Source organism: Nesoenas mayeri (assembly GCF_963082525.1).
Source record: "Nesoenas mayeri genome assembly, chromosome: 9".
NCBI classification, from domain to species: Eukaryota; Metazoa; Chordata; class Aves; order Columbiformes; family Columbidae; genus Nesoenas; species Nesoenas mayeri.
Genome location: NC_137557.1, coordinates 20,008,712 through 20,297,069, shown reverse-complemented (window position 1 = coordinate 20,297,069; position 288,358 = coordinate 20,008,712). Strand labels below are relative to the sequence as shown.

Sequence of the window (288,358 nt, the reverse complement as noted above, 5' to 3'; positions counted from 1 at the left end):
TGTAGGGTTGGGGTTTGAGCTGAAATCTCACAATAGAGTTGTTTCTGCAAAAAGATTTTGGGCCTGTATGGGAAATAAAGCTTGTGGGAACAAGCCGGGAGCTGAAATCAAAGCTGTAGGGTCGGAGCTGAAATATCCCAGAGCTGAAAGGAAGACTGGAGCTGTGGAGCTGAGAGACAGCCTGCGGGGCTGGAGCTGAAGCAACGAAGAACGGGAGCTGAAATGAAGAATCTGCGGCAGCAGCTGGAGCTGAAATCAAGTCCATTGGGCTGGAGCTGAAATAAAGCTTGTGGGAAAGGGCGGGAGCTGAAATCACACCTATAGGGCTAGAGCTGAGATAAAAATCTGTAGGCTTTGGGGCGAAATGAAATCTAGGGGGCTAGAGCTGAACTCCGATCAAAAGCACTGGTACTGAAAGAAACATCCTGGGGCTGAGGCAGGATGGTGACCTATAGCAGCTGGAGCTGAAATCATATCGATAGGGCTGCAGCCGAAATAAAGCGTGTGGGAAAAGGCCGGAGCTGAAATCACATCTATAGGTGTAGAGCTGAAATAAAAACCGTTTAGGGCTAAGGCTGCAATAAAAATCTATAGGCTTAGAGGTGAAATAGAACCTATAGGGCTAGAGCTGAAACCAAATCAATAACACTGGTACTGAAATGAATATCTTGTGGCTGGAATAAGCACTGTAGGGTTGGGGTTTGAGCTGAAATCTCACAATAGAGTTGTTTCTGCAAAAAGATTTTGGGCCTGTATGGGAAATAAAGCTTGTGGGAACAAGCCGGGAGCTGAAATCAAAGCTGTAGGGTCGGAGCTGAAATATCCCAGAGCTGAAAGGAAGACTGGAGCTGTGGAGCTGAGAGACAGCCTGCGGGGCTGGAGCTGAAGCAACGAAGAACGGGAGCTGAAATGAAGAATCTGCGGCAGCAGCTGGAGCTGAAATCAAGTCCATTGGGCTGGAGCTGAAATAAAGCTTGTGGGAAAGGGCGGGAGCTGAAATCACACCTATAGGGCTAGAGCTGAGATAAAAATCTGTAGGCTTTGGGGCGAAATGAAATCTAGGGGGCTAGAGCTGAACTCCCATCAAAAGCACTGGTACTGAAAGAAACATCCTGGGGCTGAGGCAGGATGGTGACCTATAGCAGCTGGAGCTGAAATCATATCGATAGGGCTGCAGCCGAAATAAAGCGTGTGGGAAAAGGCCGGAGCTGAAATCACATCTATAGGTGTAGAGCTGAAATAAAAACCGTTTAGGGCTAAGGCTGCAATAAAAATCTATAGGCTTAGAGGTGAAATAGAACCTATAGGGCTAGAGCTGAAACCAAATCAATAACACTGGTACTGAAATGAATATCTTGTGGCTGGAATAAGCACTGTAGGGTTGGGGTTTGAGCTGAAATCTCACAATAGAGTTGTTTCTGCAAAAAGATTTTGGGCCTGTATGGGAAATAAAGCTTGTGGGAACAAGCCGGGAGCTGAAATCAAAGCTGTAGGGTCGGAGCTGAAATATCCCAGAGCTGAAAGGAAGACTGGAGCTGTGGAGCTGAGAGACAGCCTGCGGGGCTGGAGCTGAAGCAACGAAGAACGGGAGCTGAAATGAAGAATCTGCGGCAGCAGCTGGAGCTGAAATCAAGTCCATTGGGCTGGAGCTGAAATAAAGCTTGTGGGAAAGGGCGGGAGCTGAAATCACACCTATAGGGCTAGAGCTGAGATAAAAATCTGTAGGCTTTGGGGCGAAATGAAATCTAGGGGGCTAGAGCTGAACTCCGATCAAAAGCACTGGTACTGAAAGAAACATCCTGGGGCTGAGGCAGGATGGTGACCTATAGCAGCTGGAGCTGAAATCATATCGATAGGGCTGCAGCCGAAATAAAGCGTGTGGGAAAAGGCCGGAGCTGAAATCACATCTATAGGTGTAGAGCTGAAATAAAAACCGTTTAGGGCTAAGGCTGCAATAAAAATCTATAGGCTTAGAGGTGAAATAGAACCTATAGGGCTAGAGCTGAAACCAAATCAATAACACTGGTACTGAAATGAATATCTTGTGGCTGGAATAAGCACTGTAGGGTTGGGGTTTGAGCTGAAATCTCACAATAGAGTTGTTTCTGCAAAAAGATTTTGGGCCTGTATGGGAAATAAAGCTTGTGGGAACAAGCCGGGAGCTGAAATCAAAGCTGTAGGGTCGGAGCTGAAATATCCCAGAGCTGAAAGGAAGACTGGAGCTGTGGAGCTGAGAGACAGCCTGCGGGGCTGGAGCTGAAGCAACGAAGAACGGGAGCTGAAATGAAGAATCTGCGGCAGCAGCTGGAGCTGAAATCAAGTCCATTGGGCTGGAGCTGAAATAAAGCTTGTGGGAAAGGGCGGGAGCTGAAATCACACCTATAGGGCTAGAGCTGAGATAAAAATCTGTAGGCTTTGGGGCGAAATGAAATCTAGGGGGCTAGAGCTGAACTCCCATCAAAAGCACTGGTACTGAAAGAAACATCCTGGGGCTGAGGCAGGATGGTGACCTATAGCAGCTGGAGCTGAAATCATATCGATAGGGCTGCAGCCGAAATAAAGCGTGTGGGAAAAGGCCGGAGCTGAAATCACATCTATAGGTGTAGAGCTGAAATAAAAACCGTTTAGGGCTAAGGCTGCAATAAAAATCTATAGGCTTAGAGGTGAAATAGAACCTATAGGGCTAGAGCTGAAACCAAATCAATAACACTGGTACTGAAATGAATATCTTGTGGCTGGAATAAGCACTGTAGGGTTGGGGTTTGAGCTGAAATCTCACAATAGAGTTGTTTCTGCAAAAAGATTTTGGGCCTGTATGGGAAATAAAGCTTGTGGGAACAAGCCGGGAGCTGAAATCAAAGCTGTAGGGTCGGAGCTGAAATATCCCAGAGCTGAAAGGAAGACTGGAGCTGTGGAGCTGAGAGACAGCCTGCGGGGCTGGAGCTGAAGCAACGAAGAACGGGAGCTGAAATGAAGAATCTGCGGCAGCAGCTGGAGCTGAAATCAAGTCCATTGGGCTGGAGCTGAAATAAAGCTTGTGGGAAAGGGCGGGAGCTGAAATCACACCTATAGGGCTAGAGCTGAGATAAAAATCTGTAGGCTTTGGGGCGAAATGAAATCTAGGGGGCTAGAGCTGAACTCCGATCAAAAGCACTGGTACTGAAAGAAACATCCTGGGGCTGAGGCAGGATGGTGACCTATAGCAGCTGGAGCTGAAATCATATCGATAGGGCTGCAGCCGAAATAAAGCGTGTGGGAAAAGGCCGGAGCTGAAATCACATCTATAGGTGTAGAGCTGAAATAAAAACCGTTTAGGGCTAAGGCTGCAATAAAAATCTATAGGCTTAGAGGTGAAATAGAACCTATAGGGCTAGAGCTGAAACCAAATCAATAACACTGGTACTGAAATGAATATCTTGTGGCTGGAATAAGCACTGTAGGGTTGGGGTTTGAGCTGAAATCTCACAATAGAGTTGTTTCTGCAAAAAGATTTTGGGCCTGTATGGGAAATAAAGCTTGTGGGAACAAGCCGGGAGCTGAAATCAAAGCTGTAGGGTCGGAGCTGAAATATCCCAGAGCTGAAAGGAAGACTGGAGCTGTGGAGCTGAGAGACAGCCTGCGGGGCTGGAGCTGAAGCAACGAAGAACGGGAGCTGAAATGAAGAATCTGCGGCAGCAGCTGGAGCTGAAATCAAGTCCATTGGGCTGGAGCTGAAATAAAGCTTGTGGGAAAGGGCGGGAGCTGAAATCACACCTATAGGGCTAGAGCTGAGATAAAAATCTGTAGGCTTTGGGGCGAAATGAAATCTAGGGGGCTAGAGCTGAACTCCCATCAAAAGCACTGGTACTGAAAGAAACATCCTGGGGCTGAGGCAGGATGGTGACCTATAGCAGCTGGAGCTGAAATCATATCGATAGGGCTGCAGCCGAAATAAAGCGTGTGGGAAAAGGCCGGAGCTGAAATCACATCTATAGGTGTAGAGCTGAAATAAAAACCGTTTAGGGCTAAGGCTGCAATAAAAATCTATAGGCTTAGAGGTGAAATAGAACCTATAGGGCTAGAGCTGAAACCAAATCAATAACACTGGTACTGAAATGAATATCTTGTGGCTGGAATAAGCACTGTAGGGTTGGGGTTTGAGCTGAAATCTCACAATAGAGTTGTTTCTGCAAAAAGATTTTGGGCCTGTATGGGAAATAAAGCTTGTGGGAACAAGTCGGGAGCTGAAATCAAAGCTGTAGGGTCGGAGCTGAAATATCCCAGAGCTGAAAGGAAGACTGGAGCTGTGGAGCTGAGAGACAGCCTGCGGGGCTGGAGCTGAAGCAACGAAGAACGGGAGCTGAAATGAAGAATCTGCGGCAGCAGCTGGAGCTGAAATCAAGTCCATTGGGCTGGAGCTGAAATAAAGCTTGTGGGAAAGGGCGGGAGCTGAAATCACACCTATAGGGCTAGAGCTGAGATAAAAATCTGTAGGCTTTGGGGCGAAATGAAATCTAGGGGGCTAGAGCTGAACTCCGATCAAAAGCACTGGTACTGAAAGAAACATCCTGGGGCTGAGGCAGGATGGTGACCTATAGCAGCTGGAGCTGAAATCATATCGATAGGGCTGCAGCCGAAATAAAGCGTGTGGGAAAAGGCCGGAGCTGAAATCACATCTATAGGTGTAGAGCTGAAATAAAAACCGTTTAGGGCTAAGGCTGCAATAAAAATCTATAGGCTTAGAGGTGAAATAGAACCTATAGGGCTAGAGCTGAAACCAAATCAATAACACTGGTACTGAAATGAATATCTTGTGGCTGGAATAAGCACTGTAGGGTTGGGGTTTGAGCTGAAATCTCACAATAGAGTTGTTTCTGCAAAAAGATTTTGGGCCTGTATGGGAAATAAAGCTTGTGGGAACAAGCCGGGAGCTGAAATCAAAGCTGTAGGGTCGGAGCTGAAATATCCCAGAGCTGAAAGGAAGACTGGAGCTGTGGAGCTGAGAGACAGCCTGCGGGGCTGGAGCTGAAGCAACGAAGAACGGGAGCTGAAATGAAGAATCTGCGGCAGCAGCTGGAGCTGAAATCAAGTCCATTGGGCTGGAGCTGAAATAAAGCTTGTGGGAAAGGGCGGGAGCTGAAATCACACCTATAGGGCTAGAGCTGAGATAAAAATCTGTAGGCTTTGGGGCGAAATGAAATCTAGGGGGCTAGAGCTGAACTCCCATCAAAAGCACTGGTACTGAAAGAAACATCCTGGGGCTGAGGCAGGATGGTGACCTATAGCAGCTGGAGCTGAAATCATATCGATAGGGCTGCAGCCGAAATAAAGCGTGTGGGAAAAGGCCGGAGCTGAAATCACATCTATAGGTGTAGAGCTGAAATAAAAACCGTTTAGGGCTAAGGCTGCAATAAAAATCTATAGGCTTAGAGGTGAAATAGAACCTATAGGGCTAGAGCTGAAACCAAATCAATAACACTGGTACTGAAATGAATATCTTGTGGCTGGAATAAGCACTGTAGGGTTGGGGTTTGAGCTGAAATCTCACAATAGAGTTGTTTCTGCAAAAAGATTTTGGGCCTGTATGGGAAATAAAGCTTGTGGGAACAAGCCGGGAGCTGAAATCAAAGCTGTAGGGTCGGAGCTGAAATATCCCAGAGCTGAAAGGAAGACTGGAGCTGTGGAGCTGAGAGACAGCCTGCGGGGCTGGAGCTGAAGCAACGAAGAACGGGAGCTGAAATGAAGAATCTGCGGCAGCAGCTGGAGCTGAAATCAAGTCCATTGGGCTGGAGCTGAAATAAAGCTTGTGGGAAAGGGCGGGAGCTGAAATCACACCTATAGGGCTAGAGCTGAGATAAAAATCTGTAGGCTTTGGGGCGAAATGAAATCTAGGGGGCTAGAGCTGAACTCCCATCAAAAGCACTGGTACTGAAAGAAACATCCTGGGGCTGAGGCAGGATGGTGACCTATAGCAGCTGGAGCTGAAATCATATCGATAGGGCTGCAGCCGAAATAAAGCGTGTGGGAAAAGGCCGGAGCTGAAATCACATCTATAGGTGTAGAGCTGAAATAAAAACCGTTTAGGGCTAAGGCTGCAATAAAAATCTATAGGCTTAGAGGTGAAATAGAACCTATAGGGCTAGAGCTGAAACCAAATCAATAACACTGGTACTGAAATGAATATCTTGTGGCTGGAATAAGCACTGTAGGGTTGGGGTTTGAGCTGAAATCTCACAATAGAGTTGTTTCTGCAAAAAGATTTTGGGCCTGTATGGGAAATAAAGCTTGTGGGAACAAGCCGGGAGCTGAAATCAAAGCTGTAGGGTCGGAGCTGAAATATCCCAGAGCTGAAAGGAAGACTGGAGCTGTGGAGCTGAGAGACAGCCTGCGGGGCTGGAGCTGAAGCAACGAAGAACGGGAGCTGAAATGAAGAATCTGCGGCAGCAGCTGGAGCTGAAATCAAGTCCATTGGGCTGGAGCTGAAATAAAGCTTGTGGGAAAGGGCGGGAGCTGAAATCACACCTATAGGGCTAGAGCTGAGATAAAAATCTGTAGGCTTTGGGGCGAAATGAAATCTAGGGGGCTAGAGCTGAACTCCGATCAAAAGCACTGGTACTGAAAGAAATATCCTGGGGCTGAGGCAGGATGGTGACCTATAGCAGCTGGAGCTGAAATCATATCGATAGGGCTGCAGCCGAAATAAAGCGTGTGGGAAAAGGCCGGAGCTGAAATCACATCTATAGGTGTAGAGCTGAAATAAAAACCGTTTAGGGCTAAGGCTGCAATAAAAATCTATAGGCTTAGAGGTGAAATAGAACCTATAGGGCTAGAGCTGAAACCAAATCAATAACACTGGTACTGAAATGAATATCTTGTGGCTGGAATAAGCACTGTAGGGTTGGGGTTTGAGCTGAAATCTCACAATAGAGTTGTTTCTGCAAAAAGATTTTGGGCCTGTATGGGAAATAAAGCTTGTGGGAACAAGCCGGGAGCTGAAATCAAAGCTGTAGGGTCGGAGCTGAAATATCCCAGAGCTGAAAGGAAGACTGGAGCTGTGGAGCTGAGAGACAGCCTGCGGGGCTGGAGCTGAAGCAACGAAGAACGGGAGCTGAAATGAAGAATCTGCGGCAGCAGCTGGAGCTGAAATCAAGTCCATTGGGCTGGAGCTGAAATAAAGCTTGTGGGAAAGGGCGGGAGCTGAAATCACACCTATAGGGCTAGAGCTGAGATAAAAATCTGTAGGCTTTGGGGCGAAATGAAATCTAGGGGGCTAGAGCTGAACTCCCATCAAAAGCACTGGTACTGAAAGAAACATCCTGGGGCTGAGGCAGGATGGTGACCTATAGCAGCTGGAGCTGAAATCATATCGATAGGGCTGCAGCCGAAATAAAGCGTGTGGGAAAAGGCCGGAGCTGAAATCACATCTATAGGTGTAGAGCTGAAATAAAAACCGTTTAGGGCTAAGGCTGCAATAAAAATCTATAGGCTTAGAGGTGAAATAGAACCTATAGGGCTAGAGCTGAAACCAAATCAATAACACTGGTACTGAAATGAACATCTTGTGGCTGGAATAAGCACTGTAGGGTTGGGGTTTGAGCTGAAATCTCACAATAGAGTTGTTTCTGCAAAAAGATTTTGGGCCTGTATGGGAAATAAAGCTTGTGGGAACAAGCCGGGAGCTGAAATCAAAGCTGTAGGGTCGGAGCTGAAATATCCCAGAGCTGAAAGGAAGACTGGAGCTGTGGAGCTGAGAGACAGCCTGCGGGGCTGGAGCTGAAGCAACGAAGAACGGGAGCTGAAATGAAGAATCTGCGGCAGCAGCTGGAGCTGAAATCAAGTCCATTGGGCTGGAGCTGAAATAAAGCTTGTGGGAAAGGGCGGGAGCTGAAATCACACCTATAGGGCTAGAGCTGAGATAAAAATCTGTAGGCTTTGGGGCGAAATGAAATCTAGGGGGCTAGAGCTGAACTCCCATCAAAAGCACTGGTACTGAAAGAAACATCCTGGGGCTGAGGCAGGATGGTGACCTATAGCAGCTGGAGCTGAAATCATATCGATAGGGCTGCAGCCGAAATAAAGCGTGTGGGAAAAGGCCGGAGCTGAAATCACATCTATAGGTGTAGAGCTGAAATAAAAACCGTTTAGGGCTAAGGCTGCAATAAAAATCTATAGGCTTAGAGGTGAAATAGAACCTATAGGGCTAGAGCTGAAACCAAATCAATAACACTGGTACTGAAATGAATATCTTGTGGCTGGAATAAGCACTGTAGGGTTGGGGTTTGAGCTGAAATCTCACAATAGAGTTGTTTCTGCAAAAAGATTTTGGGCCTGTATGGGAAATAAAGCTTGTGGGAACAAGCCGGGAGCTGAAATCAAAGCTGTAGGGTCGGAGCTGAAATATCCCAGAGCTGAAAGGAAGACTGGAGCTGTGGAGCTGAGAGACAGCCTGCGGGGCTGGAGCTGAAGCAACGAAGAACGGGAGCTGAAATGAAGAATCTGCGGCAGCAGCTGGAGCTGAAATCAAGTCCATTGGGCTGGAGCTGAAATAAAGCTTGTGGGAAAGGGCGGGAGCTGAAATCACACCTATAGGGCTAGAGCTGAGATAAAAATCTGTAGGCTTTGGGGCGAAATGAAATCTAGGGGGCTAGAGCTGAACTCCCATCAAAAGCACTGGTACTGAAAGAAACATCCTGGGGCTGAGGCAGGATGGTGACCTATAGCAGCTGGAGCTGAAATCATATCGATAGGGCTGCAGCCGAAATAAAGCGTGTGGGAAAAGGCCGGAGCTGAAATCACATCTATAGGTGTAGAGCTGAAATAAAAACCGTTTAGGGCTAAGGCTGCAATAAAAATCTATAGGCTTAGAGGTGAAATAGAACCTATAGGGCTAGAGCTGAAACCAAATCAATAACACTGGTACTGAAATGAATATCTTGTGGCTGGAATAAGCACTGTAGGGTTGGGGTTTGAGCTGAAATCTCACAATAGAGTTGTTTCTGCAAAAAGATTTTGGGCCTGTATGGGAAATAAAGCTTGTGGGAACAAGCCGGGAGCTGAAATCAAAGCTGTAGGGTCGGAGCTGAAATATCCCAGAGCTGAAAGGAAGACTGGAGCTGTGGAGCTGAGAGACAGCCTGCGGGGCTGGAGCTGAAGCAACGAAGAACGGGAGCTGAAATGAAGAATCTGCGGCAGCAGCTGGAGCTGAAATCAAGTCCATTGGGCTGGAGCTGAAATAAAGCTTGTGGGAAAGGGCGGGAGCTGAAATCACACCTATAGGGCTAGAGCTGAGATAAAAATCTGTAGGCTTTGGGGCGAAATGAAATCTAGGGGGCTAGAGCTGAACTCCCATCAAAAGCACTGGTACTGAAAGAAACATCCTGGGGCTGAGGCAGGATGGTGACCTATAGCAGCTGGAGCTGAAATCATATCGATAGGGCTGCAGCCGAAATAAAGCGTGTGGGAAAAGGCCGGAGCTGAAATCACATCTATAGGTGTAGAGCTGAAATAAAAACCGTTTAGGGCTAAGGCTGCAATAAAAATCTATAGGCTTAGAGGTGAAATAGAACCTATAGGGCTAGAGCTGAAACCAAATCAATAACACTGGTACTGAAATGAATATCTTGTGGCTGGAATAAGCACTGTAGGGTTGGGGTTTGAGCTGAAATCTCACAATAGAGTTGTTTCTGCAAAAAGATTTTGGGCCTGTATGGGAAATAAAGCTTGTGGGAACAAGCCGGGAGCTGAAATCAAAGCTGTAGGGTCGGAGCTGAAGTATCCCAGAGCTGAAAGGAAGACTGGAGCTGTGGAGCTGAGAGACAGCCTGCGGGGCTGGAGCTGAAGCAACGAAGAACGGGAGCTGAAATGAAGAATCTGCGGCAGCAGCTGGAGCTGAAATCAAGTCCATTGGGCTGGAGCTGAAATAAAGCTTGTGGGAAAGGGCGGGAGCTGAAATCACACCTATAGGGCTAGAGCTGTAAGAATCACTGTAGGGCTAGTTTTCGAGCTGAAATATCCTCGAGGTTTTGCTTCAGTAAATAGTTTAGGCCTGTATTTGAAACAAAGCTTGTGGGAACAAACCTGTAGCTGAAATCAAACTGTAGGTCTGGAGCTCAAACCATCCCAGAGCTGAAAGGAAGACTGAAGCTGTGGAGCTGAGAGACAGCCTGCGGGGCTGGAGTTGAAGCAACGAAGATCTGGAGCTGAAATGAAGAACCAGCAGGAGCTAGAGCTGAAATCAAATATGGGTGCACATCCCACTCAAGGAGCATTTAACAGCTGCATGTTGGCTTCTTAGCACCACTGTCCCCACCAACCCCGTTTGTTCTCTCCCACACTGTTTACTGCATCTTCTTTCATCAGGCAGAGCCATTTTACCAGCACATATGAACAACGCCAGAGGAGGAGATTTCACAGAGCCCACCTCCAACGGGGGCAGGGGGTGAAGATTCCTTCCCACTCGACCTCCCAAGGGTTTCTCTGGCTCCTGGCATTGCCCCAGAACATCACCAGATACAATAAGGACGTGTGACCAGCAGAAACAACAGCTGGGCTTCGAAGCTCCATCTCTGAGCCACAGGAGCTAATTCCAAGGACTGTAGAGACCACTTACCTTTTCAGAGGGTGCCCAGAACCCTTCTTTATCCATTTCCAGGCTCTGGGTTCCTGCTTCAGGGTCTCTTCTGTCCCAGAGAACTGCCATGTCCCACCAGCCAAGTCTCTTGTTCCTCAAACACCAGCGAAGAGAGTACAGAACTGCAGCCATTCCTGGCCCCATGCTGCTCCCTCTGCTCCCCTTGCACAGGGGCTGCTCGGCCCCAGCTTGTTTCTGTCTATCCCAGCAGACAGACAGACATCTCCCTTACCACGAGCAAGAAGATGGAGCTCTAATGATGCAGAGGCCACCCACAACGATGACCGCCATGCCGTACTGGAGACAGCCTGGTTCAGGCAGCAGGGGGCTCCAGGGTGTCCTCAGGAGCAGAGCACAGTAGATCATGCAGCCTGCAGGAGCCAGGGTCTCCACCCTGCGAGGTGGCAGCCACCCACCCCCTTTCAGGACACACCCAGCAATATATAGGATTCCAACAACGTGTATTTGACACCCTCTATGCCCTTTCCAGACACCCCTTTCTCCTGTCCTATGCCACCTACAGCAGATGGGCCTCTCCAGCTCCAAGCTCCCAGGCTGTGCAGAGGGTCAGGGCCTGGCTGTTCCTGGAACTGTACTTTCAAATCAACCATTGCAAGCTGGCCGCCTCACCAGCCAAAATTTTGCATGAGGGATTATGATCTATTGTTTGTGGATCTCCTCTGCTCACACCACAGGCATGGAGACCTCTTTCTCACGCTCTGCATCTTCCCCATCTGTGCATCCAATGGTTCCCTGGGTCTCCCCAGCTTTCACCAGCTCTTCTTTGAGCTGAGGTCCAGCACGATGTCCCTGGGGGCTGGCTCCCTGCTCCCCACCCCACTGGGGCTGCCCCCCAGAGGCCCCAGGGCTTGGGGCACAAGCTTTGGCTTTCTGGAGACCCTTCCATAACAGATTTCCCCTTGGCTCTGGACCACACCGCTGCCCATCTTCAGCCCCCAGCCAGCTGCTGTGCCCATGGGCAGCAGGCTGGAAACCACCGAGACACCCCTGACGTCAGCAGGCTCCTGGCTGCCCCCCAAGTTTTGGGGTGGGGTGCCCCCCACAGATGCTCCCTGGAGAAGGGGACCTGGGCTGAGCCATCGGTCCCTTCCAGGTAGTCTCGGCTGAAGACACTGTTGATCATGGGCATGGGTGGGGAGGGAGGAGGAACCTCGCTGTCCCTTGGGTCCTTCAGCCCCTCTGGAGGGGATGTCGATGGAGAAATGGGGGGTGAGCTCCTCAGCTGTGTGCTTCACGTAATACCATTAATCAAAAAAATCTGTTTCAGTCAGTCTGTGGAATAAACTTTATTTCCTGTTAAAAGCTAAAGCTGCTAAACAAAAGTAGGAAGCTAAACATTAATGGATACACAACACATTTCTAACTGCAAGGCGCATTAACCTGCAGTCAGCTACAGCGTATCAGCTCCATGTTTTTGAGTCAGCTGAAATAGATACAGTTGCTCTCAATTGTCAGGATACCCTGCACCATGCAGTTTTATTTTCCAGGCATCTCAGCATGCAGAAAAGCATTCACATCGCAGCATTTTCTGTAGAAACCTATTTACATTTGAAAACCATTCCTATTTACATGGAAAACCATACCTTCTTGAACTGCTCCACGTTAAGATGAAGGATTTTAAGTTGGAACTGGAACCCTGGAAGTAGTTCACTTCTTTATTTGAGTTCACAACCTGCTAATGTTACAAGTGATGTAAAAGGTAAGTTCAGACGTACTCCTTGTTGCTTATGATCGTCTCAGAGTCTTTGGTGTAAATGTGCTGCTGATGAGCTGACCGGCCTGCTGAATATGCGTATTTGCTTGTACTGTAAATTAAGAAAAAAAAAAAAAAAAAAAAAGATACAATATAATAGGTATTACACACACGTCCACAGTCTCAGGTACTCAGGAAGTTACTCATTTAGGTCTGTATCCAACCCACCAATAGTGCATCCTTCACAAAGGTGCAGAAATTAGAGACCTATTGTTCTCATCAGTCTCATAGCTAAGGGGAAAGAGATGGGCTCTTCGACAGCTTTTAATACAGGAATCAAGATGATGAGAAAGGAAAACAGAACTGTCTTCAGACAGCTCCTTCAGCTGTCATTCATCATGTTGAACTTCCATTTCATGCATCTGTTTTACCTGATTTTCAAGGTATTTCAGGATATTTGGTACTTCGTATCAAAGTATGGTGAGCAAGACCTGAGTCCAATATGGCTGATGAAATATTACCATAAAACTGATATGGATTCATATTAGACAATGAAGTATCAGAGGAACACTCTCTCTTATTATGTGTTTTGATGTAACTTTCCTGAGATTAACCACAGCAGCAGTGAGCATGCTTCTCCCTCCCATGTTACCCCCCTCTCAGGCCTAGCAGGTACAGCCTCCAAGCCGCTTGGGTTCTTCTGGGCAGACACGGAGCTCTGCTGTTTTTAACAATTTCCACCTCTCCTTCAGAAAGGCACCTTCTATATGGTCGAATAATTCAAGATGGAAAAAAAAAAATCTAGGCAAAATTAACCGTTGAGGCCAGATATCTCAGCTTTTCTGATTTGATGCACTAAAAGACATTTCCATAAGGAACAAGAGAAAAATCATATGCATCTAACAATCAATTGGTTATGCTTTGGGAAGGAAAGACCATTACACTTTCTGCAAAATAAATGGCATTTGAATGGTTTAATAGTAGCGAGTATTGCAGAGAAACTTGATTATAACACACTATATTCTTTGATACACTTTCATTTTGGCAATAGATAGTTCCCTCTTTCACTGTTCATTTTCATCATGTAGATCTCAGAACCATGAGCAGTAACCAGAACTACCACCTACGGGTTGCAGGTGACGGCTCATGACGAAGTATCAACACGTACACTATTCAGGAGGTACAAGTATTTGGTACAGCATACCCTGCAATCACAAGTCTGTGACATGCCATAGCACTGAATTAATAGGTACAGTTTCCCATTTGTACTTTATATGGCTAGAGGTTTATACTGGGGGGAGGTGGCGGGAGGGAGAGAGAATAGTACAGAGGTAGAAAATGGTATATGATTGACAGCTACTATTTAAACTGACGAATCCAAGATTACCTGTAGTCCTGTTTTTTCCTCCCTTTGCATGAACAGGTCAGTAAGATCCCACCAAGCATATAAAGAACAGATCCAGCCCAGCCTAAGTACAGAGCCTGTCCTAGTTCATACCTGAAACATGAAAGATCTTATGAAAACAGCATAACACAGGATCACAAAGCCATTATTTTAGACTGAGCCATAAGGTGCACAAATCATGCAAACAAGTGAATTCTAGTTTGCACAGAAATCAGCTAATTGAAAGGTACTTCAACAGATAACAGAGGAGAACAAATCTGGCTCTGTGTCTGTTCAGTAAAACTCTTACATGTATAAGTGCTCTGCCAAGTTAGTGACAGAACATGAAAGTATTAAACAACATAAAGATAAGTAGCAATAACTACTTGCATTTATTTAATAAATTGTTGATAGTAAATGATAATGTGCAATCTACAAAACTTATTTTGCCCTCGTGTCAGCTGCACCACTAAAGTCATGTTGTAAAACTGAATGTTTTGGACCTCCCTCCCTGTGTCATTTAAAAGGCTGACCATAGAAATCATGACACTAGATAAGCTACACATAGCTATTTGTACAGGGCTGGTTTTCAAACTCCTATATCCTAAAGCATATTCAGCACTTTCTGTGTTTATATGGCTGAAATACATTTATGAGTAGTCCCAAGTTGAAAAATAATAGGTACCTAGGTACCCACCCATCTTACTGTACAAAAGACATTTCAGGAAACCTCCTGGCCCAGTCTAAGAAACTCACTGATAATTAATTAAACCCAAAGACCAGACACAGTTGAGCCTGGGAAAATCTGGCCAGAGTTTCACAATAAGAGGAAAACAAACTTTCACATTTGGACAAAGACTATATTCACAATATGGCAGTACCTCTGCAGCCTGAGATACCTGATATAAGGGCAAAGTAACTGTCATGGACTGCGTAGAAGGCATACTGAAAACAGATATGTGTGTTTTCTTTGCACTTGTAAACACAAAAACATTGTTTTAAAGTGTTGAGGTTTCTGACTCCAGATTTAATTGCTAACAGGGTGGTTTCAGAGTTTACACAGGTTCACTGCTCGCCATGTTCTTATTGCATATCAGAACCACAAGGTCTCCACTGTTTTAGGGACTTTTCAAATACTGAACGAGGAGACAATCATTATCTCAAAAAAAAAAAAAAAAAAACCAAAACACAAACAAAAACAAAAACCAAAACCAAACAGGAGTGCAAGTTGCTGGAGGAATACTAAGGAACAATCAGAGAGTGCTGCCCAGTGCACGAAATCATCTCTACTCGCTAGTCACCTATGGACAGGAAAGTATGTAGGAGGGATCTGCAGAACTTAGGTGGCCTTCACAGCTGTATGATACATTCCTCTAAGAACTAATAATGGTTAACTTATTATTTTGCTGAAGTCAGGCCAAAAAAAACGCATTCTGAAAAAACAGATCTGCCAGGCTCTTAAGAGTGATGATCAATACTGGCCTGCAATCAAATCTAAACCTGTCTCACAGAGTCCAAGGAGCACAACTTCCTCAAGAGCATGTCTGGCTTTACCAATGATCAACATTAATTCTCGAAGAACTGCTCAATGAATCAATACTCTTAAACATGAAGTTTAGATATTAAAAAAAGAGATCTCTTTAGCTACTGAATGCAAACAATCTGGTAACTGATTAACATGCATCAATGTTGAAGTCCCAGATAACTATAAAACTCACTAACTAACCCACTAACTGAAATTCCTTATCAACAGTTGTTTAGGTCCTCTAACGTATTTATTACCCTTCATATAATTCTCTGACGGGGATATAAAACAACAAAAAAGTATTCACAACTGCAATTTCTTTGTAAGTGTTTGTTTGAAAACACCAGGAAAACTGACAAACATCCAAAGCAATTGCTTAAAGTACTTTGATTCATAACAAAGCACTTCACCTCTGATTTCCCTGAACTGATTTTCAGGCAGAAAGCCACGAAGCACTTCAAATACAATCCCAGCAACTAAAGATTTATAGCTTACTGATCTAAAAATTATATACTTGGTAGAGGTACTGGTAAATTATAGATGTCCTTTTCCCCAAACCAGTTCTCTCATGTTCCGTAGACAATCTATTAAGTTTCCCTCTCCTTTTTTCTCATCTGTGAAGGAGAGGCCCGGCCACCTCTACCCTTGTTCCTCATTGCTCCATCTATTGACCTAGATAAGGTGCCATAAGTGGGCATTTGGTTTTGAAGACTGTTGCTTTTGTATCACACAACAATAAGGGCTTTTATACCTCGAAACCTGTTGCACGTAACTGTATGACCTGGTAGTCCCACATACTTTGCCTCATTTTAATTCATATGGCAAACAAATGTCAAGCAGTTAACATATGGTGAAAAATACTCTTTTATTTCGTTAAGACAAGCAGCACACTCCAATGACGTCTCTCAGCTATCTGCAGGTCACTAGTACACAGTTCAGGCTGGTTTCTGTACGCTTTATCATTTGCTTGTACATCTGAGCATTGTATTCCAGCCATAGCTAGAATTTTTTATCTCTTTTGGTCTAAATGACAAAGAAAATTAAGACTTTTACCTTTTCTTCTTCATAGCATTGAGATGTGCACTTAATTGAGTCTCACAGGAAAATGTAAAAGTACAGAAAGCCCTCAACTGCAGGGTTGATATTCCCCTCATTCACTAAACCTTCCAGAAGAGAACTCTCCTCCCTCCCCACCAACATCTCTGATGTGAATAGATTCCCTACAGACAATTTTTCCTCCTGTAGGACTAGATAACAGGATCCATCCAGGTTCTGAAACTCTGGAGCAGCTGAGGTCAGTGCAGCTGTCTGTACCATGTGATGGAGTTTGGTATGACAGAGCTATTAACTTACTTGGTTCCAGCATATAATGGGTCAAAAAACTGAGCAGTAATCATCGCAGCATACCAAGAAATAGCCACCATGGAGCAGAGACCTATCAGAAAAAATTCAGAAAACACACAGGTGAGTGATTCATTTAATGGCTATAACAGCTTTAAACCAAGAACAAGTGTCCATCTCATTTAGTCTGGCTGTGAAAGCAACACAAACACTGATAGTGTTCTCATTTCAGCCTCCATATTACCTCCTAAGATAAACAGAAATCCTCCCGTGACAGTAAACTTCATTTTTCCATCTTCATCGCTCAACCCAATGTTTGTGCACTTCAAACCAAGCAGCGCGAGTACTGAAGCTATGAATCCCAGAAGGATGGAAGCAATCATCAAGGCACGGCATGCCTGAATATGAACTAAGAAGAAAAAGAGAAAAGAAATCAGGGTCTATACAGAAATTAAATTAATCTTGTGCTGAAAAAAGAAAAGTGATTAGAGGGAGTGACAAAATTAGCAGGAGCAGTAATGAGTGAATCTTGTCCAACTTTATTTGGTTCGGAGAAGCATCCAAACCCCAGAGTGTTTAGCCTTCAAGTCAATCAGATTCCAGAGTTGAACTGCAGTTACACTTTATAAGCTCAGTAAATCCTCTTGGGCCTTTAGTAAACCCTGAATAATTATAGCAAGCTCTTTTTAGTGTACATCTAAGTCCTGGGAAAACAGGTAGTGGTCTACATGGTCATTTATAAGAGCAGAAATCAGCCTCCTAGTCACAATTCCTGGTGAGTTCCTTACCCCTGTACCACAGAGCACACATGACACCTCTGAACTCCTGGTCCTGGCCAAGGTGTGTGGGGCTCTGGCACTACAGAGGAACTGGAAAAATGTGCCAGCTTTGCTGCTTCCAGTGAAAGATGGGAAAGAAAATGCTTGAGCTAGCAGTGCACATTAAACTCCGAGTGGGGGTAATGAAAGGGTGATGAGCGGATCCAAGAGCTGCAGCATTCCCTCCTCTCCTCCACAACACATACTCTTATCAGAGAGATAACAGCTCACGTAAGCTCCTGGTCCTCACATTTAGGTATTGATCGCACAAAAACTGGGACCAGATTATTAACCAGCCTAAGAATTCAGACAGGGACTTCAGGCCCCCTTAAAATGGCACCCTGGATTTGGCAAGTTCCAGGTCAAATGGCACCTTGGCACCTTCGCTACGAGACAAACATGCCAAATGTCACCAACCCGGCAGGTTTGGCTTCTAACTTTGATGGACTCGATGAACTTAAAGATCTTTTCCAACCTAAATGATCCCATGATTTTATGATTCTAACGACACATCAAAGGGGCCCGAGCTGGACTGGATCTGAACAGTCATGTCATTGATGCCGCCGTTACAGCTCTTGCTCCCCAATCACCTCCATGTCCTCCACGGTGACCTGCTACCTGGCTCTGCCGTGGACTGAGCCCATAACTCTCCAGACAACAAAATCCAGGCACAGAAACAGGAGGTAAAGTGAAAGATTCACACTTAGACTCAGCAGGCTGCAGAGCTTTATGTGGCTTAAGAGTATTGGTCCTGCAAGCCTCAGAGTTATGAAAAAATTTTAATAAGCAATCATGAGATAAATACTCAGAATTAAACAACAACATCATCCAATGAATTAATGTTTTGTTAGGCATTAGTTTGAAATTTTTGGGGGAAAAAGTACAGACAGTAATAAAAGTGAAAAGACTGCCTCAAAGTACCATTAACTGTTCAAAGCTTTTACCTGCAGAATTTACTGTTAGGACAAGCACTAAATGCCGATGCTGCTTTCTAGTTTGGGATCTTACACTTTGGCAGCAGGAATTACCCACGGCAGGGATGCAACAGGTCTTTGGGACTCCAGCAGTATTAGATGGGACTCCCCATCTCTTTCCAGGACAATATCTTCAGGCTTACTGCTTGCAAGCCAATGTCTGTGTTATTTTAATATAAGAGATTTCATACCACATCCTCTTTGTATCACAATACAATAACCTCAACAGTCTTAACTGAGGAGCTTACTTCACAGTCCAGCCAGCTCCATGGTTTTTTGTCTTCATGTTAAAAATGAGCTTATTGAACAAGACATGAAGTCAGTTCATTTTATCAATCAATACTAATTGTAAGAAAATAGCCCAAATCCTGTCATTGGAAGAAACATCTATGGGGCCTTAAAACAAAACAAAACAAACAAACAAACAACAAGAAGAAAAGCATGTGGCAGCTAACTAAGTGCTTTATATCAAATGCTTGACCAAGCTGTGACTACACAGAGCTTAGCTATACATCGTAGCCAGCCATGGTTTCAATCTTATGCAATATTGCTTTTAAAAAAGGTCTTCACTTCAAACATCCAGGATTTGGGCTAATGGCTTGCTGAATTCAAAAGCTTTACATCTGTTTAAAAGAATCAAGTTGGATATTTCCCATGCACAAAACAAACAGACAAAAAAACAACAGAGGAATACCACGTAGCTCAGCTGCCAATAAGGAAACCTTCATGGAAAAATTTTATGATCCTTCTGATGAGCGGTAACAAAGACACTTCTGTTGTGCTGGTTTTTTTTCTTTTCCCCCTCCCACCACTCCCTGGCACCTCCTGCTGCAGCAGTTTCAGCTGAGTTTCTAGACAGCAATTTGAAACACACCTAAGCTGACCATGACAATTTTCAGTCTGCCTTGGCTTGTATCTGCAAGTGCTACAGACATATCTTCGAGGTCCCACTGTTGGCTCAGCCCTTGTCACTAACAGCCCCACTTTCTTCGTCTTCCCTTGCTTTTCCAACTGTCCTCTCAGCTTTCTCTACAATTCAGTGTCTTCTAACTTTTTTCTTTTTTCAGTTCTCCATTCTAGAACTTTTTTCTCTACACTTCTGTAAGTTGCTTTTCCCTTCCCTCTGCCTATACCCCTCAAGTATACTGACATCTTCTCAACAGCATAACCGCTCTCCTCTTCAACGGATCAAATTTACTCTTCACAAATTCACTTTCAGAGCCTGACCTGTTCATTCATTTCCTGTCTGGTCCCATTTTTTTTCCTTCTTGCTGACTCCACGTTGTTATCTGCAGTTCTCCAGGAGCATTGCTGGTGCTTGCCTTCCTTTCTTCTTCACTTTAGCACATCTACTCAGGATGCTCTTTTCTGGCCCCACCCTCCTCAATTTCTTTAAAACCCACTTTTTTCCTCAGCGTCTCCAAGATGCTGACCTGATGTGGCCCCGTTGCCCACATCTGCACACATGGGAGCCCCATGACACTCTCAGAGACAACACCCCACATAAATACATCAGCGAGAAGATGCTGCCTGGAGCCAGAGGCAGCAAGTGATGAACCAACCCCTGAAGTGGTTTGTACAAGAACAAAATGCACACTCATATGGACTCTGATGAGGATAAAGTCTAATCGACATGATCCTGCTGTTGCTGCATCTAAGTTTAAACAGGGTTATGTTCTTCTTAATACACATAGGCATTTTAAAACCAACTGTTAGATAACACTGGAAGATAAAAAGAACAGATTATTCCCTAAATACATAAACAGTTTCAGCGAATTGCTGTACTAGTGTCAGAGCTGGTCAACAACATCAGTTTATTTCAGACAGAGAGAAAGTAAATTTAATACCCCATTCCCACTAATCCTATACTACATATCCTTCAGATTAGGAGTATTCTACCTATTTAGTTTAGTCATCTCCTAGTGTAGATTCAACTAAGTAGGAAGGCGGTTTTATTCTGGGATAAGTATCTACATACCAAATTATTCAAGATTAATACAAACTAGCTTTACTCTCTGTAAACATGTTATTACCCACAGAATATTGCCTTGGTTAAGCATTTGAGGACAATCCACAATTCTACTGAAGACTGATTACAGGAGCCAGGATACCTAAATTTCCTGGTATTTAGAGCCACATCCAACAAGGCATTAGTTAACAAGTCCTGACAAGTATATTAATTTATAACATATACTCATTGTATAACATACTCGTAATGTTATAATATGTATAATGTATATTTGCTGTATGTAGTGCATTATCTATGCATTTTAGTCTCAACACACAAAACCCACTACCACTTCTTAGCTATAAATTGTATTTATTACCTATTATATGAAAATACTCCAGCTACAGTACATTAGCCATCAAGTAATGCAAAAGAGGGCCTATACAATAATTCCAAATAAACATGGAGCTGTCATAAGATGTGTTAAAAAATGTCTCCTACTAATTCCGCCCACAAGATACTAGAAAAGACACTACATCATATTTTAAATGCCTATTAAAACAAGTTTCAACAAGCGACTTCATTTGCCTTATTTCATAGCCTTTCCTACTGCGTGTGACACATTCTGCTGCTTAAGAGACTTTTATTACTTCAACCCACAAAATCCTTCCTGGCCAGTTATTTTCCAGTACTAACAGGTTACCACAACAAAAGCCTTTCTACTTTTTTTTCCAACAAATTTTTAAGCAATATAATGTGCAAAGTCACATACCAGGCAGCGCAAGCATAGAGTCAAATTCTCTGCAGTTGGACACTCCAGTGCTGTCTTCTGCACAGCTCTTCCACAGGTTTTCATATAATGTAGACGTTGTGATCACACTACCATATATACTGGAGACTTTCCAGTAATTATTCGGCAAAGTGGCTCCAATAATTGCCAATCCACCAAAACACATAAGAAAACCAACTATTTCCAACGCAGCAGTCATGCTTGTGAGTAGTAACAGTTAAATATCCCTATAATTAGATTACAATCAAGTGAAGCCTTTGAGAAGCCTCCTTGCTGTTTTATCTCTGGGTTTCACTCCAAAATGAGGCTACCTTTGCTCTTTGCTCAACCCCAGAGATAAGGCTTACAGTGCATGACACTTAGAAGTGGGAGCAGTTCATGATAAAGATATTAGCATTTAAAAGAAATGACAATATTAGTTCTTTAATGAGAAGTGACAAAAGGAGCCTGTTCTTAGTCTCGGCCTAGAAATTCCAGTCAGTATTTCTACAAAATATCTTGCACGAGCGATAATATTGGCAAATATTTTATTTCTGTCTCTCCTCTGAAGTCAGCTAGGGTTTACACGAGATTAAAATTATTTGTAATTTTATTATTGATCTCAAAACAAAAAACATTACTGTGTAATTTTCTTGATGACTCAAGTGTAAAAAAGCTTGAGAACAGGAACTTTATTCTGTTGCTAGAAAATTTAGCACATTTTTTAGAGTTAGGGTCGTAAGTAATCCATAGCAACTGCACTCAGCCTCTTTCAGGAAGGTTCAGTCTGTGGATGAGTGGTTTCCATTAATATTTTACAGTCCATTGATCTATAAACACATTCAATCTTTAAAATAGTCACATTTACACTGGACTACAATTGTGATAGTGTATGTTTCACAGAAATGAAACATAAGGGGAATGAATGAGCCAGTGTGTCAGACCAGCCTCAAAAGGAATAAAATGATGAAAGAAAGCAGCTATGCGACAAATGATTCACATTGGCTGATTGCATCTGTTTGTCAGAATATCTTAGTATTAACAAAAAAAATCTATTCTAGGCAAAGCAGAAGTATGTTCAACTTGGTTTACTTGCTTCTGTTCTTGCCTAGGCAAAGTCATAAATTCATAGAATGGTTTGGGTTGGAAGGGACCTTACAGCTCATCTAGTTCCTCCTCCTGCCATGGGCAGGGACACCTTCCACCAGACCAGGTTGCCCAGAGCCCCGTCCAGCCTGGCCCTGAACACAACCAGGGATGGGGCAGCCACAGCTGCTCTGGGCAGGCTGTGTCAGGGCCTCACCACCCACATGAGGAAGAATTTCTTCCTTATATCTAATCTAAATCCATGGTCTTTCAGTTTAAAGCCATTACCCCTTGTCCTATCACCACATGTACTTGTAAAAAAAAAAGTCCCTCCCCAGCTTTCTGGTAGGTCCCCTTTAGGTACCAGAAGGCTGCAATAAGGTCTCCCTGGAGCTTTCTCTTCTCCAGGCTGAACTACGCCAACTGTCTCAGTCTGTCTTCAAAGGAGAAAGACTCAATATACATCACCCACTAATGTTAATACCCTTAAACCGCTTGTGTATCCAAATGGGGTTAACCATCTCTTGATAACCCGCTCTTATCTCCAGGAAGTGGAGTCAGAGTTTCTTCATAAAATAATCCTCCTGTGACGCAAGACGGTGACAGGTTCACGCCATTTACATGAATACTATCAGAAGAATTAGTCGTTGAGAGAGTCACAACTTGCTTATAACAGATATCTGTTAGGTTTTGTTTTTCAAAATTCACTGGCCACTTTGACCTGATGCTGTAGGTTGGTAGTTTCAGATGCAAAACGATACTACAGTGCCGTCACAACATTTTTGTTGCCTTGGCATCCAAGAGGATCATTGCCATTGATTTAAATAGGAACAGATAGGGCAGCACAGCTGGTGTGAACCTGTGCAGCTCTGTATTTGCAATCTTTTAAAGAAACTAGATGGTATGTGGTAAGAATTGATCTTCTTGGGGGACTTTTACAGAATTCCCTCCTTCTGCTGAGTCACTGCAATCTGAAAAAATGATGGAGTCATAAAATGGACATACTGTACCATTATACTGGAGTATCTGCATCCCATTAAAAGCCCTTCAGAGAGTTTCAAATTAATTTACTCATACACAGGTGCTACCCTGCTGAACTCAGCAAACACTTCTGCTGACAGCACTTTCAAAGTCAAGTTTAGTTGGGACCTTGAATTATGTGTCCCCAGATTTTATACTGCTATGGATAAAAAAAAAAAAAAAGAAGAATTTCATTTAAAAAATAATATCTCTTCCTGCTTAAGAAAGCTATTTCACCATGCAGTCATAATGTACACATATAAACAGAAAAGATTAAACTGCAGTCCTAGAATGCGTAAATTTTTCCTATATGGCACCAGACATTTCCACAATTCCCTTTAAGAATTCACTCTTCAATGGTGTTGAAGAACATAGAGCTATTCTTCACTAAATTTCAGAAACTATGGTTTGGTAAGCAACGGACATAACAGCAAATCTGCTCTGCAGAAGGCTCTGCATCAGCAGTGTAAAAGCGGCGGGGCTGATAGTTTCACATCAACACCATCCACTGCTTGGGAGATTTCTTCCAGATTTGTTCTAACCAGTCAATGGCTGGAAGTTTGGAAGTGCATTCTTGGAGCATGTTTCCCTGCTTTGCTTCATCCATAAAGAAACCAATTTGCACACTCCAAGACCACTCCACAATGCAAACCAAGAGCAGTAAATGGGAATAACTGGAAAAATAATTATACAAGTGCTTTTCTGATGTAAGTAAAATGTAAACATAGACATGCCAAGATGTGGCCATATGTGACCATGGCAATATAGGACAAAGGAGAGAAATTGCTCCTAGCCCCTCTGATATTCTCAAAACAGAGCATATTTGAATGTAATAAGGTTGAGAGTGGGTTTATAGGCAGAAATAGTATTTTTTAAGAACAGATCAACCAATACAATTGGGAAAAAAATATACTCAAAACATTAACATTTTAAATGTTTGATCAACATGAGCTGTATCTTGTCCATCACTTCTGTAAATTTTTTCAAGGCCCAGGAATGCTGGCTGAGCACTGTAAGAAGAGAAACAGCCCTGCAAGAGAGAGCAAGTACGCTGCAGGAGCCACATGAGGTCCCTGTCAGTTGGCATGAGGAACCCCACGCTGATTTTAGGTGACACACAGTTCTTTGAACAGCTGAAGATGATCTACCAAGCCCTGCCAACCAGGGGTCCTCTCTTCCAATTATGGGGATCAGGGGAAGGCAGAGAAGAGAACCCCTGGGAGGCAACTGCTTCAGTTCACCAAAAACCCTTTTGCTCCTGGGGAATATTTTCTTTTCATGTTGGGTGTAATGAAACTGCATTTAAAGGAAAGGAGGCTTCCCCCCCGGCTCTGCTTGTCTCTGTGACAGGGCTGAAACAGCTGTTTCTCCTTGTGGCAGATCTGCCGCACCATCGTAAGCATCAGTGCCACCTTGCTACCACGTATAAGAACTGGAGGATTGTTGGCCCCATCTCATCACTCTGTTTTCCAGAAATCGTATTGAAGTTTCTAGATGAAACTTAGGCAATCCCAGTATCTACACAGAGGCAGTCTTAAAGAGGAGCATAACGGGTACCAGAACAGTATGAAAAGCTGACAGTGATGCAATGAGTAGTGTTTTTAAAATCCTTGGAAGCATATGATTAGCCTCCTTTTGAGGCCACAAATTCTGGCCTCATTACAGGATGCTGGCACTTGTTCTCAAACTAGCACCATCGTTATGAAAGCATATGAGGCCACCAAAGCCAGGACTCTGGTGAAGAACCACAAATATGCTGAAATCTTGAGAGTTAACTGGAGATTTAAATTCTCGCATTTGCGAGATCTGCCTCCAGTTGGGCAGCTCTGACTTCAGTGGAGTCCATGTCTCTGTCAAGAAAAAGAAGCCTTCATACTCTATGAGACATGGTGTTTTTAAGTTTTGAGCATTGCGCATTGAGAATAAATCAGCTGGAAAGGGTCCAGACAAACAGCAATGACAGTAATAAGGGATCTATAAAGCAGGAAAAGGCTTTAAGAAATTATTCCATGACATAACTCATAAAGTGACTGCACAATACTGAAAGTTGTAAAAGAATAAATGCAAAGTTCTATTTAAGACAGAAGGCTTAACAAAATACCGGTTTTCAAAGGCTATATTGTTAGTGTTTCTTACACTCACTTTTCTAAGGAAAGAACTTCAATGTCAGTCCTTCTTGACTAGGTGTTTACAGAAAGGTATTTATAAAATCCAAACAAATAATTTTCGGTCCCTACAAAGACAACTCTTTCCATTTGCAGATAAACTACCCTGCTAGCATGGTCTACCTCAGAAAACACAAAAGCATCAGTAGCACAGATGTATTTCAATTTAAGCTGGTCACCTCTGAGAAATTCCAGAACAAACACACAGATTTAGCACAAAGTATCAAATAAGTCCTGGAATTTATAAGAAGTCCTGTCTCACATCAAAGCACAAGCAAGCACCAGAGCTCACTGACCTATGATCTGCCTATAGTTAAGAATTATGCTGAGTTAAAAGATCCTATTTCTTCCAAAACAATAATAATAAACAAGTCTTAGATTTGTTGTATAGTACCCAACACAACAGAGATGGCAATAAAGTCACAGCAGTTACCAAGCTGAATTGCAGGATGAAGCACATGGGTTTCACTGGGGCCCTTTAACCTGCCTGCAAGAACCATGGGGCAAATCCTCTCCATACTAGACCCTCTGTGACAACCACGGTATATAAACCATCCAGAAAGAAGGAATAACATTACACACCTGGGTTTTACATACATATACCATGCACACTTACTGTCGGAACTCAACATGTAGAGAAATTGCTTGCACTGCACTGATCCGAAAGCAGCCGCCTCACAGTCCATCCACAGCCCTTCAGAGACCCAGCCTGTAGGAGCCGGCGCTGCTGCCGTGGCCGAAACCTTCCATGTGTTGGATATGGTAGTAATAAGTACAATGGTAAATCCTGCTAAAGCCAGCAGAAATGCACAGATTTGTAGAGCAGACGATGCCATCCTGCTCACAGAAGTGGTTTTCAAAGAAGCCTCCCAAAACTTCTGATATTAGAAACCTGTTGAAACAGTTTATACACATATAGTATATGGAATTATCTTTATACAAGCCTGACCTTTAAGGCTACATCAAAAAGATGCCTGCCTACAAAATAACTTATCATATAAGGGAATTGTAGAAGAAGTCTCATTAAATAATTGGAATACTTAAGTATCCTGTGACATCTGAGTATTTTCTTACTAACATTTTTGTTACCATATATGTTTACCACAAAAAAATACCAGCAGAGCAAAACCAGAGAACCCAAGTAAGGAATTCTCCAATTTGAATTTGCAATGTTTCACCTGTTCTTTACTTGTTTCCTAACTCAAAATTCTTTTAAAATTAAAACTATAAAATGCTTTAATGAATTATTCATCTCCCAATTACCATGCCTATCAATACAAATTTAAAACAAAATAAGTTTTGATACTCACGTTTACGATATGTTTCTAACCTGTTTAATCTACCTTCCTGCTAGACGCTGGTCTCAGCAGTTTGTGGGGCTCAGTTTGATCAAACAAGTGCAAGTTTCGTACTCTTCAGGACCTTTTCCCCTGTTCTAAAAATCAAGGACCTGCGGCCAAAGCTCTGCCTGACTGTTGCACAAAGGCTCGGGCATGACTTTTGGCTACAGTGAAGTTTCACAGAAATGGACAACTCAAATATGAAAATTACAGCAAAATCATGTAAGTTGGTACCAAAGATGTTCAGATTAACTTGGCAACTATTGGCACGTAACGTGTTTTGTCACTGCCGCTGAGCTGCCCATGCACCAGCAGGTTCCAAAGCAATACAGAAAAATACTATTACAATTTTCACAATTATTATTTTGCTTGAAATGTTTGTTGGTCTTGTCACCCAGACACTGTTTTAATGAAGAATAAAAAGAAAATTCAAGCCTCCTCCTATAATCATTTATTTAAAATGACTGCAACACTTGGAATTTGTTTGCACAAGGAAATAAAGATTAAGTTTATTCCACTCTTTAAAATGTGCATATTCCACTATAAAATTTTAACCTCACACTTGAGGAGGGAGCATTTGTGTCTCAAATGGTTATCTAACATTTTCAAAACACATATAACTGTCAGAGACTATGTGAAATAAATTATAAATTTAAATTAAGCAATAAATTCAAGCAAATTTCGCACCACATGAGCAGGCCAATAATCCAAATGAACGTTTCTGCCTTTTGCACAGATATGAGCCATGCAATCACAATTAATTCCTGAAAGAAGATAAAACTATATGCTCTGCACCATCACTGTGGGTAGGACATACGTCAAAACTGTAAACACAAACTTCTCATTAAAATACAGTAACTTAAAATATCATGGGTTTCAAAGCGAGGAAGTTCTGAAACTAGGCTTTGCAAATATAGAATAACAATTTTCATCCACCCTGACCCAAAATGTGCCATGTTATAGCAGGACTACAAATCCCACTGTAAGAGTCCTTCTCCCACCCTTAAAACGCCTGTCCCGTAGTGATGAGCCTGTTAGGCACGACGTGACATCCGTGAGCTCCTCACTGTGGGTAACTCCTCTCCAGAAAGGTGCACGTGTGGTCTGAATGTCGATGGTGACATTTCGATTCGATACACAAGGAGATGTAAAGTGGCAAGGAGAATAAACTTTGACAGCATGAACGCACGGTGCACGACAGACCAACTGAAAGGTGTTTTATTTTCCAGATCTTCTTAAGACAAGCATGCAAAGAAAACCTCTACTACTTGGAAAGCAAAGCATACAGTGTTGGTATTTGAATTCTTAGGGGCCAGAGAGTGAGGCTGGTGTCCCAGTGAGGTTTGAGAGCCCCATGATGGGTCAACATATCGATAGGCTACAAAAGAAAGGAGCAGAAATGCACACCTCCAGGGGGTAAAACAAAGGTCGGGGTAGGGGGGAAAGAAGTAGGAGAGTGTTTGCCTGTTTAAAAAAATCAGTTTTCTTTATAGTCTTTGTATTTCCTGGCAGCATTCAATCCCTGCAATCAGTAACCAGCGCAGTGGATCGCATTAACAAACAGGACTGTTTGTGATATCAGATGTACCCTGAGGCAGGACAGACCTTCCTGGCCCCTGGCCAAAGGAGCTCCAGCAGCCCAGGATGGCTCTACAACTGCCTCGTTGCTGTTGTTCCTCCTTTCTTTGCCTTCTGCTGCCCCAAGGAGCAACCCGCACTCATCCCTTCCTGAGCCTGCAAAACCCAATGGGACAGTCCCGACAAAACCATATTCCCTCTGGGACACCGGTCACGCACAAGGCTGAGTACCCCCAGGGTGGTGATGATGACTTTTTATTGCTTCTGCAGTTTTAATTATACAAGGAACACCGCCAAAACATATTGTTTTATCAGGGTAAGAGTTTACTAATAGAAACCATCTGCAAAAGAGAAGCTTTCAAAGGCAAACAGCTTGTTCCTTCAACTGACACCACATCTGTCCACCTCTTTCAACATGCACCAGGTACACCCCACCCATTTGGGGCTCGCTCATACCAGCTGCCAGATGCTGTCACTGGTCATAGATTTGAGATCATGACAATTATGCTTTGCAGCTGTCCAGAGGAGAACAACCATAAGCCAAACCCAAATAAATACATAAAGCCCAGAGCATTGTCCCTCGCAAATTGTACATATATGTTACATACAACTAAGAGCTTTAATGTGATAAAAACAAGCCCTGGTGGAGCCAAAATTTCACCTAAACTTTAAAAACAGCACAGCCAAAATCTATGTGGTTCGAATAGAGGACAGAAAGAGTTAACAAAGAAAAATATTTAAGTCACTTAAACAAACAAATCACTCCTGATAAGGTCTCTGGATGCAAAAACAAGTGATAGAAGTGTCTAATCTGGAAAGTTTAAAAACTCCTACCTTCTATTTTTTTCATTTTGTTACATAGAAAACCAGAGACAAAGCACGGATTACAACGCTGGTTTCATTTACATATGTATATATAGATTTTTAACACCAGCAATGTATTTGACCCTGCTAATCTTTTCTTAGTTCAAGAAAATTCTGAGGCTGATCCATGGTGCAATCAGACAGAGATAAAATGCAGATTTAAATACTGTACTAAACCACTTAGAGCAGTCTCCCACCACAAGCTTACAGAGGTTTCTTCAGGTCAGAGTCTGACCTTGAGTGGAGAAGGCAAACCCTTTCAACTCCTTCACTAGTTGTTCAATAAAATAAATAAATAAATAAATAATAGGAACAATATCACTTCAGTTCCTCTCCAGTTCCAATGGATTTGACTTTGTCACTGTTCCTGAAGTCGCTGTAACTTATTAAGGAAGACCAAGGAGATGAGGCCCTCTATAGACAGACAGGAGCAGCCTGCCGTTCTTAAGTCCTATTCCTCATGGGCGGACTTTAACCACCCCAATATGTGTTGGACAGACAGCACAGCAGGGCATAAGCAATTCAGGAGGTTCCTGGAATTAGTTGATGATAACTTTATTCTCCAAGAGATAGAGAAGCCAATGAGGAGAAGCGCTATGCTGGACCTTGTTCTCAGCAACAAAGAGAGGCTGGTGGGGAATGTGAAGCCCAATGGCAGACCTGGCTGCAATGACCATGAAATGGTGGAGCTCAAGATCCTTAAGGCAGCAAGGAGGCCACACGGCAAGCTCACTACCCTGCACTTCATAGAGCAGACTTCAGCCTCTTCAGGGATCTGCTTGGCAGAGTACAAAGGGATAAAGCCCTGGAGGGAAGAGGGGCCCAGGAAAGCTGGTTAATATTCAGGGATCACCTCCTACATGCTCAGGAGCGATGCATCCCAACAAAGAAGTCAGGCAAAAACACCAGGAGGTCTGCAGAGATTAATAAGGAGCTCTGGAGAGGTGGGCCTGGGAGAACCTCATGAAGCTCAACAAGGCCAAGTGCAAGGTTCTACATAGGAGTCAGGGCAATCTCAAGCACAGAGACAGGCTGGGCAGAGAATGGACTGAGAGTAGCCCTGAGGAGAAGGACTTGGCAGTGTTGGTTGATGAGAAGCTCAGCATGATGCAGCAACGTGCATCTGCAGCCCAGAGAGCCGTGTCCTGGGCTGCATCAAAAGCAGTGACCAGCAGGTCAAGGGAGGTGATTCTTCCCCTCTAGTCCACTCCAGTGAGACCCCATCTGCAGTGCTGGGTCGAGCTCTGGGGTCTTCAGCACAGGACAGACAAGGACCTGTTGGAGAGAGTCTAAAGGAGGCCACAGTGATCAAAAGCTGAAGCACATCTCTTGTGAGGAAAGCCTGAGAGAGCTGGGGCTGTTCAGCCTGAAGAAGGCTACAAGAATGCCTTATTGCAACCTTCTAGAACCTAAAGGGGGCCTACAAGAAAGCTGGAAAAGGACTTTTCACAAAGACATGTAGTGATAGGACAAGGGGTAATGGCTTTAAACTGAAAGAGGGAAGATTTAGATTAGATATAAGGAAGAAATTCTTCCCCATGTGGGTGGTGAGGCCCTGGCACAGCCTGCCCAGAGCAGCTGTGGCTGCCCCATCCCTGGCTGTGTTCAGGGCCAGGCTGGACGGGGCTCCGAGCAACCTGGTCTGGTGGAAGGTGTCCCTGTCCATGGCAGGGAGTTGGAACTAGTTGATCTTTAAGGTCCCTTCCAATCCAAAACATTTCATTATTCTATTATTAACAGTCTAATCAGGCTTACAACCACTTACAACTACAATGTAGCACAACTGGACAACTACAAAGCTGAGATCACTCTCAGCTTGCTATTAGCTTTTCCTTCACACAAAGAACTTGTCCAGCCACAACAGAGTGGCCTCCAGAGCTGGAGGTGGCACAGCCACTCTCCTATGGAGTGTTCCTCACACCCAGGCAGCACTTCTGCCCCAAAATGCAGCTGCTGCCCCTTGGTGCCCCCATGCACCTCTGAGATAAACTGCTGTTCATACAGCTGCTTCATTTTAGCAGCTCTGCACTCCAGTCCCCGGAGGCCAAGACATGACTGCCATGTAGAATGCTTGGTTGTCCATTAGTATCTCCACCGCAACACAGAGAACCAGAAAGGTATAGGCAGCTTCTCGAAACTTACAAATTACAGGTTATTTTCAAAGCAAACACACCTGTTCTCTTTTTCCATTTAATTTCAGGGGGAGGAGACAGCCTCCCAGGCTAGCAGGAGACAGGCTGTGTATATTCTAGAGGGCTTCCAAAGCAAACACATTAAACCCCTAATTACACAGAGCTGCCACACTCATCATGGCGGCCAGAGGCGCCCGCAGCGCCGCTCCCGCTATGGCGGGACAGGGCGGGGACGACGCTCCCGACATGGCGGCCAGGGCAGGACGCGGGCGGATCCAACCCGGCGGCCGGCAGCAGCCGCGGTGCCGCTGGCAACGCCGCGCTCGGCCGGACGCCGGCACCCCTCGGGCGTCCCCCGTGCGGAGCGGCCCCGCGGCGCTGGGGACCCCCTGGGCCGCGCCCCGCCCGGCGTGACCGAGCCGCTCCCCGGCTCCCCCGCGCCCTCAACATGGCGGCCGGCTGCCCCGGAAGTGCTTGGCGGGCGGGGAGGCGCCCAACATGGCGTGGTGGTGCTGGGCCCGCGCCCGGGGCCCGCGGCCGCACAGGTACCGCCGGGCCGGGGAGGGCTCGGGGAGGGCGCGGGCGGTCGGTGCGGTGCTGACGGTCCCGTCTCTCCCCCGCAGGCTAACGGTGCTGCTGGAGCCGCGGCAGGGTTTCCGCCGGGCGCGGCCGCGACCCGAGGAGCCCCCTCCCGCCGCCACCGCCGCCGAGGGGCGGCCCGGCCCGCCCGCCCCGCGCCGCAGCCTCTGTCCGCCGGCACCGACCCCCCGCGCCGGCCGCCCCTCGCCGCGCCGCCTGGTCAGGCCGCTGCTCTTCGCCGTGGGGGTAAGCGGCAACGCGGGGCGGGCGGGGACCCCCGGCTGTCAGCGCTCGTTGTGACTTTGTGCGGTGTCGCCCAGTTCACAGGCGCTGCCTTCGGGTCCGCCGCCATCTGGCAGTACGAGTCGCTCAAGTCGCGGGTCCAGAGCTATTTGGAGGATGCCCGAGCGGACTGGATGGATAAAATACGGCCCCAGAAGAGGGGGGACTTCCGAAAACAGGTACACGGAGCCAGGCCCGGCGTGTCTGCACACGGGTGGGTCCCCGCGGGAGCACGAACCGGCACCACAGCATAAACCAAACCCCCACCGCATCCTTCTTTTGGTGTGGGCACCATTTATACAACAGATGCTTGTCCTGTTTATCCTGATTTGCAAGTTGGAGAAATAGTAGATTCACAGGAAATTGCAGCATATAGCTTTTCTTACAAGAAAAACTGAGTAGAATTAGTTATAGAAAACTAACTCACAGTGTCACTGCAAAAGCTATACTAGAGAAAAATACCAGCTTCACCCTGAAATTCAGGGAAAGGGAGGTCAGTAGCAGTAGTTTATATATATAAATTAGATGCCTTTTGTTTTTTTCATGACATTAAAAAGAAAAAGATCTGTTCTCACTACGACTAAATGTTTTCACAAGTGAACATGAATTCCCAAAGAGGACAGAGCTCACTTGGATTGTGAACCTTAAGGATATTGTTCTTTTAATGCTCTGGATTCTGAAATGCATTCGTATTTTCAACCTTTACTTCACACATATGAGGGGTTAGAAGACTTTTTTTCTTTATGAGACCTGACATTTCCATGCAAATACTTTAGAATTTGGGCAGCAAGAACAACACAAGCCTTGCAAGACTTGTTATAAATTTAGTTGATGTCCTAAAAGTGAGAGTCATTTAGTTTTCAATCAAGTGTACTTAAAACTAAACATGAATATGCATTTTACATTTGTTTCAAGGTTAGTACTGTGGCTTGTGATAGACCAGGCTTGATTGCTCTTTCAGGTCTGCTTGTTCAAGTGGGGCTGAGTGTGGAGCTGGAGGAGCAGGAGGTTCTGGGCTGGGTAGGACACAGAGGAGCTGCTTTTGTGATGTGTATTGTGTGCACAGGGGTACTTCTTTCAAAATGAGCATGTGCTGTGGGTTAACCCTGCTGGGCAGTGAAACACCACACAGCTGCTCGCTTACTTCCCTCACAAACCCCCCACAGGATGGGGGAAGAGCAGCAATCAAAAAAATGTGTAATAAGTGGAGGATAAGAGAAAACAAACCAAGTGATGCAAAGGCAGTCGCTCACTATCTCCTGTGAGTAAACCAATGCCCAGCCAGTTTATGAGCAAAAGATGGCTAAACCTCCTAAAATCCCCTCTTTCCCCTTTTATTGCTGAGCATGACAATATTATATATCATAGGAATATCTCTCTGGTTAGTCTGGGTCACCTGCCTGGTTGTGTCTCCTCCCAGCCTGTTGCACACCCCGGGTTTGTTCTCCGCAGGGGCAGAGTGAGAAATTGGAAACACTTTGATGCTGTGCAAACACTGTTCAGCAAAATATTGAACAATAATCTGTTATCAGTACTGGTTCAGTCAAAAATCTAAAACACAGCAGCATGTATGAGCTGCTATAGAGAAAATTAACTCTGTTCTAGCCAGGCCCAGTACAGCGTGCTTTCTTGCTCAGTGTATATAAACTGCAGGTGGGATTGTGATTGTCAATTAATATTTTAAATCTTTTTGGTTTTTGGTTTTATACTTTTGTTTTCCTTCAAAACCAGAAGGGGGAGATCTGATGATTAGCTATTAAAAAAAAAAAAAAAAAGCCAAAACAAAACAACAGAAAACAAACAAACACTAAACGAAACTGCCCTGCTGTTAATAGGCTTAAACTCTCAATCCTCATTTTCAGTGGGTAGTTCTATTTTTAAAAGTTCAAGATCCCCCAAAAAGCTTCTGGGGGCATCTGCTTATTGTATTGTAGAAAAAGAATTTAGTTTAGTGTTCTTATACTGGGTAACTTTGTAGGAAATACTGGTATCTGTATTCCGTGTCAGAAATTTAAACAAAACAAAACAAAAAAAGTAATGAAGCTGTTACATTGCTATCAAATGGTAAATGGTTTGTTTCATACAGCACTGATTCTTCCCCTGCCTCCAACCTAGAGATAATTTTTATGCTATTGTTCCCATCTATATGTTTGGAAGGTCACTCAGCCAGCAATAAAATAATTGTCCAAAATTATTCTGAAAGCTGAGGAAGGGAAAAGGGGGTGGTGTTTGTCTGTGGGCTGACTGCACTCAAAATAAACTTTTTCAGGGGTTTTAAACTTGGAGGAGGGCTGGGTGAGCTGGACGCAAGGGGGAATGGATTCCACATCTTGTGAGCCACCTCTGCAAAAGTGACCCTGGCACAAAAGTGGGATCTCTCAAAGGTGGGTGGTGTGATGTTAGACAGCATTAGGGTGAGGCTTAGTCGAGGCAGGGTTTATGCTAACTTTGGCTAATCTGCTGAAGCAAGCATTATGGGCTAGGTCTTTGTTTAGTACAAGGAGAGGTAAACCCATGAAGTTATGTAAAAGGATGTAACCTCATTCGTTTTGAAGAAACTCTTCATCTACATTGGGGTATTTTATGAAAAGGAGAGTAGATATTCTTGAGCAAGGAAATGCCAACTTGAGAAGCTAAACCAGTCAGAAATAAAAAAGCGTGAATCCAATTTACGTAGCAGATTTAAAACAAAAAATGCTTGCCATTCTTAAAAAGGTGGAACTTTACGTGACTGTTTTTGAAATTGTGAATACTCTACAGTGGCCTTGATGTACAACAATTCCGTTTCAGGTTAACAGCTGGTGGAATAACCTGACTGAGGGGCAGCGGACTGTGACAGGTTTGTGTTAGCTTACAAGTATTAGACATTCACAGGAAGAGAAATATGGCAAACAGGTACAGTATGTTAAAACAGATGGCTTTCATACCACGTTTAGGTTGTTGAGCACAAAGCATGTGTAAACCTACATCTGCGCATACATTCTTTCTGCAACAGTTCCTTCTCACAAACTGTTTTTCAAATGCGTTATAAAGATTCCTATGCAACTGTGCAAGGAGGATCAGCTAGAATCCCTTCCTGGCAATGTTTTTCTCAGGAAGCATGGAAAGCAGCAAATGGTTTTAGCAGGCATGGGCATATATGTTCCACTGGCATGTGGAAATAAAATTTCCTAATCCTTGCTTCTTGTTCGCAGCATGAGGTATACAAAATAGGAAAAAATTACTTCTGTGCTATTCTTAGGTTATGAGTTTTGATCGGTTAGCCTGGCATCACTTGAAATCCCTGAGATAAACGTAATGGGTAGAGAGAGATGGATGAGAACTTGATTCAAATCCGTATAAAGTAACAGAGCCACATCCGCTCTTATGTATTCTATGTTAAAAAGTTACTGAGTCTGTATTCGCAGGTTGTGAGCATAAGGTTACGCAAATGCTATTCCTATGCACATTTTAGGAAAAACAACAACAACAACAACAAAATCAACAACTTCAAAACCAAGGCTGCCTCAAAAACGGACAGCATGTGTGCTGTGTGTTTGTGTGGTTCCCCTGGTCTTTGCCGCTCCATGCGCAGTTAAACGCAACTGTGTACGTTTGGGAATAAGCAGCAAGAGAGGCAGTAAATGGGATGTCTTAGGCAGGCTCATGTCACTGGTTCTACAGTGGAACAGAAGTTTGAAACTGTAGCTTGAACATCTTTGGTTCAGATTTTCTGGACTGTTGCTTTCATTACACTTTATGTTAAAACAGTTGCAATTAAATGTCATATTTCTGAAAGACCTCCACCATATAAATACGGCTTTCAGTATTTTTGCTTTTTCTAATCTCTATAAAGCAAGAAGTGGATACTGCTTTTAATGGAATAATGATGAAGTATGGTTATTGAAAGCTTACTTTTGAATGCTTGTTTACAGTAAGCATTATGGTATGTTACAGTCATAATTTGCTTTTATACCGTTTTTTCCTCTTAATAGGGATTATAGCTGCAAATGTCTTTGTATTCTGTTTATGGAGGCTGCCTGGTATGCGACGGATTATGTTTACATATTTCACCTCAGATCCATCCTCCAGTAAGTGAACAGTAATTTGTGTGACTTCTCTATTTCAGGATGTAATAAGGCCTCTGATCGTACTACAAAAGCTTCGAATGGCACATAGCAGCTCTATCACCCGCAAGCAGTCTCAGTCATGCCCAGACACATCTTTTTGTCTAGACACTCCTAGGGAAAAAAAGTTACAAGTAATCTATTAAACAACCAAAAAACCATCACAACAAGAAAAACAAAATGCACACCAGCACACGCCACTGGTGCTTTTCTAAATATTGTAATGTCAAAACTTGCCTGCTCTCTGGCCTTTTACTGCAATGGGCTGCAGCTCATGCCTTTGTAAAGATGAAGAGACACTTCTCTAAGTGGTATCACTACTTTCCCTGGACAGAAGGTGAATCATGCCAGTCTTTGAGAAGGAGGAAGATAAATCATACATACTGTGTAATTCCATTCAAAAACTAGTCTCAATTATGATTTTTTTTCTCCTCTCTCCTTTAATGTTCTGTGGGATACAGATAGAACAGTCACATCCCCATGTGCTTTCATCAACAGACAAGTGTTAGTCTGCATTCTATGTACGGAATCCTTGTTTCAAAGCTATGCTTTGGATCACATTAAAAAAAACCAACACAAACAAAACCACAAAATCTAGGCTTTCACTGTGCGTGAAATGTTTTGAAGAGGTTAACTTTGGAAAGCAAGTTATTAGTATTTAATGGCAGAACAATTAGTTTTCATTTCTACAGTAAAGAATAAAAAGGATGAGACAAATGTGCATGAGGAGAGTACCTTCTGCTGTCCTCTTAATTTCTGCTGAAAAAGTGGAAACTCAACCAATTCCCCACACAGAGTCCAAAGCTGAATATAGCTGTTATCCAGCTCTGAGCATCAGCCACCCCAAACACTACTGTTTTAAATAATGTTGACCTTTAAACTTGCTAATTGGCCTCTTTGCATTTTCAAGGCTGCTGTTTCAGTGAGGAGAGCTAGTAGCTTTTTGAAAGAAAAACTCTTTTTTCTCTCTGAGTTCATCTCTGTAGCAAAATAATTTTAGATAGGTGCCCATATAATATAATAAAAATCTTTCACTGTGTACATATTTAAATAAAATCTCCCTTTTCCTTTCCAAAGCACAGGAGAAGTGTCTTAAATGTTTTCTATGAAATGTTCCCCAATAGGTAATTAAGACTTTCTAAAGTAGCTGTTTGTACAGCTTGCATATCTCTGGGTTGGTGTTGCAGGGAATTTGAAATTTGTCACATTTCTGGGTTTATTACATAGCTTATATTTGACAATTCTAAGCATAATTAGCCTGTAGTACGTCTTGATAAATTCCTAGTCTGCATGACATGTAAGTTGAAGCAAATTAAATCACTAACTTATTTTTTTCATTAATTGATTTTTGTCTTTTGTAGGAGCCCTGTGTTCTCCCATGCTGCTCTCTACATTTAGTCACTTCTCTCTATTCCACATGGCAGCAAATATGTATGTTTTATGGAGTTTTTCCAGCAGCATTGTCTCTCTTCTGGGATGTGAGCAGTTCATGGCAGTTTATCTTTCTGCTGGTAAAGTTAAATGTATTTATTATTTATTCATGCAAGTAAAACTTGCATGCTTAATAGATGTATGCTGACAGATGGCTATTGTTCAGTCCCACACATTGCTCTATGCTAACTTCAGTACTTACTGCTGTCATACGTAATTCTGATGAGTTTGGGATATTGGGCTTCAAAATATGGTGACACTACAAGTATCCTGTTTTAAGTCATGCTTAGCTACCAAAATAAAATAGCTCTTATACAAATTCATGGGAATTTCGCGGGAAGAGATGACAACTACTTCAAGTTAAAACAAATAACAACAACAAAAAACCCCACACAATTGAATTCTACACCATCTGCACTAGCTTCTTTAGGAAGATGTACAGATAAAATTGTTGCACTTTCGGATGCTTGTCTGCATTGCTGGCATTGTTTCCAACAGTAATTTTTCCTTTCTAGGGGTTATCTCCACTTTTGTGAGTTATGTTGCTAAAATGGCCACTGGAAGGTTTGAACCATCCCTTGGAGCTGTAAGTATCTCAGAATATGGGAGACCTTATAATGAACTCTGAATCCATTTTCAAAGCATGCTGTATTCTTTAACCTGCTTAAAAGCCAGGAATACGTTTGAGATAATGGAAACTAGGAACATGTAACAAAACCAAGTAATCAGGAAGCAAGTCCTGCGCAAGAACTTGCCTTCTCCTCAAATATGGTAACTCTCTTGCAGCACAGGCCAGAACTAACACCACTTAATGGCTCGTAAATCGTAACAGCAGGACCTCTCGTCAGTGAGCAGATAGTTCAGCTCTATAACTTATTTCACTATTGTGTATCAGTCTTCTCCAATTGAAAACAGAATATTTTAGAAAGAGGCAATGTAATGAGAGCATCAAAATCAGCACATGATACTAGTGGAAGCTGCAGGGAATGCTGTGCAGAAAGGGCAGCACAACTGCCAGAAGTCTCACAGTATGGAGGAGATGAGGCAGGCTGGGCAGATGCTGTGGTTGTCTGTTCTTTACAAGGATTTTTAGTAGTGCAACTTTTTAACACACTTCATTGCTATAAGTTTGAGGTGAACCTAGCCATTTGCCGGCTTCTAAAGGCTTAATTTACTAAATAGTTTGGTTTAGAGCCAAATGTCAGATGACTAATTTTCAGTAGGAATGAAAAAAAAGAAAAAAGCTGTCCCAAAGTTAGAATTTTCGGTAGCGCTATGTATTGTGTCTTTATCTTATAAATAAACTGCATCTGGAGCAAGTTACTTTCCAGTAGTGTTATTGATCTGAACTTACTGAAATTGCCACACATTGCAATAGTTTACTGTATTCACGGCGTTTCCATTGAGATATTTCATGGATACAAAAGCCCATGATCAGTGTAGTACAGACCAGGGAGTTGCTTGTTTCATTGACAAAAGATTTATTGTCCCTGTCCATCTGTTATTTTCCTTGTTTTGGTACAAGCTTCAGAATGATTCCCTTCATCTGAGATGTCTGTGTTTGATTAATATGTATTAGATGTCTAGGATTTACTGGGAAGAAAAACACATTAACATAAATTGTTATCTTAAAAATCAGGGGACTGATATCAATTATATAAGAGCATCTGAGGGGTATTTTTTCTCCCCAGTATTTAAAATTTCAGATGTTGCAATGAAATAATGGTGTCTTTTTTGTTTTGATTCTGAACTTTGCTGTGGTGCTTTGTACTTTGAGGTTTAGCACAGGGTTGCATTTGAAAGCCAAAAGGAAAACAGGGTCAGATTCAGAAAAATACGTTTTCCTTCATGTAACATCTCAACTTACTTTAATGTATTTTAATGTATTTACAGTCAGGAGCTATAATGGCTGTCCTTGCAGCTGTATGTACGAAGATGCCAGAAGCAAAACTAGCCATCATATTTCTTCCAATGTTCACATTTACAGCAGGAAGCGTAAGTGCCTTTGAACTTCAAATAAATCCTACTCTCCATTTTCGCCATACCACTCCAATATCTGAGCACACATCCTCTTTCTTTGTGTTCCTAAACTATTTATTTTGAAAGAGGATAAAGGTCATGGAAGTCCTGGAGACTGCCCGTGAATTGTTGCAGTCTAGCATGGTCATTACACAAGTGTGTAGTGAATTTAGAAGTATCCTAAATTCCATCCTCCATGGGTCTGTCTCAAATCTAATACTAAGAGGTGAAAGTAGTTGGGAGGGCCTCAGGTTCACCTGTCTGAGGAAACAAGCAAACACATACTGTTCTTTCTGACAGGCAGTATTTTTTATAACAGCACTTGTTCCAGGCTAATCTATTACTGATACACTCTTTTTAAAGAAAAATTTATCAAAATGGGGAAAAACAGAATTTCACTTCTCAAGGGAAATGACATTCCAGCCCTGGAGAAATACCTGCCTCCTCATTTGGATACCGTCTTTTGATACTTCTAAGAACACTGTTGAGCTTAGAAATAAACTGCTGAGGCTTTTCTTCATGTGGACTTTTTTGTTTCACTAAGTTTGTTTAAGCACATCCACTACCCCATTTAAGAAAAGTTCATGTATTTCTTGACTTGCTTTAGTAAGTTTATCATCTTTGATCCACTACTTAAAGTTGTTTTACTCCTTTACTTAAATGAAGTTAAACTTTGTCATTTCACTGCATCTTTTGTAAAAGAGATGGCCAGAGTAGAAATCTTGGCAGAGCCACACAGAGCATTGACATGAGGAAGAACTCATTGCACCAGTAAAACAGGAGCAGCATTGGCTATTGCATTATAAATGTTGGAATAATTTTAGCCCTACTGTTTAATTGTATTTCTAAATGTTATGTACTCCTCTAGCCTTACCTTACATATATTGTAATCAGCTTTCAAAATAAACAAGCTAATGTAGCAATATAGCTGCTATTCTAACACATATGCTTAAGGAAAGAAATCCTACTTAAAGTTACATTTCACCCTAACATAAAATCTATTGTTGGTCTTTTTAAAATGAGGCATTTAGTAACATTTTGCATTACAGTTACAGTGGTTTGTGTCTTCTGAGGATGTTATGCTGTTGCTCATGCCGTTTCTGTCCAGGAAGTTGTTGACTATCATCATACCTTCTAACAGATGTGTCTCATTTACAAGAGCACCATGACCAGTTTATATCAGATCAAATGAAAGGGATACTGCCCCACATGTTCCATCCACTAGAGGGTTGTGTTTGGAAGGACAGTCTAAGCTATGTCAGAACTAGTGAGTCAGTGTTGTAGTTCCATAATTTATGGTGTCTTTTATAGCATGTACTCTTTCAAGTAACTTCCTCTTTTGTTTTCTGACCAAAGTTTGGAATGTATATGTAGCTTTAGAAATGAGGACTAGAAGAGACTGAGTATTTGAAAAGTACACATGCCTACCCCACAATTCTGTGTAGCTGCTCTTGTCTGTATTCTGATGACAGCACAATACAGCTAAGGGCAGAGTCTGTCTTCAAACTTTTTATAGTGATTGCTTTAATATAAATTTTATGGGATGTTTTCGATACCAAATGTTTGCTTTGTGCCAGAATATGAAACTTTGTTGTCAGTGGCCATTACACGCTGTGATTGATCATGTCCGTTCCATGTTTTGTTCCTTTTCAGGCTTTAAAAGCCATAATTGCATTTGACACTGCAGGGCTTGCTCTAGGCTGGAGACTTTTTGACCATGCTGCACATCTTGGAGGAGCTCTCTTTGGAATGTAAGTCTGTATTTACTAACTTCTGTTAGTTTTGTATTTAAATTCATCCTGTATTTCTTCCTCTTATCTCTGAAATATGGGGAGTTTGGGAAGTTGTCTTAAGTAGCACTGAAGACAACTCACTGTTATTGTCAGAGTCTAGAGAATTCTGTGGAAGATACTGTTAATGGATGCTTAGAACTGGAAGAAATTGAGCTGAACTGCCTTAGAATGGTAGGTTAGTTGTCAGATTGTGCTATCGCTGTAACCCGAGCTGGCCATCTCTGTCTGGCTCTCCCCAGCACATCAAAGTCACAAGGGAGGAAAGATTCTTATAAAACACAGCATGGACAAATTCAGATCATGTTAGAATTAAGCAGCTAAGAAAATTCCTTTGTCTCAGTGGTTTTCTCTAATTACCAACTTAAAGAGAGCTACAAGAGTTAGTGTAAGCTCAAGCCAAATTCCTTTGAGCAGCCTCTGCTATTTATCAGTGTTGCTGCATTGTTGCTGTGTGGAGCTTTCCTAATGGGGAAGAACTGCTAGAAACCAGTTCGTGGGACAGTTCTGCATTGTTCATTGTTTGAAATGCATTAGCTAATGAGTTTTTCCCCTTCTACCCAATTGCAATGTTGCTTCAATTTGCACATTTATTGCTAAGAGCATTTTCAGACATTTTAGGTAGGGATTTTAAAAGCTTACCTGACATTTAACTAGGCCAAACAAAGAATGTGTTTAAAGCTTGTTGCAGAAGTTTGCCCAGTGGGTTTGTTCTGTAAACCTTATTGAGGCATGTAGGATCCTGTGAAAGCCTGAAGAACATGGTTCTTTCCATCTTCTCCTGACATCAGGACAACAACATATTTTGCTCCTTCACTGTGGCTAGTCTGAAAGGTATAGTCTAAAACGTGAAGAACACTATTTTGGTGAACAAACTGGTTTGCCTTTGTTCACCCTTTCTTGACTTTGGTGTCAATAAGTTCTGCACTGCAGTCTCCTTTCCTCCCTTTCACTGGCATCACAAATGCATTTGATGTAGTCTTGCTGGTTCATTACTGCTTCCTGCCTTGTATCTGTATCGGCTTGTTCATGATAATACAGATCCACATATTATTGCAGTAAAAATTGTCTTGATTTGACAAATATCTTTCTTCCCCACCTACATATATGTTCTACCTACATGTTCTCCTCAGCGATCATTTTGGTCACTTCAACCTAAAACAGGGCCTCTATTTAGTTCATATGTTGAGTGGGCAAAGTGTTTTCTATACATGACCTCACAGACCCTCACAGGTGCACTGCAGAAAGCAGCTGTATGATTTAACAGAATGGCCAGTTTATCTGGTACTGGCTGATGACTCATGCAAGAGTGCTTTTGTTATTCAGGGCTCAGGTGTGAAATTGGGCTTGTGTGAGAACCTTCAACCTATGTCCATACTGTGGCTTCCCCTTCTGCCTCTCCTCTCTACCATAACCTCTCTCGCTTAATCATTTATGCTGATATTCATATAGTTTTGTATGAATGCAAGTTAAGCCAGAATACTTTGATAGATTAAATCTTCATTTAGTTCTTTATAGAAGAAAATTCACTTTGAAAGGAATGTGGCTGCTCATTATGGGGGAGCTGTATTCACACATGAGGAAAAATACTTCTACTTGGTGTTGTCAGTAAAGATCAGAACAAGCAACAGTACTGTCATAATAGTCTCTTAAATGGAAATAGTTTTTGCCTCTTGGTTAAGTAAAACCATGAAAACCATTCATTCTTAGGACTGAGACAAGCAAGAACAAAGCATTCAACTATTAGCAGCCAGGAGAGCAAGTGGTTAACCTGCCACTTGCCAAGAACACTGTTCTTTCTGACTCAGTTTATCTTGTCTTCCATACCAAGCATTAGAGTTACTTGGTTTGAGTGATCAGCCTGTTTCTCAGATACAGAGAAAAGTTGCAGTTAGTTTTAACTCATATTTTCTTTCTCAGATGGTACGTGACTTACGGCCACGAGCTCATATGGAAGAACAGAGAACCTCTGGTGAAAGCTTGGCATGAAATGAGGACAAAGAACACAGGGAAAGGAGGTGGAAAATCTAACTGATTCTAATCCCAGAGATTCCTTGTGCCCAAGTGGTATACGACTTGAAGACATGGGATTGAATTGGTTTTGAAGGTTTTTTGCTACTCTACATTAAGCCTCTAAGGAGTTGAAGTTTCTAATGTAAACTACAGTTACAAAAATACGTATTAATAGAAAATGAACTCTGACAAAGGTGGAACAATAAAGGTTTTTATCTTATTGCTATCTGAGGTAACAGTCTGCATTACATTTTTTCAGGAGGAATAAAGAAAAGCTTTCTAATTAAGCAACCAAAAGCTCTGTCCAAAAAACTTCAAAATGGAGTACAGCTGGTTAATACTTAGGAAGATAAATCTTCTTAAAACCGAGGAAGCCAACGGATCACACATCCCCCTAATATCTAAGCAGCACTGGGTACATTCTTAGAACGCAGGTTTTAGAGAGACTGGACTCAACATAAGGCTAAGGTGGGGAACTTCCGTGGTCTTTAATGTTGAAAAGATTGGATGGGATAAGCCAATGGTCTCTGTTGATCTTAAACTTGAAATATGTGAAGCAATAGTGGATTGTTTGCCAAAGTTACATAGTGGTTAATGATCCAGCTTCATTCATCAGCTATGGCTTATTCCATCTATGTTTTACATTTCTATCTGCTTCCAAGATGCTGTCACATCTTGTTAGAATTTACTACTATTGTATCATTTTCTTAACTACATGCAGTGGAAGAATGACTTGTACTGTGGTTTTGGAGATTTTACCATGAATTATACTGCTTTCTATATTCTTTCACAGCCTTAGCGTGGTGGTTTGTTGGATTTGTTTTGGTTTTTGGTTTTGTTTGGTTGCGGGGGGGTTAGGGGGAGGTGTTGTGTTTTGTTTTTAAAGTTGTGCTGTATTGCTGTAAGGTTTTTCTAAGAATTTTAAAATAGTAACATTTGGTTCAGAATGTGCCAGTTTTAGAAAAATAAGCAGCTTCAGCAAAAAAGTAAATGAGGTGCCCAAAGATCAACAACACTGTAACCGGAAGTAACTACTAAAGTAAACCTGAGGGTCCTACCACAACCAATGTTCCTATTATTCAAATATAAACAAAAGCTGGATTTTGGGTATGCTATGACTGCCAGATCCCTTGCAAAGGTCTGAGGTATCTGCCCAAATACAAACTGTTGGGTTCAAACCCTGTAGACTGAATTAGTCATTCCAGGTGGACTGACTCACCAAAGAACACGTTGTGTCTGTAAAAAACAACTTGTGCCTTTTTGCTTTACAATTGTCTTGCAGAAAATACATTTCCTGTAGGAATAAATACTACCTAATGCTAAGAGGCACCAATTGTAATAAATGATGGAGTACAAAATTGCTGTAAACTCCCCTGCTGCCACAAGCCAGTGCTCAAGTTAACTTTTTTCTTCCTTGGAAAATAAGGTTTGTTCCTTTAAGTCAACAGGCATTTAAATGTTAAAAAAAAAAGAGTTGGAGTATTTAATATTCCTTTGCTCTACTCCAGAAGCTTTCTGGCCTTCTGTTTCTAATCTATCACTTATGTGACACTCGGGACTGAGTGAGGCAGCTGTTGGGGCTGCAGCCCCTGCGCAGCCCTGCCTGCAGCAGCGTGGAGCCGGACATGCAGCCAGACAGACACACTGCCAGCAGCAGCGCCTCTGCAGGGCCGGGGAGAAGCCGGCAGCAGCAAAGGACGGCCACTGAACGAGTTGTCAGAAGTGATTATTTCATGCCAGAGAATCTCATAAGCCATAGCTGAAATATTTTCATGTTGGTTTTACACCTGTTTAACACCCATCTGTTGTCTTTCCCCACTTTTCTATATTTTTCCCCCCTTCTCTTTGTTACCTCTTGCCTACTCAAGAGTTATCTAGTCTCTTCAACGCCTCTGTATTTGTTGAGGGTTTTTTAGAGATCTTGGCTGAAAGCAGTGTGGAAAAATATTACAAGAAAACAATGTAAAAACCCTGAAGGACATATTTTACAGGTCTAGAAGAATAAGCTACAGTTACAGCTAAGTTCATCACCATAGTGGCCAGCACCTCAAAGTTTGGAATTCATACCCCTGTATTGCTTTGCAGGGACTGGAGTCCCACTCATGGTCTGTTGAGTGCAGACGAGCACTGTGACATTTTCAGGCTGAGCCCTCAGAGGCAATGTCTGCACTTCTGCTGGGTGCTCAGAATTACAGGGGCTCAAAGCTCCTGAACAAACAACCTGGAACTGCCAGAGATGTTTGGAAGTCACCATCTTTTCTGTCAGTGGCTGTGGTTTGAGGGTCTCATGCCTAAGCTTCTCCTTAACTTTAGGCCTAATAGCATTCACTTTCTCAAGGCTATTCAGTACCTGAATCTTCCTCATTTACAGAAACCTTAGAGGTGTTAAACACAGGTAAGGTTGTACACACACATTCACACAGCCAAGCACACATCATTTCGCATCAGAGTCTTTGTGCAACATTGTCTGCCAAAGGTAAACTATCTTCTCTGGTTCTAAACGACTTTCAAACCGCCGTAGGAAAGTCAATACTCAAGTCAGACAAGTAATGATGTGGAGTTATGACATCTCACTAGAGTAAATAAGACACGTTTCTGGCAAGCAAATGCCCTTCTTGCAAAATCTGGCATTGGTTTATGCAGTATCTCAGTATTTAGTCACACCTTTGAATGGTAAAGAATTTAGAAGAATGAGGAAAAAAAAACCCACCTAGAACAAAACCAACCACATGGGAAGACTTTTTTCCCCCTTTTCAAAGAGCTTATTGTGAATAAAATTACAATGTGGTAATTATGCGGGTGCTTGGCAGAGACAGCAACTAGTGTTTGTGCAGGAAAATAGCAGTAAGTGTAAAGTCATGGTTAATCATGCAGAGACACAATCCTTCATCCGTTTTCAACAGCTTTTAAGAAAGCCTGCTGTGGCCTTGCCATATTTTAAGGAATATTTTGCTCCAGTGTAGTGATCTGCTCTACTGAAGTTTCATTTTAGTATTAGAGCAAACTGTTTGAGCTTTCAGCCCCCAGTCCTGGCAGCAGCAGCTGTTCTGCTTTCTGATTTGATGCCTTGCCTTTGTCTTAGTGTTGTAGTATTCCCACCCCAGCTCCAGCTTTTAATCATGATAAAGCTCTTCTAAATGCAGAAAACTTTTTAATCTTATCCAGCTCCTTCTGTTTTCCCTGTCCAAGATCGCCTTTGTGCCAGTTGCATCCTACCAGCTCGGATGAGCAGCTGCTTCAAGCATCCCCGATGTTGCAGGTGAGCTCTGAAACACAGGGTGCCAGAGCTGAACTCAGTACTAGGAAGTGGCAGGCACAGGGAGAGCAGAGACATCCAATTTATTCTCCAATGTATTTTGCTAAGTCAGGCCTAGGAACAGGGATCAGAGCATCATTTGTATTGTGCCAGTGATAACAGATGATAAAGTGGACGTTCTGTTTTCTCCCACAACTGTAAAAATCTATTTCCCTTTATTATGGTAAAGTGTTCTACATTTCACCCAAATATTATTGATTTTAAAAGCTACTTTGTAGAGCAGAGTATTGGGGGGGGGGGGGGGAGGGGGGGTGGAAGGGAAGGCAGAAAATTAAGAAATACCTCCCTGCACATTCCTAGAAGTAAAATTAGGTTTGTGGGGTTTTCAGGCAACAAATGAAAAGCAGCATCCAATATCTCAGATGTTATTGTGTCAAGACTTCTGTGTGGGACGGAAACATTGTTACCTCAAACTTCTGAGTCTCTCTGCCCTGACATGCATGAGGTGAGGGAGTGTGTGAAATAAAAACTAATAGAAGCGTCAAATCTGATATTTAGGACAACAGGATCACCTGCAAAGGAATTTCTTTCTATCCCTTGATAACTGTTTCAAAGAGAGGCCAAACACTCAAGGATAGGTTCTGCCTCAGTCCTTATCTACATTTATAGCCCTCCTCTCCACCAGAAGCAGGTGCAAATCTGAAGTCTGAGATGCTAGTATGGTACAAATACAGACTGCTCAGCTGAAATAAAGCAGTAAATCTTAGCTTTTCAAGTTCCACTGCATAATTAATTTCTTACTAGATCTTATCAGATAACCACCTGTAACTAGATTATTACATTATAAATTACCTATCTAGTTAGCCTTTAAATAGATGGTTTTCTAATAGGTGGCATTTCAGTTTATCTGCATTCCTCACTCTTACAGCATTAGATTTCATAGTTTGGTGACCCGTTGGGAGATTTGGTTTCTTCTTTAGTAACACAGTGAATGGGGAATTGTGGAAGAGCATTCTGGCCTGTAGCCATTTATTACATAACATGCTGAATTTCAAAAGCCGGACTTATCCTCGATGTAATTCTGTCAGCTTCAGTGGCTTGCACCAGGACTGTTTGGTTTTGAACGTGAATGTACAAAGAAAAGCTGGGCTTTCCAGTCTCTGGCAAACAGTATATTATGTGGATCATGTATTAAATGTGTAATCAAAGCTTGGATTTTCGTTAATAGGCAGTATTTTTAAAGTGAAGCAGTTAAACTATTAATGTAAATGGAGGACAGGAGGTGTTAAGAGAGGTTGGTTGGCTGTGGTGAGGTTTTGTTTTGTACAAAGCTGTTGGAAACTAACACTGCAAAGCTGCTATTTCTTATGCAGATTACTTATTTTATAAACATCAGGTTTCGTATACAAATGCTTTCTCTAATCACGAATGGTTACTGACAACTTGAAGTTACGATTAAGCAACACTACCCAGCTAGAGCAGAGCAATATCCCTCGCTCGGCCGCTGCCTGCGATCGGGCGTACTGCGGAACTTCCCGGGAACGGAGAGAGGATCCTAACGCACTACAACAGGCGTGGGACTGGAAGGCGCACGGCGAGGTAGAGCCGGTACCCAGGAAGGCAGCCAGCCCCGCAGCCCGGCTCGGATGCCACTGCCCCGCAGCATCGCTCGGAGCCGCCTCCCGGCGGGGCCCCGGCGCAGGGTCCGGTGTCGGCGGCTTTTCCCCGCATCGCCGGCAGCCCCCGCCGGCACCGACAGCCGCACGGAGCTCCTGCCGGCAGCCCGCGTCACGTGTGCGGGCCGTAATCCCGGAGAGGGGGGTGTCAGCACCGGGGGAAGGGGGCGGCAGGAGGAGGGGCTGCCGCCGATGAGGGCTGAAGCCGGGTACCCGGCCGGCTGCGGGCGCCGCTGCGGGCGAGGCGGGGGCTGCGGCCATGGCCTGGCCCTGCATCAGCCGGGTGTGCTGCCTGGCCCGTTTCTGGAGCCAGCTGGACAAGTCCGACCTCTCCGTGCCGCTCACCATCCACAACTACTCGGACATCGAGGAGCAGGAGGACGGGACGCCCCAGCGCGGCGGGCCCCCCGCGCGGGGCAGCGCTCGCCCGCCCGCCCCGGCCCCCCGCCCGCGGGACCCCGCCGCTGGGAAGCCGAGCGGCCGCAGGAAGGGCCGGACGGTCGCGGCCGGGGAGCCCTTCGCGGCGGAGACCCAGTACCGGAGGGACTTCAGAGCGTGGCCCCTCCCGAGGAGGGACGCCTTCCCCTGGGTCAGCGCCAGCAGCGGCGGGAGGGACGGGGCCGCCCCCCAGCCCGCCCCGGGCCGCGCCGCCTGCGCCTTGCCCGGCGGCGGGGGGCGGCCGGCGGCGGACGGCTGCGGCGGCCCCGAGCAGCTCCGGCCGCGCTTACAGGTGGACGGCGGCCACACCACCTCCTACAGGTAACCGGGCCCAGATGACCGCCCCGCTCCCCAGCCCGAGCCCCGGCGGTGCTCCGTGCCGCGGCCGATGGATGCTCCTCCGCAACGCGGGGTGGGGATGCCGGCAACCGACTGCGGCGCGGGGGGAAGCGGTAACCAAGGGGAGAAGCTGGGGGGAAGGCAGGGGCTGCCGTCTCGCCAGTGGGTTCAACCTGTCGCCTAAGCCACATTTGCTTTTGGAAATGCGGTCCTTAAATCGTCACCCGCTCTCCAGGCGGGTGTCCGAGCCCGGCCAGCACCGTCCATGCAGCTCTGCAGCAGAGCCCGGCCGGGCGCACGGCCCCGACACGGCTGAGCCGCCCTGCCTTTCCCAGCTCCTGCCGCGGTTCAGAGCGCAAGCGGGGTGGGATCCCGGGTGCCATCCCTCAGCCTTCCTTTCCCCACCTGCTCATGGGGGACACAGGGCTCCTGTCAGCTGGGGCTGCGCCGGAGCTGTCCGTTCTTAGTGGCACCATACTGTGCTCCCCAAGTCTGTCAGTGCCATCACCTTTTTCCTTTAAAACTCCTGGAATGCCACGTTCAAATTGAACCAAGAATTACTGAGGCACGAAGGCAACAGGGGATATACCCGCAAAAATATGTCAGTATGCTCAATAGGAAAAATTGCCATAAAACACCTTTCCCAAAGAGCTTTAAAAACAACTGACTTTTATGTTATTGATGCCTTCCTTTCCCTGTGATCAATATGACTGTTTACAACCACTCACTCTCTGGAAAAAAAACAATCAGACAGGATGCACCTAAATTCATCCCCTGAAAGGTGAGGGGATTTCAGCTCCTACAAAGCTGCTGTTAAATATTGTGCCAGTTTCACGTTGTTACCACACACTCCCTAACAATGATGCTTAGCAGATTTTAATGTATCTACAAGGTATATTAATAGAATAACTATTTTTATTCCAACAGAATCCCAAGTATTTAGACACTTATTATCTATTATGTACCTAGGAGACATTTCATAATTGCAGTTCATTAGAATGTTTTTCACAATGCTCTTAAGACAGGCATACTGTGGACCCTGGGAAGGATTACAGGCCTGCACAGGAGGGCATATTGCTTATCCCACTCCTTCTCATGCAGGCAGCTGCCCTGGCACTAGCACAGTTAACATGTGGACTCTGGGAGGAATAACTGCAGTGTTTAAGTTTATGTGCTATTTCATCCTTTGCCACATCTCATAGGAGAATCATGGAGTGATGATTAACTCTGAAGAAAAGCACTTCTAGATTTCCAAGCAGCACAGGAATTACTGCAGAGAAACCTACCTAGTTACAAGACTTTGCAAGGTTCAACTTTCAGAAACACATCAATACCCCTGTTGTTGAACCCTGCCCTGTTTCTTCAGCCTGATCCCGGAGGAAGGGCACAATAGCCTGCATTAGGGCTGCAGCTTCCCTACAGCTGTTCCAACACTCAGAGTCACTTCTTGCATCTTTCTTCCCTCTGACTTGTCTACTCTTACACAGGGTTCTCAACTATTGTCATGAAAGAGCAAGAAATGTGCAGGTCACAGGACAAACATTGGCCAAAATGAGATACCAACAAGCAAATCAAAACAAATTTTACAAAAAGTAAGACTTAAAAGTAGTTGAGGAACTCCTCTCAGCTGATGAGAGGAGCAGTGCAGGACAAGGACAGAGGCACAAGCTGCAGCAGCCACATCAGAACAGAGCTCTCACATAACACCTTTAAGCTGCTCAAAGGCTACATAGTACAACTAATGCAGACAGGGCTATACAAGTCCAGCCACCTTGGTCTTATTCCAGTAATTCCCACAGTTGCTTTTAATTATTACCCAGTACAACACTGCAAATGCAAAAAATCCCCATACCAGCCAAAGCAACCTAGAAAAGCCACAGGACTCAGAATAAGCAGCAGGAGAAAGGTCCACAACAGCTTCACAAGCTGCAAGGGTCTATTTTGCTTTGGATTTGTTACTTTTTCTTTAAGAAAGACTAAACAGGAGCTTTCCTCTTACCATATTATTTTCCAAAGACAGTATTGCAGTCTGCAAACACATACCTCGTCTTTAGGCTGTAGTCAAACAGCACCATTAAGTGTTGATGTTCTTCATCTTCCTAACAAAGACCAGAAAGACCCAACTGGTGCACTAACCTGTTCCTCAGTGGCCACACACAGCTCCACTAACCTCTAGCAGCTAGGATCTGCTGCACTTCTTATCAGCTGTGTCCACCCACAGATGAGGATGCTGGGAAAGCAGGAAAGGCAGATCAGCTATGGTAGAGGCACAGCACTATTACCAGGGGCTGCTGGAGGGTGCTGAACCCTGATGAGGAGGTTGGGTGTGAGATACATGATGCCTTTAGGGGATCTGAGAAAAGGGAGACACAGAGATACACATGTAGGGGATGCTGCAGGTAGAAGGTTAGAGGAGCAAAGTTGTGAAAAATGCACATGGTTCTTGGTTAGACATCCTAATTTCCTTTCTATGGAGAACCTTGGGAATATTTCCCCCTTTTCTGCTGTTGCAGGAATATCAGACATTTCCTATGGCTCAGCCCTGCAGCCCTGAGGACCAGGCTCTGTGTATGGGGACCTGCATCCATTCGCACAAGAAATGGGTCATTTTGAGTCCTGTGTGCTGCAGGTGCTCCTGGCTCTGCTCCCCACCAGGTCAGGCCCACTCCACAAGGCTCCCACCATCAGGATCTGCTCCTGCAGTGTGGACACTGCCAGTCAGCAGCTTCCAGCTGTGTTTTGTGACTCTGTCAGGTCTCAGCAGCTGGCTGGGCTTGCTTAATGTTAAAGAGAAAAGATCTTGAAGGGAGGGAAAGAACGGCTTGAACAGGACAGCGCAGAAAATTTGGCATTGATACATGGCCCACTCCAAGCTTTTAATGGCAGTAGTGGTATTCTTCCTTAATTCTGAAAGGTGGTGGAGGTTTTTTAGGTTTCATTTGTTTCTTTTTAGTTCAGGGATTTTGATGGCAACAGCCTATTGCATGTTTGTTTCTGTGGAACACTCAAGTGCAGTGGTGAGTCCCATGTAACGTTCAGCATTATTTGATATGTTTTTGTGCATCAGAGCACCGCTCCTGTGAGGCTTCATTCTGCAAGTTCTTGCTACATCTTTGTCTCTGCACTGTTTTTTAAGCTCATAAGGAAACTCAGCTGCATACAAAACTGGCTGTATGTGGTGCAGCCAGTCAGTCTGACGTGGCATTTCCCAGGACAAAATAAACCCCCAGGATCAGTGACGAAGACCAGTCCCATTGCTAGTGACTTCTGGGGGAGCCTTTCTACGGCCAGAAGAAAATAAAGATGGAGGGGATTTTGGAAGAATACCTGTACCTCTGAGGAAGCAAAGATATTTTTAATTTTGAAAGCATAACTCTGTATAAAGAGTGGAAGAACAGTGCAGCTGCCTGCCCTCCAAACTATTGCCCCATGTCCCCAAACCTTTGGGACCGCTCCGGTTCCTGGAATTCTGCAGGGCCTGAATGAAGTCAAACCCCAGTTGGGCTACATGGGGGGAGCTCAGGCACATGGGCTGAGGCAGATCGATACAAGCCGCACTTGAAAGGCTAAAATGGGATGTGCTTCAACTGCAAAAAGATGCTGCGGACTGCTGCAGGCGGTTGCGGTAGATCACACCTTACTGACGCGGGAGGAGGAGGAAGGATGCGCTGAGCCACCTTCTCTGCACTTCCCTGAGGGTTTGTCCTTGGGGGTCATGGAAGTGGCTTCTCCCTTTCAGCAGCAAGTTGCAGGTGCTGTGTATTTCTGACACAGTAGAGGTTTGCACACAGTTAACTGTAGCACTAAGCCTTGATTGCATTTAGCAGACATTTTAGAAGTAGATGAGTGCTTTACTTAGCTCCCTTCTACAGCAGGTGAGAGAAGCTGGTGCTGTCAGCAGGTATCTCCAGCTGGCTCTGTTATCTGGATGTCATCTTCTTACCTTGTTGGAAGACAAGGGGGATGAAGGCACAACGTCTCTGCCAGGCCTGATATTGCTGGGAGAAGAGCCCTGTTCAAGGCTCAGCTGTACCTCTTTAGATCGCTTCAGACCTCAGTTTCCCCTTTGGTAACCTGCCAGTTTCCAGAAAGCACTTCAAATGTATAAATGAAAACCTTGCATCAGAGCTGTGAGAGATCGTTTTGCCTTTTCTTCCTCCACCCATTGGCTTTGCTTGTATTAGTACTAAGAGAAGGGGGACGATGACCAAATTTCTGCACACATACACTACCAGTCCCAAGCAGAGCCTAGTCTCTGCAGCTGGTGTTTCTGAATTACAGGTGTTTTGAGTGGGTGTGAGAGTCGAGAGCACCCGCCTTGTTCATAGGTGGGAGGCACAGCAGTAAAGCAGAGAAAACCGAGGGCCCAGAGATCAATGGGGTTTCCTGCTCACCCAGAGTGAGCAATCCTGTTTTGTTGAAAAGAAAATGTGTAAAGAGCTGAGGCCATTAAGGGGAAAGGGCCTGGTGTGGCATTGCTAATGATTTTGGGAATAGCAGGGTGGAAGATCCCTCAGCAAACTGAACTCCCATCTTCTTGTGTGAGTACTCAGCGTGTGCTGTTTGTGGCACTGTGACCATGGAGCAGAGACATTCTCCCACAAAGGGAGATACTGCAGAGTGAAGGGGAAGGACACTTTTCTCCATGTCTGTGGATGCAGTCACAGTTACTTGGCTGTCTGTACTGTTCACCTGCCTTCAAATAGTACTTTTGCAAAACAGCAAAGTGAACTGTGGTGGCTGTTTCACATTGAAAAGCATCTTATTTCATCTATAAAGAAGAAAACAGAGAAAACACCTGCCCTCATGTTCGGCAATGTATGGGATCATGGCACACACCTGAGCTGGCAGGGTTAACAGTACTGTGTATGAGGAGCTCCATCCTTGATCCAGCACGATATTTAAACATATGCTTATCCTTAATTATATGAGTAAAGCTTTTATAATCAAGGCTTACAGTTATCTTTACATTCTTAAGTATCTTGCTGCTTGGGGAAATTAATACTGAAGCCTCTGATTTTTACGCTATTTAAGAAGTAAGCTTGCTTGGTGCAGGCATTGGGATGGATCCAGAGAGACTCGCCGTGCACTGCATAGCCTGCCTGGGGCAAGAAGGGACTTGGAGGCGGACAGAGCTGCAGGAGGAGAGAGCAAGGGGGCTGGAAATAGTGGCTCAAGAGAGGAAGTCTGTTGTGCAAAGTACGCTGCAGAACTGAAATGCAAAATATTCAAAGCTGTTGTGTAAAGGTAGGAGGAATTTTCTCCACTCAAAGTACACCCAAAGTTACGTTAGAGAAGAATGGGAAGTGGAATAATGACAGAAGTCAAGACCCTAAGACCTACCCAGAAACCCTCATTCACACAGCTCCAGTAAGAGGGAAGCAGCTGCCTGTCCTGTCATATTGCTGTAAGTGCTCCTTCGCTCGGGGATCTGTCTGCAAGCAGAGCAAGCCCCCCCTACTCACCCTAAGACAACAGTTTGAGGCTTAAGTTATTTTTCCTGGCCCTTCAGTCTGATCTTTTGCTGTTGCTTCTCTCTGGTGAGTTATGAGCAGCTCCGGGTACTGCCTGACTCTGCTGCAATGGAGAGCTGAGACAGGGAACAGCCAGATGTCTTCTGCTTTCCTTTTCTGTAATTTCTGTATGCTAGTCTAGCTCTATCTCTATTTTTTTCCCCTCCATCAACCTTTCCCCCATTCCTGTGGTCTTTGGCTGGATAGGAGAATGGAGACAATCTGCTCCTGTGTGTCCCAAGCTTGGAAGGGCCTCCAGCACTGCACTGGTATCTAACACAGCTTAGAGGAAAAACACCCATACCACCTTCTGCCCAAACCCCACACAGCAGTCTGGCTTCCTCAACAGATGTCTAGAGTAGTGTGTACTTTGAAAATAAAATCTTAATAACAGAGACCCCCAAAATGTACACAGAACTTTCCACCTGAAGAGGAAATGAGACAAATGCTCACTATGCCACTTAATTGTCACTGGTGTGCTTGGTATGAGAAAGAAGAGGGCAGTGAAAGAATAAATGCAGGCTATCTCAGGCAGTGTAGCTCAGAGTTATGTTCAGCTATACAGGATGAGCATTTTTCTCTGTTTCTTAAATGATAAATTGGATTATAATGCAGTGGCTCAGAATGCCACTGATAATTAATCATATGAAGCAAACCGTGACAAAGATGAGGTACTACAGCACCAACTGTGATGACACTGGTGGGGCAAAGGAATAATATAAATACTGAAGGTGAATCTGTCTGGAAATGACAGCCCCAGTATTGCAAACAGCACAGCTGGTTATTTCTGCCCTCTGCCTCCCCACCCCTGGTAGAAATGCCCTTCATCTCAGTGAAAAAAAAACAACAACACTTTCTAGGTTAAATTTTCACTAGATCAGTAAAATAAAGATTTTGCAGGTGGCTTTCTCTGCAAGGCCAGAAAACATTTGTGAAGGGCATTAAATGGGGGAAGAGCCCAAAGGCAGCACAGGTTCCGGTGACCACACAGCTCACAGCACCCAGCAACCTGAGCTGCAGGGAGGAATAGAAGGACCAGTCCTGAATCCATCGTTCCCAAATCATGCCCTGAAGTCTGCAAGGCCGCACAACAAATTGTGGTGAGAACATCCCCCCACCCGACTCGCTGTGTCTTGTCTGTTGGACAGCCCTGGTGCAGGGGTCCTGCTCACTGGCACACAACCACCAGCTTGCTGAAACAGCTCTCTTCAAAGCTGGGCTTCATAGTAACCCTCTGGTAATTACAGTCCAACCTCGTTTGTCTGTTTGTTTCCAGCATACACATTAGCTGCACTCCCACTTGCTCCATTTCCCATCACTGCTGCGGGGTTGAACTGTCCCAGCAGGTCACCAGCCTCGCGCTCTCCACACTGAATCGATCCAAACCTGCCCCTCCAGCCACGTGCTAATGCAGTACAAAATAAATGCCTTTCCACGGGCTCTATTAACCAATTACAAGAAAGAGCAAACAAATGATCCACAAACCAGTGATTTACGTGATCAAAGTAGTTCCACAGAGTAAAGGGGCAGTCACCTGCAGGGAGCTGCTGTTTATTCCTTCCAGTGAGTCGGAGGTGAAGAAACAGCAGTACACAAAAAGCAGCCCTTCCTCCCCTTTGGTTCCTGCTATTTTAAAGCCTGCCTACAACTCAGGAGGTCTTTTTCTTTCACAGCCCTGGTGCTTCAGTACTTATAAGTACCACTGGGTCATTTCTATTTACAGAGATCAAAAAATCTCACCTCTAGGTTGTAACAATGAAGAACAAAAGAGAAACTAAAGAGAGCCTGGATGCTGAATTATAGGCTTGGAGGCTACTCGCCCTCCACTTCAGGTGCTTGCAGCCCCAAAATAACCTGACAACAGCTGCTGCCTAGGGACAAGGAGGAGGAAGGGGAGGGGGTACAGCAGGAAGGATGAAGACGACTGTCTCCAGCAGCAAGTCAGTGTGTCTTGTTCATCCCCAAAGGGAGCTGGACAACACACCACACAGGGCTTTCCCTTTCCCCATACCATTTCTGTAAATTCCTCTCCCACCATGCTGTTCTCTTGCTAATAATGCTACTTGTGTGATCCGGGATGAGACACTAGCCATGGTGTCAGACACTGGGAAGGGAGGGAGAGGCAACATACCAGCTGAGATTTACCTGATGCATTGGCTTCCTCAAGTACAGGAAGCAAATGGTGGGAGAAAGTCAGTAAATCTTGACAAGTAAATCACTTGACATCTTAAACTAAGTAACATTCCCCAGGCTCCAAGTAGCTCATGTATTTTTACTCCACTCATGACTCCAAGATTGATTTCTATAATAACCAAGTCAGAAAAGTGGTATTTGGGCTCATGTTCCTTCTGACTCCTTGCTATGCAGCTGGAGATGGGTGCACATGTCATGCAACCTGAAAGGCAGAGCAAATTCAGTTAGATGTACTTTCTGAACCAAAGGTTACAATTTTCATTTCTTATTGTGCTTCAAGTACCTTGACTCCCAAAGGGGATACGTCATCTCTGTTTTGCCCAGTCCCTTCTCTGTGGATCAGAGTCCTGGATTCCCCCAGGGGAAAATACTGATTCCAGTAATACTGCTGTGGGTCCGAGCTGTAACTATTTGCCCTCACTTCTCTGTTTCCATGGGTGATGGCAAAGCGTCTCCTCACTGCATGTAGGTGCCTCAAAAATAGTTTTGACTATCCAGGCAGAGAGGAGAATGCTTCGGCTTCTAGCCAAAATGACGGTCCTGTGATCCAAAAGGGCTGTCTTTGGGCGCCTGCCAAATCAGCAAATGATCTGCTATGAAGCAGCAAGACAGAGCTGGCTGCAGAGACAGGCAGCACAGTCATTCATGGAAAGCTGGGAACACACTCCACTGCAGCGTAATGCAGCGGAGAGACCAGCCGGCACGAGGATGAATGGTCAGGAATCAATGGCACCAGCATCTTTGAGGCAACACAGCTTTATGAGGGGCAGCAGGTTCCAGTTCCTGGAAACTGCTGGGAAGTAATTGATGGCTTTGTACTATTTTGCTGGTATTTTGCCCAGTAGCTCTGTGTCCTCCCTCTGGATGCGCAGCAGAGCAGAGCTCAGATTTAACTCAGCATTCACACGTCTGAGATTCCCTGCTGAAAGGTTGCCTTCCTGAGGCATCACTTGGCCAAAAATCACCTTTCTGCAAAGGTGCTTCCTTATCCTGAGGTGCTAAAACAGCAGGAACTTCAGCACCAGCACTGGGTGAGCTCTGCAGGCACTTACCTGCTGCCTGAGCAAGCTGGGACAGCAAGATGCAGGGAAGCTAGAAGGTGGCAGCTCAGAACAGCGAGAGCAAACCAATTAAAAAAAAGATTTGCAAGGCACAAAGACAGCCTTGACAGGGGCCTAGTTTTCCTTTCCAATGGGCATGAAGCTCTTCTGTAGAGCAATATCTGTTACTGAGTGGATTTAAGAACTTGCTCCGCCTCCACTCAAGCTGATAAACTGCTGTCAGTCCCGACTGCAGCTTCTGCCCATCTGCTTGTGCCTGCACCCACACTCATCTGTCCTGACAGTAGGCCAGTGCCAGCAGCTAGCTCAGTCCAGAGACAGTAACCTATTTTTTTTAGAATTAATTTCATTAGCATGCTTGTTTCTCCGTTTGTCTTAGAAACAGTCCAGGGTTGCACCCTGTATCTACGAATTAACCAAGAAAAGAGGCAGCATTTTAAGGCTGAGTCTATGTTTAAAAATCAAGCATAAAGGAGGCAGCAGTTATTTTGGTAATATACTAAAAGGATCAAAACCAAACTACACATTTTAAAATCATATTCCACACTTATACACTTTAAACAAGATTTTTAAAAGAGGAATTTGCAGGTAAAATAGCAAATAGCATGCTTGAGAAAAATGAAAATCAGAAAGGCTGGGATCAAAGCTAAGCTCAACACACTAAAACACCCTATTTCCGTGGCTTGGGCATGGCTCAGAACTTAGTCTTACACCTTGATCCTGTGTATAAGCAGCTAGTAAAATGCAGTTATTTAAGTATGCCAGAGTATGAACATACAATTTTCACATCTTGGTTAGTTGCGTCTCCTTTTGCTACCGAAGCTGCCTGAATTGGTTGCCAGAGATACATAACAGAAACAGAGGAGACTTCTGTCTCTCCTGAGAGCAAACAAGCCAGCTCAGCTGGCTGCTACTGCAGCATCCAGAAGGTCTGAATGGAGAGGGCATTAGTGCAGCCTGTTTGTGACAAGAGGTACAATGAAGCAGAGACCCTGCTATGCTGTTCTTCTGTGCTCTCGAAACCTGTACTGCCCCTTCCCTCAGTGCAGTCTCTGCACCCATTTCTGAGATGTCACCGCTCCAATAATAAATCAGCCAAGTGTCTTCTTCTCAGACATTATTGTGCAAAGTCAAAACACTTGCCCCCACCTGAAGGAAAATCATCAGCAGAAGCATCTTCCTACTGGGCTGGTGTCTCCCTTGGAACACATTTCAGACTGAGTTGCTGCAGAGGCACAGCACAGCACACATGGGGAAACGTGCCAGCTGTCGAGAGAGCTGGAGCCAAGTAAGGGAACATCAGCAGTGTCCCTCCCTGCATGTGAGGGCTGGGCACCCGCAGCCCCAGACCAAGATGTTTCACATTGTAAGCAGCCAATAAGCCAGACAATGTTTTACATTGTAAGTGATCATTGAGCTATCAAGCAAAAAGTCACCCTGGCTTTTTCTTACCCAGGAGGAAAGCACTGAGCACCTCTGGGAGAGCGCACATTTTTCCAGGAATAAAAAAATAGTTAAGTCAGGGCAGCCAGTTAGCCCAGTCTCCTGCATCTTTCAGCCTGGGCTTCTAAGAGAGGCAGGCCCCTAGGCTCAGTTCTTCTTTTATTCTCAGTATACATTAGACAAGTTCAGTCTTACAAGCAGATTGTAACCAGCCTTGCTTTCTGGCTTTGCAACCACTGAGCAGAAGTACCCTGTATGTTGTGTTTTATCTTGACAATCTCATTTCAGGCAAGAGTATCGTGCATGGACTGGAGTAAAACCATCCAAGCCTATAAAGACAAAGCAAGGCTTCATTATCCCAGAAGACCATTTTGTTCAAGAGACAAGCTACAAGGCAGATTTTAAGGTAATTAACTTTTTTTTCAATCACAAAGTCAATGTGAGTAAAGCCCAAAGTGGGTATCAGGAACTCCTAATTTGTTATTGGTGTGGTGCATGTAAAATAAAACCATATCCTCATTGACCACTCTTTCATCACTGCCCATTAGGTAATATGGACATCCCTTGCTTTCACAGAGACATGCTAAAGAATGTCATACTGTAACTTATCGTAATTCAACACAGACCAAGATTTTAAGCTGCATGACAGTCAGGAAATTCAAGATTTGCAGTTGCCTCAGCTGAGGGAATGACACACAGCTTGTACAACTCAGAACAGTCAGTGTGCACTGGTGTTACAGCTGTAGTGCAAGATTCAACCTCTGGTGCTGCTGTCAACCATGGACACAGGTGTTTGCAGGGGAACATCTGCAGATCACTGGCTAAGAAACAGCACCCACCCAAACACGACAAAACTCTCCTGTGCTAGTAAGGGCAGAAGCTGTCCCCACTACCAACACCAAGGATGATATCCATGTGGTGAGCAGCTGAGCCACACAGCTCTTGGGATTCTCCTCCGAGATTCTACAACCCTCTATAGCAGCATAAGATCATTTTCTTGTTGGTGAAAGACGTGAAAGCATTACTGAAAATCCCATGAGGAAATGTTCTCTTTGTACTTGACATTTTCCCCGATGGGGCCCCACACACTCCCCATCTCCATGAATAAGGAAAGTGCACACCGATGAGGCTCTGGTTTAGCTGCTTTTTGTTTTAGACCACCGAAGAGAATGGCACTTCACAGCCTATTGCAAAAGCTGTTCACAGGCTGCACCAAGCGACTCGGAAAGCAGAGACGGGTCCAGGGCTGAATTCCCCAGCTGCAGAGTGCTGTGTCGTTAGAGGTAATAGCAGCTACTCCAGGGCCACATGTAAAAAGCAAATCTTTGCCTTGGAGGAGCCAAGGAAGAAGTGTTTAATCAGCAGACAGTGAAGAGCCTCCTCCGCAGAGGATTGCTGGCACACTGCTGCGACAAGGCACACAATGGGTATATCCAGCTCCACTGAAAGTGGGACAGTGACCGCAGGCAAAACAGAATTTGCAAACCTCACTGAAACTTCCTTCTTGCTCCAAATAGTCTGGGCTGTTACTGAGGTGCAGCAATGAGGATAGAGGGTATTTAACCCTTAAACCTTGTATTTCGACCCTTGTATTTAATCTCATATTTTGACCCCAGAGAGGCAAAATATAGTGTCTGCTTGGCAGACAGGATCCAAAGGAGAGGATCTTAGATGAGCCCCTTAGTCCCTATCCCAGTTCTCATGGAAGGGAAAGAGAAGACTAGAATCCTAGACACAGAAACATTCTGCCAAGGACTATGTAAGCAAAAGTCCCGTTTCCTGGAGCCCCAGGGAAGCACAGTGGCCTCTCTCACAGACAGCATAGGAAAGGTGCAGTCTGGAATGAAGGTGGTGCTGAGGAGCCACCAGTTCAAACAGAAGTCAGAGTCTCCCTGATTTACACTTGGCCATTTGGACTTTCCCTCTTGCCTGAAGCCCATGGCTTTGCTGGACACGGGGGAGTCAGGTTTATGCTTTGTGCTGACAGCCTGCACGTAGGATTCAGGCTTCTGTTTCTCTCCAGCTACTGAGCTGTGCACACCTGTTTGTGATGCTCCTCTTGTTCCTTAGTGTGTCAGATGCATCCCCAGAGGAATGGAAAAAACACAAGAACAACAACAAACAGATCGATAACTCTCCCTATACTCCCCTTGCATGTAGTCTTGCTCTTCTTTCTCTAATCAGATGGTGCCAAGAGAATACTCAGCAAAGCTTTCCATCCTTTTGTGTTTTATGGCCAGATTCACCCAGAGTCCTGGGCTGGATGCGCAACTAAGGATGGTCCTGTTTCAAATCCTTTGGGTTTTAAGCATCCAGTTGTACTTCATACTTCAGTACAACCACAACAGCTACATATTGCATGAAATCCTGATTCGAAAGACATCAGAGAGAACATCCTCTCTTGCCTCCACCTTTCCTCCAGGCCTGAGTTTACAACCTTATCAAAGTCCTTGCAATTTCACAGCCTGGCATGGTCAGTAACCAGTTTTTCTCCTTTGGGTACCCCAGCTCTGTGCCTCTGTTCACAGCACGCATAGCTTGCAGCCCCATAAAGCATAACAGTGAGTCATTCTGACGGAGCCTGGATGGCATTCTTCAAAAGGTTAAGGACCTGACACACACCACTTAAATCCAGTGGTGAATTTGTTGTGATGTTTGTGGAGTACTTGCCAGCAGGGCTGTGTGAAGAGGGCAGCTCTATGTGGCAGAGCCTGGCTCCTGCCCAGCCATGGCCATTCCCCTCACACCACACACCTCCAGGCCCAAGGGATGGGTTACAACAGAGCCTCTCCTGGGTGGCACAGCATCACGCCTGCCCTTGAGTCACCCCATATGCCAAGACCGGTGTCATCAATGCCCAGCCAAGAGCTCATGGGGGAGAGCAGACACACAGCAGATTGTCACAACACTCCAGACCCCTCAAAATCTCCAGACAGCTGCACCCTGTGTCGCACTAACGTTTCTCTCCCCCCTCACCCCACTAGATCCCAGAGGTGAAGACCAGGTTCTCCCCCAACCCTTCTGCTGTTTTCCAGGCGCCCTCACGGATCCTCAACGTGTGAACCTGGACTCTCCGCACACCCAGGCAGCTGAAACGTGGCGTTTCTGTTCAGATGTATCACTATGCAATTTTCATGAGGAGCATTAAGATCAAAGAACCAGTATTATCAAAAGCAGCTCCAGTGATTAATGATATGCACACACACTTTCTGTTAATACAACAAACTGCAAAGTGCTCGGTTCAGAACTGGCAAAACACGCTGCGAGGAGTGACCTAGTTTTTCACAGGAGCAGGTTCATTGCTGTGCCAGCTGGTGTCACGTTAGGAGATTGATTTTGGGCAGCAAAGGCTGTATTGCAGGCACCATCCCTACATTTAACCATATCGGGCAGGAGAGCAAACAATTGCAAGTGGGATGGATAATTAAAACCAAAAAGAGTTTCTTTTGGCAGCACCCTCTAAGTAGGTCAGTGAAAGACAGGGAGGGTCTGGCTGACTTTGAGCTTCTTGAGGGATTTTGGGAATAGGACCTCAAATGGCATCACTAGAAATCATAGCACCAAAGGGGCTGATCTGAACTTCCAGAGTTGTTTTAGAAGCTGGAGGAAGCCAGCGTCATTGAACTCTAAAACAAAATGGGCACATGCAGTGTCTTAGGGCTTTAAGGCTGGAAAGCAGGATATTTCCGAAACTGGTGGGCTGAGACAGGAGCAAGAGGGACTGAACTTTGGGAGCCAGCCCTGACAGCAACACTCTGGTCTGGTTTGGAGGGGATTGCATGGACAGAACCACCTAAGCACCTACCAGACTGCAGAGGATCTAAAATATTTATGTAATTTATATAGCCGTTAGGGCGAGTGTAAATATTGTATACGGACTTTACCTAAAGCAATTTGTGATCCTTTAATGAAAAGGACATGCTTATACTTTTAATAAATGTTAACTCTTTGCATATGCAAGGTGGAAAAGATTGCCTTGAAATTCCTAAATTATTGCCTGTATATTGGTAATGCTAATGCTAGGAACAACCAGAAGCGAATGTTACTTAGAAACTCTTCTTAAAGAACAATGTAATGTAGAATGTAAGACATCCTTCATTTTAAGATAGGCCATTTAAGATAGGCCATCCATTTTAAATGTCATTCTAAAGCTGATTTTTTTTAGACTGGTGTGCATTTAACTTTTGCTGAGGTACATGTGTTTCAATAAACCGTTTTTTAGCCTTTGTTCATTGAGACTGTAGTGGGCTTACAGTTTCCATCTCAAAGACTTATGCAATATAATTAGTCTACTGCTTGTTTCATGGTTTTTGCTAATTATTTTTGAAGAAAAAAAAAAGAAAAACTTCTACTTGATGTGTTTGGACCCAGAGGACTGTACAGTAATAGCAGTGCTTGCCAAAATAATTTTTCAGGACATTCATTTTTCTGGAAATTAATTTGAAACATTCAAACTGTACTAAAGGTCTTGCATGTTAGATGTTTCTAAGAATTCAATCTGCTTGTTTAATCTCTTTATAATGTTTTTAATAGTTTTGTTCAAACAATTTAAGTTAATTTCAATCCTGGACTTTACTGACAGGAAAAAAAAAGATAAATTGTCTATTCAGTCTCTCTTCTTAATTAACTGTATTTCTTAAAAAAAAAAAAAAAATCAACCCAGTTGTAAGTAAACTGGTAATATAATAAGCTTGTATTTTATCAAATGGACTGGATTTAATTTAATAAATTAAAATGTATTTTGGCTATTGGTTCTTTCCCTTTTTTTTGTTGTTGTTGTAAAACACTACCCTTGGGTATTCAGCGTTATGGGACAAGTTATCACTATATTCTCTCTCGCACCGCTGCATGTGCAGGACAGCACAGCACACAGGACACCAAGCAAGGTGTCCTGGAGATGTCCAACTGCATACTCAGCCATCAGTTCCTCACTCCTCAGGCTTATCTGCAGGCACAGAACCCAACAAGAAGGGCTTCCAAGACACATTTCAAGCTGTGGCCTGACTGCCAATCTGAAAGCACAACTGCTTTCCAAAGGAAAGCTCTTGCTCTGCAGAATTCATAATAACTTATGGGAATTCTCCCACACATTTTCAAAGGGAAAGCAAACTATTCAGCAAGCAGTCCACCAGCATGAAGGGGAGAGGGGGGATGAACCAGCGATACCAATTTGCTACATTCACTAAGAATGCACAGAGGATAGATCTACTTTGATGTAGATGCCTTTCAGCGGTGCTCACAGCCACCCTGGTAACAGAAAGGGATGAGCAACTTGCATTTCACCCTGCCATTGCACACAGACCACGGGAAAATGGTGCTGGCTTTGAATTTTAACAGAGACCTTCACTTCACACCTGCTTCCAAGAACATTTTAGTGAGCAAAGGTGGTGAAGGTACAACCAGCTTCCCTAGAGAGCACGATGCCATCTCTTCTAGCTATGCCTCAGGAGACTTCCAGAAGAAAGCCAAAAGCTCACAAGCTGTTGCCTGGTTCCAACTACAGGAGGAAGGAAAATTGAGGGACACGGTGATGCAGCTGTCTGCTGACATCTGTAACATAACTGATTTTTGCAGGGCAAGTGCCTGCCTCAGCCAAACTGCAAGGTATCACACCAAGTTTCTCTGAAAAGGGCAAATGTACAGAGGTTTTGCAGGCTCCAGGGAGTCACTATGTCAGGACTGCTTCCAACACTGCTCTCACATCAGGACTTGTCTTCCCAATTGCTCTGGGTTCACATCCAAGTCCATCAAAGCTTCCCAACTGTGAATTACACAGCGTCATTTGACACAGAGACATGTCTTTTAAAAGGAAGGTTTTACACCTGAAGTTTTGTAATTTAGCACCTCTAGGGTGACACAGAACCTGCTTGTTTTGCTCCATCTTGCTGACACCCAGCCTGTCGGGATGTTGAGTGTTTTGTGCCAGCTGCATCTGCTGTGCCAGGGAGCTGTTAACACCTGCACTTCCACATGCTCAGGTGAACCTCTGGTGCTGAAAATAGTCCATTACTCAGGACAGGTCTTGTTACCTGAACTTGAAAAGTTCACAAGAAGCACATTAATGATTTTGCACAAACTGCACATTTCTCTTTGCATTCCACTAATTTCTTGCAAGGTGAACAGATGCAAACTTATCACCTCTGCCTTATTCATACCAGTTTTCTTCATCTTGGCCACTCAGTAACATACGATCCTAAGGACCAACCTGGTTTACCACAAATGGATGTGGATGCCACATAGTCCAGAGCAGCTGTGGGTGTTTTTCAGGGCAGAGATGGCACAGAAGAGATGGATGATCCCCAGGTTCCTGGTGGCACAGGCTTGGGTGTCACCAAGACTGCACCCAGGGACCCAGACACACAGCTTGCTCCTGTGCCAGCTCTGTGTGCAAACTGCTTCATTTCTAAAGTGGATGATCCGTTGTCTTCTGGGCATGCGGAGCATGACCACTATGTCCTGGAGATGGGCTCACAAACATGTGGCCTCTCTGGCCACAGCAGCATCTGGGTAACACAGCCTGTTGCTCATTTAGGAGGTGGGTCAGGGGAAGGTGTTTTTTGTTTGTTTGTTTGTTTGTGGTTTTTTGGTGTGTTTTTGTGTTCTGTTTTTGTGGGTTTTTTTTCCTTTTGTTTCTCACCATCCAACTCTATTCTAATTGACAATAAGTTCAACTATTTTTTCCCAAGTTGAGTCTGTTTTGCCTATGACAGTAATCAATACAGAATGTCCATGTTTTTTTAATCTTGATCCACAAACTTTTTCATCTTATTTTCTCTCCCTGTGCTGTTGGAGGGGAGTGAGAGGGCAGCCAGCCAACATCAGCCCACCATGCTTTTCAATCTTCCACGCAAACCAATTACTTGCTGTTAAAACAGGTTGCTCTGGAGGATGAAAAGTTGAAGGAGCTCAGCTTGCTCCTGGCTTCCCTTCCTCCAAGCTCCAAAACCAAAAGCTTTTTTTTAAAAAAATAGAAAAGGGAAAAAGTACCTTTTTGTTCAGATCAATTCCACAACCACCAATTTTTATCAAGAATTAAAACACCCCAAATACACAGAGCACACAAAAATATGTGGATCTGGAAAAACTTCTCAGTGTGAGGTGACAGTCAAGACAATCCTATCACAGCTAATAAAAGAATTTATTGTAAACATACGTATCTTACACAATTATACAGTATAATACAGATAACATGAAGGATTTAAACACTCAACATTACAAATAGGGGTAATATTTGTAGAGATCTTTAACTTGTATCAAGACTCTTTAGAAAGCCAGAGAAATATACTGTAACGTTTCAACACACTGTATCCTCCGTAGCATTCCACACACACCTGAATGGTTTGCATGAAATCCCACAACCTCTAACTCATCTCCAAGCAATTCCCACAGGAACTTCTCACCAACAAATTTTTGTCCCACCACTTTTCAGAATTCAAAGCACTAGTTGCAAACTCTTCCTACATCTGAAGGACTAAACAAATGTGTTATTTTCTATCTGCTTTTAACAGATTTTATTTTTCTTCAGCAAACTTTATATATTATTAATATAGCATCTCCTAGGAGAATAACCTGTGGTTGCTCAGAAATGTAGCAGTAGATCTCCACTGCAGGAACCCCATTAAGAATAAGGGGCATTTACCTGCCAGCTCCAGGGTCAGGTAGAGGACTCGTTCTGAAACTCCATTCCTCACAGAAAAGCAAGACACAGGCAAGGAAGCCACTATTTGCAAACAGATGCTCAAAAGATGAGCTCCTGCATCCTCAAGAGCTGCTCTGGGCTTATCAAAATCCCAGAAACTAAGCCCACAAGAGACAGGGGCTGGAAACACGTGTCATTGCAGAAGATCATAGCATGACTGAGTTTGCCCAAAAGGCTGTTCCCACACAACCTGCAGGCTGTCATAGCAATAGTGACAGATATCTTGAAAATGCCCTTCTCTTTTGTAAAAGCTGTGTACAGGGGCGCCCGAAAGCAGTATGGACTTTGAGCTCATCACAAAGTGAGGGGCCTGCAGTTCCCCAGCTACCTGGATTCTTCCAGCTCAACACTGAGCTCAAACATCATCATCAGTGCTTGACTCCCTCACACTGACCTCAGCTAAAAAGCTGATGTCAGGGCTAAGCTGTGCACTTTACATGTGCCGGCAATCCTGCACTCAGCTCACCCGAACAAGCCAGGATGATCTGTCGAATCCACAGTATCTGTAACACCCCTTCTAGGGGGCATTTAAGTCCTCTGAATGTTGTTTGGATTTCATCCATTGGTCCCATTCCCTAGACTCAAGGGCCAGGATTTGCCACTCTTGTTCAGCCAACTGTAACTCCCTGTTAGCTCTGATGAACTTAGAGGGGCTTATCTGCAGACCCCAGTTCTGTTTCAGGTGAAGACAGGCAGCACCTCAGCTGAAGTGCATAGTACCTTCTTCAGTTCCAGAACCGCATCAAACCTACGCTGCTCTCCTTGGAAGCCTGAAAAGATCCTCTAACTGAACCGTCTTCCACAGTTCCTACACACTACCGGAGTTACCATCGCCTGTCTTCTAGCCCAAAAAAGCACCAAAAGATAACATTTTTAAGATTTCTGTTCCTACCTCAGGCTGGGAAAGGTAACTGTAGTTTAATGTTTATAAAAGGCTTTGTACTGTCAAAGCACGGCACCAAGAAGAGCGAGGCCTCAGCACACCCCTGTGAGGTAGGTATCCTGCTCCCCATGCTCAGAGATGGGGAAACTGAGGCACAGAGTGATTAAATCAAAGGCCATGCAGCAGATCAGAGACCCAGTTGAGATCAGAGCGTTGGAGGTTCTGGCTGTTTGACCCATGCTCCGCTCATCTGACATCACTGCCTTACAAAACAGGCACCGTGAAAGCACAACAGTCCAAGAGGAGTCCCATCAACTTTACAATGGTTTGTTCACACTACTAGCAAGCACTCGTGGGTCTGGACAGAGGCGTGGTGGATGTGGGGTGGGTCAGGATGTTGTCAGCAAAGCCTTCTTCAGTGAGCTGTTGATAGCCAGGCTGCAAACATGTCTCCTACACCAGTGATGTTCCTGAGACAGGTAAGTGCTGGGGTTAGTAGCAGAACTTCTTCCTGCAGTCAAGACATCAGAGGAGCTCCCCACAAGCAGCAAACCTCTGATTTTTTGATCCTATCAGACCTCTCTGTGTTGAGCAAAACTTAAGCCAAAGTGGTGCTGCTACTACAGCACTTCACAATTCAAGCTGATCATTACTGAATGCTGTCAAAACATTAAGACTTGTACAACACAGCAGTTGACCTGCCCACCACCATAACACTCCAAACCTTCTGGCAGCCTGGGGAGGCACTCGCTGCGCAAAGAGTTTCAGTCAATCCAAGCCCACAAACACTCAATACTGTCCTTGCACCTCTCCTGTCCCACGCAGGACAAATGGTCAGCCAAATCTTACCAAGCCTGACCATGGTTTATTCATCTTGATTGAGCACATGCCAGTCTACCCTTTCTGACATGACTAAGAAAGGTGACATCTGACACTGTCTCTAGAAAGGCAAGGAATCTGGTTACATTACACTTAGCTGAATAAGCTACCAATAAGCCTCCCCAGCTGTCTTCTCAGTCACATACATCATACTTGAGCAGGACTGGTAGAATTTGTTACCACCATCAGCCTTCTGCTCCCTGACACCCAAACCTAACCAACAAACCCACCCATCTACTCAAATAGCCCAACTTTAAAACCTGCCTTTGACTCGTCTCACATTCAGAGTGCCAAAGCAACTGTTCTGCCCACTGCATGGGGAAACCAACTCGTATGTAGACTGCATCAAAAAGCATTATTTCTTTTCTCAAATAAGAATATCCAACATCACCAATACAGCTGTCCCAGAGCGACCAGGCCTGTGGTGTCTCTCACAGCTAGCAACTCAATGCAAACTGACGATGTTTGTTCAGCCACTGAACATACACTTACCAAGTAAACACTGACATTTAACAGGTTGATTTGGAACAGAGCATCATTTTGTTGCATTAAGGTGCATCTTTAATTGGAGGTAACAATCTAGTAGCCCAATGCTATAATGTATATAATAGTGTCCTACAGAAATACTGGATTTGTCAACCCAACTTCAGTCATAGATCCACCTTTCCTGTAGCATCTTCTCTGCTCCAGTTCATTGCTCCTCATTTAGTATCTTCATATTTTTGTTTGTGAGGAAGTCAAGAAAGGGAATATTACAGATGGCTTTGTGAATATTCATCACTGTGATTTCTCTTGGAGTCCTGCAGGGAATGCATCAGAGATGCTATTATAATACATAAAAAGATACATGTCTGTAAAGCAGCAAGTCAATAAATTTACTAAGGGGGGCAGGGGAGGAAGAAAAAAGGTACATTTAAAAAAAGTATAAAAGAGCAGGTGTTAGAGCAACACAGGAAGAGCATTAAAACGTCACAGCACAAAAAAGCCACTCTCAAATGACTGGAGTAAACATCTCGGGCACTGGGGAAGGAAAATCAAGTGCTGAAGTATTAATTCTTGCCCTTCTGTAGCCCAGAATATGTGTATATATTTCTATATATAACATACATATGTTTATTATATAAATACTTATATATTTCTTATAAGTAAATATTTAAATAAGCATTTTCTCGTAGTGTTATTTTTTTCAGTTCAAGCTATCCCGAATCAAGCTGCTGAACAGAAATCAAATGTGGTCTAATCATTACCATAAAAATCAATCTGGCTCAGTATCTGAGCCAGAAAAGAGTGTATCAGTAAAATAAAGATTATTTACATTGTTTAAGTTCTGTCTGGCCATGGGTAAGTTGTCTACATGGTAACCTGAGATGGACAAGAGTGGGAAGGTCCTTCTAACATGGCTCTGTAGAAATGGCTCATCTGCCTTTGAGCGTGGCAACACCAGAGAATCCTGCCTGGGTTTTTAATGCTATCTCAGCTTCCACTCCTTTGCCACTATGGAGCTAGGAGATGACAAATCCCCTTGTAAAGCTTGGACCCTCCCAGAATACGGTTCATAAATTCCCTCACTCGCTCACACAAGCCAGACAAAATCTGACTAAATTCCTCAAGCGGCTCAGCCCTCAGAGCTGGCCTAAACGATCCAAGAGGAGAGAAGCTGCCGTACCTATTGTGAGGAGCTGTCTGGTACGCCACGGCCAGCGCCTGCCGTAGGATATCACTCATAAGCTGTTCAGTGGCCTGTGACAAAAGATAACATTAGGAGACAGCTTTATGAAAAGAGGAAAGGAACGTGTTATTTGCTGAGTATCAGTGTAAGAGCAGCCGAAACTCTGGCTGACTTCAATGCTGTCTTCCCTCAGCAGGAAGCAGTTCAAGGTGCCCAAGTGAGTTTTGTTAGCACAGTAATAAGAACTGAGTATATTCCACAGAAAAAAAGGAGACCTATACGTGTACAGAGCTCAGACTGCGACCGCCCAGTCTGGTTTCTCTCTGGATCTGCAGAGCAGTATGTGCACTGCAGGGAGGATCCAGTGCTTCAGAGCCTGTGCTTCAAAGAGCATTTTAGAGCCATGTCTCTCACACACCAGAGCTGGTTTTGTACATGGCAGATTCCAGATATTCTCCTGGGAGCTGTTATTTCCTCTTTAGCCACTCCCTGTGGTCACCAGGCTTATGTCAAGACACTTTCACAAAAACCTCCCAGCCTGCGCAGCAAGGAGACAGCAGCCGTATGGCCTACACACTTGGCTTAATCAAGGTTCAATCAAAAGCTAATTAAGGCTCTTGGCTTTCTGTGCCTGTATCAAGACCAGAACAGAGGTTTCCGGGACGTTCGGTCAGGGCAGCTGGCACAACTCTACAATTATAATGGAGCAATCTGATGGTTACAATCTGTGTCTACACATGGATGTATCTGTATCCAAGTGTGTGTGTAACCTGGACTCAATTAGCTTTTGTAAAACTGATCTGATAAGCAGCAGTCTGTATTAAAAAAAAACCCCAAATTGTCTTTGCCTTGAAATACAGCAGAGCACTGTATTTAGCACACTAAAAATAATTGGTCTTAGCCTTAAGTCCAAATCCAGGAACTCCAACTCCATGCTGTTCAAAGCTTTGGTAAGAAACTATCTCTATTTTTCCAAAAGTCATTATGACAGAGAAATGGTTTCTTGTACAGTGCAGACCTGCTGTTGTCTGCAGAAATTCAGTAGTCTCCCAGCAGAGACAACCCAGGCAAAAAGGAACTGAACAGTATATGGAAAAAAATAGCTAACCTTGTATAAAATAATCAAATCTTACAGAACTCTGACAGATTTCCCCCAGTTTTCAAGGGCAGGAAAAAGGAAGGGGTACTTTCAAAGTTATGGAATGAGTCAGTATGTTACTGGAGGTGAGAATCTAGAAATCACTATTCTGTGTCCAAGCCAACAAATTAGTTAGAAAGTTGGAAACACACACAGAAGTATATGACACTCTTTGGTCAGCTATATATCTTTCTATACATGTACAAAGATGGACATCAGACTTTGCATCTCCTGGTTTGATAAATGTATATTAATAACAATATTCCATCTTTTTTTCTACATTACTGCATTAATAGTTACACAAAAGTTCTTCTTGTGAAGTAATTTCTTACCTTTAAAATCATATCTTCTACTACTGATGCATAAACATTCTTCTGTACCTCAGCAGGCTGAAAAGAAATCCCTATCTATAAAATATGAGAGAGAAAAAAAATATTAGTACATCAAATAACACAACCCATGTTGTACTACAGATGAGAATGAGATTAATATAAAAAAAGATACTACAAAGAGTAGACAAAAACCAGCAAGGAGACACTGCAGAACTTTCAAGCAGTACAATCTCAGGCTTCATTTTAAAAAAATCTGGAGAATATGAAGCTTGGCCATTAGAGAAGCCTGCAGAAATGCCTCTAAAACACAGAAGTAACAAAAGCAGGTTTAAATTTTTGTTTCAGAAAGTCAACACAAAACCCAGGCTGTGTTGAATACCTTTGGATTGAGAATGTAAGCTCAATTTTAAAACTGTACATATATTCAATCCATCTTTTCATGACCTTTCCTACACCTAACTGGCAACTGAAACTACTATAAACAGCACTCCTGACACAAAAGTTCCACATCAAAAGGATGTTTCATCCCTCAGTGACACTCTCATCATGCCTGTGCCCTTATCATCTACATAGCAAGGGATGAGATAAACTGCAAAACCAAAGTTTTGTCCTTTCATGAGAGCACTTGAGGTGCAAAGATCCTTTCTTTCTCCCATGGCTGCTTCTCACAAGCCCTTCCCGCTACTCCTGTCTCCGCTGAGAGTGCTCCAATGCTGAGAGCTCAATTCCTACAAGCTGAGTCATCACGAGACTGACCTTCCTTCCTGCTGCTGTCAGAGAAGACTCTCCTCTCCCTTTCTTTTACCCTAATTTGAACAGAGGGAAGAAACCCAAGCAGTGGAGAAGGTTGCTGTGGTCTTAGCTTTACTGCAACCCCCTCTTCAGAAGCTGCAAAGCTCTGGCCCAAGCAATGAGCCTGAATCTTTCACACGATGGAACAGGAAGAGCTCAGTGCTAGTGCTCCCCATCCAACATTTTCCCTTGATTCCAGCCTTCCAGGATGACTTCTGGGGTGCTAAGCTCTCCAATACAGTTACTCTGACATGACCTCCTGGCTGGCGTGCTTCACTCACTCCTGCCAGCACTGGCCAGCCGAGTGCCATGAGTCAGAAGGCCCAAATTTTTCCAGGGCATTCATAAAAACTTTCATAGAGTATCCAGAGGCCCATACACATGAAAGGCAACTAAATAAATGTAAGACCCCCAACTAGCTTAACAGCAGTTATTAACTTTTGAATCACCCATTACCTTCTCTGCAGTGTCCCTCACAAACTCTGATGCAGGCAAAGAAGCCAAGTAGAACTTCATCTCCTCTTGTTTCTCCTCCTGTTCTTTCTTAATGTTTATTTTTAATGGCTCGCTAAAGCTCAGAATGTCTACTTCCTCTTCATGTTCTGGTTCTCGTTTCAGAAATTGCTGTAGCTCCTCTAGTTTTCGGCACAGCTCCTCCCCACTGCTGTAAGATGAAGGGCATTCTGAAAAAGAAGCAATCAATTAAACACATGATAAGTTATGGCAAGCTGTTTATAAACAGATGCACACTCAAAATAGGGTAAGAAATTAAGGTAATTGGAAGTTTTTTCTGTAGCTCCCAGCAAACATAAGGATGAACAGAAATGCAAACAGTCATTGAGAGCCTTCTAATTATATCTTCATTACACTCATGGTCCTCTCTCTCATCTGCCCCTACACCAATCAAGAAGGCTGCATTTCAGACACAACCAGACTAATGTGAGCCTCCTAAACATTCTCACAGAAGCTTTTAGACAACAGGCAAAGCAGTCTGCTGCTCTACCATTTCCTTGGAGAAACTGAGTTTTTAACTGTGTAGGCACCAAGCAGCACTAACGCATCTTTGACACTGTAACAAGTATTATCACGCTTAAAAAAAAAATCAGCAGACAGATTGGCAGCGGAATTACAAAAGGGTAGCCTCTTCCCTGCATGTTTGACACAAGCCACTACACAATAAAGAAATTCTTTTCTTCAAAGACAAACACAAATCTAGTTATTTAGAAACAAATATTAGAAGGTGCAGATAGGCTTCCTTTCCACCTTTAACAACTGCAATGCAGGGCCAGACTTAGCAAAGAATAATCAAATCCATACGCTTCTTGGAAATACCTTAAATCCTTGTATGATCAGAACAGAAAAACATTCAGCTTTGGGAAAAGGATTATCTGAAGGTGAAACAAGGGAGCTTAACTGTGAAGAATGGGCAAAATTAAAGATGTATGTTTAATACATTCTAAAATGGACTGTGGTAATCTCAGATATGTGCCTAGTACAATAAGGTAGCAGCTATAATAACACAACGTGAAGCTTCACACAGGCAAATTCACTTCACTTTTGGAGGTAAACTGACCCCCACTGAGCTCCACGCTGTCGCTGCCAGTTTTGGGGCTTTTTTTGTACCTGAACTCACTTACACTGTTCGCATAGTAAGTCTTTGAATGGAGGCTAAGCTCACCCAAGGACTGAACTGTCATTACCCCTATGCTTAGTTTGTGTGCCCAAATGCATAAATGATTACACTGTGGGGCTAGAATCATCTCTCATAAGATTTATTTACACTGAGCCTCTGAAGGTCCCAAAGCACAATAAAACCCAAAAGAGGCCCCAGAAAACATCAGGACTGATAGGAACAAGAGGCAGCCTCACTTGTAGGCTTGCTCTTACAATCTCCAAATTCTGTTATTCCCGAGTGAATCGAGTTAAAAAACAAAGAAAGAATCGCCTTCTCTTGAAGAAGCAGCACGTGTGCACATACAGTCTTGAGCCATTTAATAAACAGCATCTTTGGCAAAACGGAGCTTTCTGTCCCTCCACACTCACCCGGCTCACTGTCGATCTGCGTCAGCACGTCTTCAATCGAGTCCTCATCGTTCCGCAGGGTCTCGGGGTCAGGGGGAGTGTAGCCGTGGCATCGGCACCAGTGCACCACATGCTTTGTTTTCAGGGGTGTGATGTTGTGAAACCTGGGGTGCTTCTCTATGATTTCTTGCAGGATCTTTCTCACTGTCATCGCTCGTTGCCACTGTGCCAAACCAAAGGGAAAGCCCGTCACGCTGGCTAAAAATGTTTAAAGCTAGACTGTGGCCCAGAACAATCACCCAGTTTGCAAGGAAAACAAAAGGAATATGATTTTTTCAGAAGTCAAAAGAATGAGGAAAAACAAGTGTGGAAGATGGTCCTAATCCTGATATTAGGTAGCTCTGGGCAGCTCATTTAAACTCTGTTTTCTCATCCAAATAAAACCTCAAAAAAGCAACATACATTTACCAGGGCCCAGACACATTTGTCTTGACTTGAACTGTCTCATCCCTCAAGTAACATTGTAACCTGGCAGAGTGCAAGAAATCCACTAGAGCAAAATATGCTGCTCAAAACTTTAGTCAAAGTCCTTGCTCATTTAGCTGGCAACAGCAGAGGGTCTAATCAGTTCTAATGTCTTCCCCATATACATCCATAGCAAGATGACAAAACTATGAAGGAATAGGGGGAAACATCACAACTACAATAGAAAAAGGTCCAGGCTAACTGAAATATTTATCTTTGGTAAACTGACAATCTATTTCAGCAGTAGTATTGCTTATGTCAGATCCCTCAGTTGTCTTCCTACAGAAACCAGACACAATCCCATGAAAAGATGGACCAAGTCTATTGGGTAAAATTTTCATGGGTGTAATATGTCACAGAGGAGTGACAAGGATAATATACTAACAGGAGAGTTTGCAAAAATTCTGATAAAAGTCATTTCAAAAACATCTTACTTTGGATCAACTGAAAAACAGAGTCCCCTCTGCTTGAGAAAGTCTCTGAGCAATCGCTACCTGGACACAAGGCAGCGTGTCAGGAATGCTTCCATTTACAATGCCACAGACATCTTCAGAGAACAAACCAGCCAACAAGGAAGGTTCCATAATTCAGAAATCCTCCTTGCATCCCTAATGACTGCTTATGAAACACAGGAGGACAGAAATTACCTCGGCTGCTCTCCTCTTTCCAATATTCCAGCTGTAATACTGTTCTACTGAACTGGCACAAAAAGAGCTTGCATCTTCACCTAGAAAACAGAAAGCCAAAAACAGCATTAAATTTTTAGTAAGTGAAGTAAGATAAGTTCTGGGTTTGATGTTCTGTAGTGAAAAGGGAGATTTGTTTCATGCTCACAGGATCAAGGACTGTAACTCCCTAACTCTTACAAATGCTGTGCTCTCTTTGAGCACGGCACAGATACACAGCCGACACTGCGGTTTTTGGATGCAAAACCAGCATCCTTCTCGGTCACATGCACAGACAACTGTGGCTACGGACTGTTTTAAGCTTCTTCTCCACAAAATTGCAATGGTGTAGACCTATAAGTCTGTCTTACTGGTCAGAGTTTCTTGTTTTGGAAAGCATTATTTTTTTGCCAACAAATTACCATATAAAAATGGAACAGTGAGGTTTCCTGGCAAAAACATGAGAAGGAGAAATGAATCCTAAGCAACAGATTAATGAATGCTATTGTACGCCAGAGAGCTGTAAGTAATAAAAGCTTTACTGTGCCGCCCACTCCTGCTTTGCTCACTGTGCTTCTCTTGAGAAGGTCTCCAGGACCACTTGTTCAAAGTGCATTAGTTACCAAAGAAAGCTAACAGATTTTCAGCTGTGTACATGAGTAAGAGGTATGCAATTATAAAGTACCATAAAAAGTTGAAATGTTTCTCTGCAAACTACCTTTTTTTTTTTTCTTTTTTAAAAAAAGGGCAAAAACCCCAATAACAAACACATTCCAATGCTGAGCTATGTTATATTTGCGAGCATTTCTGAAAGCTTGGTATTAAATTAAAAAAACAACAACCCACATCTATTAAGGATGAGCCAGGGAAAAGAAGACCTACTTGCAGCCATTATGTGAGGACATACAATCTATTTCTAATAAAAAAAAAACAAGGTTAATAACTGCTGACAACATACTTGGCTTTATTTTAAGAACCTAATTCTAAGCATCTTTCGAATAACCCCTGGAGTAAGCTCTCTAGGATAATGACTTCATTTCATTCTGCCTTTTAATAACTTTTGCGGCTACAGATTATGCAAGGTATTCTGTTGATACACTGAAAAGAGAAAACAAAGCCTTTTCATTTACTACTTACTCTTTTCAGCAATTAATGGAACCTTCTTCACTATTGCTGTTAAAAGCTGCTGGATGTTCTCCACATACTCTACACTGCAACGGATAAACAAAACCCACAATCACTGTTGGAAGCAATGAATCAGATGCACAAGGTTTCAAAAATCACTACATGGTTTAGTCCCTAGCCCGAAGGCATTACAGCACTACTAGTCTGAGGATAAACCGTTCTGCCCCGATCTGGAGAAGGTATTTCAAACAGCTCTTCCTCTTGCCAAAGTGTCCACATCTGAAGCTGCATTTGCCAAGCTGAAGACACTGAAGACAGCCTTTGTTGGGCAGGCTTGGAAGAAATCCCTGTGTCATCTCACAAGCTGCAACACTGCTTTGATAGGTAAGATGCAGCAGTTAGTGCAGGCTGTCCCAGCAGGAACATGTGATACTGCATGGGAAATTTTTTACCTACAGAAGTTTAGGTAAATTTTACTTAATCAGTCATACTATATTTAACTGGCAACAACTGTATTTTTCATTAGTTGTTTTATAACTAAGACAATTTCAAGTGTGTAGTGACTTAGGATTTATTCCTTTCTCCTACATATACTCCCCATCAGGGTCATGTCTGCAGGGATATGCCAGGGTAACAAAACTTTTCAAAACATGGAGACAGGAAGAGCAGAAGAAACATCCGACACATTACAAGAAATACGCAGAGAAAATTTTGAAAACTGAGTTCTGGTGAAAAAACACTAACAAGTACTTGCAAGAGCATCACAAACAGGGCAGCAGATTTCAAAGCACCCAGTGAACAAATACTCCAGTAATCTTATTGAATTCTAATTCTGAACCAAGGCAGCCCTCATACTAAGTCATTACAGAAGTACATTAGTTCAACATGACTAGAGAGGCAGGAAGAGAGACAGTTCTACTTATTCCAGATGCCCCTTTTTTGACCTGCATTTTGCTGGGCAGTTTGACCTCAGTAAGGACACACAAAGGCAATGGGAATTATACAAGCAGTGGATGGTAAAGGAGTTTTAGCAGCTTGAGATTTTAGCAAACCCCAAAACAACTGCAAATCTTCAAATATTTTTTTCCCCTTTCATGAAGCCTGATAACAAACCCATTTACAAAGAAAATATTGCAACACTCTCTGAAACAAATGTCACCCAACAGGATTAGTACTGATATAGGAGTGAATGGGATAGATTTTACAATGTATTTCTAGGTCAAACTTAACACTACTGCACGTATCCCTAGAATCTTCTCCATTCTCCCTGGTGTTTCAAAGATCAGAAATGCTTATAGAGAAATGAACAATTACTTGATAACGTAATTCCCAAGTTCGGAGCTTTCTTCTGTTTTTACTGCTGCTTGGCCTTCTTGGGTACCCACAGAACTGCAGTTTTGTCCTGTTGAATCAGGCTCCATCTTAACTTCAAAGAAACAGAACAGATTTTAAAAAACAAGAAGTACCAGACAGCTTGATAAATAGTGTCCTGTGAGACTCCCATAAGAATAAGGCTCTTATATAACACCGCTTAATTTGTTGTTTGTATTTTGATTGTTAAGCATGAACAAATTTGGCCTTCAATTCTGCTGAAAGAAGGCCACCAGAACATGTTCCCCCTCCAAATCTCAACATGCTCTCATCTCACCCTTTTTAGAAAATCTGCATAATCAATTGCTGATGCTTTCCACATGACTGCCTGATCTAAATTGAACTGCCTGCGAATGTACATTGGCCTTTTTGTAAAGAAAGAGCTGGACAGAAAACTGACAGTTTTAGCGAGAAGTGACATTTCAAAGTGAGAACTTTTTTGAAGACATCACTGATTTTGACATCAGTGAACTTTGTCACATCTAGGACAGAACTTTGGTGAGACAGAAGCAGGGAGAGAGAGACATTCCCAACCCTTAACAGCCAGGCAGACTGGTCGTTCATCTGGGATGGGAGAGAGACATGACAGTTCTGGAAGAAAAAGACTTTGTCAGCTCTGCCCTATGCACTGTCCTGGGAAGCACTGTATGTACATCCTTCCCCTGTGTGTTTAGATCTAGTGCTGTTGGAAAGCATTATCAAGTCCATTTCACCATAGCCACTACTCTGAGGATAGCAGTTACTATGATTAAATAAATGAAATCCATTGAATAATTACATGTATTAAATAAATACATGCTGCTCTACGCATTTCTGCAATGACAAATTGAAAGAACGAGTGTTTAAAGTACTCACAGCAGCTTTCTAGAACACCCTTAGTTCCCTCTGTAATTGCCCATGCTTTGGGATTTGTTGAGGGGGAAGGCACTGTTAATTTCCTAGTCCCCAGGTGCCATTTTTACTTGATTTAAACCCTACTAACAATGGAAATAAAGGAACTCCCAGTCACAGGGTCTACTTCCAAAGTCAGGTCACTTGCATAAAGCAGCACCAGCTTATTTTTACTGTTTATCTTACTGAGAAGTTCCTTGTTACCTTTAGTGATGGATGCTGTTGATGGACTAGGGACAGCTGTACTTGCTGTTGTGGCAGCTGAAACAGCTGAAACTTTGCTGGTAGAAAGTGACTGTATCACTGGAGAGGAAAAAAGACAAAAGAAAAAAAGAACAACGAAGAAAAAAAAATCAAACTTCAAACACTTTGACAAATAATCATGTTCAGAAGCAACACAGTGTTTGCAGCATAAAGTTTAGGGATGAATTTCCTTGCTACATTTTCTTCTATCTCTAATTTTGGACCATGTATGCCAACAGTGACCAAGAGCTACCCTGTGTCAAAGGGGATTTTCAAACACCATCTGTCATCCTCCTCTGCCCTTTACCTTTGTTCATAGGCATGAGTATTGTCTGAACACCTCCAGAAGCTGTGTTTACACCGAGCTGTTTAAGCTGGCTGGGAACTGTCAGAACAGCCTGCTGTGGACTAGACTGATTTGAGTGGATTTTTAGCAACCCTGCAAGAAGAACGGAAGACAAAATGTTAAATAAAACACACCATTTTGTTATCTCCAGCTACTTATCTCCCTTTCTGCCTGAATCAGAATGGCAGGTAAGGCTAGCACTGCCACCCTCTTGACAAGCCACAGTTCACTGAACTGTCAAACAAGTTTTCACCGACACAAATTATTGCTAAAATACTGCGGTGCTGCACCACAGTGTGTGCAGCATTGTAAGCTGCACAATGCTCTGATATTCGTGAAGCAAGTTTCCTAATTACCTAAGTCATCTTAGGCAGAAGTTGATGTAACACAAACCTTTCAGCTGAAGCTGGCTCAGCACAGACAAAAAACCACTCTTGTCAGGACAAGACCTTGTGCTCAAGGGTCAAGGCCTGTGACTGACCTGTTGTATCTGCACAGCCACTCACACCTCCGCAATTCAGCTTAGCAGAACCTGCTGCAGTCAGCAGAGCACAACCAACCACATTTTAACTAACTGACGAGCAAGAGCTCCGCAGTACGTCTGATGAAGGACATACCTAAAGTGAGTGTCCTGCATCCTTCTGTAACATGCACTGAATACATAAGGATGGCTAATCAAGCTATGAAACATATTGAAGTGAGGACTCAAATCACTGATTTTAGTCAAGGCTAAAAGAACAAGCAGATACATTCAGGTATTAACAGCATTATCAATGGCAGCACCAGTGACTTTGGTGAAAAGCTGCATGGCTTCAAGCTGCACCACAGTGCCAGGTGAGCAGTGCCCATCACCTGCCCACCAGCTCTCTCCTCCATGGTGAAGACACCTCAAGCCACCACAGCCAGCACTGTAACACTGTGATTTGGGCCTCTGCTTATCCTTTCTACTAGTACACCAGCTATTTGCAATATAATTGTATTCAATCTACAGCTAACTTTTATTCAGATTGTGGAAATTTAATAGGCTTCTATTCTAGAACATTGATAACAGCAGACTTCTTAGTTTCATAATAGTAATTTTATACTCACGATTTGAGATAAAGTTTCCATTCTTCTCCTATTTTATTATTATTAAGAAATGCAGCTGCCTTTTAAGTGCTAGACATGCAAGGTCTGGTGAAGATGTCTCTTGGTTTTGACAGATGTATAGCACTGGTCAGGCTTTCACCACCAGGACAGGAGGCTAACCTAGTACTACCAATTAATTTTTAAACATCACAGTGCATTTTATTTAAGACTCTTAAATAAAAGCCCATATCTTTAGAATTAAAAATACAATTGCTACGCATCTTGCCAAAACCTTTTGTTTCACCTCCAGCCTTTTAAACACACAGCCCTGGGACGGCCAAGCTCAGTGGTGGCTGGTTCCCTTTGATACACTGAGCCCCAGCAGTGCTGGGGATGTTAAATGGTGAATGGAAGGTCTCCTGAGGCACAGAGCCAGTCTCCAGCAGGCAAGTAAATGCTCATGGCTTTGCAAGTCTCCTTCCAGAACAGTTTAGCACACTTTGAGAAAGGGTATCATTTAAAAGAGTGCCTTGGGGGATGTCCCAAGTGTGTGATGCGCAGATGTGTCAGGACAGGACAGCAAGGGACCCAAACAGCAAGGCGAGTAAGAAGATGACATTTTCAACTAACCCTATTAGCGTGATGTGTGGGAGACACAGCTCGTTGCAAAAGGGTGGGAAAATTTGAGATTATTTCTGAAAATTTGCTTTTGAAAATGCAAATCTCCAGAATTTTAACACAGTTTTGTTTTGGTTTCACATCAACATAACATGTTTATAGCCACTGCTTGTTTTGGGATTCTTGAAGAAATGAAGAAGTCAGTGCCTCAGGTTATAAAAAACAAACCAACCCAAAATCTAGATAGCTGTCTCATACCTAGATGGGATTCTCAATCTGAAAGCTATTTAGAATGGCAAATTTTCTATTTAAAAAACCCCAAACCTTTCTGCTTTGTTTGCAAAGAGTAAAACACTCAACTAACTGCTTATTGCACAATTCTGGCAGTCTTAGACCATGTTGTTTACTTTCAAGCTCTGGGAAAAACAGAGTGATGAAAAAAGAAAGAGTTTGTAAGACTGTGTACACAGGAAACAAAAAAGAGCTGCATTTAAAAGACGCTCTCAGATGAGCTCAGCGTCACTTTATCTTTTCCATATTTTTACTCTGTTTCCAGCTCATAAGAAGCCACCTCAAGTCAACAGAACATGCCAGCAGGTAAATCAGTCAAAACGTAAATTTCTGATTTTAACCCATAATACTCAAACCTGCTATATTTGTCCAAAAGATACTGGAAGACAATAAAACTAAATAAGGGAAACTTCCCTCTACATAAGGGCAGTCCATCTTTATTACCTCATCTTTATGAACTCAAAACATTCCAGACCCAACCTACTTCACTGTACTTAATGGATTTTGACTTCAAAGCCATCAGTTCCCCCTAATCAACATCCCTCACCTTTCCAAGTCAAACAGAGCATATGCAAAGCCTCAGAGTCAAATTTTGCACATGCAGCTTCTCCAACTTCAGTTGGGTTTCACTTTCACAAATTACCCAGTCTGCAGTATTGCTGGTACCTCGATAGTTTCAGCATTCAGTGACACACTGTGCTCTTGAATAGGCAGAATGCATCTTCTAATGAGAACTTGGCAAGAGAACCAAAATCCCTCTCCAATACCAACAGGCAACTCACGCTGTTATTTGCAACAGATACAGTCATTGCACCAATGTGATAGGATGCCAAATTATTTAGACATTTCCTTGGCTAAGCCAGAAGTTATGCTAATAATATATATGTTTTAGAAAGCATGACTTCACTTTTACACATTTAGAAATGCAGGTTACTTTATATTGTTTCATTTACAGTGAAGACATCTGAAGAACTGACACCTGGATTCTAACTTTCTATAGGAAAGGCATGAAGGGAGTTTAATACCTGACACTGCAGCTTTTCCAGTCACAGGCGTTGGGGTAGTCATCAGAGATGCAACACTTACAACAGTGGAAGTTGCAGTCTTATTCACTACTGATGAAGTTGACTGGCTCTGGCTTACACAGATTTGGTGTTGCTGTCCAGATGTCTTCACTGCAGGAGTTCCAGAAGATGATGAACTGGAACCTGCATTATCTATTTGCTGCATAAAAGAGGCAGAGAGGGATAACAAATTCCTTTTCATGTCATAGATGATTCAACAGTAAGTACAACGAGGTAACATCTAGCAGCAGGAAAACCAGACGGTTACCAATCAATCTAGTCCTTACCTGGGGATTATACTGGCTAAGGTGCAAATGTTCTATTACAGAATATTGGCAATGTTGTTTCTCACCTGGGCCACCCCGTTTGTGGGGAGGGCCACGGCAGGAGCAGCAGCTGTGGTGATAACACCTCCTGATACTCTCAGCACGGTGGTGCCAGGTTTGGAGAGCTGGGACGAGACAGGCACTGATTTTATAGACCCATCTGATATCTTCATCAGTGATGCCTGTCCACTGGGTGAAGCCTTTGAAAAATGATTCAGCATAAGGTAAAAGGTGTATTTGTTGGGATTAAAAACAAAACAAAACAAAACAACAAAACCTTTAAATAAAAACCAAACAACAAAACAAGAGAAATGCTTTCTATATTACTGAAAAATATTTTCAAAAGACTTCTGAAAAAGGCAAGCTGGCTCTAAGAGCTGGAACAAAACTACTACCTCAGAAAATCAACTTTATCAAACTGCTGACTTTTCAATAATATGCTTATCAATCTTGAATTTAGGATGATCGATTCCAGGCATTCTTGCTGAGTTTAAATTTCACAGGGACCATCTGCTACTTCTTTTAAAAAAAGGGCCTTTGAGGGATCTTAAGATGACCAAGGCCAAAACTTTTAAAGAGCTTTAGCAGGTGTCCCTTTTCTAAGGTTCAAATATTTAAGCACATTTTTGCACATGACTGCAATCACTTCCATAATTCCATTTCATTAAGAAATCCCAGAGCACATTTTCAAACTAGCAACCCAAGCTTACAGACAATCTATTTTGAGAACACAAATAAAGCTGGAAAACTGTGGCCCTGTATCTGCACATGAAAGTACACCTTCATGTGCTTTCCTTATCATACTACAGCCAGCATCATATTCATACAAAAAACAAAGCAAACAACTACAAAAGGAAGAGGTCTCACAACATGTGGCTGTGTTTCCTATACTTTATCTGGCAAAATGCTGACTAGTAACAGAGAAAAATATCATTTGCCTGTTACCTGCGTAAATAGAGCTGTTTTCTGTCCAGTTATCACTTTTAGTGCTTGTCCTTGTGTGGAAGATGCTCCAACCCCCACATTGCCCTGAACAACTGAAGCTGGAGTCAGCTGCTTCCCAGAACTCTGAGGAGAAGGCTGGCCAACCAGAAAGGTACCCTGCTCCAGAAATGTTAGGGAGATCAGCAATGTGAAACACAGTTAAACAGAAATCTAGGAGTGTCATCACAAGGTGTAAGCCTGCAGCTATAATGCCACAACACAGCATCTTCTAAAACAAGCCACTGCTAATTACAGTGGATGCTTCTGCACTAAGGGCTGGACACAGCCTTCTGTTCTTGGTACAGAAGAACACTTTCTGATGCAAAGGAAGAGGTGAAAAAGCCACAATCAGTTTCCTGTCTCCTCAGAAGCACCCACTATAGTTTAACATACTTTGTGCTCTTCAAGTTTATTCTTTGTGACAAATGCTGCTTAACTTGCAAGATCAGTGAGGCTACTGCTGTGCTAGGAAAAAAAAAAAAAAAGAAATAGAGACATTCTGTTGTCTTCTCACTTCAAAATGTATTTTTTTTTCTCACTTCAAAATGTATTTTTTATATATATATTCAGAGCTCAGCATTCAGAAAACACAGCGACAACTGGAGGCGTGCACTCTAACAACCCACCGCCCCAGGCCTGGCCACCCTTCCTGCCTCACATCAGTATTCAGCTGCTGTCCTCCAGAGGCTCCACGCACCCACGGGGATCACTTCATGCAATCCTATGTTTTCTCATTTTTCTTCCTTACTCAGCCTTGCAGCTTCTCTCCAATAACTCTCCTTCATTCTCACGTCTCTAGTGCTTTTCTCAAACTCTTATGCATCCTACTGTTTAAGCCCCATAGTCCAAGAATGTTTCGGGTACCATAGAACAACAGGACACCCACAAACCACCACTGCAGCCTGAAACACCAGTCTGCTTACACTGAGATGCTTATGCCACTGACCTGGGGCGTCTGTTTCAGGATGTAGGATGTATAGGTGAGATGCTGTGACAAGTTATTGCTTGTGCTTTGGGTTCCTCCTCCTCCCCCACTGTTTGTAGAAGAACCAGACTGGAGACCTGTAACCAGAAGAAAAGGCTTGACCCTTTGGTAACCAGACACTGTCAACTGCTAAAGCATCCCTGGATATACAAGTAACTGAAAAAACTTTACGAGATGCTTGTTGCCACATGTTTTGAAGCTGAATAACATTATCACCCAGTACAGCACAGATCAGGTGTGCTCTCTTATAGCTCAGCAAATGCCACAAATGAAAGGGGCTACAGGGGAAATAAGGAGGACTAGGGGGCAAGCAAAGCTAATTTCAGGGTGTCATGCCATTACTTATTAATAGCTTTCATAACTACATTAAAATCCACTTAGTTCTACACCATGAAAACAAAGTGGTCTCCTCCTACAGATCACAACAAAGAGTTAAAATACAACCCTTTGCTAAATTTTGAGGAAAATTATACTGCTTTCAGCACAGAAAGACATTGAGAGCACTCCATGAAAAGCAGTTTCATCTAAAACAGAAGACACCTCTAAGAGCTCAGTCTTAAGTGTTGTTATGAACAAAGAAACCCCATCCCATTACTGACTTCCACAGTACCAGGATGTTTTACAGCAAAAATGCCAAACATATTAATTATGCAGTGATTACATTAGGTAACTCATTAGATTTCCCTGCAAGACTAACTAGCATTATTTGTGGCTCGCAGTATGGCTCCTTGGGGTATCAGCAGCAGTTTTCCTTTCCCAGAAGGGTTCTTGCTGTTGGTGGTGAGGTACAGTTTGGTGCCTGGTGGTAGGTTTGCCAAGTTTGCCAGGTTGGTGGCTGGTAACTGCAGAGTGGCCATCACTAGAAAGAAAGAATAAAACGAAATAAAACTACTACTTTCAGAAGGTAGCATGCATTGAAGTCTGCACAGGATAAAAGTACTAGGAGTAACATGCAGGTAGCCTTTGAAACCCCACATGAGTCTGACCTAACTCCAGATTTACTCCACCAGTGATGCAGAGACACATTCTTCAACAGGCCTGAAAAAGGCTCCACTGCGTGCAGCACCACTTATAGCTGCAGACCAAAGCAGCACAGCCACAGGGACTAGAGGCTTCTTCCAGTCCAGATACCACACGAGACCTTTCAGACACTCCAGAGCCTAATGCCAATGTGCCCACCTAAAGCTGGCTGTGTGCACAAGCAGGCAGGGTGTTTCTGCCCAGGCTCCTGCAACTGTAAGCCCTGGGAAAGACCTGAAGATGCAATAAGGACAGTATGGCTCTTCTTGGTTGGATTTATGTGGAGCCATCCGAGTATTTCAGGATCACAATGCTGGGCAAAAATGTGAGACCTGGCTCCATGGAAGTCTGCTAGGTGTCCAGCACATCCCCCAGAATATCTGTCTGATATCCATTCACACAACACCGCATGCTTCAAAGTACTTGTGCTCTCTCTTCCCCCCTTACAGATAATGAGTTAATATTTCATTTATTACAAATCACAGTCCACCTGAATTTCCATACAGACTTCACTACTAATTTTGAATTTTTTCAGTCACAGAGTTATTTTGAAGTCAAAGAAATCATTATGGAGCCCAAAGTCCACCCACCATGAGCTATTAACAAGGTATAAAAATTACTCTACCTGAGCCTTGAGATGTACTTTTCTGAGCACCCGTGGAAGAAACTTGTGCCTTTGTTATAGTCTGCACAGGCTGAGCAACAATTGTCCCTCCACCTCCACTCACGATGGCTTTGGCTACACCTTGAGTCACAACTTGCTTCGGGCCAACAGCTTTTGCTACCGAAGAACTGGATTTTGCCACAAGTATCTGGCCACCACTGATAGCCACCGCTTGTTTCACTGTCGACTGTAAAGCAGAACCAACTGGAACGCCAACAACCTGCAACAAATCAGTGTCGGATGAGGTGCTGCTGGCAAGGGCAACTACATGAGTTCTAGCTGATACATAACCTCTACCTTTGGACAGTTCAGGACATTAGTCACATATAAAAGCTATTCATTCAGAAACAAAATTAAATTGGCAAGAAGCCAATCCCAAGTAAAAATATAAACTGTTAAATACAACCAGATCTCAGAGCACCCACAAAAGATTAAGTACATTCAAATTACAGGGCACTTCCATTTTTTTCTGACATACAAGCAACAGCTTAATTCCAGCTGCAGATAAAGCTTGCCTTGGCAAAGCACAGAGATCTAGAAATCTAGTTTCAACAAGTTTATGGGAACAGACTCTTTGGGAAAACCATGGCCTCAAAGTAGAATCCACAAAGTGCTTCAATTTTATGTGTTGACAATAACTGCAGAGAAACATAAGTTTGCATACCTGCTCCAACAGGCAAATAAAGCAGTAAAAAGCACAATGAACTGTCACAAATGTAAATATATCTTTACTTATGAAAAATTCAAAGCTCTGTATGTAGTGTCTTGTGCTTGGCACAGGATTTGACTCTATCCACAATGGAAACAGGCAAGAATGGAGACAATTTCTGACACATCTGTCATCTTGTCACTGCAGTTACTGTGAAGTTACTGCAGTGCAGTGCAGTTACTCAGAAGCAGTGCCATGGCAGCACTGCATGGGCACAGACTCCTACAGCAAAACACTTGAGCTCCCACTCAAGCAGGACTGCTCCCACCTCATGCTCAGCCTCCACACCGCTCCCTATTTGTCCTGTTCTTTTTTGTCACAGGCCTGCAGTCCAAGGAAAGAATTTGCCTCCTCTTTACCTAAACACCTGGATGAATTTCAGCAAGGATGGCAGCCAACTTTCTGGGTTGACAGGCTCCAGCTGAACACCACTCCCACCCCACTTCTGCAATGGGTCAGACAAAAGCAGGAGATGCTCCCTGTACACAACGAAATGCTCACCCTGCTCCCTTCTCAGGGACTACAGGTAAGCAAATTGTGAGCCACCCTGTGCACTCCTACCCACAGTGCTGCTGCCTGGGTCCGAGACAGAAGCAAACCTACACCCCCGAGAGAAGCAGGAGCTGTTGCAATGAACCCACAAGACAGTTTACACCGCACTGAAGATGCCCGAGTCCCTCGTACCTTAGACTGCACCGTCCCCTCGCCCGCGCTGACGACCGGTTTCTGTGGTGACAAGGCTAACATGTGGCTGCCTTTTACAGTGACGTACTGCTGCACAGAGGTCTGCGTGCTTGTCCCTGTCGCTGGTAGCTGGGGTTGCTGGGGCAGCTCTCCCGGCTCCTGCTTTATTATCACCTTTTAAATAGGAAGAATTAATAAGAAAAGCAAAGACCTTAAAAGATTCAGCTGGACAGAATGCTGGGCCATCTTGTCTAGACTCTGCATTTTGCCAAGAAAGGTTGGACCAGATGATCCTTGTGGTCCCTTCCAACCTGGTATTCTATGATTCTGTGACTAAATTACTGGGAATCATTGCTGGAACAACCTGTCTGCAGAAAAGGGCAGGCAACAATCAGCAAACTCAGACGTGGTTCTCACCACCAGGACAACTCTCTAACTCAACTCCAAGATGAGAGCTACTCCCAACACACAAGCACGTGGGGGTATCTGTATTTACAAAGCATTCCAGGTTTCAGAGGAGCTCATAGAAATTAAAGAATCACAGAACTTGCCAGTAATATTAAAACTACCAGTGATACTGTCGATGGACTTGGCCAGACCTGTCTTCTTCAGGCCCCGCACTGCAGCATGGAGCCACAACATTTTAAGGTTTCGAATTTCTAAGTAGCTTACTGTTCAGAACATGTTCTAAATCTCATTTTTTTTCCATCCTGCAAAATTACAACCAATATTATAGCTATAGATATTGTAAATTATCATAGCTGACATTATTATCTTGTATATGTTTTGTTTCTCTGGGACAGGCCCTAAATCTAATCCCTAAGAGCAGCGACTCAAGAAAGACTGGGTTTTTTTGCATTAGATTGCTGTAGGTACTGTAACCGGTAGGAAGCATTCTTCCACCTTTTACTCAGATCAACTAATACTGCCAGAAACAACTTTACATTTCAGATGGTAACGCTTAAGGAAATGTACTCAGAAACGGCAACATCTGAGATTCAGAAATCACTGTATCATTTTTGAAGAAGCTCCTGACAGATGTACTGCAGTTTTACTTTGACTCTATCCTACTAAAATTAGCTTTTAAAGTACCAGCTTCAATACGACAGTGATTCAAAGAAAAACAAGAAAGGATGAAAGAGGAGACAAAAAGATCATAGGTACAGAGGAGCCACAGGGAAAGAGAAAAAGATACATTTTTGAGAGGTGCTGGAGAGCCCTTGGCAGCAAGAAACATTGGTTCCAGTAACATTTTACATGCACTGGAAGTTACATGGTTTGTGGCACAAGTCAGCATGAAATGACATTATTCGGCTCCTTGTCCCGGCACAAAAGCCAAGCAGAATACCTTTGTAAATGCTCCAAGTCCTCCAGTGACTGATTTGGGGCTTTGCACCTTGGAATGACTCCCAATGGGACAAAGGGGTGGCATGGTGGCAAACAGAGAATCCTCCTGCTGCGAACAGGAAGACAAAGTGCAAAAAATCTATGAAATGTCCAATACAAGAAATAAAACAAGACACTGCTAACAAAGGGACCATCTAGGGAGGCCAAAATACCTGCACAAGTAAGACACTTCCAAAATCAGTCAACACTTAAGTAAAAGGAGTGCAACATACTAGATACAACCTATAAAGCAAATTCTATTTGGAAAGTTACATCTATAACAGCAGTTACAGCAGTAACTGTTCCTTACCTCATCCTACACAGGTGAAATAAATTGACCCATGTTCCCCAAACAGCTTTTTATACAAAGCATTTCAGAGCTGTAGAATTCAAGCAGTTTGTGCGGGAATCTTATAAATGTCTACAAATACCTGATGGGAAGGTGTAAAGGAGATCAAGCCAGATAGCGCTCAATAGTATCCAATGACAGGACCAGAGTCAAAGAGCACAAATTAAGAAACAGGAAATTCTGTGTAATTATAAGGAAATCTTAACAAAAAAAAGCTTTTCCTGTGAACTCTTCAGCCTTGGAGAGCCTCAAAATCCAAGTGGACACATTCCTGAGCAACCTGCTCCAGTTGATCTTGCTTTCAGCAAGAGCTGGACTGGATGATCTGCAGCAGTCCCTGCCAACCTCAACCATTCTGTGATTCTACACACAATCCTCAGAGAGAGAAGACAATCTAAGACGAAACAAGTTACAAAGGGAGAAAAAATGTTCCATTTAAGTCTACAAGCAAATTTCTCTCTTGTAACTAGAAAGATGTGATGGCACACAGTCTTTCCAGGCAGAACTCATCACTTGGCAGAAGCTGTGAGGCTATGTAACCAAATGAAGTAAAAAACATTTCCACACCTGCAAAATCATGCACCTGGCATTTCCAGACCTGAGGCTGTCAGAGAAGTCACATGCATTTCAGGAAGTTTGTTAAGGTTCTGTTTTAAGTAAAATAATTGTACTATTTTACAGTCAATGTGAACTCCAAAGCCACAGTTTCACAATCACTTTGCCCACCCCTGGGTTGGATCATGACCAGAAAGCAAGTGCTCAGTCTCCAACCTAACACTCCTGCCATCTTCCTTGTACTGACGCATTAGTTTTCAACCAGATTGTCTGCTCTGGTTTACTACACCACTGCACAATTGGTAGCAAACAGGGGGAGGTGTGAAGACAAAGCCAGAGGCATAGCCAGTCCTCTCATCAGCATGTAAGTCATTTTAAAGTGGCTGAAGAAACACAGCCTTAAGTCATTTTAAAAAATACAGAAAAAAGTAGCATATAGGGAAGAGATGAAAAGTGGTGAGTTAAGCACAATCTGTAACATCATACTGAACTATTAGACACCCCCCCTCCTCTTAAAGAAACTATAAAATGGCAGCTTTTCCACCAACCAGAAGCCATAAATACATTCCTGTTTACAGAGCTATGATTTTTATGGACAGATATATTTAAAATATCTACAGTTTTTAAATTTGCCCTGGAAATACAGAATTCACCTGTTACTAATGACATGTGCCTACTCTGACTCACTGAAAACCTTCCAGAAAGAATTGTTCCAAATCAGTGAAAAAGAAAGACTAATGAATGGTTTTCAACACAGTTCAGTGAAATCCATCTGAGCAGACAGGCTCTTAAAAGCTGAATAGCTAGCTGCACACCTGATACTTAAAATGCTACTTCAAACTGTAATAATTGCTTCAGACAGCAATCTTTGACACTTTTTCCCTAACAGACATAGGAAGCATTTCAATTCCAAATGTAAAGTGATATGCTCTCTGCAGGCTGATTTGCAAGCCTTCCCCACCACACCATATCCCGCATTAATATTCCTGTGACTTGGAGACAGGGAAACGCTCCTGTTTTCAGCAGCACACCCACCAGCTGCTTTCAGAAAGAGCCTCACTGACGCCACTTTCCTGCCAGAAATATCCTTCCCAGCACAAGATGTGGGAGAGATTTTATGTGAGATAGTTCAGCTCTGTACCTTTTGGGCTTTGCAGAGTAGCAGCATGAACCTTGTTTATCACTGTTGACGCATTTGGTTACTCCACTGTTAATGCAAACATTTTTCTAAATGCAGACAGTTGTAAAACCACTAAATGAGCTATGTTCAGGCTGCTAGGAGCAGTCATTGTACAAAAATAATGAAGAGAGTGAAGGTTTTGAGGTAGGTACCTCTGGTTTAATCACATACTGTCACTAACAAGGTGAAGAAGATCAAAGTCAGCTACAGAAGAGCTTTTTTGAAAGATAAGACATTTTGAGAGCTATGCCCTCCATGGATTTCCGTGTAGAAAAGTAAAAGAGCAGTGCCTTTAACAGAAGTGTAGGCAAGTCTAATTAGAGGTTCAGGAAGTGACACTATCATCTTGTATAACCACCATGTTTCCATATGGCTCCATCTGTTAGACACAGTAAACCTTCACATGAAATGACAATCAAAAGAACTTGGTTGAAATGCAGAATTTATACTACTAAAAAGCCCTATTTATTAGGAAGGTGGATTTTAAAGGGAAAGTACGCACCTAATGAGAACATTACCTTGACAGCTGAGGTGACAAAACTGCTCCCATGGGTCTTTGATACAGGAGATCCAGTTCCGTGAGAGGCCTGACAAACACTGCTCAGTTTGCTGGTTGGGCTCCCTACGTTCAGGAAATAAAGCAGATGTTGGGTGAGGGACAGCGAGTGGTGCCACCAAACACATGAAACCTCTACTAACAAGAAGCATCTCATTTTGGCTCTGTTTTCTCCATGAGGTACATCAGTGGGAGTTGGTATGGGCACAAAACAAATCCTCTACCAAATTTCCAGCTGCAGAATTCATGCCCCAGAGAAGGTACTCTCCATTCGGAGCTGTGTTTCTGGCAAACATACGGTCAGGTACCTTCCCAGGCAGCTGAGGTATCAGCCACGGGTGTGAATTATGTGAAATTAGGAGAATAAATGAGCTGCCAGTCAGAATTTGCTGCTGTAGGTGTAACACCCTCCACTGCCCAGAAGCGCTTTGAACTTCCATAGAGAAGGCCTGGAGGAGGCTGGAGTGGGAGGGGAAAGGCCAGATAAGGAGAGACAATGTGAGGAGCAACAAGTGAAAAGGACAGAGCAAGGCAAGGCAAAGGAAGAAATAGAGAAGGAAGCCATCAGCTCCTGAGTCTGCAGGACTGCTCTTGCAAAATCATCACGTGGAGCTGTGTGCCACAGCCTTCTCCTGGACCCCCAAGATGGATGGGGGTCCAGTGGTGAACTTATCAGTGTGTTCTCAATACCTGCTCAGCAGCAGTTTTGTTACTGTTTGGTTTGCTAGTTTCATTTAAGAGATGCCAAAGCCAGGGATTATACATGTAAAAACACAGTAATAGTCTCTCATACAGTTGTACTACAATTTGTGCTTAAATTTAAAGCAGCCATTTCTTGCAATAACAGGGTCTGGGAAGGCTGGCTTTCAAAGAGCACAAAGTTTCAGATATCACCCCTTTTTTTAAATATGATCTCAGTCTTATCAAAAACATCCCAGTGACTTTGTAATATCACATTACGCTCAATCCAGCCTGGCTGCGATTGCCAAAAAAGCCAGTTCCACATGCCCTCTTGCTCCCTCATACAGGGTCTGGTGAGGAGCCATCTGACAACAAAGCTCAGACTGGGGAGAGGAGGGTATTGATCTTCTGCTCTGCCACTGATCTGAGCTGACTTGTGCAGGATACAGGGGAAGCAGCAGGAGTGCAGGGGAGGGAGAGGCAGCAGGCAGTTTCTTCCAGGCCAGTCTGTATTTACATCACACTAATGTGGTGCGAAACTGCACCTTTAATAGTGTTAAGACTTGTACGTCCAAAGCATCTGGTGCATCTACAGATCCTGCCTTCCACGTACAAACCCCGACTAGGAGAACACAAAAGTTACCCAAACCATTATAAACCACAGACAGTCAGGCCGGAGATAGAAATAGAAGAAATAGAAAAGAAAAAGTGCAGAAAAACCCCAACCAAACAAAAACTCCACCCCTATAGGTAAAGCAGCTTCAGTGTTAACAAGAAAGTCACAAAATATACTTCAAAAAAATTCACTTATGACTATGGGCCCCCTACCAAGTCCCTTTGTGATTAAGCTAAAATGAACATGACAGCTATGTTCTTTTACACAAAAGGAAGAACCATTATTAAGACATGAATTTTTGCACTTTCCAACCAGCAAACTGTTTACTTGGATGTAATGTGTTACATGGATGCTGCACCTCACCACACAGCTCTGAGCATCCTTCTGAGATGCTGGCAACCACACACATACACACACAAACAAGTGTGGTTTTAAATAGGTAGCAATTCTTGGCCACAAATCACAACAAATAAATGACTTTTCAGTGACCTTTCCTTCAGCTTCAACACAAAGCTTACCAACTGACTCCCATACCCATCACCCGTCTCCTGCAGCTCCAGCATGTCACCACCACAGCACCAAGGGAATCCAGTTAGAGGAATCCAAACCAGCTGGAATCGGACCAGTTGGAAGTTGAGAACAGTAACAGAAACCAGCATGGCTCTTCTCCTGGTAACCTGGGTCTGCACATGTCAACACATCTAGAGCACCATCCACTGGGAGCCAAGGCTGATCTGCAGGCCACTGCCAGCTCTCCATGCTTTTGGCCCACACGATACAGTTCTCACCCAACCACCTGTGCTCTGTTTCTGTTTAGATCTCTGTGCACCACAGCTCACATCACTTTCTCCCCTTCCCTGTTTGCCTGCAAGGAACAGGCTCTCTTTGAAGAGGTATCTGTGCATTCAATTTTGCCTTACACTATGTGCTGTTTCCTAAAGGTATTTACGTCAAAGTCTGAGATACCCTTACCCATGTTACACAGGTTAGTTGTACAAAACCAGCAATACCTCCCTCTTTCTTTCCCGAGTACTCTTCCATCTTCGCAAGCTGAAATACTATTATAATTTTTTTAAAGGGAGAGTAAACTTGAACGGGTAAGACTAAGTCACTGCCTTCTGTGATCACACTACACACCTGTGCTTGTAGCTGCTGCTCCAACCATCTGTCCAGGCTTGTCCACAATAATATATGGATTATTAATGACTGAACTAGCAGAGCCTTGCTTCATGTGCACCGGAGTGGAGGTTGGGGTACGAGGTAGCGGAGATGGACTAGGGGTCGATATTGGAGAACCTTGAGACAAAAATCCAATGCTTCTATCTTGTAAATGTTGTAAGAACACAAAAAAAATACAGCAAAAGTAGTACTTTTTAAAATGGCTTAGAGAAGGAACATTTTTTGAGAAAGCATGTTTCAGCCTGAGTGAGGACTTGGAGAAGGAAAGAGACAGAAGAGGAAAAGGCATGTAAAAGCACTATGGCTCATACCTACCCTGGACATTCTCTGCCTACCAGGACAAGTGGGGCTCAAAGGGACCTCAAGGAGCCATGTGGCCTGTCCCTGAATCCCAAGGGACACTCCCTAAATCATTGTCACTGCCAAGATCAGTCCAGCCAAGGAGACGAAGACAGCGGGCTGAGCTCCCTGGCAGGTGCTCTCTGTCCCATGTGGAGCCCACAGGCATTCAGAGCCAACATCCGACCAGCCCATGTGAAAAGGTTGGATGCTCTTCTGGGTAACTGGGTAAACGTGTGACTTCTGGGTAAGAGGACCAGGAGAGAGAAAAGCCAGAGAAGAAAAAAAGCTGCAGGAGGAGGTAAACAAGAAATGCAGAGAAAAGGACAGGCAAGGAAGTGATCAGAAAAAAGAAACAGCAGCACGCAGGCTAGGCTTCAACTGCCTGTTAATCTCTTTTCTTGGCAGTGACTGACAATTAAAATGGAACATAAATGCTGATCAAATAAAATCCTCATGTCTTATGAAACTGCTTTTGAAATCTGAAAGGGGTGACACTTCTCAGCAGACAGCAGAACATTGGAAAAATATTTAGTAGGGAAACATTCAAACAGCAAAGATCAACAGAAAATAGTCCAAGGATTATAAGAAAGAGAGGACGGCCCCTGTAATTCTTGCTTTCTGGGAAGCCTTGGGAAAAGAAGATCAAGAGAAGAGCTTATTAAGAAGGAAGAAAGCACTTGGCACAGGTTCAAATGTAAATCAGCCTGAGTACAGTTTTAAGATGTCAATGAACAATATTGAAATTTAATAAAAAACCCCAACAAACCAGAAGCACTTGAGCAACATTATCTGGGAGCAGATCATCAGAAATCACATAGACTGATGATAGCTGGTGCTTCATCCTCTCTACCCTAAACTCCGGAAAGTGAAGGGATGTAAGAGGTCATCTTTCAGCTTCACAACACGTGACATGGTGAGCTGAACATTAAAACTTTGCGATGTAAAACATCGTCCAGTGGATGGCATCATGCCCAGGCAGGGAAGGAACTATAAGTGAGATGAGTAAACAGCACCTTGACCAGTACCGTGACTGCTCAGTGCATCAGCTGACAATCTAATCTAACAGAGGGTGGACTTTTGGAAGAGGAAGACCACTGTTCCATATGAGGAGATTTCAGAAGCACAAGAGGGACCATTTCAGTCTACAGGGTTGAATCTAATTATTCACCCAATAATCAGAAAATAAGTTTTCTTCTTAATCCATCCCAGCTGTCTGAAAGCTGGAGGGAGAAGAATGAATTCTTCCCACAAACAAATGGCCCACATGGAAGATGCATCCTTGCCTGGATCATTCTGTGGGTAGCAGTCCAGTTAAAGACTTTTCATACTTAAAAGCATTCAAGAACAGCGACAGAACAGCTCTCACTCTGCTTTTGATCTGATGTGAAACATTTCACACTTGTTGGGGTTTTTTTTTTTGAACATTAAGAAGTGTGTTTAGCTCCTTATTCTAGAGCTCCTACTGCCTGATGTTCAAATATTAGCAGGAAATCAGGGAAAGGACACAAAACAAGTCCAACTGGTTCACTCTCTTGTTTTCCAGGGTAGGTAAACTAACATTCACCTGATACAATCTTGCAACTCATGGTGATAGGCTGGAAGGACTTTCCTGGTGACTCTGCAGGGCTTGGACTCTGACCTTGCGGCACTATTTTACAGCTAGCTGCAATGGGTTGAAAGGCTGAATTTCCATGAGAGCCAAAGGCAACTTTCTGTGTGGCTAACTTGGTGGGAGTCCGCTCTATCGAAGATGGCAGGGAATAAAACGTGGCATGTCTTTCGGTTTCAGCATTCCCAGGGAATCCTGATTAAAACAGGGAAAAGAAGAGAAATAGTTCTTAGGCGGAGACATCTAATTCCTTACTGTGCTTCTCTACACAAACAGAACTCAGGTACAACAAACACGCTCTAGAAGGAAGGAAAAGTAACTGGTGGGCAGCGCTGAATGGGGAGAAGTAGAGTAGGGGGGTCCTCCTGTGCAAGCCTGTTGGATCTGTCTCTGAACACAAGAATAAAATGCCACCATGAGCAACCTGTCCAGCAGTGGCAGGTGATCAGCCACTTCTTACACATTTCCTTGGAAAGACCCTTCCATTGACCAAAAGCTGCTGGTAGTTTCAAGTGTCCTTGGTTAGGGCTTCACAGGACTAAGGCTGGATTTCCTTCGCAGAGAATCCTGCATTGCATTTTTTGGAGTAAGAGCACAAGGAGACCATCTACTGCCTCTTGACCTGGGTTAAGGAATCCACCTCATCCGATGCAGGGGAAGATCAATCAGCCTGGAGCTGAGAGAAGCCACCGCCCATCAGAGTACGAAAGAGGCAGCTTTGCTTCCTTCCTGTTGGCTGTGGCACCACTCGCCTAAAGCTGCTGCGGATCTTCCTGTTTGAATAAAAAGCTTGTGCATTTAAAATTTGGTTGCTTTTCTCCTTTTCTGGCCACAAGAAAACAATGCATTTAAACAGCGGACATTCTTCTCGCTGAGGCAGAGCAGCACCTGTGGTGTTGCGGCGCCTACCAGAAAGCGCACCGTGCAGGACACCAGCTTAAAGCCCTTCCTTGGACACAGCAGTGTCAGGATAAATTAAAGAAAAAGGCATCAGACCACGTTGCATGCGACTGTATTTTGAAATATAAAGTTGCTGTTTGCAGAAAGTTTCTCACACTGAAATGTGCGTACCATAAAAGACACCCTTGTTTCTCAGCCCAGTTAACCCAGGCCTGTTGTGTAAGCCCTGACACCGTATATTTCGGAAAAGAAAGGTAAATGCTAACAGAGGCATAGTTTATCCTACTTCACACTAATAAAAAATCATAACAGTGTACCCAAGGGGCCAGCACTAGTTTTTTCAGGCAATTCAAATAATCCTGAGGCATCAACTGCTGCCCCATTGCAAAGGGCGCCGCATGTCCTCATCTTAGGAGGGAAGGTGACAATGAGACCATTACATGTTCAGGTGCCAATTCTCATACAGACAGACACTGCAACATCCTTTTCACTCTCAACACCATAGTTGTGTAGCCACTTTTGTTTCCCCCCAGTCAACTCATGTTAGGCACTGACATATATAACTGAACACACCACTAGAATAATTCCTTAAATGCATGCAGAGTCTCCAAAATATGCGGAAACCTAAAAATCCCTCTGAAAACAGTCTGCCAAGAACAAAACTACAAGTGCTGTTCAACAATTTTTTCCAATTATATCTGGTGCAGAAAGCTCCATATTCACCACATTTAGCAATACAGAGCCCACTTAACAAACTCCAGATTAAAAACCAAAACAAACCAAACTAAGCCAAAGACCCAAATAAACCATAACAATTTCTGTACATTGAGGAAATTATCATCTGCGTGAGCAAGGAGCAGGTAGCACTGGCAACATTTAAAGCACAAGAGCAATTAAAGGGAAGTGTCCAGAAGAGCTGAAGTTCCAAGAATTCAAATTTCACCAACCCCCATTCACTTTACCTTTGTCCACAGAAGCATCTGGGCTGGAGTCCCGCAACTGTTTAATTGGCGAAGAAGCTTTGACTGGTGCTGGGATACTCAACGGCAGCGGTAAAGATGTAGGAACGTCAGAAAGGTCAGACTCTGAAGACTGGGAGAAGAGATATTCCTCGCCAAGGGAATGCCTATGTAGCTCCACATCCACTACCTTTCAAAAAGAGAAGAAAGGACGACATTAACATTCGGTAGCTATGTAAAGATATAAAACATGAAAACAACTATGTCTTTTCTCTTTATTTTAATGTCTAGAAACCTCTCCCTCTCCTCCCTCCACCTCCACATAACATTTCCACTCATTTCAGAGGTTTGGCAGCACCTGAGCTAAGACAAAAATCTTGCAACATTTAACCCTCTCCAGTAAAATAGCACATTTCTCAATCTGTGGGGGAATGTGAACAGTGGAAGGAATAAAGAGCCCAGCTCCAAGCATCCCACTAAGGACAGGACTGCACATCCCCTTAGGGACAGGCAGAAAACTGCAGCTTGCCTTTTCTGCCTTTTTTGATACAGCCTTGAGAAACACACCACATTAACTACTCTTCAAAAGTATTCTTTAATCACAGCAGACATCCCACAATAATGTTTTCTCCACAGACTGAAAAGCTGAAGTAATGCAATTTCACCATAAAAATTTCCATTCACTACAGTACAACATGGGGAAAATAATATAAAAAAACCCCTTTAGAGATATAGCAAATTATGAGTTATTAATTCATTTATTTTAAATGTTAAGAGTTCATTTTCCATGAAGATACTAAATCTTGACAGATGCAGAAACTTAGAAGTACTTAACATACTACAGGATTTCAGCAAGATAACTGAGTGATCCTTCTAACTTAAATTCTGTATGTATGTGATCTGCAGCACATCAGAATGCAAATCAAGACATTTGGCACCAGAAGCTCCACAAAGATATAAAAATTAAAACTGCAGGACAAGTTAAATTCTTTATGAAAGAAGAGCTGAAACAGTCTCCCCTTAACTAGAAAGGGGAAAAAATGACTGTTGTCATGAATAGTGACAAGGTGTCATAATAATTTCATTTAACAAGAGAGTAAAATCTACGTTCCAGAAATTGTGAAATCAAATGGGTCAGACTCTGTGCTTAGTCCCATGTATGTTTTTTAACATGTTTAAGGGAATTAAAGTAAAACATCCATCCCATATTTGTTGACTCACCGTTTCTGCACCAAGTGTCTGCAGGCCTGTGTAGGTCCTGTCCAACTGGGTAAAACAATACAATATATTTATATTAACCAGAGTGAAACAATATATTCACTAGAATTTACAATACAATTCATTTTAAAAGAGTTGAAACTAAGTTGAGCAGCAGCACATATGATTTTCTGAGGCCACAAGGTACAAAATCTGTGTGTTCTGAAGTACCCTTTCTTCTGCAAAAAAGCCAAGCAGGACCCAAAGCCCACACTAAAGTAGAAAGAAGTAGAAAAGCTGAAGGAAATGAGATTGTTGGGGAAATATTATTTCAGTCTAAGAGGATTCTTCAAGGACTGTCCTATTTATTATTTTCACTGCATAATGTCCATCATATCCTCACCGATTTCTCCCCAAATTATACCTCTCCAAACACACTTTACTCTTTACCTGCATTAAATGTCCCTAAGTTCCAGGGAAATATTTTCAGCCTTCTCTACTGTTTATATTTGAGGTTGCAATGACACATCTACTTTAGCAGAAAACTATCAATGCAGGCAGGGTTTAAATAAAATTAATCATGCTGCTCAAAGAAACAGGAAACTAAACCAGCTTGGGACTTAATGCCACTAATGCTAGGGACTACTAATTAAAAGGAAAACAAGAGCAATGGCCTAGTTTTTAGTTTTGCAGGACTGCTGCATACTATCAATCCCCCCGTGTGTCACAGGACAGGTGAATGACTTGGAAAATAAGGCTCTTGTCAAAAGGAAGAAGGAATGAATGGGGAAGGTCAGCTCCACCTGCCCACTCTACCAACAGATATCATCTCCAGCTCATATGTGCTAGTGCTGAAGGAACAGAACAGATCTAGCCATCACTTTACCAACAGAAACATAGTCATGCAGCACCCTGTCAAGTTAAAAAACAGTGAGAGTATGACAAAAATCTCAAACTGTAGGGTAGCAACATGTAAATGCTTTGCTGCTTCCAGTTTCTGCAAGGCTGGGTTCCTCGGCTACAGCATCACCTCTAATATTGCCAAGGTAAGAGACTTTCCTGGATCTTTTCTGATTCTCCAGCTCAATTATTCATGTGCAGGACATACAGCAGAGAGAGGCAGAAGAACACACACAAGACAAGCCTCTTCTACATTATGCAGGAGAGCTCATTTAATTGCCTTTCTCTCAAGTATTTTGTTGAAATACCTTCAAATTGTGTATGATATCGATCCTCTTGTTCTGGCTATCCTTGAAGTGTATCTGGACTCTCACAGGGAATTCTCCCCAGCCTCTCCTGGTCAGGTGAAACGGAGGTTCTCTGCAAACAAATGGTGATTCACATTCTGGAGGCAGAAGCAGTATAGCTTTCTCTTTTTCAGGAAGCCAAAGGCTGCTTTTCTAGCTGACAACTAAAGCTATCTTCAGGCCTGCTATTCACCACAGAGGGAACACAATCACGGAAATGAGAATTTTGCAGCACTGGACTGCTGAAACCATATTTTTACTTTGCACAAGGGGACGGGGAAGAAAATAGTAAAACACTGTTGGATGGGAGAACATGGGAAACAAGTATCTTTAAAATAAAAGATGGTTGTGTAATGACAAATTTAAAATATTTGTTTCAAAAAACCCTGAGTCAGCTACTAGGACACAGCAGCAAGGTGAGTTTTCAATGTAGCATTTTTCAATCACTTTCTGTTATTCCCTATCTAGTAGCAAGAAGGCACACACTTCATGTAACACCAAGAGAACACCACACAGACAACAAGGAAAAAGCTAACTCAACCGCTGTCATTCTTCAAGCTGAAAAAGAAGTACCTATTTATCTCTAAGATTTACAGTAACTTTGTATTTCAACTTGTTGTTATCATAAATCCCAAATGTAGTTTTGCAACAAAACAAAATGCAAGAGATTTAAAGGCTATCCAGGACATTAACGTTCACTACAATGACTGGGACTGTGTGACAAGAAATCAGTTAACCAGATGGGATTAAAAAAGAAGACAAACAGCTTTGAAATCAGATACTGCAAACTGAGAAAGGCACAAAAAGACAGCAGTCAAGTGTAATTTAGTACATTATACAACAAATACAAAGGAGTTTGCTATCAACCTGCTCAGGGTTGCCTTCTCACAAATATTACTGGGCCATATCAACACTTCTTATCTCAGATAAATCTTTCTGGAGTTGCCTTTTGGTAGTTTAACTTGCCAGAATTAAGTTGCCATTCTGTACCCAGGCACTCTCCCCACTCTGCTCCAGGAGGCAGCTGAACAGCCTGTGAATAATTTATTTGGGAAGACACAAAGTAGCCTGAAAGTGCCTGAAAGTAGCAGGCACCCTCCTGCTGTCCTGTCCAAAGGAGCAAGAACGAATGACTGGTAAGGCGTTTTCCTGGGGAAATCACTGCAGCACGAAGCCAACGCCACTGATCTGACTACAGTGGGGAAATATTTGGGAGAGGGATACAATTTCTTGCCCAAATGCACAAGCACCACTAAAAATACGGGCAAAACAGTTTTCTGAGGCCCTTCTTTCTCTTCCACACTGGACTGGGTGCGAGGTAGAAAACGCCTCTTTTAGAAACAGAAGTCTAACCTGCACAGCACAATGTAACACAAGAGATGCACAAACTCACAAGAATAACATGAAATGCAAAAACTGAATGCTTTTTCTCAGTAGGAAATTAAAACAAACAAACAAAAGTGTTTGGCACATTTGCTACACAAAAACTTTTTTTCTATTATTTTGGAGCAAGTCAAGCCAAGCCAGAGGTTAAAGACAGATGTGGAACAGTACTTTCTAAGAAACTTGGCACTATAAGCCTGGCAAGCATAAAGACTGGAATAGCGACTGGAATAATTCCTTATTACCTCACTTCTACCAGGTCATTAGGTTTGTAACTGGGATGGAGGAAGAACCAAACTTTCTTGACAAAATGATTTATGCTGGGTTCTCTACGGGAGCCTCGGACATACACCATCCATTTATGGGTTGACTGGTCATTTTCTTCTCTCTTGTCAGGGGGAATGTACCTGGCAAAGAAATAAAAGATTAAACACAAAATGAAAACCTCAAATAGAGAAATACCACAAAAAGTATTCTTGGAAAGATGACGCAAAAAAATTGGGGATGTTAAAATGCCTATGTGAACATTGCCCCTGTACATTTCTATTTGTTATTCCTTACTCCAACAGTTCATCCAGACAGAGATACAGGTCCCACAGGAACCTACTCTACACTTCTAACACATTTGCTCTATTGTAGTGCACAACTCCCACAAGGAGTTTATCCATTTAATCTTTTTTTTCCTTAAATAGAAAAGCTTTTAACATTCTACCACTGTGAAATCCCTCTCCCTGTCTTTTCTGGGATATCAGGGAGCAAAATGCCACCAGGTCACATGAGCCACACTGCTACCATAAACACACAAAATAACAATTCTTATGCATTTTTATGAAATTTAATGTCAACACTTGGTCTGGGTCCAGGCTTAGGCAGATTTTCAAGACACAATTCTAACACTGTTTAGTCTCATCAGCAAATGTTTGCTACTTCCTACACAAGAGGAAAAGATTGACTTGAGTAGTGCAAGGGTGGAGAGTTGAAACCTGGACTTGTCCGTAAGCTTCCTAAAATTAATTCCTTTCTTCACTGATTTTCTCAAAGTGCACAAGTTCTGTAGAAATTAATTTCTTCAGACTGTGCTGGACTTTCACAATTTTCCTCATTCCGGTGGCTTGGTGTTTTGGGGGATTGGTTGTTTGTTTGGGTTGTTTGTTTGGTTTTGTTTAAGTTTTTGTTTTGGGTTTAAAACCAAAACCAAACAAAAAAAGCCCTCACATTGTCCCTATGGACACATTGAATTAGCCATTAGGACAACTTGCTTTCCCAAATTTTCATGGAAAACATTGGGATTTCTAACTGGTCAAAAAAGGCTGAAAGACTCCCCTTGAAAGAAACACATCTTAAAACCTCCACATTATATACATATATATATATAGATAGATATATGTGTACACATATATTTATAAATAAAACAATCACTGAAACACCTGTTCCTCCCACAAAAGAATTCATGTGGGCACTCAAGAAGGGCAGCCTTGAGTACAGTGATTATTCAAAGGTAATATCTCATACTGTGACAGCCCAGCAATTTTGTTTCCTGATTTTAACCTCCTATTCCATTTAATCCTGTAATAAAGGACCGTCCCTCAGACTCGGGATACTAACTTGGAGACGTTGCCAACCACAATAGTTTTCTTCACATAAAGCCGTGAAGTTTCATCATTTGACAGTCCGGCATTTCGTTGTCCTGGTTTTTGAGAGCTTGAAACACCCGAACTGTCCTGAGGGTAGGGGAAGAAAATAAAAGGCAAACAAAAAACCAAACATTCCTCTTAAACATCATTTTGTTTGGCACTAGAAAAGCAAGGTGTTGTTAAAAAAAGTAAACCTGCATAGTTAAATGAGAGGCCAACAACGAATCATCCCCCAAAATATTTAAATTGCTATCTAGGCACGTTTAAGCGACTCAGGCATGCAACAATGATATACTACTATACTGCACGGCTTAACTGAGCACACATTATGTGACATACCATGGATCTGAGCTACGATTTCAGCTTGGGTTTCAAAAGCACTGCCACTGCACTATCTGAAAAAAAACATGCACTGCTAAAGTGGCATCATGTTTGTCACTAATCAGAAACAAAGCTAAATCTCCCATGAGAGGCTTCTGAAAATCTTCCTGATTGCCAGCCTCTGCTGCTCTGAGGGACTCCAGCATTGCTTCACGGTGAAGAACTGAGGCTGCCCTTGAGACAAGAACTCAGCTCCAACTCAACAGGGATAGCAGTCTGCCATGCCAGGTCACTAACATAAGCCTATAGATTCACTGCAATACTTGGGTGTAATAAATCCAGCCTAAGCAACCCCATAACACAACCTTAGCTATTAAGCAGTGGCCAAGACTCCCATCTCTGGGCGACAGGCTACGTTGGTCAAAGATGCATCAACGTGCTACACCCAAGCAATACAACTCCTCCATCAATGCCCCCAGTGCAGAAACAACTTATATTGGTCTGGTGGTTTACGACATAGTTAGGTGCACATTATATATCGTGTATCTGCCTTCTGCTACAGACCCTAGGCAGGGTTTCAGCAAACTGCAGCCAGGTTATCAAGGGTGTCACTCTGCTTAATAGAGGCAGAATCATTGCTCTTTCTGCTGCATATTATTGCGACTTGTTTAGTTGCAGAATTCAGTCAAATGCAACATGATATATCCATCCCTGGTTTGGATTAGGGGCTGTACAGCTTAAAGGAACAGAAAGGAAATGGAAGAGTTTTGTCTCACCTACTAAGGCACATTTCACCTGCAGTCACTGACAGAGCCTCCCCAATGGAGCTAACTGCAGCCAACAGCTAAAGCATTTCTCTAGCTGCGCAGTCAGCCAGAAAGGGAGTGGATCCAGGTCAAAAACAACCCAGAAGAAAGTATGGTGAAAAAAGGAAAGGAGGTATTTTTAACCTGGGTCTGTCTGGTTCAGTTAAACCGAAACAGTGATATTAGCACAACAGCAAGCAGTGCCACCAAGAGAAAAACAACTCAAACTATGCACCCACGCTCTACCAGCTCACACTCCCAGGGTGAGCTAATCCAATAACATTACTGTGTTTTCATCGCAGGCCAAACCCCAAACTCCAGCGATTCAACCCCCCTGAGCAATGCAGTCCCCCTGCACATTGTGCTCCAGGCTCTGCCCTTCTTGACCTGACTCCCATCTGCACAGCAAAACCCCTTGCTCAAGCTGTGGAACACCTCCTTCCCCAGAAGCTACAGCCGAGACAGCAGCAGACAGCCGTGCTAACACAAACACTGTCACTGCTGCCTGGCCGACCCCTCTGTTGGACAAGACTGAGTGAAGAGGAGTCACCCAAGTTACATACGCTTCAGTTAGCCTTTCAGCAAAGCCAGGCTGAGAGAGCGGGAGCAAGCGGTTCGAGAGAGTAAGAAACAGATCTTCAGCAAGGTGAGTGAAAACATGAAGAGCTCCTGGTGCCAGCACCGAGTCCAGACAGAGCACACACCTCCAACAACTTGACCACCGCTCGAGTTTTACTTTACCCGGCCAGTATTTCTGCTCTGTCTCTGGTCCAGGCTGTTTGTCAGCCGCTCGTCTGCATCCAAGTTGCCATTGTCTTTGTCCAGGAGAAAATCATTGTGCTGAGAGAGCGAGTCGCTCTCAGAGTGGTTGGCAGATGGAGTGTCTGAGCCCTGGTTAGCTGGAGATGACGATCTGGAGGGCGATTCCAAGAATTTCTTGATTGAAGGGTGATTAAGAATTGTCGCCTCACATGACCTGGTTCCCTGCAACAAAGAGGTCAGGCAGATCCAGTCACTATTTCCCTGCAGCCCGGATAAAAATGAAGCTGTGCCAGAAAAGAGAAAGTCAATGTGTGAAAAAAGAGCAAATATTTAATCAGCTGGAAAAACAGATGCCGCAGAAGATGAAAGCTTAATATGGTTCTACGGAAACTGCACCCCAAATTGAGTCTGTTCCTTCAGATCTTTTGATTTCAGAAAGCACCTGGTATTGGAAGGGACCGCAGTCTACTCAAATACCTATAATGTCCTTTTGAAAATAATATCTTCCCTTCCTCTGCAGACACCTATGGTCTTTTACCATACACAGGAAGGCACAGCTGCCCGATTCTTGCAGGCAAGTGGGGCAGGTAAGTGCATCAGGCTCTTTAGTTTCATACTGACTGTCAATGCCTCTGAGGCAAACTATGTGTATTAGTGCCCTGTCTGCTCCCAAAGCTTAAGGGAGGATAAAGAATAATGTGCTTAGGCATGCTTGCAAACTTTCCTCAAAACGGACATCTTAGAGCTAATCTTAGATCCTCCTAAACCTACAATGAGGAAGATTAGGCATGAGAGTGTTTAATTTTTTTTTAAATTTCATTACTGTGACGAAGGTCGTTTTTTCTTTTTTTCTTTTTTTTTTTCTCTTGTGTTTTCTTTTAACCTCAAAAGTCGCAAGGAAAATACCCACCACTCAAAGAAAAGGTCCCTTGGCCACTTCTCCCAGCCACCAGCCCTCACTGTCACCTTGGTGTGATGAGCGCTGGCAGACAGGCTCACACTGGAGTTGCACTGGCAGCAGTTTTTGCAGACAGCACCAGCTGAAAGAGGCTTTTCTTCTTTCCTGCCCGAATTACCCAGATCAGTCAGGTTGGCACAATTATTCATGGGGAGGGGGCAACTCACAAAGAAAAGCAAATCAAGAAACTGATTTGGGATTTGTTTGTTTGTTGTCTCTGTTGTAGTGTTTTGTGTTTTTTTTTTTTTTTCATTTGCAGGGCCATTTTTAGTTCATGTAAATTCCCTGACACAAAATTCTGCCAACGTGATGGAGCGGGTGGCATGGGGACAAACACCAGCACTGCTATGGAGCAGCAGAACTGTCCTCAAGAGACGGCAGCAGGAATGGAGTTAAACATTGTCCCACTTGGAGTTTAAAGGTTCATTTGAGAGCTTTCTTTCCAATTGTCCATTGGGTTACAAACTCTCAATTACCTATTTAAGAGAGTTATATCCATATATCCAACAGTGGGGACACACACAGAGCATGACCAAAAATCCCCAAAACAAAACCAAACCACCACTAAGAACCTATCTTCTTTTTTTCCTCTTTTTTTTTTAACCTCTAGTGAAGTAAAATGACCGACACCTCATCCACTAATTTGTGGGAAAACATAATAGACGTAATCATATGGAATCACAAGCCTCAAAACCCAGCAGCACTGAGTTGAAGAACCATTTATAAGAACAGGTTAGGAATTTGCAAATCATCTTCCTATAAGTTCTGAATTAAACTACAAAGACTCCCATTCTACCTGAAGTGAAAACAAGACAATCATTCACTGCCATGTCAAACATACATTAACCATACATTAAAAACAGACAACAAAGAAAATAGAAATCAATAAAAATTTCAAAATAAAAACAGAACTGATTTAGCCTTCATCTAAATCAGCACTTCTAGAAAAAATTAAAAATGCAATTGAAGATACAGCTAAAGTAGCCATAAGCTCATAAAAACCACAGTAAAACTGAATAAAACAAGGATGCCCCAGTAAGTTTTGTGGATACTTTGAAACAACTGCAAAAGTTGTTACCTCTGGCAAGTGTGGAAATCAGCAAGGAAAAAACAAACACCTTGCATGGCAGAACAATAACAGGGGACAGCACAGCTCTGGCTGACACACAATGACACTGGATAGAAGCACTTTCTATCTATTAGAACCTAGTTCACATTCTTCTGCCACCTACACAAAAATCAAGGAGGGAAAAGAGGGATCTCCGGGCCTCTCAATACTACCATGACCTTTTTCAACTCGAGTTGCTCAACTCAAGTTCAGTGATAGAAAAACAAGCTGGACCTTTTAGTTTTTACCCCACTCCAAGTCTTCTGGAAATCACAGTAGGAAAATCAGGAGTACCAGTGCGAGCCATTGCTTGGAAGAGAAATTATTGTGAGTCTAGAGTAAAACCCAGGCCTGCAGCGCCCATCTATAGCTTCCAAAAATCAGCTCGGATCTTTACTGGAAATTAGAACAACTCCCTGAATTGAAAAGACAATAACTAAATACCTACCTACACTAGTAGTGAACTACATGTCAATCAGGAGTCCACATGAGTCATGAACACCCTGCAATTACCAGCCCATTACAGACAGAGTGCTCAGAACTCATGTTTAAGTAACAGGGTTTTGGGTTTTTTAAATCTCCTTGTGAATTACTAATCTCTCTGTGATATCTCCTTGATTTACCCCCTGCTTTACTGCTGCCATCAGCCTGTTCATCAAGTCATTAACAGACTGGCTGCCAGGCTAAAGGGAGATGGTTTCATGGAGCTCGTGAGCCTCAAGAACTCTTGATTTTTTTTTTTTTCCCCCGGGAAGTTCCAAAACCAATCTGCTTCCACTCCGTTCCTGTGAAATGGGAAAACATGTTCCCCACTTCTCAGGGCTTTGCAAGGACAAACTGTGCGATGTGTGAGAAGGAAGGTGCTCTCATGCAAGAACTGCTGAAAAAAAAATAAACGCAGAGTATTTCAGACACCAGAAGCAACGGCTGCTGAACAACTTCTCAGCTGCTCCTTGAAGACTCATCTTTGCCAAATACCTGAGGCCCAGGTCTCCTCTCCCACTGCCGCCCCATTTGCAGTTTGTAGTCCACCATTTCAGAAAGCCACATCTCAAAACCAAACATCAGCCGAATAGCCAGCGAAATGCACATCTTCCTTCGCAAATATTTCCTAACGTTGTACTATTCCCAAAGTAGTTCTTACCTCTCCAGCCTTAAGGAGACCAGCAGATGCGTAGTAGTTAGCCACAATACAGGCACGCAGCTTATCCATCATCCTCCGCGCTTCAATCAGGCGCTAAGGAAATAAGAGGTAACATATAGTAATGGATAAACATTGCAGCAATCCCCCTGAACTCTGATATACCAGAATCTTACGTACTTTTAAGAACCAAATGTTTATACCTGATCTATAACTTCAATTTCATGTTCTTTACTCTTCATTTCGACAGCAAACTGTTCTTTTATAATTGTCTCAATCTTCTGCACAGCAACATCTCGAGCTGTATGAGGCCACACATGGAAAATAAAGAAGAAGGAAGTATTTATATCTCTATTTTTGAGGCTCTATTTGAAAACATAGAGATCAGAAATCACTATGGAGTAAGAAGTGAAGGGATAATAAGTTCAGCACACACACAAAAAGGAAGGATCATTTTTCTGCAAAAGAAAGTAATTTATCTTAACAAAAACCACGTGTATCTTTAAAAGCTGGCTTATGTGGAGAGCTATTTTTTCCTTTTTAGGTCTGCAATGACAAATAACAGAAGATGAGAAGAGCGGGACCAGTTTGTTTACTTCTGTCTCAGTAAAGCTGTAAACAGTAAAACTCAAATGTGCCACAGCCAAGTGCAGTTACCGCTGTGATTGCACAGGACTACGCTGGAACACTCCATACCTTTTTCTGCTCTCTTTGGCCCAATTCATTTCCAGGAAATTTACACCACATCACGCAGCAATAATAAGGCAAACTAATACTTTATATGTTCCACGCTGGCATGAAGCACAGTCTGCTCTGGAGTGCCTACAAGCCTTTTATTACCCACAAAGGAAACTACATTATCGAAAGCTTGTCTACGTCTTACAAAATCCTCTTCCAGCACTGCAGTCAAAAAATTCCAGCCTTTCAGTGGTTTATTGACCTCAGTGGAAAGCATGTGGTTTAGTATTTCAAACTGTGCAAATATTTTACGGCAAATTAGCGCCTAAGAATTAATTGGTATTTTATGGTGTTTTCCTAGAACATGTATAAACATAGGAAGAACAATTCTTTTTGCTCTGCACCTACTGTAAACTTTAATATTGCCTTTTCTTCAAGTCACCTCCATTATATCAAAGGGGTTCAAACAATTATCTGTTTTTATCAAGTTCTAAGCAATAACTGAGAAAGCAGGAATTGTACTTCTAGAAGGAAGCGTGGAAAAGGTCCTCCAGCCTGTGTCAGCAGTACAGTGACCCCACCACAAAGCAGATCAGAGAAAAAGCTGGTGCCCCTCTGAAAAACAATCTCACATTTTTCCTATGTGGAACAGGGGAGGCAACAGCATCAAGACTTTGTTTTGAGCTGCAGAGGAAGCATTTGTTTTACCAAAGTGTACATATCTGTTTGAAGAGGCTTCTAATATCCCAAAAGAAATAGTAAAGAAATCAAAAGTAAGCCAAAACTTTGCTGGTATGGCTCCAGCTAGCATATATCATTTTACTGTCTGATCAGGTACCTACAACAGGAGTAAGGCAATTGATGCTTCTATATGCAACAGGGGTATTCTAAATATTTTTTCTTATTTCCAGATACCTGTGTACATATCTATTCTAGGACCAGAAACAGTTCAAGCCTACATTAAGATAAAATTATGGTTGAATCTGTATGAGTAATGCAAAATTAAAAATAAGAGGGATATAATTTTCCTCCAGCCATGAACACCACGCCTAGGAAATTCACATGTAGGGCTACATCTAAAATAAACCTAAACAGATTAAGGTATGAAATGAACAGTTCAGACAGGGACAACTGCATCTCTTCCCAAGACTGATGCCATTCAACACTAGCATTACGACAATTAAAGCACTTTAGGATTTGTGGTTATATTACAGAGGCTTTTCAGAACATTTTATTTTAGTATTTTTTCCAGCTTAGCATCAACCACAGTGCCTAATTAAGATCATGTTACTGAAATTTGTATACTTAAGGAATTCTTATATCCAAAGTTGGAGATCTTCCACGAGAGGAAGAAAGAAGCTTATTTGGAGGCATCACCTGACCAGGAAGTTCACTTTAACAAGGACAGTTTTATGAGGCCCTGAGACTTTGCCTGCTAATTATTAAAACCTTCTGAAAAGTTACTTCAGAAGCAGATTAAAAACCCATCTGCGGTCCTGGGGACACTCCACCACAGAGGGTGGCAACTTCTGGCAGGCAGGCAGGGCAGGCAGCTGGGAGCAGTGATGCTGTTCTGCGCAGGCAGCTCCAGCATGGCTGGCTCCTCAGTGACCTGGCAGACACGACCTGCACAGCAGCACATCCAGTCCAGGATTCAGCCTCCTCAGACTTCTCCAGCTGCATGTCACCCTCCAAAACTGCTCCTGAAAAGCCATCATCCGTCCCTCTCCAACTGGCAGCTCCAGCAGCCTGCTCTGTTCCTGGATCTTCTTCAGATCCTGCAGTCAGCATGAGTTTTCTCACCTCCCTGTTTGTCAGCTCCTCCCATCACGATCTTCTCACTAGCTGTGCTATGCCAAAAATCACTAGCCTCCTCCCTGTCCCAGGGGCAAGGAGCTCTACTCTCATTTGCCCAGAGACAACTGCAACCTGTCGCAGGCACCCTGCCAAGAGGCTGGTTCCCAAAGCAAGCATATCTGAGCGTGCCAAATGCAAACCTACTCATCCAGCTACTCTCTCCACCACACTTTTTTATCCATCTTTCCTTCAGTCAGGTAGCTGCTCCTTTGCATGTTTAAAAGGCCCTTCCTTCTCCCTGACTTACCCCTTCCACATTGCTCCACTTCACTCTATCTGCTCATTCTTGCAAACATTTGTCATCTTCCAAGAGCCAGCCTACCCACCACAGGGTTGTGGATTCCTTTTACCCCTACTGTGGGGTCACAGATTTCTTCCCCACCTCCCCTCCATGCTGTACTGCGACACGCCTCCCCCAAAATGTAAATGAACTGCCAATCTTTCTGGAAGCAGACTTCAACTGCAAAACAGGTGCACAGGCTGGAGCACATCTCAGCATGGGCAGATGCTGGGAAGATGCACTGGCAAATACTTCAGCAGGCAACAGGAACCAAAGTGCACGGCTGGGGCCCTGGAGAGCTATTTCTCTAGCTGCTATCATGCACCAAAGTCTGCATCCTCACACCTTAATGGTTCAGCTAGCAGCAGGAATGGTTCCACGTATGACTATCACATCATCATTTGGCTATGCAGGTGTATCACTCGCTCCCTTGTATCAATTTCTGCCCTTTGACCACCCTCAGCTCCTACCCCAGCCCTCTCCTGACCTATCTGCAGACAGCATGCACATGCACAGCACATCCACGCGGGAGATCCCTTCCGTTCACACAGCTCCTACCTGACTGCTCGGCCGCTTTGTGGCGCTTGTTGGGATGCGTGATGGTGATCTCCTCATAGTCAGGGTCCTTCTCTGCAATCACTCTCTTGATCCCAGACATGTTCTCTCCACTGCTGCACTAAGAAGAAAAATAAAAGCATTACTGTTACCCACAGTGACCTTCTAGGCAGGCTCCAGCCTCCCGCCATGGGGCGGTGCACCTCCCAAAAGAGTTGGGACACTTCCTTCCCCAGTTGCTACAGATTAACTGGTCCCGCTCCACATAGTCCAGGAGCTTCAACTGCCTCCTGATCTCTGAAGCTCAGGGCAGCCCGTGCGCATACAGCCATGGTGCTGTGATACCAAACCACTGCCTGCTGAAGCAAAGAGCCCCTGTGCCCCACCGCAAGCGAGGTCTGCACGGGATCTGAGGGGACACCCTGAAGGGTGACTTCAGGAGAGCCGGGTGTCCCCCAGCACAAGCATCGCCACCGCCACCGACCTGCGCCCCCGAAACGTGGGGAAACACGAGGCCCCGCGACCTCGCCTGCGGGGCCGGACACGCACCGGTGCTCAGCACGAACCCGGGCCCCGCGCGGGCTCGCCGCTTCGAGAACTTTAACCCGAATCACGACCCTCCCCGCGGGAAGGGGCAGCGGCTCCTCCGGGGCGGGAGGAGCCTGGCGCAGCGCGGACCGCCCGTGCCCCGGAGGGACTGCGGCCACAGCCGCCCCCGCCGCCGCGGGGCCGCCCCCGCCGCCGCGGGGCAGCACCCGCCGCGGGGCAGCACCCGCAGCCGGGCGGCAGCGCTGAGGCCGCGCCAGGCGCGCTGTCCCGGGGGGGCGGAGCGGGGCCGGTGGCGGGGCCGGGACCCCGTGGGCGGGGCGGTCCCGCGCGGCCGGGCCCACGTGCGCGGCCGGCGCCGCTCCCCTCCCCCCGCCCGCGCACACAAAGACGCCGCGGCCGCGCGCTCCTCCCCCGCCCGCCGCTCACCGCGCTCCGCCGCGCGCCGCCTGGCCCGGCCCCGCCTGCACCGGCCGCCCCGCCCGCCGCCCCGGGGCGCTCAGCGCCGGCCCCCGCCGGCCCGGCCCGCCGCCGTCGCCGCCAGCAGCGCCGCCGCCGCCATGAGCGCAGGGCCGAGCGCCGGGCTGCCCGTCAGCGGCTGGGGCGGGCCCGCGCAGGCGGACAGCGGCGAAGGGGCGGGACGGGGCCGGGGACCGCCCCGGAGGGGCCCGCACCTGCTGCCGCGGGCAGGTGCCGCCTCGGCGGGAGGCGGAGGGCAGGACCTCACCCGCCGGTCCCGAGGGAAGGAGCGGGGAAAGTCCTTCGGGTGAAGGCGGCCGGACCAGGGTCGCTGCTGCTGTGGGGAACCGACCGCCTCCCGCCGGCCTCGAGTGTGAGCGAACGAGCAGATCGCGGGCAGTGATTTACCCCCGGCACCCGAAAAACGCCCCGAAATCAGCCACGGCGTCATGTTTCTGTTCACATATATTCGTGTGTTTGTCTAATCCTGATTTATTGGCTGAAGCAACCTTCTTTTAGTAAGTAATAATTTGAGGAAGGCATTTTAATGCAGAAGCTATTCAGTGAAAGGATGATTATTAGAAAAAAAAAAACAAACAACAAAAACCAAAACACACCAAGAAATGAGGCATGGGGTGACTGACATGCAAGACACAAGAGCCCACAGCAAGTGCCCTGGAGCACCGTGTCACCTCACCACTGGGTGTGTGGCCCCCGCCTGCCCTGACAAGTTGTGCATCCACTGAAGGGAGTTTTTGTACTGACCTCACTAAATATAGGCTTAAAAAAAAAATCTTATACCATACTTACTACTCACAGTATTTCATAGCCTCACAAATCAGAGCTAAAATTGTCCAAATAAGCATAGTTAATGCCACAGTTTGGTTGGTTTTGGGCAGACTGTAATACCTCTGTCAGGTGTGGCTAATGGTGCTTTGGTCTGTGGTAGTCCCAGCAAAATTCATGTCCTGCTCGTACATGTATTTGCAAACTTATTTATGAGGCCACTAATTACCAGTCATGCTGAAAGTTCAAGGCTTAGCTCTTGAAGTTCTCTTTTTTGTTTTTTCCTGCTGTTTTCAGGACTGCTACTACAATGGCTGGCTGACTTTACCAAGCAACTAATGTGAACTATGGGGAATCAATGGAGACTGTTCTTGTACTCAAATTTGTATCATGCTCATCAGGATACGTATGTAATGTAGTTCAATTTTATGTTCTTCGTTTTCCCTGCTTAGTGGAATGATGAATAGGCTGTTGTTAAAATATTGCTGCCAGCTGGATGTTTTTAAGACTTAAAATAACTTAAGATGGGCTTCCAGCCCTCAAAAATATTTCCATTGCTTTGCAGTCTGTGGATTCCTTCAGGCAATGTTACTTCTTTCAGGAAAGTAAACTTCTGCAAGTGTTGAACTTGGTCATAACTTACTTTTGGCACCATAGCAAGAGCTACCTGGTCGCTGTAAAGGAGCCTGGCCACACTGTACAACTGCAGAAGGCACCACTGGCTTGCCAAGTTTAATTTCATCTTAGAAGGTATTTGAAAACCACTATGTATCCCAGAAGTGCAACATACAGACTCATCTCTGTGGGGGAGGTTCAAAACTGTTGAAATTAGTGAAGGCATTGATACTTCAATTTTCTGCATCTCAAAGCCACAGGAGAAAAAAAAAAACAAAAACAAAAACACCATGAAAAATGCAGTAGCATCATGTTGTCCATTTAGGTAAGTTATGTTGAAATGCTGAATATCTAGCACCATTTCTACAAAGAACGTCTCTTTCCTTGTATTTATTTCTCTGTGTCAGAGACACAAAGTACCAGAGCCCCAGTGTCTTCGGGTTTATTTTGGTAGGTGCAGAAGATCCCACATTTGAATACACCACACAGGAAACAGACTTGTGATACAGATTATATCTCAAGTGGGGTAAAGGGCAAAGCTATGGAAGCTGTATTTGACTGCCACAATACCTAAAATAAATGTTTTTGGGAAGAAGACAAGACTAGGATTACATGAAGGGCAAGTTCTGAGATCCAGAATGCACATTACAGGGAAGAAACAGCCAGGAGTCCTGCTAAATCTGTGGAAGATTGATGTAATCTGTAAAAAATGAGGTATTAAACCAACTACTTTCTTGGTATCAGTTCCTCTGCAGTAGTACCACTCCATCACAGTCTGAACCCTCCCTCTGTCACCTGTAATGGGGCCTTGAGATGAACAAGTAGCTAATTTTAGGAGAATAAACTTTCTATAGGATTCTTTCCAACCTGTATTGTTGCCAGTCACCTTACTAGCGTTATGGTACCTTTTCCTCATTTTCCATTCACATCCTTTTCCCATTGCAATACCCAGGACTAACTAGTCTTTCACATCCCACTCCTGTGCTTCATTTTTCCAGTTTTCTAAGTTTACTCTTCTGCAATTTCCAGCTTGCCTTTATTCATGTTGATAATAAGTTCCATGACAAGGACAGAACGATGAGCAGACTAGAAGAGAGAAGAATGGACTGACTGATAGATACAGAGAAGGCAAAGGGGCAGAATCCAACAAGTTAAATAGCCTAGAAAAAACAAACAAACAGGAAGGAGGAGTTTCCTCCTTGTACCCCCAAGTCCCGCTCTGGAACTTCTCTTAACCTAAATAAAACACAGTCAACTATTCAAAAGGCAAATGTTTATTAGATACACTGAACTTTAAAAAACTTTCAAAGAATTATGCAAGAAATATATTTAAATATAACAGGTGTTATTGCAATTGCGCTACATTACAAAATCACTTTTCTACTCTCAGCACAATCTGAAGACCTTAATGTTATAATTGAGATAACGTTACATCGACTCTGGCACACAGTTAGTGGTCTGCGCTTTTTTGTTGTTGTTCAAATGTCAGTTGCGCTGCACCAGGCTGTTCTTGAAGACAGGATCAGTTCTTTGTGGAACTACGCCTTTGATGTTTCAGCAAATACAGGAACTGGCAAGGAATAACATGAACTGCTGTTTTCCTCAGCAAAAAAAAAGGAAAATCAAAACATGATTTCAGTTGAAGATCAAATATGTGAATAACAGTTCAGGAGGTCAACTCTCCTTCCACGGACAAGTAGCTCCTATTAATCTGACTCCAAATTGCTACAGGTGCACCAAAAGGAGAATGACGCACAAGTCCAGCATTTATACAGATGGAATTACTAATAGTACATTACATTCGAGTCTCTTGATTTGCTTATTGCCATGCTGCACCGTATTATTGCTTCATATTACATATATCGAACGAGAGGTTGATGACTGACAAGTCAGAGGATTCAGAAATACTGTAGAGGCTATCAACTAAAACAAGAAACTGTATGTGTTGAGGACAGGAAGCCAAAGACTAAACCCAAATTCATTGTCACTGAGGAGTGCTGGAAACAAAAACCAGGAAAAAACAAATACTGATTTCCCTACATTAAATCTGCCATAGCATTGTAATAATGGAAGCATTCTAGGCACTTTCTAAACAAAAGGTTGAACTATTCTAGTTAATGAATGGCAAGATTTATTTCTCTTAGAAGCATATCAACAGTCCGGACAGTAAGACCGATCCTAATAAAGATTAACCGGGAGAAGTCATCCAAGCACTTTTTCACAACAGATGAAAATATAGGTGAATTCAAGGCACAGGTATTTTCAAAATTAACACACATTATTTTCTTTGGAACTAATAATACAAAGTAAGCCATAATTACGTTCTCAACATGCTGTACACAGGGACTTTTGTGTGCATTACTTATAAGCAGTATCAGAAAATGATCACAAAATTATTCACATGCACAGATGTGCACACATAAACCAGAGCACAGACTGGAGCACTACAGTAGAAAAAAAATAAATGTTCCTGTAAATAGGGTTCCTAAAAAGTAATGTTATCAGGGCTATACACTTTGAGTAATATAAATTTACATGTAACATTGGTTATGGAAGACAGCAAGGCCAGTGTGCAGAAAACATGTGATTTGCACGTCTGGCTTGGGGTTGGTAGGGGGCTGCTCACCATTTTGCAGCAATGCTCATAGCACTGACACAATCATGATAAACTGACAGCGAGATCAATTTTTACTAAAGCCACCTGAAAAAATTCAACACCAAAGAAGCTTGTGTGCTAGACATATTTAAAAAAAAAAATATATAAAAATCACTGCTTGGACCCTAACCAGATAGCAAATTTCTGCTTAAAAAAAAAATCTCATCTTACCTTGTAAACTCATTTTCTGAGTATATATTGCTCACATTTTTTTTTAACCGGGCACAACAAACCATTTAATTTGTACTTTCTTGTGTGCATGAGACTACATTCTGATGAAAACATTCATTTTGCTTCACAGTGACCAAGTCTTGTGAGCTTCTTAATGCTCTTGAATTGGCTTTTACCACCTTCAGTGATAGAAAACAAACAAACAAACAAACCCACATATTCTTGCCCAGTTGAGCAATTAGGAAAAAACAAACCTTTGGCTTTCTTGAACATTGCCACCAGAAGACTGTGACCATATATGTATCTTTATCACTCCAACTGAGTTCAGTGGGCTGACAAACGTGAGATATCCTTACCATCCAAGTTTCAGCATCTAGATAAACTGAGTAATTATGTAAGATAATGTGGTGAACTCAACTATTGTAAGGAAGAAGCTGAACAGTCACCAGTGTCTTTGCTCTCAAGCACAAGTGACCAAAGCTTCCCCTGTGAACCTCTGCCAAGGTGAGCACCTCCTACATCATCACCCTCTCTCAAAAACTTGCAGAGTTTAAAATGCCATATAAAAAGCTTGAGTAAATTATCATAAGGGTTCACATCAACTTAATCTGCATTAAAGATATCTGCGCTTTGAAACGTGGAAACAAGCGCAGTCTGATGAGAACTGCATTGGTGCAAATTAAAATAAAAACCTAACAGTATGACTCTGACTCCTGGTGGTAGAGTGGAAAGCACTGTGCCTAGTCCTCAAAATGCATATCAGGCACACAACAGAAAATGAATCATGTGATGGTACAACTGGAAGAGATCACACAAATTATAACCACTTCAGCATTACCAAGGAAGCCTACAGGTAAAATTAAATGATCACCAGGCAATGCTACAAGCTTGATGGCTGTGAAATGAGGGAATGCATAGTATCTCTAAAAGCAGCCTCTCTACTTTCGAGTTACCAAACCTATTATAATTTATGATGGAAATCTTTTGATTGTACTAGATGACATTAATAATTTTCTCCCCTTGATGAGACAAAAAAAACCAAACAAGCCCACCTGCTGCTCAAGCCCCTAAACTTCAAGCAGCCAGATATGTGTAATAGTGAGAGTTTAAATCTTTGAACTCATCTATACCTAAGTGAAATGCATCGGAGAATGGGTGGCTCAGGAATGCGACTTCCAAATTAATGCATCCTTCTAGAAAAATTATATGTTTTCATCAAACCCAAGTTGAACTGGTTTTTTTTTTCTTCTAGTACATCTAAAATAATAGTTCTAAAAGAACAGGCCATAAGTGCAAATTATTTACAGATAACAAGCAAAAATAAAATTTTCACTGCTCGATTTAAGGAAATTATGGCATGGATAACTGCCATTTTAGCAATGCTCCACGCATGTAACTGTTCAGCACTTAATACAGATTCTCAAGAATTGTAAGCAGAAATTTTCTTCTACATCTACATTTCTGCGTTTACTGGTTCATTAAACAGTCATTTTCAAAATAACAGGTAACAGTACATATATTGTTAAGAAAAGACAACTAATCTGTAAAACGAATCTTCAAAACCATAGAAAGCAGTATCTTGTTATTTACAGAGTAGTGCAGTATTATAAACACAGATTAGAAGATACCTATACATAAATGACATTGTTCTACACCTACAGAATAAAGAATGTTTAAAAACAGTTTAGCATGACAATCAACATTACAAGTCTTAATGCAAATAAGAAGGAAATTAAAGGAGAATATTTTTCAAATTGCACCTCTAATGAAGTGCTCCTATCATTTTTTACATTTTCATTTACAATGATGGCACAAGTTACATACAGCGTTAGTATAGAATATCTGTTACTGGGCAATTAACCATTGCTATCAATGGACCTTATTCACAGGTACTGAAATTATCTTTTCAAAGTAACCTTGGTGAGCAGAAACACAAGAAACTTAGAAAAGGATTAATTTATCTCATTTGTCTTAAATCACCGAGGGACTTTCTTTTTAGGGCAATGCGAGTGTACATGCTCAGGGACTAACTTCCTACACAGAGATTTGTATTTTATCAGTATTCTTAACATACACAGAGCAGTGTTTGGTATTCAGCCAGAAACTGAAACTTGTGTCCTTTCCTGAGGTTACAAGTTAATGCATCACAAAGTGCAGCTCCCAGTGCTCTTTAAAAGTCATGACCATATGTTACTGAAAATGATGACTCTCAGCTTGGCACAGCTTCACTGAGGGTCAGAATTTCCATCTCATGAAGAAATACTCTGGGAAAACAGATGAAGAAAGTCCAGTGGAACAAACGACGTTCCAGAGACGGTGCTTGTTTTCACCCTCCTGAGCAAGCACGGAGTCCAGAACCCCGAGGCCGGGCCTGTCTCTGCAGGGGCCTCACGGTTTTTATTCCTGCCCTGGCACTGACCAACTTCCCTACTGGCTGCTGTCCTCAGAATTCCTTTGAAAGGCAGTTCCCAAGGGCTTTTTGGTGATTAACAGGAAATTGGTACACAGACAATCCTATTCATCTTCCAGCTCTCAAGTGCTATTTCAGTTTTTAAGAACTTGTGCCTCAACTATATAACTGTGTACTGGAAATAAAGAGATCTAGTACAGAAATCTATGGAGCACTTACAAAAATAGCTTTATTAAAGAAAAAAAAAAAAAAAAGGTCAAAATACAGGTGCTTCCTACACTTCAAAATCATCCTAAACTCGTTATGTTGGGAGTTAGCTCATATGGCTACGTGGACAGGTCCACAGATATTCTGGTGACAGGAGGGACCTTTCCAGAACTTCTTTGTCTGTGGCCAAGCAGCTTATACAGTAGTTTAAGTGTGCTGGAGTGATTGTCTGAAGAAAGGCCAAGAAACTCTTGGCGGGTACTCTGGGATATATCTCATCTGCAGAGATGGCAAAGACCAATTCATAAGCTGTAGGGTGCAACCCAAGTTCCTGCCTCTATCATCAGATAATTTCTAATGCGATTCAGAAAAGTGGAAGAATCCGGAGTTCATAATCCTTTATTCCTCGAATAGTTCAGAGATACTCTGCAGTGAGCAAAGAGCTAACCCGGTAACTTTCAGACTTCAACCACGCTATTTTAAAAGTTAAGAACTGGGATTCAAAATTTGCTTCACAGATGCACATCTACAACCCAGTGGTGTCTCGTTCTCCATGTCATGTAGACTTGCACTTCTGATACACATTTAGCAACACTATGAATAAGGTCCATAGTGTTCAGGTATGCAATCGTCACTGCAGTGTGTTGCAGCAGCTCGCTGAACAACCAGTCTCTCCTTCGGAAAAAATGTATTCCTCGAAGATTCTAATATTTGTCTTATGTAGCTTGTTTGGTTTGCTCTTTTTTAATACTAAACTAGGCACGATCTGACATAAAATCTACTTGGTTAAGCCAAGTAATCTGCTTGTAAGAATGCTGCGCATATGAATTACAATTATATAAGCTTTTAAAAATTGTAGGTAATTATCCTAGTTGATTCTTTGGCATTTACTTGCCTATGTATTTTTCCAATTAGCAGAACCTGAAACACCTTGCAGATATTGCTTCTTAGGACACAGGCACAAATGCTTGTGAAGGCACTTTCCGCAAAAAGCTTCCAAGATTTTAAGTACTAATCACACTTAGGGCAAGCTTTCTGAACACTGGTACAACGTATTGTTACCGCTCTTATATCAGAGCCCGTAGCAGATATAACTGAACTCTGGTTACTGGATAGATTTGTAGACTTGTTTTGTAAGTTAAAGTAACCCTTCTTCGAAAGGCACAGGATATAGTTTTCATATGACACTTAGGTAGGGAAAGGGCATTTTCCCGTTTCAGGAATCTTTAAAAAGCCTGTCTTGCAGCAGACCACTGGATTAATTCATGCAATCTTCTCTTTTTCAAGAAAACATTACAGTTTAAAGCCTTTTTCATTATATCTATGAATCGTCACACAGCCGTGATATGATACTGGCCTGGGCATGGCTGCTACTCCTGTGATAATGCCCGTTGCAGGGTCATAACAAAGAATAGTGTCTGTGGCTTCACCGTTTTCTCGTCTTCCACCAAGGATATAGATTTTTCCATTACACACAGACATGCCACAATTCTCCTGTTTCAAAATACACAAAGGAATACGTGATTATTTCAAAAACAAGACCTCAATTCCTGCATGTCTACCCAGTGCAGAAGGACAGCATTGTGACTCCTGTTTGTAAACAGACTGGTCTATACTATTCCCTCCTGAAAGGGCCAATGCTGAAAGCACCATAACTGGGGTAAACAGCAGCACAATCCTGCAGAAAAGACTATTTCACATCTAAGCTTTCACTATGCATAGCTCAGACAACAAAGACAATGGAATACAGCTGAACACTGTACTTGCCATTTGAACATCTGAGATAAGGAAAGCAGAACAACGGTTTTCACAAGAGGGACCACAGTAGGTACTATTAATGCAAAAACATGGGAATGAGGAGAAGCACATTACAAGATTAACAGCTAATGAAGAGGGATGTAAACTGGGGAGAGGGGAAAAGCTATGCCTAAGAAAAGAAGGGATAAGGAAAAGACAATGCTATGTCTTACTTGAAACAAAGAGAGACAGGATTTTACTTCTGCCTTAGAAACAGATATGGAAAAAATATTCAGTCAAATAGAGAACGCAGATCAGAAAATAGAGCAATAGAGTGAAGGCCAGCAAAATTAGTAACAAATGTCTGTTAAGGTAGACAAGGTAGAGTATGTAATTGTTTGATGTTTTAAAAACATAGGGAAAAACTGACAGACACACACCTTACTACTGAGGGGACACGTTTTCAAATTCCGCTTGATGTTCTTGCTGCTTAAGTCAGATACTTTCTGTGCTATACAATGGATTTTTTTCACACTGTAAAATCAGCCTTCAATATTTTTTGTTGCACTGAAAGACTTTAATCAATTTTAAGGAAATTATTATCTTCAGTCAAAAACTGAAATATGTAGCAGACCTTGACAGAGATCAATTTCTATGCAATAAAAATATCATCCATTATACTGTTATGCTGTTCTCCAACAATAACTGATCTCAAACAAGAAGACTGGCCTGGCTCACAGTGACACCCAGCTGAAAAGCCACTGGTTTAGAAACTTCCTCTTCTGTGAGGTTTTGGATTATATAGACAAAGAAGCAAGAATGGAATCAAAGATGCAATTTGAACAGAGTTAAACTAGTGTACACTCATTTCATGCCAAGATACTCACGTAAAAAAAAAAAAAACATTTCAGATGTCTACAAGCCTTTTAGTGTTAATTACCTGTCTGCTGAATGTATTCTGTACATGCATCCAGTAGTCCTCAACTGGATCGTAGCAGTATATTGCTTTGGTAAGCCCACCAGTAACGTAGATCAGATTGTTTAAAGACACAGCCGTAATACATCTTTTTGCGATAGGGATAGTTGCACGGAGCAACCAAGAATTAGTATCAGGATCATAAGACTGAACCTGAAAACAAATACATGCATTTCAGATTAAAAGACTAACTGAAATAATAACCTGGCATATCCACAAGGAGAGCCAAAGAAGCAATACCTGGTGGGCAATATCTCACCAAGAAAGTAAAGTCAATATAAATACAGGTCCATGTATCAGTAACATCTATACATGCACTATATGCAGCATAATTTTCCCAACAGTCAGGTTTAAGAATTCACAGAACTCATGAAGCCTATGATGGTATCCATGAGAAAGATCACAATAACTGTATATTATTGAGCTAACGTTTTCTGCTCTGTATTTTTTGTATTATAATAATTCCACATTCTATTCAGTTAAACCAGCACTACTGTTTGCAATGGAGAAGAGATGTAACCAGATACAATCACTGACCTTGTCAGAACACGTGTTGTCATCAGGACCACCGCCGATCACAAACAGTTTGCCAATGCAGCTGGTGACGGCTGGAGAGCTCACAGCTTCTTTAAGGGGAGCCACCTCTGTCCATCGATTAGAAAATGAGTCGTAACACTCTACACTGCTGAGGCGGTTTTGCCCATCATATCCTCCAACAACATATACCTAAGCAAAGCGGTGAAAGCGATCATCATTTCATTTTTAGAGTCATTATTACATTTCACTATGAAATTAAAATAACTAAAAGCCGCAAGAATCCTAATTTGCTAGGTTTGCGAAGGGACACTTTCCTTACATTCTCAATTTATACACAGAGGAGAAGAACCTGGTCTAAAAATAATAGGTAAAGACACCCTGGAGAGTTCCATTCAGTCACATGTGGAATGACACTGCAAACACATGTCCAAAGCATAGTATTATTAATACCGAGACAGAAACTTCCTATTTGAACGGCATTTGTTAAAAACAGCATTTCTCTGCATTTCTCTTTTTACAGATTACAGTTAGTAACAGCAGTGGCAAAACTCGATCTGAATTTACCTTCGGTTTTCTGTGCTTTGCTTTCTTCCTACTTGCTTACAAAAATATTTCTTCCTCTCAGCTTGTAAATTTTACTCTGCTGTTGCTTCTCTTGTATTTAAACAGCAGAGCTCATTGCTACCTGTGTTTACCTTCTTCCCCCTGTTTGCTCTGGCTGCAAGTCTCAGAGATCTCTAAGAAGTTCAAGGCACACCACATAAATGACTGAGCTGTAGCATGATTTTCATGTCCTTGGATAATGTCTGACTGATAAAGAGTCTAATAGTTTAAAATATTTTATTAAAAAATACATATTTCTAAGATTATTTGATAGGAAATACAAAATAATACTAAATATATACGTATGTTTTCTTCAGTTTTCTTACATACAGCAAGTATCCCCACTATACAAAGAAATTAAATATACTTCTCTTACTTTACCAAGAAGAACAGCCATTTTATGACGCCATCTGCCTTTATTTAAGGAGGCAACTCTGATCCAAATGTTAAGTTGAGAGTTATAAATCCAAACATCCCGGCTATTGATTCTTCCACCTTTAAAAGCAAAAATACGCCAACTTGAATAAATCCATTATTGAATGAGCATTAATCATTAAAGTGCCCCTCCACAGGGGATAAAGAAAACTTTATATCCTTTTTAGGTGAAATAAAAGTCTATCTATGTTTATACATTAGACTGAAAAAGTCAGTTTCAGTGGACTGAAAACATGAAAAGACACAGTAAGTTTTTACTTGTGTGCCTCTCCCAGGAACCTGCTGAGATTGCGTTAGATTATTTCTGGAGATCGGAATACATTTTAGTGGCTTTTGCCTGTGCTCTTCAGATTTCTTTAGTGCTGCTGCCTGGGTGAGACACTCAAGGTGTTAACTGTTTGTGCGCCTGACCGCACATCCCTCACACCTCTGTGCTGTGTGCAAACACCTCCTTTGTTTTACATTTTGTTCAAATTATGCAGGTGCTACACATCTGAGGAGACAGATTTTTTTGTTGTTGTTAAATTAAGGCATGGGGCTTGGTATCTAAGCCAGTAGTACCCTGTAATTTATCCTTTCTAAACGCCTGAATGAGAGGTGTTTAAAAACCTATAGCTACTGCTCATCTCACGGTAAAAAGCTGTTACAAATGGATCCCAAACTCAAAGGCTAAAAGGAATTTGTTTCCATTTTACATTCCCATGATGAGGAGCAGCTTTAACTGTTTTTCTTTAGGAGTCCGGGCAGTCATATGGTAGGAGCGAGTCACCAGCAATGTACCAGTGCTGCGGCGCTCCCAGGCAACCCATGTTTTCAACCAGCACACAGCACGTTTTGCAACAGAGAAAACTGCTGGGAAAAAGCTGCTTGGGATTTTTCGCTCATAATTTTTCCAACTGTTGCTGCAAAGAGGCCACTACTATATTTTAAAGCAGCGTACTTAACGAGCATAAGCTAGTCTCTTTACATACAACTGATGCCCTGGAATTGGTTGTAAAAACCTAATAAACAACAACAAAAATCACAAAACCCACTTTTGCCTACAATGAGATTGGTTTGGGGCTAGTGTTCACCATTTAAATCAGAAAGTGACTTTCAGTTGAGCTTCTGGGAGTTCACAGTACAAAAATCTGGAAAAAAAACAAACCAAAACAGACAACAAAGAAAAGAAAGAAGTCTTAAACTTTTTAGCATTATTCACCTGAAACAAGAATATCATTCCGTAGGGCACACACTGCATATTCAGACTTGGTAAATTCTGGAAGCTTAGCCAGTGACTTCCACTCTCCTGTTACAGGATCGTAGCACTCAGTATACGGCAAATTAAACCCTCCAACTCGTTCACAGCCTCCAACAACAACTATCACCTCAGAATAACCAGTTGATCTAGAAAAGCAAACAGAAAACTAGGATGTACAAGATATTTATTAGCACATGAAGGCCAAACAACATTGTCTTCAAAACTGCAGGAAAACTGGAAAATTTACTATTTAGCACTAACTTCTACAATAAATAAAAAAGAAAAAAAAAAGCTTAAAATGTTTGAGGTTATTTCCTGAAAAAAAAAAAAAGCTGGAGACATATAATCACCAAAACAAGGGAAAAAGACAGACCTTACAGCCAATGGACGTTTTAAAAAGTGAAAAACAAGGGTAGCAGTAGAAGTAAACATTAAGAAACGCCGAAATAAAAATTCAAGCCTAAATCAAAATCTAAAATTCAGTGTGAAAAATTAAGCATTAGACAGTCTACAGTGCACAAAGAAGCCTTTAAATTCTATTCCACATTCTGATTTCTCCCTCTCCTAACCTGATGCTTCTGCGGCATTATACATATTATTATTCACAGCCATAACAAAACTCATTTTATGTTCATTCACATTTGAACATAGAGAATCAAGCAACCATCTTCAACATGCAAATCAAACTATGAACAACTTTTATCCTGCCTCTCAAATGTATAATTTCTGGTAAGTATTAGTCAAAATCCTTTATTTTAAGGGCATTTTTAGATTAAAGGATTTTGCATTGATAGTTATTTCAAGGCCTGCTGTTTATGAATTACATAAGACTGAATGCAAGACTGATTTTATTTTTGGTAAGCCTTTTTGTTGTGTTTTAACTTTGATCCCAATATGAACAGGCATCTCGTTCATACCATTGCATTGGGATAAAAGTCACGTGATCTGTCCCCAAATTTCTTAACATGTGCACTTATGCGCATCTTAACTTATAAATCCTGATCATGTTTTCCCTGTTCTGAAGTATCAGGAATAAATTAGTTAGCCCTTTTATCTCCTTGTCACCATATAACATAATTTAAATACATCATATATATTTCTACTCAGAATATTTTAAATAGGCAAAGGCAATGCTAAATGATAATGTACTATAAGCTTACGTACTGAAGATATGTATCTGAGGAAGCCTACTTACCGAACTGAACTAGTCAATAGAAACTCTCTCCAGCTGCTCAGCTTTGAAGTCACCTTGGTCCTCATTTCTGTGTATTTACTGTTACTGTTTTTTGCATTTTTTGAGGAACAACTCCAAAAACAATCTCTCAACGGACAAGAGAGGGGAAGTTCTGTGCCAGCAAAGCATTACCCAGGAAGAGAACTTCCTTAAAAGCAAGATACTCATCATTCGTCTTAGAAGGAAGTGCAAATTCATCAGCTAATTGTACATGTGAAAGAGGTTTGTCTGTTGATTACTTTCTAGATAAGAACCAAGGCCTCCACTTGTGTACTGAAAAGCTTACTGTACCGGATTATCAATCTTTATTTTTAAACTAAATGAATCAAAACTCTTTGTGAATGACTATGATTGAGTTTTGCTCTTTAAATAAAATATTCATTTAGTACAGTATTTGAAGCCCACAGAAAACCAAAAAGTTTCCCAGCATTTTAGTACCTATATAACCATATCCTTTCTTCAGTAAAGAGATATTTTCTCTATTACATTTTCTTGAAGGGGTCCTGGACCATACAGGTTTTAAGGTTAGTTCCAAAAGACTTTTGCAAATGACAGAGGGCACATCAGTTTGAAAAAGAATGCAATAACAGACAAATGTAAAGTGAAATAAAAACTTATCTCCTTGGTGGAAAAATAAGGGACTACATTAAAGCTTTCTAAAGGCAACCAAAAAGGATATATTAAAATGTATAAACGTGATAACTTCTAACTAAAGAGTACACTCATATTGTTATCAGACAGCTTCACAGGGACTGTGTGATTCAAGAACTCGCAGGTACATGAAAATCTGAAGGTAATTCAAAGCATACAGAAAGAAGAGCCTGTTTTGTTTTGTATATGGAAACATATTATTGCTGACAGCTTGGAGACTTGCTGTGCAACACAACAGCAGGGGACAAGAGAGACTTAAAAGGAGCAGGAGCGACAACCTCAAGATGTCACTATGTCGTTACAAGTACACAACTGAAAAGCTCTTTCAAAAAGACCTTCTGCACATGTCAATGATATCTAGTGGCAAAAGAGCAAGCAGGCAGCCGTTACACCACGTTTTAAACTTTTATCTACTGCAATAACTCTTCACTGGCTTCAAAAAGAAGAAAAGAAAAAATCAACTGTCAATTGCAAAATTTGCAGAACCCACTTCACCCATAAGTTTGTACATACCCATACAAGGAATCGTAATTAATTTCCAGAAGTTTCAGTAAAAACACTGGCACAGGAATTTCTGATCCCGCAGCCTGTCTCCTTTTAGAAACAGTTTACATAAAAAAGAAATTGGAGGAAAGCAAGAAAGAAGGAAAAGAGCTCTCTAGAGTCCTCTCTTTCCCCAAATCCCCCCAGAAATGCCCAGAAAAGGTGTGATGAAAACATGGGAGGGGAAAGGGGAACCTGGTAACTGTTATGAAACATGATCTCTTCTTTTTGCTATAGGCAACAGAAACAAACAGCAAAGAACTATTCCATGAATGTAATATAGAAAAGGGGAAAAAATTCCTGCTGGGAGACCAGCCAGTTTTTCTCTTTCTAAATTACTTCTCTTGTTCCTACCTACTGGATTCACAGTCCAGTTTAATAAGCTTAGCAGTAAAACCAACAAAACCCACAAAATCCCAAAGCAACAGCTTCCCTCCTCCAGCTTCATAAATCACCTGTATTAGGCAAGATACCTCATTTCCAGATGGGAATGCTACCCTGAGGCTTTCCAGGTTATCAAGTAAGTACACACCATGCAGTCCCACAGAACTGTTAGGCCTGAGTGTATTTGCTTCCTTCATCAAATTGTGTAATAAACATACAATGAACACCACACCAAACACCACAAAACACAGCCCCCCTCCAACCGCTCGGAAACACAGAGGTGTTTGATCTGAGTTCCAGCGTCCCCAACTCAGGCTCAGGGTATGAGATGCCTCAGAAACTCTCATTGCACCAGTTTCCAAACTGCCACGAACCCAAACTTTGCGAAGACTCTCCATGGCAGAGTACAGCGTAGAAAACCCGACAGCAGGGCTGCAGGGGTTTAAGAAGAATTTATTCTCTCACAGCATGATTGAAAACTGCAAAGCCAGTCACGGGGCAAATGTGTTTCGCCTATAAGCAAGCCTTCAACACATGTCAGAGAAAACAAAGGTTCCCTGCACAGTCACTGTACAGCAACCACATATGACTAAGAGTAAACAAAGAGGAGTAACTCCTAACACAATCTGTTTGTCCAGACCAGACCATTGCATCACCTGAATACAACACATGATTTTATAACTACAGCTTAGATCAGCTGGAGTTAACAATAAACTATCATGTCAACTGTCATGTGGAGGTAAAGCTTTTACTGGGAAAATATTTTTCAGGAAAAAAAACCCAACATAATCACTATTGCTCATAAATGCCACTAATTGACTCTTCCTCATTTCTTCTTGCAACTTCAGTCACCTATTTGGGTAACACATTATTAAGTAGCAGCAATCCTGAATTATTAAAATGTCATAGAATAAGCATGAAATACTTCACGCACTGCTCCATAATTCTTTAAAAATGCAAGATTTCATTTCTTTAAAGTTAAGAACCTGTTGTTCTGCTGTCTATTACAGATCTGTGTACTACGCCATCTGTAAAGTATTTGTGATGGAGTAGGCAAATGCTCTGAATATATATCCCCATCCACATCCTTTATAGTACGTTGCACACTTACAATATTTGGTTATAAAAAGAAGGTTGGGAAATGGAATAGTTTACCTGCTGCAGCACAGTTATTTTCAAGACACTGCTATTGTGTGAAATAACTAAGGATCTCACCTAGTGAACATTAACCTTTAGAAAATATTTTACTTGCAAGGTAATATAACTTCACTTACCTGAATGGTCATTTAGTTCCTAGCAATAAAATTATCTGTGCAAAAAGACTTGCTTACGTACGTGTGTGAGGTTCATGCGTTGTGGGCAAATACAGAAGCGCAACTGTTTTGGCTCCAGAATGCAAAATAAAATAATCTGCAAGAATTGTTTTTCTAGGCACGAGTATATCAAACATCTGTATATAGAACTAAGTTCTTCTACAGAAATAAGGGGGGAAAAAACGCTTACTCACCTGCGTGGCCTAGTTCTGGGAGACATCATCTCATTTCCAAGGATGTGGTACCTCCTGGCCTCATGCAGCAGCTGGTAGCACTCTGGGGAATTCTGAATCAGCTGGTCCACTTCCACAGTCTGAACGAAGTAGTTTGGGTGTAACAACGGGAGCCTGACGTGCGTCAGAAGTTCGTGCAACACTGGTCTGCGCAACTCTACCGCCCGGTATACCCAGCGCATGACAGCTTCAAACACCATCTCCTCCTTAGTGATCACCAGTTCATCGCTGCAAATGTAATCAATAAGCTCATCCTTCCCCAGTTCAAGGAATTCTTCGTGCTGGGACACATCCTCAAATGTCTGCAGTGCAAAATTCCTGCACTTGGTGAACAGCGTCTTGAGTGAGTGTGCATCTGCAAAGCGCTGGATTCCCAGGCAGTTGCAAGGATCCAGCTGTTCTTCTAGGAACTTGGCGCAGGCGTCACGCAAAACACTGATCTGAAAGAGACTGGATGTTTCAAAGAGATACTGCACGTTCTCTGTGGTGATTTTCACCTTGCCGGTGTATACATACTGTAAAAAACAATCCATAGCTTCAGCAAAAATGCCATTGATCTCCACTAGCATCTCTCTGCTCTCCCTGTGATCGTTGCAGAACATGGCTCTGAAGTAGCTGCTGCAGGCTGAGAGAACCGCTCGGTGGCAGGGAAACTCCCTGCCTTCCACGCAGATAATAACATCTGTGAACAGCCGGCTGTCTCGGAATTCATTGAAGATCTGGAGAATGCTTTCAGCATGGGATGATCCCGAGGAAAAGTCGAAAAACTCCGGGCCTGACAACGACTTTGGGTCCATTTCAAAAACTTTCCGCTTGGTTGCAGGGGAATCTCGTATCCCACTATCCTCTCTATTCAGTCTGCGTCCCAATATTAGTACCATTGTTACATCAGTTGGCTATAGAGTCATTGAGAAAAGTTTGCAGAGGTTCTCCTTCGCAGTGCTATGGTCTGCAAAATTAAAACACTTCATTATTCAGTCTGGTATTTTCTTAACTTCATCACGAGAACTAGACAAGATACGTGTTTGGTCACTCTAAGAACTGGTAGTGTTTTTGACCTTTATTAGAGGTCTCACAGTATTACAGGGCAACTTACCGTGCACCTTGTGCAGGGCAATGCAGCATTACCCGCTACACATTAAATAAAAAATATACCCATTGGACAGGTGTCATGGATGGCAAGTTCTGAATGTCCCAGCACCACTGGCACTCCATTAGCACTCAACATTAAAAAACCTTGAGATCTTGGCTCCAGCAAATCATTCAACTGACAGAAACCAAAGACTTCCTGGATAAAGATCCAGAGCTTGAGCTTTTCTCATTTTTCTATGCAATCCTTATTTCAGCTGGAGCTTCCAAATACTACTATAACAGCACTAGTCAAAAGGGGGCGGGGGGGGGGAATCAGTTGAGAAATCACTCAATTTTCATTATAATGTCTATCATAATGAAGTCTTAAAATACTAGTGTTTAATAACATTCAGCTATCTCAATGAATAACCTTGACCTTAAATTTTTACCTGTTCATTCTTAGCATCTCAAAATTAGTTCACTGATTACCTCAAATTCCATTAAAAGTGAGTATATACTGCTAGTGCACAAAACAGAATGAAGAAAGAATTACATTTGTTTGTCTAAAACTAATGAAAATAAGAACCAAGGGCAACTTACCGAGGACAGGGAGATTTTCTGTTTTACAAAGTACCACTAGCAAGTAATTATTAGCAACACTTTTTGCTCAAACACTTTCCAGTTTCGAATACCCGGAGTACAACACTCACCCCAGCACACAAACACAAAATCACATTATCAGAGCACTGAAGCTGCAAAAATCAAGTACTCAAATGATAGCGTATGCCAATATTAAAGTCTGCAAGTGAAGGAAATGCAGCTGATTTTGCAGATAGCATGTGTTAGGGGTAATGTGATCAACCAATCTGGCAGCAACAGAGCTTTTTGCCACTCCTGAGCTTTAAAACGAAGGGGATGAACGTCCACCAAGATATACTGAGGCAGCAAGAGGCTGGGCAAAACACCCTCTTGGGTCTGAAACAGACATCATTCCAAATACATGTAGTCTTTACTTGTATGCCTAGAAGGACAGGCACTGAATTATTTTAAAGTTCATGGAAATTCTTTTCATGCTTCCAAGAGGCTATATTCAGTTTCTCTCATTCCCCACTTACAGAGTCAGTAAACATCAGCTTCTCACAGCAATTTCATTTCCTGACATGCCAGCATCGTTAGAGCTGCAATTACCCAATCCAAGTCTGGCTACATCATTGCTTAATATAGAGCACAACGAACACACTTTTAAACAGGCTTTTTACACAGCACCTTTAAAAGGCACCATCTTAATCCACAGTGAGAGAGGAACGTGTGCTGTACATTTACTCATTGAGAAAAGAGGTTGGAAAGCTGTTACTTCCCATATAAAAGCTTTTACACATATTTACTGGTGGATTCTTGGTACAGCTCATTTACCCTACAAAATACTTCATTTTATTTGGAATTAAAATAGCATCGGTTGTCCCTTTGATGCCAGAAAAACACTGTTGCAATGAGTCTATCTAATAACTGATGGCTTCAGAGACATTTTAACGAGGCATAAATAGACAGTCTAATCCGCAGCTGATGTTCTATCCCATGTATTTCACAACCACGTTATCCTGTAATGACGCAGTTTGTATAAAAAACCAAAACCAACAACCACCTCACCAGCTCTGTTGCTATCACCCTCACCCTTACTTTGAACTTTATCTGCAATTAATTCCATACTACTCAGCACAAGAAAGTGGGTAGAAATGAAGCATCAAGAGTAGAAAAGGGAAATGTAGCAATGAAAATATAAGCCCTAAAGGTTTGATTCCAGTGTCACAGATTTACATCAGAAGTATTTCACTAAAGCTAATAATGCAGCTTTTCCAAAGCAAGGTTAGCCTGAAATCAGAAACAAGACACTGGCATATTGCAAGAGAGGGTAAAGCACTGCAATGAAGTAAAAAAAGCCTGAATATTAAATGTTTCTCATTATGTGAGAAGTTAAGACTTAGGAAGACACTCTTATTACACAATCACTAATAAATGGAAACCAAGGCTGTGGGCTAAGACTGTTCATTGAAGGAAGCAATGTCTTTATGGTTGGAACAACACAATATTAGTGGTGAGCAAGTGAATTTTTTTTAATGTCCCAACAGTTTAAAGAAATGGGAGACTAAAAAAAAAATAACCATGGAACAAAAACTAATCAAAGGGATATATATTGCAAATTCACAAATGAGAGAATGGAAAGGATAAAGTATTATGCTCTATTGCAGAAATTACTGCTTTTGAATACACTAAGCTTCAGTTTCTATCCAGCTAATTACTTCTGCAGGTTTGCTTAAGCAAAGTACATTTAGAAGACCATCAGTAACGTTATCACACGTTCAGCTCTCAGATATACACACGGCCACATTGCAAACCTTCTCTGGCAGTTTTAAGATGTCACCACCTCATGTTTCAGCCCGAAAGCTGGAACACCAGAGGGGAATCCATGCCCAGCACCGAGATGCTCAGTGTGCAAAGGAGGGAAACATCGACCTGAAGATACACCTGTCTGCACCTCCCGTGCACAGCAAGGTGCTTCTTACACAGCCCTGCAGACTCTGCATTGTACAGCGCCAATCGTTTGGAGAATCTAACACTGAAATACCTTCAGTAAGTTTGAGCAAAGCAAAAGAAAAACAAATTACTTTTTTTCCCCAAATACAACTATTGGAAATTACTAGATTAAAAAAAGTACAAAACGCATTGGATAGCTTGCCTGAACAAGGATCAACAAGGACAGATCTTAAGCAAATCAGGGAGTAATTTTTAAAAAACGGAAAGCAAAAACAAGTCACACTTTCTATCAACAGCTTTTAAAAGTGCTTTACAGAAACAGCTCCAACACAGATGTTACCCACACACGCACATCTCTAATTTAAGCTGGGTTCACCAGAAGTTTAGGTTTCTCTATTTCCTTAGTCTATATTTTGTCCGTAGGCTTGTCTACACAAGGTGCTCCTCAGAAATAATCTAAGAGCCCAATTCAGAGTCTGGTAAACGAGGTCTATTAAATGTTTGCCCTGACACCTCCTATTAATATATCAGGAAATCCTCTTCTGCAAATTGTTTTTATGTTACACTAAACTCCTCCTTCCTCTGCCGCAACATCCTGGAGTATTTTACCCCTTTCCCACTGGCTCTGGCAGAGCTGTTTTTCTGTCCATTCTGCATCCCCGACCTCCTTTGGTCCGTCACCAAAACTGACCAGGCAGCAGTGGGAACACACAGCCAGGGCTGGTGACACATGAGGTGACACCTCCTCACCAGGTGTGCCCCAGCTCCACCTGCAAAGCTCCCCCTCGGGCTGCAGTTTGGGGAGTACCTGGGGCTGAGCTGGGTCAGCCGCTGCCACCCTGCGCCCCTGGTGACACCTGGGGCAGGCAAAAGGAGGTGCTGGGAATGGGCAGCACCAGCCTACAAAGAATCACATCTACTACTACCTGGTACGGTACTAGCAACAGCACCGCAAAGTAACATAACCAACATTTAATACAAATAAAGGATATTTTCCTTCTGAGGCATGGGAACTATAACTCGCGATTGGGCAACTCTAGTTACTTTGTTTGCCACTTGAAGTGATCTGCAGATGCGCTTCGTCTCAGATGTCTGGTTACCACAAGAGTCAGAGAAAACAAACTGCCAGTTGTATCTGCTGCAACATGCTGCCTAAACCACAACACGTGCTCTAGTTTGTTTTCTTTTAAAGGAAAAAGGCGACAGGGGGAAGCATAACCTTTCCTTCCACCAAACCCTAAATATAGTATTTATTTTTCCTTCTTCTCTGTGATACAAAAAGACCAAAAGTGTTGGTTTTAAAGGACTTTGTTATTCTTCTTCTTTTACAACAGAAATTGAGGATTTATATGCCTTTAACATGAATGAAGCCTTTAAGAATACTGAGTAACTAGCAAACAAGAATCTGAAGTGAGCAAGCTGCTTGACATAGTAAGTCACCTGTATTGTAGAAATCTCTTAACATAAAACACTATTGTGATTAAATAAATATACTCTGAGTGCTAAAATTCAATAGTAATCAAGCTAGTGACACACACACAAAAATCCCTAAGTATCCTCAAAATGACCCAGCAAAACCAGGAACTGATTCGTACATGAAGCTAATGAGTATTAAGTAAAACAAAACAAACCTAAACCAAACAAAAAACACAACAAAAAACAAACAAGCAGCAAAAAGGTACGACTTTGAAGCGTGCAGAAGTCTTTAGGTAACCTTTTGTAAGCTAAAAGGTCACCCAAAAGGACTCATGCCCCAGAGGGAAAAGCAAAACGAACCAAACCCACCGCATACCATCATTAATGCATGGGGAAAAGACTGTGAAAAAGTCAACACTCTTCCACCTTGGTTTCACTATCATTTTGACACACATTCATGTTTTGCTTAAAAAACCAAAACAGAACAAAAGCCCCAGTCATTGCTCGCATCTCAATAACGTGTTTCAAGGACTTCCAGGGAGTTCAGACAACTGCTTGTAAATTTGAAACCCACAAACAAACTGCAGTAACCAAACGGAACAGTAATCGCCAGGCTGATATAGAACCCAATTAGATTACTCTTACCTAAAGGAACAGGAATTTTGAGTATGTAACAACGTGGAAATCGGATTAACACATCGACGAATCCCTCTGACCCCGCGTGTGGGGAACGCAGAGCACGCAGGACCGGCACAGACGGCCCGGGAGCCCGAACCCGAACCCGAGCCCGCCGGCGGCTCCTGCGGCCCGGCCGGGGGCTGCACCCCGCTCACACTGCGGCCCCGGGGCAGCTGCCTGCGTGCACAGTTCGGTCCCGACACACGCCCAACTTGTTACTGCCCCGGTTTGCTACGTAAGGGAGCAAAGCGTCACCCAGACAAACTCAGCAAAACAAAGGAATTACGGAAAAGGCCGGTGCGACGGGGGCGCTCCCCGGCTGTTTACTGGCGCGGCTGAAGGCGGCCGCACCAGCAGAAAATGGCAGCGCCCGGCGGGAGCGGACGCGGTTCCCGGGCTGGGAGAACCGGGCACAGCACAGCACAGACCGCGACCGCCACCGGCGAAGCCGGGGCTTAACCCCGCCGCTGCAGCAGGGAGGACCCGGGCGCCCTGCAGCCGCGGGCCAGGGCCCCGTACACAGCAGCAAACCGACACTCGCCAGGGTGCGGGGACCCGCCAGCTCAGCCCCGCCATGACGACAGCAGCTCCCCGCCCGGCCTCCGGTTGCCGGGGTGCGCATGCGTAGTACAACCGTCTCTCGGCCCGGTGCCCCCTCCAGGAGCCGCGGCGCGCACGCGCGCCCTCCAGCTCACCTTCACCCCGCGCCGCCTGAGCAACAGCCAGCCCCCCGCGCCCTGCCCAATCCGCGGCGGCCCCGCGCCAACTCCCGCCCCCTCAGCCTGCCTGCCCAATCCGCGGCCGCGGAGCCCCCGCCGCCCGGCGGGCACGGAGGGGCGCGGGGGAGACCAGACCCCCGTTACGAAACAGCCGGGGGCACCGTGTACCCCCGCTCCGCCGACCGGACCGGGCCGCACCGCACCGCCCGCCGGGCCCCGCTGCCCGTACACAGGAGTAGGGGAGTGGGGGGAGCGACACACATACACACAGCCGACAGGTCCCGCGGCACCGGTGCTGCCAACAACCCTTCCCCGCCGTGGCACCCCTGCGGGGCCGCCCCGCGCTGCCCCACCGCGGCGGCTAACGGTCCCGGCCGGCCCCGCGCCTTTCCCCGCCTCCGCGGCAGCCGAGCCCCTGCGGAGCCCCGCGCAATTCTCCGGGGGCCACCGTTCCGCCGCGGGGGCTCCGCCGACACCCGAGCCCCGCTCCCGCAGCGCGGCCCCGCGCCGGCCCCGTACTCACAGCCGGGAACGGGCCCCGCTGCGCTGCGCCCCGCGGGAGCTGCTGCCCGCGGGGGTGGGGTCGGGTGGGGAGCGGAGCGCGGCGATCCGGTGCGCTCGGGCCTCTCCGCCGCTGCCGGTCGCGCTGCCAGCGCCGCTCAAAACAAAGGGGCCGGCGGGGCATGTGACCTCGAGCCACCGCACATGATGTCACGGCGGCTCCGCGCGGCCCTGGGAGCTGTAGTCCCGCCGCCCCGCCCGAGCCTGCGGTCGCGCTGCCGGGCGGGCCGGGACGAACCGCGAACGGGAGGGCCCCCGGCAGCCCCTGGGACCCCCGGGGGATGCACACAGCCCGGTGCTCCGGGCCGGACCCAAGCCAAGGTTGCGGGGAGGTGGGTCGGGATGGCACCGTGCGCAGGGACGCTACTTTGCGCCAGCTCTGGAGAGCCCAACCAAAACCCCTCCACAAAAGCTGTCTCCCAGACTAAAGGTCTAAAGACTAAACCACCAGGTCTCTGGGTAGCTTTGCACTCTGCACGACCAAAATGAAAACTATGACTGTACACACAAAAAATCAAACAAAAGAGGACTTTTGTCTACCTGAGCTGCAGGTTCGCCTACTTAATATCGAATTTCCAACTGACGAAGCTTTTCACCGGCTCCTGGTCAACAGTAAGACAAAACCACAGAAAGGCCAGGTTAGTTTTAAGCTGGGAGGTGAAGAGCACTGCTGTCGCAGCTGGAGGTCACAGCAGTGGCAGGCAGTCAACTGCAAATATAAAAGCAGGACCCTGGTGTCATTGCCGTGCAATTTCAAGAGCAGGTCTGAGCCTGTCCTGGAGCCCAAATTCACTTCATATCCAAACTATTTGGACAGCGGCCCATGCTCCAACACAAGCTGATGGAACATGCCTGGGAGTATGGAAATTTATTTTTGCTCTGCCCTTTAGCATAAGCAAACTTGCAAGTCCATAATGCAGAGTAGCGAGGCAAGGGCAGGGACATACATGCTTAAATTAAGTTCATTACCGGGTACTAAATGAGGCCTTATGCAATGCCGTGGAGCTGATGTAGGCAGGTAACTGGCTGTGTTCTCCTTCCTAGAAGGATGACCTCTCCCTTTGCCCCTTACCGCCAAGGGAAAGGAATATCAATTCTATTAGCTGCCACCTACTTTGCTCTCCTAACTGTTAGATACCAATCCCAGGTATAACCTATCTTTACCTTTTAGTGAACCCACACAATCTTCTGACCTCAGGATATTCTCCTGTTGCCTCTTCAGGCTCTCCCCAGGCGACGTACACAGCCTCGTGCTCTTTGCAGTAGCTGACGGTGCTGCTTCTCTGAAACTACTAGAAGAGCAGCATGTGCTCAGGACTCCAGGACTGATACTCCCTGGGGCAAACCAGTCTCAGATTTTCCTAGGCTAAAAAAGCCCTGCTTTTCCCTGGGGTCAGGTAAATTGCAGCTTTGCAAAACAGTTAGAATTACTAATTAAAAGGCTAAGTTTCTGAAAACAGGCTGAAAATGTCTATTGATTTTGGTAGGTAAATTGTTTTCATGAAGACCTTAATAGATTGAAACCTTCAACCATTTTTTTGCTGAACTAAAACTCAGACCTGCTTTACAGATTTAATTACAAGTGAGACTGTTCAGGCCATTTTCCATCTTTGGCCTGGAAAAGCAAGAAGGACCCCAAACAACATAAACAGCAACGCAAAAATCAGCAGACAGTTCACATTGCACAGTACCGTTGCATTTCGATAACTTATTTCACCCACTGAATATAAAAAAGATTAATAACCTTACTTGTTAGAAAGACATGACCTAAGAAAAAGGATTTGCTTAAAATAGATCTTCTCTTATCTGATATACCCTCTTGTCTGCCCCAGTCCTTTGAGTCTGTAACTCTTGAGGTCAATACGACTATGTAGAGTTCACTTCAGAAAACATAACCAGGATTAAAGCAGTGAGTCACGGGAAGGAAAAACATTAAAAGAGGGTCAAGAGATCTCTGAATTGGCTTGAAGGAGCTATCTGAAGGGAGTGTGTTTACTCCAATAAAAACTGCACATGCCAAAACCATCTTGTGTGAAGAAGGTAAATGGAGCATTTAAAAAGAAAATACTAATTAAAAATATTCATTGAGCAATCAATTGTTTCATAATGTGCACATGTATGCATGCAGTCACATCCAGACACTTCCAGTCCTGAAAGCCAACGTCACCGGCAATGTCTGAAATTAAGGATACTTGAGTTGCTACTACATCCTATTGCTCTTCATTCCTCTGCTAGCAGGGGCATTGGCTGTTCTTTCTCAAGCTGCCAGGCATTTCTCTCAAAATAAGCAGCTGCACGCTGCCTGAGAAGCTGAAGGCAATTATTAAAGATTACTCACTTCTACAAAGCTTCTTTAATACTTTTTTAACAATGTAAAGTACTTGCAAAGCATTTAAGGCCAATATTTTCTGAGGAGGTCAGTGATTCTGGAGATGTTGAAGGCATCTTCAGGGCACTGGAAAGGTTAAAACCTAAAATTAGAAGCCTGCGTGAAAATTCTGGCATGCATCCACCGATGTTCATGTGTTTTTCTGGTGGTGTTGGATTTGAATACCGGCACCGTCAGCCACTTTTCACATGCATTTCAACGACACAGTGTGCCACCTAACTGGGTCAGTGCGTTCCTCCAAAGAAAGACGTTAACTATTTTGGGAAGTCGTGTGCTAGCATGCTCCTGAGAATTTTTCTCTACTGCGGAGAGCGTTGTAACTCCTAACCAGATTTTTCTAAAATTAAGCAAAGCCCAGATGTTTTTCAAGTAGTTCAAACATACAGAAAACAAAACAAAAGAAAATCCATGGTTTCTTTTTAGTAGTTATTTACTGCTAATGGACATCTACCCTACCCAGCCTGGGGAAGGGCTCGGAGCTGAATGAAAGAAGAGATGAAGATGAGCTGCAGGAAGCTGATGAAGAATACGAAGGGAGATGACAGTCTAAGTGCCACGTCCCTTATCCTGATCGCTGATCACAGAGAAGAGAGCAACATTAAAAACCCTGAATGCAACATGGGGAATGTATCACTGGATAAACGAGAGAATTTAGACATCTAATTAAAGATGGAGGACAAGTGCAGGCTAATGACTGACAACGAATGAGCAACGTAAGGGATGTTATGAGGAGCTGTGAAAGGAAAGGAGCAGAGGTGAACCAAATACTTCTCAGCACAAGGAGGGAGAATAGACTGATGTTGCTAGAAAAAGCTTTAGTGGACAGAAAGCTTACAAAAAGAAAGGGATGGTGTTGAGTGACACCATCACTGAAGATCCTGATTGAAGTAAGCACAAAACAAAATGACAGAAGCCATTCAGCAGGATTACAAACAATAGTCTGTACTGTCTGAAAAGGTGACGTTAATAGCAATTTGTGAGGAAGAGCAAAAGAGTGTGTTCAGTAACTCTTGAGGAATTTACTTTTTGAGTATGCCAGGAAAAAGTGCTAAGGTGCACTAGGTGAAAAGGAAGAGGTGTATGGAAACAGTATTATAAATAAGAGTCTGGATTTAGATGAGGATGAAAGTACAGCAAAGTCTTTTTGCAAGATAAAAAAAAAAACTCTTGAAGAAATAGAGAGAACCCACCAAAACTTGCTAAAATCCTTCCCTTCACTTTGAACAGACTTACACCATCATCCTGCCAAAAGCCCTGTGGGTCACAGTGACTTGAGCAGAACTGCTGTGGATAATCGGCAGGTACAAGCTTTTCAGGTGGAAGGCACTTTTCCAGGACTGCTCCTTTTCAGCCTCTCCTCTCCCCATCACCTGTTGGAGATGGCAGCTGCACCAGGAAATGTCATCTGCGACGCAGATTGCTGCGCTGGTGCTTGGATAGCACAGGGCCCTGGTAAACCAGTACTCCCTCTGCCCAGACACCTCTTACTCATCTTTTCCATCCTCACTGCCTCCTGGCTGGCTCTGTAGATCCCCCTTTCCTCTGGCCCCACATGCTGCACGTCCCGACCCTTTGCTCAGGCGGGCAATGCGTCACTGGGTGTCCATCTGCAGTGGTGGCCCTGCCACAGGGGTGACACAGGGCATCCTCTGCAGCCAAATGCCGCACTCATCCCCACATGGCAGTGCTGGGCTGGGTGCCATCCCATCACCGGCTGCTTGGCACTTGCTCCTGCTAAACCAGGGAGACACCAGCAATACAGGCTATGTACTTAAGCATAAAAGCCTGGCAAAACATCAGTAACATTTTTACTAATTCAGCCCTGCAATTAGTAATGCATATTTCCCTCTACAGCCCGGTCCCCGCTTGGCCAGCCCATGTTCCTCACCGATGCACAGCCCCTCTCTCCTAGTTCATCCCAGTAGCCATTCTCTGCTGTAGGTGCCTCATGCCAACGGCGCTCCTCTGCAGAAAGCGTGTGTCGAATTTTTCCGCCCAGTATCTCCCATCTCCCAAGCCTGGGAGACAACTATGGGAGTGTAATTGCAGAGCTGAGAAGAATGAACATTGCATCACTGCCACTGTAAACACTGGACTGTTTCTTTTTTACAGCACTTACAGTATTGAGACACCATGAAACCAGTACCTAACCAAGGGAGACAGAGACAGTCTGCTGCTGTTTGTCTGATTCTTCTCTCCGGGGAGAAATAAGAAGCAAAGAAATAAAAGTTGTTTGAGCTCTTGTTGGCTGCACAAGAGCAAAGACTTGAAGGGAGCTGTTGCAGAATGGCAGACAGACAGCATGTGCAATCACTAACTAGGTACCTGCAAAAACAGTTGCCCGAGCTGATGTGGTGTTATCGCCATGTTCCCACCCACCCCCGTAACCTCAAGCCCAACCACAGCTCCACAATTGTAGGCATTAAGAATTTTCTCACGAGTGTTTTTTTCACACATCCCTACAGCACAGGCCTTCTCTCTCTGCCACGCTGCCGCAGAGCACCCTGCTGCAGAACTCCAGCTCTGCCCTTCAGCCATGCTTAATAGCTCTCTCCTCAAACCATTTGCCAATGCCAGGACCAATTAATAGGCAGGAGCATTGCACCGCTTCATCTCTGAGACCTTCAGGCGTTTCACAAGTTAAATAAATCCTTTCTCCAACCCAAGTGACCATGAAGAGCTTTGTCAGTGAAGTAGAAAATAAGTCAGGTTTAAAATAAACATTTAGGTAAGGTTTAAAATAAACATTATCTTCACCCAGCGTGTGCATGCCACCATCCCAGATTTGGGAATCTCAGAGTGGCAAAGCTACCAGTGACCTCCACACTTGCTGGTCCATGCCACCAGCTACATCTGGTGCAGCACAGCTTGAGGAACAGATCCTAAGCTTACAAATTAGTTAGCTTGGACTAATATCCTTGCTAGCCCTAACAGTGACAGTGGGACAGCAAGTTCCAGCTGCAGAAGCAGCCAGCCTGCATGCTGAAGAGCTTCTCACACTGCTCTGCTGCTGCTGTGCTCTTGGGCATCTTATAATTGTGGCTACCCCTTCACTTTGGTCATCATCAAAGCTTCATTGGGTAAAGTTAACCCAGGTACACGCAGCTGCTCCTCCATTACTGGCACTATGGGGAAAAGCAATTCCTCTCCAAGCTGACAAGACTTGGCTCTCAAAAGATGGAGGAATCATGGGATGCCAGAAAGACAACTGGCAAGTTTGTTCTCTAATTCCAGGCTTCCTGCACCCAGCAAAGCAGCACGGAAAAAAGCCCTCGACTATCCAGCAGTCACCGTTGAGATTCACCAGCCCGGCATTCCCAGCCCAAATGCTGCCTTGGGCATGGAGGGGTGGGGAGGGATGTGGGAACAGCTGCTGTGTGGATACAGCTGCTTTGGAGTAGCACCCAAAATCCCAGCCCAGATCAACACCCCAGTCTCTCCCTTCTTCATAAACATGCTTTCGAGCACCTGCTCTGATGCCTAAAATGGGATTGTCCCTGGACCTGAAACACTCCTATGGAAGAGAGCTGCGTGCTGCCCTGAGGAGAGTGCTCAGCTCTTTTAAAACGCTAAGCCAGACTAAAGCAGTTTCAGATCAATGGTCCTGGACAAACATTTGTCACACGAGGACAGGGCAGAAAATGGTAGCCAAAATAATCTCAGGAAAAGCACACTTAATGAACGTTTGAAGATTCCAGTGCAGTAGCTAAATCAACATGTTGTTTTGCCAAGAAAACATTGTGAAATCTGCGGTTTATTCTTTGATCCTAAGCCTTCCCTACCCATCTATTCACAAGTAGCATCATTAGACAGAAATGATTGTAAAAATAAGATTGGTTAGTTGCTGATAATAAACAGAAAGTTTTGTTGTGCCATGGCCAGCTACTAGACTTTTCTGGTACACATCAATATGGTACTGAACCTTGAAGAAAAAATGGAAGACATAAAATATTACATACGGTATAACAGGCTTTCTTAGTCTTTTATGTTAACATTTCAATATATAGGAGACAATACTTTGTAATTTTAAAAGGGGAGGAGAACTGAAATGAGCAACAGGTCATTATTGTAGGCAGGAAGTAATATAAAGGCAAATACATGCCTCATTTCTTTAGATGCTTGTTATATGTATGTTATTTATATTTCCCCCTAAAATTTAATAAACCTAATAATGCCCATCTTTTTTTTTTTTTTTTCTAACACGGAAGCATATTAACAAGAGTATGAAATTCTGAAGCTCTTCTGACTTTCCCTGGGGCAGATACCATAGAAATGGAAATGACACTGGAATGTTAAAATCCTCCAGTCTCTTTTTAATGGGAAAGTTAAATTGTTTTAAATCAATACCAACTGGCAGAAAAATTAAAGTAGTATTTCTAAAGTTAAGAATCTAAAATCAGAAACGAGAAGCTTTTAAAAGTTACCTGCTTTCTCAAGTCTAAGGTGACTTTGGTCCCTTCTTTCTCCAATGTCACACCTCCAAAATTTCACACGTAGTCAGCTGCACCTCGGCTCCCTCCCCGACGCTCCGGAACACTTAACACAGCCGCCGAGCTGGGCTCCACCTCCTGGCCCTGATACCAGCCAGCACAAGTGTCTGTCATGGTTTCCAAATTCAAAGCGTTGCGTTGCTGAGCTCCTGGCTTGGCCGGCGCTGCTGTCCCAATGCCCTACATTCCAGACAGCGTCCCTGACGGATTGCACAGCCTGACAGCCACCGCTGAGCTTTCGCAGCAGCTCCCCGAGCGCCTCGCTCCTGCCAGCACCAAGGTCTGTGCCGGTGAGGCTGGAGACTCTCGGGGTATGTCAAGACTGCGATCGAAGCAGAGCCTGCGAGCTTGTGCATGCACATGGTGCCCCGTGCTCCCAGAGCTCTTCTGCGCTCCCTGGCAGCAGGGTGAGGGCAGGGCTGGCTCCTGCGGCTCTCTGGGCTGCAGGATGCTGAGCAAAGCTCAAGTGTACCTGAGTCCTGGCATCTCCAGCCCAGGAGCTCTTGGGCACCCACCCGCAGGGTGGTCAGGGGGAGTCCATGGGTGTTGGAGACAACAGGAGCAGCCTGGAGAGTGGCTGGAGCCATCGCTCCTGGAGTCTGGGGAGCAGAGCCCAGGGCACGTGTCCTCCCAAAGCGTGGGACTGCCTGTCCTGCATCCACGGGAGGTCCAAAAATCATAGTGTGCTTTTCTGGCCACAGCTGCTAGGAATCTGCCGTGCTCATAGACAGAAAGTTATGGCTGCATTAAGCTAAGGTTGCTCAGATGAGCTTAAAAAAACAAAATAGCAAATGAGCAGGCTCCTGACAGCGCAACACCTTCACGTTGGTACACAGGAAATTAAAGCATACTCTGATAATTTCCCTTCTTCATCTGGAAATACTACAACTTTTTCAGCGCTTCCCCTTCTTATATTTTAAATTGATGTACTTCACACAATACCTTTATTTGCATAAGGACATTAACAACTCACTGACACTGTTTCTAACTTTAGGTCATTAATAATTCAGTTACGTAAAATGCAGTAATGGTTTTTACCGCTGGGAATAAGTAGCAAATTGTACTTTTCTACAGCATAATCTCTGCTCAGATTAATATTTTTCCACCTGCTCAGCTATTTAACTAACAATCTGCCAATTTAATTCCTCCACAGGCTGCAGGTAGCTGGAAGCTGTGAAGCAGGGCTCCTTCACGTTCACAGGCTCCCTGGCTCACACCATACAGAGTTAAGGTTAAAGACCCTTCCTTTGTATAACTAACATTGAATTGTCCTGAGAGCCGGCTAATGACTCTGCCTAAACACCAGTTTCACATGTTTAGATTTCTTGCAAAAGAGACAATTAAGACACCCTGCTGAAAAATTGCAAAAGCTCAATTTTTTAACAGTATTTTAAAACTTGCTGAAACTTCCGCTGCTATGACAGTGATGAGGAACCAGCTGAGCACTATACTAAGTTTTTTTAAACTAATGTTCAGGTTCATCTAACGTTCACCGTTCTTCTCACCATCAATTGGAAAGTTTAAAGGTCAGCTGTGAGCAAAACAAAATAGCTGTGGAGGGAAAAAATAAACTGGAAATCAGAAAGACATATGTACTGACTACGGACATAAGAGCACGTGTGTGGAGGTGTATTAAGTCGAATTGCACTTTGACCAAAATTTGTGTATTTATTTATTAGAAACATGTAAATCTCTGCTTCTTTCCACTGATCAACGCTGAGCTTTCTTCATTCAGCTGCCAGGGAACCAACTGATTCTGCTCTTCACTATGTCAGAGAAGGAGATATCATAATTAATTAGATAAATTTTTAGGTTCCAGTGAAAAACTCATGTTCTAAGAGTAGCAATATCTGCCAATGGCATCCTTATTTTCCAGATAATTAGGCCAGCTAGTAAATGACCCCATGTCAGCCAGCAGCAGTAACTATCTCATATGCTGGGCAAAAGCCCATCCCAAGGAACATCAGGACCACACTGATTCTGGGGACAGCACTTCTAAGCTTCAGGCAGCCCCAAAACCAAAGCACAACTCGGTCACAGCTTTGGAGCGTCACTTGGGGTGTGAATTCATCAGACAGGTATGTGTGCACAGAACTGGCTGAGATTGACAAGCCTTAATGAAAAATGGAAGTCAGCATTGCTTTAGACTTCAGTAAGAGCCGAGACTAGGTTTATTTCCCATGGTTTGGGGTCACACTCAGCATTTCACAGGGTCACTTAGTATATTCTATGAATAGACTCAAGAACTGAAGTTTCAGTCCAGCCATTGTCCCCAACATTCATTAACATCAAGCACCCACTAGAACACAGACCTACACACAATTCACTACAAATGGCAGCTTCCTCCATTTCCGAGTTCTTGCCAAGCAGAACAGCTCTGCTTCATTTCAAGAGCTGCTTTGGTGGCCATGTTTTATCAAGCCATCGAAAACATGCTTGAACTATAGTGCTGTGACTTCTCACTGAGGCTGCGTTTCTTACCTTGGCACACTGGACACCAGAGCCTGGCTGCAGCAGAAGATGGAGGTCCATGAAGAATATGAGATCAAAATACCACTGAAGACAACAGGCCTCTACTTCTTCTGCCATGGGCCTAATTCCTTGTGTCCACTTACAGAGATCAAAGGTGTCATTTCCTTAGAGGAAGAATTATTTGTGCATAAACAGCCATTAACTAATAGTCCAGAGAAGATGCTTTTAAATTCAAATGGGTGGCACGGCAGCCAGTACTAGACAAGTGACCCAAGCATCTCGTTACATAAACTGGAGCAGGAGGGAGCCGGATGCTGATGACAAAACCTCTTTGTGAGTAACACCAGCAAAATCTTTTAGAGAGCAATTCAGGACTAAGTTAAAAGAAAATGGTGCACTTCTCTCCTAGTATTATAGAAATTAACTTTAAGAATCACATTTCTTTCCCTGTTCGTGTACAACTAGAAATGGAAATAACCGCAGCTATTTTGTTTCAAAAACTGGTTAACTTGAGGTGGCGAAAGGGGAAGCACTTGACTGTTCTCATGAAAAACCTGTAGTAGCATAAGGTGTTGTGGAAAGAACATCCTTCTTCCAGGGAGAAGGAAAAGATTATTCTGAACGAGTTACAGCACTCAGCAGCTACCACGTCCTGTACCTACTGCATTTCTTATGAATCTGACCTTCAGCCCCACCCCTGGGCTTTGGTCCTTCCAGTTTCATTTGGGTGCATCTCATCTTGGGCTACAAGATCTTAAAATCCAGTGCTAAGTGATGTCTCAGCTTGTTCTGCCTGCAGCTTTGGGAGTGACCATACTGCACCCCCAGACCGCAATTCAGCTTCTCCAAATAGAATAAACACTTATTTAAATAGTATTCTTCCTCCACCACTCCCTCAAAAGCCTGTGAACTGGTGATCAAAGATTTCTCAAGCTCAGCTGGCCCATCCACACATCAAGGTTAAGGTTTACTAGCCTCTATGGCCAATAACACACATGGGAGTAATATGTTTAGGATAACAACCAGACTTTGAATACTGAAACCAAATAACCTGACATTTACAGTTTGGTCATCTGAGATCTATCTTTTTACAAGGTGAAAGCACAGTTTGGAGTCACTCATCTGGATTGTTAGCACAATGCCTGACTATCCCACTACTCCTAAGAAAACAATATCTGGAAGCAGCAGTTATTCTAGAAACATCCCTGTGACTTAAAATACAAGCAAAATAGTCTGAGAGCAAAAATTGTGAAGATATTAACACAGCACTAACAGAGTAACATTGCGATACTCTCAAAACAGGAGGTGCTTTTCAAGAGGGAGGGGATGAGACAGGCCAACCTCACCAAGTCATGGCTGTTTGCTGACAACTGCAGCTGCCCAGGGGGAGCAATACAAGACGGCTCAAGGAGTAGGTTTTGAAATGGAAGGTGGTGCTGGTTCAGAAGAGGGAGTAGAACTGTGATGAAACAAAGATGCCAACTTGCAGTTTATAGAAAATTTGATCCACAAATTCTGGATCTATTTTCAAAAACAAAAATCACATCTGTTTCCCCATCACTAAAATAAGAAGATGCTATTTTAAGCCAGTGAACATTATCCCACTGTATTGAAAACACAGACAAAAAATTCAGCAACTTTCCAGGGTTGACAAGGTTATCTCGGGCCTCAGTATCTTACTTTACACTGTGCTAGAAAACAGCTCATGGTTAAATGAGCCCCGACATGTGTGTCCATCTGTCCAGCTGCAGTCCCCAGGGTCCTCTGCCTTGGAAGGCTTTTTCTGCGATGCTTATCAGGTTGCCCCATGGAAGTGATTGGAGTGTTGGGACTCCAGGTAGAACTCAGAACTTTCCAAGGCTCCTCCTCTGCTGTTGTGTCCTCCTTCTGTTGGAGGCTAGCACCTTTAAACCGACCACCTCAGATGAAAGAATGCTTCCACAACCATCAGGAAGTATGCTGAAGATGTAGCTGCCAATATGTTGCTGGGTGGCTCTAGCTTTGCAAGTTATCTGCTTGCTCCTAAGAAGCTCTGGTGATGATTTTTGCAACATTGGGGGACACATAAGGTGGAAGAGCCAACAGCAGCTGCTTGGTCATGGATCACACATACCTGGAGCAATGTTGGTGGTCGCGAAATGGACAGAGTCTGGAACAAGAGGAAGAAGATGAACAGCAAGGATGCACTTTGTGGGAGCTCTGCAGTGATGGGACACTCACAAGAGAGTTCCCTTCCAGGTCAGAAATATGAAGCCATGGCCATCTGCAAGCTCAGCAACCTGCTCATTACCTACAGTAGGAGGTTTCCAGATCCCAGAGCAATATCAGGCTGGTTCGGCATCTTCTTTCTCAGTCTGGAAAACCTCCTGCCAGTCTTCATCTGGCCTCATCCTTGAGGCAGCAACATGCTCCCATACTTCTTTCTTGGTCCCTCTCAGACTGTCTAGGTCCATAAGGGCTCTGTTAGCTAAAGTACAAGGACTGCGGGAAGCAAAATAAGTAACGAGAACTGTCAGAAATAAGTTTCTATGTTTCTGCCTTTGCTTTGAGAATGCCTCCGCTCCTTGCTCTCGATCCATTGTTGCTCGCTATCCCAGGTGTGTTTTTTTCTGGCTCTTCTCTTAATCATCACCCCATGACTGTGACTTTTCCCAGGGACTGCCTGAACCTTTCACTCTCCAAGATGGGAACCAGGACCCCTGTCCAGTCTGAGCAGATTCATCTGGCTTGGTCAAGCTTTACAGTACTGAAACACCGCAGTGATGAGATGCTGGTTTCAGGAACAGACAGGTGAAAATGGTCTGATGTTGGCTACAGATCAATGTTTAAGCAGCAATGGGTAACAGAGGACGCAGAAGTAAGGAGATCATGGCAGGATGCAAAGCAGTCTCTGAACTCATCTCACCAAACATACAAACCAGAGATACATACGTACCAGCAGTAGTCTGTGATGTTACATAGCTCTGTAAACTTACTGTGTGACAGAGGTGGTAGATATACATTATTTAGCCAGTCACTCCAGCCAGATACAAAGCTAGTACAGCTTTGACATAGCTCACACATTCAGTATGTGCGATCTAAAGACAATAGACAAACACATCATGAACAGACAAACCTTCAGCTCTTACCAGATTAAGTGGTTCATTTAGCTAGCAGGTAATTCTTTAATGAAAACACTAGGAGTGCAGCCAGATCAAGTTTCTAAAGGCCAAAAAGAAGAATGTATTTGGAAGCTGCTGCCATAAAGTATCAAGCTGGATTTGCCCCAGGATTAAATAACATTTTGCTGCTGCAGTTTTGGGTGATGGAGCAGCTCAAGCAAGCAGCTCCCTGATGCTGGTTTGTTTCCTTCTACTTGCAAAGACACAACATTCACCTCAGCTCTGCCCTGGTGCTTGTCCAAATGATGAAACTAGCTACTACATTTGCAGATGAATCCCTGACTGAGGGATTCTGTAAATATTAGGCAGACCTATAAAAACAGACTGACAGGAATAAAGGAGGGGAAGTGCTTGGCAGAAAAAAAAATCAATAATTTTAAGGGTTAAAAATATATCACATGGGTTGGCAATGGCATAGAAGGAGACAGACCGCAGATAGCGATCACCGCTACTACTAGTCAACGCTTGCTTGAGCTACCAAGGCCCTTCCTACAGCGCAGTTAATGGTAGTGTGCTGACAACACCGCAGCGATCAACCGACTGCAGGGTTTCCGTTCCCAGCACTCACAGCCAATATAATCCTGCTTCAGCTTTTGCAACTATTAATGCTTTGTTAAAGCTTCAGCAACTGGAATCAAGTGATCGCTGTCAAATCTCAGCTTTCACTTCAAACAGATAAAACAAAATACGAAGCTTCTCGCCATCAGAGAAAAGCCTGATAAGATGAATTCCCTAAGGTCAAAAGTCATGAGGATAAACAAAGAGAACCTAACCCAAGATAGGGTTAAAATACTGTGATTTTTTTGAAGGGTGTCCTTCATTTTCTGATTGTATTCCAGCAGGAGTACTTGGTGGAAAGATGGGACTGGCTGTAGAAAAGGAAGCATTCATTACCAAGAGTTGGCACAAAGGCAGGAGTAACATATTTACATCAGCAGGGAAAGTAAAAAGCCAAAGCACTGCACAGACTACACAAAATGAAGAAAAAAAAGTTACAAGGATGTAGGAGAAAGCAGGAGGGAGATTTTTTGTTTTCCTTCCTCTTGATCATTCTATCTTATACAAGAACCCCCTAGATCTGTCTCTGAATGCCGCTTTCACCTCCTTCTTCTAAGTCAAGCTTCCCATGACACTGGGAGTTCAGCTGTACAAGCTGGAGGCAAAAGAGGAAACCAAACACACAATAAAAACATGAGGACTGGCCAAACGAGGATTCCTAGAAGTATCACAACGGCCAGGTTGGTTAGGACCCAAGCTACCAAGGTGAGCGGCTAGACCTGCATTCCTCTCAGGGGGAGAGAGAAGGAGGGTGATTTTCTAACACCATAGCATGAAGCCTTCCTAAGCGAGTCAGGGGATTTACCCTGTTCCTTTCAACAGGCTGTGTGGCTTATTATCTCCATCAGCTTGGGTCAGTTTCTCATCTAGGTGAGGTCCAAGTAGATCCAACTCAGTCTTAGGAGAAAGGGAAGTGTTCAGCCCTGTGCTTGGTGTGCTCCCGTCGTGCTGCAGGGCCAGCCCCAGTGCTCCTAGCAGCATCCCCACCATCGGGTGCTCAGCCCACTGGCCCACCGCTACCCCTGTTTATCCTGGGCACTGCAAGTTCGGTGTAGGTGTGACTCAGGCTATCTCCAGCAGTGGGGATGGTGGGGACGATACAGGGGTCCCCAGACTCCCTCTTTCAGCTTCCACTATTGGCCAGAGTTGGTGGCACGGCACTGGCTGCATGGACGCATCAGGGACATACCTGTGCCTGGCAGTGTGGCCTGGAGACCATCAGCTGCAAGATCTTTGATGCTGCTCCATGTCCTGGAGAGAGTTCTGCCGATTTAACCTTAAAGAACAGCCATCCAGAGTCTATCAGCTAACATGTCATGAGGGACAAAACCAGCCTCTTGGAGGGCTTTGTGAATATGTGAGCGTATTATTAAAAGCCAAGACCAAAGCAAAAAACCAAAACCAAAACTAAAACCAGCTCGGTGCTTAATAATCACATACCTGGAAAAAGAAATTTAAAATACAACCCTCTTCCCCTCGGCAGCCCATCCTGGCAGGAGTGACCCGATAGCCGCGTGGTGCACCTATCACTCCAGCCAGCAGATCCGGATAACAGCGAACATTTGAGGGTGGGAAGCAGGCCTTCCCCGGCACTTGTAATCTGCTCACATCCAGAGGCATCTTAAGTCCTTTCTAAACACGTTGATACTGCCTGAAATTCACCAAAAAAACACCCAGCCTTTGTTTGTGTTAACAGGATGAGAAAGTGCAAGGCTTCCTGTTATGTGTGTGACAGCTCGAGATAAGCAGAGACCGCTGGACAGGAAATACGCCCAACTTCTGCAGTGTGATTCGTCTGAAGCTTCGGAGCTCTTTTTAGATCGAAGCACCAACAGAATGAGACGGTGCTGGCCAGAAAATGGGGGATACGTTGGAGAAGAGCTCTGAGGAGCCCGAGATCTCTTTGGACAATGAGTGTTCAACAAAAATGGGGGACCTGGTGGAAGTCTCGAGTGGTGAAAAGGTCAAGTTTGATGATACAGGACTTTCTCTGGTGCTCCAGAATGGCCTGGAGAACCTTCGGCTTGAAAATTCCCTTACAGACGTCATCCTGTGCGTGGACAGCAGGGAATTCTCCTGTCACCGAGTGGTCCTTGCTGCAGCAAGCAACTATTTCAGGTAAGGCATTTAAGAAACAAAACCAAGAAACGTACTTTGCTTCTTAGGCTTGACCTGTAGATCTCCAAGGAGTGCAAACTGTGCACTAAACTCTGCGAATTTGCAGTGAGTCTGTAATTTCTGACGCCTTTTGGCTCTTTTTTTAAAGTTGGAGACTTATAACTAAGGCAGGTGCCAAGCTGTGGATCTGCCAGAGCTCTGACACCAGCACTCAGCAAGCCCGCGGGAGGCACGCAGAGAAACGGAGAATGGCCGGCAGACAAGTGGATGAGAAAAGGGTGTTTCAAACAAGTACCTGTAGCCCCTTGTATTGTCCCTTTGGGATCCAGGCAAAAAGCAATATTTATGCAGATCATGCTGTATTTTTATTGAGAAAGGAGTAGGTTTGAGGAACCTGATAATTTTTCACGTTACCATTCTGTGGTAAAATTTTTACCATTTCACCCCCTCCTTCTGGTCCTCTTGAATTTTTCATTTTTCCGGTACTAGAATAGATAGTCTCTCTGAGAGTACTGGCCAGCAAGAACAAATTTTAGACACACAGAGGAACTCAGTTTCAGTTTCAACACAGATTTTCCACTATCGTTTAGACAATCACATTTGCATGGCTGGGATTTTTTTTCTTTCTTTTTTTACTGCTAAAGTGGTCAGATGACTGAAAAGCTACAGAGGAAACATGAGAAAAAAGAACCTGTGACCACTTGTGACATGAGCAGAAAGCTAATTTTAATGGACTTTAGTAAGCTTTGCTGGTAGTGTCTGGAAGAACAGTTCTGTCTTTATCATCTCATAATAGAGATTGTATCTGTGAATATACAGAGATGGGTATTATTTCTACATATAGACTACATAGATCACATGTGAAAATAGGCAACTAAAAGCAGAGATGCCCAAGTAGTTCTTACCAGCATCGTGTGCAGGAAGGACAGCAGATGCACAAATTAAAATAAGAATCACCATAATGTTACTTTGAAAAAAACCCAATTCCTCTTCCACTAGGAGGAAAGGTGCTGCAATCAGAAGGGGCCTCAATAGTTAAAAACAGACAATTTGCTGATAACTACTGCTGGCTGGTTTTCCCCTGAGCCCCGAGCAGCAGCCTGCCCATGGAAGGAAGGGGGACACCTGCCTGGAGGTCACCTCATCCCAAGGCAATTGCAGATGTGTAGGGTCTGTCCCCCAGGGTGCTTCTGTCTGCCCTGGCTTCCCACGGAGCTGAGATTTATTATATCCCACTCTCTGCCTGCCTGTCAGTGCCTCTTGTCACCACTCTTTGGGTTAGTTTTCATGTATGTTTGGCAGAAGGTGGACATCTCAAAACTGAAGCTCCCACAAGTGTGATGGAAATCGGTAGCCGGGCAGAGTGGAGATGCCAGGAGCAGGGCCCACGGTGCTCAGCTGGGTGACCAGCACTGTGTCCTGGCCAGTGTCACACAGGTCCCCAGAGCCAGCCAAAGCACATGCTGCCCTTTCCCGGCCAGACACAGGCAGCCAGCACAGAGCTGAACCTCTGGAGAGGGACGGGAAATGTGTGAGAGGAATAGCGAGAGAGGACGGAGGGCTTGGGGAGGGGAAGCTGAGCTTACTGTGAGGGGGGAAAGGAGGACACAAGTGTGCAGGGAACTGAGCTTCACTAGTTCTGCTGCTCACGTGGTGGCTTGTTTCATCTTGCCTTAATTCACCAGCAGCTGCATGGGCCCAACGAAAGAAGAAATTCATAAATCACACTATTTCTGTGAGTACTTTCCATGCTACTAGAGGGCCTCAAGCACCCATGCACAGGAGCAGAGCAAAGACACCCTGTGAGTCACAGGCTTCAGACCCCGGCAACAGTGTGTTACACAACCCCCTTCCTGAACGTTGGGTGCCACAACGCAAGCAATCTGCAGCAGCTGACTTAAACACCACTAAATAAAGTTAACGACTTCTAGTCCTTCCTTCAGCACTGTTTGAGAGCAGACTAGTGCTTCTGACACCTCTTGCATCTGTTGACATAAATCAATTAACTCTCTGCTTCACCTGGGTGAAGGTAACAAAGCAGAGAAGAGAAATACAAGCTGACCAAGGTGGTCACTCCTGCACTGCCCAAGGTAGTGGGAGAATGGGACTGGGAGAGGTTGAAGCAATATTTTCCAGAGCATCCTCAAATTCCAGCATGGTTGTTTGAAATCAGGTTTGTAATTCCAAGCGCAAGCACTCCAGTGTGAGTGAGTGATTAAAAAGTGCTTCACAAACTGCTACACCTCATGTATTTCATGGAGATTTCTCCCTGTTTTTTCTAAATTTACCCATTTTTAGGTATATAAACTTGGTCTTGGGCTACTCACTTCAGACGTGCATTTCTTAGAGTTGGTTCAAAGACCTAGTTTAGAATTACACAGGGACATGAACCAGGGAAGCAGACAATTAAATTAGTAGACACATCTGAATTTAGAGCCTCAGAGAAAATAACCACACACCTCTCTGGGTAAGTACAGGCAAACTCAGAGGTTCAGAGGCAGCATTTTAATTTCCAGGAGAGAAGCTCAGCCTGATCAGCCCTGAGTGGTGTCAGGGTCTACCCTCTGGTTGGCACACAGGCTAGGAAGGAGGTCCACTCCACTCGAGCAGGATGGCCAGTACAGGACTCAGCTCTCCTGGTCACTGTGGCCCTGTTCACCCCGCCACTGTCTAGAGAGGAGTACAGGTGGCAGCGTGCGGTGCTTTAGATGTGTGATTTCTGCAGGTTGCAGCCATGTTGCGTGAATCCTTACCCTATGAGATCGGGACTGGATGGCAGCTCTAATGCAATTTTGCAGATTGGGAGAGAGATAGGGGGAGGCACTTTGACAAGATCCCTGTGCAAGGCTGGTTTCGGAAGAGCCTTGCAATGGTGTAACGCTGGGTATCTCCAGCTGACCTCCATCCAACACTCCGGCTTTGCGGGACGGAACTGAGAGCTCTCACCTCCCCAACAGGGATGGTTAAATATAAGATCAGAGTCGCCAGTTTAAGAGATAAACGGAACAAGAGCAGACAACACCTGCGTCCTACAATGGCCTATTTCTCACTCAGATGAAGCATTCAGCGCCTATCAATCCCATGCCATTGAAACAGCTGTTTTGTACAAACCTCCCTCTCTGTGTTGAAACCCCATTCCTGGGGAGAAGTGGGTACTGAGGGCTCTTGTTTTCAAATGGCCACCTGCCTACATGCCCCAGATGTACAACATCTGACATGGCCAAAAGGGAGAGAAGCGAAGGAGGGTCCCAGTCTTGTTCTCACTGAAGTTAAGGAGCATTTTGTCTTAATGCCTTTCAAATACTCTGATTTCAGTGGCAGCAGAAACTGCACCATGGAGCAGAGCTGTGAATTGAAAACCTCTAACGAGCTGAATGAAGGGAAAATGAAAATATTGGCTGAACGTCTTTTTCTGACAAGTAACTTCTCTGCCCAAGTTTCCTGCTCAAAAGTTAGGTCTCTTTACCAAAAGGCAGTTTTGTACACTGAGATAACTAATACCAGGTCTCTTGCTATAAAATCGCTGCTGAGGCAAGGAACAGGTAGCACTTAAAGCAAGGAACAGCTGTTATCTTCCATCCATTTGCCATTCATCATGCCTAATGGCTTTGCAATAAAAACTGTTAACATCTTCATTCCAGTAAGATGTGTCAATCAGACAGCTTTATCCTGGCACCACTTTTACAAGAAAAGCATGGCCTAAGACTCTGGATCTCAAGCTGTTTCCTAGGTTGCACTGTCCTACTAACATCACACATGACTAATAAAGAAGGGCTGGGTATGCAGGGTAAACAGCACTTCTAATTACACTTTAGATCTTCACATGTTTTTCACCAACACAGTTACAAGCGGACTCACATACTCCTAATCTGTTGATCCAGATTCCAAATGATGTGAAATCTCCCTCTCTGAATACAGTGAACAAGATGCAACCGATCAAACTTGTAAATAAAAGCAAAAGCATTGGAAGAAACACTTTAAATTATTAATTGAAAATGCAGATGAAGACGCATGTGTTTGGTATGCAGCTATGACAACACAAAGTGGATTTAAATAGCTCTTAGACAAATTTCTGATTTATATCATGAAATATCTGACTACTGCCAAAGTGTGGTGGTCGCCTTTCAAATACAGTGTTATCCACCAAAGGAGAGGTGGCATCAACATGCATGCATCACTGTGCTTTTTGGTTAACAGTAGTTCCAATTCATGATTATTCAATACTTTTCTAGCCGAGACATACCAACTCTACAATCCCACCAAAATTTAGCAAAGGAAAAGTTGTTCTCATAATTAGAAGTGAATTCTTAAGCCATTCCCTCCTGGCCCATCCCTGGTATTAATGAAGTCAAAGATATGTTGGGAAGCTCAGAGGCGAGGCTATCAGCCATGTGCATCTGGGCTGGCCCTCAGGGTTCAGCCTAAGCAGTGTTCAGCAGCTCCAAAGCAGCAGGGTATTGCCCTTGCCAAGGGTTATAAAGTACATGTGCTAAGTGTTAATGAAGTACGGAGAATGCCAGCGGGTGGAGGTTTGGGCTTAATGAGTTGTACCAGAAACAGCAAGAGTCTGTAAGAAGCCATCAGGTGAGACATCCCAGCTGCTCTGCAACATCAGTCCAGACACAGAGCGCTTCCCAGAGAAGGTTCCAGCTGCCTTGTGCTGCCACGGAGCTCCAGGTCTATGGCAGAGTCCAGCTCTGGGGTATCCATCATGTGTGTATGCCTTATCAAACTCAGGAGTAAACAGGTAAGAAAGCAACAAAAGGATTTTCCTTGTTACTTTGCTACAAGACTAATTGTAGTAAATATGAAGCAATCGCAGTATTCTATGTTGAAATCTATATAACCAAATGTTTTCAGAATGCCTCATCCTGGCTGGGATGCAGTAAAAGCTAAAGATGTTTCTTTTCAGGGCCATGTTCTGCAATGATTTAAGAGAGAAATATGAAGAGAAGATCATACTTAAAGGAGTTGATGCAGAAACCATGAATATACTCCTGGACTACACTTACACCAGCAAGATGCTCATCACAAAGCAAAACGTACAGAAAGTCCTGGAAGCCGCCAGCCTCTTTCAGGTACAGATAAACAAACTGATCCAGTCTTGTTGCTCTGGCAACACCATGACTTACCCTGTTTAACACACTGCAAACTTACCTGATTTAATGGGTTCTGGAAGTATTTTGCTTCATATTTCTTTACATTGTGATTAAAAATGGCAGTTGCAGCCATGCAGTGGGAATGCTGCTGTGCTGGGAGCCGTGCAAACAGGCAAAGAGCCGGGCTCTGCCTCCGGAGCTGCTCCCACATGCCGCCTGCCAGGCAGCAGGGTTGTGTTGGGGGGACAGTGCTCCCCCAGGTGCGGGTCAGTCCTCCAGCCCAAAAGACTTAGTGGGTAACTTCATCTCTCCCTCTCCATTGCCTTGAGATGGAGGCTTACCAGCCAAAGTTAGCATCCTCCTTTGAAGAATTGTTGACGTAAAGGGTTTTAGTCACAACCTAGGACTTGTGGGAAGTCAGACTTGAGCAGCGTTACTCAGCCTGTGGTCCGTGAGGTGTTCACGTGTCTGGTAAATCACCTGTGAGGTCTACCAAATTGCAGTCCCTGGTACCGAGCTGTAAATTGCTAACAAATTGCAACCACCATAACCTGCCAAGCGCCAATGTGTGTATGTGTCTCCAGTCTTTGCGTTAAGAAAGGCAAGAAACACCTGACTCTATAATCATCATGGCTCATTATGAACTTCAGATTCTTGGACCTTACAAACATGGGAGATGTTGCTCTGAAATGAACCTGTGACTCTTGGGGTAACTGGAGCTGGTACTCGTTGTGGGGAGAGAAAGGAAGGTTATCACAAAGTTCTCGCCCAGATTAACTCAGAAAAGGTTATGTAGCTTTGATGGCACCTGGGGTCGCAGTGCAAGAATTACTCACATTTTCAGGAGATCAGTACTGCAAATTGGTAGCACTCAGAGTTTATGTTTGGTTCATTTTCAGGACACATTTCTGTGATCTCTTTGTTTTCTTCTGAACTGTGTTTTCTTCTGAACTGTTTTTCCTTAGGATTCTCAGTTTTTACCTCTGAAACTATCAAAAGCATTAACTTATGAGTTCTCCTTTCTCTTCCCTATTTGTCATTAAAATTAACATTAAATTTAACTCCTAAGGCTGGTGCTTTAAGAAAACTGTCAAACACTGTTAGAGTAATGATAAAATCATGAGGGTGCTGTGAGAGAGAACAGTAAACTTCAAAAATCTAGAAAATCAGGAATGTTCTACTGAAAGCAGCAATCCCCACTCTTACTACAACGATCTTGGATACTGTCAAGATTTATAAAGTCTTAAAGCCCCACAGTATACATGGTTGAGGTTTCTGACTGAATACGTGTTTTGTGTAAAAAAGATTTAGTAACTATGAGCATTCTGCCAACTTGTCTCTGCTATTTATTCTGAAGAACAAACATAAACACTTGAAAGAGACAAATGTTTCATGTCAATACATCAACATCTGAAAAAGGTCAATGCTGCAATATATTGTAACATTTTTGTTTGGGAAATTCTTTCCTTTCCAAATAATGACACGAGAAAACAACATTCAAAATAGAACTTTTTTATCTGACTAGCAACAATTTTTGGCAGTGCCTCTTTTCAATTTCTCAGATTTGACCAAGAACCAAAGAAGAAATAACTTGCACAGTTCCAGGTATTCCAATATAGATACTCCATTTTCTCTAGAAACTATTTCTGAAAAAGTTTTACATAATTATGCATTCCCTCAGTCCCTTCCAATAAGTTTTGACCAAATGCAGCTGAAAATGACAGCGGGGAGAGGTGGAAGGCTATTCAGAGAGAGCAGGATTCCCTGCGTTGTGCACATTTCTCCTGGGGGAAGCAGGTGGAGGGTTTGGACAGGGAGCTGAACAGCCAAGCCTCACCCTGGAGTGACCCAGACAAATTTTTTCCACCCAGAGCACAGTTGCAACACGAGTTGAATAGTCACCTTCTCTGCCTGGGGTGGCAGCTGTCCAGCCACCACACTCACAAGGCTGGTGCCCATCCTGGATCCAGCCCAGCAGCCCCTGCCACTAGCTCTCCCTGCAGAGCAGCCAACAAAGCAGCTCATCCTTTCGCCTCTTGGTAGGGTCAGGATCTCAGCTGCTTCTCCACACTGTGGCAGAGAGCTCTGTTTCACCTGCAGTAATTCAACAACAGCCTTCAGACCTGTCTATGCCCTTCCTGCCTCCCCAGGAACCTGTGTATTGCCTCATACCCTCAGCATGGCTTGGGTGAGGGACCACATCAGCTGGTTTAGTGGGAGCAAAGAGATGGTGAGAAGGAAGCAAGGTCCTGAGCAGATGTAAAAGAAACAGTATTGTGGCGAAGGGCTGTGATGACCACTGCCATAGAAATGCCAGCTGCAGAGGGAACAGTGGAGGATGTCCCTGAGCTGCATCACTCTGCTCTCAGCAGAGCAGGGCTGCTCTGCCCCAGGGCACGGCTGAAGCACCGCCAGCCTGGTGGCCCTACTGACTCCCAAAGCACCCCTCATCCAAGTTAATTCACTTTTCATGAACAAGACACTATAAGGAAAATACCTTGCCCATTATCTGAAGACCATCCTGTAGCCACTTAGCAGTAAAGGGCCAGGGTGGCCAGTGCAGGACATAGCTCATTAAACCACAGCCACCGCGCAGTGCCAGCTGCACCAGACAGGAGGACATGGTTTGCTAATGAGGGGCTCTGGGCAGCTCTGGATCAGAGACATGTCCACAGGCTCAGAAAGCCACCAACTCCCCGGAGAGCCATCCTGCAAGGGTCGCTGTGCCCCTCACCGCCCGGCTGGCTCCCTGCTGTGGGGCTCCTTGCTGCGGGGCTCCCTTGGGATGCAGGTGCCACTGCCGAGCCAGGACGTGCTGCCCCTTCAGCCACAGCAGAGCGGGATCTGACCCCAAGGTGCACTGCATACAGAGTGGGATTATGAATAAGAGCCCTTTCAACCACTGTTCCTGTCCCTTTCTGGTGCTTATAGCAGGAAGCAGGGCTGCTGGCACTGCTTATGCTAGGCAGTTCAATAAAGCTGGGACAAGAGAGGACTTAAATGGGGAGAATAAATTTTATTATTCAGAGAGAAGGCAATGTGGAGGCAGAGTACGAATATGGGATGTCTCTAGCAAGCAAGAACCTGGATTCAAAGGAGTATTAGGAGAAGGACCAGCTATTGAAGAAACTGTTCCCAAGGAAGAGAGCTTTTAAAATGCCTGGAGCAGCATTAGGAGGGCACTCACGGAAAGGAAAGAAGAAAACTTAGAGTTCCTCAAGAATAATGAGAGCAAGTGAAGCAAAGGCTCAGGGGAGTCTCCCTCCTGGGTGCTCTCCTGAGTCACCTGTCTCGTGGGACTGACTGAAGCCTGCCCAGCAAATCTGATGGGGTTTTGGGGGGAGTTTTGTCTCTAGATGAAGAGACTGGTGGGGAGACAGTGCAGCACGGAGATGCAGAGCAGCAGCCAGGGAAAGTCCTGCCTCGCTACACTCCCAAACAGTCTGACCTCTCTGGTTAAGCCCTCGGTGGGAACTGTTTCTCACACCCACACCTCGCAGTTCCGCATTCATCTGGCCCCGAACACAGCTCCCCAGCGTGATCAATGGTGCCTGCGTGGCCGTTAGACCAGTGTGCACCGCCTGGGAGAAAACCTCTGGTGTCATCTCATGAGTATCGCTCTTAGCAAGCCATATATAAATAATTAGAGCACTCTACAGTGGCTGGGCTGTAGGCTGGTGAGAACGTTGCTTTAGTGTCTATTCCCAGACTTGCAGATGATTTGATGAGTGACCTTGACAAATCCCAGATTTGATTTTTTTGCATCTCATTACTTACAGCTTTTAAAGGGCTAATGCCTAACCTTCCTCAGGTCTGAGGACTGCCCAGTGTTGGCAAAGTCCTTTCAGTCCTTTCAGATCCATTTTCCTCAGGGAAATGCACTGGTGAGATCAAAGTGTCAGCATTGTGCTAGCCCAGAGAAGAGGCAACGTGAGAGTGGAGGCACCGAGGGACTGCCAAGCTCTGCCGCGGTGCCACGGCATGCCACTGACATATTTATATCGCAACGGCAGCAACATACTCTGAGACCTCGCATACCCTCGTTCATCAGCCAGTTGCGTTTCTCTAAACTCTTGACCACATCTGAATGTAAAACAGGAACCAGGTAGTCTGTACACAGCGTCTGCGATCACTCAGCTCTGGTAAACAGCCTAAATATGTCAACACGACACCGCCGGGTCTGGAAGGTTCTACCCTAATTACTGAAACAATCTACATATTGCCTTGTTTAAAAATGTTTCGCTTCCTCTTAGCCCCTAGGTTACTGTTGTGTAACTCTCCCCAGTGGGGCAGAATGAGTTTAAATGGTTTGCTTGCTGATGCTGGATGGAAAAAGGACCCAAAAAGGATGGACGGAAATGCACAGCATCAGTTTTGAACCATCTTTCTGTATGTCATTGTTTGCGCTGCTCAGTGGCAAAATCAACACAAAATACTGATGCTGTGCCCACACCTGAAATCACAGAGGTGACAGAAAGCCCACAATGAAGTGCTATAACTTACCAGTTCTACCCCAAACTGGTTCCCAATTCTTGAATAATCACCAGTAACCCAGCTCACCTAACAGTTCATGGCAAATGCCCCACAGATATCTGTGGTCCAGGACCTGCACATTTGGGACCCTCAGGCAGGGCCACTGTGCAAAGGAAACTAATGAGAGTAGTTGTGATGCCCTATTGAACGCAAGCACGGGAAGTCATTTGATCAAGCAGAGTCTGTGTGTAAAAAGCACATCTATGTTTTTTTGAACCAATGGTGCTGACAAGGAAAACAAAGGTCACTAAAACCTCTGAAGGCAACAACAGATGCTTGCCAGACAAGCCTGGCTGTCAGGCAACTCAAAGATTTGCTGACGGTCAATCTCTTCCCACCACATCCCTAGTACAGGACAGCACGCCCAGCATGCCCATGTGCTCTGGGAGGGCTGCACTTTGCCCAAACCTCCCACACCCCCGCACTGTTTTTCCACCACCTTTGCAAGGCCTCAGACACACTTGGAATTGGGATGGTGGAAGCATAACTGTACCAAGTGGAGCCACCTGCATTCCAAAACCAGACTCCCTTCTGGTTGATCTCAGCTGACATACCAGATGAAGCAGGGCAGGCACATCTGAAGCCTGGGGACCTTATCTGTGCTTTGTAACTCCACATTAGCTAGTGCTTTGAAACCTCATGGAGGTGAGGGGAATGGCAGAAACCCCTTTTACTTTTGTGAAACAAATACCATTCAAAAAGCTCCATAGCTCTCTGTGATACAGTAATACAAGTAACTGCTCTGTGCTTACACATGTTTTTTTTCATCCACAGTTCCTTCGCATGGTAGATGCTTGTGCCAGTTTCCTCACTGAAGCCCTCCAGCCGGAGAACTGTGTTGGCATCCTGAGGCTGGCTGATGCCCACTCCCTGCAGAGCCTGAAACAACAAGTGCAGAACTACATTATCCAGAACTTCACACAGGTCCTCAACTACGAGGAGTTCCTGGAGCTGCCGGCCGACATTCTCTGCAGCACGCTGAAGAGCGATGACCTCTACGTCACGGAAGAGGCACAGGTGTTCGAAACTGTAATGAACTGGGTTCGTTACAAGGAGTCGGAAAGGTTTCCTCTCCTGCCATATGTGCTGGAGAATGTTCGACTGCCCCTCTTGGACCCTTGGTATTTTGTAGAGACCGTTGAAGCCGATCAACTCATTAGACAGTGTCCAGATGTTTTTCCTTTGCTCCAGGAAGCGAGGATGTACCATCTGTCAGGCAATGAGGTGAGTAAAAGAAGAAGGTACTTGCCGCTCTCTCTAAATGTCTCATGCTTCTGCTCAAAAATCCCATCAGAAGGAGCAGCACTATGAGACAGAAAAAGGTATTTGCAGTGAAGTTTCACTAACTGGTGCTACTGAAAAGTCGAGGTGTGCCTTACCAGTTATCCTGCTTATTTAGAGAGCTTGGAAATTTTTGGTAGCTTGTTTTCAAGCATAAAACTTCCTGTATGTGAACATCTGAGCTCGACCCTTCATACACACACTTGCGTAGCTAAACAAAGAACCCAGGTGACTTCCCTAGTAAAAAGGCAAACGGTGTTACTCCTGAGACCTCACCTTCTTGGCTAATATTTCAAGCCTGAAGAATGAAGAATTATTTTCTCACTAAACTGCTTCAGTCTGTAATGATTCTTTCAAATCTAAATATGTAACACCTCCATTCATTACTTATGGGGGAAATCTTTCAGAAAGAGAGAACCTCCCTGAAGAAGACGGTCTCTTCCCAGAGGAGATGTCTGTCTATCTTCCTCATTTGCAGAGGTCCCTGCACCCAGAGAGACAGGTTCATCCTGATGCTCAGTCGAGTCCTGTCCTGCCAGCTCAAGGTAGGCTGTGGTGGATCTCCCATTCTTCAGTTGCCCATCCTCTTTGGAAAGTTAGGTATCAGCCACATCTCCTGGCCCAACATGTGGGCTAGAGGGGAGAGCAACCAGAGGTCAGATTTCACAACAGGACCAAAGTTACATGAGCATGTGAGGAAACCTGTGTGCCTTCTCAGTCAGAGAGCCCGAGGAAGGCAGGAGGCCCCAGGAGCATGTTGTGGATCCATTGTCAACACTGAATGTGTCACTGGCAGGGGACGAGAGACCAAGGGCTCTTTGTGCCGGTGGCTGCGTAAGATGGTACACAACAACCCGGGGCAGTGCTGGCCAGTCTGGTGGGAACTCCTTGAGGAAGCCTTGCCTCACTCAGCCGTGCCACCAGGTCCATGCGGGACAGATAAAGGGAGTGTTGCTCAGGGTTGAACACTCATTAGCTCATTTTCAAAGGGGCCGCTGACAGAGGCAGCCCTGACAGCCACCCTCCCCAGGGCTAATGCCTAGCAACCCTGACAGGTGCGTTAAAAACAGAATTCTGAAAGGTGGCAAGTTCTAGGACACATGTTTTAAAAAAATTGCCTAATAATTTGCTAAACGTAGGGAAAATACAAAATTTGTGTCTGTGTAAATAATATTTTTTCAATATAGATAAATCATGCCAGTTCATAGAAACATATTAAAACTAGCTTAGAAAGAGAAGTAAAACTGTAAGCAAGCTGGCTACTGCCACAGAATTGAACCTGCAGGTCCACAGACCACTTCTCTGGGGCATGCAGAAGGTAACAACTGCAATGAGGTTGCTGCAGAGCAGTGCAGACCTCTCCCAGCAGACTCTGAGCGTCTGCAAATTGGCAAATGGCCTGTGATATGGAAGAAGCAGAGGAACAACTTTATGTGGTCCTCATACCTTTTACACTGCATTTCTTCCAGTATGAAAAACCGGCGTGGCGGGGGGGCATAAAGAAGGTTATTCCTTCTGTCCTTCAGCATAGTGCCAGTGTACCTTGAGACACTCATGCACTTATTTCCACTTGCTTGTAAGCATTTCCTCCAGGCAGAACGTAAGTTTCCAAGCACTCACCACATTCTTTGCTCCTGGTGAACATCTACGTGGGAAGTGACTTTTCTGAGTGTCCCTGAGACAAAGACTTGGTCAATAAATGGAGCCAACAGGTGGTAAATTAGAGCTAACTACATTTCAGATCCTGGTGTTGGCTTTAAGTAAATCTTCTGGTTTTATCTTAAAATTAAGGCTTATAAACAGAGAAACCAATTAAAAAAAACCCCCACAATAGAGAATTGGTATTGCTTTGATGCTTTAACATATCTTTTGAGGACAAATAATGACAGTGGTTATTTTCTGCTAGTGCTAACTGCAGCCTTGCTCTCTCCAAGCTCCTCAAGGCATACGCAGCCCCCAGGGCCCTCCCACCTTGCCCTCACTCTGTCAGCCCAAATTAAACCTGTCCTCTTCAGCTGCCTCACACACACCCAGCCTTGTCACTAGTGCTCACCTTTGTAGCTCCTAATGGCAGCCTTGGAATTCCCAGGAGGATCTGAAAGGATCCTCATGGGTAGGCAAAGGCAACTGAGTCCAGTGTTGGAGCAATCCTGCTGAAAGAAGGACACAGCAACCTCTGCTGAACGCTTCTAGGATGCTTTCCAGGCTTTCATCTTAAAGAGCATTTGATAATTGGTTCAGCTGATGTAAGCCAGTAGTGATTTACAAAACAGGTAATCAGAAAAAGGTCACCAGACCTCTCTGTAACTGTAGGTGTAAGTGCCCTGTGTACTCACTCTATCTTGCTTGCGTTTAGATTATTACAGAAAGAACCAAGCCCAGGATGCACGAGTTCCAGTCTGAGGTGTTTATGATCATAGGGGGCTGTACAAAAGATGAGAAGTTTGTAGCAGAAGTGACTTGCCTGGATCCTTTGAGGCGAAGCCGCTTGGAAGTAGCAAAATTACCCATCACAGAGCAGGAGACGGAGAATGAGAATAAAAAATGGGTGGAGTTTGCATGCATTACGCTAAAAAATGAAGTCTACATATCGGGTAAGGAACATGACATTGGGAGTGGAAGAGGGGAGCTGAGGGTTCTCACATTTATTTTCAGCTTTTTCACGAGAATGCTTGAGGTAACTTGAGTAGAATTAAGCACTACCGGTATTCCTGATGCTTTGGCTTTGAACTGGCTGCAGAAAGTGCTGGATGTGTGAGGATATTGCCTGGCCCTGGCACTTGCTAATGGTGTTATTAACTGTCAAAGCCAGATGAAGCCCACGTTCCAGACTCACAGCGTGGCTCTGAAGATACCATTTGCAGGCCCTCATCCGGAGAGCTTCAGGAGGCACATTTAACTTCCCCCATAAATACAGCTGAGCTACATGTAGGGGTCTGATCCTGGAGCTATGGAGTTTTTACTTTGATAATCAAAGGGGTGAAAGTCAAGCTCGCTAATCAGTTTGACAGCTGGTTTTGATGGCCTGTCAAAAACAAGTCTGATGATCTTGCTCTGCTTTTCAAAGGAAAAGTGATAGCAAGCTTGCAATCACTGTCACGTTACAGACCACGATACAGAGCAGTGTCTCCATGGGTAGGACACTTTTTCCTGCAAAATCATCCACCACATTCTGTGCTCACCTAAGACAGAAGAGAAGAAAGGAAGAGGGAGAGCTAAAGCGTGAATGCTTTGCTTAAGTATGAATAGTGGCCCATTGCATTTATTCAACTATCTTCCATTGCATTCTCTCTTTTGGGAATCCACAGCTTTTTATTACCTCATTGCAATTTAAAGTTTATTAAATCTTTATCCTGGGGTAAAAATTAGATTATTCCTTCCCTGGTTACAAATAAAGGAGATTTTTCCTTTCAGCCCACCATAGGGAATTTCTTTGTATTCTGGCAGCATGCCCTCTGTTAAAGGTTGGCTGTGGAGTGGAGCCGAAGTCAAATATCCCTCTAGAGAACATCCCTCACACCTTCACACCCTTGAGTTGAGAGGTCTCTTCTCCATTTGCCTTTAATCTCTTCCCCTTCCCTCTTTTTCAAGGTCACAGGCTTTTTGCTTCCTCTTATTCCTGATATCTTTTCCTCTTCTCCGCTTTTCTTTTATATTCTGTCTAGGCTGTCTCCTCCCCTGCTGTGGTGAGTCTAAACTGGCTTTCCTCTTGCTGCTTTTCTCACAGGTCCTATTTCCTCCTTCTCTGCTCACTTTCCTATCTTTGACTTCCTCCCTCCATTCCTTCTTAGCTTTTCTCCTATTTCCTTTTCACCATTCCCAACAAAATAAAGGGCTGAGTGGAACAAAGTCATTAGTACTTTCTTTTCAGCTAAACCAAATTATTAGTGTCTCAATCCCAATTGAACATCTGCCTCCTCCTTGCGTGTCCTCCTACTCTTGTTTTCTTTCTTTTAGCTCCTGTGACTCCATTCTTTTCTAACTTGACTCGCACCTTTCCTAACTTGATCTCTGCTCACACGTGCACTTTTCCCTCAGTATCTTGGTATAGTTTGGAGTCTTCCCTGCTCTTTTAGCATCTGAACAATAGGGAAGTCCTTTGCATGAGATAATGACTACTTTTAGATCACCATGGCCCCAAAAAGTTTAAATTCTTTGACTGGATGGACGGAAATACTGCATTTGTAGTGTAATGAAAAATGACATGAATTATCACTCACCATTCTGCTACTTTTACTAACTTAGTTACAATTTTCCCTCAAATTAGAAAGAACTGAGGTCTAGAGAAAGTACAGAAATAAAATAAACCTCCAGTTCTCTCAAAAATCTTTCCCTGTCCCCTGATGTACAGCAAATTCAACCACCCCATCCAGCTCCGGCTCCTACGTGAGTACCAGCCTGTGCAGGAGAGAACAGGCTGGTGTAAAAGGGGAATTTCGAGGGAGGGTAAGGAACACCTGCAGCCTCACAGCCCCTTTGTAACCATGAATGCTGCATTCAGGCCCTTCAGCCACTTCAGCTATTTGAGTGCAAATAAAATTCAACACATACATGTGAAAAATACCGAGACAAAAGCATTACAAATGACTCTTTCTAGCATGCTAATTATCTCCTATTCAATCTGCTATTTGGCCCAGAGATGAGCTCCATCAGTTTGCAGTGATCTGGCTGCAGTACAGAATACTAATGAAGGCAGACACTTTCTCAATGGAATATGAATTCTCTTTTCAGTATATTCACCAGTGAAGCAAATGTTTAATTAGGTTGCAGATGATGGAAAAAGCTCTCAGTCTGTAAATGTGGTTTCAGGCTTAACTAGATCAGTGGGTATTGCAGTTGCACCAAAAAATATATGCAAACAAAAGCGCTTGTTTAAAACACTGCTCTCTGCTTTAGCATGAGTAAAGATTCGCTTGCAAGTCAGCTCTAGAATGAGTTTGCAGAATCCAATTCAGATCTCTGACCTATAAATATGAAGCAAATCCAAGCCAGTAGAGAAAGAGACCAGAGGAAGAGGTACAAAAATGAGATCCCAGCCATATGATCCCAAGGCTCATTAGTAAAACATGTAAGATGCCATGCAGGACTGCGGTTGATAGTTCAGAGTCAGGTCTAGTTTTGCAATGTAAACCCCTGGGCTGGCTGACTGGATCCACCCTGCACTAATGGGCCATCCCCCAGCACAGGCCTGGCTTTCGAGGGGTTTGGCACCACCGATGGCAACATCCTCCACTATTTTATTTAAATCATGTTTATTTGTCATTTCTCAGCATCTTGGAACACCCCGGTCATGCACAAAAAACTCCTGCATGTCACCATGTTGTCTGTGGCTGGTCATTCACTCAGTCTGAAAATGGAAGTGGTTGAGGTCTGGGAAAGTGAGGAACGGTGATTTAGATTTACCGAATATTTGGCTGTACAACTTGTGCAGAGTTTCCCTCACTACTAAGCAAATTAAATGCAGAAATTTTCTTCTTGTATAACAGGGCTGGGCCATTGGTGTAGGTAATTAAGAATAATGACCAATGATTTATTTTATATTATGAGAAAGAGTTTAAAAATTTAATCATATTGGAGATTTGGTGTAAATACAACCCATGCTATCATATTTACAAGTGTCATGTACACTGCAGGTGGCAAAGAAACAAAGCATGATGTCTGGAAATACAACGCCTCTATCAACAAATGGATACAAATCGAGTATCTAAATATTGGGCGATGGAGGCATAAAATGGCTGTGCTGGGTGGCAAAGTCTATGTCATTGGAGGGTTCGATGGCATGCAGAGAATCAACAGCATGGAAGCCTACGATCCCTTTCATAACTGCTGGTCAGAGGTGAGATACCGCATCACACAACATTTTACTCATTTGAACATTTTAATCAGAAAATGCTAGGGCTTTGAATCATAAAAAATGAACAAGACAGGATCTAGTACAATTCTTTGAAGTATTTCTGGTCTGTAAAGACCCTAAATATATTTTTCTATAGAAATGCGTATCCTTCAGAAAGTAAAAATCACAGGATTGCCTGCTAATCATTGCCTGTGAGACGGCTCATGCCTGATTTTCCTTTTCTTAGCTGGCTTTTAAAGCTAGTAATTCATGCATCAGTAAGAGCGCAATACACATCAACCAGAGCACAGGCAGAAAACTGCTGCTCTGATACATAACATATAATGTATATATCAACCTGGGTATTATATATGATATGGGTTATACATTTAAGTTGAAAGTACAGATTTCAAGGTAAACAGGATGGGAAAAAAAAAACCAAACCAGTTCTAGCTGTAGTTCAAGCAACGAGAGGAGAGTATTTGGCAGAAATTAATGAAATTAGGCATCATAATGGCAGACACAAACTCTAGTTTTTAGATTATACAACACCATGCAGAGGAATCTAACAATTACAGCTGCAAGTAGGAAGACCAATATGAACAAGTTCTTTGTGTTTTTTCAATGTAAATAACTACGTAAAGGAGATTTGGGGCCTTTCTGACATTTCCTAGCTTTTCAATTGTTGACAATATAATTTTAATAACAACATTTGAACAGAGCATATTTTTATCAAGAGGTTTACACAGTCTTAAGAAAAAGCTGAAACATACTTCTCCGTTACCCCTAGAAATGTCATCTTCTGAACTCTACTGATCATCTTAAAAGGGACATCTGACTTAAAATTCAGCAGGCTCCCACCCCACAGGCATCAGCCTGACTACTTGAAATCAAAACAGTTACTAATGAGTTCTTACGGTCACACAGGCTGCTCCCCTCATGGTCAACGTAAGCTCCTTTGCAGCAGCGAGCTACAAGAAGAAACTCTACGTGATCGGGGGAGGACCCAACGGGAAGCTGGCGACGGACAAGACCCAGTGCTATGACCCTGCCACCAACACGTGGAGCCTGAGGGCTCCCATGCCAGTAGAAGCCAAGTGCATCAACGCTGCAAGCTTCCGTGATCACATTTATGTTGTGGGTAGGTGAAGCATTAATGTTCTTTCTTGTCTAGATGTATCAGGGCTTGTTTATATGTGTTAGTTTTACCCACACACTCTGTGGAGTATAAGCAAATGGTCAGATGGCTCTTCCTATTGAGGTTAGTGAGGGATGGGAATCCGGCACATTCACGACAGTCATCAACTCAAACTCCTTGTTAGTATGGTAGGTATCCTGGAAAGCTGGAGCCCAGAGACAACTTAAAGCCATCCAAAGGTGGGTTCATAGTGGCAAGGGCATGACCTCACGGCTATATCACGTCCCCTCTCCTCTCCAGGGACACCACAGAGATTTATGTGGGGATATGAATACTAGGAGCAGGTCATGGGAGGAGAACCACCGATACCCAAAGATGTAGACCTCTTCACTAGATCCTTCTTGGGGTTAATTCAATCAGTTGCCAGAACTGGAAGCAAAGATGGAAGAACAAGGGTTTAATAGTGGTGAGCTGAACTGAGGAGGGAGCCTGCACACATCTCTAGATAGTGCTAGAAAAAAAACAAAAGAAGGAAAGCGGAACATTTGTTTCCAAAACAGCAACTCTGAAGAGTCCCTGTCCTCAGCCGCGGCACAGAAAGTTTCTCACTTGCAGTATAATCAATATGGTGCTGTGGGCTGATGCAGAGCCAGGGTATCACCGAACAGTAAATGGTCTTCTGAAGGGAGATTTATAATGTGCGTGTACACACACATATGCATGCATGCACCGTAAATACCTCGTGCTTTTCCTCAGCCCAGGGACTGACATCACCCTCTTCATACAAGATAAGAGACAGAAAGAGAAGGCATGACTGACAGGCTAGCTGAGACAACCCCCCATAAAATCTGACACAATACTCCAGTTACATTCATTCAGCATCTTTCACCAGTAAACCTACAATTTCCCTGTCTGAGAAACAAATCTAGTTCAATTGGATAGAAATCAGCCCCACCTGAGCTTTAAAAGATAAAAGAGCATCCGAAACAATCAAATTACCCAGACTGATGAACTACCAACCGCCAGATGAATCACTATAAATAACAATGTATATGTTTTCAGTCTGCTCCAATTGGGAAATAAAACTTGTTTAAGTCACCCCACAGTGACTTGATCATCTCTGAAACACTAGATTAGTATTGCCAAAACCAATATTTATTATAACTGCAATGGATGAATGCTCACTTTGACAACAGGTAGGATCACAGGCATTGCTGCAACTCATCAAAAAGACCATGGCTTCAAGGTTTCTCCAGCCCTATTCTATACAGTTGAAGACAGACCCAGGTAAAAGAAAGGTCTATTGCTGGGCTCACTGTGGTCACACTGCATTACCACAGCAGTTTGTTTTGGCTTTAGATTCCACATCCTCATGAACAATAAGTGGCCTTCTGCAGATCTGGCTTTCAAAACAATAAAGTATCCTGTGACCTTGTTTTTTTCTTAACTTTGGCACACAAATCATTCTTACCAATGTCAGGAACAGAGGCTTGTTGAAGTGGGTGGTTTAGTTAAAATCTCTTACAGGAATGGCCAGTGCAAACCGATATTCCTTTCGTCTCCAGGTGGGGCCATGAAAGCACTCTACTCCTACAGCCCCCAGGAAGATACATGGTGCCTGGTGACCCAGTTCACCCATGAGAGAGCCAGTTGTGGGATTTCTCCTTGCAACAACAAGCTGTTTATCACTGGGGGCCGAGATGAAAAGAACGAAGTCATCGCGACAGTACTGTGCTGGGACCCTGAAACTCAGAAGCTGACCGAAGAGTGTGTCCTGCCTCGGGGGGTGTCTCATCATGGGAGCGTTACCCTCAGGAAGTCTTACACACATATCCGTAGGATTGTGCCCGGGGCAGTTTCTGTCTGACCGTAGAACTGCAAAGAAACCCAACACCTCTGTGCTCCTGTGGCACAGGCTGCAGTGATGATGTTTTTTAGCTGCAGTCAGCAATGGATGGAAATACCACCACTGGGGTCCTCTGGGGAGTATCTGTATATATGCTCAGTCCTTGCATTTCCTCTGTACAGTATATCCTTAAATTATCTTAATTCCTTCCCTCCACAGAAAAACAAAGGGACCAGCTGTAGTTTACTCCGGCCAACACAATACCTCTAATCAGGAAAAGAAATGTGACATGCACATGGGAATTTTACTTCCCAAAAAAATGCTTGAACTGGCTCAGCCTGGCCCTGAAGTTTGTTCAACTATTTATTGTGTTAAGTTGGTTTTGCAGCACCTACTAGTGAAAAAGAGAAGATGCTTTTTGGAATGAAAGATTTGTAACTTTGGTGAAATTTAACATTGTTTTCTCCAAAGCTGTGCTTTTTTCCAGTGGTTGGCACATTAGATAAGGTTAAAACTGGTTTGTTGTTTAGTTTATTAGTTTGTTTGTTTGCTCAGAGACTGTTTGTTGTTTTTTCAGTTCTGCGTGACCAAAGAAATCTATCTCAGTTTGCAAACCTTGCTGTAGTTCGCAAGACTGCACAGGCTGCAAATAGAAACAAACGCTAATCTGGTTCCACTGAACATCATTGTAGCTGTTTCCTAATAAAGCAGCTCAAAACCTGATTTCCCTTTTGTTCTATTCTGGGATGGTTTACTGTTCTGCCTGTAGGGTTCTTCCTCTCAGTGTTGCGGCACAGCAGCAGAGGTCGGTGCCTGAGCGCGGCCATCCCCAGCGCCAGCCCCGCTGGGTGGCAGTGCTCTCCCAGGATTTTTCTCACGGGTTTTGATTTCCTGGAATGCAAACGGACAAAACAGTGTGCTGGAGAGAAAAACACTTCCAGGTACTGTTCCCAACCTGATTCCCGGGACCATCACATGCTGTACCACAAGGGCCAAACGTTCAACAGGCCAGGAGGGCCCGAGTTTCGAGTTCCAGCATCTGGGTCAGCTGTAGAGAAAGCAAAATAAACATTGACGAGGTCACGCCTGGGACGCTCTGGGACACTCTTGGCCAAAGGCTGGGAACATATTCCCGTCCCTCCTCCCCTGCTTAGTTGCTGGAAAGAGCCAACTCACCATTAAATACAAGTCAGAAAACACTGTGCAAAACAAATCTGTCCATGCAGAGAGCAGTGAGACCTTCCAGCCTCTCTCCCTCTCCGTAGTGTCTCCTTTTGCCTTATACAGTATTAAAAATAATATTTCTCTCATGTTGGGCTGAGAAAAAAAAGTGGGTTCCTGAATTTCAGCCTACTAATTGCAGAGTTGTGAGCGGAACAGCAAGGCCCCAGACCGCACTGGTGAGTTTGCCCTGGCCGTGCAGGAGGGCAGAGGCAGCCATGGGGGTGTCTGACCCCCAACAGCTCTGCGCCGTCTCCTTTCCCCTAAAAGCCTGTGAGAAATCCTGTCTCTGCTGCAACTGGCCCCACATCTTGAAACTCACTTCTACAATTTCAGCCAATCCCCTCACTTTCTTACTTTAATCTTCCTACAGTCCTTCCCTTTTCAACTATTTTTTTAATTGGTCTTCTTCTTTCTTAATGCTCCTGTTGCATTTCTCATGCTTACACACTGGCCCACGTTGTCCCATCCTGCTCTGCTTTTTGGAGGACATGAAGAAATGTCCTCTAGGAAGGGCATTGCATTTCAAAAGTTTTTTGTGAAGAAGATACCACCTTTGACTTGGCTAGCAGTACCGGCTGGTCTACAGGGACAGCCGGGGTGGATGAATAGGGAGTCTCCCTTTCCCCTTGAGTAGTTGCGCTTCTCTATCTTCACCTGTTGCCAAATTTCACTATAGCGGCTGCTGAAGCTGACCAGTTCTTCCTATTGGGAATCATCCAAAAAACAGTAGCCCTTACGAGTTGGTTGATGGTTTTCTCCCCATGATGTCAGTAGCACAACTACTGCTTTGCTTGAGAAAAATAATCCACCGAGTTGGAAAAAAATTGTCCAAATAAACTTCCGAATACAAATTCTTAACTGTACACAGCAGAGACAGAAAACAGCCTCTTGTCTCTCCCGTGGCAGTTCCCCAGCCACACTCGCAGACCTTGAGCAAGCACAAGCCAGACCATCCCTCGCTGACAAACACGAGACAGCAGAACCACAGCTTGGCTGCTTTCCCTCCCCTAACTCATGAGTGTCTCTCAAAAATTCTGACGTTTTAATAGCAGTTCACGAAGAGTTGTTTTTATTTGCCTCCCTGCTCTTTGTACTGTTCAGATTCCTGTTGCAACCTGAAGGGCTAAAAGCATATTGAAAAACAAAAACATTCAGGATCAGTAGCTTTATGAAGATAATAAAAACCACGAGGCTTGTGAAAAAAGGCAAGAACAAGCAGTGCTGTGCCCTCAGTTACCAGCAGCAAGGTGGGGGTGGAGAGAGGAGACAACAGAAAACAAGTTTCAAGGAAACTTGTGATTTCCTTTTCCTATCACCGGCTCTCTCTCATCTGTCGGACATCTCCACCTCCCACAGGGAATGGCCACAATCACAGGGAATGGCCACAATCACAGTTTCTGTCCAAAGGACGTAGAGTATCTCAGTGTACAAAACCAGGGACTAGCAAAGCAGGGAGCAGACGATCCCTGCGGGAGCAGCGTGACCTGTCCCAGGGACAGCGGGGCTGCTCCCCAGTGTGGGGACACAGCCCTGGGACACTCGGGGCTGCCTCCAGTGCAGCCAGGCAAATGCCAGTTTCCTGCTGACCTGTTACTGTATTAAACTTCCCGTAGAAAATGACATAGCCAACGGATGGAGAAGGAGTAGACACTTTAATATCAATTAACAAAACTGCAGGAGGTTAATTAGTTTTACTGAATAATTACTCACATTGTTGCAAATGAACTAAACCCCAAATCCAAAGCTGTGTGCTTGTTTACCTGCCTGGAGATTCTCTGTATCTCATGACACTGAAACTGATCTCATCCGAGGCACAGATTTAATTATTTCTCCAGTGCTGGATGGCACAGACCCAGCCCCTGGAATGAGGTCTGACTCCCTTCAGTCTGCGGGTTACAGACAGCAGTCAAATGCACTGTAAATCCAACCAAGAGAGGGGAGAGAGCAGCGGTAAGCTGAGTGACAACATTGGCACAAGAAAAGAGGGGAAAGACTGACCAGGAATATATTTAGGCTATGAATTAGGATCCCTTAGTGATTCATGCTATTGCAATTTATTAAAAGATTACTGCCCCTAGCTGCCAAATCACATGTTAAAGTCAACTGCTCTCCATTTCGCTTTAAATTAAAATGCTGGACAGGCACAGTGACATCCAAGAAGTTCACTTATGTGACCCGGGAGAGGTTGATAGCTGAGCTCTGGTAAACAGTCTGCGTTTGAATTTCCACAGCTTGCCTGGAGACATCCTTACAAGGCTGGTAATCACCACAGCCAAGAGGCTCTGACAAAAAGGGAAGCCTAGAAATCTTTAAGACAAAACTCAAGACATTTAGGAAAAGAATTCTAGGAACTTAGTGCCTGTGATATTGCCCTGGTGACTCCTTTGGTCCTATTCATATAGACGTGGGAAATCCCCAAAGGCAAATGGTTCAGGTGTATGGTGTGTTTCTTCTACGCATGCTGTAACAAACTGCTTTTGTACCAAACAGCACAGCAATACTCCATGGTAAGCAGTTGTCTACAAGCGGTCACTTAAGAAAATCTTATCCAACTAATGTTAAACCAATTTAAAGTGGATTAATATAATCTACTCACAGTGCAGATGACCTTTTCAGAATTCCATTCAACTTAATTTCAGTTCAACCAAAACCTTTTCTAGGCAAACATGCATTTTAGGGAACAATTTCAAGGACATGAATGAGATAATTTAATTCATCTTTCTCAGAAGGTCATTTCCACAAAGCAGTGTTTTGTTTGCTTGGTCCTTATGATATCACTGTAGAAGATTTCATACATATATAAACTTGCCAGAGTAATCAATTCACTTCTTCTTTCAGTGTCTTTCTTCATGTTACCAAACTTCTAGCTGTCTCTAAATATATCTGCACATGATGTGCATATAATAAAGTTACAGAATTGGCAATACAATCCTATCCAGGTCTGTCCTGGATTAACTCCATAATGGACAAAGGTTAGCAGGAAGATCAAATACAATTAACCTGCAGCTATTCAAAGTCACCTATGTCTTTAAATAGAACTACCTTACCTCATACTATTTGCACAGTTATCTTTACTACTTAGCGTGAATGTTTATAATATCGGTAAACTTCAGGTAATAAAGCCTGAAATAATCTTCTATGGACAAAACAACCTGTAAGTTATCAGCATCCTTGCCAATGGGCATTGCTATAAAGATATGAGTGGCCTTTGGAGTTAAAGGTCCCACTTCCATTCTTGATTATACCACAGGCTGGAGGGATTTAGCAGAATGCACCTGATCCAGTATACAGACACTTACCCCCTCCTTCCTCCTGTTATGGAAGAGCCTTATTATAGGTTGAAATGAAAGTTTTTACACAAATGTAGTTTGTGTGCTGAATGTCTACAGTACATTCATCTTAGAGAAAAATAAAAGCAGCCAGCAAAACCCAACTGTTAGGTCATACTTTTTTATTGAAGAGGACTGAGAAGAAATGTTTTGCTTTGTTTTTCCTGGAAAACAAAGCAACTACTCAGGAATTTAACGCTCCTTTGGGTCAAAATAGGGGAAGCACAGAACTATGGTTAAAACAAATACAGAAAAAACCGATTTATTCACCTGCAACAACTTTACCTTAAAGATGCTTTTACACAAGAACTGTCCCTTAGGCTCTAAGATGCCCCTGCTCCTTTCCACTGCTGAATTGGAATTTGTTGCCCCCTCAGTTGTGCTGACACAGCTGTTTGCAGAACACGCTATAAAACAGATTGCTGGGATTATCTCGGTTAAAATGAAAACAACACCATTTCTCTCTGGAAGGATATTTTTAGCCTGCAACCCCAGAAGCAGTTGTATCAGCAAACTGGAGAGAACAGACACTGCAATGTGAGGAGAGTAGCAAGCAGTTTGGAAAGGAGGAGAGAAGAGATAAGCAGAAACTTCTCAAACAGGCTCCACTGCCATAAAAATCTCATGCAACCAGACACCCATCTCCTCCTGGCTCACACTTAGTGGAATTCTTCGGATGAGCATGAAACACCTCAAAGCCACATTCAACACTTGCTATGTATTGCTTTAAGCAAACAGGAGGTGGAGAGAGGCTGCACACAATTATAATACTGCACAGACTGAAATCAACGGCTGCTTTCTAATGCCATTTTTTTAAAGCCCGATGTATCTGTATATAAAAAGCAACAAATACTAAAAATATTCTCTTCAGAAATACAAAAGCTCTTTTCTCGAGTCCAAGGAATGGCACTGCAATTTAAATTTCTTGCATTTACGTTTATGTCTAATGACATGTTGGGTTCTTTAAAGACCAGAAAAACATTTCACTCATCTTCTGTAGGTTGGTGGCTGATCTGGAAAACATCCAAGGCTCTTACAAGATATAATAATTATTGTCCCTGAGTACATCAACAGGCTCTGCAGTCTCTCCTGAACTTCCTAGGGGTTTGGTGGCAGATACTCAGCAGCAGCTCTGACACGGAGCTCATCCATCTCTGTTACTCCTGACAGTGTCCTGTGCTGGGCTGCCCAACAGACACTGATCAAAGGTGACTTCCCATCAGACTGAGATTTTATAAAAATTCGGTGTTTTGCAGATTGTCAGAAAGAATCCGTAAGGCATTTAATATGCTGGCATGCTGCACAAGAGGAAGCACAGCTTTTCACTGAGTACAGCAGGTTCCAGAGGTATCTCTCAGTGTATGTTTTAAAGAACAGGACACTGGCTATCAACCTTGCAAGAACACATTGTGAGTGAAAGAAACAGCTGCTCTGTTCACAGTACATTTGGCTAAGGATCCTCTCTGCTATAAGTGATGCTGTCAAGAGAGCTGAGGTTACTCCCTTTGCTTTGCATCACCTATTTTTTGTTTTCTGTTTTCTAGAAAGGCATCTGCCATGGGTGGGTGAAAATGATCTTGATTCAGTATCTCCTCTAAAAGAAATTGTTCTCCCACATCAGAACAAAGCTTAGAACTCTGTCCAGTGTAGCATTCACTGTATTCTCAGCTGTGATGTGGTGCAAGATCTGTGGCCTTCTGGCATCAAGGGGGCAGAGTGATCAACCCATGTCTTCTGCGACATGGGTTGATCACTTCTTCAGATCACTTCTTCTTCAGGTCACTTCCTCAGAAGCTGCAGGATTTCTATCAGGCTGGCATGCTACCAAGGCAAGGACAACTCCTCTGCTGTGGCTGTGCTCTGCGTTGGCTCAGGATGGGGATGGAGCAGGTGATGGGGCAGGTGACACCAGGCGAAGATGCTTCCTTCTGACAATGGATTTGAGAGATGCTGAGATCTCTCTGTATCGAAGCCCATACAGAAAAGGGAACAGAACTTTAGGCAGAATTGTCAGGACATTGCAGATTGTCAGGGAGACCCACATTCCCATCTGCACTCTGATGGCAACATTAACATTCAAGAATGATTCTACCAAAAAGCCCAAGAGTGGAAAGAAATAAAAAAATAACACAGTGTTGTGCATTAAGAATGTTACACTGGCTCTGGAGCAGATGTTCTTCCATATACCCGATTGTTTGGTTTTAAAATACAGCATAATATAGCAACAAAATATTAGAGAGAGGCAGAGAAAGCTAACCGTGGTGGAAAGCCAGAAACAGACTTTTACAGCATCACTCCCATTCAGAGTTAGTATCAGTATTACTGGAACCAAGCACATTTCCAGGACACAGGGCACAAAGCTGTGAGTGCTCAATAGCACCAAGAAGAAAATCCCCGGAAAAGCCCCAGAACTTATCCATAGTAAGACAATATATTTTTTTGTTCCTGAAGGAGGCAAAATAGCATTGTAGCGCAAAGGAAACGAAATAGCTATGTATGTGTCCAAGACTATTGCAGCAGCTGTGAACAATCCTCCACAGTAAGCCATTGCCAGCAAAAATAATAGAAGGATACAAGCTTCCTTTGGGAGATGTACGTGTGCTGCATTGAGAGCAGCTGACAGGGTGTAGAACACAAGGTAGATCAGATCAGCAAGCAGAGCATTTCCCAGCAGCATGTACCTTGTTTCCCGACGGATGCTCAACCTAGAGAAGATCACAAACAAGATGGCAGGAATGATGAGGACACCTGCCACGAGGCAGACAACCGGAGGGATTAAAAACATCTTCATGTTTGTGCCTGATGGGGTAAGAGACCATTCCTCCAGCAAAACGTACAAAGCAGCAACATCCAAATTTGAGGAACTGTTGAATTCTGTCTCCCTGGGTTGGTATGCAGTTGCATTCGCCCTCCTTACGGGAGCACAGCCAGAGAAGTCCATTTCCTAAGGATTTGGGGATGATTGTCTGATTGGGAAGAAACAAGGTCTTCTATACAAAGTCCTCAGAAAGGCAGATGAAGCAGAGGATGCAAAAAGCCTGCACAATCAAAGTGATTTCCGTAGCCAATTCTGCCACCTCTTCTCAAGGATGGAAATTTGAAACTTGGAAGTGAGTTCTCTGGTCCCAAAAGATGTTTTTGCCTAAAGCAGATATTTTATTTTCTTTCTGCAAAATCTAATGTTTAGAAAAGAGAACGAATCCTTGTGTGCTTTTAAAAAATGTCTAAATCCCTCATCTAGCTCTTTGATCAGAAATGAATGGGTTGATCATCTTCAGTAATTTGAGTTTATTCTCATCACACTACCAGTCCAATGAGGCAGATGAAATACTGGCTTGATTAAACAAATACACATTGATACAGAACAACATTACATGTATACTGATGTAGGAGAGTCATAAATGTGATGGGGTGACATTTCCCATCAATTTGTATGCAAAACCACAATCGACTTGAAGTGATCAATAAAAACAGCTCTCAATCCTGCTGTAAAATTTTATGACAATGGTTCAAGTGAATGAAATGACCTTATATATAGATGACAACCATTTTTGCTTCAGTGAATCAAATAATGTTATTTATAGATGATAAGCGTTCTCCTGTCTTTTTTAATGCATGATACGCAAATACTGAACTCTCATCTGTTGCAGACTTACAGTCAATCTGTGGATTGTCTGGGATGAGTGACGTACATTATAATGTGCCAACACACTCTACAGCAGACTGGGCATTTCCAGTGCCCATCTGAAGACCAGTTCTTGGCTTGCTGGCCAGCACACCGCTGCTGCACTGAACTGTCATATCTCAGTATCAGAGCTGGGGGTGCAATGAGAGAATTGTGAAGGATCTGGACTGTGGAGAAGGAACTCTTCAAGTTCTTCCAGGTGTGGTCTGATCACAAGAAAAGCCAGTTTTCTAAATAGGCTGAACACTGACTAATAATGCTTTAGCTTTAATAAAAAATACTGTATTGATGCAGTTGTTCATCATCTTGGGTGATGCAAAGCAGGCAGAGCAGCACTATTTTATTTCATGGTCTACGTCTCCTGCAGTTGGTTACTCCTGTGTACACCACACAAAGCAGCACACCGCTGCTACAACATCACATTACTTTGCTGTTTACACAAGCTGTAAGTAGCAAAGAGATCTCCAGAATAGGCAGCTTTGTCAAATCCCAGCTCTAGTTGCTCTTCTCACCAGTGGTGCAGGCTTAGCCTGGAGCTTTTTAAGTAATCGTAACCATCAAAGGATAACTCCCAATATTTGAAAAATAGTGTATGCACAAGCCAAAGGTCTAATAAAATGGTCAAAATAAGTAGTCAATTAAGCCTGCTGGCTTCTCAGCTCTTTTGACATTATATTATTTATTTATTTAGGTGCCTAAAAATAAAGATGTCTTAGTTCAGACAACCTTCTTGGCAGGCCTGATGAATCTACCAGGACCTCCCACGTTCATCGGCACAGTCAAATCTTTAACTATTGTTTCAAGTATGATCTTCCTTGTCCTCTCAAGTAATACGGATTTTACTACTGATGCTACAAGAGCAGAGGGAATGTGGCTCCTTACTTAACATGGCATTATTGCATTTATTATTTCCCCAGCACTACCAGCATATAGCAATGCAGCGTGCTTCCACCTGTGGGAGACAGTGCAGGGTCTCACCTGGCAGAAAGTTGTGCTGAGACACGGACATGCTGTCTCAGGGCATGCCAAGGAACAAAGCAGACAGCTTATGCAGCTCAGCATCAGTCATCAAATCTTGTGCACATTTCATTTCCTTACACACTGATAGTTGGCATCCAAGGGGCTGCATGTTAAGACAGTTTGACAGGCTGCACCATATGGAACAACGGGATAGGAGGAAAAATCAATGATAATTTTAAGCACAGCATTTCAGTTGCTATAGTGCCTGGGTAGGCAAAACAGAAGGTGATTATTTTTGCTCACTCAATCCTGCATCCACGGGAGAGTGTGTGAACAATTATACATTTGGCTTCAGGATCACGCTCTGCATCTATCAGTGATTCACAACATAGTTAATACCAAAAGTAGACAGCAGCACTCAAACACCCAAACTGTTGAATTACACTATTATTGCAAAATGGAAGGGAAGCAAAGAAAACCCAAGTGTGCCAAAATCACCTCCCACTATAATTTCAGACCTCTCTTAACGGTGGAAGTGTGTGCTGCCTCCCAGCTCATGGCGGTCCAAGGATGTCCTGTTACTGGGCAGATTCTCTCATTTCCATATAAAATTGCAACTGTTTTTTCCACCAGCTGGTTAGGATTAAATGTGAATAAACAAAAGAGTTCATTGTCATCTCAGCTGCACACTTTTGGCTGACAGAAAACTAAATGCAAATACAATATACAACGATCTGCTGGCATTTATAGGAGTGTCTAATGCAGCCAAGTATTTCACAGGATGATGTGTTACACAGCACTGTAGTTCTGCAAATCACTGAATCACAGAACGTTAGGGATCGGAAGGGACCTCAGAAGCTCATCCAGCCCAATCCCCCCATGGAGCAGGAACACCCAGATGAGGTTATACGGGAATGTGTCCAGGTGGGTTTGAATGTCTCCCGAGTAGGAGACTCCACAACCTCCCTGGGCAGCCTGGTCCAGTGTCTGTTAACCTCACTGAGAAGTTTCTTCTCAAGTTTAAGTGGAACCTTTTGTGTTCCAGTTTGAACCCATTACCCCTTGTCTTACCATTGCTTTTCACCGAGAAGAGCCTGGCTCCATCCTCATGGCACTCACCCTTCATATATTTATAAACATTAATGAGGTCACCCCTCAGTCTCCTCCAAGCTAAAGAGCCCCAGCTCCCTCAGCCTTTCCTCATAAGGGAGATGCTCCACCTTTCATCACCTTCATTGCCCTGCACTGGACTCTCTCCAGCAGTTCCCTGTCCTTCTGGAACTGAGGGGCCCAGAACTGCACACAATATTCCAGATGTGGTCTCACCAGGGCAGAGCAGAGGGGCAAGAAAACCTCCCTCAACCTACATATCTCAAGGGATTGTTGTTTATATAGAGTTATTCAATTAACAAATAGTTCTTATTTTTTCGGTCTAATTTTTTTTTCTCCTGACGCCTGAAAACAACTTCCTTATAATCAGAGCTATTCCTTCCTCTTGGATAGAAGAGCTAGCTATCATGAGCTAGAAGTCCCAGCTACATCTGGGGGGGGGTAACAAACACTGACATCCTCACGACTGAGAAGTACAAACCAAAGTGGTAAATCTAGCACCTTCAACTGAACCATGTTTTTAAAATCGACTTCCGTGGCCACTAAAGTGTAACTGTGAATAATGTGAGGTAAATGATGTGAAAGGTAAGCAAGGTATGAACTTGCTAATTATTCTGCAGTAGCTGCCTGCAGGTTCACTCTCAGCTGAGATCCTCACGCAAATGCAAAGTAGCTCACAACTCATGTAGCCCACATGCAAAGAGCACCCCAGAGCGCACCAGGCATCACAAGTTCTCAGCTTTGCTTATCCTGTCCTCAACTACTCACCTGCTACAGCCTATGGATAGCCCAGCAAGCCCTACAGCATGAGCTTGTCCAGCTTTAACTGAGCTACTGTAAAAGTCCTAGAAATGCAGGCAGGCTTTAGGTTTACAAAAATGGAAAACAGCAAAAAACTGGAAGACAGATTCAACCCCCTCAGAGCTGAGCAAGCCCAGCCAAAAGCCACGGGGGCTTATAACTGTTCAGTATAGTTCTCCTAAATTAAAAAAAATTAAAGTTTATTGTTCTGCCACACTGATATACACCCAGAATAGGTGGCTCAGGAGAATATCTGGTTGCTGTCTCCTTTCATTTTCCTGACTTTAGGAGGCATTTCCACATCTCGACCACCTGCAAAGGGCTGCTAGCTCTGAAGACCACTCCTGGGGATACTGCACTTAGACAGCTGCTTGCCATTGCGTCTCAGTGTTCAATATTTTGTGGTGCCAACCTGAATGATTCTCCTGCAATTTCCTGTAAACCTGGCCTTAATGGTCTAGTTATTGATTTTTCAAATGCTCTCTGGTAAATTTATGTTAGGTGGATGCACTTTTTACATATCTTGCTGATTCAGATCTGCAGTATAAGCAGCTCCGCTTCTGGCTGTTGCTCTGGTTCAATATAGTCTATATTGATTTTCAAACTGAATCACACACTGTTAATTACTTTACTCATTTCTGCTTCAATTAACATCCCACTGAAAGCTTAGTTATCTTACCTATTAAGTTTGGGAGATCTGAAAAAGCATGCATTGAGCCATAGAGAACACTGTAAACCAAACAAAACCTGTACTACATTATATTCTGTTACTATGAACAGGTATTGTCAAATTGAACAGAAAAGGTCAGAAATACTACTGTCTTACAGGAGCTGGTATGGACTTAACTGTGTACACATATAGGGAAGCTTCCTATTTCACAAAGAGCCTAGTCTAACTGATGCAAAAAGTCATCAAGCACACTGCTGCCATGACAGGGAAACACCATACAAGAAAGAGAAGCCAACTAGAATAGTGCCAAGATTTCCCCAGTCCTTTATCCCAAGAGAACTGCGTTAAGAGAAGATTCCCAGAAGAAGTGTGTGACTAATTGCATGTTCACATTCACCACTGAGGTTCCCCGGGTGCCATCACATCACTGTCTCAGTATGAGCATGGAGTGTTTGACAGTCTGCCTGTTCCAGCATCACTCACCAGGTCCTAACCTAAAAAATGGTACTGTCTGCCCCAGAGATGGATTTGCTTGACCAGGAGCCCAGGGAGAGCAGTGTAGAAAGGCCACATCAGAGTCCACCACAGCTCCTTGAACAGAAGTGTTTTGGATGAGACAGTTGGGTCCAACAAATCAACAATTTCACTGGAATGTGGTTTCATGGGGATATTTCCAGCTGCATTTAGTAACAGAGCCTTGTGCTCAGGAGCTTTTATGTGCTATTGCAGTTTCTTCAGCTTCCAAGAATACCCCTGTCTCAGGTTTATCTAGGCACAGAATGTATCTCAGTGCTGGTGAACCTCTCCCATTTGCGACCAGCCAAGTGCCCATGAGCATGCCAGCTCCTCCCAGCAGGGCAGGGAGAACCAGCTGCAATTATCTCCCGCCTGTACCCATGTTCTAACTGTGGGGAAATGAGATGCTGTCGGTGAAAAAAACAAGTAATCAGAACAGTTCAACTGTACTGTTTTTCGAGTTGAGCTTTCCCTTTTCTTTCCTCTTTAAATAGGAAGTCAAGTAAAAGATAACTTTTTTCCTAAACCTTTAAGATTCCCTCTCAACTTTTTTGTAAGCTTCTTCAGGGTCAGAACCCTCAGGGGAGAGATCCAGCTTGACCGTCCTAGGCTCCTTGTCCTAGTCTCCATGGCTCAGCTGTCTGTCTCCACTTGGCTCCACAACTATTGCTCAGCACCTTGCGTGTTATTTGCAACAGATAAGGGACATATGCATTGCTCTTGTAACTGTACAAAGTTCACAAATCAGGCATAGCAATTACTGAAGTTAAGTAAAGAAATGGGTGTGAAAACTAACCTCAGTTTACAATCATTTTAAAGGTCAAATGAAACCTGAAACAAAAGAAAACAGGGATCAGAAAGTGCTGGTTTGAAGACATTTATATGAGGCTCCCAAACAAAAGAGAGGACATTGAGAAAGAGAGCAGAAGGACAACATTAAATCCCTGAATCACTTTTTCTAATTTCAAATACCTTTAGGCCACAGTGATCACAAAGCCAAGGTACATTTTGTACCAAATCTGCCCTGCAGGTGGAATAGTGAGAATTAAGCTGGATGTCAGAAGAACAAAATTTTGGAACATTTGATGTATTTCAACAAAAGGTTAGAGAAGTAAAACAACCTGAGAAAAAAGAAAAAGTGCCTGTAAGTCCCAGACACCACCTGCTTTCCTGCAGGTCAGTGCTCGGCCCGGGCTGCTGCTGGCAGAACTCACCCCTTTTCATTTCCTGAGCCTGGCAAGGCAAAGCAAGACAGGTTTTCCTCCTCTGCCACAGTGCCTCTTTCGCGCTGAAAGGACCTACGTGATTCATTCACGAACATGTTTCCATGTGACAAGCTGCAGATATGACCAGGGATTTATAGCAACCAACTGCTCGTTTACATGGTCATTTAGGGGAAGATTAACGAGACACCAAGAGAAGCCATTCTAGACTGCTTCTTAGATTTATAGATCTCTCATGTCTACCTACTTTTCATAACAATGCATTTATGAAACAGGAGAAACTGCCTACAAAATAAGGTCTTTTTTACAAATATCAACGTTCTTTCCTAAAGCAGTTTAGTTTGTGAGAAACCTTTCTAAAAGAATTTCAAACACTATACAATATTGGCACTAACAGCAGTTACCTGCAGAAATCTAGGGCCCCAGGTAAAGAACAATATTATATCACTTTTACCTGAGGATTTAGCAACTATTTTTAAGCCAGGGGGCAAGCTCCTTCTCTTGAGAAAAAGCTTCTCAAATAGGGGAGCTACATGCATCCACAGACCTCCTAAGAGCATCCTTCCATCTCAGGCTGTCTTTCTGGTTGTGGCTGGCACTGAAAATGTTATGTCTCTGTCCTGACTTACTACCAACCATCTCCAACATTGCCCAGGAAGGAGTGCTGCAGGTAGGCAAAAGCAGAAGTTATCTGGCTGTGTCCCTGTCTTAACATGTTTTGTCTCATGTAAAAAGCCAGGCAGCACAGGAGAGGTTTAGCATGGTATTTCCTCGAAGGATGATTTGATGAGAAGGGAGACAGATGGCTGGAAAGTGTAAAGTGCAAGATAAAATTAAATACCAGAAGAGAGATGGAAGGAAAAAAGGGTAGAAGAGACAGGTTGGCAGATGCAGGCAGACAGGCAGGGGACTTGATGGCAATAAGCAGATGGGAAGACCCAGGCACAGCCGTACTCTGCCACAGTTGCAAGCAGCTGGGGAGCGTTCGCCTGCGCTGCACAGACTAGGGGGGCAAAGACAGTACAGAATCATAGAATCATTTTAACTGGAAGAGACCCTCAAGATCATCAAGTTCAACCATAACCTAAGTCTGGGACTAAACCATGTCCCTAAGAACCTAATCTATATGTCTTTTAAACACCTCCAGGGATGGTGACTCCATCACTTCCCTCTACAGCCTCTTCCAGTGCTTCACTATCCTTTCCATGAAGAAATGTTTCCTAATATCCAATCTGAACCTTCCCTGGCGCACCTTGATGCCATTTCCTCTCATCCTATCACTTGCTACTTGGGAGAAGGAATCAAGATGGAAGGAAACATGCTAGAAGTGGAGTAGAATCAGAGAAAAGGGAGGAAAAAAGCAGTGTGAGAGAAAATACACGTTATCTCTTCCAATTCATGCCTTTTGATGACAGACTGTGAATGAGTGGACACAATCTGCACAAGGCACGGACAAGCACAAAGCACGGTACCATCCTGGGGAGGAAGGAGCCTTGCTGCCAAAATTCAGATGCTCCTTCCCAGCTCCCAGCACTGTACCTAGGAACGGCAGTCGTTCTCGGGTGGCAAAGACGCTGAAGCAACATTGATTCTCTGAAGTACCTCTGCCCACAGGGAGACACTGACCTTATCTCACACTGATGAAGCAGGTGCTGGGCACAGCCACCATATGGCAGAGGGATTAACCGCCAGCATGTGCTGAATAAGAGTCACAATCCCTTATTAGCCAAGCAGGGATATGCCGTGGGTTGCATACACAGTGCCATTCACAAGCTCTGTTGTCCCTTCCCAGCAGCTCCTTTGTTACTTATGCAGCACAGGTGCTTTAAAATTAGATTTTCTCCACATGAGGCCTCGCTCTGCCTTGTCCTCATAACAGCGGCTTTGTACGGCTTCCACTCATTTCCATAGCAATACCCTGTCCTCACACGGGAGAATCAGGCTTCATGGCACAAAAGCAATGCTAATGCGAGGGAGGGAGGAGGAACACAAATGCTCTAAACTTGTAAAAAAAAAATAAGTGGAACTTTTTTTTTAGACAAAACTATCTGTGTTTGGGTTATGTAAGCCTGCACCAGTCTCACTCTCTTGGTGACCTCCAGAGGCACAAGGCAGAGGGCACGTCACCCCCAGATGTGTCCAGAACTTCTCACCAAACTGGCAGAGTCACAGTTCACAACAGGGAGAGATTGAGACACACAGAGAATGTTGCTGAAGGCAGCCAGCAAGCTGAGATCTTCACTAAATAGAATCAGCTTTATTTCTAGTTTAATTATTTGTTTCTTTCTTCTCCAGTCCAAGCTCCAGCTCATTAAAGGATGTGCATGAGGAGCTTCAGAGAAGATATTTCTTCTCTTTTCCTTTGCTATTGTCCCCAGCAGCACCTAGAGCCAAAAAAGGCTCTGTGAACAAAGTCACCATGGTGTCTGATGAAGAACTGAGGTCAGATGGATTTTCAGCAATTTAACACAAATCATACTGAAAAGCCATGGCAAAGCCTGAAATTAGAGTTTCATTTCATGAGTCTTGGTTCAGGGCAAATGTATTGCCCTCTCTTTTCAGTCTCTCTGTGCTTTCATAAGCATTGCTACCTACCAGCATGGTGGCCAGCTCCAAACCGCCTCCAGGTAGCTCAGATCAACAGGCAAATGCCTGTCCTGTAAAAGTTCATTATATTTCCAGCTACTGAGGACAACTAGAAAAAAAGCATTTTTTTCTAACCCATTCTCAGCATTTTCTCAGGAATTCCTAAGTCCTTTTAATTAAGCTGCTTCTTCCTGTCATGAAGCAGCAGTTGCTTGCTCTGAAATAAACACCTCACTGCCAGCCCAGCACAATGGATAGCAACTAAGAGGAATATAAAGATGTAAAAAACTGCTACAGCCCACAAAAGCTGCAAGACAACACATACAGGAAGAAAACTCAAGTGTATTCACAATGCGTTTTAACGAGCCATTTTAACAAGGTTGAACCAGCTCAGAACCGCACCAGTGTCTCAGCAAAGCCCCCAGCGATGCCCTGGGGCAGTTCACGGTCACACACCCCTGTGCAGTGCCCGTTCCTGGAAGAGCTACCGCCATCGGATGTTCTGCTGGTCACCACAACACCATCCACCCCACGACTACCCCCTCTTTCAAACACTTAGCTTCGGCCACGATATTCTCTTGGTTTTGGATCTTGCCCGAGCTGTAGTCAAACCAGCGCTGTTACATCAGTGCCAGCTCCAGCTCCAGCACAGCAGCTGTGGAATTATGTGTGCCGTCCCCAGGACACCTCAGCCCCTGCCACTTGTGTCTCCTCATTCCTTGCCAAACATCCTGCCAATTTCTTCTGTGCAATTTCTGAGCTCAGGCTGTCTCTCTACTTATTTTTCTCACCTGTCTGCTACTGGAGATTGAAGTGATGGTGAAAATGAGACACACAATGCCACTTTTCATCCCCAGCGATCTGTCCTGAAAGTCTCCTATGCTGTTTATTTGTGAACCACTTCAGGTCCTGTCAACAGTCCCACAGTGAGGCAGTTTCTGCTATGCATCACTGAGCCCTGTTTTTAGACAAAGCAAACATGCATCTAAAGCTGTTTTGCTGCTGGCAGCCTGAGCAGCTGAGGAGCCAATGCAAAGGAAAGCTCCTCTGCTCCTGGAGCCTCAAACCTGCACCTCCAGTAGTACAGGCTTTTCACATACACCAGTGCTCCTGAACTCCTGCTGTCTGCTCGGGCTGACAGGAGCTGCCTGCCATGTGGGCTACGTTTGCTTTCACAGTAGGTGTCTCACCTCAGCACCTTGCTAAAAACATCCCAGAAGCAGTGACCTCAGCCCTGAAGTAAGATAAACGTTTTGTAAGGACAGAGGAGAGGAAGGTGAGGGCCCATGAGGCTCCAGCGAAGCTGTTTCCTGGCAAGGTTCCCAGGTCCACCCTTCCTGTTCCCAAAATAGAGAGAAGTCTGTCCCATGATAGCCATCAATAAACGCCACCTTAGGGACTTGCCCCCACCAAGTAAAGCCTTTCAACCCCTTGGAGAACAGCTTGCAGCGGGTTAACTCCTTCTTTGTCAGGCTTGAGATGGGGGCCTTGGAGCCTCACAGGGTGTCTGCAGCGATACAGAATTATAAAAAGAGATTTGTTTTTATAAACGAGCTGCAGAAGGGTCAGCGCCTCCTGCCCACCCCTCATACTGTCCTGTCTGGTTTTAGCATGCTATAAATGACCAGCTTCTCTGGTAATTTATGCGTAATCAGGACTGTTTTACAGTGAGAGGCCAGAACTATTGAGCGAGCAGCTCAGAACTATTAAGTAGTTTTTGTTTTCAGTTCATATAGTCACCTTAGGAACAAGCAGTCTGTGTTTTTTGTTTAGGCACAAGAAGATCTATAACCTGACAGAGAGCTGATCAGAGGTTAGGCAGCATTTAGGCTGCTGAAGAGTGGGAAAAGACATGTTTCTACACTGATGTATCTTATTTACTTTTCTAAGGAACCCCTCCTAATCTGGAAATTTTTCTCCATTTTCATCTGCTCTGGAATTTCCTTCTTCAGCCTCCAGACAATCCCTTTCCTCTTCTCAGGGACATATCATGCCCGCCCTGAAGTTTTACTTGGTTGGGTTTGGTTTAGGTGGTGTGCGGAGTGACGGGCTCTTGTGTACAACCCTGTCACAGGAGCTGCTCAGCCCAGGCCTCCTGTGTCTCTGCGCAGCCCCAGGTAAGACAGCAAAAATGCAATAAGGCAGGTACCACGCCGCCAGATCTGAGCAGGAACTAAGCACAGTATGAGAGCACATGCAGAGGAGAGATCATGGCCATCTCATTCAGTGTGCTCTGGGCTCTTAGGCCAAACAGAGCGTGGAAGACATCTCCATCTGACCTACTTATACTTCTGCACTGTGATCTTTTCTGGGGACTGGACATGAGAGGATTATGGCTGCTGTGAGCTGCACAGAAAAGGCACAAATGCCTCATGCCGTGCTACATGCGTTTTCCCCTTCCAGGCCAGGGCAGACAAGTTCCTGCTACTGGAGCCCAGTAGAGTTGTGCCTGGCAGGTTGAGATGCACCTTGAATCACACATCTACCTTGTAACATTGAAAAGGATGGGCCAGCCTGGCTTGAAACAGGAATAGTTTGGCTCAGGATAGCCTTTTGTTAAACAGATCTGGCCTGGGCTTGCCTCTACTATAGTATGAACATGATTACTAGTTCCATTTATTGTAACGAGCCATGGCTGTGTACAGGCTCCCCTTTTTTCAGATTCTGCTCCCATAATTGCAAAAAAAGTTGGGTTAACTCTAAAGCTTACCTTTTCCTTCACAAACTCACACTGGTAGTAACTCTTAAAATTGTCTTATCTGCAATTCATATGCCCACATCTCCTCTCAGCTTCTGGTTCCAGCCTTGAGGTTGTCCAGATTGTCCCTTTGTCCTTCTAAGACCTCTGCACTAAACACACTAATCCCCCATAAGCAATCAAATCTCCCCATCTGTGCTTTTACTATTTCCCTTGGCACCATGGTATGACTTCTCTATTATAATTAACTCGAGCCGGATGCCTCATGAAGACTTAGCTGCTCTGATTTCTCATTATGTTATCATAATACCATTTAGCAACACCACCCTTCTCAGCAAGAAAAGCTGATACCAGTCCCTTGAAGGCAGCACAGTGAGACAAAGAGCACTCACCAGGGCCCACAGCAATATTCAGTTGCATTCTTGTTAATCACCTGCATTTCCGTCCTAGTGAATACACCAGTTCTTGCCTACTCACAAAGACACACTTTAAGATATGTGTTCTTATTTTGTTTTCGGTGGTCATGATCACTTAATTTCAACTTTTAAACCCCTCTGTGCATTGCCTGCTGAATGCGCCCTTCATGTACATCATTAGTTACAGTTTTAATTTATTTATTACCAGCAGGACTAGTTAGTACTCTACACCATTGTTTGCCCCCTTTTCGAACTGATTACTTCACCTTGTCCTGAGTCTATTTCATATTTTGCAGCAGTTTAAGACCCAAAGTCCACGTGTCACTTCTCAAAATGAGAAGGAAGACTTGTGCTTTCATTTCGGTACAGACCTTTCCAAATCTCCTTAGCTGGGACATCTTTATTAGCAGCAGCAATTGAGAGAACAGCAATAGCACCCAGCTCTGCAATGGGCTATATGTGCTGCACTGAGGCAGGACATAAAATTCTTCCAGCCCATCCTTTTATTGCAGTCTTCAACCCCTAAACCTCATTCCCAACCCCTTCTTTACCCCAACATAAAACATACCCAGTCTCAACAACACCTTACCCTCCATCTCAGTCTCTTCCTCAGGCCTGTGTCCATCTCTCAAATTGTTGTGTGGTTCCTGCAGGTGCCGTGAGTGGCCATTTGTGCACAAAACGTCAAGTTAGTATCAGGGACCTGTTTCGCATTAACTCCTGGTCAACTGCTTGGTGAAACTCCCTTTGTAAGCATCTGCACACCAGCAGAATTAGAGGCCGTCTGTTCTACACTTCCACCAGGCTCATTTAAAAAGCTCTAGAGTGTTGTGTACCACTCATAGTGTGTGAGTTGTCCTCTGGGGATAACCAGCACCGCAAAGAGCTGTGTGTGGAAAGAGCTCACCTACATGGAGCTCCTGGCAGGAAGATGAGACTTGTGCCAAGCATCCTGCAATTTAACACCAGGCAGCATCAGCAAAACATAAGAAACAAAGGAAGGTGTTATTTGGACAAACATCAGTGACCTGGAGGAACAAATACCAGGAAGTATTTTCTGCCACACTCCAAGGAAGAGACCTCCAAAAATGGCCTCCAGTTGGTTTGTCATAAGCAGGGTGATCACAGAGGATCTCTCCCAAAATTCCTCAACCAAAGCCAAAGCTGGGATTGATTAATGCAATTTTTAAAATGTTAATAGAGTAACATCAGTTTACGCCCTCTGACAGTTTAGTTCTGTAGTTTTTCCCCACTTAGGAAACCCTGCCAGATGTAAAAGTTTTAAGCAGAACAGTTGCAACAAAACAAACGACACGGCTGTAATTCCACTGCATTCTCTTTTGTAAATGAGCATGCGTGACAACCTCACCACCCCAAATCCCAGATCCCACTTTGTTATCTTTGAATAAAAAGAGCATTTAACAGCCACTTATACAGCTCTCATATACAAGAAGGCAGGATTTTAAGCATACACATTCTGAGCTCAGGTTGACAGTAAAAGAAGACAAAGTATTTTAATGTAGGTATTGGGTTGCAGGAAGAGAGCTGCCCAGTTTCAGGACTGGAGAAGACTTGAGTTTGGCCTACATGAATCATGGGACAGAAAGCTTGTTGACAAAGCTTAATGTGAAACTCAAAGCCCAGAAATTGTTTCCATGTTTACATATTCAATGTTTGATGTGGAGGGCCATCTAGTGGAAAGTCTTTTTGTTTGCAACAACAGCCCAAATACAGGTAGTATTTTACAACAACCTGAACAAAGGCATGTTTGCCTGGTAACACCTCCGAAATGCATTGTACAAACTCTGCTTTCCAGGCGCCAAGGCTTCCCTGCTGAGACAACACGGCATCCTCAGGAGGGCCTTTGGAACAAGAAATCAAGCCTGTCTCAGGATCTTTTGCAACAAGTGTGCATTTCCTACAAGTAATTTCCTCTGACTAATGAATTCCAAAGCTTTCCTCAAAAAAAAAAAAAAAAAAAAAAAGGAGGAAGCATCACCAAAAAACCACCTCAACTCCCCAAACGCCAGTTTCAGTGTTTGTTCTAATTAATACAAGCTCAAAAAGGCTCGGTGACACTATCATACAGCATACTGTGATGGTGCAGAAGGGCATTAGTATAGATGTAGCACTGGTATTGGCCTGAATTAATCAGAGAGCTGTGCTGGCTGATACTCAGTATTTTTTTCACAGAAATATCAGGTGTTCTGAGTGAGATTCTCTGGTCAAATGACTGTGATAACCCAGTAAACACTGGAGTCATTTTAGAGACATTTAGATTAATTCACCCAGCTGCCCACCTGCACAGTGCAGAGAGAGAGAAGTGGGTTTTATAACAGTTGTAGGGTTACCTATAAATCCCACTGCCAGTCTGGAAAACAACGAGGATTTCCAAAGGCATGGAAAAATCTCTCATACTTAGGTTTTTACCATTTTCTCATGTTCTCTTTACCACTGCATTAAAGCTTAGAAACTATTCCTGCTTAAGTTCCCCCCCACTGATTTACATATAAAGGGAAATAGTTCAAGCACTGTAACAAAGTCTACTTTTCTGGGACTTTGTAATCTGTTGTTGATTAACTGCTCGGGGTATCTAAAATTTTTACCTGCTTGCAATGCTGCTTTTTTGATTTCTAATAAAAGCAGAGTTTCTTTTCCAGCCTTTTTTTTCCACAGTGGAGATACTTATTTGGCCTGTTTCTGCTACCTTGCTGCTTAGGTTCATGAAGCCTTTAAAAAAAGCCAGTATTTTCTGAGAGCTCTCTCACTATCTCACATCAGGACAAACCTGGCTAATAAGCGCAGAAGTTATTGAAAGGCAGGGACAAATAGGCAGGTACAAACAACAAGATTTCATAAATCTTGCTGATCTGGAAATGAAGCTAAAAAAAGTTATAATATTGTTATAAATTTTCCTGTTAAAAATGCTTCAAGAGTGTGTAATCAATTACTTAATTCCATGACAGCTGACTTTGGATATTTATTTCTTCTTTATTATGATGTCCTCACAGAAAGCGCTGATGATTGCCATAGTCTGACAGGCGTATCATCTCCACGGAAAGCTTCTGTCCTCCTACGAACAGCCAAAGATAATAACTCTGAAATAAAGCACACAATGCTGATCTGCTCCTCCCACACCCTTGAACACTGAAGGGATGCGACAGGCGAGCACCTTAATAATCAGAAATACGTCCTACATTTCTGGTTGAGACAGCGGCACACCTCAGGTAGAGCAGGCAAAAAATAATCACTACTTCAAATATCTGGTTTTAGGTGTTGAAGAAAGAGCTTTATGGGACAGGGAAAATAATATTATTATCAGAGAATCCCCGCTGCTGGAGAAGCAGGTGATTCCTGCCCTGTCCTCCCCTCAGCGCTGCAGGCAGCAGCACTGTGTCTCCACATATTACCTTGCCTCTTCCACCACCTAGGTATTGCAGCTCCTTGTTATTTTGGGTAACTTCTAATTAGTGGGGAAATGACTCCCAATTTGGAGCAGACTCACCTGGGTTTGATCCATGCTGGCCTTAGGTAAAACATCCATAACAGAAGAGAGCCAAAGGCAGAGAAATCTGCCTCCTCCAGCTCCCAGCAGCAGCACTGGCACTCCTGTGCCTGATTTGCAGGGTATCCACCACACACTCCCTGCCTTACACACTGTGAGGAGATGCAGCAACATTCTCTGTACAGAAAACTTCAGGCTATAGCAACAAATGAGGAATTCAAGGTCCCCATCCCTCTGTCATTCTCATACCATTTCTATGACAACACATGCACCTACGCGTGAATCCAGACTTCATTCTTAATGAAGCAACTCATTTAATGAGCTGAGGAAGAAGTTAAATCATTTTGGGGCTGGCTTCTGTCCATTTTGGGATACCACTCTGTTGGCTCTGAATGGACCAGGCTCTTTGAAACACTGACAAGCCCCAAATGACTATGTAGCTATGACCATGCAGACTATGTAGCAATGACAATGCAGTCAGCAGCACTCCACAATTTGTACTCTCCATACAGCTCCCACTCAAGCTCTGAGAATTAATCAGTCTCCTGCTGCTTTTTTCCTCCCAGTAAAATCCCAGCACATAGGGGCTTTGAAGCACCTTAAGGTGTCTGATTTTCAAGAAGAGTTGAGTAAGGTCTTTCAAACCAGGTGCCTAGAAACAGAGGTATTAGAAAACCCACCAGTCCTTTTCAAAAGTACAGGTTGTCATAGTGCGTTTGCAGGGCGAGAAATTGCCATCTCTGTATTACAGCAAGAATAATTCTGAGTCTCTTTTCCTAAATGAAGGTGTCCTATTTGACAGGCTTACCACCCCCCTCAAGACACAGAAACAAAACCAGAGCATCCACCCCACTGTAACATAGTGCCTCTTGCGCAGCCCCAGCTGAGCTCGGCTCCCTGCTTTCTGTCCCAAAACACACTGCGCCTGCCTCCCAGCTCCACACCACTCTGGCTTGCACTGGCACTCGGCTACTGGTTGGAAAATGGCTACTGCACATTCATAAGAGAAATATGGAACAGTTTAATGTGCTTCAGTACTGCCTAGGCATATCAGCTGGCTTAGAAATGTTAATAACCCCTCTGTGAAAAATCAAACAGCTGGGAGAGATTGTTTTGTTGCAGAGCTATGGTAACAGCTGAAGCCTTGAAAGGATAAAGCCCAAAGAAAGTGCTCAACAAATCACCCTTCTCTAAATAACTTGCCAGCAAGAACACCCATAAAATACTGTATTTTAAGACCTGCTGATCATTGGTGTAGCTACAAACCAAATGATGACCTTGGCATTGTCAATACTCATGATACATTAATGAAGCACTTTGTCAGAAGCTCAGTTCTTTCAGTTTTACTGCTTTATTTACTGTAACTGCAAAAGTATATTAAAGGTCATATTTCAGTACCATAAGAGCCTTGCTTGCAATGCGATACTCCTACCACAGACATCACTTAATGACTTCAAGGAACATGGCGAGAGGTTTTGCCTTCCAGCTGTGATGGCAGGTAAGGCAGCAGCAGCCAGGAGCTTCTGGAGTCAGTCACTGCCACCCAGCACACGGAGGTGGGAAAACAAGAGAAACGAGCACTCCCAAACATCATCTCTTGCTCTGCTAGCATGCGGCATTTAAAAGCCAGTATTTTATTCTCTTCTGTGATGTAGGACTTGCCACTTTAAAATTAAATTTGGCTGCGACATTACCAACAACAACATAAATTCAACACACAGATTTGTTTCCCAAATGTATGTTTGATTGAACAAATCAACCATCACCATTTCTGACTGCATTGATACCAAATGCACTGCTTGTGATTTTAAAGGCTTCCTTTTTCATCCATCTTCCAAATGTTCTTTTCTTTGCCTGTTTTTAGATACTGATTGGCAGATAAGTGGGACTTTACATACAGTAAGGTGCTACTTGTCTCAGTTAGCAAACTGGCTGGAGTGCTCTTTTTCCTCAAGGTCCCACCGACTACACACTCAGCCACGAGGTTTCTTCCTTCAGAACAGGATTAGTGATTTGGTTCATGCTCCCCCATACCGTCCATAAGGATTCCCCTGCAAGATCCTGTGACAAATATCTTACCTGCTGTGTGATCAATACAGCACCTCTGTGCAACACACAATTTATTTTTTCACTGAGATACAAAATAAAAGCATTCAAACAGTGAAAGGCAGAAGTGGGATCAGCAACCTGTCCTGCTCATAGCTCAGCATCTCCATCTGTGCATGCAGATCTCAACCTGCTCTGTTTTTGTGCTCACCCTCACTAATTTTATGTAATTACTCATTTCTCTCTTATTCAGGTCTTTTTGGGTTTACCCTTCCTTTCACTCCAGCTTTAGCGTTTGAAATACTACCCCATTAGAGCCACTGAAATAGTTTCTCCCTCACTGATGGTCTCTCTCTGTTATCTGAAGCTGTGTATCTACTGCTACTTCCATCTGTATATCTTTTTTTAGTTTCCTGACTGAGCATTTAACAAAGCCTTGGAAGCACTTAATTGTATGTACTCAGGCAGAGAACAACATAAAATTAAGCAGGGAAACCAAGTCATACAAAACAGTCATTAAAAATTTCCTGTAACCTTCCCTGAAGCCATCACACTAGCATCTTCCTCAGCAGAAGCTGAGAAAATTTTTCTTATAGGTTGCACCCAGATGCCTGGGGAATAGCGCACTTTGCTATCCTCCATGTTTCATGCTGAATTATTATTTTGTCTTTGAAACAGGGAGTGTCTGCTAATGACAAGAGCAGTTCAAGAAACTGGAGGTGTTCTTGCCTTCTCTGGACAGATGTCTGTGACACACAGGCATATCTGGATTGGAAAAGCTTTGAATACGTGCCTTGGAAATTTGTATTTAAACACTTCTGTAGGCAGCACCCTGAGGTGTCATGTCCCTCCCAGGTGCTCTCTCTGCTCTCTAGAGCCTTGAAGATCTTCGTGATTTGGAGAAACAATTTTTCTGGAGTAGTTCTTCATAGCATTTAATGCAGCTGATTTTTCCGACATTGATTTTTCAGGAAAGCATTTATTACCCCAGAGCTTTTTGTTTAAAGCAGAAAGTTTAAGGGCAGACACTAAGAGCAGCTGGAGAAATGTCCTCCCCATTCTGTTTTTTCTCAAAATCCATTTTCCTTCTTCTTTGAGGCAACAAGCAGTTCACAATCAGTCATCCATAGTCCCCACAACAGCAATACTGAGAACTCACCTGTCCCATCCCGGGGCACTCAGCACTGCCCCCAAGGCCACCAGCACAGGCACTCCAAGGGCTGGCTGGCAGGCAGGATGGCCAAGCTTTTCCATACCAACACTGAACGGGGCTCTTGCAACTCTACCTGCTCCACCTCATCCCCTTGGCAGCAAATATAGCAACAACAGTTTCCTCTCAAGGAAAACAGGCAGGAGATGTTGAGATGGAATACACTTACAGAAATCTGTGGATAAACATCCTTCTATTTCCTTTGCTAAGTGCTGATGTTATTAACAGCAATTCACAATCCTAAATTTTGCAGCAGACACCATGTCACCAAGTAACGGAGAAGCGAGTAGCAATTAACTTAATGTAAGCCCTGGGAAGTAGTCAGATAAGTAGCAAAGATTGTTCCCTTCAACCTTGGTTAGTTTTCTGTGAGCAACCTAGAGAGAAAAAGCTCCATATCCCATTACCCATTCTCTAGGACATGCAAAACCAAGAAATACTGATAAGAATCCATGAATAATTAAGTTTAAGCTGATGTTAGCAGAAAGCTCAACTGGACTGGGGATGTTAGACTCCTCATTAGTTCACTGGCAGAGAATAGCTCAGGTCAAATTCATCCTGTAAGTAATTCCTTGGAAACAAATAGAGCTATCTCAGCAAAGGGTTTTGTTCTGAGCCTCAGGGTTAAACAATCTGCTACATTCTTCCTTGAAAAAATAGTATAGTTTGCTTTTTGTGAGTTGCTCATGCTAATAGTTGTCTTTGATCACTTGATGCAAACGTTTGCTACCCACACTGGGGAGATGCAGGCTTCCAAGCTCCAACAGGCTGGGTCTGCTGCTTCGTCTGAAAACTCCCTCCCTGTGTGTCCATACCACCCCTTGTGTGGATTTTCCTCCTTTCCCCAGGCCTCCTCACTGGACACCAAGGATCTCCTGCCACACCAGGGACTGTATGTTCCTTAGTCTCTCTTCTCTGACGAGCCCTCTTCTTACTCCCCATGCACAGGGCTGTGTGCTTCTGCTAAACAGATGGCAGCTGTTCCATGTGCCACTCATCTACAGTTTTCTGATTTTCCCTTCCCTTTTATGCCCACTGATGCTCAAAACAATTCTGGACAGACTGAATTGATCAGAATTAATCAGAGAGGATGATTACATTCTGCAAGAACCAGCCTTTTGAACCAAGCTGTTCAACTGCCTCAGTGGAGTAGCCTGAAACGAATAATTTTCAAACAGAAAAATCTAAACCCCTAGTTTTGCTAGGCTTGCTCAGACAATACCAACACCAGCCATCAGCCTTGAATCAGCACCAGAAGCGACCTCTGATTGACTGTCATGTCTGTCACTTTGGTGTCACTTTGATCAAAGAAGGACTTCAAAGTTTTAAAGTCTCCCTCTTGCCAAAAAGGAGTGCACTAAGTGGAGACTATCAAACGTGACACCACTGCAGAGCAAGGATCTACTACCTGAAAACTTTGTGTCTTCATAGGCCCATCATGAAGAAAAAAGGCTTCCTCCTATATTACTATAAATATTTCATGCAGAATAAAGAACATCAAATCTATTTCTAATTCATGTATTTTCTCTCATGATTGGTCTCCATCTACTTGCCAGAGCTACTAGGATTTGCCCACAGCTTGTTCTTTCCTCTCACCAGTCTTTCGGTGAAGCCACACAAGGGCTTTCTACTCGTTGCAGGTTGGGCTGAACCCAGAGTGTTTCCCAGGCTGTAACGTTCCAGTCTCTACCATCGGGGACACCTCAGTGGCTCACTGGCTGGCACTCAGAGCAGGAGCACTCTATTCTACCTTCTTTAAGGTTAACTGCCAGAATTTTCAGCTTTAGAAGCTTAGACAGCACAAAAGCTTAAGCTACTTCCCCACCTCCAAGGTTCAGCTAGAGCACACGGTGAGCAGAAGATAAGAACAGGTAGCAGGTCAAGGCTTTTGTTCGCTTTCTGCTGTCACATTGGGACAGAAAAGATCAGCTCTGTGACTGATGCACCCACTCCAGTTGTGGGGGAACGCTCATCTTCGGTTCATACAGAGCTGGAGGATTTTCCGAATACCTGCACAGACTGGACCTGTCTGAACTTGCTGTCTCATTCAATCATCCGAGAGCTACCTCAGGGTAACTGTGCTGTCAACCCCTGCATCAGGAGGGTGGACTGCCTGCAGATACACCCGTCTGTACACAAACTCCTGCTGCATTCTGGAGTACAGCTAAATCGCAGCTCACAGGAGAGCTACTGAACTGGATTAAGGCACTGGTCCATGGCATACACTTGGGCTTAAGAAGCTCCTATCAAGCCCCCAACAGTGGTGTTTCAACAAGCAGTGTGTTTGAAAGACTGATGTGAAGGACTCAGAGGAAAGTTAATGGGGAGGGACAATCAAAATACGATCAGGTTGGAAGCCCTTCACAAGGAAAGGGGCTAGGGTGAGGACGCTTTTGTGAAATTAAAGCTCTTGTGTTTGTGATGGTAATAAACTCATCTATATAACAAAGAATTATGTTGCAATGTCAGATGTTGACTTCACTGCACACTGAAGCAGAAGTTAGATTGATTGTAAAAACAATTCGATAAATCATGTTTTATGAAGGCAATACAAGGCTGACACCAGGCACTCGACTTTGGCCAGCAGAAATATCTACTCTCTCCCCTTACACCACTTTACACCCACATGAAACTCTCCCTAACTTCAACATTAACAAAAGCCCTACAAAGGGCTACAGTTCAATAATCTGCATACATTGCACAGTGAAGCATCTCACTAACCTTAGAACATGTTAGGACCACTTTTCCCGAATCCTAGGAAAATAATATGAAATGAAATGAAATGAATTTGGATGTGTTCCTCCCTATTTAATAAGCAGTCATATAGAGAGGAACCAAAATGCTGGCTCAGGACTCCCAAGCTTACCTTCTGGGCTTCTATTCCTTAGCAATGGAGGCATTTCCATGGCATTAAGCAGATGGCTGAAATAAGCATCTTTCCTAAATTAAGCTACACGTGGAAGCCTAGAATCTATGTAAGGTACGAAAAAGCTACAAGCAGGAGGAATGAGGGGGTGGGGATGAAGGAAGAAGGAGGAGGAAAAGACAGGGGGTGGAGAGTAACACTGGAGAGCAGCAGTGGTCCAGCCCCTCAGAATCTGAAAAGCATCACAGGAGCCTCTGGATAAAGACCAGCCTCAGTAGCAAGGCTAGGAGAGACAGAGAGGATTTCTGCTCAGGGATAAAACATGGTGAGTAGGATTTTTGTTGTCTGCCTTATTGTTTGCTCTGGTGCAATGGCATTTCCTTTGCTCTGACACAGTGACTATTAATTTGGGATGACTGCTCATTTTTGAAGCATTGGTTCTTACTTATTTTTTTCATACATCTGACAAGTGCATGCCTGTCTGTATATAATGTACATCCTACCTTCATTCAAAGCAATATATTACTGAAAACATCCAAAGCTGACAGCATTAACAGTGCTGTCTGTTACCAACAGGCTGCCAGCCAGGGCAAGTAAAAAATGCCCTGTTTCCTTCACAGGTACACAGTGGAAATTTCTGCTCAGCTGCCGTCTCCCAGCAATAGAGTGATGATTCGATAGCTCCCTGTGCAGGAGTTTATGCTGCCCTTTTACATAGTGTAATTGGAACATTTTGAGCAGTTACATTTCTTTCAGCCTCAGGTACAGAAGAAAACTGAATGAGGGGTGCAGAGGTTTTGTCAGAGAAGGAGCCTCCTTTTGTCATAGTCTCAGCCTCTTGCTGCCGTGCCACACACCCCAGCGGGGCTGGAGAACACCGTGGGTGCCCCACGCAGGGCTGGGGAACACCGTGGGTGCTGCTGTTCCCAAAGGGATCCCTCCTGTCGGCACACAGCAGGAGAGTATATTGGGAGTAGAAACGTGGTTAATTTTACTATGAAAAATCCTGAGCTCCACGGAACAGCTGGCAGGGCTCAAAGGAAGGTTCAGGCTTCCCTATAGCACATCGCTAATAAGATTAAGCATTTAACTACATATCCTTCTAGTATTCTGCTGGGGAGTATAAGATTTTACTTTGTGTGCTCAGTGGAACTGAGGTTGAAGAAAAACAAATCAATGTGCTTTTCGCTGGTTCTTCATGAGAAAGCCATTGCCTGACCTAAATGTATATGCAAATAATTAGACATCCTGGGTTACCCAAGAGAGACAAATGATTAAGGAGAATGATAAGATACAGCCCCTAACGATGATGAGAGGAGGAGTACTAACAAGAGGCGTGATCCCAATGCAGGTTTGTGTGTCACACAGGCATCTTTAAAAATAAACATTCTTCTGTTTCCTGAATCATGCCTGTCCCCGATTACATCCTCCATCCTTTCCAGCCTGTTCTTTTCTGTCTTCTAATGGAGATGAGATACTAGCAGGGTAATCAGTTTAGGTGAGAAGATGAGCCCTGCTTTAAAATCCTCTTTGGTTTTCACCATAAGAACTGTTGTGTTTATTTGCTTACTAGAAACAGTGTGACAATAACTGCAAAGAGGATATCACCACCCTCTAGCAAGGAAGCATTTTATTGCTTTGTAATTAAAAAACAAATTAAGGGAATATATGGAATATATTATCAGGATTATTAGTATTTCCATTATGAACTTTTATCTTCTGAGATAGAGAGTTAAGGCTTTTGACTGTAAATAAAGTCTTATTCCAAAAATACTCCCCCCTCTCCCACTTTACTGGGAGCACCAGCTGTTCTTTATGCATTGCTAATTGATTAGATCCTAAGCATTAAAATTTAGTATTGCCTACTGACTTTAAAAGTAGCCGTGGCTCTCACCACCTCATGCTCGCTTGGTTTTGCATTTCAGGGCTTCTAACTGGTACTCAGCAAAAATCCTCCTGAGGAAGGGAGAGTCTCCCATGATACAATTTCTCAAGAAATATTTGTTTTAAATATTGCATCTTAAGGTGCATCCATTTTAAGCGTAATACATGTCCAAATGCCCAAACCACAGCGAAGTTTTCAGGAAATTTAATTATGCTACCATTTTTGTTTGGAAAGCAGGGGTAACATTTTCAAAGGCAACTCTGATACTCAGGATCTTGAGTCTGATTGAGATGAAGCCACTTGCAGAAAGGGGATTTTGGATTCACTCCAGACTTGTATCCTAAAACATAAAAGCAGTCCAAATAGAGCTTTTTTCTTATTTTTAAATTAAAAACCCTTTAAAAGTGTGCAATATTTATCAAGTCTTTCATTTAATAGAAGAAAAATGCTTGGAGGGAGGTTAAATTAAGACTCCAAGTGGCATGCACAATTCTGCTTAACAAGAGGCAACAAGGTACCACTTCCACAACCTGCCAATTTTAAGAATGAACTCCTATCTCCCCTGCAAAATAACAACTATATTCTGAATTTTGCTTATTTCTGTCTCCAAGAGAGACACCTATATATAAATTACCCATCAAAAAAGCAAGTAAGAGTGTCCAAGCCAGACAGCTGATAAGATTTTGGAATAAATGACTCTTAGTTATATTTTTTCCTACTTAAGCAAAAGTCACGTTGAACCAGACTTGACAAAGCCAGAGAGGTCATCTAAATTTCCTCTTCACAATACTATTCTTCTTATCCACACAACTTCACTGAAGCAGATACTTCTACCTTCCCAGTAGGATGCTCTTCCTAGAGCTACATCTGGAAGACTGCTACTTTAGCTACTGACACATTAAAACACAATCTATTTTACCTCTTCCTAGAAGATAACCTAAAAAAAGCTTTTCATTGTGAGATAAGCTAGTTTAAGATAACAACTTTGACACCAGCCCAAAAACCGAAGCAAGTCTTCCCTTCATTCCTCCAGAGAGGGAAAACAGCGAGGAGCTCAGCCTGGCAGAAATCTTGGGGGCCACGGGCAGAGGCAAGTGCGACCCCTCTGTCTGACCCCCACGACAGAGGCACTATTGGGATGGTTTGGATCCTGCCTCCATCCATCTTCCTCCTGCTTCCCACTGAACAACAGTCCAGCTCCACTGCACCCCCTCTCTCCTCCTTGTCTGCTGACCTGGACTTAGGTAGAATTTAGGACACCTGAATATGGCTCTTATGAACCAGAACAGTTACCTAACTCAGTCTCGTTCAGGTCCTTGTAACACAGGACTACGAGCAATTGCTCTGACTGTCCTAAAACCAAAGCTCAGCCCACAGGACTGTGTTTGCCTTCCCATCCTAAAACTTTTATATGAACAACAGACACAGTAAAATGGTATTTTTTGTATTTGTTTGAGCCTGAAGTACCTCTTCACTTTATAAGCAATATTATTCAAATTTAAACCAAAGCTTTATTTCCATTATAGTATAAGCCCAAAATCCTGCTTAGACATTTGTGAAATCCTAAAAGTGAGCAGCTGGTACAATGAAGACAGATAAAAGTACTGATTACTGTAGATGGGAAGTCTCAGCACTGCTGCACTTAAGATCATTGTAAATGACTTTTAAAATGTAGCCCAGTATGAGATTCAAGCATGTTATCTATTTAAACATGTGTTCCACAAGCAATTTCACAGATACTAAAAAAAAGAGGTCAAGTAATGTTAACAAAGAAAACACCCAGAGCCTGTTGAAACAGAACAACGTAGCCTTAGCCGACTGACTGCTCATTTCCACAGGTTTCTGTTCTTCACAGTGATTTTTAATTGCAAAATGTATTTCCTTTGCAAAGGTGGAAATCAGTGCCTCATATACCCTTTATCCCTGTGGAAGAAGAGACATACTGCAACTTAAGTTCAAGAGAATAATTTAAAAGGAGCAGAGACAGGCAACAGTGTAGCTGAGTGCACCAGTCAAGAAATCCCAGAAATGTACCAGTTTTAAATGCCTAGAATAATTTTTCACAGAATTTTTATTAGCTTCACATAACCACTGGAGGGTAACTTTTCCTTACAGCACTTTTATCTGTCTCTGACTTCACTGGTACAGCTTCTGGGGTTAGAGATATAACTGTATCCCTGCAGAGAGGGAAAAAAAGGTATTATGGTATGGTCCATTACATCCAAGAATGCTAAAAGTATTAATAGATCTAGAAAGAGAGCAGCATTTCATAAATATCTCTGTTCTGTATTTGGAAAGAAGCTCATTGGTAATTTGTATCACATGAGGATGAAGAGGAACTCATTGTATGGGAAGTTACAAAACAGCATCTGAGACAAACATTTAAAAAAATCTGCAGGCTCTGGTAGCCTGTCCTTAAGTGCCCTCAAAGAGCTGAATGAGATCTTCCCTTTCTTGATGTTCATTTTTAATAACATTTTTAATGGGCAAGATTCCCAAAGCTGTGTCAGTGTTAAAACAGGATAAGCAGGATGACACAGTGAACTAGATCTAATGAGTCTTGCATGAATCCTGGGGGAAAATGAGAATAATAATATATGGGATTAAATAGAGACATTAAACAAAGTTAGTGATTACATGTATAGAAGATGTTAAAACAAACAAACAAAACAATAGCTAACTTATGTTTTTTTCCTCATCAGATGAAACAGAAAAGGTAGCATAGGCTACCATCAGTGTATCTTACATTACTATACTACATATATATTGTCAGTACAGACATTATTCAGGCCATTTGGGCTTTCATGTTAAAACTGTTAATCTAATCTATAAAAAAAAAGAACAAGCCTCAAAGTTTCTAGACCCAGTTATCAAACTAGTAGTCCATTGTGTTTCTTATCAAGGAGATACAATTCCAACCAAAGATTTTTTATTCAAAAGATTATCTATTGACATCCTGAATTCGTAGCTTTTAATGTTTCAAACTCGACAATAAAACAAATCCACCACTAAAAACCTTTTTAATGTATCTAGAGAAAAACTTCCCGAAAATGCAATTTCCTACAAAAATGACGATTGTTTAGTAGCAAGAATGGGCAGAAACAGCTGCAGGACTTCAGAGAGTCCTACACAGCATTGTTGTAACACCAGCATTCATCATGGCAACGACCTCTAAGGAGCTTCTCAGCAACAGGACTTCCTGCAGGGACACAGAACCTATTAATACTTCTACAATTGTAAAGGACTGAGATGTCAGACACTTTATTTTTGACATATTAATAACTGGTCTTGCATCAGCTGTTTCCAATCGTTTTCATAGCTCTGCTGGAGTTCTGCACACTGAATTTCTTCTCAATCACACCTTGCTTTTCACAAGAGGAGTATAATCATGTCCCAGTGACCTATTTCTGAATATGCAAAACCAGTTTCCTGCAGCAGCAGTGAACTCCAGATACTTGACAGTGTAGTGAAATGTTTACAGGCTTTCATTAAGAATGCTCTGCAATACTCACACACAGCCCCAAACACAAAAAAATGTGCCAACATCTCAACCATACTGACAGACACCCATCTATCACCACCCACGTCTTCCGTAACAACCATACTCTTGATGTTGAATAGTCACAATTTACATTTACATTTTCTTCCTTTTGTCACTGACCTATATTTAGTTGTAAACATTGCTAATCACCTGCTAGTTTGCAGCTCCTATGAGAAACAGGCTGTCACTGATGTGCCTGCTGTAGAAGTGCTGTGGGTGACACAACTCCCAGCTGCCAGACCCACATCTGCTTCCCATCCAGTAAAAACCTGGTTTCTCTGGCAGCTTTTAAGAAGGGCTTGCTTCTTCCCTGACCTACCTTTACGTAAGTCCATTGACTTACTCAATATTCAATAAGGCAGGAAAGGAGCAAGTGTGTCCATGAAATAACTGCTGGAAAACTGAAAGCGTCATGGCTAAAACCAAACAGGCCACAATGAGCATTGATACAGGTAATAGAGTATTTTTAGAAACAGCTAATCAATGCACAATGTAGACTCAAGCATGGCAATGCCTCAATGTACTTACACTGATCTTTGCAAATCGGAAATGATGCTTCTGTCATAATTAACAGTGATTTTCAATGTGGCAATACTTCAATGTACTTACACTGGTCTTTGCATATTGGAAATTATGCTTCTGTCATAATTAACAGTGATTTTCAATGTGGCATTTTTGACTTTTTACAATAAAAGCAGTAGTGCAGAAAATTATACTTTATACTCAGGAGGAAGCAAAAACAGTAATTCAGCTTCACAGGATAGTACCAAGGTTTATGGATTTTCTATTCACAGGTAAGGCTTATTTTAATATAAAGTGAGCATCATGTGTCAGATGTTTGATCTGCTTTCTCAGCAGATTTCCCACCCTGAGCTCTTAGTCCTCTTCAAAGGCACAGATTTGTGAACTGCTGATCCCTGATGCACACACTTGCATGTTAAAGTTCCTCAGACATTGCTTTTTGTTGATGCCTCTTCTACTTTTGAAATAGTATCTCTATCGTGTTAAAAGCCATCCTGCAGTCATAATCCTAAATCCAGATGCCCTCATTTCTAACAGACAAAATGTTCTCTGAGCCTCAGCTACCAAGCCCTAATATGTACTGTCTTCTCCTTGCTGGACCTTCCACCTATTGCCAACAGACCTGCAGTTTCACTTGATCTGTTTCTCATGCAATACCATGATTCAGTGATGGAAATTCCTGGTGACAAATAAACACAATTGTATAATGCTTAATATCCATCCCCTTGTTCTCCAGTTTTAGAAGTGCTAGCCTTTGGCCTCACGATATTTTTATTCTGTTGTTTTCTTTACAGAAACAGATGTGAGGAAGCAGTATGGAGCTCAAGAGAGGAAAGACGTTCATTAAATCCAGTGTGCAACATGAGAAGGTGCCACCAGTACACACAGTTCCTATCAACAAAGATGACACTGGGAAAGACAAAAAGGCAGCTCTGGAGGGAAACCACAGTGTAGCTGAAGTCCAGCTGGCATGTCTGGGCACACACAAGAACTACAGATTTGCTACCAGGGCAGCAAGGAATGGAGCTGGTGACAACAGCCTGGAAAAATCATCTGGGTCCTCCTACAAACTTGTAAGGAAGAGTAAAACCCACGACTGTGTTAGTGAGGCAGACAAAACAGAGCAGTGCAGCCCCAGCAGGGCTTGTGAGGAAGGTTTTTCTGGAAAGGGTAAGGGGCGACTTGTCAATAGTATCAGCTTTTCGGGTATGTCCAGCTCCAGCAGTAAGAAAGAGTGTGTGGTCAGCCCCAGCCAGTCTGCGTGCAGCAGCCAGATGATCGACTACAGGAACTTTGTGCCACAGATGCCTTTTGTACCAGCTGTCGCTAAAACCATTCCCAGGAAGAGAATTTCCCTCAAGAGATCTAAGAAAGGGCTCAGAGATATATTTCATATAAAAAAAAATAAACCAGACAGCCTTCCATTCCTGGTTGAGAAGGAGAAGAATCTATCCTCTCCAGGCTGCAAGAGTGAGTTGTCTGGGCGTCTTGCAAAGTATCTTTTCAAAACTGGAGAAAGTTTTGCAGCTGATTGCTTGTCCCAAGACTGCTCAGACAGTGAACTGCAGTCTGACTCTTCCTATGACTGCTGCAACACCCTTTGTGAAGATGTCGCCTCCCTGAAGAGCTTTGATTCTCTCACTGGCTGTGGGGAAATCTTTGCTGATGAGAGCTCAGCTCACCTGGAGCTGGAGAACAGCAAAGAAGTTCTGCTGAGACGAGGCAAGCACAAAGACAGCCCTGTCATGGGCTCTTTCCAAGGGGGTGTGGAGCAGTTGGCCTCTCCTGGGCAGAATGAGACTGTTGAATTTGCAAAGTTTTGGGACAACATCAACAAATCAGTGAGGCTACATCAGAGTGCTCTGTTTGATAAGAAGTTACTGAAGATACCTGGTCCTGATGTGGAAAAGGCTAGATGCCAGGCTGCTGCATCTGTGACAGACCCCCAAGTGTCACCTGATAAAGATGGTGACAATTCCAAAGAGAGCTCCACAGAAACAGGAACACCGAAAAGTGACAACCAGGAATCCACATCCACAAGTGATGAAGGCTACTATGATTCATTTTCTCCTGGACAAGATGAAGAAATGAAGGAAGCTCAGACCCCTGGGGTCCCAGGTAGATTTCCAAGAGACAGCTACAGTGGAGATGCCCTTTATGAGCTTTTCTATGATCCAAATGAGGTCAAAATAAACCCAGTTCTAGATGATGACTTGTGCACATCTGAAAGCATTTCAGAACAAGCCATTGAAATCCCTTTGTCCATTTACAGCTTTCATGTTGGAGCTGAGGAGAACATGGCTTCGCAGCCAACTCTAGACATTATCAGCCAGGGTTTTTTCCACAGCACGTGGAAAGGCAAAGAATGTTTGCTAAAGCTCTGCGATACCGAGCTTTCATTGACCATGGGGATAATAAACTGGCTGCGAAAACACGCGGGGCTCGTTTCCTCCCCCGACTCTCTTCAGAGTCCTCAATCACAGCCAGAAAAATCTAGTGATTCACCTATACCACCCAGCCCAGAACAGAAAGTGAGCACAGAATCTCAGCAGGAGAAACCAAGCAAGGAAGAATCTAATACATTTAACATCTGTGCGTTGTTGGATGAAAGCAACCATGCCACTGAGGCCTCCTCAGTAAATGTCGCTGAAAGAGACCACAGCCTGGACTCCTGCCCCAACACATCTAATTTGGATTTTCAAGGAAGGGAGGGGACTCACCACATGGATTCATCTACAGTGCCTGGGACTGTGGAAACCACCAAAGCATCAAGTTATGCACCACAATCACAGGCTAACGGAGATAATCTGCAGACATCTTCAACTAAGAATGAGAAGATGGCAATTTCAGAAGGATGCGAGACATCTGGAGATAAAAACCCACTGCCAGAAAAGCTGAACAGAGAGAGTGGTTCCCAGAGCTCTGAAAACCCTTCACTAGATGATAATCACGAAGTAGAATCATGTTACTCCTACAAGACTGCTGCGACCTCACTCCTGGATCCCCTGGAGGACAGCAATAAACCAACGTACCCCTCTCTCTCTATTTCCTGTGATAAACCACTGCAGCCTCTGACTCTCAGACGCTTCCAGAGCTATATTAGCCCCACAGCAACGGAGAGCAGCACTAACATAGTGCAGCTCTTAGAGCGCTGTGTAACACAAGTGGCATCATTAAAAATCAGCTATGAAAACAAACACCTGGAAGACAAATGCATTGGGAATGAAGTAAACAATATCATTCGTAAGATGTCTCAGTACAAAAACAAGTTATTCTTGCAAAATGAATGTAACTGCATTGCCCAAAATCCAGAATACTCCAGTATTCCTAGCACAAACCAATACAACTATGAGACAAGTTTCCAATCCGGCAGCCTGTATAATTTGAAGCAAAATGCGGAGCAAATTTGCTCTGAAGATCAGAGAAGCAGAGCAAAAATCCTAGGTGAGGTCACTAAAAGCAAGATAAATTTTGAATATGCCCAGCTAAACAATCAAGCACTGTCCTATTTAAAAGACTTTACAATTGACCTCAGTCCAAGTGACTCTGCTGCTGCCACAACTCTTAGCAGACCAACATTTTTACCTCTCTTTAACTCTATCTGCTCAGATGTACCTGCTACTTTTCCACAAACTTCATACAGCAGCTCAGTCTCTCCCACGGACCTGCTGCAGCTGCAGGAGGCCAAGCCGCGCAGCCCAGGGCCATGGAGCTCTGCGGAGATGTCACACGTGGGTCTGGCTGGAGGGAGCGCTCTGTCCCCAAACCTGCAGGCCGTGACCCTGGGGACAGCAGCGACAGGGAGGAACCACCAGTAACACACCTCCGTTGAGAAGGTGAGTGGTTATGGGGTGTCTGAAATTAAATGTGAAAAAGGTAACATCTGTTCTGACTTCACACTTAGGGCAGCGGAGTCTGATACATACTCAGGGTTTCTCACTTTTCCAGTTCCACTGCTCTTAACTTCCACTTCAGCGTGGTAGTTAAGAGTAAGCAAAATTTAAATGACACATTTGCCGAAAACAGCAGCCACATATAGCAGGTATCTCATTCGCTGAGTCTTACAAGTCACGTGCAAAGGTTGAAGCCCCATCTCCCAATTAGATGCAGCAGTTTTCACACCAACTGAAGCAGGGAAATTTTTTCCTTCTCCCACTCCAGGATGTGGCATGTTTGGAACAACACTGTGGATATGGCTGCCTGGCCACAGGCTGCTGGCAGCACTCAGATCAGATTCCTCACCATCAGGTCATTAAATCCTCTTACTACTTAATAAAAACATAAAAATTATGCCCTGCTTCTTTCCCTCTGGAGTGATAACTGGATATCAGACAGAGCTCTCTACTGCAGTCCTGAGGCGTGAGCTGCTACACAAGGGGTCACAGGAGAAAGCCGCAGATCTGCAACGTTAAGTCACAGGGCAGACAGACATACCCTGTCCTGCAGTTGTGTGTACGGTGTGCCCTCAAGCACAAGGGAAAGCACGCAATACTCTGCTGCTGCTGCCAAGTGTACCAAAACGTTGTTCTCCTAACAGGGTTGCAAGCTTCAAATCTGTTTCCAGTAGACAGAGCTGGTCTCTGGCCAAACAGTGCCGTGGCAGGGCAAGAGCTGAAGCCAAGGCATGCTCCATGTGTAAAGCTTGACAGGCTTCTCCAGAGAGGGATTATAGGCTCTGTGCTGCACCTCATGCTTTTGAAAATCCTTGAACCACACTTACTGGACAGGGAGATGCAGAATTTGTTCTCTGACACAGGGTAAGAAACACCTCTGTTGTAAAACAGAAAGAGCTGCTCAAGTACACAGCCACGGTGCTGGTTCAGATTGGCCTGTCACACAAGGCTTTAGGCCAGAGCAGACACCATCTGTACGTACTGCTCTGACTGTGCCAGGTGAGAAATCCTCTGTCCTCCAGTTGCTGAGAGGAATCTGTCCTAGAAGTTTAAACCCATTAAAATTTTCTGTCACGTGTCCTGGCAACTCTGACAGATTGGCTGGACTCTGCCCAGCCCCAGCACTCCGAGAAACAGCCTTTGGAGGTGGTGGAAGATGGAGAGGAGGCTGCAGCACGGGCCAGGAGAGAGAATTAAGGAGCAGCTCAATATTGAATGGAGTAACCCAGAGAACACAATGCTTCTTGTTGCTCACAGCTGTGTAACTGTTTTCTGGTCATCTCTAAGAGCTTCCCAAACAGCACAAACTAAAAACGACAATATTTCTCTCTGCATGAGGCAGAAACATCCTTACATTTTCAAGTCTTGGGAGATTCAGCCACCTGCTTTGCTATTTACATCTTTGTGAAAGTGCCCTTCCCCACTAACATGTTTCCCGTTGCAGGGAGGCATATATTTCAGGGGTCTGCATTAGATTAATGGCCAGAGATTGTCAGTCATCAATACCCTTTACTAATGCATCATCTAGTTACTACCTGTTCATCAGTGAACTGGGTCTTCCTCTAGTGAAAGAAGTGACTTTGTTTTGTTTTGTTTCCATTTTTGTTGCAAACTATCCTGTAAACAATGCTGACTAGCAAGCCATCTTCTTATGCCCCCAGATTTTTAGGCAGAACTTGCCATCCAAGCACACACCATAGTCCTTCGAACTACTTGCCTCTATTAGATTATTTCTGAAATGAAAAATTCAGTATAGGCAAGGGAAGACTTCTAGTCATAGCTAGTATATGGAAGAAACTGGTGCTAGGCACAGATTTTTAAGGTTAGAAGAGCAGTTCAATGTATGAATTGGCCCGATATTTTTAGTTTGTGGTGAATATTAGTCTACAGGGTACTGCTAAGAATATCGCTGCCTGCGCAGGCTGGGAACACACAAAGGGATTCTAATTCTGAGGAGTCACTTGCTTCCTGGTAGAAACAGAGAAGGGAGTCATAGCTGCCGAGGCTGTCAGAAGCGGTAACACACTGACTCTTCACACTGTACAAGATAGACTGCAAGTAGACGTTATGGGGGCATTTTCTACTGCATTGTATCAAATGGCAGCTGCTATGTGCCACCATGTGTCAGCACTGACACCCGCAGTGTCAGGAATGTGACACAGTTCATACACTACCACCTCAATCCCAGAAAGATGAGAATTCAAGTTTTTTCCAAAAGGGATCTGTTGATTTTTGATCAAGGCTTCTCCAACAGTAAAATGAATGGCATCTTAAAATGCAGATGGGATTTGCATATTCATAAAGTGACTTTGAGGAATGGTCTCATTTTAAGGGATCATTTCACTACAAGCTTTGTTACAAATGTGTTACAGAAAAATAATTTAGACAATAATTAAAATGGCATTTAACACAGTTAAAGGAAGTGTCTGTGGTGATAGATATAAACACTGCCATGTGATTGAATTTTCCTACCCAGTATCTTCTTGCCCGCCTACATTAACAGATGGCCTGCAGGTTTGCCGGAAATTTTGATTTTTTTTGAAGGTGACTCAGGATCTTCATCTTAATCACGGGGGTGGTAGTGTAAGAGAGGCGACGTATAAACATGGTGCCATCTCTGAATCCATGGAGACAGACATCATCGAGAAACACTCCTACGCTGGACATGACTGTGCAAACCCCAAGAGCTTATACACAAAGAATGCTCCAAGGTTCACTGTTTTAAAACTCCACACTCAGGTGCTGTGAGAGACGTGACTGAGGCAGAGGCAGCTGCAGAAGTCTGTGTTTTTTGACTGGATGTTTTCCAGCAGGAAACTCCATCCTGAACAAGGGAACGCTGTCCTAGAGCAGTGCGTTGGGCTGACTTTTCCTGGCTGTTGAAATCTCTGGGACTGGCCAAACAGGCAGACAATGCTGCATGTCATAGCCGCAGGGAGAAGAAAGCACTCCCTGCAAACAACTGTGTTTCAGACCACTGAGCCACTTCTACCACATAACATGGTTTGAACTGTATCTTCCATTAACTGGTAGATGTGGCAGAGCCACAAAACCCACGTGTGCTCCCAACAGTACGTGCTCACCTAATTCAAATGCTGAACCGCCACATTATGCACCAATTGAAGCTTTTGGATGTGTTTCAGTGATAGCACTAAAAGGAATATGTTGCAATAAGCTTGGCCTCAGGTCAGAAAAAATAGATAACTGTCAGAGGGATTGCCATAATAGATAGGGCAGCTGTACATAAAAGACAACAGTATGGCATACATTATTGCTGTTATCGAGGAACTGAGATTCAAAAGCAGATAAAAATACAGCCCAGACACTGCAAAGTGACAGATGAATGTGTATCTGGTCCTCACCAACCGAAAGGCTACTCGCAGTCCAGGCAATTTCTGTAAAGCTCTTTATTCCATCCTGTTTCAACTTCATTCCCTCTATCTTAAATAAGGCTGCATTTCTTCCAGAGAGATATTTCCCTGTCTGTCAGGCACAAGGAAGGCAGACTACAGTATCTGGATTTGATAAAAAGGAAAAGCAGAATGGAGCCTCATCTGCATATAGGCAATTGTCTGATATATGGTATTATTTCTCGAAATGGCGAGAGAGATGTTTTAATGGGTAAAAAAATAAAGACAGACTCCCTCTGCACACAGCAGAGTAAGAGTATGGTAACACATTCAAAGCCTGGGGTAAGAAATCCATATACTTCCACGCTCCCCCCTGGCATAGCAAAGAGCTCCTCTCTCAAGTCTCACATGACGTAATGTAAAAACGATAAAATGCGGAGAGAGCCAGCACATTTTCTGCATTGGAAATGCCTCTGGCTCTGAAACACATACCTTTATAATGTGAGGTGCCCAGATCATCTTGCACAGAACCAGACACTGAAATCTCATCTGACAGTCCACCAGCCACAGGTGCACACATGCACATACGCACACGTTCCTGTTCAGACAAATGCATCACAAAGTACAAATATACCATTTGTCACATACGGTACCACAGAGGCAAAGAGCAGGGAGACAGAGGTGACAGGCCACTGCCTCTGCTAATACATTTGAGTGTTAGTCACCATGTGCCCAGATACTTGGGTTAAATGCTAAATTAAACAATTTTCTCCTTCATTAAGCACTGTTGCTTCTGGACTTGGCTGTGTCTCACTGTACTGTCTTCATGGGACTTTGTCATCAACGCTTACTGTATCCAAAATCAGAATTCTGTCAGGAGGAAGAAATGTTCTTGCCAGCTTATTTGCTAGAGAAGGGGTTTTTGACACTGTTATCAGCACAGATGATATGTTAAACAGCAGATGCACTATAATGTTGTTAAATGTGTTTCATTTTAAAACCAAAGAAATTGATTTGCTGCTTTACCCGCTATTGCTATTGCAGTAGGCTGGTTTCCATGGATACAGTATTACAGAGACTCTACTTTTCCCCTGTTGACAACAGTACAGAAAGCTAAATTCTCATCTTCGTTGCACCAGCATAAATTTGAAGCCAGGGGAATGATTCTCAGATTTAACCCTGAGAGCAGAAGCTGGCTCCCAGTCTCCTTCAGCCTTGAATGGGAGATTTTCAGGGAGATGGCGATGGATGGAAAAAAGAAAAGAAAAACATTTTCTGTGGACAGCAGCATGGGCCGAGGGACAGGACATATGAAACAAATATAGTGCTTTTCTATGAGAAATGGGGAAAAGTCAAGGCAGAATGAAAAACCAACCAGAGAAAACCCAACAAAACAAAACCAAATCCCCCTGCTTATTCAGAGGCTTAGTGTCTTGCCTGACACAACTGCAAAAATACAAGTCAGGTTTTGGCTATAGAAGTCTGGCTATAGAAGACCTTATAATTATTTATACGGAGTTGGGCCAAACATCACTCCATTTGTTTAAATGACGGAATGAATTAGTTATTACTATTCTGACAAAAACCTGCTTCACTTCTGTTTTGCTGTGGTGGCCGGAAAGACGTCAGGGTGGGAAGAAGGAGGAAGCAAGAGACTCGTATCCAGTTACAGAGCAGGCGTCTTCATTCAAAGAGGAGAGAATCCGGCCCCGTCTGGAGTGCAGTCGTGGAGATACTGAATGCAAAGCAGATCCTCAGCTTGAGAATGCTCTGTACAAACCTGATTGCATTTATAGTCACCAGCCAGCAAGTAAAAAAGAGTAAGAGGCAGACCCTGGTAACCTTGGCTTTTTGGACCTCATGTGTAAAACCTCTAGTTCTGTTCCTTCCATGCAGAGAGGGGCAGAAGCAGAGCCCTCCAAACAGCACTGCATCCCACCCCTGCCCCCGGCTGCAGCAGGTGCTTGGAAAAGGAGTGTCAGAAAGAGGAAAAATGGACAATTTTGAAACCTGAAATAACCAACTTCCCATCTTCTGGCAACCAGCACCCTCTGAGCAAGACAGTGGCTCCTCCTGGATGTCTGGGTTTAGAGCTCCCTATTCCAAACATAATTAAGTGTATGAACTTCAAAGCTTTCTATTTTGCGTTATGAAATTTTATTTTGTTTAGTGTGTGTCTCTCAGGCACCTCTTAAAATCAGATGTCTATTGTGCCTGTATGTATCAATTTTGCTTTGTAAAACTTCAAAAACACTCCTTTTGAATTTCCTCCTTTTCTGATCTGTATTTGTACCCAAAACGGGCACTATCCCTTTTGTGGCCTGGCAACACCTGAGAGACTACAGACACTGTTGTGATTGTATATTCAGGGCAGAGGCCGTGCTTCCGTACATAAGTCTGGGTTCTTTGTGTAAACTCGTATTCCAGGGAGACAGAAAGCACAGAAATCCTCAGCAGCAGTAGATTTTCTGCATTTTTCTAAAAAAACCCAAACCAACCACCCCACCACACCCCCCCACCCCCAACCACCCCCAACCACCCACAACCACCAGAAGGTTTTAAATCTGGCTAAAGTAAAAGCAAAAAATTTGACCATGACAGTGAAAGGCCTGAAGCACTGTTGTCATGAGCCAGTGCACAGGGAGCCTACACTCTTCTTCTAAGGAAATGTTCAAAATGAAGACAGTTCCCTATCAGGTCTTATGGGAGGCTGCTCTGTTTTAAGAAAACTCTTCTTGTCAGTTCTTCAAGAAAGGCCAGACTCTACATATTTGGTGTGTTGAGTTTCTTATGCCATTTCAATCATGGGGACTGAATCTGATTTACAACATTTCAATGTGAGAAAGATGTTTGCGGTTCTTGGACAGCAATACAGCTCAGGGTAGAGAGAAGAAAAACAGTACTGTATGTTAGGTTTTTCCTGTGGAATAAGGCATTAAATTGAAGCCTCTCTCCACATGCACTGTGGCAGACCTATTCAGGTAAACCTTAAAAGATCTAACCACACTTGATAGTAGCAGCCAATGATGACAACTGCACAAATGATACCATGATATTGCAGCCAGCAAGTTTCTCTCTCCCCACAATCAGCTGTCCTCTCCTCCTTTGAGGTGATTATATCATCCAAAGGGCAACTGTCAGTCTGCAGGTCATGATATAGGGAAGATTCCTGGAGATCCAAGAAAATGGAAGGTCCTCTTTGTCCATATTTCTGATTGAACTATTCTCATTTCACAACAGAGAACAACGTAGGAAAATGTAGACTGGGTTTTCAAACAAATGAAGCAAAGCCATAATTTAAAACTGTCTCTTTGCTATCACAGACTCCTCTCCTCCCCCCCATTTCATTCCGCAAAGGAAATGTGCTGGCTCTGCAGAATCCAGACCTGCAGCATGTTGGAAAGTGCAGAAAATGAAAACTGAGTGCTCAGCTCAGCGCCCGATGGGAGCAGACAGGCTGGCACAGCACCCACAGCGCCGTGCCCACAAAAGCCAGTCAAGCTCTGTTTCCTTGCAACAGCGGCCACAGAACTGAGCATTGGGTTCTGTGCTTTGGTCACACTAACAGAGGTGCAGATGGTGACTGAAGCACACAGAGATGGGAGAATCACAACCTAAGATTAGGCAGGATTAAGGATTTTTGTCCGTTGCCCCCCCCAAACCCCTTTGTTATGTTTCGCCATGTCACAGCCAACAGAGGGGAACAAAATCAAGCCAAGGTGTTTTCTGGGTGGTGATACACAACCAGGGAGGCGTTTGCAGAGAAATCAATGGCAAAACAAATTCTATCTGACTTCAGTAAGGATGGAGAGGGAGCCTTATTTACAGCAGGAGTCATGAGACAAAGCACTGCATCAGAAATTTTCACAGCTCCAGCTTTTCAGGAGAGATTGTGCCCTCTGTTTGCAGCTGCGCTTTTAGGAAACATTTCCTTGGGTGTTAGCCTTAATTAACCCTGGCACGGTTGCATATCTGAAATAAGGGAAGGTTGTATTTTACACAAACATCAAATGGGGCTTTTCAGCGGCAGGAAAAACACTGAGGAAAAGGAGCAGCTCTCCTATCTGCATCCTTTAAATAGAGGATGCTGCAATTTGTGGCTCTTGGAGAAATACAAGCTCAATCTCCCTTATCCACTCCATCTTCCCATCAACACACAAGTTTGGTTTTGCTCTGAAAAAAGCAGTAAGTAGACTGTTACTATGGCAACCAACTCCCTGAAACCCATTTATAATTAAGATGGTGGTCTAACCACCTACAAAATACATCTCGCAAAAAACTCAAGTTTACATCTTCCTGAGGAACAACTGAGTGTTTTCAGTGGGTCTGTCTGATCAGAGCAAGGGTGGTGAGGTTAGTTTGCAAGAGTGATGAGGCATTTGGAAGTTGTTTGCTACCGAGACAGCAAAAAGATGCCAGGACACAGCAAGGTTGCAATTTAAGGCTTTTTTTTGCTAGATCTCTTAAAGCTTCAATCAATAACAAGATAGTACTTGAATTACTGCAGCTCTCAAAAGTACTCTTCATCTATAATCTAAAATTTTGGAACACCTAATGAATCATAATTAAAAATTTTAAAAAGCCCTTAGTTTTCTTCACAATTCAAAGGCTGTCTTATTTAAAAATAATGTAATAAAACTAATAAATATTTTTCTGCTAGAGAAAGGTATGTTAGTATTCCCTTTAGTGTTTAAAGGAGATGACAGCTAGCCTGATTGAGCACAACCCTTGAAACACAAACTAAGTATGGATAAGGTTCATTTTAAAACGACATTTATTGCCAGTTGCGGGCTGTATAATGCAAATGATAGAAATGTGAAGGCTTTATGTTATGAGATTTTATAGAGATAAACATATATACAGACACTTAAAAGGAAGAATTCTATTTCTCCCTTGACCTCTGATCCTTACACATTTTATATTAATAATGATAAAGATAGTGTATCCATCAGTGTATATGTAAATTGTAATGCCCTTGATCCACAGCGGTTCAATCAAATACCCATCAAACTACACAAACATTAAATTCTGGGGCAGCTTATAATTTCCCAAGTCTCTACTGCAGTGTGTTTCAAACTTACTTCATTAAAGGGTCATTTAATCTTTCAAATACTGAAAAAACCCAATGATAAAGCAAGTTTTTAAAATAAGTCCAGAGACCAGGCAACTTGCATTTAAATGAATAAAATGTAGTCCAAATAATGTTTCTTTGTACTTTACTTCCATTTATCTACTTTTTGTTTGTTTTCTTGGAAAAAATGAATGTTTTTCTCTATTTTCTGGGTTATTTTACTAGCCATGTTCTAACATTGTATAGACCAGTAGTAATCTCAGAACCCCAAAATGCCAACCGCTGCTCTTCAGTGTATTTCTGAGCCTCCCAAAATTCTAGATTTCATGATCAGAAAAGGAAGGTCACCTTCCAATAAAAGCTGCTTCTTTCTACCTTTGTTGTACCCCTTAGTAGTCACCATTGTCTACCCTAACACCGTTCCCATTCTGCTGTTCCTCTCTATGCTTTAATTCTGTTTTATGGAAGCTGTATTATTGCAGAGCCAAATTCTGTAGTTCATTTTTAGCCTAACAATCAGTAAATGCCATTAGGAATTTTGATTGATTTAAACTGATAGGATACTGCACCTAATACCTGTGGGATTTCCTCAGAAATCCATTTCACTAATCCCCATCATATGTTTGCTCCTGTGAACCACGCTGCACTGAGCTGTGTTCTATTTCCCCAGAGCAGCAGGGTAGGATTCTTCCCTGAGCAACCTGCGTCAGGAGGTGTGCTATCTTCTTGATTTGCTAGAGAAAAAATGAAAAAGCCTATAATTGCAGTAACTGTTATTGAACACTGTCTATTATTGGCCTAATCCTGAGTGACCTCAGCTGTATTTTGGCTTCTCTACAGATGGATGATTGAACTTCCAATTTCCCACACTGTCAGATAATACTAGAAAAAAAAAAAGGCAAAACAAAACACCAAAAAACCCAGGAAAACAGTTTCTCCATTTCTTTATCTAATGTTAATGTTATACCTTACAGTCTACCACAAGGAACGGAAAATGAGGCAATTCAAATGAATGTACATAAATCACCTGGCTGGATATAGACTGCAATTATGATTTTTCATCTAGAAAACATAAAAATCTTTATGCTGAAAGTCAGCAGTGAATAATAAATCATTACATTTACATTGGTTATATACTTCAAGGTTTAGAGATAAATTCTTGCAAGGTACAATCACTCTCCTGTAGGAATGCTCTCTGAAGCTACGTACTTTACTACTGCCACCCAGAAAAGGCCTGAGGGATAAAGTCAGGAGAAAACTGTAACAGAACAGCTGGGTTCACCTGTACGGAGAGCCTAGCAAGTCAGCAATGAGCAATCAGCAGAGGGAGGAACACAATCCCCTGCAAGGCAGCACCCCCTGGCTTGGGCCGGGTGAATGTTGAATACCAGATGGCCTTTTTGGCAGTTCAGGAAGCCACTGATATGATTCTGAAATGGAGGTGGCAGCCAGACCTCCTGCACTGAGCTACACTGACTGTAGCTGAGCTGACACTGGGGAAGGAAGTTACAGGAATGTTGCAGCCTCTATAATCTTAAAAAGGGCAATGAAATGTTTTATGAAGTACTGGGATCTGTGAAACCTATGAGTGAAACATTGGCAACAACCTACAGGCTTATCCTATAGGCAGCTCTTTTGTTATACTTCTCAAGATCACGTACCTCTTTCCTGCGTATGCCCAGGACACATAGGCAGAGTGCAAGACAGTTGCTCCCCCCAAGACAACACGACATCTGCTTCTGTGTTCCTATGAGGTACAGGTTTCTTCAAGTGCCAACAGCTCTCCATTATTTGTGCTTTTCACTGGGCTGGGAAGACATGGATAGTGGAACAAACATGTATGATATGGGCTCTTGGGAGGGCACTGCAGTAGGATCAAAAGTTTTTTGCATGGAAGAGCTGCCGACTGGCCTGGCCTGTTATAGCAGCTAGGAAACCCAGACAAACCCACATTCTGGGAGAGCACAACATCAGACACAGCACGTTCCCACGCACTGACGTTGTGAGGCACCTCGGGTAGCCATCCGTGCACAGCACAGGCTATGCACTCCACAATCTGAGTAACTGCCCACGGATCATGGAGCGTTAACGGTAATTGCAAATCCACTGGTCACCCGTGACTCCATGCAGCGATTTGCTGAAAAGCACTGCTCCCTACAGCGCACGGGCCGGGCACCAGCCTTTCACAGCCCCTTTCACCGTCTGCTTCACTGCCCAGCATGGCAGAGTTTCTTCATGCTGCGCATCTCTGGGACAGAGTGGGCACAGACTCTGGCCCAAAAACTGCAGTGCTCAAATCAGCCAAATTGTCTAGTCTTTGAGGCCGGTTCTATTAATAAATGCACCGTTAGACTCTGTGATTTGTGATGGGATGCTACATGTGCTAAAAGAATGAATGCTTCATGTAGATTCCAATTAGCTTGGAAATGTTTTCTGGTTCTTTGCCTAGAAGGACTTAGACAATGGTAGTGTTGTTAGCAATGAACTGTCACCTCCTAACATTGCTTTACAAGAATTAGTGGGTTAGTAAACTACCACTGACCTTCTTCTATTATTTTTTTTTAATTACTCATGAAGCTTTTGAAAATTGCTATAAAAAGGATATTCTAAATTAACAGAAATTGGGACAGTATGTATTTAGGATAGATGGGTTCATTTGCAACTCTGTGGCACCAAACTACTGTTCAGGGGGGGGAAAAAAAAAAAAAAAGACAGGATTCCTAAATATGTTTTAGACTGGCCTCCCCATTGGTCTCTAACAAATCAGTCCACCAAAACCAGGTTCTTTTTAAAGAAAACTGCCTTTTGGCAATTGTAGACCCTGAGCACTTTCCATTAGGATGTGGTGCCAGATTTTCTTACTTCTAATCATCGGATTCAACCTCTTCACAACTCTGTGCCACTGCCCTGTTTCTGCTGCCTCTTTCACCTTTTTTAGCACTGATTCATTTCTGTAGGAGGGGAGGAGATGCAGGCCTGGAGATAACATTGCTAGAAGCAGCTAACTTGATCTGCTGCCCCCAGAAGAGAGGTTGCAGAGAGAACAGTTCTTTACCCACATCCCTCTGTCTTTTCTTGTATGTTGCTTGGACCCAGAAAGTCTTTCTGGAAGGGAATTCCACATCCTCTTCTGCATCCTCTGGTGCATCTGCACTCCTCTTAACTATGTCTCTTTGCTTCAAAGCAGAGAGAGCACCTCACCCTTCACCTGGCCTGCAGGCATTGTGGTATTGTCTCAGTCCTCATTTTATTTGATCAGCTCAGGAAATCGATAGAAAATATTCTGTTATCTAATAAGAACGTCATGCAGCAATCATCCGCAGAATATAAATCAATAAACATCCCCTAACAGCAATTTATCACTCATCATATTACACAGCAATCCACTTAGTGTTATAATTAAAGGTACCAAAATTTGAAGTCAGCACAATACAATGATGAATAATGGCCCAATAAGAAACATTTTATAGTGGAAAGAAATCCTTAAGTCAATTAAGGACCTAACTCTTATCAAGTTAAGTGACATGAACACTGAAAACCTTGCTTTACTATGCTCTCAGACAGAAGAGTTCTGACTTTTTCCGGGAAATAGTTAGTTCCTTAGACAGAAGTCTACTGTAACAAAAATATCCAAAGCAGCAAAATAAATAGAAAATATTTCTATTAAGTTATAAATTGGCACGCAGTGTACTTCTTTGTGTTTTGGGGGGCATACCTGAAAAAAGTCTTCTCAGTGAGAATTAAAATGTGTGGTCATCAAAAAAAATCAATTCATTGCTGTAACTTTGACTTTTTTCTTCACTCTCTGCCTGTGCAGCTCCCACACCTTGATGGCTGAGAAAAAGCGTTCAACAGTATTATAAAAAAATCTGCAACATTTCTGGGTCGCACATTCATATTGGGCCATCTCCAGTTGGCAAAGCAACTCTATAGGATCCGAAACGAGAAAGCATCAGAGCAGCCTATGACAATGAGTGAAACGGAGGAATGGAAAGGTGACACAGAAATACTGTCTCCTCCATTCAGTGCTGGGCACAGGTTAAGTGCTACTGCAGAAAGCTTAGATACACTTGTGCTCGCATCTTTCCATTTACCACTGGGCTGAGTCTGCTTTTAGAGCAGGTCCAGTAACACCAGCCGTACCTCACACGTCTCCATCATTATCCAAGCAGCTCTGCTTGGATTCAACTTCTGCGGCTCACTCTACCAGGCTCCTGGTAATAACAAAGATGATGTGTTTAACATTTAGTGTTAGAAAAAAACCTGAGAGTGTCTGCAAAGAAGTATATTAAACCACAGAAGGTTCTGCAGAGTATCGAACTTAACATGAGCTTTTCACCTGGCAGAAATTTTCAAGGGTGGCTTAACTTCTTTAGCACTCTACAGGACTCTGTAGGAGATACTGATTTCCCTTCAGCAGGAAGGGAAATGAGCTCATCTCTCAACATAAAATCTGCTCCACAGTTCAAAGCCCTTGTGATCTGTTGTACTCATCACTGGCAATGCAAGCTATTCAGCCTGGCAGGAACCAAGAGTTATGAAGCCCAAAGGAAATAATTTGGGCATTTGCCCTTTGCGTACCCCGAGGTGTTTACCAAGGCATGTCCTAGACTGACTCACTGGTTTTCCTTCCTGTTTTTCTAAGAGGTCACTATTAAGTTAAGCCTATACAGCCATACAGCCAGTTCTAAATAACAGGGTTGTAAAACTTAAAGAATGTAGCATAGTCCAGATCTACTGCTGATTTTATGTAATGAACACTGCTAAACGTAGCACAGGAAGACTTCCTTCTCCCCTCCTTCCCACTCTACGCACGGCTGACAGCCACATTTATCAGATTCCCAGCCCTGACAGTTAAAAAAAGAAATGAGCTTCCAAAATGAAAATCACCTCCTTCCGCAATGTGAATAGTGATTCATGCTAGTTAAGATGTAAATCTATATTCATCCCTAGTTACCTGCATGACACAGACTGAACCTAAGAGCAAGTTTTGAATATAGATATTTCTAAATTAGACTCACAAAATGAAATTCTTAGAATAAAATCTTAGTTTTATTGGTATTACCATTTGCTTTTTTAGTTTGTCAGAGGCAACTGAGTTTCTTTAACAAATAAAAGAACGGTCTGTTCCTGGAGTTTGTCTGACGATATAAAAACCAAAAATACAACACTAATACTTCAGAATCCTGCAGAAACTGTCTTTAAAAAACCCCCACCATCCTACAAAAATTGATCAGTTCTAAACTGCAAGCTCAAAGTACAAGACTTTAGAACCATAAGTGCTCTTCTTACAGACCTTATCAGACCATGGAGACTAAAATTTACAGTCTTATGCACCTAAATTTAGATTTCAAAAGCGGATCCAAAATTGTGACTCAGCCTATATATTTCAGCTGTACATACTCCATTGAACATCAGACTATAAAACATGGAAATTGTAATTACATTAGTCCAGAAATAAAAGAATAGTTGAAATCATCCTGCCATTGAACTAACTGCAGGCAACAAGGAGGATGTTAAGTAGATCAGCTCATCAATAATGGAACAGGGAGACTTTCCACACTAAGTAGGTCAGTGGTACATATTTCCATTTTACCCTTGGATAGTCACTCAGCAGCCTACTCACAGTGAACTCGGACTGGTGCCTTTCTCTTCTTACCACTCAGCCTCCAGTATCACAAAATTTACCAAATCCTCCCACCCACGTTGAAGACTCGTGATCTGAAAATGCAGGAGGATTGAAGCTGGACAGCTGAAGGCTGTCAGACAGGACGGCTGTGATGAGAAGTACGCTGATATTGCTTATTCTGGATCAGCTGCGGGTGTGTAAGGTAACAGGCCTGTGTGGCTGCTAAAATGTACAATTCTGCATAAATCTAATCCTGATTCTCTGTATTAAGTGGAATGCCTCCCATCAACAGACATTACAGAGACTCTTGCAAATCCATGGAGATTTTTCCAGGGATTTGAGTGGGTGATTTGAGTGGGTTCTAAATCCATAACTAACATGACTAAAACATAACATTTTGTGATACTTACATGAAGCAATACTGATTGCTCTGTTACTTTTGATTCTTTGACTAAGAAAATACCAACAGAAGAATAGAAATGCACTATTTTGGAAGTCCCATTTTTCAGTAGCGGCTGTAACAAATGCATTTGAATAATTTAAGGTAAAAGAAACTTGCTCCTTCTTCCACTTTTTCAAATTATTGCCAAAGGGATATAAGTAGAAAGCTGCCCAGTCAGCCTACCAGATACTTGCTGAGTGTGTGCTGAAAAACTTTCAAAGCTGATAAAAAAGGAGCTGTCCAGTTTAAAGTCAACACCACCCAGCCCTGCATGAGAGTAGCACAAGTAGAAATGCAGAAGCAATTGTCTATTCAAACTCCAGGGCAACCACGACACCTAATACCTTTAGAAATAATGCTGTTGATTATGAGAAATCTGCAACAGGATTCTTGCTGCTTACATTAATAACCAGCCAGGAGATCTGATAGCCAAAGACAGTGTAGAAAGCCAAATGGATTATTTATGCCTGAAAAGATTTATTAGGTGTTATTTTTACTGCAACCAAACTAAATAGGAAAAGGAAAATCAAACAAACTTGTTATTTCTCTGGGACTACACAGACGGTGACATCTCAGTGTGGCACACCACACATAGGAGGACTGAGGGATTCAGTAACATAAAAATTATGGAGACCAGATATTAGTCAGTCTGGTAATTTCAACTGTTTTTTGGAAACTAAAAAATAGCATTTTTTATTTGGATTAGGATGGGCACTAGCTAATACAGAACACATCAGTTGTTTTCTATTGATAAATTTCACTGATCGTAGCATAGTTACATTTAGAGAAAAAAAAAAAGTACATTCTCATCTCCTAGATGATACAAAATATTCCTTATTAGTTCTGTTAAATCAAAACATTTATTGGAAAATACATCCTAAATTAATAAATACTCTAGAATATAAAACTTTTAAGTCTAATATATTTGCCACCCCAGGGCACTTTTCATTTGTCCTCCTTACTCTTTTTAACTGAACAAGTCATTTAAGTGAGTAATGAAAATAATCTTATTGTGCAGCTTTTAATCTATTATTCAATAGCTAAAAAGAAAGTAAAGATCACCCTTTCTATCAATAATTTAGCTCCAGTGCTAATGCAGCCATTCAGCTGCCCCCATCACCAGGGCCTCATACATTTTTAATGCTTAGGCTCTTTGTTAGGAGGTCAGATGTGTGAATTGTGGTTAGAAACACGGTTACCAGGTGTAGGGAGGTCAACTAAAGAAAATATTCCCATTGCAAACAAAACAAATTAGACTGGCAGGACTGTAAAAGGAAAACTGCACGGTAGGGTCCTCAATGCTGACTGTGCTGAAGAGCAGGTGAAGTCCAATTGCCCAGGCTGCCCCGGCTGGTGAAGAACCTGGAGCTCTGGGCAGTCCCAGTGAAGCACTGAACATACCTCAGCTAAACTGGTTTGGGTGGTACTGAAATTTAGATACCCGTCACTAAACCTCAAACCTGGACCAGATTTCAGCATCTATCAAGTCTTCCTGGTCTGTTTAGCTTTGCTTCCAGAGAGGCATTTTTAGAGGATTGCTCTTTAAACATCACAACAGCCCCAGAAGTACAGATGGCTTTTCCAGTTTACCTTTCCTGCACTTGCAAGAAAAACAAGCACTTTGTTAGCAAGGCTTTTTCATCTCCTTATAAACATCTTTGAGAGAGTAATTTTCCTTAATAGTACAGTTATCTTCTTTGGAAAAGATTAGTCTGTCAGGAAGTCTCTTCATGAGGGCTGCACAACCTCTGAGCTCAGACAGGACCATCTCCGCTCACAGGTGGCACAGAAAACTCTATGAACTTTTACACCTCTCCCAAGCAGCAGTGTATGTGAGCCTGGCATCCAGAAGCTGCTATGATCCTTGTGTGCCTTCCCACTCTGTCAGACAGAGGGTTCTGGTGCAGAGATGGGACCCTTCCCATGTGTTCCTGGAATAAAATATTCCTCCCCCGGTTTGAGAAGCTGCCCCAGTCAGTGTCATTCCTCTGCTGAAGCACTGACAAGTTAGTTGAAGTTCTGACCTAGAATTGGTTCCATTTTATTTTTACCTCTTTGAAAATATGACCGAACACTTTATATGACCGAAAAAGTGAAGGATTTCCCTTATTATATCATGGCTCAAAATGAAGCCAACAAAATTCTATGCAACACTTGGCAATTTCTCTCTAGCTCTATTTCTTGCTGTCTGGCCTTCTGCAATAAGAGGAAGTGAAATTCATTTGTTCCTAAGAGTGCAAGCACTCATTTTAAATCTGGAATTATTCCAGATGGAAGATTAGGCTTGTTCCTCTGTGTGTCACATCATTGCTTCATGTAGATTGCCACTCCAGTGAAGCTTAGCAAAAGCTTACATAGATCTATATAATGGTAGCTTACTACCCAAACAGTATCACAACAATGTGCCTTATAAATACACTAAGAGGTAAAAATGAGCAGGACTTCGAAAACTATAGCATCAAGCTTAGTTGACCACAGAGAATACTCAGACAAGAGACAATTTCAATTTCAGTTTTGCAAAATCAAACAACAAAGATCATGTAATCATTTCTGTTCCTAACATGCCCACACATTACAGACCCCACTGTCTGACTTCCTTCCCCTTTACTCTCCTTCTCCTCTCGTGTTAAGTGCTGTATAAAAAAAGATCAGTTCTGGGGTATGTACTCCAAAGAGCTAGGAATGCTGTCTAGAAATGATAATGCAAAGCAAACAGCCACAGATGGATACAAACAGATGGCAGAATACAAGGAAACAATGAGACAGCACTAGTCGGCCCATCAGAAACTGAAGCGTCATCTAGTGTTATTCTAATTTTAGGGATGAACTTCCAAACACAAGAAGCCACATAGGACAAAACATTACATTTCTTCTTTGGAAACATAACAAGGAGACAAAGTAGACTGATATTGTTGACTAATCATAAACAAGAATCATATCTAGGTAGACTAGGATACAATTGACAGGGCAGAGACTGGCCTTCAGAAGCCTTGGAAGGGATGTCAACCACAAAATGATCGACATTATAGAGTAAGAAAAATGAGGTAAATTATGCAAAGCAACAGGTATTAGGGTTATTATGATCAGACAGAAAAATATCATCTCTGTGACAACATTCTGAGTGGATACAAACAGGCAAGACTGTGCTTATCAAGGCCAGAGGAAAGGGAAATTTTGATACCTCGGAAGCAAAATGAACAGAACCTGAATTACAGCCTTAGTCATATGGATAAAGGGATTTTTTGCACAGAATAGACCAGATGCAGACACAGTCTGGATGTGAGAACAGAGAGAGACTTTTGAGTCAAAGAGCACTGCAGTGACTTGGAGGATAGCGGGGTACACACAGCAAAAGAAAGGGAGTTGGCTCAGGAAAATTAATTGCAAACATTCTTAGGCCAGTTTAGTACTTACTAATGATTGCTAGGGTCTTGTTTGCTGACCCTAGCTTTAGCAAGTCAGCAAATGTACCACAGATGTGCAACACAAAGATGACAGTGATTCACTGCAATCGAGACTGTGCCTGCAGACACAGCCAGCTTGTACTTAGCAATCAATCAATGAGCCAGATGCATTTGTAACACTGCTAACTGCCTGTAAATTATATCTTTTTTTAAAACTGTTGAGTTTGAGAGAGACTATTGCATTCATTACCATTTCAATCAACAGCAGCACAATGCAGCACTGACAAGATTCAAATTACTATCAACTATAAAAAAATCTGAAAGGCTTCATGATAGCTAGGGGAAGAGATTATTTACAGACTACTTTATTATAGGTTTCCTATTTGGCAAAGACATGTGCACTTGTCCCATACATCAGACATAGGTCTGTGCAGGCTGCTCTTTCATGAAGAGAGATAAGAAAAGAAATAAGATTGGGGAAGGCATAATAGAAGCATGGAAAATTGATTTTCAGGCTGTCTGTGACCTTGACTTAGAAGCTGAACGTGAGCTGTGAAGCAGACAGTGAGGATGGGAGCAAGCTGCAGACAGCAGAACTGCAAACTTTGTTTGGAACCAGAGATTACAGACAAATTCTGACAGCCTGATCCTGCCCCCATAATCAAGTGCACTAAGCATGTGATGATATTTTAACTTCCAGGGGCAGTTAGGTATTTATGAAAGCACAACAGGGCTCAGACACTATTTCTCTCAGAGAGAACATTCAAGAAGGAGGTTATTCAAGTCACTTGTGACTAAAAAGAAACAAAAAGAAGATAACTTTCTATACAATATATCAGTTATTTTATCAGATTGTCATAATTCCATTTGTTCACATGCTTATGAAATAATCCCACTAATTAATCTTCTGGTTTGAATTTTTTTTAGGATGGGTCTGCAGACATGAAAAGATTCAAAGACAGTATGTGTTCATGAAAATAAACACTGGTCTTTGATAAACAACACTCAATGAAGTTCAGAAAGGCAGGGAAGTGTGTGTGCCTAACATTTGCAGTTTGTCTCTGAATTATGGGGACAGATACAAACTGATCTGAACAGCTTGTTCAGAACTGCAGAACAACCAGGGAACACATTATCACTACACGACCATGTTCCTGTCCACACTCATGGCTTTGTCAGCACAGGTATTAAGTCTCATAACATTATGCAGTATATTATGCTGGCACAGCATTCTAAGGCAGCTATAGCTTATAACAGCAAAAAAGTTTTTACAGTATAACTTCTTGATTTCCTGGGAGTGACAAGTTATTTATTTATTTATTTATTTATCCAGGTGGCTTCTGGCAACATTGCTCTTTGTCAGGTCACACCCCAGCGTGCTGATCTGTGCGTAACTGCATTGTAGCAAAATCTATAGTACAGCCCTGGCCTTTGAGCTATGGAGGAACCTCTGCTCCACCTAGAAAACACTGCTGTGGCTCCTTAAGGCCTCTAGAGTGGCATATAAATGCTGGCTGAGGACAGGGAGTATACACTGGATCTCTTCCCTGTCTGAAGCTCATTCTGACTCAAGCAGAGAATTGAGGTCTATAAGCATGAAAAAATGCACAGTGTTCAGAGATATAATATTACATAAAAGACAGATTTACAACATCAAGGTCTTTTGGCCCTTGCACAGAGCTCCTCTGAACCCATGGGGCACCAGCACAGCTGCACTCCTTCTGTGTGGGTGGGCAGTCTTCAGATGGACTGAAATCCAGCCTAGTTGTGCCAGAAGTATTGGAAACTTCCTGAAAAATGTGCTTCTGAATAGAAGTCATAGTACTTATTTTTGATAGTGTGCAATAGTGTGCTCAAGGCACTATTCAGAAATTATACACGCCCCGAGAAACTGAGGAGACTGGGAAATGAAAGCCCTTCCTGCATTTTTTTTTTCTTTTTTAATTGAGCTAATTCATTATTACAGTATTTTAAAACCATGCTCTTCATGGAAAGGGAGTTTCTGAATACCTCCATGGCAGACCACTGAAATAAATTGCCTGTCTGGTTTGTGCATGCTACTTGTGATCAGTTCTGTTCTACTAACCAGCAAACCTTCTAGGCAGTGTGGCATTTTTCCTATTTTACTGGAAAGATTTTTTGTTGTTGTTCCAGTAAAACTGAATTTTCACAAAGAATATTTAAACCTTTGAATAGTAGCATATTCCCCATCTGAAAATCATCCCGTCAGAAAATTCCCAGCTAACTTCTAATCTACAGAACCAGCTGAAGCAATTAGCTCTGCGTGATAATGTTACAGCAGAGCTATTAAATAACCTTGGCATCAAGGTTATAGCAATTCAATGGCCCGGCTAGACAAAGAATGCTTCAGGGCATTCTCTCATGGTAGAAACAGCTGGTGCACAGAGCCTGCCTCAATTTCCCTTTCCTGGTGCCTGCTTAAATTAAGTTCATAATTTGTTTTTGTTTTTTTCCCCAGTTTTCTGTGGGGGAGCATCAAGGTCTGTATTGATCTCTTAACTGCTACTGTTCTTAGGCTTCCAGTCCTGACTTCCTTGATTTAGAATCTCATCCTGTTTTTCTTCAGCTGCAATCACCAGGCTTTTCTCCTAGCTTGGGGAGTCCATATTAGCCCAAATCTTCCTTCAGATACATGGTTAACTTCACTCATCTAATCACTCCCAGTTCTGAGGCTGATAACAGACATATCTGTATCGCAGATGAGAGAAGGAGAAAATTTATGATGCAAGATTCTTTATCCCAGGCCCTTAAGCGACCAGTGGCCCTATGTTCTAACCTGCCCCTGACAATAATAGCTCCCAAGACACTTTCCTCTATAGCAAAGGCTACATCAAATATTTTTAAACAGATTTCCTTAGGCACATGAGCAACTGATCTTGCAAACATCCCTCCTGGCCTTAAAGGACCAGTATTCTGCTACAATGAGCAAAAGATTAGAATATGTTCCTTAGGTAACCTCTAGAAAAGTGTATGAAAAGAAAAATAACCAAATATGAAAACCAAAAATAACCCAAAAATTCAAAGCATGTACAGCAAGGTTTAGAAATTCAACTGATAAAAGTCACAGCAGAAACAAGAAAAATCTTCAAGTGTGCTTGTAGGAGGAAGAAACTGAGAGTCAGGACATCACTGAGACTACCCCACAGTTTTAATTTGCAGGTAAAGCTGAGATGTCATGAAAACTGCATCATAAATGGGAGGCTGCTAGAAGGCACTGATGAATTAAATAATTCCAGTAAAGGCTGGGCTGATACTCGCCCATAAATTCTAGGGAATCTGCAGACGAAACAATCGAGCTGCTGACATTCCACCAGAGAATTGGACTTAGGTGTAAGGATGGTGACCTCAGAAATTCCAGGACCGACAGCACCTGCCAGAGCTGCCACCCCACTGCAGCCCCTTCTGTGCAGCGCCTGGTACCACTGCTCTGCTGTGCCACCTTGTGCTCACCAGCTCTCAACACACCGTGTCACAAAATCAGTTAACTGCACAAGTACTATAATCATTAAAGTCCTTCTAGCTTAAACTTTCTGAAATCATAATAATGTATGTGGCGGTCTATGTCAGGTGACACAGCTACAAATGGGACACATGAGCATGGAATGCTGCACTATCGAAATCCTTTCTGTATTCTTGTGAAGGTCAAGATGCTCACAGATGTTTTCAGATTTTTCGGTGATTACAGGCAGAGCTTTGAGTTCATAGCAATGCAGATTGTCAGGTGAGATCTGCATGGTGGACATTTCTCACAAGTGCTACCAAAGCCATTGTATTGTCTCCTGTCCTTGTCCTCTGGGCTGTCAATAAACATATCCCAGGGCTCAGAGCAGGGAACACACATTAAGAACTTCCATATCGTGTTACCAACTCTGATGCTGACATATAGTATTTTGAATAAGCAAATCACTACCCTGAGTCTTTTACTTACCTCACTGTAAAATGGATATGACATTTATTTCACCATAGTGACAAGGCTTTAGTGTGATTTTTCACAGCAGATGGGACTTCAGAGACCTGCAAACTACATTACTTTACAAGCTGACAGAAACACCTCTCTGAAGACAGGACACACACTGTGAGCTTAGCAGAGTACATTCAACAGAAGGAAGTCACAGCAATCCAAACAGCTCACAAAAGCCCTTGCATTTAGCAGCTTTTTGTATCATATTTCCAGGCACATGCTAAACCTTTTTGCTTTTGTCAGGGACTGCCAACATTCGGGTTACTTGCCGATTTTCAGGTGCCAAAACTCTTGTTTTTGGCAAGCATCCTGAATGACTTGGGGCATGGCAAAGAAACAATGCTTGTTAGCAAAAAATCTTCAGAACAACACAACTCAGAAGTCCACATGATAAATTCCTCGCTGCAGTTGACCTGGACTCATCAATCCTGGCATACAATGGCCAGCCAGAGAAAGATTTTTATTAATCTAAAATACTGCACAAGGACCCCACTGCCTGAAGCTGCTATAGCAGAGCCTCCCAGAGGTAACGTACCCCGGGTCTGGAAGCCGAGATCAGCCACCAGGTGTCAGAGCTCCCCTGGCAGTCCTGCTGCTTCGCTCCAAGGGAATCCTGCACAACATGGAGCGCTGGGCACGCTCTGGCAGGTTCAGGCTGTACTGCACACTGCTAGAGGGGGAAAATTGGTTCAAAAGTCACTTTTAACTCATGGAAAAACAGCCTTCAGATCAAGCCTATGAATATCACGAATTCTTGTGCTGGCCTGACACGTACCACTGCAGTATTTGTGTTTGGGATTCTCGAAGGATTAGGCCTCCTGGCTGCTTGGGAAGCGTGCCTGGGTCAGGGAGCAGGCAGGAATGCAGCTGTTCCCAACCACTTCACATGTGGGCACAAACTGGGGAGCCATTTACACTACTGTCTAGGGAAGCTGACAGACTGGTTGAGTGCAGGAGACCCTAGCATGAGTTTCCAAGATGCAAATGCTGTGAATGGTATAATTGCCTTGAGCTGTGGCACAAGAAATTAAGAGTTCCCCCTAGCCAGATGCCAGCTCTCACTCTTATTTTGTCTCATTTTCAAAGTTCAAGTTTCAAGCTGCGACATAGTCACACATAGTTGACTTCAAAGCTACCTGTGACGGCTCTTGGTGGAATAGGAAATGCACCTTCCATGCTGGTGAGGACAAACAAGGCCAGAGTAGCTTGTTGACTTTGTACCAAATGTCATCTGCATCTACCTGCAAGATGTAAGAGTACTCCAAATGTGTGTCATGGCAGCAGATACTTTGATGTCCATTAAGTAACAGATTTACTGGTGTTGCAAGAAGAGATGGATTTTGATGCCAAGCACTGCACTATTCTGTGAGTGAAACACTATTTATTTGAATAAACAAAACAAGAATTTCTCATCATTGCTAATCTGGCCCTGGTCAAAATCTGATGGCGGCCAGTTTCTATTTCTGGGTTTACTTATTTTCCTTTGTTCACTCTTCCAACAATATACTGTTAAATAAAAACCAGAAATAAATATGTGAACACTTAAACTGTTTTTGCTTACAATGCAGGTGCAACGCTGAAGAATCAACACTGCAGATATGGACGCTGCCCCACATCTGTAATATAGCATGACATAGTGCCATGACCTTACATGGATGCCAGACTCAAGAAGGATTTCTCTCTAGAGATCCCACCAGGGGTGTTGGAGCAGAAAATCATGCTGGTCTGTCTAACTGACTAATACAGTCAGGAGTTCCTGACAACCACACACCCCTGAAACCATGTTTGCAGATGGCTGGTAACGAATGCCTTTTTTTTTTTTCTTTTCTTTTTAAAAAAACCCTACCAAACAACAACAACAAACCTTCAGCAGGATTTTGAAAACAAGTCATGCCATGAAGAAGGTTTAAGAACAAAAAGCATATTGCTGTCACATTGTGCCACACAACAAGTGAAAATACCACTATATTTTTAAGATATAGGTACATGCAGAATGAGCATTCACTTGGGTGGTTGTAACAAGGAGGTAATTTTTTTTTTTCTGTTGTACTAATTTTTCTTGAATTTTGTACAAATGCTTTATATATTTTATGGTAACTGTTTAACCATCTTAAAGCAACAAGGTTCTAGACTGCAGATTACATGGCAAGATTTACTTCCTGGGGAAAGGTATTTTGTAAACATACAAATAAAAATATCAGGAAGCATAATATAGCATGTCCTATGTTGTCCAAAGAGGTGTATTTATCATGTAGCAGAAATGGTGAATAGGATAAAGAGGTATACTTGAAAATCACCATCAAAAAGATAACTTATTTGATTCTGTTTTAAAGGAGAGAAAACATGCTGTTTAGATCCATGACAACAGATGTACTTAATCTTAAACAAAGTCTTCTTTTTCCAGTTTAAAAACTGGTTCCAAAGTAGTAGATAGATACATCATTAACCCATGTGGGTGTTTGGTTTCGTGGGGTTTTTTGTTTATTTGGTGTCTTATTTTTTATTCTCTGCCCTTCTTCCTCTAAGTCCTACTCCTCTCTCAGAGCTACCCAGTCCCTACTGCTGCTTTTATTATTAATAAAAGTATCCAGATCGCCTCTCTTGCGGCCCCTGACCTTCCACAGAGAGAAGTAAACAGTGTCCCTCTGTAGGACGACTTCTGCCCTCCTCCTTGACTCTAAAGCTGGGCTCTGTAGCACTGTCAGTGCCCTGAGAGTGGTTCCCTCATGACACAAACCACAGGAAACAAGTGCAGAGAGGGAAGATGGGCTTTTACTACTTATATGAAGGCCCAGCATGGACACACAAAGCCCACAGTTTCACATGCATGCTGTTCTGCTGGGGGCAGCTGGGAGGCACTCAGGTCTAGGAGCCACCTGCAGCTGTTGAAATCTAGTTCTAGCAGTGAGAGTATTGCACTCAGAGATTCAAAGGTCCTGGGCTCAATCCATGCTGCCCAAAGAACAACTGTGGATCCGCATTACACACCACGGAAAAAATGCCTGTGGGCATTCTATTCTAGTGCCCCCTGCGGAGTTGCATGACTGGTAGTGCAAAGCTGGGGGGAGCTCAAAAATCTTCAGGGCTAAATCATTTTCCATTTAAAGAACTAACAGAAGATCTGCTTCCTCAAGATCATATTGAATAAGGTGTTTACCAAGATCAGCTGTAAACTAGTTTGGAGGAAAATCTTTGAATTAAACTTATATTACATGAGCAACAACTCCTTAGGAAATGAAGACACGCTAGTGAAATGAACCCATACGTGTGAATATTCAATTTCTCATGCAGTGTGTAGCTGTGAGAACAAGTTCCTTCAGCCTGCTTTCAGCCTAACCTACTGTCATTCCCCTTTGTTGTTAGATGGCTTTTTAACTTTTAAATGCATAACACAGAAAATTAAGATAAATTATTAAAAACTTTGCACAGATTTCTGTGGCTACCAAATTTCAGATCAGCTTCTATGAAACTGCACATCTATTTCCTGTCCTGTTTTTACAAGAATGGAAGGAGTGACCACTTGTGTCCACACACAGGATCAGGATAATAATTAAAATAATAATTATACCTTTGTGCTAAAGACAACTTCCAAAGAGGAAAAAATATTTTTCCCCCATCTCATTGTTCACTAAAATGTAGGCAAATATTCTGGAAAAAAATATTGTTTAAAAGCTATATTCTGCTAAAGACACCAATTCTTGACATACCTTCTTTCAATGCAGAGTTCACTGGAGTTTCAGAGGTGTTTTGAGAACTGCCAACACATAGATCAGGTACCCCAGTATCCTTAATAAAACCCCATTTACTGTTTTAAATTGAGAGAACAGTCACCACTTTACAGAACTGGAGTGTAAATAATCTCATACTTGTAAAAATGTCCAGAAAAAGTGTAGGAAGAAATATGAGACCCATATGAACTGTCAGGTAAGTGTTACTTCCAAAAGCAAAGTATTAAAAGGGCATTCAGGTATTCCAGTCAAATGTGATATGAACTTAGCAACAACTCCTAGAGTAATATTTTGCTTCACTTACAATATTTCATTGTTCTAAGTTGGAGTGTTTGGTGGCAAGATATTGTAAATACTTATGCTTTGCAGCAAATGCACAGGATACACAATAAAGTTGCAGGTAAACTGAGGGTTATTTAAGAGAGAACCATGTTACATATTCTGACTTCTACTTCATGAAAAGGACAAAGACCAGTAGCTCTCTTGGATGGACAATGTACACACATGGTACATATTCACATGTATATGCATAATGAGTCCGTATAGGCACCTTTAGGTGCAAACTTGTTAAATTCAAGAACAGAAGAAATCTGAAGCAAGTACTGTTTAAAAATCTGAGTTTTCAGTACATATATGATTTTTTCTCTAACTAGCACACATGCATTTATATGCTATTTAACGTATTCTAACTATTTTTCATATATGTCATATCTGATGTACATATGTTTATGTATTATATTTTAGTTACCATATTCTACATTACATATTAAAGTCACTTGGATTCTATGTTATGTGTGGTCTCTAATCAACATCACTTCAGTGTTTTACACAACATTAACAAATCACTGTTTTCCAGCACTGCAAATTTGTTATTCAGTAAAAAAAACCCTACTGCTTATGAGGATTTTTTTTTTTTAATCCCCAATCTGAGGCTTATAGAGGCAAAATTCACTGCTTCTCTAATTCTTCTCCTCTGTGTAGGATAACCTGGTTCATCATTCAGTCAGCACAGGGAGAATCAGAATACTGAGATCAAAATACTACCTAGTGTAATCTTATCTTGAGGAAGTTAGTAGGTAATCAAGTGTATGTGATTCGGAAAGTGGATTAGTTTCTAAACATAGGCACTTACTGCTTTGAGAAGTGCCATGTTTAAGAAGGAGAAAAGTTTTGGCCTCTCTGAGGAATCAGTCCTGATTTAACAAAAGGCTCATCCTTACCTTTTACAACATGCTTTATAAATTAGCTGGTTGACTTCTTGAAGAGAGTACTAAGTTCCTGGCACATCTTAAAGTGTCCCATCTTCATAAGTCTTACCTGTCTGAAGAAATAAAGAAAATAAATTAAGAGTTAAATCTGGCGTAAGAGAGCACAGACTAGAGTTTGAAGCTTATACTTCAAAAAAAACAATAAGATAAAGATGCATCATTTTCTAAGCTGAAAAAACACACTTCTCAATTCAGTATTCTGTAGCCATGTTTTAAAAATATCTATATAGCTCTCAGCTCTATAAATAATACAATACCAGCTAGTAGAAAAGTTACTTCAATTGTTACTACAAAGGGATTATTCAAAAGAAAATTGTTACACTACCATAAAACTATCGTTAATTGACATTCTACCATAGTTTCAGATTCATTTACATCCAGACCTACAGTGCAAGTGCCACCTGAATTTCTGTTAGCATTATAGTGTGTTTTCTAACCTGGGAACTCTAAACTGACTCTGTGTGGTGCTGATCACTAGCATTTCCACTTGAAAGTCAATGAGTACTTAGGGTGCTAAGCAGGTCCCTGAATAGTATCTGTAGTCTTATGTTATTTAAATGGATTCAGTCATAAGCATCTGCCACTCAATTACAAGGACTTTTAAAAGCAACAACTTGCTTAATGCTAATATGATTGTAGCCATGCATTAATGCTCTTAACAAGAAAATTGCAGACGGGGAAGGAAGGCCAGTGTTTCCACGATGGCACATCAGTACACTGCACGCTGGTACAACCTGGAGTAGTAATCACTCAAAGCAAGAAAGTACTGAACCACACATTCCCGTCAGTGGACCTTTAGCAGCAGCTGAGAACCCTCATTATCTTGAGAAAAGAGGGAGGTAATGCCAGGCAACATAACAGAAATGAGAGGGCCACAATACGGCTGACAATACTTCCAGAAGGAGCACCTTTCTTAACGCCACGTGGAACACAGTCATATTGCTGTGACTACGGGAATAAGCAGAACACCAGGAAACGTGCACCTGGTGACACGCCAGCTAACAACCCACGGTGCGCTCCTCCGCCGTCTGGAGGGGCACAGGCACTCGGGGCAGCAAAGACAGGCAGCTCAGGGGATGCTGCCCTGCGGTAGCTACGGGGTCCGGGGTCTCCCACTATCCGCCTGGAACCAACTAACGCGGAGCCTTTCTGCCCCTCGGGATTCACCTGCGCGCACCTCTTCCTGCCCGCCCCCTGGAAACCACGCGGGGCTGTGGCTGCGCCGCCGCCTCAGCGCTCTCGGCTCCAGGACCCTGCCCGCCGCGGGGCTGCCCCGGGAAGGGAGCCGGCGACCCCCGGGGTGGCGGCTCCGGGTGAAACGAGAACCGCGTCCTCTGGACTGCTGGGGGCTGCGGAAGGGCTTGAGGCCGCCGACCGGCATTTTCCGCCCGGCCCTCGATGGGGGGACGCAGCCCCAAGATGGCGGCGCTCGCAGCAGCTGCGCGTTGCGGAGGTGGATTGTTCGGGAAGGCCCCGAGCGGGGCACAGCGCGGGGTGAGGTGAGGCAATCGGGGTGCAGGCGGCATCTGTGGGGGCACAGCCTTTTCAGAGATCCCTGGGGATGTGCCGGCAACTGAAGGGCCTTGCCCTGGCGTACCCACGGTTGTTGCATAAGGCCTTCGGGGTGGAGCAGCCGGGGAGACCATGAGGTAAAATGGGGTGAGTAAAATGGAGCTCTCAGGCAGAGCCTCAAACCTGCTTGCTTTCCCCCCCTCTCCCCTGGTGTATAGGGCAGACATTTCCAGGCTAAAACAGAGAACAAAACACGTATTTACTACCACTCCTCCTCACCAAACCCTAGGGCATGATTTATAAGCGAGGAGCGAGGATGAATACTGGAGCAGGTGGCCAGAGGGCTCCCAAAGACAGTGATGCTTACACAGGGTGTTTACATCCTGCTCTGAACTAGAATAACCTCTTCTGTGCCAAACCACAAGATGCTGGTTGAAACCTGAGCTGAACTTCCGTGATGATCAGAGGAGCCTGGTTAACTTTCAGCACAGCCACTTTTCATTTTCACACCTCTCCAGACTTGCTGGGACAAGAACCAGATGTATGAGAATACAGTGAGCTATTCTTGGGACGCTGCTGACCCAATCCCAAGCAGCCTGTATCAGCGAGGATGCTAAAAAAAGGTTGCTTTCTCTCAAAAGATTTCCTGGGTTGTGGGTTTTTTTTGAGGCTTGTGTGGTTCACAAAAACACTACATTTTTGCCCATCTCCATTTAGCTAAACTAAAGTTGTTAATCCTTTCACATATAGGCATCCATATGAGAAAGCCTTGTATATTTAATGCGATCTAGTTTCTTCCCTTAATATAAGGCAAAATGCCGCTTCAATGCATACAAAGGTTGCATATTCCCCAGAACTCAGCATGTAGGGATCTGCCTGTCCTGGCTTTTCTCCTGGTGATATCAGTGACATCTCTGCACACACGCTGGCTGCCAGATTGATTCCAGTGGTGGGATTTAAATAGAGTTATTTTTTGCAGACATTCTTGGTACCATTAATATTAGTGCCCGCTTAAAAGTGTCTGATTGCTACTGTTGTTGCTGTAGCTAAGTCTGATAAAATGAGTAATCAATCACGATAGGACTGAAATGGGCTATACCCCATTTGAAGATTTTATATATCCTAAACAGTTTATAGGAGTTTAAAATGTTGTTTATTGCCATTTCAGTGGGCCTTTTGACTGTGTGTTAGTAGAGCCTGTGACAATCAATTACCCACCTAGAACCTGCTTGTATCAGCTACATACATAGGGTAAGTAGTGTAAAAATATATATAGCGTGTATACATATAAACTCAAATTGTACTCTGTATGCAACTAGATATTTACTATAAACCAGCTTGTGTTCGATATACAACCAAAAGATGCCTATTTAAGCTCTTCTGGGGGAACATCAGGGTTGAGCAGCCTTCTGGGTCAAGGTCAACTGCATTGCCAGGGCTTGAAGATGTAATTAATTAATTGCTGGAGCCTTTGAAGGTGGGAATTGTAGTGGCAGTGCTGGGTGTGCTCTTTCCCAGTTCATAAAGACATCATTGTAGAATGTGGCAAGGAAAGCGTAAGATTTAGACAATTCACTCATTGTTTACATCAGTTTATCTCGTCACCTAAGAAGTTATCTCAGTATTGTTAACAGTTTGTCTTTCATAACTGGAACAGCTTCTCAGCTGCATTGCATCATGTTGCCTTGTGTCTGCAAATTCTGTTACCTCACATTTCAATTCATTAGCTTTTAGCAGCTTGGCCATTCAGAAGTCCAGTTCCTCTGAAATTTCTCAGCTTCCTCTGTACTGCTTCTCATTACTTTTTAATATGGAATCCTGACAATTTTGATGTTAAGCATGTTTGATCTCTTAAATAGCTCACACTGTAGCTATTGAATGCTGCAGTAGTGCTGAATGTATTAACAGTTCAGGGATAGATTGCCCAAGAATGGCAACAAAAACACTGGCTTGAAGATTATCAAAGTTACTTTTGAGCTCAGTTTGCAGAAAGCCTTCTTATAATATGCTTAGAAATACATGGGAGAATGAAGTGGAGATGAGGATAATAGAAATAAAATCTGTGGAGTGGTTTGGGTGTGTTTTTTGTGTGTGTCTATTTTGTTGTTGTTGTTGTTGTTGATTTGTTTGTTTGTTTTCCCCCTGGGGGACACACATAATTTGTTGGTTTTAAATCTTGGGATGGGGAAGCATAGTCCTATCTAGAGCTCTGTAAGCAGCTGTTCTTCAGGCTGAGCAGAAGTCAGTAGGCAACCGGGTATGACCTGCCAGGAGCTTTCACTCCTCTGGAGAGTAACATCATGCTTCTGCTATGAGTCATTTTTGATTTAAAATAGCAAAATGAAAAACCTGGACCCATTCCTCTACTGTATGCTTTGTACTGGAAAAGGTGAGGGACTCCGCAGTGATTACACCTGGCAAGAAAAGCTGTCTCCAGTATGAGTCAATAGTGCAGCACAAAACAAAAGTTGGACTTGTGACTACAGGCTGTGCAGGGAAGATTACCTGTCACGGTGGGGTACTAAAATTAATTCTTTATAATTTTATTGATTTCTTATCCAGTTATAATAAAAAAGTTACTATTTGGGAATGTATTTTATCCTAAGACTTTGAAGTCATTTCAGATACTGGACTTAATGAAGATAAGCAAAAACAGTGTCTGAGCACTGCATGCAGACTGCTTTTTAGTTCACTTTCTACAAGTCATTCTGATTTTGTTTCATGTTGGAAATTTCTGAAAAGGTGGTGTAGGTAAAAAGCTAACCTGCTCAGGAACAGAAAATGGGACTAGAGAAGTGTGATTATCACTGTTTGAAGCAACAGGAAATTGTTATGATGAGTAAAGGGATTTTATACTTATAAAAAGATTAGGAAGATTTGGAAGGAATTCGGGACTTAGAACTATTTGCTTTTTAAATTCCAGAATAGGTGCTCCTATGACTTAGTTATAAAAGCTCTTCCCCTGAAAAAGTGAGAGAGGGCATCTTATCAGATATCAGGGAACATGGAAATGTACCTTTACCTGCATTAAGGTTTTAAAGCTGAAGATTCAGTGTGTACAGTGTGATTAATGCAGGGCTGCGTTCTTTTGGTGTAAATCCCAAGGCATCCACTTAGCACTTACATGGGTGAGCTGAAAATTACCATTTTAACTACAGCAAAGTGTAAGAACTCCAAGCAGCTTTAAGACTTGGTCCAAGTCTATACAACTTTCCTAAAATTGCTGAGACCTGCTATCATGGCTTCTGCTAAGGATAGAAATGCTGGGAATGTTGGCTATCTGAAGGGTGTGAATGGATCTTATTTAAGTACATTTGCACTTACCAGGGCCAGAAAATAGCTTAGGCAGACTTGTCTGTGTTGGTTCATATGTTGTTATTCATATCACAAATGGCAAGAATTTGAGAAGAAATATTAGGGGTAAAAATATCTCATGTAGAAACTTCTTAGTGGTCAAAAAATTGGGAGGCAACAGAAAGATAAAAATAATATGACTTTGCTAATATGTGACAATGTCTTATACTTCAGGGAACAAACTAAGAGAAAGCACCTTAGCAATATATGAAGTTTTCATCTGCATCCACTCTTAAAATTTTAAGCTCAGCTTACAGCATTCTACAAGTTTAGAAGCTAGCTCAATTATTTGCTTCTTGACATTTCTTTGGTTTAACTTCTCCTGTCATTTTCTATATTGAGTGTTCTTAATCTCTGTTTAAAATCAGTAGCAGTGGTGATACAGGCTTTTGGCAAGGCCACAACTGCTTTCAGATGAAGACAGGAGACTACTCACCTCTGGGGACACAAGAGCAGGCAGGAGTTGTGAAACTTTCCTGCATGTGGACTAGTTTGATTTTATGCTGAGGCATGAGGAGCACTAGCTGGCCCTGGTGCAGAGGAGGCCACCACAGGGAGGCTGATATTGGAAGCTCAATAAGCAGTTCCCTAATCAGCTGCAGGTGGGAAGAGGTGGGTGCTGCTGCTGAGAGTTGCTCAGAAGTTGTGTTATCACAACTTCCCGTGTGGGAATTGCAGGCACATGTTGTAGGCAGCAGAGGGATACAGCTCAGCGGAGCAAACGCTGGAATGCTGTCCAGCTCCTTTGCAATTGCTGGAGCCAGCTTGCCTTCAACATCTGTACTCAGGATTGCCTGCAGGAATAGAAATTATGTTCTGCATTATTACAGCAAGCTATCACAGGAAGGTTTGGCTCTCTATTCTGTTGTATTTTCTCTTTCTCAATTTTATGTGAACATGAAAAGAGAGGGAAATAATGGCAGCTCTACCCATCAGAAGAACCAGGTGAGCCAGACATCTTGCAAAATATATCAAACAAAAGAAATGTGCGAAGTTTTCTGCATTTCATTTTCTGTTTCTTATAGACAGACTGTATATAAGTATGTAACAGCTTTGGTTTTACCTTTTGTATTCTGAATCACCCATGCTAATAATACAAGGTGTAACCCACTGGTAGTCCTATGAAAATCACTGAGATTAGGTCAAGGTAGTATTTAATGTGATTAAAGATCATAAAATTGGATGCGGAGTATTTAATGAATAACTGCCATGTCCGATGGTTAAGAATGGTTCAAGGTGATGGAATTTTGGGGTATTAGATTCTCCATCTGTTAAAAAGGGCAATGTTTCAAGATACTTGAGCTCTTTATTAGTTTTTTCAACAAACCACAGTGATCTGTTGCTTTACTTGAATACCCCACTGCAGGGATGAAATAATTTAAAGAAAGCAGAACTTTCTGCATGAGGTTACCAATAAAGTTAATCCAGTTGACTAAAACAATGTATTATAGTTGTTGATGCTGTTAAATTCTCTTAACTGATACAATTAAACCTAAACCCTTAGGTCCTTTCTAACTGTCACTAAGAGTAGGCTAAAGGTCTTTAAAATTGTTTTTAGCGTACGAATTTGAGCTGTCACAAGGCACAGATGAGCTGCTTAATGTTTACCTAAAAATTACTTTGTTAATCTCTTGCATATTTTCTTCATATTTTGGCCTACAGAAGGGCTATTCATTATTTCAAAATGTCTTGGCTCTAGTCCATCTGCAAGACCTTATTTTTTCTTTCAAAATTTGTAGCATTCACAAGCTTGGCATCTGTGATATCAGAGACAATGAATTACTGTGTCTAGAAGCCTCTGGAATTAAAAAAGCCCTCCTCCATAAGAACATATTTTTTTTACAGAATCGGGATTTGTTCTGAGGAAGCACAGTTGGCAAAAAAAAGTTTTCAAAGATAACAGATTTTTTGTCTTTTTGTCTTTTTTTTTTTTTTTTTCTCTGTCCAAATGGAAAAGGGAGCCCTGATGCCGGGAACTTGCTCTTTAAATAAATGGAATCTTTCTCGTCTTTCTTGGCAACGGCAGGAGTATTCTTGTGCTGTATGACATGGCTAGCTGGTGCTATATTTATCTTGTAGCTGTAGACACATTTGTAAGAGGTCGTTCAATAAGAGAAAGGCAAAGAGCCAATGCAGTTTAGCAAAAGTTTGTTCTACCATAGTCTTAACTTTTTGGGTTGGCTTAAAGGCAAGGCTGCATAATTCTGGAGGACTGGGGGATGTCATTACTGATGTGAAATAAAAACTATCCTGAGTTGTCTCTGGAAAGATCAGGGTTTTGTGGAGAAGAGGGAAAAGGCGTTATTAAAATGGAGTTCAATAGATGTTTGGGTGCATCAACAGAAGAGGAAAAAGGAAGACAAGAGGGTGGGGAAAATGATAATAATAATGCTAGCAGTAGTGCTGTCCATGAAGAGCTGGATTTGGTACAAATGTATCTTACCTGCTTGCCTGAGAGATACATGAAAGCGAAATTCACTCTGACAGCTTACAGGACATGCTGGCTGTTGCTGAAGCTCTGCAAGGTAAGAAATTTTAGTACAAATATGTGAGTTTTTTAGTTAACTTCCTCTGTACTTGAAAGACAAATTGATAAAAGTCTCTACTAAAACATTTGATAATTTATTGATATGTTTCATGCAGTTATCTTAATCGTTTATTATTAAAAGGAGCATTGTAGATATTGGCGCTGTACCCAGAAACAGGTGATCCAACAAGGGAAAACTTGTAGGTGCTACTCGTGGAGTACTATACAAAGCAATATCCTAGTAATTGTTAGCAACTTTATCTCTATATACTGTTACGTAGTTGCAAGGGATTTCAGATTATTTTAGGTTAATTTCTAAGTGAAATTTCTTGTAGTGCTCTTTGTTGATTTACATTCATCGTTTGTGTTGGATGAGCAACAGAATGTATTTTCGTCTTGAAAATGTGAACTTTATGAAAGTAAAGGCTGGAGGATTTGAAATGTTTTGTCAAATATAACAGGGAATCCGTTTTGAGGATGTGGTGGGACTTATTTTAAATGTGATCTGGCCACATCTGTTTAAAATACTGTTGCCTAGTGTGTTATTGCATAGGGAAGAAACAAGGCATTGGACCAGGTATAAATGCTATACTTATTCCATCTCACCTTGCAGAAAACTGCTTTAATATTCAGATCCAAGTAAGGAAACATTCAGTCCTACAAATGTGATAGTTTTAAGGTTTTAGATTTAAGCAGAACAGCACTGAAACACTTGGCCTTAAAATGCTGGTGGTTTTATGCATAGCAATGCTATATTATTAAATTTAGAATGTGTAATGTGTCTTCCTTTGCCTCTGTGTTATTACATTCAAGTCTTACTCTTCTAGGCATTTAGTTGATGAGCAGATTACAAGATAAATCAAAGCAACTGTCAAAGCAACATTTGCTGGTGATTTTCTCTTCTGAAGTGTGTGACAGACAGGAGATACATGATGGGGATGGGTGGAGAGCAGAGGTGTGGGGCCAGGTGGTGCCTCAGCAGCACCAGCCCCTCTCCTGAGGCACCTCTACCCATGTGGCAGTTTTGTGGCAGTAGCTACATCATTTTTTTGCCAGCATAGCTATGCAAAACTGTAACATAAAAATGTAACCTGAACAGTACTAACAGTTTTATCTGTTAGATTGCTAGATAGCTTTGTTTCCATGTATATTCCATATTTGCTGTGCCTTTCCTTTTGCCAATGGGTAGAGTTTTTCATGTGGTGCCAATTCCTTGCAGTAGAGGGCAGATGTAGACACTTTCATTGGACTTTTCCTTGTAATCGTTCTGCTTGCTTACTGCAGGGATCTTTTGAAAGGTTGATGCAAAGAAAAATGTGAGATATCACTACCATGCAGGGAAGGGGGGACTGATGTTGTGTAAGAGAAGAAGCCAAATGCTTGCTCAGCTCCTTCTCCAAGTAAGCCCACACCTATACGAAGTTCTCCATGTGGACTAAACCATAAATTACTCAGTGTCATTCAGTACTTCGTTTAGATGCATATTTCTCAAGTATGCTATGGTTGCTCTATTTCTGCATGGGTAGTATTTCTCAAATGACAGGAAGAGTTATTAAAATAACACAAGCTAGGAGAGGTGCTTCTGTCTGTGATTGTATCTGCTTGCATATAGCATTATATTTGCACAGTGCATATAAATCCTTTGAGACGGGAAGAAACAATTCATACTGCATGAGCGTAGAGTGAAGAGAGGTAATGTGGCTTCTGTTAAAATGACAAATTTCTTCACAAAGCTCTCTGAGAACATTACAATGCCCTGGCTAAGCTGAGAGGGTAACTAAACTTTATTATAGCAACATTAATAACTTATTAATGCTTCTCTCTTGCTGAGGTTTCTTAAAGGCTATTTGGATTTGAGACCCCATTTTCTTATTGTACTTGGTTCTAAGGAGCTTCCAACTGCTGTTGCTGCATAATGACTTGAACACTGTGAACTTGCACATGCTACATAAACCTACCAGAATGAATCCCAAATTAAAGTTGAAAGTACTTAACTTATTGTCCTATGCTTTTAGGACGTAAGTGCTTAATTCTCAGCTGTGCAACTTTTTTATTACTCTGTATTCACCATCTTACTGTCCTTGTGTCAGCTTGTTGCCTGTAAAGGGGAGAACAGACTTGTTTAATTTTTTTAATTTTTATTTTTTACTTCCTAGTTATAAACGTTGTAGGGCTGGATTATCTTTCTGTGTGTATGTGGCAGTGGTAAGGGCAGACTGTTTAACAGTAGGGCATGAATCCCCTTTGAGGGGAAAGAGGACCCTGGCTTTCCTATACTGTGAATGAATTTCCTAGCCATTAGGCTGCGATCACAGGGAAGCATGGAAGCTCTACTTGCTGCCTTTGCCATCTATTTGAGGTAAAATAGGATACAGAGAGGCAATTTTTAGCCTTTTCTTATTTGCTGTCTTCTAAAAGATGTTCAGTTAAAGTGTGGCCCCTTTTGGAGATGTCATTTATGTGTTCCATACCTTATTTCTCATCCCAGGATCTACAGACAGAACTGTGGCAGAGGAGGTAGCAGAGCCTTGATATACATAGTGTGAGACGGGGGCTTAACCAGTGGACCATCTTTCCTGTCCTGGTAGATGGCAGTTGCATCAAAAAATGAAAATCTTGCAGTGGGAACTGGCTGGCTCTCTTTAGTTATTTTCCAGCTACCTTAATATAAGTGTTTGTTGGAAATTACACGTTTTTTCGTTGTTGTTTTGTTTGTTTTTTTTTAGTTATTTGATATGCTTACAGAATCTTGCTGTGTCTATAACTCCTCCCTTATAACTTTTGAACATGGGCAAATCTCAGCAAAATTTCGGTGAGTTAGAGGTTACAGAGTTCACATCAGGGAGTCAGAGGTGGGTAGTCAGGGAGTGGAAACAGAGGCTTTGCTAATTCCCCTCCTGAGGGAAAGGTTCCTGCATAAATTTATCCCTTACTGAACATCAGAAACATCTCCACACTGGAGAACTGCAGATCTGGACTGAACAGGACTGTGTTGGTTCAGCTGCTTGCAGAAATACATATTTTCTCAATAAAGCATTTATTCTTTGGCTGTTAATGGACCTGCACTGAAGCTCACTGTTAGCCTTCAGTCCTCAGAGCAAAAGCCAAGATCTTTAAGAAGTGCAACTTGAGACAACTAAAGAGGGATGTTTTTCAGGAAGCTCCAAACATTCCCTCCCTGCTCCCTTTGGAACGCTAACTTTTTAAGCTGTCTCAGATGGGTCAGCCAGAATACTCCTTCTCCTTTCACTTATTTGGTCAAAACTGGCAATATTTTATTTAAGCTTAAGCTTTTAGGCTGAACCGGATTATTAGATGCACTCAACTCCTAAAATATCATAAACCGTTCTATGGAGCTTATTTTGTTTGGGAGAAATATTTCTAATTCAGTTTTCCTTCAATTTATGCCCAAATTTTCTGGATTCATTTGGACCAGGAATACTTAAGCAACCTGTTTTCTATTGGAATAGCACTGACAGTGACCAAGTGCTGTAGAGAGACAAAGTGATGGAAATGGAAAACAGTGGAGGGAAAATTGGAATGTATTGAACCTGACAGTGAGCTTGGTTCAGGTGGGTTTTGCATTCTGGACAGAGACTTAGTTCTTTATGGGCAGTGTAAATCATTCAGCATGTGCTGAAGAGCTTGATTTACTCCTTTCCCTGCTCCAAAATGCCAAGAATTGAGATTTTTCCAGTATCTTTAGCATTGATGTAGCAATCTTCGGGATGCAGCTCTGAGGTACTAACCAGTGTGTTCAGAGAACACAGGCTGTGAAAGACTGATGTGCAGAGCAATTCTGAAACATTCTTCATAAACCTGGGGGAATGATTGCTGGAAAAGCAGCAACATACCTATTTTTCAGCCTTCTTCTCTTAAAATTACCACATCTTCATTTTTATGGGGGAATGAATGTTAGTGTTCAGTAGCTACTTTTCTATGAAACTGTCTTTCTCAGCTATCACAGTTCTCAAAAAATGCTATCAATCAAAACTGTATCATTTTTTGTGTTATTAATGTAAGCCCAGTTTGTGCAATGAACCTGCAGACCCCTGCAGCACTGGGTGGAACTTTCTTCCTGAATTGTGACTTCAAGATTAGGTTAAAAAAATGACTGAAATCCTGTATGACTAGTACAGTACACAGGGTGCATTAAAAACCTGTAAATAGATGACTGAGAACAAATGACTACTTCTTGTGCATGCTGGATTATTTGATGCTCTTCCTAGAAAGTTTCTCATTATTACAGATATCTAAGAAAGTGATTTTTTGGGCAGGGCACTTTTAGAAGCTAGCTAGATCACTCTGCCATTCAGAAACATGGAGTGAAATAAAATTTGAACTTCCAAGTATCAAGAACTGTATTCCTTCCACACACTTGACTCTTGATTTATTTGGAAACTTGCATTTGCACTGAGAAAGAGTGTGTCTCAGTGTGAAAAAGCCATTTGTTGTAGGACCATCGACCTTTAGTCATACTACCCCAATTCATGTAAGGGTGATCTAGAATAATATGGATAATTAAAACCAAAACAACAAAAGGAAAGCAGTCCCTTTGCTTTGAGTTTTAATACATACATTGCATTTTTTCCTTATTCAAAAGCAGGTTTTGTTCTTTAACTCTCAGCTTTGCTTTTGGACAGAATCGGTGGATAATTTTGGTTATGGTCATAGTAAGTGGACTGTCATTTGGATTCTAGCAAAAGAAAATGACAGGATAAACCTTGGCACCTCACCTTTTGTGTCCTTATGTGATAGATGATATTGTAGTGTTGGGGTTTAGAGATCTTCTAGGTTATAGAGGAATCAAGACAGAATTATTTACCTAGTTCAGGTGCAAGCCAATACAAGTTAATGGGCAGATTTAGTTACTAAAATCTTATATTCTGGTTAGTAACACTATGGTGCCATTGTATGAGCCACAAAATTAACAGCATAAAAGGTACAGGTTTATTTATAGCTCCTTCTGTATTTTCTTCACCTTTTCCTGGTAATTATATTTGGTGTTATAACCCAGAAAGCAATATAAATGCCCTGTATTAATTACTTGAGAGAGAATGTGTTTGTTATACTTTTTGTCTGTGTGTTCCTCCAGAGCTAAACTGAAAAGAATGAGGGGGAAAAAAACCCGCCTAGTATTTAAGAAACATTTTTAAAATGTTTCTTTGCTGCCAAGGCAGAAAGATAGCTTTTGTGCTTAGGCAGAAAGTTATGGGGTGGAACAAGCAGAAGGGATTAATGCTTTTTCCATATGAATAAGTTGGGTTTTTTGGTATTATTTGCTATAATCCTATTAGCAAAATGGACAACCCTAGTACAGCTTGGTAGCCAGTCTCTCCCTGCTGAAAAAAAGATTGGGCCCTTAAGGTGTGGTGAGAAGTGTGTGGGTGATAATCTAGAATGTGGAAGAAATACTGATGTTAATGCTCAGGAGAAAATAGCTTTTGTAATGTGGGCAGTTAAAGTTTTCAAATTGGAATTTTTTCTCTTGAAGTTCCAGCTCCTGGAGGTGAATACATGAGGATCTGATTAAAAAAAAAAAAAAAAAAAAAAAAAAAGAACTTTTTGGGTGCTATAACTGCAGAGGACAACTGAAATAGCAGTTTGCAATGGAAAGTTCTCAAACAATGAATCTTTTATCCTTGGAATTGTTAATCATCTTGCAAGTGTCATAGTTTGGATGCTGATTGTTAGAGCTGCTGGATTGACTTGTTCTTTGCTTAGTCCAAATAAAAATTCTAAGTGGCGTGAGTATAGCAGTGTTCATCTGAAAAGTGCAGACTCTCATTTTGTGTCCCACATAAATAACCAGCCAGGATGCCCAGCAGAGAGAGCGAGCAGGAGTCTGACATCAGCAAAATGACGTGCTGGAAGCATGCACGCAGAGGCTCTAAGAGCAAAGCCGGACACATGATGTCCTGGGAACTTTTGTGGTCATAAGTGGTGGGATGATGTTTCACATTCTCCGGAAAACCTGGATTTGCCACTCTCCTGAGGAGAAGACAACAGCCTGTTGAGTTGCCACTATTTGCTGCAGCACCTCAGTGCATTTTTTGAGGGTTTTTTCTCCTGTGAATGAAAGAATTATACATAGCCTACAGTGCTTCTGTAGCTAGGGGTCTTCTTCCTCATCTTAAAGATCATAGTTTCTGCGAAGCTGATGACATGGGAGAAGTCTTTGGACCTAAAGAAAAGGGTGTCTGGGAAAGTGTGTATGAGAATAACTGTGGTGAATAGGATACCAATTATGGTTTTATAAGGCATCAGTATTGGAGATGGGCAGAATGTCTTAAGGCAGAACCTTCAACTTGAAAGTTCTATTTTACTTTTGCATTTCCAATGCAAAGTTCAGGACAAGTTCACTGAAGTTTGTGAACCCTTCAGCAACAGTTGGCTGAGTTTCAAGCAAGCCTGAAATGGGATATGGTTTGGGTGCAGAGCAGGGTGGGTTTGATCCCAGGCCACTTGAAACACAGCACTTGTGGCTGCGTGCAGCTTTGTATTTCAGCCTCATTGCAGCCCAGACCTCAGCTCACCCAGATGGAAGCTTTTGCTCGAAACCCTGGGAATGCAGCCTGTGGTACTTTTTGCTGTTCCAGTAATTGCAGAGTACATCTAGCTGTGGTGTCGTAGTGCACAGTAGTACACATTGTGTACTTGTCTGGGATGGATGACTTAGGTTCCTGTTTAGCTAGATGGTCATTATAGACACATCCTTATATCTGAACTTCAGAGTTGATGAGGCAACATGTGGGTCTTATCCAGTTTTCTACAGGTACTTTTGTTCAGAACAAACTCACTCCTGAGGCTACACTATGGCTCTGGAGAAAGTGAGACTAATCGCAAAGGGTGCACACTGGCACTCTTCCAAGGCATTATTTCTGGTTCAATTAGTCCAAAAGAATTTAAAAAAAATAATCTTTAAAGACTTTTTGACCTCTAGAAGTAGATTCCTTCACCTAAGTCTAAAAAGTTTCTCTGTTCTGTGTAGTGCAAGATCTGGGGAAAATTTCTTGCAGAAGCCACGTGTTGGTTCCTGCAGTTCTCGTGGATTTCTTTGTGCCAGTAGTCACAATGTGGTTACCTGCCGTGATGGCAGGGTCAGGCCTTCAATAGTGCAAAATGAGCACATGATGGTCCTTTCTTTGTGAAAGACTTTGACATCTGTGGAGTTGAATGGCTAGGTAAGATGTTATTATTATTAATAGAATAATTTATTGTTATAAATGCTAGTAGGACTTTTATAAAAGCTGTTATGGAGTCACTCTATTTTGCTGCAAAGTGGTAATGTCTTATTATTCTACTACATTTGGTATCCTTTCCTCTTTGTTACACTGAATTACACAACTTTGAAACTCCAGCTGAGCAAGTCTCCAGCCTTTCTGGATTTACATGGAACAACTATGCCTTGGCTGGGAGTTTTCTGACATGAGTGCCTTGGCCTTCTTTCATTTCTGTGAAGGGCAAGTTCATGAATAAGATGACTAAGAAATAAATGCAAGTGACTTTAAAGTAGTCTTAGGAGTAAGTCCACAGTTCTTATGGTGTAGTTTTAAGGTGTTTCTGTGTGATTGCTTCCTTCAGAGCCAGCTCCTGTTGAAGAATTCCTGAGATATGCTCTGCATATGAGATGCTGAGCCCTGGCACCAAGGTGAGGCAGAGTTTTTGGCTCTGCTTTTCTAGTGAGAAACATGTAGGTTACTATCCCTGTCACTTTGAAACAGTTGTCACTGGCTGTTCCCTGGTACCTTGTATTTGTTGTGACTTCAGCAGTGACTAAGGCAACATGTGTGTCGAATCCTTTCTAGAGGAAGGAGCTACTATTTAGCTGTAATTACTCATCTGTAAACACTTCTCAAGTAACACAAGCCTGACAGTTTTTACCTTATGTAACAAGTGTTCGGAAGAGAACTATCTGAACTTTTCCTTTTATGGTCTCTAGGAAAGGAGTAATTGACAGTAATAGGGGGAAAACTTGAGATATGGAGTCATTTTTTTTAAAGTGGGATTGCACTGTTTAGAAATGTTTCTGTTTGCTGATAAAGCTATCCAAATGCTGCCTTGATGTATGCACTTTGAATTGGTTTTATTGTGTAGTCCACAGTGGAATCTAGCATTGAAAACAATTTGACATTGTCTAGTGCCATTTTTAGTGTATTTTGATATAGGTTACATTCTATTATCTCTTTTCACTTCCTGAGAGTTAATTCTATTAAAAACAAACAAACCTAAGCTTGTGTTTTTGCAGTAGAATACATTGCATGTGCATACAGATAGTACAAGGTAGAATTTACCGCAAAACTTGGTCTCTCCAGCCCCTGTGTTCACCCTTGCTTGCTAATTCTGCCTGTGCTCCTCTTCCCAGACCAGTCTCAGCTTCCAGCCCTCCAGTGCCTGCCTCCGCTGCCTGGCTGGGTGTTTGATATCCAAGGATTTTGGTTGGGTTTGTGGGTTTTTTTTTTCCCCCCAAGTTCTTTTGAAAGACAAATATTTCTAAACAAGGGATGGATTATACACATTCTGGTGGCAGATTCTGGACCTCTGAAAGCAAAGCTCTCAGCAGAAATGTTATATTCCTGCTGGATTTTATTACATCCAAGACAGTGTTAGTGGGAGCAGTAAGTGCTTGCAAGGTAAAGAGAATTTCTTCTCAGAGGCAAAATGACTTGCACCACATACTGCCAATCACTTTAAGCTAATCTGCTAAGCAATAAAGAATTTAGTACTCATTTATCTTACGCTAGCATTTTCTAATGCTCCGAAGTAAGGGAGTTACACCTGACTTATATCACTCTTAAATCAGAGCACAGTTGGGCCATTTATATAAAGTTAGCCTGAGAGCTTCCAAAGTGAACTTTTTATTTTACAAAAATTCTTCTGAGTCCCCATTCAGACTGAGGTTTTCATGTAGTAGCACCGTATAAACATGATTCCCATTTTAGAGGGCTTGTAATCTTAAGGAGAAATGGTAAGTTGAAGTATCAAAGCATACCAACAAACTGGGATACTGCTAGGCAGGAATTTTACTAGAGTCTTTTTTTTTCCAGTCTGTGTATATAAAGCTGTCTCTCCTCCCTCTTATGCTGAACTCCTCTCTAAGTAATTGTTAGACTTTCCTTTTCTGTTTTAACTGTTAGCTTTTCCCTCTCTTCATTTAACTCACCCTCTCAGAAAGAGTCCTGAATACACAAAAAGCTTTTGCAATGTGTCCTGAAGCATGTATGCTGATGAAGCACATACAGTGTCATTATGGCCAGTACAATGCAACATCATGAACTGGCTTTGTTTACAGCTTCTCTATCATGAGAGTATAATGAACGGATTCACTGAGGAAATGCAAAAGCGGATGCCTTTGGCTGGCTCCCGTTGTTGTCCTTGTGGCAAAGACAGAGGGACAAATCTACTCTGGGACAGCCCCACTGAAGTCAGATGAGTTACACCAGGCAGGAACTGGAACTTTTTTCTTCTTCTTTTTTTTTTTTTTTTTAAAGAACACAGTTTCCAGATCTCCTTTCCCTGACTGTCACAATCTCTCTTTCTGCAGAAAGCCTATGAGAAACGACTCTCTGCTTCAGAAAAGGTAGGAAAATCTTTTTGTCACTAATAGCTAATTTCCTCAGCAGTGTAAGTTCTGTGTTTATTTACCAATGCCTGTAATAATAAAATTAATATCTAACTATTTATAGAAAAAAGAAAAATACTAAAAACCTAGAATAATATTTACTGAATGGGACAGTAAGAACAGGGACTGCTGTGGGAGGGATGGAGCACTGACACACAGCTGTGCTACATTAACTGTGTGACATATGTTTAGAGCTGGCCTAAGTATCAACGTAGGTGTCACCTTGAAATGCGTACACGTACCCTGCACATACTGAGATGTAATGTTGGACAAAACTTCTGAGGGCAGATGTCTGTGCAAGCGCCTCATTCCACATGTCTGTGAAATCCTTAGGGAAGAGGAGCCTGTGGCAACTCATAATATCATGCATATTTGCAAGTGATAATCTTTAAAACAAGTTTATCAAGGCAAACCTGGGATTGAACTTCATAGCACAGTGTAATAACCAAAGTTAGCATGACTACTGATGCTTTGTGCTTGCTAGTGCTGTCGCCATACTTTCTGGTTTGTTTTTTTTTGTTTTTTTGTTTTTTCTCCTCTACTGAGGGCCTGAATGGTGCCTCTCATATAAAACCTGCCATTTACAATTTGCCTTTTGCTGAGGCCTCCTTTGTGTTCACACAAGGCAGCTGGCAGGAGTGCTGACCTCCTCTGAGCACAGCCTTGCCAGCACTAGCCAATCAATATTCAGTAGAGTCAGCTGCTCATTATGAAGCCATTGATTATCGCAGGAAGGTTACTTCCCCTGTGTGTGTCATTTTTCAGTCTCTTCCCTTTACCACCCTTCCACGCCCCCATCACAGGCTCTCAAGAGGAAGGAGTGCTGGAATGGAAATGAGGTTCCCTTTCAGGATCTGAATAGTTTGTTGTCAGATATCAAAACAGTCTTTGGAAGGAAGGTGCCCCACTGCCAGATTTTTGTTTATAGCAGGTTTGTACTTTTAATTTCTGCGGTGTTTCTAATGATTGCAAGCTGTGGCCGTTGAAGTGTTTGTTGTATTTTGCCTAGGCAGGTTGCATTAATTACACTGAGCCTTGGTCTCCTGTGACCAAAGAAAAAATGCACATCTTTTACACAGCTGTAGCTGACCTGTCTGACCTCTTGTGCAGGGAGAGCCATGGTTTTGTATTGCATGCTATTCACAAGAAAATGGACAGGGAGGCTTGTGGAGAAATAAAAACATGGTGCAAGCCGTCGTCTGCTGACATGCTCTGCTCAGAGTATACCCACGTACAGTGCACAGTCAATAACACAAGAGGGGAGGCCAGTGATGTTTGCATGGGACAGTACCTCCCCATTACACTGAAGTCAGTTAGGCAGAAATTGTAACAAAAGTCTCTCCTTTTAAATGAGAATTGTCTGCTTAAGCGTGTATTCAGTCATCAACACAGCAGTAGAGAACTGTGAGATAAATACACAATTCTAAATACTCTGTTAGGAGTGACAGAGTAGATGCCAGATATATAGACTGATACGAAGGACTTAGTAAAGCAATTGTTTTGGTTAGTTTGGTTACTTTAATTGTAAATATAGCATCAACAGTCACAGCAGAGATTATGGGTTAAAAAGGCCAGGTCTCAAAGGAGGGGAGTAGGCAGCTGGAGCTCAGACAGATGGGCAAAAGGAAGGCAGTTGGCAGAGAATACAATCCTTATCTTCATTAAACTACTCCGTTCAGGTTAGTACTTTTCTCTGAAGAGCATAAACTGCACTGTGCTGTGAGCATCTCCCCTACGGAGTGACTCCATTAGCAGAAGATTTGAACTTGCAGCTGATGGATAGTAATTCAGTGTCCAACTTTCTGCTTGTAAAAGGGGAATTGAAAGTCTGTGGCTCTCAACCTTTATCCTGCTTGTTTCTTCTCAGCTTGGATTTAAGGCATCACTAAATGTAAGCTAGTTGCTTCTGTCTGAATGGAAGTCAAGTCAACAATGCAAGTCCAAGCAGAGCGGAAGTCGTTTACTTGGTGATGGTGAACGTCTTTTCTTCTCCTGTCCTTAGCACTGAAGGAGGAGCTGTTGCTGCATGGAGAGCAGACCTGCTGTCTGCTTTTGATTTTGTACGAAGTGTGTGCTACTAGGGAAGAGAAAGCCACAGAACAGGTTAATGCTGTGGGACTCCTGTAGTGGATGGCAGTACTCACTGTTAATGGAACAAAACAGACCATACCTGGTTAGCACCTTGCATCAGTGCATCTTGGTACATCTCAGGGTGGCCTGTGGTTTTTCAGGTGCTGATGATTTAGCCCATGTCTCCAAGGGCTAGTTCAGAAGCCAGCTCTGTGATCATTGCCAGCAATTGGATCTTGTCAAGTCATTAGCACATACCAGTGAGATGAGGACAGGGATGTGAAAAAGGGCAAGCTGGCATTATCCGGGGTTTGTTTAGCCAAGGGGGTTTCCTGTCAACTCCCTGTCTTCCTGACTGAGGCATGTGACACAATGGATCTGTCTGACTGCCAGAGAAAGTTTGGTGAAGCGTAAATCAGGAGTTCAAGTGAAAGTGGACACTGGAGAGAGAGTTCCTCGACTTACAGAGGGAGCTGTCCCTGGCATGGGAGAAGAGCGACTGCACATGCTACCCTGTTGGTCGGGAAGTGCGTCCTTTCTGGTGTCAGTTGTCAACCTGCTGGCATTAGTTAATATTTTGGCTGTTATCTTCAAAAAGGCTGTGATGCCATTCAAGGGAGAGGATCCCTGTGATATAGTTTTGTATAATAATAAGCTCAGAACAGACGTCATTTACATCCAGTTTGGTTTTCAGCTTAACACACCTGAAGTGTAAAGGGAGAGGACTAATGTTATGCCTTGGTAAGAGAATATTATCCATGTATTACAAAGGAAATCTTAACAGACACCATACTGTTCGCATCCCTCTGTTAGACAGAAGTCTTCCTGTCCCGTTTATATTGACGTTACCCTGTAGTAATCATTGCAGTCCTAGAGGGAAATACTGAATTGAATGTGTTTCTATCTATTGCAGCTGATGGAGTAAAGTAAGTTAACATGCTGGGACCAAACAGGTCACACCAGTCGCCAGCAAATCTATTTGATGCAGTGCAAACATCTGTCCTCTGTATCTGCTTTTCTTATTGTTCATACTGCTTGTGCTTTGGGATGCAGGAAGTTCCTTGGGAAGCAGAGTGCTCTCGGGTGCAGTGACAGCCAGTGGGTTAGAGAGCAGTGACCTCTTTGTGAAACTCTGCATGAAAAACCTCCAAAGAGATGTGAAATGCCCCGGAATACATCTTCCGTGTTTGGCAAGTGAAATTTAACCACAGAATATGCTCACATTTTTCCTTCTGGATTCTCATGATGCAGATTATGACTTCTAGCTGCACAGTGAGTTTTAAAGTAATAGAAAAGACCTCATATAAATAATGATGTCCTGAGTATGTATTATGTTGAATACGAGAAGCCTGCATTTGTTTCTAGCGTGTTTTTTAGGGAAGAAAGAGTATGTGATCCAGTCTTGGCAGCAAACATGGATGGATATACAGAGTTTAACTGTGTAAAGATTTTTTTAAAACCTTACACATCAGTGTGGTCATGCAGTCAAAATAACTGTAGGACTGACCTCCACAAATGGTGGATACAAAGCAAGAGTTCTCATATGCAGTATAGCAAATGAGATACCCTTTAGAATTCGTGAGTGTAGGGTAAAATTTTAAATAATCAAGGTGGCTTTTGATGAGAATGTTATTCTCGTATTTTTGAAATTCCTCCCTTAAGGAACAAAGATGAGAAGTCATGGCTGATATTTGGGGCTTTGCAGATTCTCAGAGCAACTGTATCTCATGTGGCTAACCGTCTCCAGACTTTTCAGACTGCTTTGGTGTGGGTCTGAACCAGTGAGTCTGTTCATATTGGAGATAGCTGTGGTCACTGAACCCATCTGGACCTCGTTTTGTTAGAGGATTTGATAAAAAACTTTATTATGCCAACATCTGGAAGTAATAAAACTCCAGCATCCAGAATTGTATGGCAGGCCATGCAGACTGCAGTAGCAGGTTTGCCGGTTCAGACAGTGCTGTGCATTTACCTTCAAAATGACTGGCCAGATAGTCTGTTCCTTGCCCTCAGGCAGTGGGCTATGGGAACCATTTGTGCAGAAGTCAGCATTTCTCATTACGAACGAAATATATTTCTATTAGATAGAGGTGAGCTCTTACCCTGCAAAACTAAGTACTGTCTTCTGGGTTATTTTGTCTTTTGGTTAAATGCCAATAAAAAGCCCCACTAGGTAATCAGTCTTGTGTGTTTGTTACCCAAATGGTGATTGTGAAGGTGCTACAGATCTCTGTTGCCTTCCATGTTGCAGTTGTGCCGAGGATTTTCTCCTGAACTGATGAGGCGTAATGTTGGTTATTCTCTGTTTGCTGTCAGTGCAAGCTCTGAAAGCAAAGATAGAATCTGGATACATTTGTCTGCAGTTGAAACTTGCTTTCATTCTGGTATTTCAAAAGCTGTTGTAGAAAGGAGTACACTGGTGATACCTACTTGTTAGTAGGTGACAGGTGGCATTGTTGCAGGCGATGATGATACTTCAGATACTTGCCTTGTAGTCAAGAGAATGAGTTTGTCATTGGCCAAACATAATTTAAACATGGCATTGATATGTAATAAATTCACCATTAGCTTTCTGATAACTTGTGTTAACTTTTAATGTAAAGAAGCACTTAGAAGATTATCTCCTCTACAAAGAAGGAAAAGAGGATGATGAAATAGAATTTGTTACTTTGCAAATGCTAAATGATTTTTGTGGTAAAGGACAAAATACAAAAGAGCTTGGAAGAGGAGATCTTTCAGGACAACGCAGTGTTTATAGAGTCAAGACAACAGTATCTTTTCCTTTAAATATGCCTGTACTTTTTTTTGTAGATAACTTTTTTTTTTTTTTTAATAGAACTTATCACCATGGTGTCTGAGTGCCTTCTCCATGAATTCAGTATTCCAGTATCTTTTGTGATGTACCAAAAGGAGACTGTGCGGTGGATAGAGTGAATTATTTGCTCAAGGTCATTCAGAAAGTCTGAGACAGAGCCTGGAACTGAATGCAGATAACCTAACACTCACAGAAGGTCTGTCCTTCTTTATTTTAGGAATGAACGAATCCCAAAGACTGAAAGCAATCCATGGTATTATTTCCTATAACAATTTTCAGTTTAGATTGACTCAGACCCAGGCTTTTATTTGGCTACCGTTCAAAGTAGTAGATATAAGGCAGATGTATTCAACAGCACACCCCTGTTCACAGGATGACATTTGAGCTTGCATCACTGTAGCCTCTTTTTTATAACTATTTCTGTGCAGTGTCTTTGTGTGCCTCGTGCAGAGCATCACTTTGTACAGAAACTGGCTTGTAAACCCCTGGGCTCACAGTCAGTAAGGACAAGGAGTTGGCTTGAGGAGAGCACAGAGCACCTTCCTTTCTATGTTGCTGCTCTGGCTTTCTTCAGGCATTTGTGAAATGTTCCCCCTTGTTGCACGTTATGCAAACAGTAACTCCTGTTCAGGGTGAAGCTGGCCCAGCTCCTCGTAGCTCAGCACAGGGGTAAAGGGCATTTCAGTATGTCCATTTTACAGTAGTGTTGACATCTCCATTTGTGGCTGTGCTAGGCACTGTGTGAAGAGCACTGGGATGCTCGTAAAGGTGATTTCTTTATGGTAGATGCCTGCTTCTGGTGATGACTTTCTCACTCTCTAGAGTTTATAGCAAGATTCAGTTGGTCAACAGTATGGAGGCCCAACTTATCAGTCTTTCCATCTCAGTGTCCCTCAGTGAGGCCAAAGTTCATGGCGTAAAGACATCCCTCGTCCCCTCGATGCTTTGCTAACCTGGAAGTCCAGAGTCTTCTACTTCTTGTTGCCCAAGCTCAGTTCCTTTCTTCTTTCAGGTGAGAAAGTGAATAGGTCCCCGGGGAAGTTGTGCTCCCCTCAAGTGCTTTACCTGATCCAGTATGATTTCAAGTCAGAATTTTTCCACTAGCTTTGGAGTTAGGTGGCATGGTCCCTTGCAAGTCAGGCTGCTGAGGAGTATAACTGCACTGAACATGGATCCTACAATTTTTACCTGTTGCCCCAGTGACTTGAGATTATCAGCTTGCGTCTTCTTTTCAAATAAAACTAAAATTGGTCTATGGTTTGCATTCAGAGTTGCAGAAACAATGAGGAATGAAATACTGGAAATTTCTTGGTTAGGTGAAGGTGATGAATAATTTCATACCCACTCTTAGTTCCCACTGGGGACTCTGTGCAGATCCAGATTATAATTAAGATGTGTATTCTGCATGATATATTGCTTTTTAAGTCAAATATGTGGAGCTATTCAGCTGTTCTTTTCACCAGTCCTTATGTGTATATGGATCTATGGAAGCTTTTGCTCTGCTGCCATCACACCTGTGAAAGGAGTGGGTTATTCGGAGTCCTGACTGTTCCAAAAGGGACAGTGAGGCAATGTGATTGTACCCAGTGTCAGAGTGAACACCAACTTCTGAAATCACAAAGAACCATCTTTTACACTCCTGAAGAACTTGATGCATCACTTTTTAGTAAGTTTTTAGCTTAATTCCTAAGGGAATGAGGCAGTTGAGAGACCTCCATCTGTCTGTCTCCCTCCTTGTAACTTTTTAAACTACTGGCCATTTTTAACCAGATTTAAAGGAGGGGTAGAATTACCAAAGTTCTGCAAGTTTCGTGGGCCCTGGCAGTTGAGTAAAAGAGGAATGTCCAAATTAGTGCTCCTACTGAGGGAACTCTTCTAATGTGTGTTTTTATTGACAAGCCCCATCTGGCCAGTCAGCATTTATGTATTGACAGGATAATGTGTAAGGAGTGTGGGTGGGAACAGAGCTATTGTGGTGAGTAGAGGGGATATTAGGGAACAAAAATCTGTATGAAACCGGGCTTCACCGGTTCTGCCTCATGGGGAACAAGCTGTTGTTTAGCAGAGTGCAGAGATGCTACAGGGATGCAAAAGCTCAGTTACAGTTTAGCTTTTGTCTATTAGTAACAGTAAAATGCGGAAAGACTCTTTCAACATTTGGAGAATGAAGCAGAGCAAAAAAGAGACCATTATGTGCAGTATCTGTCAAGGCTGGAGAATGGTCTGTGCTAGCATGTCAAATGCAAATGAGGAATATCCGTTCATTTAGTCCAAAAGAGAAAATTATATAATTTCTTTGGTTCAATTAGTTTATTGTGACAAATAAACAGGAGGGAGAGGACTCCAGTATGGCAAATATTCAACTTCCCGTAGTTTTAAAGGCTGTAGAAATCATACCGCTCTGACAGTAAGCCTTATTTTACATTCTTTGCCCAGACATAGTCCATAGATCTTCAAAGTGGTTTAGATAGGTGGATAGATAGGGGTTTTTTCTCTTCACTTAAGTAGAGAATCTTGTAGAAGAATACAGACCAAACTCTCACTTATTGGCCTTGGACTTTTAAGGCAAGGATACACTCTCATCTTGGTTGTACTGTGAGTTGTCAACTAGTTTGGGCTACCTCATTTACTCTCTGCTGTATTAAGTTTGGTGAAAGCATTAATGCAATTTTGTACATGTCTGTCATGAAGTAGAGACATTTCAGATATTTGTTTGCAAACTGCTGGTCTGTACCCAGAGGTGTGAGTGAAGGGATGTGGAGCTGAAATGTGCTGGCTGGTTTCTAGTGTCTGAGTCCCAGGCACTTTGCGGAAAGAGGCCACATGGAAAGGGTTCAGCTCAGTTTGTGATACTCACCTGACGAGTCAATAAGGCTCTGGGAGAAAGATGGGCAGGCTAGAGGGGAGGCAAGAATGCCTTTGTGGTTGGTGTTAAGGTCGACCCAAACTGTCAGTGATGGAGCTCGTATGACACGGCTGGAGCACCCTGGTTGAGCAGCTGCACAACGGCAGGATGGACACCGTTGTGGAACACTCTGCTGGCCATTTGCTGCTGACAAGAAATGGCAGTCCCCTCTTGCTGTGCGCTGAAAGAATGTGCCTGTACACCCACAGGCATGCTAGGAAATATTCAGCAAGATGATGGGTCACATTCAGCCCAGAGGTGAACAGAGTGCTACAGAAGTAGACTGTCACATGAGTGACCTTCCCCCACAAGCTGGAGCTTTCTTGGCAAAGTAACTGTGATTCCTGGCAAAGCATCACATCACCATCAGCACCATGTTATGATTGGTCACTCAGGACAAAACCTCTTTTGGATCATACAGAGATTGCAGACCTTCAGTATGTGAGGCTTCAAGCAGATCTCGTTACCATTTCACTATGTCTTAGTGACTTAGTTTATGAAAGCTACAAGTGAGAAGATTTGCAATCTTTATCTTCCAATAATGTTTTTTAGAAAGGTAATGGACTGCGTGGGTTGAAATAAGGTCATTCCAGGAGCCTGTTTTGGAGTGACTCTTGATGTTTGTTTTATCTTTGTCTCCTCCTCTGGCAACACTGGTGGGTTACTGCCTTCTCCCATCCCCAGCACAGTCTGAAAACGTATTTGCTCTGCTGTATTTCAGGAGAACGGGAGGTGTGAAGTGGTGTCAGGAGAGGGCTCCCAGTGCGGGGCTGGCCGGGGGCAGCTTGCCATCTGCTGACTGCTGCAGCGGGGCAGGGGAAACCACTTCAGCGGTGTGGCCAGTGACTTTCTGAGCTGAATTTGTCATCTGGCCAATCCTGCTGGAATGTGAACTGATTAGACCCAAACTGGTGTCAGCATAAAAGCTCCTTCTTTAAAGTGACTGCCACAGGAGGTGGAGTTGTCTATGCAAACCAGCATTAGCAGTAGTGTAATTGTCCTCAGACTTGAACTTGAACCATCAGGTGTCAGCCTAGTTCTGTCTCAAGGGCTTTTAGAGCTGGCTTATACCAGTTATCTTCCTTTCTGCAAACTCCCTTTGTCTGCCCCACCATACAACAAGGCTGAGGGACAGGTGCTCCCCGTGAAGTCCACAGTACCTTCATATTTCCTTGGAGAGAAAACATTAAGGGATTGGTAAATAAGTCAGGAGTAGCCAGAGTTGCTTTGTGCACACTGAAGTGTATTGCTGTCTTTTACAAGAAGGTACAACACAGCCATGCTGTGCTCTGCTCCCGCTCCCTTCAACAGCCGCAGGGTGGGTGAACAGGGGTGGCATGGGCCCTCCCAGAGCAGCTCTGTGCACAGAGGGTTATACACACCTTGTGCTTCCACCCTGCAACTTCTCTTTGAATTGGAATTCCCCTTGTGAATTGTTTTTTCAGCCACCCTGAATTTGTTTTGCTGTGTCCTTCTGTCAAAAAGAAAAACTGTTTTCATAACCCTAGTATTTCATGTTTTGATGTTAACCCTGACATTCTTTACCCAAATCTGAATAATATGCATAGCCTTTACAATTCTAAAGGAAAAATACTTAGTTTGGATCTTAAGTGCTTAATTGCATCTGATTAAACAAAGCCTTCTTAAAATAGACCCCAAAAGGAAAAGATGCAATTGTCAGCCTGTTAAATACCAAAATAAAACAAAACCCTGAGGAAATGAAGGAGTAGCAGTCAATGGTGTTACAGTTGCTTAGGGACTGATAGTAAGAAAAGTGGCATATGTCCAGAAGAGGCCCACAGCAAAGAGAGGAAACCTCTGTCTCACATGGAGAGTGGGATAAGGCAGTGCAGAGGCTGATTTATATGTGCAAGTGAAATTTAAGAGACAAATGTGCATATATTTTATATTTTAAAGACTATTAATGAATGAAATAATACAAAAGAAGAAAGTAACTATGATGACAAGAAACAACTCGAAACACTACTGTATTTTTTCTTTTGTTCCCTTAAGACTGCAGATCTTTGTGTTTCAATGCATGAGCTACTGTTTGGCAAGTTTCCTTAACCACTTTGTCTATTCACTTCTTGCTAATGTGAAAGTGCCCAAACTCCCTGGAAAGGCGGCTTTGTTGGAAACCTTTCATTTTCAAGGATTAGCTGTTTGGTAAACCTGTGTGTCCCCTTGAACAGTCTGATGGGAAGCGCCAGCTAATGAAGGGCTCATTATGGTGCTGCTGTGAGTGTGGGACTTGAGTCTATTTTATTGCTCAGACTGCAAGCCAGGCTCCTTTGTGCTCCCAAGGACTGAAGGAAAACCAAGTCATGCCCTTTGGTTCTGCTGAAAACATGTGGTGAGAAATACACTTTCCTTTCTCAGTGGTCTTGCCATTTTGTGGTGTAAAGACTTTATGTAGCAGGGAATTTTGTTGATACATTATAGAATTATGTGTGTAGATTTAAAAAGTGTTGTGGCAATGCCTGGGATCAGCTTACCTGAAACACTTCCATCTAATGCCAACATGAAAACTGAAATAATACGAACCATTACGAGCCTTTATCACTTCATAGTGTAGTTGTAAAGCCATTGAAAGAACCAAATCTGAACTTCCTCATCACACCTCTAGTCAGGTAGAAGGCATGGCAGACAAGCATAGGATTTACTTCTTCAAAGATAAACTTCTGTGTCTGTTTTAAATCTTGAGGAATTTACCGAAATCCTTCATGAAAATAATGTACCAGAAATCCATTCTCTGTGAAAAGTATTCCAGTACAACTTAAATAATCAAGAAATACTGCTGAAAATAATCGTCAGTCTGTGATGTCAAACAGGATCTTTTATCTTTGCAATACATCTCTCTCACTGAAACTCCCAATGCCTCCAAATGCAAGTGAGCAAAGGCAGGCAGCCCCGTAAAAGCATTGGGAAAGAAAACAAAGCCATACTCACACCCCCAGCCAGGCTTCATGTGTTTGGGGAGGCGTGTGTGGAAGGACTCAGGGAGCTATTAAAGATCCAGAGACTCTTAGCTACTAGTGCTTTTGGGTGAAGGTGCCAGCAGGTCAGTGTGAAACTGTTCATATGAAACTCAGAGTAGGGCCCAAGCACATGGTTTGGATTTTGCTCTCCCCCTCCTTTACAGCTAATTAGGCCAAGTGCAGAGAGTGTCCTTGCTGATCCTGAACACGTGGGACACAAGTTATAATAACTGCAACTTGAGAGCCTGTTTCTGATTAACATGAAGATGTTACTTTAAAGCTTTGCAAACTTGATTCTGATCAGAGCTTTATAAGCCTTGGACATAAATACAGCAAGTGCTGTCTACTCACTTATCAAAAATGAGGTGACCACATAAAGGTGCTATGCTAGAGGGGTGTCAACCACTCAAGCTTGACCCAGCAAACCTCTCCTGCCCCTCGGCAAAGGACATCTGCTTAGGTTTGTTCCTCCTGGTTTGGGCCCTCCTGGCTTGTGAGTGGCCCATCCATAGCCACAGCTTGACTTCCAGGGAAGCGAGGCAGAAATGTGGAAGCCACCTGTGACCTTCACTTGGCCTGGGCCCATCACCAGGGTTTTCCTGCCTTTCTGCAGAACCTTCTTCCACCAGAGGGCAGCTGGTAAAAAGAGTGTGATGGACTTGCCTGGCTCAAGATGAGACAGGAACTAATTTGATGCTAATTATTATGGTTGTAATTTCCTCCCTAATCAGACTCAATCCCCTTCAGCCATCTCCAATGGCGTTATACTTAGGGAATGCTTCCCACAATAATCTACACTCGACACAGTAGAATTAGTTATTTGTGTTCCTGCATTTGCAAAAGACTAAACTTTAAAAATTCAGTAATGCACCAGAAAGCTGTATTTGCAATCAGTTTATCTCTGAGCTCCATTCCTTGGAGATCTGGCACGCTTTCTGCAGTCTAATGTGGGAAGAGCTGAGGAAGTTGGCAGCTATTTACAGAGAGCTCAGCACTGCATCTCCTCCCTTTATGAATGGGATGGTGCCACTTTGGTGTCTAGACATAAAAAGCCTGTGGTGAAAAACTATTGTAGGATCACAAGTAAAAATAAGTGACAGCTGTTTCCTGGTGTAGTTGTACATGAAGAATATAGGGAATGAAGAAAAACTGTTTTTGCTAAGTACCTGTTTTGCCTTTCCTTCTGATAAAAGAACAGTGCAGTAGGAAATCAGCTACCAGTCTTGGGATCCATCTGTGCTAGCATATCCCACACTCCGCGTGGTCATGATGTGAGCTTTTACTGTTACCAGTTTCAGATAATCACTGAAGACAGAGACGAGTTTCAGTGTTTTCCAAATAGAGACAAGTAGCAGCTCTGACCACCCCATAATGACTAAGCTCAGTCTAATTGTGTTTCTTGCTTTTAACCTTTTCCACAGTTGATTTCACTTACTTTTCCTCTTATGTATACTCTTACTTTCTCTGGAGAGAGAGATTTGCTCCTCTATCTTATGTTGAGGCTGAATTCAGCTGAAGTTAATAAAGTTTCTACTGCACTAACAGCAATTCTTTCTGTGGAAATAAATGGGACTTCAGAGAAGTTCAATCTTGAGGATGCTTGTAATTGAAGTATTATTATTTTAAGGTTTTTATGTTTGATGTTGTAAACAGTCATATTGCATAAACAAACCAAGTGAGACATCTCCACAGTATAAGCCTGGAGGATAGGAACACAAATGCATGACCTTCACCCTCATGAGATGCTCACAGAAGTAATTTTCCATGATAGACAAGGCATTGAGACTTTCTTCTTTGGCCATATGATAAAGAAACTCCACCCACTGTATTCATCTCCCATAAAGTTAGCAAGATCTTACCAGTTTCTCTCCCTCCAGAGATGTCACTTGTGTCAAATCTGAATGTTATTTCCAAAGTTTTCATTAAGCCTTTGCGTTGAACTGAGAGGGAATATTTACTCTCAGAGCTGAAGGCATCTTGCCACTTGTTGCCTTCTTTTTGGATTATGACTGAGATCTCCACATTTACGTACTCCTGATTCCTCTTGTTTGTATGTGGCTAGTCTCTGATTATCAGGACAAACACAGGAGACAGTGGGCAGCCACATTGTCTCCAGATGACTACAGGTTGTGGACAGATGTGATATAGGAGTAGTGGAGGGGTCAGAAGAAAGGACCAGGTAACCTCTGGGGCATGCAGAAGAGTGTCTGCGCTACTGAGGAGGTGAGTTCCTGTGAATTGCTGGAGCTATAAACAGCAGAAACTTCTCTCCTGGAAATGTGTAGTGGTACCCAGAGGAAGCCACAGCTGCTGCAGGTGCTGGCAGAGCAAGGGCCGTGCTCTTCTTCCCCTCCAGCATGACCTCAGCTCTCCGTAGCACACACGGCTATAGAGATGTTTTGGTGCCTGATGCATTTGCTTCTTGCCCCTGAACAATGAGGATAGAGCCAAATATTCAGTGAGTATTGTCTGTTCCTGTGTTGAGTGAAGTCTGGAGCTTGTACAAAACCCTTTGTGTTACATATGAAGACTGTACTCAAACACAGTAGGGAACTGCTTTAGCATCACACAAGTGATCTTAATTCTGGTGATTCTTAATGTTTGAAAGCTTAGCTTTGCAACCAGAGTGATGTTCCTGTAACCCTAATTTATATGCCTACTTTTTACTTAAGAAAGCTTTTTGTTTGGTTTGTATTTTTTCCCGTGGGCAGGTAAACTGAAAGCAATAGCATTGATGGCTCCTTTTTCCTTAAAGGTCAAATTGATTTTTTTTTGGTTGTTGTTGGTTTTTTTTCTGCCTTCCTATATGTCTGCACAGGAGTGCCAAGGAGGTGCTGTAAGAAGGACAGCTGGAGGAACAGAAAGGAGTACTTCTGGGAAAAGACAGCTCCACATCCAGGTACAGAGTCACTTCTTCTATTTGAATTAGGAACATGTTTTCATTCATGGTATAGTCAGAAGGGCTCTTTGTATCTGCAGAAACTGGAACCAATCATCTGTGCTCTACCGGTTTAAAATGAATTCTGGCCTCTTTAAGTGGGAATATTTGAGCATCACAAGAAAATGTGCATAAAAATCTATTTCAGCATGGTCTATAGCAGGTGCCAGCCTGTAGTGCTTACAGCTGTCTTTAAAGAAAGTTCAGGAACATTCTTTAATGGAAAGCTAATTCTATATCATACTCATTTTCCCAAACTATGACAATACCAAGTATACAATTTTAAGTTCACTCATTCCTCTTATGATATTGAATTATGATAGATTCTAAATTATATGACAGTACGCTAAATATCATATTCAGTATAACAGAATGTAATTTAATGATTCATCTAAAGACAACACAACCTAAAGGTGTTGAGTCCTTCCTAGGATTCTGTCCTACATATGTTGAATACAACTCAAAAGCTCAAAGCAGCAGTGTCTTTTTTTTGCCTAATTATGAGCTATGGGGAGGTAACTATTTTTTTTTTTTAATTCTGTCACACTATGACTTTCCATACTGAGTCCTATTTTCTTATTAAACGGAGTTAATCTTAGGTAAGTCAATGTCTCAGACCTTGTTCCTGGAGGCCTAGTTAATTTCATTAATTTTCCTGGTATTATGTAGACTTGTTTTATGAAGGTTAATAATGCTCTCAGAGTCCTCACACCTTTCTATATAATTCGCGTGCCTCCATTGTCACAGGATGTGAGTGCTTTGCATTCTTTGTGTTTGCTGTTCCATTACAGCAATTCAGGAAGGTGTAGTTATCCTTGGGGAGAAGGTAAGGAGTTGAGAGCGTAGAAGGCAAATGCTGTATCTATACAAGACTTAGGCAGAAATAAATACTCAAGTCCAAGTTATAAATCGTCCAAAACTCTGCTCAGTTACTGTGCAGCTGAGGTTGCTTGGTAAGTTCCCCGGTTCCTCAGTATATAGTGGAATTCGTAAACTACATATTCTGTTCATTTTACCTGAGGAGCTTTATCTGGTCAATATTTTTGTGAATTTGAGTTTTGCATACAGTGAAAGACCAGGCTGGTGATGGTGGTTTCACTTTCTATACAATAGCTCCATACTTGGAACACTCAGGACCCAGGACACTTACCTTTCATTTATTTTCTGCATGTGAGGATTAAACCCCATGTTTCTTATCCTTTAGAAAAGTTTTCTTGCCCCTCATAGCTTAGTGATGTGTTGAACTGTTTTGTGGTAGGAGTGTTCTTGTGCCTTCCCATTGAAACTGTTCTACTCTACATGGTATAATAAAGAATCAGCTGAAATGAGAACATTACTCATTAGTTCTTATGACTGAGGAGGTACAAGGGAGATGCAGCAGCTATGATACAGCTTGTCTCTGTCTTCTCACATAATTGCTCTTCTTTAAAGCTTAGTCTAGTGTCTCCCATTTTGCTGCTTCTGTGTTTCTTATTTATTACATATCCATTCTTCCCAAAGTCATAAAGTACCTCTGTTTCCATATGTGTATCTTTCCTACTTCCTCTGATCTGGCTTTTGTCAAAAGTATGGCACACGAACTGGAGCCAAGCTTCCTAGATATATATAAGAGACTTACAAGAACATCTTATGTATTCTTCTTCTGATTGAAAATAAATTAACTTTACAGCAAACAAAATGGCAATGAAAGTGGCAATGCAAGTGGGACCATAAAAGCATCTGGCCAGTGAAGCTCCTTTCTGCTAGGTTCCCATCCTTCCCAAGGCTGCCCGTGGGAGTTCACACATCACTTGTTGCAGATTTTTCCTCTGTACCTAAATGACTCATATAAGGCAAATTGCTCTGTTTAGGGAGCAGCTCAAAGAGCTGTTTCTGTACTTGTGTGTGGTTCTGTGTGGGAGTCTTGGGGGCAGACTTAAGTTGAGAAGTCCAATTTAGAACACAATTAAAAATGCAAAATAAAACTATTCACTTAATTCCAATTAAGGTTAAGAGGAAAGCTTCCTAGCCAGTGCTGTCAGTAGCCTGCTTGCCAGCTTATGTTCTTTTCTAGCAAGTATCAGTTTAAAGTCATTAATATGCTGTCCCTTCATTTGAGTGAAATTTAAACAGTACACAATTTTCTCTGTCAGTTTAATGCATGTGAAATGATCTGCTCAACTCTGGAATGCCTTGCTGCAGATGCATAAATGTATCCCCTTCCCTGTGTTTTCCTAAAAGAACAAGCACATCAGACAACACCCCATACGTACTTACCTTTGAAAAGTCAGAATCGTAAAACTGGTTTCATAGAATTCCGGTCTGAGAGAATACCATTCTTCAAACATCCTCGATATTAAATGTTTCTGCTTGCTTCCTGGGAAATTAAGTAGTAAAACAAGCTTGTGTGTATGTGAAACCAGTTATAGAATGCTTCCAGCTGAAAGTAAGTTGCCTACTTAGTAACAGTCTTAAAAGTGTTTTGTTCACATAATAAACTAATTTCTGTTTGTTTTTAACATGGGAGCTGGTGATCCTTTCCTGTTGGAAAAGTGTAGCAAGTGTTTGGGAAGATGAGGGCCTCGGTGTTTCAGAAGCTGCACAGCTTCAGCTCACTCCTTTACCTCATCAGGAAGGTGCTAACATAACAAGTTCAGATCTTGCAAACAGCATTGAGAATTTCTTGAGCTCAAAAGGAGTATTTGATATTTCTGACATCTCAAGAGTGGAGTAGGATGCTGTTCCTGGTGAGAGCTGCACAGCATATTTGTGAGTCCTGACCCCTGCTTGAAAATAGGCATCCTAAAAGTAAACTCTGAAATGACAGTTGAGCTGATCAACTGCTTAGTGTAGATTTAAGAGCCTGTGTTTAGTACTCCTGTTTGAAACTTTTGGCTGATACTTACTGTCTCTAGAGATTCCACTCCTTGCAAAAAGAAATTAGGTATTCAAACCCACCATGGATATTTAGGATTCATTTGGAAACTATGCTTTCATTTATACTTAGGGCTCCTTGAGCAAGCAAATTTTCCTGGTGTAATGCTGATTATCAGTGGAACCTTATGTGAAAATTTGTGTTTGCTGAAACTGTGTCACATCCCTTTCATTGATTTGCAGGAAATGAAGGGCATGGTCTTCATCGGTAGCTCAAAGATGAGATGTGCCACATATGCTTATGTGATATAGAAAAGATTGTGGAAGAAATTACATTGACTTTCCATCCTAATTTTCCTAGTCGTTGTTCAAGGTGATATTACCTACCAAACTTGGGATCCCTGGAAGTAGAAGCAAAAGAGCAATTGCATAAGATAAGGCTTCTATGGTGTTAAAATGGGAGCAAATCAGTCTCATGGGGTTTGAGCTACTGATTGAATAAAAAGCCTTATAAAGAGCTGTGCTGTGATTACTGATGTAAAAATGATTAGGATATAGAAATGTGTAATATAGACAGCTTTACTGCTCCTCTGATGTTGCCATCATTAGGAAAAGGTATGCTGAGTTACTTACTTGGAAATTTCATCTAAGTGGAGATGTAGTTGCTTGAAGATTTCAAACAAAATGGCAGATTTACAGCAAGGAAAGAGTTGTCTGCAACTAAAATGGATTTGAAATAATTTCATCTTGAATGACTTAGGGCGGGTATGTGAAAACCTTTTTTGTCTGCTGTACAGTAGTTCAGCACAATGGTTTGTAGAAGAGTTTTAAGTATTATTTTAGTAGCTGGCATAGTGTTGTCAAGACGTGAAGCAGCATGCCACTTTCCTGATGTATCAGTGTTGTCCTAGGAAGTATAAACTAAAGTGAACTTCTATTTGTAGAAAAGATTGCCAAGGTGAGATTTAAAAAAAAATAACACAAAACTCAGGTGAGAAAAAAGTAAGAAAATACTATTCACATTAATCTGCACATGAGGAAAGATGGCAAACGGAGAACAGGGCAAAAAGGAAGCTGGCTTCTTTCCGTGATGCTCTATGGCTTTTGCTGTCCTGGAGCTGTGCAACTGGTTTTTTGTGCATGGAGCAGATGGGATATGACAGGCTTAATCTTGTTTTTCTTGATGCTGGTGACTCACCTGAGCTTTAGTTCATGTGATTTGAAGCCCAGTGATTAAACAGCAAGAACTGAAAGGGCATAAGGACTGACATACCGTGTAAGTCAGCGGAGTGCTGTTTCCAGCGTGGTTTGGTATACAGGCGACAGCCTGAGAAAACCAGCTCTTCTAATTTGATATCTTCTGCAAGAACATGAGTTTTTTCTTGGAACCTTTTTTGTCTGTATCATACTTTGTAGGAAAGAACTGGTTTTGTGGTGAGCCAAAGGGAGCATCTGTCAGGCTATTAAACTGGTAGCTAACCCTTACTGACTCAGAAGAAAGCTTCGTGTCCTGCCTTGATTTATTGCTAAATGGTAGACAATCAAGCTGGCTTTCAGTCTGATTACTAATGCCAGGCATACACAAACAACGTGAAGATTGGGATGCAGTGACATCTTCCCAGTTTGATAGATTTCAATTTCTTCCCCCTTTTGGGGCAGCACTCTTCCTTATCTCCACTTTCCCTGCTTTTACTGCTGAATGGAAGGAGATTTTTGTAGGTCATTTCTGCAAGATAGGCATGTTGCACTGGATGGGAGCAGAGTAATAATCAGAGCAGGCTTAGTACCTACACATGGGTGTGTGCAGGCTTGAACTTGCAAATACATAGCACTGTGTTAGTGCATAGGCAAAGGCAAGCCAAAATATTTGCATTGGCTTATACAAAGACTGTGTGAAATTTGGCCCGTTACTGTCAAAATATTGTAAAACTATCCTTCATGGGATAATGTGGTTGAATTTCTTTGTCTTGAACTCTCGAAAGGATCTAAAACATTCAACAGCAGTGTTTGCCAAAAACAAAACGCAACAAATCTTTTACACTTGGCCATTTTTAGAACAAAGTTTTGCCATATCTTCAGCCTTTTTTCTAACAAAGTGTTACTGTTCAGCGTGTTTAGCCAGAGAGTCTCATCACCTATTTTTTTACTGACATTGGTGTCTTGGTTCTTTGGACTGTGCAGGCAAATCAGCCTGGCAAATGTGAGTTCATTCAAGTGTATAATGCTCTGCGTCTCTGAATTTCTCCATTGCTTAGATCATCCAAATCCAATTTTCCTATCTGGAACTGTTATAACTATTTTATCTCACTATCAGTTTTTCTCAGGTTTTCCATTTCTTGCCATGGAAAGCTGCTATGAGGTCTCAGAATGACAATGTAATTATTGTAGCTCTTTGGGGAAGCTGAAAAGTGAAGGGGTTTGTAGATTGGAAAATGAAATTAGATTTTTAGGTTTTATTTTTCCTGTCCTTTCCTGTGAGTTACTCCTGAGCTCTTCAAGCACAAGGGCTCTGTTTTCAGAGAAGTTCTGACACTGCAAATGGACTTCTGTGGTATGTGCGCCTCAGTGAGAATCAACAATCGGAAAACTTAGCAGGTTACTGTGTTGTTTCTCCTCTGCAATGGTAAAATCCACAATTACTGTAGAACTGTTTACCTCAAAGAACAGGAGTGGTAGTTACTTGATTATGGTATCCCTTTCCAATTCTCCCTCGTTTGTGGGGATATCCTGCCATTTGGACTCTTTGGACAGGTTGTTCAATCTGTCAATACTAGCACGTAACAGTGAACATAAATCATATTTTACTCTGCCTTGCCATTAAAACGTGAGCAAAGAGTTGGAATCCTGTAGTAATCATCAGGGCTGTTCCTCTTACAGCTACAAGAGAAGTTGCTTAAGAACTCAATGTCAACCATAGTATGGTTGTTTGGTGTTTGAAACAAATTGGAAGGGTGAAAAAGCTTGATAAGTGGGGGCCTCATGAGCTGACCGAAAATAAAAAAAAATCATTCTTTTGGAGTGTTATCTTCTCTTATTCTACGCAGCAGCAGTGCACAATTTATTGACCAGATTGTGACATATGCCCAAAAATGGATTTTATGTGACAACTGACAATGACCATCTCAGTAGTTGGACCAACGGGAACATCCAAAGCGCTTCCCAAAGCCAAACTTGCACCCAAAAAAGGTCGCAGTCACTGTTTGGTGATCTGCTGCCAGTTTGATCCACTCCAGCTTTCTGAATCCTGGTGAAACCATTCCATCTGAGAAGTCTGTTCAGCAAATCAGTGAGATGCACTGAAAACTGCAACGTCTGCAGCCTTCACTGGTCAACAGAAAGGGCCCAGTTTTTTCCACACCACCACCCAACTGCACATCACACAACCAACACTTCAAAAGTGGAACAAATTGGGCTACGGAATTTTGCCTTGTCCACCATATTCACCTGACCTCTCCCCAGTTGACTACCACTTCTTCAAGCATCTTGACAACTCTTTGCAGGGAAAACACTTCCACAACCAGCAGGATGCAGAAAATGCTTTCCGAGAGTTTGTCGAATCCTGAAGCATGGGGATACAGGAATAAACAAACTTATTTCTTATTGGCAAAACTGTGTTGGTTGTAATGGTTCCTATTTTGATTAATCAAGATGTGTTTGAGCCTAGTTATAACGATTTAAAATTCGTGGTCCAAAACTGCAGTTACTTTTGCACCAACATAATAGTTCTTGGATGTAGCAACAGGCAGGAATCAGACCTTTGCTGAACTCACTGGGATCCTTGATAAGGCCTTGCCTGTCATCAGAGAGCATGACCTGCCTGAGGAGGGAGTGGCTACCCTGGAAAGCAGCACATGCTGAACCTTCTAAGGGATGGAGAACTGTCAGGTATCACAAGCCTTTGCAGGACTTCCATTAGTTCTTAAATCCCTAGCCATTTGAACTGGAACTATGTGAAGTACTTTGATTTACTTTGGAAAACATTTCTGTTCCTTACTGTTGTCCAGCATGGAGAAAGGCCAAAAGCTAAAATTAGGAAGGTAACTATATTGAAAATGTATTTTGCTTCTTATGACATGGGGACAAGGCTAATGGTCTTTGCAGCTGGGCAGAAGCTGACAATTGTACGTGTCTGTGTTCCCTCCACAGGGCTAGCTGTCACACGGCACCAGCTCTCAGCTTGTTTTGATTTGTACATGCCATAGCTTTTCTTAGCCACCTTGGAAAACAGAGTTGTGTAGAACCAGATCAGTATCCCCAAGTTGTGCTTTTTGTAAGGATCATTCAAAGGGCCTGTATGCATTGCAGCTACAACAGAGGTTGGTTATATATGGTAGCTTTATCCAACTGGAATAAGTAATAGCCATGGAAATGCAGCTGTCTGATATCCTCAGTTTCCCAGTGGACTTGTACGGGTTGTTCTGAAGTGCATATAGTCTCACGCATATAGTCTACTGGCACATAAAGTAGGCCAGTATTATAAAGGCTGAGTAGAGGCTTGAGTATTTGATTTGGTTTCTTTTAACAGATGTGCACATTTTTTTAAGATACATCTAACATGAACATGTCCCAGAGAGGAAAGAGAGGAAAAGTAAAATTTCTGGTGGGAAATAGAGTAAAATTCCTGATGGGATGAAAGATTAGCAGCACTTAAGGGGTTACAGTTAGTCTCTTTCCGTTCCACACGTGCATCACTTGTTAATATTCCAAGTGCAGCGTGGACTCCTGCAGTCCCCAGCCGTGTCACTCCAGTGGACGCACAAATGCTTTAGGGCACAGCAAGCTGAAAATCAGCAGTTGAGATGCATCTTGAATAGCAGTTATGTCCCCCATTAAGAAATACACTGCAAGTCTTATGGCACTGATCAATGGATAAGGTTGCATTCTTAGGTATTAATTTAATAGATATCAGCTGCAAAGTCAATACACACAGTTAATCCTTGGAACACATATTAAATGTACGACAGTGACCTGGAACAGCTGAAAGATAAATAGCATGAGGTCTTGGTACCTGAACCAGAGATCCGAACAGATGGTCTAGTGGAGTATCAGTTCTGCAGCTGTAACTGCATTTATCCAGCTTAATCCACTCAGAGACCTTAACTTTTGTTTCACAAATTTATTAATTTGATCTTGAATACAGAACTGAGGAAATTATAGCTACAGGAGCAAGCTAAACCATAGTCTGTGAACTTCACCCTCCCTTCTTGCTGCACATTATAGCTCAAGCCTGCAGCAGCTTCTGGTGTAGCAGTTCTAATCTTCCTTTCTCCTGTCTCAGTCTCTTGCACTGAACAGAGCACATTACAGTTCTGTGACATGAACTAAGAGGGTTGCTTGATACTGTTCTCCCCCTGATGAGTTCAGGATTCCAAAATGCTCGAGTTAATGTGATTTTGGGGGCTTTTGACACCTGCCTACGGAGGTGTTGCTATTTGCCGTCTGTAGTACGGCTCAAATACCAGGTCATGGCTTGCATAACGACTGGTGATACGTTGCCAGAAGGAATTAATGCTAGCAACTATGTGTCTTTCAATCTTGCCAAGTGCCCTGCTGTGCTAGGAACAAGATGCATATTTTCTTATTTTAATCTGATACTTCCTCAGCTTTATTGGACCATTTGTGCCTGGGGAGTTTCCTGGAAAAAAGCTATTGGTAGAGGCTGAGCAACACCTGGGTTTTCAGTGGTGGGTAAGTACTGATGCCAACAAGCATGTAACTGAGAGATGCAGTGTGCCTGGTTCTTACACATGTGGAAACTAGAAGCAGGGGACTTGGCTTCTCTATCAATAGAACAAACTGTTGACTTCTCTCTTACACAACAAATTGATTGCAAAACAAGATTTTAAAGATATTTTTGAAAAGTTTGCCTACTTAAAACATGAAGAAATGAAAACCAGAAAACCCAGAAAATTATTTAGACAATACAATACTGCAGGAGAAGCATATGCAGGAGGGCAGAGACAGTGAAGGGATGTTGAAGATAGTATAGGAAATATATGCTGTGATCTCCTGGAAGAAAGAGTACTTCCAGATCAACAAGGCGGGAAGCAGGAAAGCAAGTTGATCATCATTCTGCATTAAAAATGCAGAGAAATACTGTTTCTTATGCCTGTATACACAGCAATTGGACTCTCCTTACAGGCTGAACAACTTCATCTGCATTTCACATCTTCCATTGTAAAGTGTAGAAATACATTACAATAATGTTATGCTTTGTCTCTGACCATACAGGCTGTGTATTGTGTAGCTATTGTCTATGTATGCACAATCTAATTATGCTACAAGTGAAAGCCTACTATTGCTAACAACACCTTGGTTGAAAACATGTTGGTTAACAGGAATGGCATTTATATGTTAATCAAAGGAATGATTGTACCGAAAGTACAAGTACTTTGTTGGGTTTTTTTTTTCCCCCAGTTTTAAAGTAGTTCTTGACCGAAGAACTGGCCCCATCTTAAATAACTAACCTTGTGATATCACCTGCTTGGGAAGAAAACTCTAGACTTCCTCACTCGCCAGTGATGAGCTGTGGAATCTCATTGGATAGGGAGACAGCAGTTTGTGGGAATTTCTCTGTTATGTGTGTGCACTGTCTGTTTGTGGGATGGTTTCCAAAGAGCCTTTCCTACAAACATATCTATCTGTAAAGGACTCTGCTGCTGCTGCTACACACATTAAACTTTTTAGATTAGAAATATGAATGTCATGAGCCCTTGAAACAGTCTCATTGTCCTATCCAGAATCTATCACCTAATTAAAGAGTATTGTCTCATTCTGTGTCTTATCAGATGTCCCCAGAGGCCTGCTTTGATCGGTTCTGGTAGAGTCAGGCCCTCAAAGTGCGACAAGGACTCTGACTTGAAAATATTCTTTCCACAGCCTTGATACTGGCTGCTTTAATTCTCAGTCTTCCGTCAGTTTAATAATAACTAGTGCTGGTTTATGTCTCTTTCTGTCCCTGCACCTAATGGTTTGACATTGCAGCATTAGCATTTCTTCTGATATCACTGTATCTCACCTCACTGTGAGTGTCAGCACTTTTTGTATATCTGGGGCTGATGCAAAGACGTGAAAATGGATTTTATGTCCAGTGTAAGTACAAAGAGAGTGATTCTTATTTGCACCACAGTAACCAGGTGGAGGAGGTTTTAACGGCAGATTTGAATCTTAGATTATGGTTATAACTTTGAGACAGTTGTTACGAGTTTCTGAATAACTTTTAAGATTAAAATAGTGGAACTCTACTTCATTACGCCCTGTCATTTTCATCATCTGCATGTGATAGCACCCCTCTGCCATCCACCTGGCCTGGAGATTGTGGAGAGCAGTAGGTGGAGAAGCCAGTGATGCTGCTTCTAACTAGCTTACTGCCAGCAGGACTTCTCTCCAAGTCTAGGTAAAAGTTACAGAAGCCAAGTTCTGCACTGCATTCAGGTTTCCATTTGTTTGAGTTGTAGTGAGCATATTGGAGGGCAGCATTGCAGTTTGGGATCTCAGTACTCCCACTCTGGACTTTCTCTGGACCCAGTATGTTATTTGTAGAAATTCTGTTTGGAGTTCATTTCATTGGCTTTATTAAGGTCAAGGGTAGTGATTACCCAGATGTTTTTTAGTTCTTTGCTCCAGGGGAATTTTTAAATGAACATGAATAAGATTTTTTCTACACCCTTAGCAGGAGCTCCCTATTGGACTACCAGGCATGTAATTCTGTGTTACCTGTGCCTCTAGTTTAGAAGAGAACGTTGGAGATCTAACCATATCTGGGTTAACCTAACAAGGTTCACTCCAAGGCTTCTGTGTCCCACAGTCTGGGCTCAGTCTTAAATAGAGGTGTCAAATAGGGCTAAAACATCATCTGTCCATGAGTAGGGGTCTGAGCATGTGGTGACAGCAGTGACGTTTCTTCTAGTGGCAGTACCAGTAACTCCTCATCCATGCTTTGACAGAAATCACTGCTGGTGCCATTACTGACCAGTTTCCACGCAGGGTTCGATTCATGGCTTTTGCTGCTCAGATACTCTGTATTATTTTTCTTCAGAAGCTTGTAATTAAAACCAGCACTTAAGCTGTCTTGTCATGTAAAGCACAACTTGAGAAGTTCTAACTTAGTTGCTGTTTGCTGATGTCTGAAAGTAATGGAATTTTGTCAGGCAATGGTGGCCAGTGTTGGTGCACAGAGATTTCTGACTGAGCAGCACAAATGTTTACCCAGCAGAGAACTGAGGCTGTGGTAAAGCACAGAAATACCTGTCTCAGCTCCCAAAGGTGCAGTTTTCCATTTTAAGCCCAGAATTTCTTACCTTCTACAAAGACAGAAAACTTGAATGCTTTGATTGCAAGAAGGAAATTCAGAAAGATTTGAAGACTACTTGAACCAACATGTTAGGCTGCATCAAGAGGTATATTTTTATGATAATGGGAATCAAATGAACCACCTAAGGGCAAATAAGCGATTAGAGCAGAGATGAAAGTGTCTGACATGATCATTCAGAAATTAGACCTGTTTGGTCACTTAAGTTATCTTGCTCAGACAGTGCTGGCTGCCTGCAGCATGGCCCTTACTGCCCAGCTCAGGGGGACAGCTCAAAGTCTTCATTGTCAGAGCTTTTTGTTTCACATTGCAGCATTTCAGAATGTGTGAGTCTGGGGGTATAAATTAAGGCTCCACTGAACCATATTCAGTGCCTTTTTTAATGAAGGGTGGTTAAGTCGTTACTGAGATGAAAACAATAACATCTCTAGACTTTGTGCTCTAAAGGGAAGACAACATAGGGCAAAAATTGTTCCTTGGAGGAATCTTACAGAAGCATATAATGCTCCCAGAAGAGGCAAGAAGACAGGTCCAGTCCCCACCCTCACTTTAAAGCCTTGCACTGCGCACACAAGACTTCTCTTGTTTGACCTTTGCAGCCATAAAGCTGGAATGACATCAGCATATTTCTAACATTTAGTTGTTTTGGAAGTCAACATGATACAATCTACATAATACCCATCAATGTGAAACTAACCCTAACAAATAGTACATGAAGTAGCCGAATACTTTAATTAATGGGAAGAGAAACATTCCACTAGTGCAGCAGTGGAGTTTCAGTGGCGCTTGTTGGCCTTTAGGGAATCCTTGTCTCTGTGCTCTATGAGGTTTGGGTACCTACCTGGGTTTGGTTCAAGCACTCCATGATGCCTGATCTGCTGAAGGCAGCGTCAGTTTCAACAGTAATTTTTGGATTTCTTTGTTCTGTGATTCAGTGACAGATTTTAGCTGCTGTTTTTTTAAAAAGCAGAAAAGGCATGTCGGTTTAGATAGTGTATCAGTAAGAAAAATGTCAACAGTAGCTGGCCTTGGGCGCTTGAGGATTAACAGCTCTGCGCCTGTACCAAAGAGAATAAATCCTCATTGACCAAATGAAAGCTCAGAATCATACACTGAAAAAATTATCACCGCAGTTTTGCAAGTGAAGTTTATATAAAGTGATAAGCTCCTCACTCTGAAAGCAGATCGGGAGTAGTGAACTCCTGGGAACGCATTTGCTTTTAACGGGAGAGGGGAAAACTGTGAAAGGGTAGCGATTAGAAAATACAAGGCCCTTGGCAGTAGGCTGATGTTCTAGAAAATGCAAAATTTTGAGCATCAGAAAGCTCTTTATAGAGTCACAAATCAAAGTTACTGTCAGAGACTTCATTAGCAGTAGGATGAAGGGGAAAGGGGAAGGGAGATCTTTCCGATGTTTGCACATACCGGCACACAAATTAATTCAGGTTGCAGATTCTCCTGAAGCCATCAGGTCTGTCTGTAGCCGCAGTGCATGTGTGTGCTGGGCTGGTGCTCATGCCGTGTCCCTCATCCCTTGCTGCTGGGTGACATTTGTCCCTCACTGTGACACCTGGTCACCGTGACACCGCCGGCTGCTCTGATTGGCTGAGCCCGGCCCCGCCCTGGGGCGGCTGGAACCGGCCAGAACCGGCTGTGTCCAGCTGGGGCAGCCCCCCTTCCTCACAGAGACCTCTCTGCCAGCTCCTGGGCAGCGGCACCTGGTACGACCTGCAGCTCTATAATCACACGTTAAGATGCAGGTTCAAAACAGTCTGCAGGTTCGTGCAATCGTTCTGAAGTTTTGGTCGGCAGAGTTCAGGTAACAGTGGTGGTGTCTTTAAGGAGTTGCAGGATGCAGAGAATACTGTGCAACCCACACATCCTGTGTGGTGAAGTAAACCAGTCCAATGAATCTACCAGTCTGAGGGAAAGATCTTGGAAAATTCACAGAAAAAGAATGTCCTTATTTCCAGCCCATGAACAAGTAAAGCACGAAATAATAGAGTCATGAAAAGTTGAGCTTTAACTTTAATTTCAGAAAAGATAAGCAACTAAAAGGGAAGTCAAGTTCTTGGTGCAACCCCCGGCTAAGTGGCAGTGACCTGATCTGGTGTGGTGGTTGCACCGTGGGCAGTTCCTTTAGAAGTAGAAATACTTGTAGATAAGAATCAGGCAGCAAAAATCTGGCTTTTCACATGCATGGGTTGATTCTTATTGAAAACCCTGTAATTCGTATGTGAATAAAGCTTTCCTTTTCATTTGTGAAAACTAAATGCCAAGGCCCTGCAGAGCTGGGCTTATCTTGGTGGGCATTTCCTTGAGCTCCATGAGCCTGAGGTCAGAGCTGGGCACGGAGCCTGGCCTGGTGAGTCAGGACCAGGGGAGGCATGCGGGAAATGTCAGCCTGCCCGCGAGTTCTGTAACAAGCAGGGTGTAAAAGAGTGACGGTAACTTCAGAACAAATCCTGAAAAGCATTCCTTCAAAGTAATTTAAACTTCAAATTTAACAAGTAAAAGCATTGAAAACTCATGAGCTAGGCCCATTTCCCTCCAAGGAGATTTGGTTAAAATTTACATTGGATTTTTAATTCATTTGAGCCATTTTGTAATTGTTGTCAGTTTTCCTCCCAAATTGTGGGCCAAAAGTTTACTTAAAAAGACTGCTGTGTGTGTATGATATTGACATATGTATGTCTTTTAGAACTAAGATTTTAGCAGAAAACACTTTTTATCAATGAAAACATAACAGATGGCGGGGCTGAACTTCATTGAGGCAGTATTATCATTTAGCAGATCAAACCACAGACTGTAGTGCATTTGCACCTTATGTTGCAATTTATAAATCATTGGCCTGGTTTCTAGCAAGTTAGATGGGCCCTTCCTTATGACTCTGTATGCTTAACTTATGCAGTTCCCACAATGGCAGAAAAATTCTGTACGTGGTAAAAGATGGCTTCCTTCTCTCAAGTATTTGTTTTATGCATAAATGTCTTATTTACATGTACTACCAAAACAATAATATTTCTGTTTGAACTAGCCTAACAAGAATGGCTGCTGGAAGCTGTAGAGGGGTTTGCAGTATTGCAAATCCAAGGCAAGTGGTTGCTTACTGAGAGGGTGATGACAGGGAGATGCCCTGTTGCACACAGCGAGTCAAAGAGTGTTGGTTTTGAGCAACTGCTGGGGCATCAGCCACGGTGGGGGATTGTCCCTCCTGCCATCTTGCTGTGCTGGTTGCAGGGCACATCTGTCTGGTTTTGTCCCCTGTGGCTGGCAGTGCAGAGCATCAGAAGCTGCTCTGAAGCATCTCACTAAAACACCTCTTCCTGGTGTAAAGATTTTAATAGCGGGTGGTTTGCATTGTTCAAATATAAACCATACTTAGATTAAAAAATAAATGAAACCATGCAGTATCAGGCTGTGCTGACAGTTGCTGTCATGCAGTGATCCCTCTCCGAGAACTTGCTTACATTTGGTAGTTGTTGTCTTTAACTCCAAGTGCACTGTGAGCAGACGGCCTGTAACTCTCAGTCCTGGCCCACTAAACTTTGATAGATTCTTTAGGACATGGTGTAAGTTGCTTCTCTGTTGCTGAAAGTTACTGAAGCACAGATAATCTCTAAAGGACTTTAATGTTGAGGAAAAAGAAGAAGCTGAAATTATGTTTAATCTTCTGCACTTCAAAAGACTTGTTCTGCAATTTTTCCTTACCTTTAAAGATAGTAACTAAAAAGCTCATAGTGTGGGAGCCTTCCGTTTTAAATACTGCAGCAAGCATAATACTCGCTGATTGAACTTGCACTTGGCAAAGGCAAAAGCTGGGGGGGATGTAAGGGAGCATGTGCTGCCCTTTGTAGTTCCAGTTCTTTTAGAAGCACTCACAAATAGCTTTAGTTTCTTTAGCAAATACAATGGCATCATTCTGGGCATGCCTAGTAGAAGTGTTCTGGGGCTAGTAAACTGTGAACAAACCTGTTTGCATTGCTGTACTGTACAGCGCAGCACAGATAAGCCCTAATTGTTATGCAACTCCTTAGCATAAGCTCCTGGCATGGCTCATGTGCTTCCCTTGTACTAAGACCGTCCAAAATAGCAACAAGAAAGCATGTAACTAAAGACACAGCAGGAGTGTAGGAATTCACCCAGGCCTTGGATGTTCTAAAGATTGAACAATTCCTCATTTTAAACCTTCCAAAATGCTAAGCATAATGTATTTTCTTCGGAGCTTCTTCAAGGTAAGCAATTTCAAACTTTTCGTGAGTGTGGGAGTTTGTTCAGTTTAGTTTTGTTTTGACAAGAGAGAAACTTGGATCTGAAGTCTTTGTACAGGAATGTAGAAAGTAGTTTTCTTGAGAACTGATGCCCAGTAAGTGCACTCACCAGGTTTGCAGTTTGCTTTGCTGTGTTAGCAAATTTGTAGACAGTGATTATTTTCTGCTACGACAAAAAGGAAACACTTGTTGTGGGGTTGTGTTGAGAGATCTTTGGATTCTGAAACCCATAAATTTTATAGTGTAAGCCACATCCATCAACAGGGAGTTGTTAACAGTGAAAGACGCATTTTATGAGGCAGAAACAAATTATAAGTAATTCTTATGTTTTTCTGAAGTGTTTGTTGTATTTTAGATGTGCCAAATTGAACAATTGAACACTACCATCATTGAAAATGTTTCAGGTACAAAATAAGTTACAAAATGTTGCCAATAAGGATAAGTTTATATTTCAAATTATGAAAACAAGCAAGCAGACCAAAAATCATCACTGATGGGTATGTAACTCTCTGGGGACAGTTTCATTTTCTGTGAATCTCATAAATTCTACAGGTTATGACTGAGGTCCTGCCGCTGTCTGCTGTTGGACTGAAAAAGCTGTTTCAGATCCAAGTCCCACTCAGAATTACAGCACAGTGGTGCTGCAGCTGGAGCGCGTGCTGTGAAATGCGTAGATGATTTGGAGAAGTGTGGGTCAAAGGAAATGAAAGTTTAATCGGATTAGAGAATATTGGATTATGCCGTGATCTGAAATGTTATAATTTGAAGCACAATAGAGAATTATGGTAATTTAGAAGAAAAATACGTAAGGAATAGAAGAACTGTAATCAGCTGGATTCCAGCTTCTGATTGTGTTGTCACTTGGACATTTTCATGCCACGCTACTTCTTGGTGCAGTACACTGCAGGGTTGCAGCTGTGCTGTGAACTCAGCAGTAAATCTCAACCGAGAGTTACTCTGTGGAGACAAACTGCCATTTGAAATAAATGTGTGTGAGATAATGTTTCATTTTGGTCCTAGACCATGTAGCTACAGTTAGCACCTGCAGCCACCCAATGGTTCACTGAAAACCAGCAGCACTTCTAAGTAGAAGGTGGGCCTCATTTTTGGCAGCTTTCCTTAGGGAGATTGTGGGGAGCTGGTCTTAAAAATTCCCAACATGTGGGTTGAAAATATCTACTTAGCGTTTGTTGAATTACTTTGTTACTCTAAACACTGCATTGTTTGGAAAGTAAAAACGAGGAACAGAAAAAATACTATAGGAAGTTTTTTCTCCGTTACTGGGATATAGCTATTGACTCATCGTATTTGCATTGCTGTTTTATCACATGACAGGATTTGAAAAATTTTGTTGTAAAACATGCTGCTAAAGTGTATGTAAACTAGATTACTTTAAGGTGAGAGAGTATATTCTTCTCAGTATTTTTTGACACGAGGTTCAGACATCTGAAATAACGTTAAGACACTAGTATTTGAGAAAAAGAGGACTGAGTAAAACTGGCAACTGTCATCTGTATTATGGTGATCACTGGATCCATTCTAAAGTTTATAATTTTAGTTTTTAAGAGCCTTGTGCCATCTCTTGTTGGTTTCAGTTTGAGAGAATGACAAGTGTCTGTTTAAGTTTACAGGTTTCATTTTACATTGATTGACTTAAATCTAACAGTCAGCTAAGTTGGTCAGACTTTGTCTGAAATGGTGGTACAATTAAGACTATTTTAATTCCAGTTTCTTCTTTGTTTCCTATGAAGTTTTCTTGAAATAGGAAGCTCTTAATTGAAAGCTGGCCAAAACACAGGATGTCTGGAGCTGTGTCTCACAGGTCCCGTGCCCCACTCTGAACTCTGACATTCTTGCAATTTGGGTCACACTAGAATAATGGCTCAAATAGCTGGAAATGCAGTCTGAGGTCTTAGCCATGTCTCTCAATAGGATTTTAGCTTCTAAAATCCCCATATCCATGTCTGGGAACTAGAAAAGTATCACCCTCACCTGACTGGAAAGAAAAAGTAGTCTGGGCCAAGCAGCTAATAAACCTGCCCTCGGCTTTGGGATAAGTGCTACTGACCCCGTGGGAGGGAATTGTGGGGCCTCTTGTCCTCCTCTGGAAGTTGTACCAGCGTGTCCCTGTCCATGGATCTCCAGGAGGGAGCTGGATCTGGGTGCAGGGCTGTGGGGCAGAGTTCAGATCCCCCCCGCCCTCATTTGGTTCTGGCTGGAAGGCTTTCATAGCACTGAGCTCAGAGTTTACGATGCAGAACTGTGTGATGGTATCATGGGTCGTTTCACTGCTTGATCGAAGTAGACAACAAAATTGCATGCATTTCTGATCTTGTGAAGATGTGTCAACAGAGATATCCTGTCATATTTTGGCCAATCAGGATTTTTATCTCCCATAAGAATCCATTTACAGCCTTAATAGTTTTATCTTTGGTTCTGCCAAGAGAAATTGAAAGAGATACTGAGATTGTGATAAACGCACAACTTCTTTGTTTTTAGCTGCTGGTTTTCTGCATTGGTTTGAGTAATTCTCTAATTAAAATATTCTACATGTCTATTCACTTGGTGTGAACATATTTGGTTTTCACAGAAAACATGTAGAAATGAAATTGTAACTTCTTATTAAATGAAAAAAAAATCATATAAATGGCTCAGATGAGCCATAGTTAGTTTTTCAGAAGTGCAACATTGAAATTTATGGAAGTATATTATTGTTTTCTTTAATTTCAAAACTAGAAAATGCTGATTAATACTGCTGTCCTTTATAATGATGGCCACCATAAGAATCATGTTTTCACTGATGCCATGGAGCATTTCAAAACAAGCAGCCTGTTGCAGTCATTTTCAATTCCCGTCTAATACCACTGGTACAGCAGTAAACAAGGCATGATGCAGATTTGCCACTAATACCTTTAATGCCTCTAAAATAGTACATGTATTGTTCTCTGTGAACCAAAGCTCTGCTCCAGGCCACTAATACCAGCTGAACAATTGCTGCAGCCACCAGTTGCAGGCAGAGCTTTTGGGAGCCCTGCTGCTGCTGTCATAGGAACCACTATTGTACGGCTGTAGAACATCCTAAATTCGTAACAGACTCGGTGTTCAAAGTTTTGTACACTTCTCTCTCTCATTGTCCACAACTTTTGTTTAATTCTACTCAGAAATCTGTGTCATCTGCTTGTTTAGTTTTTGCAGCCCATCTAGATTAGACTTTGGAACTGAACCTAACTTCAATGGTTTTCTCCTTGAACAATATGTCCAGCTTGCATTTACATGAATCAGACTGAAGAGCTTATTCATGATATATGTGTTTCTCTGAAGGATTTTTGTTCTGATTTAATAAGCACCACATTTGTAGTAGTCATAGGTCTTGCATCTGTTTCACTAGATATTCACCTATCCTGAAAGTTCCCCCCTAAACTATGTTTTAGTTCCTTTTTTATGACTGTCAATCTTTTACCTGAGCTGATCTTTGTTAGTCTGAGTCTTGACACCTGTGAAATGAACACTGAAATAATGTCTGGTTATTCTGCTCTGTGTGTCATCTGCTTTTTACCTTCTAGTGAACCTGCAGCAGAGACATCTAAACAAAGTTCTGTTTTCAAGTGGATCTGTGCCAGACATTTACATTTCTCCTTGGAAAATTCAGAGTGTTGTCTCGTTGAAAATGTACCTTGTTATCTGCAGAAGCAATTTGTTCTGTCATATATGACTGTGGGTATTGCAGGTTTTGCCTAATATTAGGGAATGATTGTAACACGCGGCTGTTTTAAAAACGCATTTATCAGTTGTTCATCATCTACTCTAGATGATATGGTGTACTAATGTGGTCGTTAAGCGTGCTCAATTGTCAGGCAAGCAGATACGACGCAGGTATCTTAATAGTGTTTGGGGCTTTGGTACCCTGTGAGTGTGTGGAATCTCAGGTTTCCATCTTCTAGATATCGAGATCATCCTGTACAGTTGGATTTCTGTGCACTGATGCTGCAGCTTTCTGAATAGCAACAAAAAGTATAAAGAACAGTCAAACAGAGCATTTCAGTGTTGGGTGGGAACTGCTTTCTTGCAAAACTGGCTGAAGAAGACTGTCAGTGTTTAGCTAATTAACTTCTTCTAGCATAAATTAAACCAAGTCTATATTGAGCTGGAGCTAAAATGACAATCCTACAATGTCAGCTTAGATCTTACAGTAACATCTATAGCAACTCATACTACCTGAGTAACAACCCTGCAAGTAATACCTGAATACACACCTCTTCATTAAAAACTCAAAGATGGCTGCTAATGTCTCATTTAATATGCAAAACAACAAATTTCTATGATTGCATATATGGTTGTAAGAACCTCTGGCTTACATATAAATGTAGAATGGG

General features: G+C 43.0%; 8 protein-coding genes across 10 annotated transcripts; 4 read left to right on the top strand and 4 right to left on the bottom strand.

Moving 5' to 3' along the window:
* Window positions 1-12,183: 12,183 nt before the first annotated feature.
* On the bottom strand, window positions 12,184-26,189 carry LOC308043406 (claudin-7-like; the record flags this gene model as incomplete). The annotated part of the gene is made up of 5 exons (XM_080349445.1): window positions 12,184-12,435; window positions 13,711-13,821; window positions 16,586-16,667; window positions 16,818-16,982; window positions 25,970-26,189. 5 exons carry the CDS (start codon window positions 26,187-26,189, stop codon window positions 12,336-12,338), a joined length of 678 nt encoding a protein of 225 aa, XP_080205571.1. The 3' UTR covers window positions 12,184-12,335.
* Window positions 26,190-31,532: 5,343 nt separating this feature from the next.
* On the top strand, window positions 31,533-44,266 carry PARL (presenilin associated rhomboid like). Of its 2 annotated transcripts, XM_080350011.1 has the most exons (10): window positions 31,533-31,812; window positions 31,891-32,092; window positions 32,167-32,307; window positions 34,919-34,967; window positions 36,103-36,198; window positions 37,596-37,745; window positions 38,181-38,251; window positions 39,559-39,660; window positions 41,338-41,435; window positions 43,395-44,266. In XM_080350011.1, the coding sequence occupies exons 1-10, from the start codon at window positions 31,766-31,768 to the stop codon at window positions 43,507-43,509; spliced, it is 1,071 nt and encodes a 356-aa protein (XP_080206137.1). In that variant the 5' UTR covers window positions 31,533-31,765; the 3' UTR covers window positions 43,510-44,266. The 2 variants fall into 2 exon arrangements, with proteins under 2 accessions (XP_080206137.1, XP_080206138.1); XM_080350012.1 differs by lacking the exon at window positions 39,559-39,660.
* A 4,412-nt stretch (window positions 44,267-48,678) lies between these two features.
* MAP6D1 (MAP6 domain containing 1) lies at window positions 48,679-62,468 on the top strand (the record flags this gene model as incomplete). Its single annotated transcript, XM_080350107.1, has 3 exons — window positions 48,679-49,178; window positions 59,695-59,812; window positions 62,391-62,468. The coding sequence occupies 3 exons, from the start codon at window positions 48,679-48,681 to the stop codon at window positions 62,466-62,468; spliced, it is 696 nt and encodes a 231-aa protein (XP_080206233.1).
* A 6,806-nt stretch (window positions 62,469-69,274) lies between these two features.
* Window positions 69,275-112,741, bottom strand: YEATS2 (YEATS domain containing 2; the record flags this gene model as incomplete). The annotated part of the gene is made up of 30 exons (XM_080349872.1): window positions 69,275-69,667; window positions 70,534-70,607; window positions 72,007-72,081; window positions 73,255-73,481; window positions 74,842-75,043; window positions 75,993-76,072; window positions 77,148-77,221; window positions 78,450-78,561; window positions 79,602-79,700; window positions 79,948-80,079; window positions 82,989-83,187; window positions 83,380-83,553; window positions 84,299-84,454; window positions 85,284-85,399; window positions 86,020-86,181; window positions 86,968-87,226; window positions 88,400-88,573; window positions 89,748-89,855; window positions 92,388-92,491; window positions 94,860-95,018; window positions 96,808-97,047; window positions 98,715-98,901; window positions 99,933-99,977; window positions 101,117-101,228; window positions 102,784-102,945; window positions 104,144-104,259; window positions 106,041-106,283; window positions 109,272-109,364; window positions 109,472-109,569; window positions 112,642-112,741. The coding sequence occupies 30 exons, from the start codon at window positions 112,739-112,741 to the stop codon at window positions 69,559-69,561; spliced, it is 4,191 nt and encodes a 1,396-aa protein (XP_080205998.1). The 3' UTR covers window positions 69,275-69,558.
* A 3,568-nt stretch (window positions 112,742-116,309) lies between these two features.
* KLHL24 (kelch like family member 24) lies at window positions 116,310-137,439 on the bottom strand. Of its 2 annotated transcripts, none has more exons than XM_080349890.1 (7): window positions 137,314-137,439; window positions 130,336-131,323; window positions 125,978-126,162; window positions 124,718-124,836; window positions 123,739-123,927; window positions 123,166-123,354; window positions 116,310-121,982 (listed from the first exon to the last, which is right to left on the bottom strand). In XM_080349890.1, exons 2-7 carry the CDS (start codon window positions 131,253-131,255, stop codon window positions 121,782-121,784), a joined length of 1,803 nt encoding a protein of 600 aa, XP_080206016.1. In that variant the 5' UTR covers window positions 131,256-131,323; window positions 137,314-137,439; the 3' UTR covers window positions 116,310-121,781. The 2 variants fall into 2 exon arrangements, with proteins under 2 accessions (XP_080206016.1, XP_080206017.1); XM_080349891.1 differs by lacking the exon at window positions 137,314-137,439 and adding an exon at window positions 136,039-136,133.
* A 14,818-nt stretch (window positions 137,440-152,257) lies between these two features.
* On the top strand, window positions 152,258-172,924 carry KLHL6 (kelch like family member 6). The gene is made up of 7 exons (XM_080349841.1): window positions 152,258-152,539; window positions 157,452-157,617; window positions 162,946-163,395; window positions 165,809-166,046; window positions 169,086-169,288; window positions 170,213-170,426; window positions 171,989-172,924. The coding sequence occupies exons 1-7, from the start codon at window positions 152,280-152,282 to the stop codon at window positions 172,288-172,290; spliced, it is 1,833 nt and encodes a 610-aa protein (XP_080205967.1). The 5' UTR covers window positions 152,258-152,279; the 3' UTR covers window positions 172,291-172,924.
* Window positions 172,925-178,692: 5,768 nt separating this feature from the next.
* On the bottom strand, window positions 178,693-179,763 carry GPR148 (G protein-coupled receptor 148; the record flags this gene model as incomplete). Its single annotated transcript, XM_080350137.1, has 1 exon — window positions 178,693-179,763. One exon carries the CDS (start codon window positions 179,761-179,763, stop codon window positions 178,693-178,695), a length of 1,071 nt encoding a protein of 356 aa, XP_080206263.1.
* Window positions 179,764-207,877: 28,114 nt separating this feature from the next.
* On the top strand, window positions 207,878-210,880 carry AMER3 (APC membrane recruitment protein 3; the record flags this gene model as incomplete). Its single annotated transcript, XM_080350136.1, has 1 exon — window positions 207,878-210,880. One exon carries the CDS (start codon window positions 207,878-207,880, stop codon window positions 210,878-210,880), a length of 3,003 nt encoding a protein of 1,000 aa, XP_080206262.1.
* Window positions 210,881-288,358: the final 77,478 nt, after the last annotated feature.

Excerpts from the sequence above, each read along its gene's own strand:
- KLHL6 (XM_080349841.1), top strand. The coding sequence starts at position 152,280 with ATGGGGGATACGTTGGAGAAGAGCTCTGAGGAGCCCGAGATCTCTTTG. Across the intron at positions 157,618-162,945 it reads AAGCCGCCAGCCTCTTTCAG|TTCCTTCGCATGGTAGATGC; the intron begins GTACAGATAAAC and ends TTTCATCCACAG. Across the intron at positions 170,427-171,988 it reads TGATCACATTTATGTTGTGG|GTGGGGCCATGAAAGCACTC; the intron begins GTAGGTGAAGCA and ends TTTCGTCTCCAG.
- KLHL24 (XM_080349890.1), bottom strand. The coding sequence starts at position 131,255 with ATGGTACTAATATTGGGACGCAGACTGAATAGAGAGGATAGTGGGATA. Across the intron at positions 126,163-130,335 it reads CCCAGAACTAGGCCACGCAG|ATCAACTGGTTATTCTGAGG; the intron begins GTGAGTAAGCGT and ends TTGCTTTTCTAG. Across the intron at positions 124,837-125,977 it reads GAATGATATTCTTGTTTCAG|GTGGAAGAATCAATAGCCGG; the intron begins GTGAATAATGCT and ends TTGCTTTTAAAG.
- PARL (XM_080350011.1), top strand. The coding sequence starts at position 31,766 with ATGGCGTGGTGGTGCTGGGCCCGCGCCCGGGGCCCGCGGCCGCACAG. Across the intron at positions 36,199-37,595 it reads CACCTCAGATCCATCCTCCA|GAGCCCTGTGTTCTCCCATG; the intron begins GTAAGTGAACAG and ends TGTCTTTTGTAG. Across the intron at positions 37,746-38,180 it reads GGCAGTTTATCTTTCTGCTG|GGGTTATCTCCACTTTTGTG; the intron begins GTAAAGTTAAAT and ends TTTCCTTTCTAG.